The 236,498-nt window shown below is 42.1% G+C and overlaps 5 protein-coding genes and 2 long non-coding RNA genes across 9 annotated transcripts; 1 reads left to right on the top strand and 6 right to left on the bottom strand.

The window, feature by feature from the left end:
- Positions 1-2,658: 2,658 nt before the first annotated feature.
- LOC308673347 lies at positions 2,659-15,788 on the bottom strand. The gene is made up of 2 exons (XR_014027629.1): positions 15,675-15,788; positions 2,659-2,737 (listed from the first exon to the last, which is right to left on the bottom strand). It is a non-coding gene; the product is annotated as an uncharacterized lncRNA (long non-coding RNA).
- A 5,229-nt stretch (positions 15,789-21,017) lies between these two features.
- Positions 21,018-35,886, bottom strand: CFAP161 (cilia and flagella associated protein 161). The gene is made up of 8 exons (XM_081337240.1): positions 35,386-35,886; positions 26,565-26,654; positions 25,814-25,903; positions 25,417-25,655; positions 24,254-24,338; positions 23,497-23,655; positions 21,419-21,492; positions 21,018-21,261 (listed from the first exon to the last, which is right to left on the bottom strand). The coding sequence occupies exons 2-8, from the start codon at positions 26,652-26,654 to the stop codon at positions 21,063-21,065; spliced, it is 936 nt and encodes a 311-aa protein (XP_081193366.1). The 5' UTR covers positions 35,386-35,886; the 3' UTR covers positions 21,018-21,062.
- Positions 35,887-41,960: 6,074 nt separating this feature from the next.
- On the bottom strand, positions 41,961-57,467 carry TLNRD1 (talin rod domain containing 1). Of its 2 annotated transcripts, XM_081336971.1 has the most exons (4): positions 57,109-57,467; positions 55,597-56,724; positions 44,050-44,171; positions 41,961-42,214 (listed from the first exon to the last, which is right to left on the bottom strand). In XM_081336971.1, the coding sequence occupies exons 2-4, from the start codon at positions 56,301-56,303 to the stop codon at positions 42,165-42,167; spliced, it is 879 nt and encodes a 292-aa protein (XP_081193097.1). In that variant the 5' UTR covers positions 56,304-56,724; positions 57,109-57,467; the 3' UTR covers positions 41,961-42,164. The 2 variants fall into 2 exon arrangements, with proteins under 2 accessions (XP_081193097.1, XP_081193096.1); XM_081336970.1 differs by lacking the exons at positions 41,961-42,214; positions 44,050-44,171 and having other exon boundaries at positions 54,175-56,724.
- Positions 57,468-61,998: 4,531 nt separating this feature from the next.
- On the top strand, positions 61,999-66,287 carry MESD (mesoderm development LRP chaperone). The gene is made up of 3 exons (XM_081336989.1): positions 61,999-62,186; positions 63,436-63,668; positions 65,125-66,287. The coding sequence occupies exons 1-3, from the start codon at positions 62,016-62,018 to the stop codon at positions 65,375-65,377; spliced, it is 657 nt and encodes a 218-aa protein (XP_081193115.1). The 5' UTR covers positions 61,999-62,015; the 3' UTR covers positions 65,378-66,287.
- A 3,036-nt stretch (positions 66,288-69,323) lies between these two features.
- On the bottom strand, positions 69,324-204,246 carry CEMIP (cell migration inducing hyaluronidase 1). The gene is made up of 29 exons (XM_081337224.1): positions 203,559-204,246; positions 132,773-132,876; positions 131,425-131,574; positions 129,336-129,474; positions 127,990-128,226; positions 126,336-126,515; positions 121,444-121,514; positions 119,499-119,594; positions 118,110-118,228; positions 114,283-114,424; positions 113,174-113,365; positions 103,195-103,370; positions 102,265-102,474; positions 99,257-99,462; positions 97,538-97,607; positions 96,151-96,279; positions 95,143-95,228; positions 94,557-94,688; positions 81,525-81,560; positions 81,263-81,418; positions 80,043-80,223; positions 79,246-79,461; positions 78,129-78,340; positions 77,227-77,412; positions 75,946-76,150; positions 75,079-75,165; positions 73,375-73,532; positions 72,956-73,056; positions 69,324-71,133 (listed from the first exon to the last, which is right to left on the bottom strand). The coding sequence occupies exons 1-29, from the start codon at positions 203,852-203,854 to the stop codon at positions 71,006-71,008; spliced, it is 4,401 nt and encodes a 1,466-aa protein (XP_081193350.1). The 5' UTR covers positions 203,855-204,246; the 3' UTR covers positions 69,324-71,005.
- LOC308673502 lies at positions 141,800-194,802 on the bottom strand. Its single transcript, XR_014027661.1, has 6 exons — positions 194,344-194,802; positions 185,264-185,390; positions 182,238-182,369; positions 150,681-150,783; positions 143,301-143,780; positions 141,800-141,987 (listed from the first exon to the last, which is right to left on the bottom strand). It is a non-coding gene; the product is annotated as an uncharacterized lncRNA (long non-coding RNA).
- Positions 204,247-211,425: 7,179 nt separating the features above from the next.
- Positions 211,426-232,280, bottom strand: ABHD17C (abhydrolase domain containing 17C, depalmitoylase). Of its 2 annotated transcripts, none has more exons than XM_081337281.1 (3): positions 231,164-232,280; positions 223,218-223,397; positions 211,426-212,113 (listed from the first exon to the last, which is right to left on the bottom strand). In XM_081337281.1, the coding sequence occupies exons 1-3, from the start codon at positions 231,679-231,681 to the stop codon at positions 212,032-212,034; spliced, it is 780 nt and encodes a 259-aa protein (XP_081193407.1). In that variant the 5' UTR covers positions 231,682-232,280; the 3' UTR covers positions 211,426-212,031. The 2 variants fall into 2 exon arrangements, with proteins under 2 accessions (XP_081193407.1, XP_081193406.1); XM_081337280.1 differs by lacking the exon at positions 211,426-212,113 and adding an exon at positions 219,731-221,335 and having other exon boundaries at positions 231,164-232,273.
- Positions 232,281-236,498: the final 4,218 nt, after the last annotated feature.

Below are 236,498 nucleotides of genomic sequence, written 5' to 3'. Positions count from 1 at the left end.
TTCTCATTCATCTCGCTGGTTGTTATTTTTTCTACCCAAACTGTCTGAAAGAATCAAAACCCTATTCATGCAACTTGTTTTGCTTTGTTGCAAGCCATTTTCTGGGTTCCCAGAAAGCTAAGCAGCCTTTTCCAGTTCATACAGACCAGAACTTGAAAACTACATTTTGCTTTGGCTTCAAATTCCTGATGGGGTAGCTGTAAATCTTGGTCTTTCCAGGTTCAGACGAGATCTTTAACCTTAGAAAAAGGTATAGAGTATGATTTAAAAGCCATATGAGTTTTGGGCAGATGTAAGACTGAAAGCATACACATTCATGTTAATTTTCTTGGTGGGCTTAATGGGTTGTGTGAATTGGTTTCCAAGTTCAGTGTCCAACCCTGAAACAGATGATGAAGTCACAGATGCCCCTAGTCACTGGAGAAATATAAACAGAGACTGGATGGCCATCTGTCAAAAATGCAGGATTTCTGGATGAGAAGTTTGAGTAAACTTCAAGATCCAACTTAATATGTCAAAACAAAGCAGCTTTCTGTTTTACCGTTCTTTGCAAAGTAAAATATAAATTGAAACTTGCCTTTAGGAAATTTTCTTAGATTTGGAGGATCACAACACGTGTGAGGTGGGCTCCTCATATAATAAAATAGGTCTGGGTAGCCTTGAAGGAACCAGATCAACAGAAGACAGTCTCGTGTAGTAAAACTGGATCTCTTGCCATCTGTAATCTTTGCTAAATATACAGGTCATCTCTAAATCCTACATAACCATCCTATCTTTCTAAAAGATACCATTTTGCAAATAGAAATGAATCCCTCTGATCATAAATCATGTCAAATCAAATCTGTCTGATAAATCAAATCAAAATCAAAGATAAAGTCACGATGCATAAAACAAATGATTTATAAAAATAAACATTTTTATATATAAAAGAAACACCTCAAATAATAAATCAAGTCCCTCTGAACATAAATGAAAGATACAGAATCATCTACAAGAGGAATATATATACATATATATATATGTTCTATATATATAGAACCCTGTATTGTATTGAAGCCCACCACCCCCCCCAGCCATTTTCAATTGTGTTCAGTCCCTCTTTCCAAGAAGATCTTAACAGGTGATGAAAGGAAAAGAAGAAGAAGAAGAAGAAGAAGAAGAAGAAGAAGAAGAAGAAGAAGAAGAAGAAGAAGAAGAAGAAGAAGAAGAAGAAGAAGAAGAAGAAGAAGAAGAAGAAGAAGAAGAAGAAGAAGAAGAAGAAGAAGAAGAAGAAGAAGAAGAAGAAGAAGAAGAAGAAGAAGAAGAAGAAGAAGAAGAAGAAGAAGAAGAAGAAGAAGAAGAAGAAGAAGAAGAAGAAGAAGAAGAAGAAGAAGAAGAAAAGATCAGTGGGCTTGGCGGGAAAGAAAAAAGATGAAGAGCAAATGCTCTGGATTAAAAGAAAAGAGGGATGCAGGATCAGAGTACAAAGGAAGCTAGAAAGCACATTTAGACCGAATAAAAAGTCCTTTTCCTCCTAATGACTTGGCTTGGAAACTTCTGTATCTGACAGGTTGAGGTGGGTTGAAAAGAAAAGAAAACCATCCTTTGGGCTGGTCAAACACAAACTTAAAATATTTCACTGGGTTGCTATATGGGGATGGGGAGACTCTAGATTCTTAAGCAGGCGGGGGAACTTGTGGAAAAAAAAATCCATCTCTTGTTATTACACACACCACCACCCCCTTCACAAATCTGCAGACACGCACATACCATGAGGCCCACAGAAGCAAAGAATCCAGTTGCAATAAAGCTGATGATGCTGATCCTTCCAAGAAAGCCTGGTCCACCTGATCCATAATCAACGTTTGGACCCTACCACCGGCACAGCGTGTCCCCAGTCATGGCATTTTGTTCTCTTTTTCCTGTCCCCCTGGCCTGCCAGGAACAAAGCTCTCTCGCCTTGTTTTGGTAATCCAAACCAAATGTTAACTGGTTGGCTGATCTCTCTCTCTCTCTCTCTCTCTCTCTCTCTCCCCCACTTGGCTCTTCCTCCTCCTCCTCCTCCTCCTCCCTTCTCGCTTTTGTGCTAAATCACCCCAACCTGTTTTCGTTCTGTACGTCAGTATAATCAACGACGTGCCAGGAAAAGACCCCATTTGGTTCCCAAACGGAACCCTTTTGCAAAGACCTAAAGAGTTAACGGAGCTGCGGAGAAGCGGCTTAGATCTTCCTTCGGCACAACACGAGGTTTTTCTGCCGCTTGGCTCGAAGCGGCGCAATGCAAGCCCTTCGCATCTCATGCCAGTGGGCTTGGCGCCCTCTCTGCGTCTTGATCCCTTTCCTCCGTCAATTCATTGGAAAGCGTTAGATGCGTCTTAAAAGCACCCAGTCGATAGGTGTTTTTTTTCCCCACCCCACCCCACCCCAATCCCCATCCACCGTTTTCTTCCAGAGAAAGGTTGCAACCGTGCTACGGGGTAGGAAAAGCATCCATAACCCACCCACCCTTTTCCCCCCCTCCTTCTTCTTCTAAAAATGAAAGCATTTAAAAAGGACTTACAGCAAAGCTGGCGGGGGTGGGGTGGGGGTGGGTGGGAATCACAGACTCCTTCAGAAGGCTGTTTGTCTTCGCCGGCCTGGCAGGAAGACTCAAGTGCAATAATTGGAAACACACCCTCCGACCGTCACATGACTTTATTTCAGTAATTCTCTACAGGGTATATATAGACGACTCGAGAACCCAGCTATTGTTTCTGGACTGCAAAAAGAGGCAGTAACAACAACAACAAAAAACAATAATAATAATAATTAATAATAATAATAAGCGTGGGTCTGACAAATGCGGGCTGTTCAAGGTATCCCTCCAGAATGCTATTCCCCATTATAAATCAAGGGCGCACAGCTTGCGCAGGGTAAAACGTCCTTCCCCAAGATCGCTTCTGCAACCCTCGCCTTGCTGGCTGCCCCATTTTCAGCAAGTGGCTAGGAACGTAAGGGAGTGACTGCGTTGGTTTCCCACCACGTCCTCAGTTGGGGCTGAACTGAGATGGAGCCAACCGAGGGCAGCGTGGTCTGCTTTTTTCATTTAGATGTAGCCTCCGAGGCGGGCGCAGTGCCCAGGTTGTGACACGTCGGTTGCACGTTTCTCATTTGGCCATTGTTATTATTTCTTCTTTCTTCATTCACATCAGGGCTGTCTGCAAGGTGTGGTCAAAAAAGTCAGGATAATGGACGGCATGGAGTGTGTGTTTGAAACTCTGCCCGGTTTTTTTTTTAGGTGTGCTGCTGCACAGACAGTCCTGATTCCCAAGCAAACCACTACACCTATTCCCCAGTTAGGTGTAACCCTAATTGGGGAATTAACAGAAGAACAGGATAAGGGCAGAGTTAGCCTGCAATAGCAATAGCACTTAGATTTATATGCCGCTTCACAGTGCTTTACAGCTCTCTCTAAGCAGCTTACAGAGTCAGCATCTTGCCCCCCAACAATCTGGATCCTCATTTTACCGACCTCGGAAGGATGGAAGGCTGGGTCAACCTTGAGTTGGTCAGGATCAAACTCCTGGCAGTGAGCAGTGAGCTAGCCTGCAAGGCTGCATCCTAATCACTGTGCCACCCCAGTTCTTGCAAACTAGTGACATTTCTGTTCCTTTTCGGACCGCAAAATCTACCTCTTCAGTGGGAAAGACTTCAACTGTTCCCCAAAATTTATTTTTTTCACTTACTTACTTGTGCTCTATAGCCATGTGCCCACCATTACCTTCCGTAAGGCTATCTACAAACATTTTGGGTTCAAATCTGCTGTGTGAACCCAGGTAACTGTGTTTATTCCATGAACCATGATTAAGCAAATCATGGGCTCAACCCTCAACCCTGGGAAGGAGAGATGGTCTATATTGGATCATCTGCTCTCCAAATACTTTAGCTTAAATCGAGGGCCAAACAAATGCTCTCTAAGTTTATAGCCCTTTGGGGATTCTCCCATTTCCATTTAGGATTCCAGGAATATTGCAAAAGCTGCCCATAAACAGACAGTGTTTTGTGGAGGGAGGGGGTTGGCATGTTTGTTGATCTATCACTTACACACACACACACACACATGCACAACCCACCATCAGATTTATGGAGCAGAAAATGTTTATTGTCTGATGCAGTGACTGTTTCTAGCAGGAATTAGGCATGAAAATGCTCATGGCTCCCAGATGAACCAGCCAATGTCTTTAGCAGCTGGGGGTTCATTTTGTGTGTAGGTGAAATATGGCGAGCTTTTTTTTAAAGGGAGGCTGGATACACCATGTGATGAATAGGAAAGATTAATTCAGGATTGTTAAGCAGTAACAACCATACAACAACAACAACAAAGTGCAACCATTCTTTCCATGCAAACACAACGTGACATTCCCACTATGATAGGAATGCTACATTTTAATAAAGATTGAACAAAGTGGCTATGCATTTGGAGAATATCTGTGGGAGGATAGAAGGGGAGTTTAAACATTTTTTAAAATCTGCCTGGCTGGACCAGACTCATCAAGGTCCATCCATCCTAAGTTTTGAAAGACAGACAATCCACTGTATATAAAAACCCCATTCCTTCTAGCACTGATGATGTTACTCAGTCGGGTAATGAAATGTCTGCAGGAAAACAGCCAAGCTCAGAGAGCACCAAGGACCCCACAGTTTAACCTTGTCTTACGTTTAAAGTTAAACCTTGTCTTTGAATAGGGAGGTTCAAGTTTTGCTGTTATGGTCTGACATTAATGGCTGAAACAAATTTTATAAAATTGTCTAACATTTTTCCATTAAGCAAATAAATATTTTGCCTGAAACTACAACTTCAGGAGAAATGAGAAGGCAAAATCCAAACACGAAGAGACGATAAGCCGAACCACTTTCTGTTCAAGCGGATGAGATAAGTACAAAATTCTGGCTCATCCTTTTCAGAGTCGATCTGTATTGGGACCCACAGTTCAAACAATCAATAAAACAGTAAATAACAGCCTCATCAAGGAACTAACAAGAAGAAAACAACACTCCCAACAATAGAGACAGAGCAAGCTACTGTATATAAACAGAGAGGAAAAACCACATTCCTTCTAGCACTGGTGATGTTACCCAGTTGGGTAATGAAATGCCTGCAGGAAAACAACCAAACTCAAAGAGCACCAAGGACCCCACAGTTTAACCCTGAGCTACAATATTTTCTTCTATTGGTACCCCCAAATCTCAGAATTCTCAACTACCACAGTCATTACAGCACTTGTAGGGCTCAATTTGAACTCAGCTCAGACATGAGGGATTACTTTCTGCTATGTCTTCCAGCAATACTTGGCCGAAGCACTGAGGGATTCACCTTAGATCCTTTCTCTGTCAAACTTGGCAGGTACAAGTACTCAAGCTGTACCTGATATAAGATAATCCCATTTTAAGTGGATGAAAGCAATGAACAGCCAATCTTAAGATGGAGGTAGGTAGCCAATAAGCTATATCTGCTCTGAATCCCCTTTCTGGCAATCTCAAAGCCCCATAGGGTTGCCTTACCACTTCAACAACCAAATGATATACATTTCAACATCCCAATCTTTCATATTTAAAGTAGGCGAGCACAATAAATGGCTCTGCAGTTGTTGGTGAAATACACCTTTCAGCGTCCCTCGTTACTGGTTACACCAACTGGGTCTGCTGGGAATTGTGACTTAGCAACATCTGGAAGGGTTTAAAAAAAATCTGTGATCTAGGAGGTATACCTTACCTAGCTAGTTTGTGTAAAGATCCTATCTTCTCCCCAAAATAAAAGAAGGAAAAGGTGTGTCAAATCCTTCAACTTTTAAACTCTGGTGATTTGCACTGTTATCACCAGTTATCCAATGAATAAATGTGGAAAAAAACACTTAAAGTAAGCCTTTCAGAATTGGACATTGCTATCCATGATTAAATGGTTCAATTTGTTTTCAATACGAACAATTTCTTTGGATCCAGTCCACTGTATCCACTGACTAAGCTGGCAGTCCAAATTTGTTGTCCCAAACTAAAAATTTCCCCTAGAAACCACGGTTAAGAAAGAGCATCTGGAGCATTCAAAATTTTTCTTCTCTTGTGAAAAATCAAAGCATAAAGAGGCTTATGTGAAAGCAGCCTAGGCTAAATTTAGCTCACTTTTTTCCCCCCACAATTTTTTCCAAGGTTTAATTCTGCCATCAGAGAGACAAGGGGGTGGGGTGGGGGTTCTCCTTCTGAGTTAGGAGAGGCTATAATGGCCTCCGTCTGGGGCTAAATCAGAAGAATTTATAGCGTCTTTGAGAGCTACTGTTATTTCAGCTGCAGAGTTTTAGCTGTAAGCATTGTTGAATTCTGTCGCATGTAATGTGCCTTCAGCCAAAGCAGCTTTCCTTATTTTGGAGACAGATTTTAAAATCTGAACCTGTATTTTCATGCATGAGCTTCCACAGGATGGGGCCGTGATGCAAAAGCCATGACATGTTTCATGACTTCATCATGCAAATGATGTGATAACCATAGCATCATTTGCACAAAGGCATCAACTTATTTTCCAAAGCACCAGAAGGCAGGACAAGAAACTAATCAAGGAGAGAAGCAACCTGGAACTAAGGAGAAATTGCCTGTAAGTGAGGACAATCAACCAGTGGAACGGCTTGCCTCCAGAAATTGAGGGTGCTCCAACACTGGAGGCTTTTAAGAAGAGACTGGTGGACAGCCAGTTGTCTGGATTGGTATACAATCCACTGCTTCAGCAGGGGGTTGGACTGAAGGACCTCAAGATCCCTTCCAACTCTGTTATTCTGTTCTGTTATTTCTTATTTGGAATTTCTTGCTTCAGTTCAGTTTCTACAATACTCAATATTGCTGTCAGAAGCTGCCATTGTTCAACTTGGAAAGTCAGGCAGATGGCTTCTAATACAGTTAGCTGGTATGATTTAGACACGGCATACACTAATGATGTGACACAAAGCTTTTACTGTAATCCAGTAGATTTGGAGAGCTGGGTCTGAATGCAGTCTTAAACTACCAGAGTGATCTAGCTTTCAACAAGAGTGTTGCAGCTGTGGCTGCTCCACCAGAATGTTAGTCTAATCCTGGTTACAGGGACATACTTCTTCTAACAAGGAAAATCAGGCCAGTTGGAGGAAAGGAATTCATCCCAACTTCCATCTCTCCAATCTAACAGCCTTGATTAATTCCTCTGGAGCTCTTTTTCATAGTCATTTTCTCATTCCTGTGTATTTTAGAAGTCACAGACAGCCTTGGGAAACCACATCAAGCTTGCAAGCGTAGGAATCGAGTGGATGTTTTCTTCCATTGAAAATTTGCAAGCTAAAGTTTTGCTTGCTTCGTATGCAAACATGTTTCTATCTTCCCCTTTTCCAAAGGTCAGGAATATCACAGCATCCATAAAGGAATTTTATTTTGCAGGAGAGAGATCCCTGGAATGCTGTAAATTTTGTGTACATTTGTGAGCAGACCAATCATTACGGCTGCATGAAAACAAACCTGTGGAGCAGATTCAACAAATTCCACAGCACTGAAAATCCCCAAATGCTTTCAAGCAAGCCAAATCAGCACTATTTATTTTCTGCCGTACAACACTCTGCACTAAAACACCTACTTACTCATTGTTCGAAAAACCAAAAGGGAAAAAAAATACCCCAAACAAGCAATGCATCACTGGACAAAGAGAAATGGCGTTGCAATATTTGCACTTACAGGAATAAAATTGCAAATATAATTATAATCCATGCACAAGTTCAGCGTATCTACCCGAGTGGGGAAAACTGGCTACATCAGCCATTTGTCCTACCAGTCTGGTGTCCAGATGCTAAATGTGGGCTAGCAACCATGCCCCCAGCTGTTCTGATTTTTAACTGGATTTGGAGTGGATAAAATTTCAAACGCCATTTGCCTTCCTGCTGAGGAAAGTGCAAGACAATTCTCTTGTATTTCTTCAAAAATGGACTTATAGTAAAGCTATCGCCTGCTCATGGTTCTGGATTCCCCTTGACAAGAAAAGCCGAAGTTTGAAGGGCAGGAAAAACATTACCTTCGTGTGGAATTTGACACATTATACCTACTATCTTCCTTGACAGCATGTGCCAAAAATCGTGATGCATAGATTTCTTTGTTGATCAAAGTCTCAAAAGTAAGGGTGCAGCCCTCCAGGGCACAATACTCGGCGTAACTCATGCTGTTATTTTTGTCTTAAAAAATAAGCAAGTGCAACTGCTATATTTCTCTGGAGAACAGCTGGAGAGTAATAAGCACAATACTAATAAAAAAAACAAAATAAGACGGTGTCGACATATTCTCCAAAGCACCTGAGGGCAGGAGAAGAAGGAACGGATGGAAGATTATAAAAGAAAGAACCAAACTAGAGTTAAGGAGAAATTGCCTGTAAGTGAGAACAATTAACCAGTGGAACGACTTGCCTCCAGAAGTTGTGGGTGCTCCATCACTGGAGGCTTTCAAGAAGAGATTGGTCAACTATTTATCCAAAATGCTATAGGCTCTCCCACTTGAGCAGTGGATTGGACTACACTCAATAGCACACACGTCTTAGTAAACATATTGGAGTTCTCAGCCTTTACAACATTATTTCAAAGACTCTGTGTGTTCACTTGTGCACAGATGTATACAGTCAGTAGAATCTCTCACTATGTTGAAACCCAACTTGTATATTCCAGCTGCGACATGCTGCTTTTTGAAAATAACCATTTTTATATATAAAAAAACCACCGCTTGGCAAATCCAAGGTTTTCAGAATATTTTGCTATGATTCCAGAGTGCAAACCTTTTGGAGCACCTCAATATAATCTCAGAATAATTTCATAATGTAACTTTTTTTTCTTCCTTAGCAAAACCCTTTGCTTCTTTAAGCCTGATAGTTTGGTCAGCAACCTGTCTTCCAGTACTTGGGGGTGGGCTATTACAAAAAAGAGAGGCCAAGCTATTCTCCAAAGCACCTGAAGGCAGGACAAGAAGCGATGGATGGAAACTAGTCAAGGAGAGAAGCAACCTGGAACTAAGGAGAAACTTCCTGACAGTTGGAACAATTAATCAGTAGAATGCCTTGTTTTCAGAAGTTGTGTGTGGTCCACCACTGGAAGTTTTCGAGAAGACACTGGACAACCATCTGTCTGAAATGCTATAAAGCAGGGGTCTTCAAACTTGGCCCTTTTATGACTTGTGGACTTCAACTCCCAGAATTCCTCAGCCAGGCATGCTGGCTGAGGAATTCTGGGAGTTGAAGTCCACAAGTCATAAAAGGGCCAAGTTTGAAGATCCTTGCTATAAAGTTTCCTGCCTGAGCAGGGGGTTGGACTAGATGACCTCCAAGATCTCTTCCAACCTTACAATTCTATGTCCTATGGAACTTTCCTGAGTAACACCCGTCTTTCTGAGGTCTTGTATATTATTGATAAAGCAAGTATTATTTGACCGATTCTGCTACTGAGGCTACGGTTAACTTATTTCTTATAGCACAAGAAGAAAGTGAAAATAAGACGCTTTCCTTCGGAGTTTTACTGACTTGTTTCTAGAAAAAGAAAATGAGGGGGGGGAAGAGTTCCGCCAAACTATTCCAACTTTTTTTTTCTTCTTTTCCTGGCACACATGGAAAATGTGTTCAATTGTTTAGACCAGGGGTCTTCAAACTTGGCCCTTTTATGACTTGTGGACTTCAACTCCCAGAATTCCTCAGCCAGCGTGCTTGGCTGAGGAATTCTGGGAGTTGAAGTCCACAAGTCATAAAAGGGCCAAGTTTGAAGACCCCTGGCTTAGACAATCTCTTAGCATCCACGCCTTACCATTCATAGGTGAACTGGCTGCTATCTAATGGTACAGATCGCTTCCAATCTAACACCTTTAAAGCCTTGCCCGACCTTGAAATGAAATGATTCATTTATTGCTATTTTTGCAAAGAAGGGCGGGGCGAGGGGAGCCAGCACATGTTTGCTTTAGCCTCCACCAAGTCCCCCATTCGTGGGTGTGTGAAATTCATCAGTGCCGGGATGGGAGACTGCTGGTGAATGAAATCTGTGTGGGGACCCGTAGAAGGGAAAGGGGGAAAGGAGTCGCCAGCCAGAAAAGAAGACGATTTTCTTTGGATCAACCCTATTCTGGCAGCACTGGAGGGATAAAGCTTTAGGAGGCATTTGTCTGCTTTGCTAAATTCTCCTTTATCCTCACAACACATCAATTCAGCCATTTGTAATCTTCTGCTTCTATTCATCCAGCAAATGACATACATATAAGAGACTGGACAGCCATTTGCCTGAAATGGTATAGGGTTTCCTGCCTGAGCAGGGGGTTGGACTAGATGACCTCCAAGGTCCCTTCCAACAACAACAACTTCTTCCTCTTCTTCTTCTTCTTCTTCTTCTTCTTCTTCTTATTATTATTATTATTATTATTATTATTATTATTATTATTATTATTATTATTATTATTATATTGGGGTCGTGGAAGCTTCTCCTTCTCCTTTCTTCTTCCTTTAATGATTGCATTAATATTGTTTTTATTATCTTGAATTATGAAAGATGGATTTATTGATTTCTTTTTTAAAATAATAATAATAATAATAATCTGAGAATCTTTAATCCCTTGGTTTCTGTTTTATTTTCTTGTAGTCCACTCTAGGTTACCTCACAAGGAAGGACAATATAAAAATACATCATCATAATAATACCACATAATTACATCCTTGCATTCCTTACAAGATTTCTGCATGCTTTTTACTCAGACTGTGGTTCCTTATTAGTACGTTAGCCCAGTTACTTGAGAGAGACCTTATCTTCTGTAGTATTAGCCCAGCCTGTTCGATCCAACAAGCTTGGGACATTTTGGTTACCTTTAATTGCGCAACATCTTCTACTGAAAACCTGGAAGCATCCCTTCTCTGTCGTGGCATCTGCCTTTTGGAATGAGGCCCTCCTCGAGATCAGGATAACTCCTACCAAGATTGTGTTCTAACGGCTCTCCAAGACTTGGCTCCTTCCCCAGAGCTTAGGCTGGATGCTTGGTACCCCTTGTAAGATCTATATATGTTTTTTGTTGGCTGTGTTCACCATCTTCTTTACTGTTTATTTTATCTGGACTGTAAATTGCTGTTTGCTTTCATGCCGGGAAATGCCCAGGGTTGACTATGGAGCCATTTTGCTGCCTAGGATAACAGTCAAGATGGTTGGCTTATGTTGCTCCCATTCCACGTGTAAAAAGAACAGAAGCTGAATTTGATTTCATTTCAGTAGAGCTGAGGAGCGGTGTCCACATAATTTTGTTAATGTTTGCAAAGTGCCTCTCTATTGAGCAAATTGTGTATGATGTGCCGTCAGCTGATATAAACTGCTGTTTTCTCCGACTTCTGCACCTTATTTTGCCAGCTGCTATCTTTTGATTGGCAATATTTGGTACTTCATTCTGTCCAATGGTAGGACTGTTTTTAGCACATGGACAGAGTAGTAACAAATCTTTAATGTCAGATGATGTTAATGTTATTATCATGTAGTTTGATAATCTGGGAAATAGCTGCATTGTGTCTGAAGAATACCGAAAAAGCAAAGGCGACAATAACTACTACTACTATTACTACTAATAATAATAAAGGTGGAAGGGACCTTGGAGGTCATCTACTGTAGTCCAACCCCCTGCTCAGGCAGGAAACCCTATACCATTTCGGACACATGGCTGTCCAGTCTCTTCTTAAAAACTTCCAATGTTGGAGCATTCACAAGGTCTGGAGGCAGTTTATTCCACTGGTTAATTGTTCTGTCAGGAAGTTTCTCCTTAGTTCTAGGTTGCTTCTCTCCTTGGTTAGTTTCCATCCGTTGCTTCTTGTCCTGCCTTCAGGTGCTCTGGAGAATAGCTTGACTCCCTCTTCTTTGGGGCAGCCCCTGAGATATTGGAACACTGCTATCATGAAAAAGGTAAAAGGTAAAGGTTCCCCCGCACATGCGTGCTAGTCGTTTCCAACTCTAGGGGCCGGTGCTCATCTCCGTTTCAAAGCCGAAGAGCTAGCGCTTGTCCGAGGACGTCTCCGTGGTCATGTGGCCGGCATGACTAGACGCCAAAGGCGCACGGAACGCTGTTACCTTCCCACCGTAGTGGTCCCTATTTTTCTACTTGCATTTTTGCGTGCTTTCGAACTGCTAGGTTGGCAGAAGCTGGGACGAGTAACAGGTGCTCACTCTGTTACGCGGCACTCGGGATTCGACCTGCCAAACTGCCGACCTTCTGATCGACAAGCTCAGCGTCCTAACCCACTGAGCCACCGCGTCCCTTGCTATCATGAAAGAGAGGTTTATTTTATTTGGGGATTTGGGTTGTTGTTGTTTTAAAGAAAAAAAAAACTGCCAAAATGTCTAAAACATCTACCAGGAAGGCGAACCTCACCCAAAAGTCTAACAAGAAGAAAACCTTTGGAAGGGGGGGTGGCTTTTTCAACCTGGGAAAAGTTAAATCCTTCTGACAGTTTTAGTTTTTACAAGAGCCCTAAGTATATTTTACCAATCATATAAATGCAACCTTGGTACATTTTTCCCCTCTCCTGATCCCATAGTTTTCCATAGCAAAAATGGCTTCGTGATAGCCTCCAGGCCTCTGTGGGCTGGATTCTCCAAAACACAGATCCTCCAAAAGAAAACAGCTTCTAACCACACCTCTTCAGGCTAGGCTGATCAATTTCACTTAAACTCAGACTAAACAACGCAAGGTTGGCAAATGCGGTGGCTACTTGTGGAAAGAATGTATCCATGAAGTCACTAACGGAGATGGATGGCCATCGACCCAAGGAGGAGGTCTAAGGGGGCAATGTTTCAACCTGGAATTCACAACTGGCTAGAGAAATGAGGCGCCATCAGATAGCTATCCTGCCAGATTTATAGCGGTCCTTTACCAATTCAGAGGAAAAATATTCAACCTAACAACGAAACCATCTACCTCATTTACTCTCTGCTTTGATTAAAAGATGAATCCAGGGGCAAGGGAAATGGGAACGCTTCCAAATTAATCTGTTGTTTTGGTTAAAGGAGAATGTTATTTGAGTGATGTTTTCGTGAATTACGGGAGCTCAAAGACTAAAGATGTTGAGCTTGTCAGCTGGCAGCCCAGGTTGTATACCTCAATCTATACAAAGGGGGGGGGGTTCCCGTTACCTGCTCCAGCTCCTGCTAACCTAGCAGTTTGAAAGTATTTGCAAATGTGAGTAGATAAATAGGTACCACTTCAGTGGGAAGATAACAGCGTTCTGTGCACCTTACCATGGTATAGTCATGCTGGCCATGTGACCACGGAAGTGCCTTCGAACAATGCTGGCTCCCTGGTCTAAGAAACAGAGATGAGCATCAAGAAAATGAGCTGAAAAGATTATCAGGAAAAATTGGGAAGGAACCAAGAAGAGGTGGGATTCTTACATTACTTAGTGAGTGACAAGAACCGACGGAAGGGAATATCTGTAGTTCGGGGTTGAACTGTGAGGTCCTTCATGTGCTCTCTGAGCTTGGTGGTTTTCTTGCAGATGTTTCATTACCCAACTAGATAGCATCATCAGTGCATCATTAGTGACAAGAAATGTGTAGAAATGTCCTGCCTTGACTACACAATCATCTCTTCCTGGTTTCCCATCCTTCTCTTCAAGGCAGGGAAGGAAATTAGGAAGGGATTTTTTTTTCCCTTGAAACTTTTTCAAGTGGAAAAGCAGAGACACCCAGGGAAGCTGCGGAAGGATGAAACATGACTCCTAGAGAGCAAAGGCATAGGGACTAGAAACTTTTTTCCCTTCCAGCAAGAAAGGAAGTTCGAAAAACAATTACCAGAAGAAACTTGAAAACAAGGTAGAAGAACAGAAATATATGTTTCCTGAGGGAAAGATAGTTCGGGGAAATCCAAAAGATAAATTTCAACACAGTTTCAACTCTACCCAAAGTGAATAGAAAGCAATTGGGATATAATGTAGGTGTGCTTGAAGTAATGCAACTTTGAAAGGACATGCAGACATGCATAGAATCTAATTTCTAAATTAACCGCTCAAGGGAAAAAAAAACCTTAGGCATTACTGTGTACTGCTCAGTGGAAACTTCTGCTCAACACACAGCAGTGGTCAGAAAGGAAAAAAAAAGTAGGAAAACAAATTAAAAACAAAACATTAGGTCCACATTAGAAACCAGACTGGGAAGAAAAGGGTATATTATAACACTGCTAAATAGCTGCATTGTAAGCTTTTAGGTTAAAAACATACCTTCAATTCTGGAAAGAAAAGAAAAAAAAAAAGAGAGAGAGAGAGAGAGAGAGAGAGAGAGAGAGAGAGAGAGAGAGAGAGAAAAGAGAGGAAAAGAGAGAGAGAGAGAGAGAGAAAAGCAAAGAGGAAAAGAGAGAAAGAGAGAGGAAGGAAGGAAGGAAGGAAGGAAGGAAGGAAGGAAGGAAGGAAGGAAGGAAGGAAGGAAGGAAGAAGGAAGGAAATCTGCATACTAATATAAATCTACTGGTTTTTGCTGTTATTTAAAACTAATATTCAGTAAATTTTGTTCCAAAGTATACAACACAGAAGGGTGCTCTGACTGAATCTTAGAAACAAACTTTATGACATTAGAAGCAATTTAACAGCATCCAGAGAAAATATACATCATGCATATAAAAAAGGTGGAGTCTTTGGTCATGACCTCCATCTTGATTTTTTTCACCATACTCTGAGCACATCTTTGGGGCTTATACTGTAAATCTCTCTCTCTCCCACCCTCCCTCTCTCTCTCTCTTATGATCAGAAGTGCTTAATATTTTATCAGCAACACATTGTCTAGGTTTCAACTTTTAACTTACTAATACATGTTAAATTCCTTTCTCTCTGCCTCGTTTTTCTAGCCATTGATCCCATGTTCTAAAGCACACTGAATCTTCTTTCTTTCATTTTCAATGTCAATCTGTCCATTTCTGCACAATCTAAAAAAAATTGTAATTAACTCTTCCTCCCTTGGTAAATCTTCATTTCTCCAATGTTGAGCAAATACAATTCTCGCTACAGTTAATCCATGTAAAATTAGATATATGTATACACTCTTCCTCGTAATTTCCTACCATTATGCCTCACCTGACCAGCTTCCTTTGCAGGTATTCACTGCGGATAGCAAACCCTCCGCCTGCCTCTCTTTTGGTTCATTATCTTTCAGCTTCGGAAGGAGACTGTTCTCTGAGGGGGTAACTTTAGATCAGGGTATTATGGACAATTTAAGTGGAAACTAGGTTAAGCTATCCAGAAACAGAACTCCACAACTACTTGTCATAAGAAAATGGGTGGAGAAGGGGTTGGATGAAGACTTATAACACTTCATTTAGTGACTATTCGAAGTGACAACAGCACTGAAAAAAGTGACTTGTGACCGTGTTTCATACTTACGACCACTGCAGTATCCCCATGATCACGTGGACCAAAATTCAGACACTTGTCAACTGACTCACATTTAGGACGGTTGCAGGGTCCCGGGGCCACGTGATCCCCTTTTGTGACCTTCTGACGAGCAAAATCAATGGGGAAGCCAGATTCACTTAACAACCCTGTTACTAACTGAACACCTGCAGCGATTCACTTAACAACGGTGGCAAGGAAGCTGGTAAAATGGGGCAAAGCTCACTTAACTGTCTCACTTAGCAACCTAAATTTTGGGCGCCATCGTGATTGTAAGTTGAGGACTTACCTGTATTGAAAATTCCTTGAAATCAATGCAGACTTTCCGATTCTGCGGCAGTCGTCCAACAGTTGTTTAAGTGTCAGAGATTCAAAGGACGCAGGACCTCAAACTATGTAAAATTGCTGCAGTGCACTTCTGCTTCGTGAGCCATCTGCACGTGAGAACACACATAGCGATGCAAAGAATCAGGATAGCCAACTCCTGAAGAGTTTCTGCAGAGATGACGGCGTAAATGGTTACATTTCTCAGAGCAAGCACAGTTAAGCAAACACACTGCCGCTGAGCTGGGAACCGAACCTGTGAATCTCACATCACACTGAAGTGCTGGTTTAGATACTCGGCAATAACATCTCTCCCTTATTCCAATATTGGAGAAACGTTTGCAAGCTGAACCCCACAGAAATAAACCACTTACCTGGAAATACTGTGATCAGATCTTCAGGGAAGGTGGACCTCTTGAAAGGACTATCCTTCGGGGTTACTTGAGGATGGCCGATAGCTAATGAGAAGAGGCTAAGAGTGCCGCCGGCATCTTCTCACCTTTCATAGAAGTTGTCTCTGTTGTTTGGCGACTTTGAAGCACATTCCATGTTTCGCCACTTAACCTGAGAACGTCGTCCACGTGAACATGCCGCACCCAAGGGTCTCCACGTCAGCTGATGGGCTCCTCCTGTAGACTGTGAGGCAGAAGAAGGAGAGGTGGTCATGGGTGACTTCGTATTGCAGGTTTAAAAGGAACAGGAACTCCAGTGGCCTCCATAGCTTGTGAAAAGAAACACCAAGTTAGAGCCGGAAGTAAATGTGGTGGTGCACAAATAGTACTTTACTCTTTTTTAAAGTGAGATGTGTGTGTGTGTGTGTGTGTGTGTGTGTGTGTGGCATTTATTTGTGCCGCTGGTGCTGAATTAGCATTCTAAGTCCTCGTTTTATTGCAAAAAGGGGGAGCCAAAAAAACAATAGCACCCACCATACCCTGAACGGGCTTATTGCCTGCTGTTGAACAAGAACAGTTTTCAGTCCAATTTGTGCCTTTATGTAATGGGTAGTTCTTGAAACGAAACTGCTTGCCATGGTTGTGCAAGAGGCGTAATATTCGGCATAAATCAATGTTGCCGACTCGAGTTGGACTTTAGGGAGGGGGAGGAAAGCTTCCTGATGTTTGAATGTACATGTGTATGCATGATGAATGAATTCTTTGTTCAGAAAAAAGAAATAATTGCTTGCAGGAGTAGACTGAGCATGCTTGTTTGCGCTCTCTCTCTCTCTCTCTCTCTCTCTCTCTCTCTCTCTCTCTCTCTCTCTCTCTCTCTCCCTCTCCCTCTCCCTCTCCCTCTCTCCCTCTCTCCCTCTCTCCCTCTCCCTCCCTCCCTCTCCCTCTCACACACACAGAATGATGTACTGTGCAAATATAATTGTAATTCTATGCTACAAAAACCTCTTTCCCTTGTGTCAATCTTACAATACGTGTGGGCAACATATAAGGATCCATTTCAAGGGATGCTCGAGTTAGAATAAAATAGAGAATACTTTATTTGGCCAAGTGTGTTGAGACACATTATTCTCATTGACAGCAGTTATGTCTTGTCTTGCCCTCAGGTGCTTTGGAGAATAGGTTGACCCACCCACCCCTCATCTTTGCGACTTCCTCACAAATATTGAAAGACTGCTATCATGTCAACCTTAGTCCTCTTTGTAAGACCAAACATTCTCAGTTCCCACAACCATTCACTGTACAGTTTAGCCTCCAGTCCCCTAATCATATTTGCTCTTCTCTACACTCTTTCAAAAATCTCAGCATCTGGTGTGTGTGTGTGTGTGTTTTGTGTTGTGTTGGTTTTTTTTGCATCGTGGTGACCAAAACTGGATGCAATACCCCAAGTGTGGAATACTGTGTGATGATGGCTGCTTTGCCCTCACTACAGAACTCTACAATGACCCTCCTTTTCTTCTGCCTACTCTTCAAGGATGGAGAAGTCAAGACTGGAACATCTACTATGGGAGAAAAATAGGAGAGCATGCCAAGTCTTTCTCAAATGGAGAGTCAGAACAAATGGTGTCCTTATATCTGCCTTGCAATTTTTCAAATGTTTTCATTCTCCCATGAAAGAAGCTTTTGTGTTCCTACCTTACTCGGGGGTTATTTGAACATTTCTGAACAATTATTCTTTCTTGGTGATTTTCAGCTGACTTCCTTGTCGTAAGTGGTGGAGTGCGCTACTGGGGCCATTATTTTCTGTGATATATATATTTTTTCCATCACTCTGTAGTAGCCTATCTACACTTTCAAACCTGAAAACACCCTTAGGATTCCTTTCCTGAACAGAATGAAAGGTTGGCCAATCTTGATTACTGGAGAAAGGCTTGTAGAAAGAGAAGAGATTAACACCCATCCTTTGGCCATCTCAGCCCTAAACAAATGCAAGAACACCACAGCTCCATCCTTACAAATTCCACCATAACTGATTTCTCATAAAGAAATATAAAAAAAACCAGGTTCATTTTCATTACATAGAAGAGGATGAAATCTTGTAGAAAAATCACAGAGGTTAATATTTTCTGCCAGGGACTAGCCATGCAATCATCTTTTAGTCAGCAGACCTGAATTAAATACTATAACAATGAATCAGAAAGGGAAAGGAAGCAGAGTTAATTAGATTAGAGCTGGAAGGGACCTTGGAGGTCTTCTAGTCTGACCCCCTGCTCAAGCAGGAGACCCTATACTATTTTAAACAAGTGGCTGTCCAATCTCTTCTTAAAAGCCTCCAACTACAGCTACAACTTCTGGAGGCAGGTTGTTCCACTGGTTAATTGTTCCCACCATTAGGAACATTCTCCTCAGTTCTAGGTTGCTTCTATCCTTGTGTGCTGCCACCACGTGGCTGTTTTGGGGAAATTACAATGTGGGCAGCCAGACACCTCCTATCCTATGATGTATTTCCTCTTCCCTCCCCTTTTCTTGGATGGACTTCCTCCTTCTTGCTCCCTGGAGGCTTTCTTCCTCTATAACTGGGAGACACACATGTGCTCCTTCATAACTGGCAGACACACGTGCAGACGCTGTGAGTAATTACCGTCTTCTGACCTTGGGAATACTGTCCAAATATCATCTCAACGCACCTCATCTGCTGTAATCTACTCTACATGCAAATAAAGGTATTTCTAGACGATAAAAGGTGTTTCCACGAGTTCTGCTATCTGGAAAAGAGCTGTTAACAGTGATAGCTTCTTTTATACAGACCAAGCGGGTCAGGTCAGGTCTTAACAAGGGATTAATCACAATACAGCAGCTTGATCCAGAATACCTTGATTAGTTTTCCATCCGTTGCTTCTTGTCCTGCCTTCAGGCGCTTTGGAAAATAGGTTGACACCCCCCACCCCTTTCTTCTTTTTGGCAACTCCTCAAATCCAGGAATACTGCTCTCATCTCACCCCTAGTCCTTTAAATTAAATGGTACAATTTAAATAGTAAAAATGTAACCCTCTGCTTTTCATAAAATCTCTGCCTTTTGCTACTGCAGAGACCATCTACCAGCCAATTGGGAAAGAGGGCTGGGGCTTCACCTTTTTTTTTTCTTCAGCACGGTGCTGCCTTTTGGGAAGAGACAGTTTTAGCCAATGTTGCACATTCAGAGGGAACAAAGGGAGCAGTCCCTCCTGTAGGAATCCCGATAAACTACACTGATCCTTGTTCTGGGTGGTCCAGCTTTGTTCCATTTTCTTCCAAGTTTCCATGTGCGGCAGGGGGTATCTTGACATAAGTCAGCAGGACAATTCCCCCTCCCCAATCCCCATGGTACTTTCTGCGAACACAAAGCAGGAATTTGTCTGCATCAATTCACCCTCAAAAAGTATAAGCTCATCCTTCGACAGCCGTGCCAGAAAGCAAATGCTTTCCAGGTTTTTATTTTTGAATGAATCGTTTACGGAAGAGGCTCCAAGTTCACAAAAGCCTGAGAGAAACGTCCTCCCAACAGCTTCTCGTTTCCCCCACTTCAGACTCCTTGGCCAGTTGTGGGATTTTCAGTCCAACGCGGAAACGTTGACTTTAGGAAGATCTCAGAGACGGAGAGACAGAGAGCAAAGGTGGGGCCCGGACTCCTCTCAGGTATGTTCCTTGAGGCATATTTTTACCTAAAACTTTCCATCCCAGTACTTCCAGGGCTTATGACGCAGCCACCCAGGAGAGCGGGCGAGATTCCAGTGGGGATGCGAAACTGATTAAAAGGAAGACGAAGTAAAAAAAAAGGTTATAGGAAAGAAGATTGAGGCTGGAGCAGGTCACACGCCGTCACAATGGCCTTTCTTTGCCTGTAGAACAGAGCGCTCCCAACATGGCAACTTTAAGACTTGTGGATTTCAAATCCCAGATTTCCTCAGCCAGCATGGAAGAGTCCTGGAAGCTGAAGTCCACGAGGCTTAGAAGTTGCCACGTGTGGAGACCCCAGCCAAGGAATGAAAGCCTTCCTAAAAAAGTAATGAGAGGAGAATGGTCCAGCTGCTTTTCTGGGGCAGAGAGTTCCACATGTTTTCCTTTTTGTGTGTGTGTGTCTTTTTGACAACAAGGCAGATGACTGGCTTGGTAAAAGGTGTGTGTGTGGGGGGGGGGGCGGTAGGGTTTTTCTTGTTTCCAGGAATTCTGTCCTGCAAAATTCCTCCAAACCTTTGTCTTTCTAAACGCCTTTGTTTTCCTGCAGTGGAAGAAAAACGAGGAGGATACACTGTAAGCATCCTCTCCATTGCTCATTCATTCCTCTAACTATTTCCACCAGCCTCCTTTCTCCGTGCCAAAATGGCTGGCAGCCCAGGGGTGGGGCAGAGAAACACTATTCTTGAGGTTTCATGGGCCTTCTCCAATGGATCGCTCTCTAGATACGGTTGGACTACCATTCCCAGAATTCCCACTCAGATTTCTAATGGGGAATTATGGGAGCTTTAGCACCAACACATCTAGAAGTTGCCCAATAGAGAAAGCCTGCTGTAGCTTTATCTTCTTACAGTCATTAGAGTAAAATAAACACTCTTTTTACGAGAGAGAGAGAGAGAGAGAGAGAGAGAGAGAGAGAGAGAGTGAGTATGGGAGTGAGGGAGGGAGAGGGGGGGACAGGATGCTTCTTAAAGAGTCACGCTGCCATCCTGTGGTCAAAAATAAAGGTGGTCAAAAGTTAGAGAATTGTTTTTAATCAACATTTTATTCAAGATTCAGTCATTAATTTTGAAAGGTGTTCAGTTTACACTGCTATTTAAAAGATGTTTCGATATACCTTTAATTCCGTCTTCGTTCTCCTCCTCTTCCTCTTCTTCATCATCAACATCATGCTTTCCCCGCCCCGCCCCCCCTCCCCCCCTCTTATTTTTCTTTCTTGAAAGCACTAACAAGGCGGGAAGTTTAACTTTTCATTCTGAGGAATTGACAGGAAGTTCTCTGTTTTCTGCTCTCGTCTCCTCCGAGGGAGGCTTCGGTCTGTCAAGCATCGTCGTGGACGCGTCGCTAGGATTCCCCGTGACTATGACCCAGTGGTTCTTGGTCTCTTCAGCTTTATGGGAATCTAAGTAGGTGTGGCAGCTGACTTCGCATTCTTTTCCAAAGTATGTCCTTGAAAAAAAAGCAAAACCACCACACAAAAACCTAGACAGAAACTCCAAAACAGCCTTTTCAAAGCTGGCTCCGAGGTCCCTTCCGGCCCGGATCATGAGAAAGAATTAAAGCTAGTTTAAAGGTAGGTTGTAAACCTGGGGATGTCTGGGCTCACCTTATCCAGAAGGTCCTAGGAACTGCGAGTGCCTGATTTGTATGGCTATGGGCAATGACAACTTTTGTATTGGCCTAGAAAAAGGAACAAGAAGGGGGAGGCTTTAAATTTCCATATTTTGATTGATTGATTGGTTGGCCCTTGGGCCCTATCAAAGTGCAAAGTTCCAGAAACAAATTATTACTAAAATTTGATCAAAGCAATTTAGAATGGAATTAGATAAAATACAATTCAAAATGAAATTGGAGTAAAATGAAATGAAACTGGATAAAATACAGTCTAAGATGAAACTGGGAGAGAGTACAATAATTTAATATATGGATAAAATACGATAAAATTATATTTTGGTGTTAACCCCTGCAATCTACCCCAATCAGTCCCACATATGCAGATCTCAGCCAGACCATTTGGCTTATTTTAATTGCTTATTTCAGTCAATTATAGCGGCTCAGAATTTTCAAGCATAGAATATAAAACACATTTCCTAGTAAACATGTTTGGCATACAAGTATACATAGTCCTTGACATAGAACTGGTCGCTTAGCAAGTGTTTGAAGTTACAATGGAAGCCCCCCCCCTCCAAAAAAAAGCTACTTACCACCCATTTCTGAAGTTACAATGTCTGCCTATCCCAGAGTCATGTGACTGCATTTTGGGCAGTTGGCAACCACCTTGCATTTACGGCTGTTTGCGGCACCCCACAATCACACAACTGTGATTTATGACACTTTGTGGGAAACCAATGTTTACCTCTTCTGAGAATTACAGTGTTTGCTTTACGACAGGGGTCTTCAAACTTGGCCCTTTTATGACTTGTGGACTTCAACTCCCAGAATTCCTCAGCCTGCCTGCCTGGTTGAGGAATTCCGGGAGTTGAAGTCCACAAAAAGGGCCATGTTTGAAGACCTCTGCTTTACAACTACGGCTTTCATTTAATGACTTCTGCAAAAAAAAAAGGTGGTAAAATTGGATCTGGTTATCTGATGACCCGCTTTGTGACTGTTATGACTTACAATCATAATTATGGGGCTCAGTTATGGCTGACGACTACCTGTATCTTCACATCTCTTTTCTAACCCTGCTAATATTGACCGTATGTTTGGGGGCTAATGCTAATGTTACCCTGTCCCTCTTGTATAGTACAAACAATAGCATAGAGTTTAGCTACTGGCTAAGAAAAATCTGAATGCTGATGTCACTCATGTACACATAAACCCAGACTGATGTTGTCCTGAAGAACAAAAGCTAGGAGCAGGAAATAATAGATGGAGAAGTAGAATATTAGCTTATTTCAAAAGCTGTAGAAAAAGGGCTGTTATGCAAACTGGAAAAGGGCTGGATGAGGCTGATAAAGTTAAAGAGGACATTTAAGACAAACCCAGGGACGCAGTGGCTCAATGGGTTAGGATGCTGAGCTTGTCGATCAGAAGGTCGGCAGTTTGGCGAGTCGAATCCTGAGTGCCACGTAACAGAGTGAGCACCTGTTACTCGTCCCAGCTTCTGCCAACCTAGCTGTTCGAAAGCACGTAAAAATGGAAGTAGAAAAATAGGGACCACTACGGTGGGAAGGTAACAGTGTTCCATGCGCCTTTGGCATCTGGTCATGCTGGCCACATGACCACGGAGACGTCCTCGGACAAGCGCTGGCTCTTCGGCTTTGAAACGGAGATGAGCACCAGCCCCTAGAGTCGGAATCGACTAGCACGCATGTGCAGGGGAACCTTTACCTTTACCTCTAAGACAAACCCACCAACAAAGCTAAGAATGAAGTTCAGAATGTCTATGCGATTCTCAGTCATCCAGGACACGGTTGTCTCCAAGATGTTCTTTTCAAGAGGCAACTGGACTTTCTTTATTTTCCCTTGAAGACATTTCACTTCTCATCCAAGAAGCTTCTTCAGTTCAGGTCCAGCACTGAAGGAGCTTTTCGGATGAGAAGTGAAAAGTCTTCAAGGAAAAAATGAAATGAGTCGAGTTGCCTCTTGAAAAAGCACTTTTGGGAAATTCAGCATGGCTATCCTTTAAGTTCTCTCTCACACACTCACATTCTCTCTTTACAAATGCAGATGTTTTCTTACAGGGATTGGCAAACCTTCATATTCCAGGCGTAACTGTGGATCTAGGAAGATAACTTGCCAGGCACACAGGTATGAAAGTTCATCCGTCATGAAGACGGGCTGGAGAGAAGATTTCTTGGCCAGATTCTGAAATGATTTATGGTCGCTGGCCAAAAACAGCTGGAAATGAAAACATAAGGAAGTGATTTGCCTGGAAATTAGATCACCACTGTTGAAAATTGACAGAAACCAAAAGGGGAAAAAAATACCAGTATATTTACTGTTCCCTGTGATCTAAGATGATCAGAGTTTGCCCTCTCCCATTTGCAAATCTGAAGCTGAATATATGGAGGGTTCTGTATAGTTTCACAGAATGGGAGTAGATACAGAAATACAGCTACTGTATATTGAATCAGAAGCTGGGACCTTTGCCAAAGTTACACTGATCTAAAATTTGTGCTTGGGACACAGGTGAAATTTTGAAATTGAACAATAGGATCCACTCATGGACATCTCCAGGGAAGGGGAGTTAAGAAGAAAAAAAAAGGTCAAGATGCAACAATGCATCTCGGATTATAACTCTGAACTGGATTAGGGAGTATATAAAAGTTGGAAAGTGTTTCTTAGGTGGTTTCATCCTATATCAGATTATTTTTAACTCAGGCTTGTCTAACTAGACTTCAGTTCTCCTGACAAATGCATTTACTATTAACTCCTCCCAAAATGGTTTTCTTTATGAAACATTTGACTTATTAAAATGATGTTGTTTATCACTAACCATTTTATCCTGAAATCCACCAGCTGCTCCAAGGCCAAAATTCTGCCCGAATCTAACAACTTCCCCCATGGCTTCTCCTTCGAGGCTTTAATATAAGGAGAAAAATATCAATGCAACACAACACAACACAATACAATACAATACATTTACTTTAAAGCAACTCCTTTAATTCTATATACAGGAAATGTTTTTCCCTGGGAGTCTAAGCAAAAGGGGGGGAAAGAGTCACTTGGTTCCTAAAAGTTTCCAGTTCAACTTTTCATGGGGAGAAAGAGAACTTTTGGGAAGGAAAGGTAGAGACTTTGCAAGATATTTCAATCCACAAACTTGATGGCATTCTTTACAAATTTTCAACCTACACAGCAATAAAAGGCTGTGAAGCAGCCATCATAAACCAGCAGAAAATGTGTTTGTGTGTGTGTGTATACGTGTGATTGTGTGTATAAGAGACAGAGAAAAAGGATTGATTTTAAACTGGAACACCCATTGAAAATGATAAAATTACAGTACTGCTAAGCACTCATCAAGGAGTTAAAAAAAACAACACACGCCTGGAGTCAAATCTGCAGTCAGTGATAAGGATTTCATTTCTAACTAAAAAGAAGGCAATTCCAGGTAGGGTGGGAAAACATTCTGATCTGGAAACTTAAGCTGCCAATCAGGGATGGCAAGGAGGTGATTCATTATCTCTTCATTTCCCTACATTTACATGATACACTTAGAGCAGGAATGAACAGAAGGACTGTCCAGCTAATAAATGGGGCCGTATAATATGCAGGATAGATTTGGCGGTAAATTTGGGAAATTCTGTGTCTGATGTGCCTATTTTAGGAGTCGGTGAGAAGTGGTACTCTCAATTTTCAGCAATTGTAACCAGACGAGGAAACCATTCTTGCAGGTCTTGGAGAATCATGTTGCCCACCTTTGACTTACTGTTTTAAGGCCATATGTGACCTGCAGACTAATTCCATGTGGTTCTCAGGCCAACTGCAAACATGTTAGGTTCACCCTACCAGCTGCCCTCGGTGTGACATCATCATCATGGCTCCTCCCACAGTGACATCACGGCCACATCCATTGCTCCCTCCCTTTCCCTCTCAACATTCACTAGGCTTGGTCCTTTGCCCATCTTACTGCTAAATCTTTTTGCAAGAGAATCCCACCTTAAAATCCGAAATGCATTCCGCCCCACGGGGTTCCCATGATTGATTGCACTCAAGTCACAGGGAGCTGACAAATTATCACCCGTATACAGAGTCGATATATCCGGATTCACAGCCAAGGACAGATTTCCACCCATAATAAAAGCTTTTTCCTCCGGGAGTCTAGTGATGTCTAGGTTCATTAATAGAACTGTGTCTCCAAAATGAATAAATCCATCTTTTGAAATGGAAAGCTGCTCCTGTGGGTGAGAAGAGAGAGGAAGATGGTTAAGTGTGCACAGTTCCCCTTTGCCTTTTCCACAACGCACGGCCATTGTGTTTGGTGGCTGGAGCGAAGGAGTCGGGAACAAAATGCAAGTATTCTGGAGAATTAGGAGAACCCTCAAAAATGTAATACCTTCTTGTAAAGAGTATCTTTCAGTCTTCGGGATTTCTGGATTAGCAGTTCTCCATTTTCTCTTTTATATAAAAAATCTTTCAACGATTCCTATTTTTAAAAGAAAAAAAAGCTTCAATTAGAATTTAATCTGTATCCTGTATATTACTGCAGCATGATCAGGTGTATAAAGTCTGCCACCTTAGGAAATTCAGCCCAAATGGCTAAATCCCATATAAAGAATGAAAACGAAGGCATAAAAGAACTATGAAGAGGTTTTCCCACCTATGATGACAGAGTAAATGTGTGAAGACAACAATATTTTGTAGACATGCACAGTGAGGATGCTTGAGGAATATAGTTGTTGTAAATTCTTGTACAGTATAAAATAATTTGTTGAACCAATGCAACAGAGTAGAAGGTGATCCAACAGCTTCTGCCTCTTTCTATGGCTCATAGAAATACATTTTTAAAAAAAGAGAGAGAGAGAGAGAGAATGCACATTTAGCATGCAGGATTAAATCCCTATTTCTGGAATACACCAAATAACTCACAAAATAACACAGAATGAGATGGAAATTTGGGTTTAACAAAACAAGGCAAGTATCAGGCTGTAAATAAAGAAAGACTGCTGCTATAAGAGTCAGCAAAATCTAGAGTTATTGCTATCAAATCTCCCTCTCCTATTGTGCTCAACAAAGTTGCTTTTGAGATTTGCACAAAGAGCAAAACACGAATGGAACAATGTAAAGGGTGGAGTGTTTTTATTTACCTCCTCTAGGCACACGTCTTCAAACCAATTTCCAAGAAGCACACCAGGACTGTATACCCGGCCACTTTTACTTGTACGAACATTGATCATCTGGAGAGGATCAGAAGTGAGGTCACCAGGCTGGCTTAAAGAAAACAACACTTTGAACAAGTCCACGATCAGCAAAATAACTGATCAATGTTGGGTTTACAGGTCGCTATGGGGACCAGGATTGGCCAGGATTGGTCTAGTGAGACTGGGCTATTAGCCAATCAGAATCGATCTGACTAGAATGGATGAGGGAAGATGTGAGAACTTATCTGCATCCTTTTAATTCCAAAGCGGGACTGGAGACAGCCACAAATGAGACACATTTTTGTAAAGCAAAAAGAGGAAGAATGCGAAAGTACAACTTGACAAGCTTCTTTGAGAGACGAACACACGTATGGATATTCCAGATTAAAAATAAGTGAACCATTCTTTCTCACAGCTTTACAGTGAATGATATTGTGTTTTCAATGGAGGCAATATTTTTTTAAAAAATAAATAAATGATAAATAAACAAGATAACATGCACAAGAAGAAAATCAAGGAAGTGAAAATTGTAGTTAACACTGGGGAAGAAAGGGATAAGCCAAGTGCTTGTATCTCAAATTGTTTGTGTATCTCCTTCCTTTTTATAGTATTTAAGTCATCTATTGATACGTAAGAAGAAAAAAACCTCCCTTTTTAATGATCCTGTAACACTTTAATTGGGGTGGAGTCAAAGCTATTGACTCTACCCCAAATTAATAATAATATCCCAAATTAACAATTGTTATTGATATGTAAGAAACACATAATTAAATTCAGAACAAAGGCATGGTTGTTAATGTATTGGCTTAAAAAACCCCAGCATCCATTCAACACAACCATCACAGTTTAAAAGTCAGTCTTAACTTGACCACAAATGTTTTCACCTGCCAAACAAACAAGGATAAATTTAGCCTGATCTTTCTGTGGAGGACTTCCACATCTTGAGAGATGCAATAAAAAAAAGAAACATTTCAAATTTAACAAGCTGTTGGGGTTCACACCAAAGTAGACGAAATGCCAAGTATGGAAATTTTACATAAACAGAATACTAGTTGTGAGGAAGGAAAGTGAGAACACCCAAGCTGGAAAACAAAGATTTGTGATTTCACAGTATTTACACTGTCATGACATAACAATGTGGTAGTGGATATATGAATTCTCATAATTCAAATCATGAATAGTTTGATATTCTCATCAAGAACTCTGTTCCAAACAAGCTTGCTTTTACGATATCCAGCTTTAAAACAAACAACTTCTAAATATAAAAACAAAACAAAGGGTTTTGTGGCATTCTAAAGAACGAGAAGTCTTTTCGAAATGAACATTTAGTGTGTTGTTGGTAAAGACTAAGATACTACAAATTCCTATTTATTTTGGTCACTTATTAGAGACATGTACAATGTACATCACTGGCATTGCATATTTTTAGGATATCTGACATACTGCAGATCATATGCAGTACTAAAATATCATTTGTATATTTAGTAGGACAACCCATTTAAAAGTTCTCAACTTTGCAGCAGCAGGATTATTAAGGACTATACAACAGCTCCATCTTCTGGAATATATAAGACAATGCACAAGGTGACTAAATTTATTTTAAAACTGATCCCTAGATTACAAAACTCTCCTGCTGGATACTTACATAAGAGAGTAGATAAACATTTGTTTTTGCTCAAGTTTATTTAGAATTCCTAATTAAGACTTTGGAACCAACTTGTAGAGATTGCCCCATTTATAATAATCTGATTAAAATGCCTAGCATCATAACAAGACTGTTTTTGAATTCAAACTTGTTTTTTTAAAAACCGTTTTAATTAGGTTGGCTGGTTAATTTCTGAATATTTGTACAGAAGATGTATACAAACCATCTTTAAAGGGAAGCTGAAACTTAAGTCTGCAGTTTTATACATGTTTATCTTGAAGATCTCTCTCTCATTAAAATCAAAGGGGCTTGTTTTCAAATAAAATTGGGTTGTCCTGGACATTTAATTTCTGGGTAATTGTTATCCTATTTCTTCTGCAATTCAAGCAAAGCTTAGTGAAACTTTTTTTTTCTTTTGCAAAAGTGCTATATATCAAATCTTCTACAGTTGCTTTAATAATAAACAAAAGAGATTCCTTTCAGAATGCTTTCCTGTGATTATCCAGACATTCTATTAAGCCATTTTAGTTGGGTATCAAGACACATTAAATGCACAACTATATTTTAGTCTAAAGAACTGTGCAAACTTGGCCACTGTGGTTCATTTATGATTAAGTGTATCATGTGAGCCCCCCAAAAGGAATTAATTTAAGAGACACAGCTGAGCGAACTAGACACATAACTGTGTGACAAAAACCTATCACAGAAAGGTAGAGAAAAGGAGGGAATTATTTTAAATAAACAATTACTTCCCATATGTCATATTAATCACCATCAATACATCAATGGCTAGTAACCCATTTTATTTTGCTTTATCATAGAAACGATTGAAAGCCTGTTTTCCAAATCCTAAATCATGAAATGGATTTTGAATTTGCCTTTATCCAGAGTTGGAATTGGATCAATTCTGTTTTTAATCAGCATGATCACACCAAATAGTGTGTGTGTGTGTGGGGGGGGGGTTGTTTTGCCATTGGGAGAAGCATGTCAGTTAAGTGCATCTTTGAACACCCATTTGGACCACTCATTTCCTCTTTGGCAGGAAGTTCCCCATCAAGGGGAGTTTTGTTTTTTAAGTTTTCCACCTATTCATAGTTGTTGGGAAGGACACACCCAGGCTGAGCCTCCTTCCTATATGCAAGTCATTCTTCTCTTCACAGCTGGGAAGAAAAACTTCACAAAAGTACCATGGAAATTGAGGACTGTCCTTGACTGCTTTAACCACTAATTTTACCCATAATTACTTTTATTTTTTTTCAGTTTCCCCTTCAAGGTGCTGGTGATGACCTATAAAGCCCTGAATGGCTTGGGTCCGGGATATCTGAGGGAACACCTGCTGCCAGCATCAAGTTCCCTTCGTCCAGTGCGCTCGCACAGGGAGGGTAAAAGATTGCCGGCGGATAACACCCAGGGGGAGGGCCTTCTCTGTGGGTGCGCCTGCCCTCTGGAACCAGCTGCCCGTGGAGCTCAGGACTGCCCCTGACCTGCGTTCATTCCGCCGGGACCTGAAGACTTGGCTCTTTGAGCTCTCTGGCCCAGGCTGAGAATTTTTAACTGGGGCTTTTATTTTCAGGGATAATTTAATCTTTTTAATTGTCTTTTAACTTTTGTATTTTGTATCGGTGTGATTTTAAAATGCCCTGACTCCTTCGGGAAAGGGCGGTATATAAATCTAATAAAATTAAATTAAAATTAAATTAAATAAAAAGAGCAGAAGAATGCAAACATTTACAGCCAGTTTGATGTAGTGGTGAAAAGCACTGTATTAGGAACTAGGCGACCAGGAGTTCTAGTCCCACTTCAAGGTACAAATCTAGCTGGGTGGCTTTCAGCCAATTCCTTCCTCTCAGCCCTAGGAAAGAGGAGGCAGGGGCTAACCACCTCCAAAAAGTTACAGTAGGAACAAAACTGCAGGGACTCGTCCAGAAGTCAAGTCCAGTTTGAAAGTACACACAAAGAAGCAGGGCTTTTTTTTCCTCATAGAACGCTCAGAACGGCGTTCCGACACCTTTTTTGGATGGAACCTTGTAGGGTAAGGCAAGGCGGGTTGTATGACATGTGTGAGTTCCGGCACCTTTTTCTTATACAAAAAAAGCACTGCAAAGAAGGTTACTATTAATAAAGGTAGGGCGGCTCTGAAATTAGGCAAAATAAGGTGATTGCTTTAGACCAGAGATTTTGACTATTGGAACATGACAATAAACAGCTAGCTACTTATCCTTAGACTCAAAACTCTGCAAAAATGACTGGATAATGGACCATGGAAGGAAATTTGTAGGAAAGAACGTGTCTGTGTGTGTGTGTGTGTGTGTGTGTGTGTGTGTGTGTGTGTGTGAAGACTCAAGTTCTGGTTTTTGTTGCTGTTGCTGTAATGATTATTGTGGATTGTGACTCCTACCTGGCCAACAAGGTCCCAAGATCCCCCCTTTGCTTTCCGAAGTGGCTGTCTCCAAACAGAGATCCATGAATAGCAAGACCAGGTTTTCAATCATTACATTTTGGGTAGATGCCCTGTATAAATCGTCACCCCATTTTAGGTTTTTGGTGTGCACATATCTGTCAGTTGCAGGACAGCCCTGGAGAAGGAGAGCTGATCCAGAGTTTGGCGTTTCCTTTTTCTTTCCTTTTTCTTTTTAAATCGTCTAACTTGGCCTCTTTTTTGAGTTCCCACCCAGTGATATAATTCCTGGGAAAAATGCCCTTGCGAGAAATATGGGACACAAGGATTGGAGCTAATGCTCCATTCTTTTGGGACACCTGCAGATGTTCAGCGTTTGTTAAGCCATGGATTAAAAGGAATGGAGAATTTTTGTTGGGGTGGTGGTTAGACAAGAGGATAAACGGGCAAACAACAAAGCAGGCATTATGAGCCTCAATCTTGATTGGAATGTGAAAGATTTTTGTTACTAAGGAATCTAAGTCCTGTCCAAGTTACCTTCTTAATATTAGCCTCTCCAGCAGGGCCATTCACAGCCATTATTAGAAAAAAATAAAAGCTTGTGCTTATTTTATAGTTAATCAAAGCTTAGTAGGTCAGTCAATTTATTACAGTCTTAGGCCAATACAGATAGTCCTCAACTTCTGAGCACAGCTGAGCCCAACGTTTCTGTTTTACAACCTTTCTTGCCATAGTTGTTAAGTGAATCACTGCAGTTGTTACGTTACTAACGCGGTTGTAAAGTGAACCTGGCCTGCCCATTGACTTTGCTTGTCAGAAGGTCGCAAAAGGGGATCACGTGACCCCGGGACCGTCATAAATATGTTCCAATTGCCAAGCACTGAATATTGATCACGTGTCTATGGGGACGCGGCAACGGTTGTGTGAAGTTAGTCATATGCCACTTTTTTTGCAGTGCTGCTGTAACTTTGAATGGTCACTAAACCAATGGTTATAAGTTGAGAACTACTTGCATTCATCTCGGTCAAAACCTACATTTGGGGTCTGATAAAACCACTTTGCGACCCTTTGTTTTAATGTTGTAATTTGTTCCGACCTGCCGCACTATAGCTTTCCGTGTGCTTTTTAACCCATCTGGGGACCAACGAAGAAAGCTTACTTTAATTTGGCCATTGTTGTCTGCTTCTAATATTAGAACGCTGGAAGCAGTTCAAGTCCTGGAGGAATCGGCCCTGCATTTCTTCGTCAAAGTTCCTCTCCTTTCCTTTCTTCCCTCCCAAGTCGTATCAGTGAGCATGTGGAAGCAATTACGATGAAGAGCTTGCGATTATATTCAAAGTTCCACGTGATTTGTAGTGGTTAAATGTTTTGCTGGGTGGGGAAGGAGGATGTTTGAAAGAGAGGAGGGAAAAATTGTGTCCTTGTTATTCGTTACTGGTACTTTTTAAAAATTTAGAATGATTGCATATCCGTGGCAAAGATCTCTGCAGATTAGGATGGATTTGGAACTACATAATTTCAGCTCTTAAGAGGGTTCAGGGGATTAAATGTTATTGTGTATTCTTTGGAGTTATTTTAAATCAAATATAGTTTAGAGTTGGCAGTTTTACTTTTTCCACATCATTTCCACCAGTACTCTTATTAATGGTGATATCATTAAGGGTAGAGATGGGGGAATTCATTTTCATCTGCAAATTCATTTTTTCATTTGAAATGAATGTAACATTCTTTCGTTTTCATTTTACACGATCAGGCTAATAAACAGAAACTGCCTTTCAAAATTTATCTCTCTGAATGTTGCATTCAGTTGCCAACTTGGAAAAAAACAAACCCTTTGGTATGAAACAATTAAAAAAGTACATATCTCCACAAAAGTCACATATAAATTTTTTTTTTCCATTTCAGGCAAGATAGTGTAAAAAGGCCGTATATTTCAGCAAAATTATGGACCAAAATATAACGCTTAGAGGAAATCTACTGTATATAAAAATATGCATTTTGGTGCAAAGAGTTTTAAAAAAATAAAAAAATGGGAAGTGCAACAGATTGAAGTTGACAGATTAGAAACGGAAGAAATGGGGAAAACATTAAATGGGGTGCCTTGAAGCTGAATACTGAAAAGTAGAAATTGAAATTGATTTTTCTATAAAAGAAATGCCTCCGTTTCCCTGATTTGTATTAACTATGCGAAGGTTGCAGGCATTGATTTTATAATGAGACTTTGGGCATCTTTTGGAGCCTTAGCAAGACCAAATCCGCTGCAATGGATAGCAGAATATAGACAGCAAATTCTTTACTTTGTTTTGAAATCAGCCTGACTTTGCGACCTCCAGCACAGATGGTTGTTTGCAAAAGGCCCCAGGCCTGTCTCTACTGCCTGGTGCTTTCCAGATGTATTGAAATTCTTGGAGCTGTAGGTCAAAGCATCCGGATGACACCAATTTGGGGAAACCTGCTGCAGAAGAGCAGCAGATGTACTTGCTGGATGTTAGACTTATTTCAGCTAGTTTACATTTCAATTCATTCCTCCTCCTACCGACGGAAGGGATTCCTACACTTTAATGGCCAGTTAGTTACAGATGCTATAAGGCAACTCCACCTAAATTCACAATGTCACAAGAGGTGTGTGTAACACCCCTGAATTTCACTTTATTACTCCCTCCCCCAAATCCTGCAGCCTCTCTGCTTCCCATACCCCACACCTAAAAAAACGAGTGGCAATTTTATTGCACATCGTAGTTACCGTCTTAACTTATCTGAGCATGCCCTTCGCCTGGTAGTAATTTCTGCTTGTCTGAATGTTGACTATTGAAGGGCTGGGTTTTTTCTCCTGCTCCCTTTAACACTTAGCACTGTCCTTTCCCCTCCAAACCGGTCACTCCTAATTCCAGCTTCAGAGAACTGGCTGAGTAGTGAAGCTAATACAAACCAGCAGGATACTTTTGCAGCACTGTGTACATTTTCTCCCTGTGATGTCATCCCTGCAGTCGGCTTGGGACAATCACTTTCCACTCCACCGTTGTTGGCGGTTTTATTTATTTAAATTTGCCATCAGAGAGGATGGATCATTGGCATGTTCTCATCCATGTCGGGGATTTAATGCATGCATTAAATATGAATGAAAGGAGAGTTGTTGGGTTTTTTTAACATCGTTCCCAATGTAATCTAAACCTCCATCAAAATCACATTCCCCGCCCACCATACAAAATGAAAAGCACACAGCCCGCTCTCAGACAAACGAGCAGGAAAACTGATGACATTCCCTAAAATACAGCACACATTTATTTGATTTTTTTTAGATGTATATTCCACCTTTTGTGCAGAAAGTGCACAAAATACAGCATAAACTTATTTGATTTTTTTAAAAAAATATATATATTCTACCTTTTGTGCAGAACTGCTTCAGGTAGATTATATGGTGCTTCATGCTCCCATTTTTATTTATTTTATTTATTAAATTTTCATGGTGCCCATCTCCCCTAAAAGATGACTCCAGGCAGCGACAACAATTCTATAAGGTGGATTTGGGTTGAAAATGGCTGGCCCAAAGTCATTCTGTAAGCTTTAGAGGGTGGATAAAATAAGGCATTCTTGGCTCTTGTCTAGCGCCTTAACCATTAGTTGGCAAAACATGACTCATAACTTATTCAGCTGATGCAACCATATTTTAAAACATGAGTAAACCATGATAAAGCAATCTGTAGTACACTGTAAATTTAATGAGAGTCATTCACTTTTAGATTGGCACAATGCACAATTATAGCTTAGTGTTAGCCACAAATGAGCCAAAATATCTTGTTCAACACGTTAAGGGTTTTCATCATATTCGGAATTCCAGTACAGCCCGAGTTATGAAGGTTTGCGGGCTAATTATAATTCAGCTATCTTCACATGAAGCTTCTTTTCTGAAGTCCCTTTGCTTAAAAACTGTTTTAATGGCAAGATAGGCAGCAAATAAATTTAATAACAAATAATGTCAGTGTTGTCATTATCATCATCATCATGTTTGGTTTTGGAATATCGCTGTTTCTGACATTGATGCAAGAGGAGGACAGACAGGCTGGGCAATAAGTCAAGAGAAGAATCAGGCTGGAGTCATTACATGACCAAAAAGTCTAAATTGAATTCTATTGAATTCTTATCTAGTGACAATTTAATGCTGACCATTAGTTGACTAGATCCTCGTGTATAGGCATGAGCAATAAATCAGCTTAGTTGGAACTTAACACATAATCCCGATTCTTTGCGCCTGACATCAGACATTGATCATGATTTCAAACTCTTTCAAACTTCCATTTTTAATCTGCTTCTCAGCTTCTGTAGACTAAAGTCTCCCCTGCCTTTTGGTGTGTGTGTGTGTGTGTGTGTGTGTGTGTCTGTGTGTGTGACGTGAACTCCCTTGCCATGATGGCACATGTTTCTGATTTGAACACTGTTGAAAGAAACGGGAAAGCCTAGTACCACGGATGGCTTTCTAACCAGGCAGGTTTCGAGAACGATCTGGTGACACAGAGCACACCCGATTCGGAGCTCTCGTTTGGGTTGCAACACAACTGTGTTCTCTCTTCCTCCACCCCCGCACTCGTTTTTTCATTTAATAGTGGAGATATTTATAGAAAGCTTTTTCATGCAACAATCTGCCAGAGCAGTAATGTCACGTGAACATGCTGTCATTAAAATCAGGGCGAAAGGGTAAGTAAGAGGAAAATATAGAAATTACCCACCTTTTAAATGTTTGAACTTGGCAACAACCAGTTGGGTGGGTCCAAGATAAAGCTTTTTGTCCAAAGTTTAGCAGAAGGGAAGGGTGGGAAAAATTTTCTTAGTCATTCCACAGCCTGTTTTGTTTTAAAAAAAACCCTATCTGACCCGCTGTGTGATTTACACGAAGGAAACTCATCTACTATTTTGAAATATAGAATTTAAGGAAGTCTCTTTCTGTTGGCCAAGTTTTTATTTTACCCTTGAAGAATTGTGAATGAATTCTGCACTACACATGCAGTTGGGGCATGTGATAGTTAAAACAATTAATCAGTGGAACAGCCTGTCTCCAGAAGCTGTGAATGCTCCAACACTGGAAGTTTTTAAGAAGAGACTGGACAGCCATTTGTCTGAAATGGTATAGGGTTTCCTGCCTGAGCAGGGGGGTTGGACTAGATGACCTCCAAGGTCCCTTCCAACTTTATTATTATTATTATTATTGTAAGTTCCTTTCTTCCCACCCCAATTTAAATCCTACATCAGCCTAGCCATTCAAGGCATCTGATGAAGAGAAATGCAGCTCACCAAAACTTGTACTTTTAAATAAAATTTGTGAGATGGAAAAGATGCTGCTTGAGCTCCTCGTCAGCCACAAAAGCCTCTTTCAACTCTATAATTCAATCACTACAAAGTCCTGCAAAGACCAGTGTTAGAAAACAAAATAAGCATTAAAATGTGAACACACATACACATACACACACACACACACACACACACACACACACACAAGGAGCCTTCTCTGAATAGCCCAAGAGAATTAGTTTAAACTCATTACATTTAATTGGCTCTTAGGAACTTAAGAGGAACATAAATAGTGTAGTCTCTTTATGGCATCAATTATTGCTAGCCCTAACCTATCATGGGAATTTTTTCTTCCTTTCTTTTCTTTCAATTAAGTACTGACCTCTTTCTATTTGGGGCAACTCTGCTCTATGTCTAAGAGCATTCTTGGTGAGAAACTCTACCAAGCTCTGTGTAGAAGATCTATTCCAGCCTAAATCGGCCAACAGGTCTGAAATGGTTTCACTCATTCCCTGACCACGCTAAAGGAATCTTTTTCATTCAGAAAAATCAGATCCAAGGTAACCTACCGTCTAATGTGGAATCTTGGCAACTTGAAGACATGTGGACTTCAACTCCCAGTATTCCCCAGTCACCATTCTGGGAGTTGAAGTCCATATCCTAAAGTTTCAAGCTTGAGAAACACTGTCTAACAGGTTAACGCTGCTAGACACTGAGGTACGTGTTTTTAAGCTGCAATCCCAAAATCCAGTTTGGCTGCATTTGCAAAGGATGGCAAAGGACAAACTAGTCCAACCTGATTTATCCAGGCATATTATGGAAAACCATCCCCAAAAGGATTTAATAAGAAAGCAATAGATAAACCAAGAGAGCACGTGGGTGTGCATAAATAGCCTCATTGAAGAGTCCTCTTCGTATTTTTCAGATGTGGGATGTAGTAGAGGGCGGTTTTTGTTCTTAAGGCTATTTTTTTGCCTGGGCCCAAAGATTTCCTTACTGCAATGTAGATCTGACATGGCAGCTTTGCATGCACATGCTCAGGTATTCATGGAAAGGACCTCACCTCCTGAAGCCATAACCATGAACAAACCATTGCAGTTGCACTCATCCATCACACTAAGTTGGTACCAAGTCTGTTTGTTTGCTGCCTTGGATATAGTTTTTGACTTCTGGTGACTTCCTGGAGTATCCGTGTAGTTTCTTGGCAAAGTTTTGTTTGGTTTTGTTTTTGCTATTGCCTCCTTCTTCCTAGGCCTGGGGGACCCTAACTCTTACCTGACCCAATGTCACTCAGCTGGCTTCGTGCCTAAAACAGAACTACAACTCCCAATTTCCTGGTCTCTATCCTGATGCCTTAACCACTACACCAAGGTAGTGCTAGTACTTACCTTTAAAGCCTTACATGGCCTAGGCCCGGGATATTTGCAGGACTGTCTGCTGCCGGGAACGATCTCCCATCGCCCAGTGTGCTCACACAGAGAGGGCCTCCTCAGGGTGCCGTCGGCTAGACAATGTCGGCTGGCGACCCCCAGGGGGAGGGCCTTCTCTGTGGGAGCGCCAGCCCTGTGGAACCAACTCCCCCTTGAGCTCCGGATGGCCCCGGATCTCCGGTCCTTTCGCCGCAACCTCAAAACATTCCTTTTCCATCAGGCTGACCTGGACTGACGACAGGGATTTTTAAAATGTTTTAAATTTTATTATTGGGGCTGCTAGTTTAATCCTTTTTTAACTTTTGTATTATTGTATTTTTTATTGTTGTTAGCCGCCCTGAGTCCTTCAGGAGATAGGGCGGCATATAAGTCCCAAAAATAGATAGATAGATAGATAGATAGATAGATAGATAGATAGATAGATAGATAGATAGATAGATAGATAGATAGATAGATAGATAGATAGATAGATAGATAGATAGGCTTGCTAAGTTTGATGGCTTAATTAGAAATCATGGTTTGAAAAGTCACTTGGGCAGCTCATTCCCAAGTTGTACACCTGTTGACAGAGCTTTTGCTCTTCAAAAAAGAGAGATTTTTTAAAAAACACAACTCATCCCACTTGCAAGTGAAATAGCTTTCACTTGCAGAGCTCTTCCCAAGTGAAAAGATGGAAAGACAGCTCAAAGGGAATTCAGTCGGCCTTTTTTCCCCTCCTTTTACAGGAAATGGATGAAGTCTAGGCTGAAATAATTTCTCAGGCTGTTTTTTAAACTGCTGCTGTGGAGGAAACATATCCTGTTAACAACAGGAAACCAATCGCCTTTGCTAAGTAACCGAGTTCTCCAGCATAACTGAGGACCAAGATAGGCAGGCGGGAAAAATGCAAACTGGGTGCCTGCTTGAGGATGCAAGAGAGCTATTAAATGGCCTAGGAAACTCCATGCAAATGCAGCCAGGCTGATGTGGAATAGGGCACATGATCCCTGTGGGACCCAGACTGAAGAAAAGGACTATGTGTGGGAGACATTAAACATTGCTATTTTATAATGGAGACTCACAGAAGGGAATGCACTTCTTCAAAATAGGGAGTGTTTTCCGGAAGAGGGTGGCGTGTTGCTTTCTTCCCTTGTGAATTTTATTCCTTTGAAGAGCATCTTCTCTAGCTGTTCCTCTTCTTTATGGCAAAGATGTTATCTCCATCCAGCACCGGATCCATAGTTTTGGTTGTATGTATGGGGATGCTATGGGGAAGAAATGGAGGTAGTGACAGATTTTATTTTCCTGGGCTCCAAGATCACTGCAGATGGGGACTGTAGCCAAGAAATTAAAAGACGCTTGCTCCTGGGGAGGAAAGCCATGGCAAATCTAGACAGCACACTAAAAAGCAGAGACATCACCCTGTCAACAAAAGTGCGTACAGTATAGTCAAGGCTATGGTCTTCCCAGTTGCAATGTATGGCAGTGAAAGCTGGACCATAAGAAAGGCTGAGCGCCAAAGAATTGAGGCCTTTGAACTATGGTGCTGGAGAAGACTCCTGCGAGTCCCTTGGACTGCAAGGCGATCAAACCGGTCAGTCCTAGAGGAGATCAACCCTGACTGCTCTTTAGAAGGCCAGATCCTGAAGCTAAAACTCAAATACTTTGGCCACCTAATGAGAAGGAAGAACTCACTGGAGAAGAGCCTAATGCTGGGAAAGATCGAGGGCAATAGAAGAAGGGGACGACAGAGAATGAGGTGGCTGGATGGAGTCACTGAAGCAGTAGGCGTGAGCCTAAATGGACTCCAGAAGATGGTAGAGGACAGGAAGGCCTGGAGGAATGTTGTCCATAGGATCGCGATGGGTCAGACACGACTTCGCAGCTAACAACAACAATGGGGATGCTAAGAGTTATGGGCCTAATGTTCCCTTACATTATGGCCTCTCCTAAGAGTCCTGAGACTGATCAGTTAGGTCCCTGATTCTGGGCATTTTGATCTTAAGTGTTGGGTATGTTGTGTAGTAGTGCTGCCATGGATTCTGGATCTATGGACATAAAGGGTGCTCCCGCAAGAGAAGCTAAGAACGTTATTCAAACGAGTGCAAATGCTGGCAGGGGAATTCTGGGAGTTACAAATCCACCCATCTTAAAGCTGCCAGGTTTGAAAAACAGGGATGTAACCCTTTTGCAAGTGGGTGGAAGAACACCAGTTCTACGGAGCCACGATTCTACCATTTGCACGCTTAACTTCAGAGCCGTCAAAATTTTGCCACAGATAGGGAGGGCCTTGTCATAATTTGTCATTACTGTTTATCTTGAGTAAATGATAGGAATTCCAAGGGCACTTCCTTTCACCCCCTGCTCCCAGCAAAAACCTCTCAAGGTAAAGGATAAGCACATATCCCAAGGTTGAATTATCTCGGTTTACTCACAATAACATTAGAAGAGACACGGTCAAAAAGGAGAATTTGAGCTGCTCAAGTAGCAAATTCAAAGACTCAACCAGCAAAGGGTCCAGAAGGACAATGGCAAAGCTGGGACACAGAACTCCAAAGAAGGCTGTTGATGAGTTACTCTCTGCTGGGGGAGGGGCTTTTCTTCAGGAAGCTCCCTCCACCCCACCCAAGCCCAGCTGTTACTCATTATTTTAAGGCTACAGGGCTACTCCTAATTCCCAAATAGACAATTGTTCTTCTGGTGGCCTTTGAAGTTGCGAGTTCCTCCTCAGATAGCAACAGCAACCCAAATATCATGTTTACAAATCAGGCTAAGCCATGATGTGGTTGATTTATTTTTTACCATAGCACAAACCCAACTACTGTGCTTTAACTATGGTTTATAAGATATCTTAACCTGGCCTCCAGGGATTAAACATAGAAAAACAAAGAAAAGCTTAGCATGATGTGCAAATTCAGCCAGAGTCTGTCTCTGTCTCTCTCCCTTCTTAGAAATTGGCGGCTGAAACAAAAAGAGGTTTTATTTGGGGAAGTGGGATTGATTTTCCTTTTTTAATATTCATGTAAGAAGGGGATGTACAGTGCCATGTCTGCAGTTTGAATCCCTTTGCACCTGACTCCAGTCGTGAATCTTAAAAGTGACACTAAAAAAATGGGAAGAGGTTTTCCCACAAGCTGAAACTTTTATCTTGCAACCTCCTATGTTATTTCTATAGTGGATGAATTAAATTCCATTTATTAGACATGCAGGAAAGTCTCAAGAAGTCTGGCATTGTATTTTTAAGCAAAAACGACCCCAATAAAACCAATCAGAATGCCAAAGGTGTAAAAAAATAACCAATGTTCTGGGAAAGTACATAAAAAGAGTTTCAGTAATTCTTGATCAGTCTTCACTCAGGATAAGAAGACATCACTTCCTACGGCTTGTGGGGAAAAACAAAACAGAATTTCAATACTTTCCTAAAGCAGAACCTGGATGGGACCATATGGAGCTCTGGGGTGTTGTAAAAAAAAAAGGTAAAGGTTTTCCCTGTCTAGGGGTGGTACTGATCTCTGTTTCCTAGCCAAGGGAACCAGCATGTGGCCAGCATGGCTACACGCCAAGGCACACAGAACACTATTATCTTCCCACTGAAGTGGTACCTATTTATCTACTTGCATTGGCTTGCTTTTGAATTGCTAGGCTAGCAGGAGCTGGAGTAGGCAGCAGGAGCTCGGCTTGTTGCGCAATACTTGGATCTCAAGACTTAACCACTAGGCCATATTCCAAAAGGAAGAATGAAGGCCATGCCTCCCAAGATCTCAGAAGGGACATGGGCTGTGCCTACACCCTTGTACCTTTTAAGAGAGGCAGAGACAATTGGAGAAAAGCAGTCGCAACCCTAAGATGTAAACGGTTTCATACTTTAATTTACCACCAGGTAAAAATTTTAAACGCCACACAGGATACACACTGATTAAAAAGAGGGAATGCCCACCCACTCTTGAAATGGTGGAAGACATATAAAGCCTCATAAAATGAGGGTGTGACATAAAACGCATCTCTGTCTTACAGTTTAAGAAAGAGAAGTTAGACTGTAAACATACCATTCTAAAGACAGGACTTCATAGATTACCACGGGCCCTGAGATTAAATGTGGAAAGCCACTGGTAACGTGTAGTTTGTAGAGCTAGGCTCTTCTGTGATGGTCCTTATAACTGGGCTCATACATATAAATACATGGATATGAAATAAGTTTGCATTGAACAGGCATTATTCTTCAGTATGTTTGCAGGGAATGCAACGCCTTGAGTAGTTTGACCCAGGACATGGAGACTCAAATGATGTTCTCCTGACCATGTCAGTTAAAGGCCGAGGAGCTGGGTTGGCTAAGTCCAGGCTGATAGTTCAATTTATTCAATATCCCCACCCTCAGAGGTTACTTCAGCAACCACGTTCAGGGAACTGTATGAACCTGCATAACTGCTAATTTAAGATTATGATCGCAGAAACAGTGATGATAACAACAACAACAACAACAACGTTAGAAGGGATCTTGGTGGTCATCTAGTCCAACCCCATGCTCAGGCAGGAAACCCTATACCAGGGGTAGGCAACCTCGGCTCTTTTATGACTCATGGACTTCAACTCCCAGAATTCCTCAGTCAGCTATGCTGACTGAGGAATTTTGGGAGTTGAAGTCCATGAGTCATAAAAGAGCCGAGGTTGCCTACCCCTGCCCTATACCATTTCAGACAAATGACTGTCCAGTCTCTTCTTAAAACCTTCCAGTGTTGGAGCATTCACAGCTTCTGGAGGCAGGTTGTTCCACTGGTGAATTGTTCTAGCTGTCAGGAAATTTCTCCTTAGATTCAGATCCATATATTATCCGAGAGTTTCTGGTGATGCGGTAACTGCTCTTCTGTGGAAAGCGACATGAACATGACAGAACAAGAGAAAACGGAAAGGTGATGTTTCATCTGAGTCCATATCAATTCACAGACCTTTTCAGAGCGTTTCCACATTGTTTTCCTTACGAAAATGCAAAAAGAGTTAACCTCATTGTGTTTTAATTCGCTGACCAGCACACCACCTTGAGATGTCCTTTATGCCATGGTATTTCATCCAAATGCTAATCAGGCCTGATCCTCTTAGCTTTTCAAGATCAGCCAAAATCAACCAGGATACTCAGATGCAATCTGATCCGTTCTTCATCATTTTCCTATTTTAGCGCTGTACATTCCACTAGCCCAAGCAAACGGCCAGATTTTTAGTTTATTTTGAAAGATATAATGCTCAGCATGGCCTGATGAACCACGGTTTGCTGAACAAATCATCCTTGCTTGGCATTAGCATGTTGTAAAGAATGAATTGGAAGCCACCAAGGTCAGATTCACAGAACTAAAGCCAATGACATTATGGCTTAGTTGCATACGAGCGAGTCTTAAAACTTTAAGTTGTTATCCTGTTAAAGTTATTTTCCCAAGGAATAATATATCCAACTGTTGAGAATTGGAAACTGTTCTCCCTGCTTAAAGAAGTTGGATTGTTTCCACTGTTGCTAGTGAACGGCATATTTTGTAATGCTACAGGACTTAGTTCCGAATGCAACACTTGTGGCCAGTGACTATTCTGCCCAGTATTTCAAATCTGGGTAAGAAATTGTATCAGACAGTTCTCTATCTTTAACATGAAATACCTAAAAAAAATTGCATCTGATGGGTCGGGTGAGGGGGAAAAAAAGAAATATGACTGTAAGGGCTTCAAATTATTTTCACAGTTTTTGCTGTTTTGTTATTTTGGACCAAAGAATTACCAATAAATTTGGTACAAAATTGTAACCCCGAAAGGAAATTGGCAATGAAATCACAGAGCATTTACTTGAAGCAATTCAACTCCCCCTTTTTTATGACCCTGTAGTCCCTTAATTTGAGATAGAGTCAAGGTGACTGAATGGAGCTGAGCATTTACTGGCCGGATGCCCTTCCTGAGGCCTACAGAGTTCACAGCAGACATTTTCTCTTTGCACCCTAGGAGAGAAATATCTGCCGCTACCTAAGATTGAAGTCTCAACTTTCCGAGTGGGAGGCAAGCATCTTCACCACTAAGTGAACCCCAAATTAAGGGATTAGAGCAGACATGTCAAACACAAGGCCCGGGGGCCGGATCCGGCCCGTGAAATGTTTTCATGTGGCCAACGAAGCCATCCTGGAAACAGTGAGGGAACGGCCCCTACTGCCTTGGCCCTGGCCCAGAGACCTTCCTTCTGCCAGAGACCCTCAGATCTGTCCCACTCCTGCCCAGGCCCCCATAGGCACCCTTGATGCGAACGATGTAGAGCTGGCCACGCCCACCCAGTAGGCCATACGCACTCTAGCCATGCCCACCCAGTAGGCCACGCCCACCCTGGCCATGCCCACCCGGCCCCCTGAGGGCAACCGCAATGCTGATGCGGCCCTCAATGAAATTGAGTTTGACACCCCTGGATTAGAGGCTTGTAAAAAAGGAGCTTTAAAGGGAGTTTGAAGCAGTTCAGGCCAGAAGGAAAGCCCAATGACCAAGAACTTTACACCAGTGAAAATACTCTAAATGTATCTAATTGGAAACTGGCTGCTTAGTTTCTCCCCATCTGCACACATGGACTGCATTCCCTTGCAAGCTCTTGACTCATTTCTTTTAAGTAGGTCTTCCTGTTCTTAAATCAAGGGCAGCAGCCAACAGTTATCTCTAGCTTCAGCAAAATGCCCAAATACAAACGTTTTAAGGGAGAGAAGACAGCAGTTCTAGACTTAAAACAACAGATGGACTTGCTCTCTTGCTGAACACGCCACATCAGAGTGCACGGAAAATGGAATTCAAAAGCTTTTCCAAACCGCAGCCTGGGTGAAAAAAATAAATAAAATAAATCTGATCAGAGCGCTCTAAAGTACAGCTTATCCCCAAACAACATTTGCCAGAATTTTAACAGTAGCTGAATAAAACAACACCTCCACCTTATGAGGCCAATAGAGGCGGGGGAGGGAATAAAGATTTAAGTCCATAGACTTTATCCTAAGAATTTCTTTAATTAAGAAGGATCAAAGTCAGGCATTTTGTGTCCCGAAAACACAAAACGTGACTCACACGTCATCAGGGCAAACACAGAGACATCAGAAGGAGAGGAAGACAGAGCAAAGGCTTCAAACCCTGACTTCAGCAGGAAGTCAGTGGGAAAAGGAAGGGTGGGGCTCAATAGGGTGTAAAAACACTTACTTCTAGGAAAAGATATTTTTTTTTGAGTTCTGGGCAAGATGCTGAATTTTTGGAGACTGCTTCATTTCATTGTCATTGGGTGTTGTTGTTGTTGTTGTTGTTGTTGTTGTTGTTGTTATTATTATTATTATTATTATTATTATTATTATTATTATTATTATTATTATTATTATTATTCACACAGTCAGCCAGATGTTCAGACTGGATTTGGCATTTTTGTTTACCTATCAAGTCCTTACCAAGGACCTGGGATAGGCAGATGCGGATGTTTGAATTGATGGTATTACAGATCTTGTTGCAGGATGGAAGCTGTTCCGACTAAGGCCGCCTTTTGCAATTGACTGATGGCGAATTTGTCAATGCCAATGGTGTCCAAGTGGTGCTCCAGTTGTTTTGGAATTGCACCCAAGGTGCTTATTACTATTGGCACTACCCTTGCTTGCCTTTGCCACAGCCTTTCTATTTCCATTTGTAGGTCTTTGTATTTTGTTATCTTCTCCAGTTCTTTCTCTTCTATTCTGCTGTCTCCAGGTACTGCCACGTCCACTATCCACAGGCACTGCCATGTCCACTATCCAGATGATGATGATGATGATAATGATGATGATGATTTTAAAGAGCCAAGGAACAAGCTACATATTATGATAGCCGGGCCAGAAATGAAACCTTTGCAAAAAAAATTTTTGCATGGGGATAGAAGGAAGAGGCAAGCTTGCAGGGATGATGCTATGAATGAAAAAAAGGATCATTTTCGTAACACTCATTTTAAAACACATGCTTCACTTTTCACTTCGGGATGAAACTATCCAGATTAGTCAGTCTGTTTAAAGTCAAACCCGATCAGCATCCATTCATCTTTGGAAATGTCTGAAAATGGCTTCTCCACAACCCTCTTATTATTACTTTTTTCCCTCCTCCTTGGGCTATTTGAGAACTTTTAAAATATTTGTCTTTGTGTCGTTTTTGAAATGAGGCAGTTTGTTGGAGTTATGTTGAGGAGGTTTGCTGGGACACCTTTTTCTGTGGCATAGAAACCCAGATGCTTGCTAGGTTGGGAGATGCAGTCAAAACCCTTTATCCAGGGGTTCCTCCTGATTCTTCTGAATCAAAGTGTGGGGTGCCAAGGTGATTGTAAAAATGAGACTGGGCAACCATTTGAGCAAGATGGTATAAGGTCTCCTTCCTTGAGCAGGAGGTTGGACTAGAAGACCTCTGAGGTCCCTTCCAGCCCAATGATTTTCTATGTTTCATGTTCAAAACAGGTGGCACAGCCACTCACTCATGCCCTCCCTTCTCTGATCCAAATCAAGGGAAATGCAGGAATCCTGCACCTACAGTAGTGGCCTAAATTGTGGAAACCTTTTGGGAAAAGTGTACAGTAGCAATGCCACCTTTGGTTAGGTTTCCACCCACTTTTTCTTCTAATTTCTTTATAACTGTAGCCTTGTTCACTTAATAATACTATTTTACATCACTTTCTGGACAACCAGTCAACTCTTTGCACCATTACTTTGATTTTATTACATTTTACGAGCTCACTAAATGAAAGAACCCAAAAAAACCCAACCAACTTGATAGGGATCACGTAACACACTGACAAATGTCCTCCTCTCAGCTTCAATACATGACATCAATAACTGAATCCTACTGTGATCTGATTGGCTCATTGCCAAAACACAATGACACCTCTCTAAACACTCATGCTCATTGGCTACAATCAGATGAAGGAAAGCTACCTGATATCAACCTAAGCAAGTGGTGCTTCCTTTTTCTGGTTATTTGGCTATAACTTTTCATAAAATACAGTACAGATGATTGAACAAACTATGTTGCTTTACGTTCTTGATTAAATTATCTTTCCATTGATATATAAATTTATGGTACTACTCCAAAAAAAAAGTGGTGTTATTAGCCATCAAGCCTCAAAAGTACACTTTCCCCAAAAGGTTTCTGCAATTTTGGCCACTACTGTAAGACATAAGACAAAATTCTGTTTTGATGGAGATTTTGGAAGCAAATTCTCTTTCGTCGAATGAGAGCTGGCAGAAAAATGAAGATTTCTGCTCTGCACTGCTAAAAATAGAATAGTGGGATATCAGTAGAATGAGACAATTGAGTCTCTTGTGGCAGTCAGCTTCACTTAATGCTATTTCAGGAAGGCCTTCCATGCTGTTGTCCACCAGCAGCCTACATCCATTTAAAATTTAGAAATATTAATAAATTAAATTAAATTAAATTAAATTAAAATCAATAGTTCCTGACCCGTGTTTCTGAAATACAGTCATATTGAACACTCCCTCCACCAACTTCCTGTGTACAACAATCCTGTGGAGTAGACTGAGACAAAAGATAGCAAGAAGTGTCATCCAGTGACCTTCCACCACCAAGGGCAGACTTAAATACAGAGTACCCTGTGTTGCGATCCTTTCTCAAATATTACATTGGAAGGCCCTTGAGGAAAAAAAATATCTTTTTTTAAAAAAAATGTTGGTTCAAAGAAGAGATGGTCAAACTTTTTTCAGGCTCCACAACCTGTTAAGAAGAAGAAATTTCTGAGCAAGAGTTAAAATTCTAGTGATAAAAAAAATGGGCTGACTTCAAGTGAACTTTTTTTCCCTTTGTCATGGGACATCACCGAGTTGAGCCCTAGCAAGTCCATGAAACAGATTGAAAAACTCAGTAGAAGGTATCAAGAATACTACAGGTAGCCCTTCACGTACAACCATTTGTTTAGTGACCTTTCAAAATTACAACAGCACAGAAAAAAGTGACTTACTTGCACTTAAGAGCATCATAGCATTCTCCCATGGTCACATGATCAAAATCCAGGCATTTGGCAATCAGCAATGTACAGTAGTGGCCAAAATTGTGGAAACCTTTTGGGAAAAGTGTACTTGATGGCTAATAACACCACTTTTTGGGGGGGGAAGTAGTACCATAAAATTATATATCAATGGAAAGATAATTTAATCAAGAAGGTAATGCAACATAGTTTGTTCGATGATCTGTACTGTATTCTATGAAAAGTTATAGCCAAATAACCAGAAAAAGGAAGCATAACTTGCTTAGTTTGATATCAGGTAGCTTTCCTTCATCTGATTGTAGCCAATGAGCATGAGTGTTTAGAGAGCCAATCAGGTGTCATCGTGTTTTGGCAATGAGCCAATCAGATCACAGTAGGACTCAGTTATTGATGTCGTGTATTGAAGCTGAGAGGAGGACATTTGTCAGTGTGTTACGTGATCCCTATCAAGTTGGTTGGGTTTTTTTGTGTTCTTTCATTTAGTGAGCTTGTAAAACGTAATAAAATTAAAGTAATGATGCAGAGAGTTGACTGGTTGCCCAGAAAGCGATGTAAAATAGTATTATTAAGTGAACAAGGCTACAGTTATAAAGAAATTAGAAGAAAAATGGGTGGAAACTTAACCAAAGGTGGCATTGCTACTGTACACTTTTCCCAAAAGGTTTCCACAGTTTTGGCCACTACTCTATTTATGATGGTTGCAGTGTCCTGGGATCATGTGTTCTCCTTTTGCAACTTTCCAAGCCAGTTTCTGACAACCAAAGCCAATGCCACAAGCCGGATTTGCTTAATGACCATGTGATTCACTTAACAGCTGCAAGGAGCGGGGTTTGAACCTATAACAATATCCTGATCAAGGAAGTACCAACTCAGACAAACAATCAAGCAATAATCAACAGTCTAATCAAGGAAGTACCAAGGAGAAAAAACCATTACCAGCACCGTCAGGGCAGGCTACTGTATATCAACAGGATGCAAACCGCATTTCCTTCTAGCACTGATGATGTTACCTAGTTGGGTAATGAAACATTTGCAAGTAAGTTCAGAGAGCACCACGGACTCCATAGTTCAACCTTGAACTACATTTATTCTTTCCTATTGAGATTGGACTTTTGTGTACTCTCCACTGCCATCTTACACCCTTACAAGCACAAGCATACCAAACTCCACCCACAAGAATTAATTTCCTGGTAAATAAAGTTCAAAAAACAAATTGTCTTTCATCAAACTGAATGAGGGGAAAAGCACAGAAACATTTATATGACTAGCATTTTAAAGAAAATGAGAGGAGAATTATCTGGAATGTTGTATTTCTTTCCAAACAGAAATTGAAACTGCACATTTTCTAAGTCTGTAAATTTCCCCAATTTTCCTAACTCGGGGGTGGGGGTGGAAAATAGTAACTTTCACTTCCATTTGAAGTAACCAAGGCAAGAATAAACAAATATTCTGTCTCTCCAAATCTTGATGTTGCAGAATAAAAATATAACCCAGCTGCAAAATGCAATCATAGATATTTTCATGGATGGCGGAAAACCCTGAACAATCCCATAATAATCTGTGCAGAACATGATCAAATGGAGTACCAATGGGGAACTAGCTGAAACAAGCAGAAATGCTTACTGAATTACAGTATACTAGTGAAATGTGCCATTTCTACGCATCCATGCAACGTTTCAACACACAAATTTATGGTCGATCCTGCCACCTGATATATACCATCATCACAATTGGATTTAACCCCCCCCCCATAAAAAGCACGCTGCAATTGCAAAGAAACTTACTAAACAGAAGGCTCTGTTCACACAACATGCTAAACCGCTTCTTATTTTACCATAGTTGATTGACTAAACCACAAGAGGTTGGATTCACGCAATACTCTAATCCAAACTAAACAAAGAGCATTACAGTTTAGCACAAACGAGCATGGAATATATTCATGTCTTGATTTATCCCCTTTTCATTTCAAATTAATCCCAAGACCTCAGACTATTTAAATTCCATCTGCAATGGGAATTACTTCTGAGTGAGTATCTAGGAATGTGCTATTTTGCCTATCCAAATCCCTTGGTTTTAATAGGCATTAGCTCACTTAGCTTTGCAAACAATCAGGCTTTCCAGATCAAATAACCTATGCTATTTTTACCCCACTGTCCCACTTACATTTTAAACAGGAACACCTAGTATTTTTTAAAAGCCTCTGCAGATCAATATTTTATGATGAACCAACCTATTCCAAAGCAAGTTACTTTTCTCTAGCTCCAAACACTTAAAGAAACGTAAGTATAGAGACAACTACAACGGAAGTTAGGAGTGTTTCGAAGTTAGGAAAGAAGCCAAAGCAAAAACACTGGGCCTAATCCAGCGTATATAATAGGTATAATGATAAAGAAATTGTTAAAGATCAAGACCATTGTTGCCCAAATGGTCAATATTATTTTTATTTTAGGCAGTTCCCACTCTGTTGTAGTGGAACAACCAATCACTAAGTTATCAGGGAGAACCAATGGTTTGTCGCTACCATCTTCCCCAGTAATCCATCCCGGCTGGGTGATGACAGCACGATAAACCTGAGTTAATAAAACATGACTCCTATTCACATAGGTTATTTAATCTAAATCTAAATCTATGGCTTCACATGAAGTTTGGGTTCACCTATCATACTCAGGAAGGGGTTCAAGAACATGAATGCAACAGCACTTAAGACTTATTTACCGCTCTATAGTTCTTTACAGCCCTCTCTAAGCGGTTTACAGAGTCAGCATAGATGACCCCCAACAATCTGGGTCTTCATTTTATCGACCTTAGAAGGATGGAAGGCCGAGTCAACCTGGAGCCCTGTCGGATTGAACTCCAGGTGGTGGGCAGAGTTTGCCTGCAATGCTGCATTCTAACCATGGCACGTCCTATCCACCAACACCTCTATTTTTCCCCATCTAGCAGAAAGAAAACAGACTTGTTCAGGTGTTTTTTTTAATTATCAGTGTTGGAGAATCAAGGGCTACAGTGAGCAGAGAAGTGACAGACAGAAACGGCAATGATGGAATAGCTGGGATTTGGGACCTTCCCACTCACCCCTAATGTCTGCGTCTCTATTCCTGCTCCAGCTTTTTCTAGCTGCATTAAATGCATCTCCTGAATGCAACATGGGTTGTCCTATTAGGGATAAAACAGAAGTAGGAGGCAGAAGCAGTGCAGGAAGGAAACCTGCCTGCTCCACCCCTGAACAGCGTCTACGAAACTCAAATTGGAGGACTGCAAGGAGCATTCATTGAACATCAAGTGTAGTTAGATATCCATGGGTCAGGTGTAAGTGACATCACAGTTCTACATTTCATCATGCAAATATTGCATGCAATATTATACTGTATGTAAGTATATATGCCAGATGAGGGAGTCAAGCTATTCTCCAAAGCACCTGAAGGCAGGACAAGAAGCAGCGGATGGAAACTAAAGAGAGAAGCAAGCTAGAACTTAGGAAAAATTTCCTGGATGTGAGAACAATTAATCAGTGGAACAACTTGCTTCCAGAAGTTGTGGGAGCTCCATCACTGGAGGTTTTTAAGAAAAGACTGGACAACCATTTGTCTGAAATGGTATAGGGTTTCCTGCCTGAGCAGCGGGGTTGGACTAGAAGACCTCCAAGGTCCCTTCCAACTATATTATTATTATTATTATTATTATTATTATTATTATTATTATTATTATTATTATTATTATTATTATTATTGCTTATGCTTGAGATCATGGCCATGATTAGGAAACAGCTGAAAACCCTAAACTTGACTTGATTCCAGTTCAACCATGACTTTTTAAAACAATTTAAGAAAGGGAAAAAAATAATTAGATACAAACATCCAGCCTGATGCCGTTGAGGAGATTTCCAAAGGTAGGCTGGTCACTTTTGTTTGCAAAAGCCCTTTGGGTAGATCTTCTACTGGTAGAGCCAGGAGAGAGGTAAAGTTCAAGAATAGGTTTTGCCAGTTACTGATCTTTGTCTTTAAGCAATGATTAAGTCCACTCCCATTAAAACAGCGGTGTCCAACCTTGGCAACTTTTAAGATCTGTGGAGCAGCTCCCAGAATTCCCCAGCCAATCATGCTGGCTGGGGAATTCTGGGAGTTTTAATCCACAATTTGCCAAGGTTGGACACCCCTGTATTAAAGTATTCTCTGGAAATTAAGTCTGATATATATATTAGTGACACGTTCATACACCCTGCTAAGCCAGTGTTGCTTTAGTTATGATTTGGATAAACCACGACTTTATAAATAATGGTTTGTAAATCATAATTACTACAAATCACGTTATGTCAAAAGGAAATAAAATTACACGATGGCTTAACACGATGCATGAATCCAACCATTAATCTACTTTCTATAGACAGCCAACTAGCACAGAGATTAGGATGTTGGGAGTAGTATTGGGAAGACCCAGGCAGCAGCCTGCTTCCATTATGGAAATTCTTCAGTTAACTTTCAGCCAGACGACTCTTATTAGAATAAAATTAGGGAAGGTTGCCTCGAGTTCCTGAGAAACAGGATGATAAAAAGATATTATACACATTGTTCTTGACTTAGAACCATTCATTCAGTGACTGTTCAAAGTTACAATGGCAATGAAAAAAGTGACTTATGACCGGCCTTTACAATTGCGACACGTGATGAAAATTCAGCTGCATGGCAACCCAGCATACATTTATGACAGTTGCTCCCTCCCAGGGTGCTTGCCATTTGCAATTTTCCCCATTGGCTTCCGCCAATGCAAAGTCAATGTGGGAATTGACTTTAAGCTGATTTGCTTAATGACCACAGGATTCACTTAGCAGCTGCAGTGATCCGCTTATAAAACTGGACGTAACTCACTTTCAACACCCACTTTGCTTAGCAAATTCTAGTCCCAGTTGTGATCATAAGTCGGGGAACCGTCCTGTACACTAGTGCTTCCATTTTGTGATAAAGGTTTTCAAGGAAAATATTTTATCTCATGTTTCAAAATCTTATGCATGCATCAATAATCAGATCACACAGGCAGGCATATGTGTGTACGTGAATGCACAAAGTTTCTGTTTATTCCAAGTAAGATCACCAACGCAATGACTACAGTGGTTGTGGCTCATTTCATGGCACAATCCTGTATCTTATACAGAAGTAAATTTGACTTCAGATAAACCTAGGGATTAATGTACCGCCCGAGTTTCTTGCAGACAAAGAGGTACGGCTGGATTACAAACACACTCTAGCCACAAAGGACATAAATAAGCACCGGCAGTAGAAATCCTCTTTTACTACTTTTTAATGTGTTAAGTCTTTCTAATAAAAGTTTACTGCAAATTAGTAGAAGCCAATCAACGTTAGCCTTTATTGTCTGGTTGAATTTTTGTTTGTTTGTTTGCCATTTATAAGTGAAGCAAGTCTAATAAGCTGAGTTAAAACAAATTGTAAAAAACATGAAAGAACTTGGGGGCCCCGTGAGTGGATCCTACTGGTTGATCATTTTATTAAAGATGCCAAGAAAGGAACTCCTTTCCTTTGCAAATAGCTAATGAGAATTCTTTTGCTCCGATTGCAGAGGGTTCTTTTCAGAAAAAACATGCTGGCTAAAAAGCAAGCCATCATCCACTACAACAGATATCAAAGGAGAAGTGACTTTGCCAAAAGCATGACAAATGCCGATATCCATGCTTTAAAGGAAACAAGATGCATTTCTTGAACCAAGGGAATCACTCCAGATTATCACTTGAAAGGATGGGAACAATCCCTGGTCCAGAAAGGCTTATGTAGGTATGGTTCATTATTATTCATGACATATTATTGCCTGCACTACCTCTGAGGACATCAGAGGTAGCTGCAAATCCTTTCCTATCTTAGCACCCTAACACCTTGAAGATTTGCTAAGGTAAGCTGCATCCCTGAACAGAAATATTACTATGACAAATTCCCCTTTATTATCATCATACGAAATACTCTATACGGGTAGCTCTCGACTTACAAGAGTTTGTTTAATCACTATTCAAGGTTACAGCAGTACTGGAAAAAGTGACAGATCACCGTTTTTCACACGACCATTGCAGTATCCCCCATGGTCAGGTGATCCAAATCCAGATGCTTGGCAACTGACTTGCATTTATGACAGTTGCAGTGTCCTGGGGTCACTTTTGTAAACTTCTGATGAGCAAAGTTAATGGGGAAACCAGATTGACTTAACAACGGTGGCAAGACAGGTTTTAAAATGGAGCAAAACTCACTTAACAAATGTCTCAGCCACAAAAATTTTGGGCTCGTAAGTCGAGGATTACCGGCAATATGGTCACCAGGTCTTGATCCTACACACCTAGGACTATAGGCTTGCCACACAATTTTGTCTACTCCAAAGCAAACCTCACAGAGCAGGGCTTACTTCCCAAGATGTCCACATCTAGAAATCTGTATTTTAAGGCCGAGAAACTCAACATGTTACAAGGAGAAGCTCCTAAGTGAAAACATGAAGGCTTGTTTCTGAATGAATATATCTAAGGTCTGAGTGGACGCTTTTTTGGAACATTTGGATCAGATACAGTACAGCTCATTTGGGAATATTCTGGAAAAAGAAAATAACCATTCAACTTCTCAAACTCCAACTTTGGCAAAGAAAAATGCAGGTGAACGCAAGCAAAGGAGAGGAGAAAGCAAAAGAATGTGTTGTTTTTTTAAAAAGTCAAGAGAATTCAAATCTACAGAAGCTCATAGTAAAATAAAATCTCCTTCCGAATCATCCGCTTTTGGGGGAAGAAGTCACACTTATACAACAGAGGATATTCTTTAAGTGTTGAGAGATTCACAAAAGGCTGAGAAAACAACAGTTTAATAGATGAAATAAATACTCCAGTACATGCAAGTTTAAAAAAAAAACCCACTGAAAAAATAATTAAAAACCAAAATCACTCATGTTATAGTGTAATTTACCCAATCCCTATTTTAACACACTCACAGTAGCTCCCCCATTGGAAAGTGACACCCAGCCTCATTGCTTTCCTTGCAAATGCACTTCTAACCCATCACTCGATTCAAAAGTAACCATACAAATCAAAACTAAAGTCGTAGCTACACCCATTCGTAAAAGTTTTCTTTCTTCTAGAGTGTATGAAAACTGAGGTAACTTTTTTTATTTTTTCCTTTTTCATCTTCCTGCTCAACTAAACAAAATAAAATCTAGGAGATTTTGGTAGAGCCACCCTCCTCCCGCAAAACCCCCATCTTCTAACATTTTAAAAATCGCATCCAGCACGATTAAAGCTTGGACCCCCATCAGCAAACCTTTCCTAGGACCGCTGTAACCCCTGCTTGGCCACAGGCTTCAACAAAAAAAAGAAGCAATGAAGCACAATCAGCTTGGATGCAGCCTTAGGAATAATTCCAAAGTTACTAGCCTGGGCAAGGTCCTAGGAGCCTGCTGACAGCCAGCAATAGAAGAACAGAGAATTTAAATCATTTTGCACAAGGCCTACAAAAGAGGAGAGCCTTTTCCTCCAAGAACTGACCTTGATTTTGGACCAAGCAGAAGGATATGCGGTTGCTCGCTTGCCTGAACAGAATTCTACCTGCCTGTCTCAGGCCACTGCAAGCCACCTACAGTTCCATGCTTAAATTGTAAGGCTGCTTGGATGATTTATAGATTTGGAGTGTGTGGGGGGAATGTGCAGTCCCATTCCTTCCCCAGATAACAGACATCCATGCTGATTATGACATGTAAGCTAAAAAAAAGCATGGTTTTACTGCCTCCTCACACTATTATTTTAGCAATAATAATAAGAATTAAAGGACTGCGCTACACAAATTCTTTGGTATACGAAAAGAAAACCTGGGGCAGAAAAGGGGTTTTCTGTTAGAGGCAGCCATGCAATCTAAAACTGAATAGATTAATTCACAGAATTTGCATTTGCTGGCGGTAAAGTCCGGGGTGACGAGCGTTCCCTTAGGGCCTGAGATAACAGGTTGCAGCCGTCGGAGACCGCACACGCCGAGTTCCTCAACCTTTCCCTATATTCAGTCATCTTGGTGCTACTGTCGTTGTGTTGGGCTATATCCCTGAGGCATTGAGTAAGGAGCACGCAAGCCGAGACGACACTCATTGCACCGCCCAAAATGGCCGTCTGGACAGATTTGCCCTCTGGGTTGATGGTGGCCGCTCTGCCCAAAAACTGAGGCTCTGTGGCAAAACCCACCAACGCACACACAGACTGCACCAAAGGTCCACTAAACAAGACGCACCGGTTGCGTGTCAGCTCGTTAGGGGATGTCTTGACCTCCCGGACGCAGGCCAGGAGAGCAGAGGCGCTGGTGCTCATGCATTTGACGCTAAGTTTGAACTGCTCCTTGGCAAACCTATCCTTGGACTTCTCGCTGGCCAGGACGCAGGCGTCGGTCAGAAACTTCAAGTTCTTGGACATGTTCTGAGAGACCTCCAAAAGGAGCTGAGGGCTTAGGTCAGCGAGAGGGGTGGTCTTCAAGATCCCACACCCATGTTCCACCTCGTGCTTACATCTGGTCACCTTGTAGCGATCCACCAAGCCGGGTGAAGCCGGCTGAGCCCCTGGCGTCTCCACCGCTGCTAGGTAAGCCGCGTGGGCCGAGCACTCTGTCAAAGAGACCACCAAGTCCCCCATCTCCCCCAGGATGTCTCCCACTTCGGTGAAACGGCCCATATTGAGTTGGCTCTGGACGTCATGGGTCAAAATGGAGAGGCCTTTGGTCCTGGCGATGATGGTGTCCCTGCACTTTTCAAAGGATTCTCCGAAGACAGACAAGCTCTCCGTATGGACCGGCCGGCTCTCGCTGGATAGCAGGAGCAGATCAGCTACCAGCTGCATCTTGATCTTGCAGAGGTCACAGGTGGCCACAAGCTTCTTCCTTGGCAAAGAGCTGCCGCTGGGGGTGGATGTCTCAGTAGTGGACTTGCCAGAGCCGCCGCTAGCCATGGTGCCGGAGGGGCACACGCATGCCTCTGGGGACCCCACTGCTGCCACCACTCCGCTTCCAGCTGCCTCCCGAGGAGTCCCCGCTGAGCCCGGCAGGATCGCTCTGCCCTTTCCGCACCATCATTCCATTAATCTGCACAAATAAACCAGAGTCTCGGAGCACCAGAGGAAGAGAAAGGGGCTGGCCGACCCACCACCAAGTCGGAAGCAAGCGGGGAAGCAGTGGCCAGTGTCCCTCCACCTTCTCCAGAAAGGGCTGCCACTCCAGACACCGGTCACAACACCCAGCCTGCGGATGAAAAATGCTGCGGTGGTCGCCACTGGCTCATGGGACCCTCAAACCCTCGATTCTTTGAGGGCATCTTCGCGGCTCCGGCTAACTTTTCTTTCGGAGAGGGGCCAGGAAAAATGGGATGCAGACCTGCCAATACAAAGAGCAAGGTTAAAACTTCCCGGCTGGCTGCCTGGCTTCATTCGGCAAAGATCTCAGCCAGGCGGCCACCCGCCCCACCCACCCCCCGCCAGCCCCGGACAGACTTCACGCCTTTTCAAGGGAAGCTGGTCCCGCGGCGCAGTCAAAGCGCAAGACCGGCGCACCGCCCGTTCGCTCCGCCGCCACCCCCCTCGCGCGGAAAGCGGGCGGGCACCGGTCTTCCTCTCCCCGCTATCAGGAAGAGCAGGCGAGGGTGTGGCCGGGCTCAGCTTGAGCAGCAGCAGCAGCAACGGCAACGGCGGGCGGAGAGCGAGGGAGGGAGGGGAGGGGAGAGCCGGCTGGGCTCGCCAAGAAGCGTTTTTACGCGCTCACCTCCGGAGCAAAGGAGGACACCGGCGTCCGGGGGAAGGAGCGGGCGGGAGGTCGAGGCAGCGTCTCTTGCTCGGCGGCCCCCTTCTTCCTTTCTTTCTTTCCTTCGCCGACCCGGAATCCTCTGGGCCGTTTCTCTCCTCTTTTTGCCCCGATCACGCCACCCACTTGGCTCCCCCGTTTCCGGGAAGACGCATCTCCAAGGCGTTGGCGCATCCGCTTGGCGGGCGGAGAAGTTCGGACTCGAGTCCCCCCCCCGCTCAGGTGGAGGGCTGCTCGGGCAGTCCCGGGGGACGGGATCCTCGCCGGCTTCGGTCCCCTCCTCCGGCCATAGCTAGCTTTTCTCCCTCCCCACCCCCCACCCCCCGGGAGGACGGCCCGACTTCCAGAAGGGTGGAGGGCTCCCGAGGCCGGAAAGCAACACTTCCTATCTGCGGGGAGGAGCGAGGTTTTTTTTTGGGGGGGGGGTGGGTTTCCCTCCGGACTTCCCAACTTTAAAAAAAAAAAAGTGGGGGAGAGATGCCTGCTAAGCGGCGCCCGCCTCCGCCGTGGCTTCCACCGCCCGGCCGGGATGCCTTGGCTGCTGCATGGCTGGGAAGGGCGGGCGGCCGTGCGCCCTAGCCGACGCGCCTGCTTGCTTGCTTGCTTGCCTGCCTGCCTCCCCCCCTTCCTCCTCCGCCGCCCTTTTCCCTCCCGTTGCCTCCGCTGCAACCTCGCCTTAAGCCTATAGCAATCTTTTGTGCGGCTTGTCGCCGCCCTTCCTTTTAAATGCCCACGCCCGCTGCTTACGGAAAACTCCTCCCCGGTGGAAGAAAAGAGAGGAAAGGCAGGGCGGCGGCGGTAGCAGCAGCGACGCCGCCGCCGGGCTCCAGCTTCGCGTCGGCTGCTGCGCTCCCGGGTTGGGTTCGGGTTTGCGCAAAGCTCGCCTTGGCTTCTCCCCTCTCTCCTTAAGGGCCAGCGCGGTTGCTTACCCGCCCTTGACACACACACACACACACACACAGGCGGCTTCGGGCGCCTGTCCAGCTTGATCGAAATTGTGCATTCAGTCAGGACCAAGTCCTTCCCTTTTTTTAAAAAAAAAGAAAGAAAAAAAGAAAAAGTTATGACTGCATTAACAATCTGAGGACCCAGATTGTTGGGGGGGCAATTAAGCTGACTTTGTAAAAAATGCCGATTGGGGAGGGTGGCGAAAGCCCTAATAAGCAGGCATATACATAGAATGAAGGCTATTGCTAAGCACATTGATTTGTGCTTTAAATTGTAAGCCGCCCTGAGTCTTCGGAGAAGGGCGGGATATAAATGGGATTAAAATAAAATAATAAATAAATAAACCTGAACGGAAGGTTAATTCTCCCCGCCCCAGTTATCTTTAAAAAGGGACTTCTCCCTTGGAGGACTTTAAAGTAGGATAATGCACGTGGCTGGGAGGGTCTGCGCTTCCTTTTTTTTTCCTTTTTCGGGGAAGGGTGGGTGGGTTTCAAATCGAGGCCATTCATTATTAGTCCTAATAATCCTCAACTCCATTAGCTGGGCAGACCTGGCCCATCTACCGAGAGGCTGGCAACACTGATTGATGTCTAACGATGCCAACGGAGTTTTTCTCCAAGCCAGCTGTTTTGTTTTGATTTTTTTTTCTGCCCCCCCCCTCCCCTCCCCTCCCCTTCTTCAAGCTGGAAAAAATAAGGGGAGGGGAGGCGGAGGGAGGAAAGCAATAATAACAATGCAAACTAATGAGGTCAGCCCATTGGTCTTGCAAGCTGATTGGGCCGCGGTTTTGTTCCTGTCGGCCAATTAGGAAACAGCACAATTTAAAAAAAAAGACCTGCGCTGTCTTTCATTATTGGACCAGTTCCCGATGTTTAAAAGAAGGGGGGGGGGGGGAAGTGTGCATAAACCCGTTAAAACAATAGGTCGTAAAATGAGTAGCAAAAAAACCGCACCGTACTGTAACACCTCCGTGACCGCCACAAGGTCGGTGAGAGGCTGCAGGCTGGTTTTCATCCTGCAGCTGGTTAGGGAAAAGCATTTCTGAGAACTGATTGGCTGGATTCAGAGGCAACATCTAAGATAAAAGGAGTGGCTGCAAGTAGTTTGTTGGTCTGCAATGTATGGAGCAAATTCTGCCTAGTTTGGGGGGTGGTGGTTATAGGCTTCATTTATGGATTGTTTGGGGGCATGCAAACACCCAGGAAGTTGTGTTAACTGCAGTGACAATCTTGCTCTCTTCTCCTTCCTCACAATCTAGACTGGCACGTCTCAGCAAGCCATGGGGGGGCATTGCTTTTGATTTAGCTTGTGCCAGCCTACCGTACTGTTTCATATTTGCTGGTGTTTACTTCCAGCGTTAGCAAGTTGTGTAAACAGAAGATTGTACAGTTAAGCTGCTGAATTCAATCCTATGGTCTTCATGAATCAAAATCAAAGCATCCCTAACAGATGACTGAATCTGTCTGGTGGAAATAAATAAATCCGTTGCTTTTCCCGTTCATATATTGTACAAGCCATGGATCATCTGTGTTTTGTAAATAAACTGTAATCTGAATGTACCCACCTTGGTTTGCAAACTATGTGGCTCAGGGTGCCACATAGTGTACCAATTCACAAAGGTGGGTAGGTTCACCTCCATCCCAAATGAACCACGTTATGATTTTTGGTACCTATATCCACCCTTCCCAGATTATAGAAGACTAGTGATTTCTTTTCTTACAAATATGATCAGAATTCTACACCAAAATGAATAAATATGTTTTGCCTACAGACCCTGAGAGATTCTCTGGCTTTCGGGGGTTTCAGAAACCTACCCACATTTTTGTACATACAGGTAGATCTCAATTAGTGTTGATAATGAACCCCATGAAATGGTCAAATTATTTGAATTTGCACTATTGAGAGAGATTTCTATGGAATATAGGGCAGCTGGTTACAGCCTGACAGAAACGGACATGAAAAACTTTAGACATATTTTTATAAATGTATTAATGTAACAGCAAAACATTTCACAGAACATACCTACAACTTAAGTTCATCTTTTTAACAAAGTCACAGAGTAGCTTCTTGTTTCTAGAGCAGTTCTAGAAAGCAAAATAAAGACAAAATCTAAATATCACTCCCATCTCTTCTAGTTAGACAGATCCCAGAAAGACTTAAATAATTCAAACGGAAGATACAGTAACTTTATATACTGTATAAAGCTTTCTCCTGTATTCTGCTGTACTTCTTCAAAATGAGCCTTTGCTTTTTTTTTTAGCTTTCCCTTGAAAGGATTCTTCCTTTTGCGCACATTTTAAAATTATCACCATATTTATCAGATCACATCGTATTGCATGCGGATTAGTGTCCCAAACTCCAACTCATAACCCTCACACAGGATTTTGGCTTGTATTAATGCAACCTGATATCAAGGTAGGATTCACACTAAATATCTCATTAATCAAACTTGTGACCAACATTGTACATTCTCCAAGGCTAGGGGGAGCTTCTTTTTGCTTGAAGGGAAGTCAAGATATTAATTCTGCAAACGAATGAAATGCTGATCAGAAACTCTCTGGTTGCACATGAAATTTGAGCGATCAAGAGCTGTCAGACTAATAAAAGTGACAACTGCTTTGTGAGTTTGCAGAAGGCAACTATTACATTTGGGAGGCCTCTGTGAAAATCTTGCCATACATTTCAGGAAATATAGATTGGGTCAGGAAATATAGATTGGTTGCTTCTGCCACAGAGCTGGGCAACATACGGGTTTGGTTATACACAATGCAAGTCAGGAAGGGTGGGAGCTGACTTAATTTCTGCTCAAATGTTGTGAACTCCTTTAATGTTAACAAAAACAGGCCCAAAAGGGAGTCTCCAATTCCTGTTCCCCATTTAAACAAACAAACAAAAAAAAAACCCCAACCAACCACACTGATATTCTGATATGAACGCCCTTTTTAAAAATATCCTAAGACCAGCAAAGTCATCTAAAAACATTGCCTGGCATCTGTGATTAAAGGATGATGAAAAATGTATAAAATATAAATTATTTATCTATTTACTTATATTCTGTCAGAGAATTGAGCAGCAGCTACCCAGGTAAAATCAGAGACACTAACAGGAACTTGTAGTCTTTTAAATATGTACATTTTTTTATTGCTCAACATTGTGCAGAAAAAACAAATGCGAGATAGGGACACAGGAACATCATGAGGTAAATCAAACCCACAGAAGAAAAAGTTGGGAAAAACGGGAAACTCCCCCTCTATACTTAACAGCAACCAATCAGAGTGTAGATTGCCTCATGCATGAGTCATCACTCTCCCATTAATCAACTACAACTGTGTGTTCTGGGCCTATTGCACACTTTACTGTTCCAGCTATTAACAGAGTAGTAAATATCTATAAAAATAAATATCTATAAAAACAAATTATTTATTTATTTAGTTGTATTCCACTTAAGGTAGCAAACATATCCAACACCTCTTCCTTCCTCCTCCTATTTTCCCCACAACAACCCTGTGAGGTAGGTTGGGCTGGGTTGGACTGAGAGTGTGTGAGTGGTCACTGTATCTTCATGATACAGTATCAGGAAGTTGGTTTGCTACACATTGGCAATTGCAGATGTTTATTTGTTTTATTGGTCTTTGTATTTATTGACTTCCAGGTAGTTTGCAACATATTGTAGCCTTTTCTGGATGGAAAAAACCAACAATATCCCCCCCGTTGGAATCCAAAGTAGTACAGCCCGCCTCCCCCCTTTCCTTCTGCCCCACTTGTAAAGCTCCTCGTTTTAAAAAAAAAAAACCTTGTCGCGCCCAGCTCCTCCCGATTTTTTCCGGTTTGAGGCCTGCTGCGCCTGCGCAGTAGGTCTCCCCGCCAGGTGGGCGGGCAAATCCCTGACTTCCTGCTCCGCTTCCCAGCGGCGGGAGAAGATGGCGGCGGCCGGATCGTGGCTGTTCCTGGTGGGGTTGGTGTTGGTGCTCTGCGCCTGCTTGGTGGCTGCGGAGGAGCCGAAGAAGAGCCCCGACAAGCCGGCGAAGAAGAAGAAAGACATTCGGGACTATAACGATGCCGACATGGCGCGGCTGTTGGAGCAATGGGAGGTATAGGCGAAGAGATGGAGGAAGATGAAGAGGGAGAAGAAGCTCCTTAGAAGCCCCCACTGTCCGTTTCCCCCTTTGCTGACCTCTCGGGAGTGAGGCCTGGATTCCTTTGGTTCCACCAAGCAGCCTCAATCCTGGCTAGTGCAATAAGCCGCCATTGGCTAGTGCAGATAACGTGTGCATCCTTAAGCCATGATTTGCAAAGCCCAGGGGTCCCTAAGGTGCTCTTTCACGAGGCAACTGGGCTTTCTTTTTTCTCTTTGAAGACGTTTCGCTTCTCAACCAAGAAGCTTCTTCAGCTCTTGACTGGATGGTGAGGAATGGAGTCAGCATGCAGTCAGAGCTGAAGAAGCTTCTGGGATGAGAAGCGAAATGTCTTCAAAGAAAAAAGTCCACTTACCTCGTGGAAAAAGCACCTTTGGGACAACCGTGACCTGGATGATGGAAAATCTCCATAGACATAAAGCTCAGGGATCATTTCATCCAGTATGGTAAGCCCAAACTAAAAAAAACAACCCTGCATCTCAGGCCATTTAGCAAGGCTGGGGCGGCACTATTTCACAAACACACACACACCGTGCTGCTAAAACCATCCTGGGCATTGGGTGGATCTGGCCATTGTGATCATTTTGCACCCAATCACTTCAGGTTCTGCTTCACTGGGGGGGGGGGAATGTGGGTGGTCTGAAAATGGGAGGGTGCGTTCAATAAATACATGCATTTTATGTATTTATTCAATTTGCCCATCTTGATTGTGTGCCTCTGGGTGGCACACAGCCGATAAACAAAATGGAGATGCTTGTTGAGATGGATGGCTATAGGAATCAAGTAAAATACAAAAGTCAATTTCAAGAATTAATCTCTTTCCACCTGTTTTGTCACCCCTCCAATGCTTCAGTACAAAACCATTAGTTAAACATTAGAAATAAGCGAAATAAGCTTTTCCAGATCTGGTGCTGGGTTAAGCTCGATGTCTGGTTGGCTGAAGGTATGGGTAATTATAATCCTGTACATTTGAAGGGAAGTCTGTTGGGGGAAGCTGGATTATGGTGCGGTATAATTCACACGATTGGCATTGTTTTGTTGGTTTTGCAGGGGTGATGTAATTGATTAACAAATTGAGTGTAAAGGATGCAAAAGGAATAAGCGGGTCCATTTTTTTCAGTAATAGGCTTATATCACTTGGAGATGATTAAGGCCTCTTTCTTTTCAAAGTCTTTTCAAGGTTCTTGTTTTGTTTCAAACACAGGAGGATGATGATATAGAAGAAGGAGATCTTCCTGAGCACAAGCGCCCATCTGCACCGATAGACTTCTCCAAGATTGATCCAGGCAAGCCCGAGAGCATCTTGAAAATGACCAAAAAGGGGAAAACTCTCATGATGTTTGTTACTGTGTCAGGAGGGCCAACTGAGAAGGAGATGGAGCAAATTACAAACCTGTGGCAAGGAAGCCTTTTCAATGCCAATTACGATGTACAGAGGTAAAAGCCTTTAGAGTCGTGTGATTTCTCCCCCTCCTCCCCCGATTTCTTTTTGCTGGAGAAAAAAAAGGAATAGGTAGCATTCTCCTAGTTATAGCTGTGATTCCCTGTGTCCCATTGTAAACATAGCTCATCTTTAGTGCTGGTTGCAATGCTCCATGGTCATGTGACCATGATTCACAATGTGGTGGGTGTTTTTTTTTTGACAGTTTCTGGCAAAAAATGCCCTTAAGAATACATGGATTTACTTAATGACACCTGCAAAAATAAAATCGGGTCTAGTCGTGTGAGTGCCTTGACTTAATGACAGAAATTTCAGACTCCATTATGGTTGTAAGTCAAGGATTACTGAAATAAATTTAACCTGATCCCCATATTTTAAGAATTAATTTATTTGGGGAAGAAAAATCACTTTCCAGGTAAATGAGCCTTGGTGGAGCAGTGGGCTAATGCCTCCTTAAGTAACACCAGCTGCCTGCAATTAGTGCAGGTTCGAGTCCCACCAGGCTCAAGGTTGACTCAGCCTTCCATCCTTCCGAGGTAGGTAAAATGAGGACCCAGGCTGTTGGGGGCAATAAGCTGACTTTGTAATAATGCCGCTTGGGTGTGTGTGTGAAAGCCCTAATAAGCAGGCATATACATAGAATGAAGGCTACTGCTAAGCTTGTAAGCCGCCCTGAGTCTTCGGAGAAGGGCGGGATATAAATGGAATTTTTTAAAAAATGTAGTATTTTATCAACTGAGCACTATACATTTGTGTATGTAGCTAGTTTTCCTCTCCAGTGTTTTTTCTCTGATCTAAATTGAAACCTGCATGCATTTTCTGGGGAGCAAACCTTGGTGCAAGGGTTGTGCACTTCTTTGTTTCACTTTGTGTGAAATGAATACATATTTTTACCTCTGGGAGAGGGGTCATACATTATATGCCCTAAATAACTGGGGTTGATTGCAGTTGGATTTTAAGCACTAATCCAGTCTTGCCATAGGTCTGTTTTAGGTTATTCAGACAATACTATTTCCACACAGGTTTGATGCAGATGTTTAGTATTTTACTTTGAAGTACCACAGGATGTGTGTGTAGTAATAGCTTTTAAGTCATCACATTGAAAAACAGTAGCTTTTATGTCGTCACATTACTGAAATAGCTTCCTATCTATCTATCTCATTCCAAACTTGTATATAAGACTCCATTTAAACCAGTGGAAAAAGTCTTAAAAAGGTAAAAAAAAAGTATTGTATGCTGTAATAAATCCCAGTTTGAGCACCGTTTACTTTTTTAAAAACGCAGGTGTGCCAGTTAACACTTGAATATCCAGATTCTGGATTTATTTATTAATCATATTTATATGACCGCCCATCTCACACAAACTCTGGATAGCACATGACCATATTTCTGGATTTCTGCCTCCTGAAATGTAGTTTAGAAACGACTAACCGCATATCTTCTAAAATCTAGGTTCATTGTGGGTTCAAACCGTGCCATCTTTATGCTGCGTGATGGAAGCTACGCGTGGGAGGTCAAAGACTTTCTGGTAAATCAAGAGAGATGTGAAGATGTTACTTTGGAAGGTCAAGTCTACCCTGGTAAAGGAGGCACAGGAAAAGAAAAAAATAAACTGAAGCCTGACAAATCCTCCAAGAAAAAAGACGTCAAACCTGGAACCGTTACAGAGAGCAACCATGCAAGCAGAGTAAAAGAAGATCTTTGATAAATGCACTGAAATACTGTAAAAGAGATTTGGAACATCTCAGAAAGAGAAAACGGGGTTGGTTTTGCAAGTTTCAAAGCATTAATGGTTAAGGGAGCAGTTTACTTATTAATGGGTGGCATTCATTGAGAAACAGCAGTCGGTGGTTAATGGCTGTGGGCTCCTTATATTCAATCAACCATTAAGCCTCCACTCCCTGTCAGTATTATGGGCTGTGTCCAGGGGATGAGAAGGATGGTTGAGGGGGGGTCTCCACTTGGGAAGCTGATTTTTCCCAGTGGTATTGCAGACGACTCAATAGAATAGGGAGAAGGAAAAGCAAAACTTAGAAGCCGCCTGATTTCTCAATATTGTGATTAATCCAAATGAACGATTACACTTTCACTGCATCTTAAAATTTGTAACTTGAGATTTGTCACTGATTATACCAAAACAGATCCACAGCGACTGTAGTTGATTTGCTTCTAAAGTACTGATAATCCAGTATTCTGCACCGAAATGGGAATAAAATTTTCTGTTAATTAGCTAATCGCACTAAATCAATTAATGTACTTATCGATAGTGTAAAAAGGGAAGAAGAATACCCACAGATACGGTCCAGTTGATTGCCAAAATAAGATGTGTGGGAATGTAGTATGTTTTTTCTGCGATAAACCTATCCATGCAAATGGATATATTACAGGTTGCGTTGTTTTCTTCTAAGATGTTAACAGAAAAAGTTCAAGTTTGCGGCCATTGTGTTGGATTTCATTTTGCTGTTACAGTTCTATATTCAGTGCCATGAAAAATGTGCAATACTTGGCAGGTTTTTTTCTTTAAATGATTTTTTTTAAGGTAACTAAAAAAAAGTTGCTGTCTGTGTGAATGCTTCTTCCAAAACTTCAATAAATTTCTATAATTTTTTTCAGAAGAGATTGCTATTTGGAATTCTTTATTCTCTTACTCTGGTATCTGATGTCAGCCCAGACTATCCACATGGTGGTGCTCTCTGTATGCCACATAACAGGAAATGTCCTTGTTTTGAAATCTGGCTAATGTAATGTGTAACTCTCTTCCAGAAGCTAAGCCTGTTTTAACAAATTGACATTTTACACATGAAGGTTGTTCTATAAAAGCTTTGCTGCTTTGAACTTTGGATGGTGATTGGAGTGATAATTTACTGTTTTTTCCTTGATGTTAAATTTATCTGCTGCTTCTCTCTATTCCCCCCCTTGATTTTATTTTTGAAAGAGTTTTTCTGGCATTCAGTTCACAAGAACAAGGACAAATAGGTGCATTATTGCTCCAGCAAGTCACAAGATTTCTCCTGGGGTGAAATGGTGCTGCTTAAAGAAAGGCAAAATACTTTGCTTTGTATTTTTTTAAGACCTCGAATGAGAAGCCAAAGGCAAGATTAGAAACATGCCTGATAGTGTTTGTTTGCATGAAGGATAAATTTATTGTCGGCTATTTTGGATTGTTTGTGAAATGGGATTCCAAATCCTGAGTTCCGGTGCAAGACTTTTGTCAACCAGTGTAACCAAGAGAGGGAAAAATGGCAGAATGGCAGAACCATCTGTAAGGTAGCAGAAAAAGCAGCTTCAACATATTAACAATTATATAAAGAGCTTTTTTTTTCCCCAAGGGGCAGTGTGCCGACTTTTGAAATAGATCTGCAAACATCCCAAAGGTGCTTTTTCCAAAAGGCAACTGGGCTGTCTTGGTTTTTTTTCTTTGGAAAAAAAAATCTAATTGAAAAAGTTTGTTGGATGAGAAGCGAAACTTTTTCAAAGAAAAAAAAAGCAAGACAGGTTGCTTTTTGGAAAAAGCCCCTTTGTGACAACCTGGATGACTGAGAATCTCCATGGACATTTAGATGTGCGAACATTTAACGATGCCTTCATCTGCCTTGTATTTTTTTAAATCTACATTGGGTTTGTGAGAGACAGAGAGACACCAACGTATTTGAAGGGGACAAGGTTGGAAATGTAGATAAGTCATGGTTTAGTGATGATAATTGGGACTGGTAACTTGGTTATTAAATGAAGTGGTCACTAGTGACTGCTTACAGTCTTACTTCAGCTTTCCCTTGCTTTGTAAGATTTTTAAATGGGAGGATTGGTTGTAAAATTACTTTTTCATCACTGTTCAAACTACAAACGATGACTGCCCAAGGCAGTTGTTAAACTACGACTATCTACACTTTTCTTTCTATATTATGAAATACATAAGAGCATCAGTCTTTTTTTTCTACAGAAAAAAAGGCTTCCAGTGTCAAAGATGTGGTCACTATTAAGAGCTGTTAATAATCTGTTTTATGCATATTCATTTTTTTCTTCATCCCCCACGCCTTCAGAACTGATGAAGCTTCTTGGATGAGAAGCGAAATATTTTCTTCCTCCTCAAGGAAAAAAGTTCAGTTGCCTTTTGAAGAAAGAAAAAAAAAACTCCTTTGAAACAGCTTTGCAATCTTGTTTACCAGCTTCCATTGAAGAACTCCACTAAGCACATTAATTTGTGCTTAGATTGTAAGCCGCCCTGAGTCTCCGGAGAAGGGCGGGATATAAATGGGATTAAAATAAATAAAATAAATAAAGAACAAGCATAAGATAGATGGAAGACTGCTGTATTAGCTTGTGTTGGCCCAGCTCATCAGCCTGTGGTTGACTAAATCAAGTTCACTCAGTTAACCCAGTTGTTTAGGCTTGCATGAGAGGCTGACATACAAACCAGGATAGTACCATATTCTAGCAATGCCTGTTGTGCAAATCCAGCCACAGCTAGGATTTATAGAACGTCTCATGGTTAGGAAGTAGAAGCTGCTTCTCAGCGACGTTTTAGCCCTTTTGTTTCCCAAGGTAATTTCTTTCAATTAGGGCCACAGACCAAAAAGATTGGGGTTTCTTTGGCTTATGTGGGCTGCTTAAAATACCAAAAGGGAATCTTAACTGTTTGGGAATTGGGACTGTAGAAGTGAGTCACATCTAAGTAAACAGTGAACAGAATGCCAGTTTACATAGAACAGGGTGAAGACTGTGGTTGCATTCCTTACTTTCACCAACTGCTTGGAAGGAGGTGCCCAAATGCAGCTTTTCATTATTTTATTTATTTCATTAAATGTTTATGCCGCTCATCTCTCCTATATGGTGACTCTGGGGGGCTTTTTAAACGTGTCCTTCATTCAAACGGTGAGAAATTGCTCTTGATACTTTTGCTGTGGCATGTTAGTTTTTGGTTTTTTAAAAAAGTTTTTAAAGGGATGCTTCGTATGCATAGATCAGACATGTCAAACACAAGGCCCGGGGGCCGGATCCGGCCCGCGAAGTGGTTTCATGTGGCCCGCGAAGCCATCCTGGAAACAGTGAGGGAACGGCCCCCGCTGCCTTGGCCCTGGCCCAGAGACCCTCCTCCTGCAAGAGACCCTCAGATCTGTCCCACTCCTGCCCAGGCCCCCATAGGCACCCTCGATGCGAATGATGTAGAGCTGGCCACGCCCACCCAGTAGGCCATACGCACTCTAGCCACGCCCACCCAGTAGGCCACGCCCACCCTGGCCATACCCACCCAGCCCCCTGAGGGCAACCGCAATGCTGATGCGGCCCTCAATGAAATTGAGTTTGACACCCCTGACATAGATGAAGCACAAAAAGTAAATAATTTTTTCACTCTTAAGTGTAGAGAATGGGATGAAAGGTATCTTAGTAGTTTAGCATCATAAAGTCACCAAGCAGGGATAAACAATTGTCAAATTGTGTTGAATTGTTTATTTCAATAAACTGGGTATTCCAAACCACAAAACGTTAAGTTGTAAGTGAAAACATTTGGAAACGAGAGGTGTATCGTATTTTTTTTTTAAAAAAAAGGATTTCTGTCAAGCGACCGTGTGCCACACCTGCGGCCATTAAAAAATTTCAACTGCAAAGAGAGCACTCCCTACATTTTTTATTTTATTTTTTGGCAAACACCCCACCCCCCGCCTTCCCCCACCGTTGTATCATCTTTGCTCTCTTCGGTTATAACCCTTTTTGTGCCTTTGCAATAAATAAATATATCATTCCCCCGTCAAGATTATTATCATTTTTTTTTCTTTAAAAAATATACAAAATGCTGTACATCTTGTTCCGAAAAAGGACCAGCTATTTCGGGTTAAAAAAATTTGAACTGACATACGGACAAAAAACAAAAGATCATGTAAAGTGGACTGTTAAATGAAACAACTTGCTGTGGATATCACTTCAGGAAAGTCCCGGTTCAAAGAACGTAAATGGTCAGTTGGATGTCGGAAACCTTAAAAGGGTCACTCTCGACTTACAGCCATTCATTTAGTGACTGTTCAAAGTCACAACACTGCAAAAAGTGGCTTATGACCGTTTTTCAGGCTTAAGACCGTTGCAGTATCCCCAGGGTCGCGTGATCAAAATTTGGATGCTTGGCAACTGATTCATACTTAAGACGGCTGCAGTGTCATGGGGTCGTGTGACCGTCTTTTGTGACCTGTCAAGCAAAGTCAGATTCACCTAACAATTGCGGCAGGAAAGGTCATAAAAGGGGGCAAAATTCATTGAGCAGATGTCTCAGCAACAGAAATGTTGGACTCAATTGCAGTCTTAAGTTGAGGACTACCTGTACAGAAGGGCACAAGCTGGAGGCTCTTGGGTTAAAACTGCCCTTAATTACTATCACCATTGTACAATATTCCCCCTCAAGGGCTTTTGAGATTTTTATTTGCTGATCCAGGAATGTGGGCAGGGGGCGTATACATAGCCCTGTTTGCCTATAGCTCAGTATAGTTTCAATTATTATTAAATATGCGTACGAGGGAAGAAGTAACAAGTTTCAGGCTAGGAAAAGGGTAGGGATTCCTCTTTAGCCAAATATATCCTGTACATTCCAAGTAATTGTTTCATGAACGACGACTTCCTATGACGGGATCTCCATGGTCTTGTCGTGTGAGATTCCCACCATCTCAGCAACAGCTTTAATGCAACTGGCAAACTTAACACTATCCTCGCGTTTGAATGAGACAAGAAACGGCGTCTGTAAAATTCCCCCTCTTGTTCACCCTGCACGGTGCCCGTTAACCAGTCTAGCAATACTGGCCACCTCTTGACATTTGGCAGTTCTTGCTAGCTGTGCATATTGGCTTTAGCTTACACTTCCTTATTTACATAGCCAGCAGTACCACGTAAAAGTGGGATTCATTTCCTGAGTCTGCGTTTGAACATTCAAGATGAGTGAAAGGCTGAACTGGAGAAGAAGAAGAAGAAGAAGCACCTTCTGCACGTCCAAAGAATTCAGGACCACAGTGATCTACGAATCAACCAAGAGGTGGCCATGGTGCTTCATAGAATTGAGATGAGACAAGATGAGACCATTTTTAAAAAAAAAACAACAACCAACAACAACAACAACAACAAAAACTGTTGCCCTGAACCTGCTGGCAGGACACGGAATCTGTTAGTAATCAAACAGATCAAACCAAGTGGACTCGTTTGATCAAGGAATGTTGGTTGTTCAAAGCGAAGGCTTATTTACAGTTAACTTCTCTCTTATGTACAGCAACAAAATATATTACATCTTCGAAAAGCCATCATTCCTCTCATCCTTTTTTTTCCCCTCTGGAGGGTGTCTTCAAAGAGAGATGCTTTCTCAGAGTTTCATTTTCTTGACCACGGGAACAGGCAGTGCTTGGAAGATTCTCACGGCCTCCTCATTGGTCTCCAGCTTGATCCAGAAAGGCTGGAAGCTGCCCTTGTAGCCAACAAAAGCCATTTTATCTATAGATAGATAGACAGACAGATAGATAGATAGATAGATAGATAGATAGATAGATAGATAGATAGATGATAGATAGAAAATAAATAAATAAATAAATAAATAAATAAATAAATAAATAAATAAATAAATAAATAAGAGTCTGCAGTGAGCAAAACTGATCCGGGACACCAATACTCTGCAGAGAGTGTTTTTCAGCATCATCAGAGGCCGTTCCCATGAGTGCCACACCTTAAGCCAGCAGCATCTTTTCCTGAGAATATGCATGTGGCTTTCTCTTCCTTTGCCCTATCAAGAACCTTTTGGAGATCATAACCAAAAGCATCAAATAGAAGAAGAATTGACTGGTCGTTATTTTTTTGCATATTGAAGGTGGTTGATCCTTTCCATCTCCACACTTCAATTAAACTATGAACAGCCCTTTCCCCCCGGTTTAATGGAGATTAGATTTTTTTTTCTAAAGTGAGTGGGATGAATAGCAGTTGAACATGTTGCCATTCTGCATTTGGTGATGCAGAATTTCTAGGAATGTTCTGAGTATGGAGAACCTGGTGCTTTTTAAAGTCTTTTCTCTCTCAGATGACCACATTGGGAAAGATGGAGCTGATGTGTGGAATACTTGAAATCCCTCTCAAATGCACTTTACGTTCAGTAAAAATGTAGTATCTTTGAGGGCTTTTCCATCCAAGTTTACTTTTCTGATGCAGAAACTATACAATCTTTGCTGCTCGAGAACCTAGGATTTCTAGACTGATTGTATTTGAAGCACAGATGAATTTTATAACTAATATTCATTCTTTGGTGGGGTGGGACTGCCTTTGAGTCTGTCTTGATTCCTGATGGCTGCCTGGATAAGTCCTTGGTAAGTTGCCAAGGTAAGTTCATGGCAAAATTTCAGAAGTGGTTTGCCTTTGTCTCCATGCTTGGGCTGAGAGAGACTGACTAGCCCAAGGTCAACCAGCTAGGTAAAGGTAAAGGTAAAGGTTCCCCCGCACACGCATGTCGTTTCCAACTCTAGGGGCCGGTGCTCATCTCCGTTTCAAAGCCGAAGAGCCAGCGCTTGTCCGAGGACGTCTCCGTGGTCACATGGCCGGCATGACTAGACGCCAAAGGCGCACGGAATGCTGTTACCTTCCCACTGGAGTGGTCCCTATTTTTCTCCTTGCTTTTTTACGTGCTTTCGAACTGCTAGGTTGGCAGAAGCTGGGACGAGTAACGGGCGCTCACTCTGCTACGCGGCACTCAGGATTCGACCCGCCAAACTGCCGACCTTCTGATCGACAAGCTCAGCATCCTAACCCACTGAGCCACCGCGTCCCTTGCTTGGGCTGAGAGAGACTGACTGGCCCAAGGTCAACCAGCTAGCTTCATGCTAAAGGTGGGACTAGATTTCACAGGCTGGTTTGCCTGCTGCTTTCACCACTACACCAAACTGGCTCTCCATATTAAACCATCCTAAAAGAAATTACTGAATTTTTGGCTAGAAAAAGGGAAAGCTAAAAACTCTGTGTTACAGAAAGGCACTCTCCTCTCCAAAGCTTCCTTGCATTAAGGATTTCAACAGTTCACCAAAATGAAATATTTGGAGTATTTTCAGATGTTAAAAAAAAACAGACAGAAAATTCTTAATGGTTTTACCATCTCTTTTTTTTCTCTACTAGCCTTCTGTGTGAAAAGACACAGGGCAGTAAGAAAAAAAAATGATCTGAAAAGAGCAGCCATAGGAGAGCAAAACTGGCTACAAAAAGTGCTCTTCACAAAGTCAGCCATAACAGAAATATAGCACATGTCATACCATATTTTCTGATATTAATAATGCATTACCTTTCAGTTTAAAGCCTGGTTTTGCTCCAAGTGTCTCCAGGACTTTGGTCCATGGACTTTTTGAAACAAACCTTCCTTTTGAAGTCATCACCACTATAGAACTAGAAGAAGGCAGAAAAAAAATTACAGGCATCATTTGATTGAATCGAGTTGTTCGCCAAAAACTGATGAACCGAACAGCCGTACTACGGTCATTGTCATAAAAACCCACAGAATTTAACAAGAGTTTTCCTTTCTCCAATCACCCCAAACCTGCTCAGTAAGCCTATTTAAATCTGATTAATTTATTGTGGACGTTCTTTTGATTGTTGATTATACTGATGAATAATTCTGGTGCTAGAGGCAGGTTGCGTACTGCAGTGTGCATGATTTTACAAGCATGCCTTCTTTCTGAAAGCCTTTGTTTCTAGTTAACTTACTTGTTTCGAATGTTGTTGACATAATTGATGATCTGAGCTGGGATTCCTTGTAGAATAAGATTTCTGAAACTCTTCCGGTCAACAACTTTTCCCTCGTGACCGTCAATCACCACTACTTGAATACCCTCTTCAGAAAGATAGAAGGACTTGCCATCAACCTACAGAAAAGGAAGGGATTATTAACGATAAGAATTGAGGCCTTTGAACTCTGGTGCTGGAGAAGACTCCTGTGAGTCACTTGGACTGCAAGGCAATCAAACCGGTCTGTCCTAGAGGAGATCAACCCTGACTGCTCTTTAGAAGGCCAGATCCTGAAGCTGAAACTCAAATCCTTTGGCCACCTAATGAGAAGGTAGGACTCACTGGAGAAGAGCCTAATGCTGGGAAAGATCGAGGGCAATAGAAGAAGGGGACGACAGAGAATGAGGTGGCTGGATGGAGTCACTGAAGCAGTAGGTGTGAGCTTAAATGGACTCCAGAAGATGGTAGAGGACAGGAAGGCCTGGAGGAACATTGTCCATTGGGTCGCGATGGGTCGGACATGACTTCGCAACTAACAACAACAACAATTAACGATAATCTCAGTAAAGCATCTCTCTACTTATTAGTGCATATCTTAACCGCAGCAAGACTGGCAGATGCCCAAAAATGGAAAAGAAAGGAAACAGCCACTGAAGAAGAAATAATAGATAAAATTTTAGCCTGCACTGAAAGGGACAGGTTAACCCTAGAGATGAAAAATAAGAACGAAACAGAGTATTATGAAATTTGGCAAAATCTGTACAATTGGTTAGAGCAGGGGTGTCAAACTCAATTTCATTGAGGGCCGCATCAGCATTGCGGTTGCCCTCAGGGGGCCGGGTGGGTGTGGCCTGGGTGGGCGTGGCCTACTAGGTGAGCGTGGCTAGAGTGCGTATGGCCTACTGGGTGGGCGTGGCCAGCTCTACATCGTTCTCATCAAGGGTGCCTATGGGGGCCTGGGCAGGAGTGAGACAGATCTGAGGGTCTCTGGCAGGAGGAGGGTCTCTGGGCCAGGGCCAAGGCAGGGGGGCCGTTCCCTCACTGTTTCCAGGATGGCTTCACGGGCCACATGAAACCACTTCACGGGCTGGATCCGGCCCCCGGGCCTTGTGTTTGACATGTCTGGGTTAGAGTTAAGGAGGATCGTTGAGATGACCATTGTTTGATTGGTTGATAATGTAAGGCTTTCTTATTAGCACCTATATAATGGACACAACTGAGTAAATATAACGCTGAGGACTGAATGACAGTTTACTAAAAAAATCGACAGATGTTATATGTACAGTCTGTTATACTCTGTCCTGTTATAGACTGTATTTTAGGTTTTTGTTATTTCTTTCTGTAACATAAGATAATACTAACAGTAGTGTTGTAGCTAGGGAAGTTGAATCATGTCCACTTTTGTTTTTAAATGTATATTTAATAAAATTTTCTAAAAAAACAAAAAACCCTACAGAAGAGGAAAAAGCGATCCTTAACATCCTCCAAGAATGGAGGTTTGGAAAAAAATGGCTGCTTGTTCTGAACGCTTTCTTTGATGCTTCATTTTGGATTTATGTGGACTGCTTACAGAATTCTAAATTGAACCCAAGACGAACATCCTTATATAAAAATAAATTAGCAAGTTAATAAGCATTTTTTTTAAAAAAAAACAACAAACATATATGGGGAGCAATCACTTACTGAGATGTAGGCAAAGTCATCCTTGAGATGATAATATTTGGTTTTGTAGCTGTCTATCTTCAGTTCTACAAAATGATCCTTCTTGTTCTATTTTTTTTAAAAAGAAAGAAAGAAAATGGCGTTTACATCTGATCTTCAAGGATTTTCTAAAGAAACTTGGAATATTGAATCAGATCTGCACAATTTATGGCCTTGCTTTGAAGGCCTCATGGGCAAGATTCCAATAAACCTCTTTGCTTTCCTTCTGTGGTGTAAAATTAGAAACTTTCACTCAGGTGGAAGACGATATAATAGACTGAAATGTTATTAACACTACAAAACTAAAGCTAATCATGAGAAAATCCTCTTGGCTTAGATGATCCAGGACTGGGGTTTAGTTCTGTAACTGTGTTCACATGTTATGCTGAACCACAAACTGGTTATATGGTTTCAGCCTGCATGGTTAGTTCTTGAGTCAGTGGCTTGGGCGGACTGGAACATTTTATTAATTGAGCAAACAAGTATTTAATTAACCATGGCTAAAGGATATTGAGTAAATACAGAATATGTCAGATAGGATCCCCTGTCAATAAACCTCTCTGCCAACATATGAGGAAAGTTTCTCTACTGAAGCCAACAACACTAAGAGAGACTCAAATCCAGGCCCCCAGGCTTAACATATTCTGAAGCTTTCACTAGAGTAGGAGTCTTCAAACTTGGCCCTTTTATGACTTGTGCCTGACTGAAGAATTCTGGGAGTTGAACTCCACAAGTCATAAAAGGGCCAAGTTTGAAGACCCCTGCACTAGAGTCAAAACAAAGCCTTGAAAATCCAGGAGAGAGATTCCCCCAAGGAAATTACACAAGTAAATAAGTAAATCAGTGTACCATGTGTGCACTTGGCAGTTTTTTGGGCATCGGCACGTCCACTGTTGGCTTCTCGGCATATTTTGGATAAGCTAAAACTTCACAGTCACTGGTACCAGTTTGCTTAGGGATATTGGCTTTGATCCTGATCCGTTCACAGCCTCGGATGGAACAGAACGCAAATGGCTCCTTCTCGTGCTGAGCTTTCAGTTTGAGAAATAACAACCTATTAAAAGAAAAAAAATGAAGGCGAGAGTTGAAGAGCCATGATTAAGGGCATGATATACTCATAATAATCTAAATAGGACACAACTCTTCCTGCCAGTGGCAAAGATGTAACTCCACAGGTACTGTCCAGTGGAGATGCACATCTTTTTTCCTTCTACCGGGAGCCTGTATCCATAAGGGATAAGTGTCAATGCTGCTAACATCGGACGTTCTTGCTTTGACAATGTATGGAGATGCAGCTATTTTCCTTCTTATGTTTTACTCTTAGAATTAGAGTTAGAATTAGATGATACTGCGGGGGAGGAGGAGGAATGCACATGGGAGTTAGTTAGACATAACAATATTGTAACAATGTGAGAAGCAAGGTGTGTTGTTTTTTTAAATAAGAGATGATAAGAAATGGCAGGTTGGAGAACTGGAGGGAAAGCCTGCATTTCAAACTAATTGGAGAATGTGATTTATGACTGTTAATTGGAGGAGGGAATTGTGCTTGATACTATGTGTTCAGGGAAGGGGAATTCAGTTTTTGGCTTCAACTATGTAAGTGCCGATATTATGCTACTCAAATAAAGATTCTTTAAGGTAAACAATGCCTCCAAGTTCTTTGAAGAGTTTCATCTGTTGGAACCACGACATTAGGATTGATTGTTTTCTTTGGGGGAGGAGGGACTGAAAGGGACAGGCCTCTACGATTTTAAACCAAATACTCTTCCGGTTTGTGCGAGTTCCCATTCTCTTTTAGATGGCAAAGAACAACTCTGGACAAGTGTGAAAAACAGCTCTCTCCATGTTCTCATGAACATTTTTTAAAAAACCAGTGAAGGTAGATGCAACTAACGTATTGTCCCATGGAATGAAGAGGTTAAGACTGCTGTGTGACAAAGTTTCAAGGCCACATGTGGTATTGTTTTTCTTGTTGAGGATGTTCCCATCAAAAAGGATGGCAATGGGCAGGATTTGAACAAAGAAGAAGTCATAGGGATGACTTAGCTTGTCATGCATTCAAATCCAATCAGAAACATCTCTTTCTACCCCAAGCCCAGGAAAATTTGAGAATATTTGTTAATTCCTTACCCAGTGTCTTCATCCCAATAGTAATAGCCTTTGGTAGGATATCGATATTCAAGTTTGTCCATTTGAAGAGCTGGATAGAACACCCCAGTTTTGTAGGTTTTCTTCAAAAGGCGATTGTGAATATCTGAGAGAATGGAAAATGTTGTCCCTTTAGGATAACAAAATCCAACTTGGATCCAGTCATTCCTAAATAAATAAAAGGAAAATAAGCATTACTAAAAACAAAAAGTTCAACCCCAAATCTCATGACTATGACTTTTCTGGAACATGCCACAAGCCAAGTCAAATATTTAGCTTTTTTTAAAAAAGTGATTCTTTCCATGCTGGCTTAAAAGCTTAGATGCCGGTGCTTAAATAGTTCCAAAATGATTTAAAGATCCATTAAAGTCATATGGAACAGTTCTGCAGTGGTAGGTCTTTGGCTCTGAGTAAAGAAGAAGATTGACCCACTTTGTGTATTAAATCATTAAATCATGACTGCTTTGCCTCTCTTTTGCAAGAACTTAGAATATTTAGGTGAAAAGATGGTAAAACGTAGAATGAAAATTTTGAAATTATGATGTCAGAGCTAGAATATTATAATGTCTTTCTCTAGATCAGGGGTCCCAAACCCCTGGGGCTGCAGCCCTGTACTGGACCGTGGAAACAGCTGACAAGTGTGTGCCCACATGCAGCTTTACTTGCACCCACAGTGGGCAGGTGAGTATGTGTGTGCAGCTCCCTTTGTGTGAGTGGCGCCACTTACACAAATGAAGCTGCATGCACGCACACTCATCCGTCACTTGTGCAGAACCTTCCATTCTCCCCACCGGTCCACAAGGCTGGAAATGTTGGAAACCAGTGCCCTAGATGATGGCCATTAAAAGTTCAGAAAGTTTTTTTTTTAGGGCTTGCATGCTCACTTATTGAAATTGATGAGCCAGATAGCTAATTCCTCAGGAGCTGCCTTGTCCCAATGGATGGTGTAGCCTTTCTGTAGAGTGATCACAGGCTGGTATTGTTGATAATGGGTACTTTTGCTCAGAGCGCCTTCTAAATACAAGGGGTGTGTATAGAAGTCATTTTTGATGATTTTCATCTTCAGATTGGATGATTTATATGCTTGGATGTACACCTGTTCAGGAAAGAAAAGAGAAAGCCCCTTTTATAGTATATTTAATTATAGTATAGTATAGAATGAAGTATGGCACGCTAATTCTGGCAACTGCCAGCAGTTCGATCCTGACCAGCTCCAGGTTGACTCAGCCTACCATCCTTCCGAGGTCGGTAAAATGAGGACCCAGATTGTTGGGGGCAATAGGCTGACTTTATAAACCACTTAGGGAGGGTTGTAAAGCACTGTGAAGCGGTATATAAGTCTAATTGCTATTGCCCTTCCTTCCTTCCTTCCTTCCTTCCTTCCTTCCTTCCTTCCTTCCTTCCTTCCTTCCTTCCTTCCTTCCTTAACTCTGTCAACTGCCAACAGTTTGATCCTGACTGGCTCCAGGTTGACGCAGCCTTCCATCATTCCGAGGTTGGTAAAATGAGGACCCAGATTGTTGGGGGCAATAGGCTGACTCTGTAAACTGCTTACGGAGGGCTGTAAAGCACTATGAAGCGGTATATAAGTCTAAGGGCTATTGCTATTTATTCCCAGGGGTTTTTAAATTCCTGCCTTCAATAAGGACTTTCTGTCCATCTCTATCTTTCAGGCCAATGGCAGCATTGTTTTTCTTTTTAAGCTATTTAAATCTTTCATGATGCGTGAAATTTGGCTTCCCATTCAGCTATTAGTCAGTGCATGGAAGAAGTGGAGCCTCATAGAAGGCTGTAATTGAGTTTATTGGTTTTTTTAAAAAAAAACTTCTAGGAATGGGGCTTGATGGAAAAAGCTTCATTTTACTAATTCTGTTATATCTTAGGGTTCCTATTAGATTGCAAATAGCTCATAAATTCAATTTTCACCCTGTCCTAGGTGTGGCAGGGAGCTGTGAACCAACAGCCCTCCAAATCTGTTGCGCCCACCACTATCCCTACTACCTGTGCGTAGCGTCCACTACAGATGGATCCTCTCCAGTCTGGAACTTCAATGCAGTCTCGATGTTTAATGAGCCAATTGTCCTCCTTGATAAGGTATGATCCAGGGTATTCTGACACAGAGCCATCGACATCATGGAAAACTGATGTTTTATCGCCATCCATGTCCAACCCATTGAACCAAGGTCCAGGTTCCCCAAAGAAAACTCTAGAGGAAATCTACAAGTGAGAACAGAGACCTACGGCTTAGTAAATGTTTGAGGCGGAACACAACTTGCTCCCCATGTGATGACCTCTGCATATATATGCTCATGGTTCTTCTCCCAATAGTGGAATAGATGTTCATCACTTGTTTATTTAGACAGACATTTTAATTGAAAAGTGTGATCATGTGACCCCGGGGTGCCAAAGGCCATTTTGATCATGTGACCATGGGGACGTTGCAATGCTTGTGTGAGGACAAGTCATAAATCACTTTTTTCAGTGCCATTTTAACTTTGAACAGTCACCAGACGAACTGGTATACCGTAAATTGAAGACAAAGATAAATCCCTAAAATGGGATTATGATGGCATCAACAACAAAATCACTATAAACATAGCCAAAACCAACTTGTAGATCCTTTATTTGAAGCTAAATCCAAACTCAGTTCAACACACCAATGGCAAATGTACAGGGAGGAAATTCTGTCATTGGGGCAGAATTTCCTTTGCAAATTCTGCTGGAACTCAACTGTGCCTCCAAGATTTCTTCTTGGCACAATCCTTCAATCCATCAACCTACCGTGAAGACAAACTCACCGGGACATCTTCGAAGAACAAATTTGTGACGTTGTTATTGGGACAACTTTGCCAGGCATTGTTCAGGCGGAAAGCCAGAGCACTGGTATGTCGGCCTTCTAGCGCAGCAAATTTTCGGAAAGTGCAATTCTGAACGTTGATTGGCCCATCGTAGAACTGGATGCCTCTGATTGGGAAGTTCCTGAAACGTATTGGTGAAAGATGTGCATTAGGTTCTAAAGGATTGCCAGAAAGCACAAGTGCACATGTAAAAAAATGTTGAGACTCTAGAAAGAGTGCAGAGAAGAGCGACAAAGAAGATCAGGGGACTGGAGGCTAAAACATACAAGGAACAGTTGCTGGAATTGGGTATGTCTAGTCTAATGAAGAGAAGGATGAGGGGTGACATGATAGCAGTGTTCCAATATCTCAGGGGCTGCCCCAAAGAAGAGGGAGTCAAGCTATTCTCCAAAGCACCTGAAGGCAGGACAAGAAGCTGGATGGAAACTCATCAAGGAGAGAAGCAACCTGGAACTAACAAGTAAGTCAATAGGCAATGATACATAAAACCTGCAGGTTACTTGAGCATTTGAAAACTTAGATGAAGAAATTAGCTTCTGCAGCCTTTCAAGTGTATATGTAGGAAGGTTTCAGACTCCTATTAACACACCTCAGGTTTTTAAAGCTGTGTTCCACTTATGAGTGGCCCTGTGCGCCTCTGTGTTGAATATTTTATATTTCAACTATGGGGGACATTTTTGGCTGTGACTGTACCATTTATCCATCCATTTATCGAATAAATGTGCCAATCCCTTAAGAAGCAATATATTCATTCTTTCATTCATTCATTCATTCATTCATTGCATGAAACATTTCCCAAAAAAGATTCTCAATAAGTGAGTACAAAAAAAAACCAAACAGAAGTTGGGAGAGGAGGATGGGAGAAAAGAAGTTAAAAGCAATTGCTTGGTGCTTTTAAATTAGCCAGATTGTGCCCAAAACTAGTTTATTTGGGTCTTTGAGAAGTTGAATGAACTTCAGTTTGGACTGATTTATTGAAATGGGAATCTCAAATGTGTTATCAGTAGCTGTTCATTTGTAGAAGAGCAGAACAAGGAAATGTCTTTTTTCATTTATGGTCTCTTCAAGTGGCAGCTTTAGAAAAAAGAAAGAATAGAATTAAATTCTAGACTGGTTTGGAAACCTGAACCCAACAAGAAAATTTCCAGAGAGACACTCACTGTCCAATGGGCAAAGTCCGTCCGCCGTGGTCTAATCCTCCAGGTCCCCAGATGTTGTTGTCCATCGTTTCGGTCCCTGTATTCCCACTTTCACCAACAAAAAGGCTGTTTTTAATTTCTTGTTTTGATCCGTCATCATGCGGGAAAGTTCCACCACTAGGAGAGATCAAAATGGCTGGTCAGCATGGCTTCTTGGGCCAACTCCTGCTTTTCTGTAACTGCAAGAGGTGAAAAACTCTGAACAGGAACCAAGAGAGCTTACCTAGCCAGAGTGAGGCCAATGCCGTTGTCAGCAAACCTACAAAAAAAGAGAGAGCATTCCTAAGTTAGTCTGGAGAACTGGATTCCTGTCTGTGCTTAATGACATTATTAGTAAGGCTGTTCAGTTTGCTTGGTTCTCAATAACATCCCCCCATTGTTGCAGTGAAAAAAAAAATCATGATTTCTTAGAGCAGGGGTGTCAAACTCAATTTCATTGAGGGCCGCATCAGCATTGCGGTTGCCCTCAAGGGGCCGGGTGGGTGTGGCCAGGGTGGGCGCGGCCTACTGGGTGGGCGTGGCTAGAGTGCGTATGGCCTGCTGGGTGGGCGTGGCCAGCTCTACATCCTTCGCATCAAGGGTGCCTATGGGGGCCTGGGCAGGAGTGGGACAGATCTGAGGGTCTCTGGGCCAGGGCCAAGGCAGTGGGGGCCGTTCCCTCACTGTTTCCAGGATGGCTTCGCGGGCCGCATGAAACCACTTCGCGGGCTGGATCCGGCCCCCGGGCCTTGTGTTTGACATGTCTGTCTTAGAGTAAACAGGCTTCTTTGAATATTCAAGGATGCGGAAGGAAAACTCATTATAAAGAGGGTTGTTAGGCATATGGTGTTAGCCTACAATGTTGGGTTGAAAATATATTAACCATAATGCTATGGCTTTAAGTTGTTAATTGGCCAATGGGTGTGTAAGTGTTCTCATGGCCATAAGAGGAAGCTAGGAACGTAGCTTCTCTCTCTCTCTCTGAATTCACTGATCTCTACTATTACTGTTTTTGCTCTGCTGTTGGTTTACTACTGTTGTAACCTGAACTGTGTATTTGACCTCTGGACCGGTAAGAAGACTTTGTAGCTTGGACTGTTGCTATTGTGTATGACTTGGACTGTTTATTTTTGACTGTGCATTTTTGTTTTTACACCACCTCAAAAGTAAAATACTTTTTGCTTTTTCTAACTCAGTGTATTCTTGTGTGACTTTACTGCTCTCAGTACCATTCCTTGTCTGTGCAAACTCTTTGGTAGCACAAGGAGACCTCTGCACAAACTAAATTCCTTAACACTGGTTATGGGCCCAGGCCTGTACTGAGAGTAAGTACACACAGTATTCCTAGCTGAGTTTGTATTTGGTGTAAAATGGCACAAGAACTGTTGTCAGGCAGCTCCTGGATAACCCGGTTGGATGGGACAAACTATGTTTCCTGGTCCACAAAATGCTGCTTGCTTTTGCGCAAGGAAGGACTATGGGCTGTTGTAAATAACCCACCAGATACTACTGCTTGGGATCCAGATGACGAAGAGGATGCAAAGAAGTTAGACAACTTTAAACGTAGCAATGAGAAAGCTCTTTGCATTATTGGACTAACACTGAATGACCAGCAGCTTGTCCATATTCGTGGTGAGGAGTCTGCTGCTAGGTGTTGGGATGTTTTGCGAAGGCTTTATGTTCGTGACAGTGTGGGTGCACATATACACCTTACACGTAAGCTGTTTAGGGCTCGTCTGCAGAAGAATGGAGATATGCTGACCCATTTAAATTACATGAAGGCAACTTTTCAAGAGCTTCATGAAAAGGAGCTGATTTTTTCAGAGTTGCATCAGGTCTACATTATTCTGTCATCTTTGGATGAGAGTTATGATGGGTATGTTTCTTCTTTGGAAGTCCTGACCAGAGAGGAACTGACATTGACTAACATTACTGGGAGACTGCTGGAAGAGTCCAGAAGGAGGCGTGACAGAGACCAGCTGAGAGAGACACAGCTACAAGAGGAGCAGCTATTTACCACTGCTTACAACGTCAAGAAATGTTATTCTTGTGGGGCTAGAGGGCATATAGCCAAATTCTGTAGAAAGGGTAAAAAACAGAATGTGAATAGCAGTGGGAAGGCTAAGAAGGGCGTTGGTTTGGCTGTTTCTGGTGAATCAACATCCAGAAATAATGAATTGTGGGTTGTTGATAGTGGGGCTTCACAATGCATTACTAAAGTGAAGGATAGGTTTATTAATATGAAAAACAGCAACCAATATGTTTCACTAGCCAACGGTTGGAGGATGAAGGCCTCTGGTGAAGGTAATTCCTATTGTCCATGCATTGATGAACAGTTACCTATGTTATATATACCTAAACTAAGATTCAACCTGTTATCTGTAAGGGAATTGGTTAAAGTTGGGTTTGTGGTAACATTCAGAGGGGAGCAATGCACTATTGAGAGGAATGGAACCTGTGTAACTGCTAATTTGAAAAATGGTTTATTCGTTCTCACAAGTAACCAGGTTAGTACAGTTAAAGCTAACTTAATATGTGAGAACAAGAAGCCACATGATGAATGTATACATTTATTGCATAGGCGGTTAGGGCATGTAAACTTTAACTCACTACGAAAAACAGTTGAATTAGTAGACGGAATTAAACTGAAGCCATGTAGTAAGTATTTGAATTGCAATGCCTGTAATCAGGAAAAGAGCAAGGCAACTCCTGCACACAGGATAAACAGCTTCAAAACAACTGTTCCTTTGGAAGTTGTGTTTGCTGAGTTAATTGGACCCATGAAACCAAGTTTAGGAGGGTCATGCTATATGTTAAGTATATTGGACCACTACTCTAGATATGGTTTTTGTTATCTGCTTAAGTCAAAGGCAGACACTTTCCAACAATTTGCAAACTGGCTGAAGTTCGTGGAAAGGAAAACAAAGAAAAAGGTTCAGTGCATAATTACTGATAATGGCACTGAATTTACAAATAAGCATTTTGTTGATATGCTACAATCAGCTGGCATTGAGCATAAACGTTCAGCGCCTTATAGGCCTCAACATAATGCTTTTGTTGAGAGACGTGGGCAAACGTTACAAGCCATGATGAGAACCATGTTAAGAGATTCTGGCTTAACAGATAGACTGTGGGGGGAGGCAGCAAAATGTGCAAACCATGTTCTGAATATAGTTGTTAATACTTCTACTGGTAAAATACCATATACTATATGGCATGGTAGAAGACCAAACCTTGATTACCTGCACACATTTGGCACCCCAGCTTGGGTCCACATTCCTGCACAACTCAGGAGAAAAGGCCAACATAGGGCTAGGCAATTATACTTATACTTTGTAGGTTATGAAGCTAACCACAGATCCTATCGTTTCTGGGAACGAGGCACAACTAATGTATATAACAGTGCGAGTGCAAAATTCCTTGAGCACGTTGGTTGGGATAGGTTAGAGCAAGAAACTGTTAATACTGATCCTCTAGTGTTTGAGGACTCCTCTGATAACGTAACTAGTAATGATAATACATCTCCTGTAAATATAAAAGATGAAGAGGAGATAGGGGAGATAAAAGATGAATCAGAGGAAGAAAAGGAGCCAGAAATTCAAAGCCCTGTAATTCCTTGGCGTTCAACGCGCATCAGACATCCACCTGATCGCTATGAAGCTAGTATATGTCAAGTTAATGTAGAGCCTTCTAACTATGATGAGATCAGGATGTATCCTGAAAAAGAACAAGCATCATGGAAAGCTGCAATGAACAGGGAGTTGAAGTCTTTGCAGAATCTTAAGGTTTATCAGAAAGCAAAACTGCCACCTGGTGAGCAAGCTATAGGTTGTAAATGGATATATAAAATAAAGAAGGGAGTAGATGGAACTATAACCCATAAGGCACGTTTGGTTGCACAAGGTTTTGCCCAAACTACTGAGGATTATGACGAAGTGTTTGCACCCAGTCTAAGGGCAACTACTTTAAGAGCAGCTTTAGTATGGGCGGCTAAAAACCAATATATGGTTACCCATGTAGATGTTGAAACTGCATATCTACATGCTCCATTGCAACATACTATTTATTTAAGAATACCACCAGGATTGACCAATGATAGAAACCATGATTGTTGGGAATTAAAGAAAAGCCTCTATGGATTGAAACAATCAGGCTATGAGTGGAATAAATGTATAGTTAAAGAGTTAATTGCAATAGGTTTTGTAGCTAGTAATGCTGATCCTTGTTTGTTTAGAAGAGAACACAATGGAGCATTATCTTTTCTTTTATTATTCACAGATGATATTGCAATAATAACAAAAACTGAGTTAGAAGCACAAACTATCATTTCAAGATTGCAAAATAAATTCACAATTAGAAATCTTGGAAAAATTAGCCACTATTTGGGGTTAGATATTGTGAAAACGAATAGGGGTTTTAAGATTTCACAAGCCAGTAAAATATCTCAGTTATTAAAGAGATACAATATGGAAATGTGTAAACCAGCGAAAACTCCGATGGCTATGGATTTTAAAGACACTAATGTTGAGAGTCCTGTATTTGATAAGACTGTGTACCATTCTTTGATAGGAAGTCTTATGTATCTGAGTAATTGGACTAGACCTGATATTTCTTACTGTGTAAATCAATTAGCTAGGTACAACAATGAACCAACTGTTAGACACTGGCAATCAGCTAAACGAGTATTAAGGTATTTGAAGCAGACTATTCACTACTCGTTATATTTAGAGCCAAATCGTGAGTTAATCCTTACTGCATATGCAGATGCGAGTTTTGCCTCTGATACAAACACTCGTAAATCTACCTCAGGGTTGGCTATAATGTTGGGTGATTCTTTGATTGGATGGAAGTCCATTAGGCAAAAACACATAAGCTTGTCTACAATGGAGGCTGAATTTTCATGTCTATCAGTGTTGTGTACAGAACTGCTAGTGTACAAACAACTATTGTTAGATATGGGTTTAAATGTAAATGATCCATTTATTGTGTATGAGGACAATCAAGCTGCAATAAAGATGGCTAATAATGCTGCAGTAAGAACAAGATCTAAACATACTGATCTTCGTTATTTAAATGTTAGACAATGTGTCAAAGATAAATTAATACAGCTAGAGTATTGTTCAACTGATGTAAATATTGCAGACCATTTTACGAAGGTACAAAGTGCTGTGAAACACAATGCTAATTGTGAAAGAATGTGCATAAGATTGTAAGAGTTATATATTATTCTACCCAAAGGGGAGAATGTTAGGCATATGGTGTTAGCCTACAATGTTGGGTTGAAAATATATTAACCATAATGCTATGGCTTTAAGTTGTTAATTGGCCAATGGGTGTGTAAGTGTTCTCATGGCCATAAGAGGAAGCTAGGAACGTAGCTTCTCTCTCTCTCTCTGAATTCACTGATCTCTACTATTACTGTTTTTGCTCTGCTGTTGGTTTACTACTGTTGTAACCTGAACTGTGTATTTGACCTCTGGACCGGTAAGAAGACTTTGTAGCTTGGACTGTTGCTATTGTGTATGACTTGGACTGTTTATTTTTGACTGTGCATTTTTGTTTTTACACCACCTCAAAAGTAAAATACTTTTTGCTTTTTCTAACTCAGTGTATTCTTGTGTGACTTTACTGCTCTCAGTACCATTCCTTGTCTGTGCAAACTCTTTGGTAGCACAAGGAGACCTCTGCACAAACTAAATTCCTTAACAAGGGTTTACAATCTGAATCTATGTGTTATTCAGAAGTCCTGATTCTCCCAGTATGGTGTTAGATTACGAAGCATCAAGGGCATAAACAAGACCACTATTTATTTCACTGCACTTTTCAACCAGTATTAAACCTAACAGGAGCTGTAAACCTACAGTTAACTCAATAAAGGTATTTCTTTAATAAAACCCGAATTTTGCAAGTCACCTACCCCCAGATCATTTTGATGAAATCTTTCTGTTGGACCTTCATAACCAGTCCTTTATATTCTTGCAAAATTGTGGCTCTGATCCTCGTCATTTATTCTGAAGTCACCCCATAAAGTTGAATGACAGTTACAGAGCATGAAGTACAATAAAGTTTCCTTCAACGCAAGGTTCACTCCTGGTGACTGTCTAGACGAGTCTCTACTGTTTTCTTGGCAAGATTTCAGAAGCCATTGCCTTCTTCCTAGGGCTGAGCAAGAGTGACAGGCTCAGTGTCACCCACCTGGTTTTTCTTCCTAAACTGGGACTAGAATTCATGGTCTCGCCATTTGGAGCCCAGCACCTTAATCACTACACCAGAATGCACTTTACAGTCTAACTTAGCTGCAGGATTTCCCGGTGTCTCCATCTATTTACTATTCAGATTCAATCCTGCTTATTTTTTAGACCAGAAAGTGGGTCTAAATTTAATTTTAGGAGGGAAAAAAAACATTGTGGGATAGAAAGACGGGAGAACCCCTTAAAATTATTAAATTAAATTAAAATCACTGCATTAAACGTGCAAGCAAGTGATGTTCCTGCTTTAAAGCCAATTACTCTTGCCTTCCCAAGTTGCTGAACTAAAAAATCATGTCAATTGCAATATACTTTAGCATACATGCTGTCGCTCTAGTGTAGTAACAAATATTAAAAACAGCTAGATCCCTACAGCTATAAAAATACCTAAGTTATGAAACCTGGAAACTTATTTGAACTTGGCCTGGATAAACACTGCCAAAAACTTAACAAGCTGGAAAAAAAAACTTTCTGGGATTTGAAAAAAAAATAAAAAGAGGTGGGATATTCAAATTGATTGTTAATATACAATTACAAGGGGTGTTTGGGTAAAAGGAAACCCGAAGGCTAAAAGGAAGAGAAACAAGCCTATACAGTACATGATTCTTCCTATTCTGGTGAGCCTTCACTGCCATGTGGCACATTTATATGTATTAAATCTATATTCTACTAAAAGTCTCATTGTCATGACTGCTAACTGGGTGAAACAGTGCATCATAGGGCAACAATTTGAACCAAGGTATCTCAAATGGGCTAATTGACAGAATGTGTCCAACATCCAGGATCTATGACAACCAAGGGAATGAAATTTGAGGAAAATTGTGGCTGCTTTCATGCTACTGGCTGCTACTGGGCTGCTGGGCTGATGCTGTGGTCACATGATCTTTATTTTCAAAGTTCCATGACAGTTTCTTAGCCAGTCCCATAGTCCTTTGCTCCCTCTCTCACTCGGCACTGACCTGCTTGCTGAGAAGGGAAGGGAAGGAGATTTCCGATGCCAGACTCCCAACAAGTAAACTCAATGAGGAAGCCAGTAGGAAGTCGGAAGTCACTCCTACTTCCACAACTTTTTTGGGGCGCCTTTGGTCATTCTGTTTTTCTATTCAGCTAAAGAAATATCTCTGAAACAATGACTCAACAAGGCACTGGTTGTCCAGTAGCAATTAAAATTAACTACTGCAGCATCATCTTCTACTGTGGTTTGAAGCTAGAGTAAATAAAGCTCCTTGTTCCAAGGAAGTTACTAATCTAAAGGTCAACAGAAAGGAGAATCTGCCTTTTGTGACTTGAAAGCAAAGGCAGGATAAAGAGGATAAGCAAAGTTTAGGACCAGTTTAATGCTAAATGGGTATTACACATTTAAGCTAGTTTTAATAGGATTTATGTCTATAAATGTACATGGAACTATCAAGACAGCCGGCTTGGAATTATGGTTAGGTGCTAAAGTAGAAACCAGGAGATTTTGAGTTCTAGTGCTTTCTTAGACATTAAAGCCAGTCAGACTAATTTCGCTCTCTCAGGCCAACCCATCTCACAAACGTGGGTTTGTGGGGAAAATAGGACACAGGAGCACTAGGTACACTATGCTGTGCACTGTATATAAAACAAAGGTGGGATGTCCATCTAAGAATGAATAAAAAATTAAGAGCTGCACGGAGAGGGAACACAACTCAGAGGACACCCTGTGTAAAAGCCTGGAGGCCAATCCTTGGCATTTGCAATTAAAAACAAACAAGCACCAGCTACAGGTGATGAGAAAAAGCTCTGCGTGAACCACCATGGAAAGTTACTGCCAGATGTAACTGCCAAGACTGAGTAGGATGGACAAACAGTAAGGCCTATTTTAAGGCGACTTGTTAGTTCTCTGAGGCAGCAGTATCGCCAAATTCCCAGAATCTTTTTCGTTATAAGAATAATACTGAAAGATACGTGTCATCCTGCAATTGTACCATCTAGAGGTATTTTTTAGAGTGAACTCTCTTTGGAAGAAAGGGAGGGAGAGACCCCAATGAAATAATATAAGAGTACACCCTTCAAAGAACAAATAATGATGATCAAAGACCTGGAGGCTAAAACATATGAAGAATGGCTGCGGGACTCAGGTTTGGCTAGTCTAAAGAAAAGAAGAAATAGGGGAGACATGATAGCAGCATTCCGGTATTGGAAGAGCTGCCCCAAAGAAGGAGGGGGTCACGTTATTCACCAGAGCACCTGAAGGCAGGACGAGAAACAATGGTTGGAAACTGATCAAGGAGAGAAGCAACCTGGAATTAAGGAGAAACTTCCTGATAGTGAGGACAATCAACCAGTGGAACAGCTTGTCTCCAGACATTGTGGGCGCTCCATCACTGGAGATTTTAAAGAAGAGACCAGACAGCCACTTGTCTGAAACAGTATAGGTCCTCCTGCTTGAGCAGGGGGCTGGACTAGAAGACCTCCAAGGTCTATTCTATTCTATTCTATTCTATTCTATTCTATTCTATTCTATTCTATTCTATTCTATTCTATTCTATTCTATTCTATTCTATTCTATTCTATTCTATTCTATTCTGTATTCCATGTTCTATTCTGTATTCCCTTATTCTATTCTATTCTATTCTATTCTATTCTATTCTATTCTATTCTATTCTATTCTATTCTATTCTATTCTGTATTCCATGTTCTATTCTGTATTCCATTATTCTATTCTATTCTATTCTATTCTATTCTATTCTATTCTATTCTATTCTATTCTATTCTATTCTATTCTATTCTATTCTATTCTGTATTCCATGTTCTATTCTGTATTCCATTATTCTATTCTATTCTATTCTATTCTATTCTATTCTATTCTATTCTATTCTATTCTATTCTATTCTATTCTATTCTATTCTATTCTATTCTATTCTATTCTATTCTTCATTCCATTATTCTATTCTATTCTATTCTATTCTATTCTATTCTATTCTATTCTATTCTATTCTATTCTATTCTATTCTATTCTATTCTATTCTATTCTATTCTATTCTGTATTCCATGTTCTATTCTGTATTCCATTATTCTATTCTATTCTATTCTATTCTATTCTATTCTATTCTATTCTATTCTATTCTATTCTATTCTATTCTTCATTCCATTATTCTATTCTATTCTATTCTATTCTATTCTATTCTATTCTATTCTATTCTATTCTATTCTATTCTATTCTATTCTATTCTATTCTATTCTGTATTCCATGTTCTATTCTGTATTCCATTATTCTATTCTATTCTATTCTATTCTATTCTATTCTATTCTATTCTATTCTATTCTATTCTATTCTATTCTATTCTATTCTTCATTCCATTATTCTATTCTATTCTATTCTATTCTATTCTATTCTATTCTATTCTATTCTATTCTATTCTATTCTATTCTATTCTATTCTATTCTATTCTTCATTCCACTATTCTATTCTATTCTATTCTATTCTATTCTATTCTATTCTATTCTATTCTATTCTATTCTATTCTATTCTATTCTATTCTATTCTATTCTATTCTATTCTATTCTTCATTCCATTATTCTATTCTATTCTATTCTATTCTATTCTATTCTATTCTATTCTATTCTATTCTATTCTATTCTATTCTATTCTATTCTATTCTATTCTATTCTTCATTCCATTATTCTATTCTATTCTATTCTATTCTATTCTATTCTATTCTATTCTATTCTATTCTATTCTATTCTATTCTATTCTATTCTATTCTATTCTATTCTATTCTATTCTATTCTATTCTGTATTCCATGTTCTATTCTGTATTCCATTATTCTATTCTATTCTATTCTATTCTATTCTATTCTATTCTATTCTATTCTATTCTATTCTATTCTATTCTATTCTATTCTATTCTATTCTATTCTTCATTCCATTATTCTATTCTATTCTATTCTATTCTATTCTATTCTATTCTATTCTATTCTATTCTATTCTATTCTATTCTATTCTATTCTTCATTCCATTATTCTATTCTATTCTATTCTATTCTATTCTATTCTATTCTATTCTATTCTATTCTATTCTATTCTATTCTATTCTATTCTATTCTATTCTATTCTATTCTATTCTGTATTCCATGTTCTATTCTGTATTCCATTATTCTATTCTATTCTATTCTATTCTATTCTATTCTATTCTATTCTATTCTATTCTATTCTATTCTATTCTATTCTATTCTATTCTATTCTATTCTATTCTATTCTATTCTATTCTTCATTCCATTATTCTATTCTATTCTATTCTATTCTATTCTATTCTATTCTATTCTATTCTATTCTATTCTATTCTATTCTATTCTATTCTATTCTATTCTATTCTATTCTATTCTATTCTGTATTCCATGTTCTATTCTGTATTCCATTATTCTATTCTATTCTATTCTATTCTATTCTATTCTATTCTATTCTATTCTATTCTATTCTATTCTATTCTATTCTATTCTATTCTTCATTCCATTATTCTATTCTATTCTATTCTATTCTATTCTATTCTATTCTATTCTATTCTATTCTATTCTATTCTATTCTATTCTTCATTCCATTATTCTATTCTATTCTATTCTATTCTATTCTATTCTATTCTGTATTCCATGTTCTATTCTGTATTCCATTATTCTATTCTATTCTATTCTATTCTATTCTATTCTATTCTATTCTATTCTATTCTATTCTATTCTATTCTATTCTATTCTATTCTATTCTATTCTATTCTTCATTCCATTATTCTATTCTATTCTATTCTATTCTATTCTATTCTATTCTATTCTATTCTATTCTATTCTATTCTATTCTATTCTATTCTATTCTATTCTATTCTATTCTATTCTATTCTATTCTATTCTATTCTATTCTATTCTTACCAGCATTTCATTTCATTTCTCTTTCGGCAATTGTTGTTAAAACTAACTTTGGATTTCTGTAGATTGTTGGACAATTACCGTCAGAAATGTTACTAAGCAACATTCATGTTAATCCCTGCTTATCTGAGATAGTGCTTGGCTGTGTGTACAGGTAGACCTCAAGTTACGACCATGACTGAGCCCAAAACCTATGTTGCTAAGTGAGAAATGTGTCGAGTAAGTTTTGCCCTATTTTATGACTTTTCTTGCCGCATTTGTTAAGTGAACCACTGCAATTGTAAAGTCAGTAACACGGTTGTTAAGTGAACTTGGTTTTCCCGTTGACCTTGCTTGTCAGAAGGTCGCAAAAGGGGATCCCGGGACTCAGGGATGCTGCAACCGTCATAAATGTCAAGCATCCAAATGCAAATCACGTGACCATGCGGATGCTGCAACGGTCATAAGTGTGAAAAATGGTCCAAAGTCACTTTTTCCGGCGCCGTTGTAAGTTTGGTCCCTAAGTGAACTGTTGTTAAGTTGAGGACTACCTGCAGATTAGAATACCTGTGTATTTTTTTTAAAAAAACCTGTAGTTCTCAAAAACAAGAGGCTGTTTTGTCTTAAAGTAATATAGGCTGTCCTTAGACCAGAACAGGGGGTTCTTCAAACTTGGCCCTTTTATGACTTGTGGACTTCAACTCCCAGAATTCCTCAGCCAGGCAGGCTGGCTAAGGAATTCTGGGAGTTGAAGTCCACAAGTCATAAAAGGGCCAAGTTCGAAGACCCCTGGACCAGAAGAAGGAGAAGGAAAAATGCAGGCTTGGTTCTCAAGATACCAACAGACTGAAGCTCAGGAGCAAAACAGCAGTCACGTGTTTTGCAGAGTTGTGTTGCCGAGCTCAGATTTCTGCAACAGGATCTGATACAGGTGTGCTAGGACTACGCAGCCAGCCAGTGGTTCTGAGGGTTGGGACTTCTAACAACTGCAGACTTAACACATTTGGAAGATATTAGGTTGGGGAAGGTTAAGATACCAATTTGCCACGGTAACCACAAACACCTGGTGGAATGGATGGAGTCAGCACAGCCATTGTTTGTTGAATAGGAGGGCAATTTCCTGTGTCAAATAACCACACCAGAGTTGCTTGCACTCCTTGGCTTCTACCGCAGGCGAGTAGCAACCTGGAAATTTGGGGTGACTCCAGGTCAAGTGGAATCTCACTAAGACAAGAAATCTTGGAGGGTCAGCTTTGAGTGGAGCTGTATTAAAACTTAAAACAATATGAATGTTTCTGTTTAAAGCAGGGGTCATAGAATCATAGGACTGAAAGGGACCTTGGAGATCTTCTAGTCCAACCCACTGCCCAAGGCAGGAGACCATGTTGCATCTTGGATAAATCTGATTGCAAAGGTATCTGCAGAGGGTTCAACATAAGTCATTGTGGCCACTGCAACCAGTAAACTGCCCCCTTTTTCATGGAAGCAAACCAGGGTAGGACTTCAATGCCAACATCTTGCTTTTTTTTTTAAACCAGCCTTCATCCCATAGAAAACCCTGCAATGAGAATTGGTTAAAGGACTGGAGAATTAAAATCTTCAAGACCTAATCCCAGATATCTGATTTTGCTGGAGCCTGCCCAGAGTCCTTGTGGGCTGGGGCAGGCTATAAAAATTGTAAACAAATGTTAAAAATAAACACGTAATTGGTTAATCCGGCATTCTCAGAAAGCAGAATAAGGAAATTGTCTTACATCTATACGAGACTTTTGCGCTGAGCATGGTTTACGCATCCTTTTCGCCAAGGAACACTGTCTTATGTCTACTTCCCTGGCACTGGAATTCTGAGCAGTCATTTGCGACCACATGAAATAAAAGCACCAGACTGGCTGCTTATGTTTTGCTTTCAAGGAAGAACAGTCTGTTTAAAACTCTTTTGTTGTGGCATATTGTAAAAGGGTGCCTGCCCACTGATGTGCATAGCCAAACACACATGGTGCACTGACACAGGCTTCACAGACAAGCTGGGGTTAAATTTGCAAAAACAAGGGGCCTGTTGCCTTGCTGGTTGTCATTTCCACCTCAATCTCAGCCAGTTGATAGACTTTGGGAAAGGAGACTAAGCCCAGTCCGGCTTCTATAAAAATGGGACTGAAGAGAGTTAAAACTCACTGGCAATCGTCCAACCACACATCTCCTCCTCTCAACCAAGCTCCGTGGTCCTGGTTCTTATAAGCGATAAAACGCCGAATTAGAGCCGGCTCCCTGGGCTTCAAAGGGTCAGCATCCTTGTGTGGGCTGTACCTGGAATTGCAAGAGGCAAAAAGGGGGATCAGCGACCCCAGTTCTCTGGGGAAACACCTTCAGGTCGGCTGCTTTGATATCAGCCCATCACAAGTTCCTGCATCCCAGTCAAGCTTCTAGTTCTCATTAGAGAACTTCAAGGATCGGGAGATGCATGAGAGAGAGAGAGAGAGAGAGAGAGAGAGAGAGAGAGAGAGAGAGAGAGAGAGAGAGAGAGAGAGAGAGAGAGAGAGAGAGAGAGAGAAGTAAATCGGCATTCTTGAAGATGATTAGGAAACATATAGGGAATGAGAACTTAAGACAGAGACTTGAAGTAGGAAAGGTGTTCCCAGGTAATAAGGTTTCATGGCTTGGCAGGTCAGATCCTCTTTGCCAGACTCAGAAAAGAATGCAAAATTTCCCATGGATATGAACAACTATCATTCCAAATCAAAGGCCACCAAAATCAGTTTACCTTCCAGAAATCAGAGTCAGGATTGGCCGTTTGTCTTTGGCTGATGCTGGCGTTGTTTTAACTCCATTATCAATTATCATTCCAGCCTGGGGAGAAGGAGGAAAGGCAGCTGGTAAGCAATATCTATTCTAATAAATTCTTAGAAGGTGGGGAAAGTATGCATCTTTTTGGGGAGGGTCTACAATATCAACCCCAGCAAAAAAATGATGCCTTATCTCAGACATGTCAAACACAAGGCCCGGGGGCCGGATCCGGCCCGCGAAGTGGTTTCATGCGGCCCGCGAAGCCATCGTGGAAACAGTGAGGGAACGGCCCCCACTGCCTTGGCCCTGGCCCAGAGACCCTCCTGCCAGAGACGCTCAGATCTGTCCCACTCCTGCCCAGGCCCCCATAGGCACCCTTGATGCGAAAGATGTAGAGCTGGCCACGCCCACCCAGTAGGCCATACGCACTCTGGCCACGCCCACCCAGTAGGCCACGCCCACCCTGGCCACACCCACCTGGCAACTGCAATGCTGATGCGGCCCTCAATGAAATTGAGTTTGACACCCCTGCCTTATCTGGTGCAAAATGGATTGCACTCTCTTTTAGTTTCATGAATCATTAGGTTTCATGATTCTACTCCACTCCATATTCTATTCTATTCTATTCTATTCTATTCTATTCTATTCTATTCTATTCTATTCTATTCTATTCTATTCTATTCTATTCCATAATTCTATTCTATTCTATTCTATTCTATTCTATTCTATTCTATTCTATTCTATTCTATTCTATTCTATTCTATTCTATTCTATTCTATTCTATTCTATTCTATTCTATTCTATTCTATTCACGCCGAAACTGCACCCACCCCATTGCCGGCAATGGGGGAAAAGTTGTGATATGTCGCGTGACGTTATGTCACGGGAGTATGAACAGTGACACAACAACAGCTTTCTATTTCAGAAATTGGAAGAGAAAAAAGAAAATGCAGTTTTTGTGTCTTTTCATGGCAGCTGGACTTACTCTGTAATTGGAGTGGGCTCGATTATTATAAAACGAGCCCATTGGAATGTGCTCCGAATAGCCAGGTGGGTACATTCCGACAGAAAGTCCTGTTGGTACGTGATGCAAAACAAACCAAAATCCTGTTTCCTGCAAAGGAAAACAACAGTTTCAGACTAAGACAGAATTGGGTTACGTGAGCTATTATGTAAACAAGGAAAATCTAATTTCTCTCTCTCTCTCTCTCTCTCTCTCTCTCTCTCTCTCTCTCTCTCTCTCTCTCTCTCTCTCTCTCTCTCTCTCTGTCTCTCTCTCTCTCTCACACACACACACACATATATAATGGCCCACCAGAAGTGCATGGATACCACTTCCAGAAGTCCATTCTAGGCATTGGAGACCCAGGCCTGCATCACATAATAGAACCGGTTCTTCAAGTATTTGAATTCCACCACTCAGGAGGGATAAAACACGGGGCTAGGCTGGACTCACTGCACAACCACATAAGGACTAAGGTCCATCCTCCCTACGTTCCTTGGAGCTTTATCTAATTGTTCCCAGAAACAGACTGCCAGACTGGGGAGATTCCCGTACTATAGGCAGAACATAATAAAGTATGTTCTCTGAACTCTGCATGTGTTGATCCAGTTGTTCGTGTCTGACAGCAAGCATGGTCTAAGTAATTAAAGCTTCCTAGGGGATCAAAGACCACAATTCTGTGTGACATACAATTCTGCACCTGCTTCCTTTCTATCCCTTCTACAAGAGAAGGACATTTTGCCCTCTTTGTGTACATTATTCCATTCTCTCCTTGGCATCGTTGTGCATGAGAATTCCCGTCAGCCACATAATGAATTGCAGTTTCAGGCTCGCTTCTCCTACACGAGTCCTCCAATAGCAAAAAGAGTTATATCAAAAGAACATCAAAGGAGCTCCTTTGAAGCCTATTACTCTCCCACTCTCTCTTGGATCCTTCCATCTCAAACAAAGATTCAATAAGATCAGCTGCTTTGGGGAAGCTCTTGGTTACAATTATGCATAAATCACAGCTCTGGACTCTCAATTGGAAAATGTGCTAAAAAAAAAAAAGGATGTGCACAGAAACATCTTTGCGGAACGCTTTTCAGGAAATCTAATTCTCCCACACCCTAAAAATAATACTTTTTATGTGTGTTTAGAGTGCGATCAATTTTAATTTAAGAATGGGGTAGTCTCTCGCAGCTACTTAGGAAACAAGAGGGTTATTTGACACAAATGATCTGCAGATTGGCTGATGGGTTAGCAAGGTTTTGTTCCCAACCCAAGTGGGATGAAAGAATCGTGTCCCGCTGAGCATGCCCAAATGGCAAAGCCACTTTTGTTCCCATCAGAAAACTTTTGCCCCGAGAGCAGAAATCACCAAACTCACTTCGGATCCTGCTGCTGCGCAGTTTACAAGGTTGTTGTGTGGGTTTGCCAGCCAGAAAGTTGAGACGGCACTGTTGGATAAGAAAACCAAGAATGAGAAAGCAAAACAGTTGCTTGGCAGTGAGATGGGCAGCATATAAATTTAATAAATAAAATAAAGCCCAAACATTTTCCCAATGCCAGGTCTGCAGAGGAGATGTACATTTAGGGAACAGAATCAATCTGGGTAAAGATAACGTGGTGACAGACGGTGTAATGCAGTGAGATGTCCTTCATGCTCTCTGAACTTGGCTGCAGATGTTTCATTACCCAAACTAGGTAACATCATCAGTGCTAATGAACTGCAATGTTTCTCCTTCTCAAGTTTAGACTGGGAATTGAAGAAATGCACACCTAAAAGTTGCCTAAGGTTGAGAAACACCGGTGTAGTGACTGGTGGCATTTCTCTCCATCCCACCCCCCACTCGTACCCCGTTTTCTCAATTTCACCATTGTCCCTGCAAGGAAAGATCTCATCCAAAGTTTGAAAGGCTGCTGGAATTTCAGGACAAATTCTGAGTGACGTTGCAAAACAACTCTGATGCTATAAAAAATTCATTTCTGTTTTATGAGTGTGCCTATCTGCAAGAGAGTTAGGTTAGTGGGCTTAAGTGGCAATGCATTTGCCCCTTCTGGCCTTTTGCCATATCTAGATTTTCAAGAATTTTCCAGATGCTTAATTTCTTTTATCACCCTTGGTTCTGTCTCTTCTCCTTCACTGTTCACTTTTTTTTCTGTCAAGCAACTTGGTTTTAATTCTCCATTAGCAGAATTGCTTTGCAGAGTAGGCATGTTCACTGCTCCTTTACATGGGACCAGAATGTTGACTTGATTTGTGTTTGGGAAGATGAATAATATATTGCAACACGTGTCAATTTTTGTCCAAGCTTTCTTTGGAGGCAATTTTTATTTACTTATTTAATTTCTGCCTAATTCCATTGCAAATAATGTATTATTCGATCCAAATGTCTTTGTTTTTCTCTGCATGAAACAAGAAGTGGCTAGTCTTCAAGTAAGGCAGTCTATCCATCTGTTGAAGCCTTGTCCTTCAAAATCAATTTCAGAAGAGCAAAGAAGAAAATCGAAAGGAGGAGAATATATATGTCCAAACCATCTGTGTTATTAAAGTAAGAATGGACCTGGGGAGAGGTTGTTATTTGCCATTACTTTCTAAGACAGAAAAATTCCTTCTGGCATTTTTTGTGAAAAATAATCCAGGATAAGTAGAAGAACTATTTTCCTCGGTCCCGGTGGGCTGTTCACTTAAGAACTGTATGATGTATACATGGAATTTTATCCAGTTCAATCGATACCCAGAAACCCTAACCCTAACCTCAAAACAAAAAGAAAAAAAAGAAAAAAGAAAAACAATGAACAAAAAGCTAAATCTTTGTCTGAAATAACGGCTAGGCATTCTTAAATAGGAATGCTGAATTAAGCATGCACTTCTATTTTCCCACTGGAGAGCCAAACGATTAAAATGATTTTGATTTGGTCTGATGTGTCCTCATGGAAAAAATGCCTTTTTGGAACCAAACGTTCAGGTGGCTATTTCAGGCAAGTAAAACAACGAATGTTTCATTTGATTATGAGTTCCCCTTCTATGCTCAGCGAGCCGTGCAACGTTCTGTAAAACCAGAGATAATTAAAAAAATAAAAAATGAAAGGTTTCCCTGCTCACTTGCAATCCTGTCTAGGTTTGGGGACATATCCTGGATAAGCATCTTCAGTAATGGTCTTGCACATTCTTGTGTCCCGGTCCGAGGGTAGCAAAGTGCCCGGTTTCACCACAAGTCCGAGGCAGTGATCAAAAGTATTACGTACTTCTGGGCCATCTTCAGTGAAGAAACAGTGGCCCAAAGAGTCATATCCAACCACGTCCTTAATCTGAATGGACAAAAGCAAATGAAATGGACAGAAAATGAATGAAAGCAAGTACATAGAAGAGGCTTTTCCTTCACCAATATAAGGTATCATGCAGTAGATTATGAGAACTATAAACTTAATTCCCTTCTAATCCTCTCCCGCCCATTCCTTCCTTCCATCCTTGGAGCATCATATGCCCGAAAGAAAACAGGGCTTTAAGTCAGAGAATTTATAAACGATGCAATGCCTAAGAATCAGACAAAGGAACGGGATGGCCCTCTTCTCCCATTAAAGCCAGAGCCGTGAATTAAAAATGGAATTACCAGTAGCAGATGCATTAACGGCCATAGTTGGTCAGTCTCGAAATGCATCTGGAAACTCTTCCCTTTGGATGGCTCTTTGCCAGGCTTCATTAAATTTTACACCCAGGGACCACTTCCACCACATAGAGAGAGAGAGACCCTATCAATGTTTTCTGGCTGAATGTGCGACCCTGCAGCCATAAATATCAACCCCGCTCCCCATAACTCAGGGCCAGGATGTTAAGGCATCACATTTTGCCTCGCAGCCTCAGTTTTTAGGAAGGCAACGAGGAGAGCAGAAATGCAAGGCATTTCAACCAGAGCAGCATTTTACAATTTAACCGGTACAGATGGCAGGCAGCCCAGACTGATTTACTTGCCTGTCCTGAGTGTGGTGTGTGTGTGTCTGTGTGTGGGGAGTTTGTTTCAGTTATGTATGGTATTTTTTCACACCAGATAAGCTGGTGTGGAAAAGCCTTGGTGGAGCAGTGGGCTAATGCCTCCTTAAGTAACACCAGCTGCCTGCAATTAGTGCAGGTTCGAGTCCCACCAGGCTCAAGGTTGACTCAGCCTTCCATCCTTCCGAGGTAGGTAAAATGAGGACCCAGATTGTTGGGGGCAATAAGCTGACTTTGTAATAATGCCGCTTGGGGTGTGTGTGAAAGCCCTAATAAGCAGGCATATACATAGAATGAAGGCTACTGCTAAGCTTGTAAGCCGCCCTGAGTCTTCGGAGATGAGCGGGATATAAATGGAATTTTAAAAAAAAGCTGTCCCATTAGCAGTGTTTGCTGCCTGGGCAGACGATCCATGCAGTTAAAGACTAGTTGAAAGAAACTCCTAAGAGCTTCTTTAGACTATGAGGCTCTGCTATCACAAACATTATAATAGGGGGGTTGCAATTTATTGGTTTCGCTCTAAAATTTGGTCCCTGGTATGTACAGGTATGTCCGGAAAAACTGGATATGGCTGTCAATAATGTTAACCATATGAGCCTAGATGAACTTATAATTTGACCCAGTACAAGATGAATTCCTGTTTTTGAGAGCAGCCTTGTTCTTTTGATAGAATAGATCAGGGGTAGGCAACCTTGGCTCTTTTATGACTCATGGACTTCAACTCCCAGAATTCCTGAGCCAGCATGGCTCAGCTTGGAAACCTCTCCCTTTCTCCTCAGCGTAGCTGCCTTAGGAATTCTGGGAGTTGAAGTCCACAAATCATGAAGGGGCCATAGTTTCCCCATGCTGGCTCAGGACTTCTGGAAGTTGAAGTTCACGAGTCATAAAAGAGCCAAGGTTGCCTAGATGCTTTCCCAAATACTTGCAGTTCTCTGTATACAGATACAATTCCTTGCGAGCGTCTATAGAGATTCACAATCATCCAGGTCATGGTTGTCTCAAAGGCGCTTTTCAAAAGGCAAATGTACTTTCTTGGTTTTGTTTTTTTTTCCCTTGAAAAAGCTTCCTTTCGAAGCTTATTGGATGAGAAGCAAAACATTTTCAAGGGAAAAAAAATCAAGAAAGGCCAGTTGCCTTTTGAAAAGCACTTCTGGGAGTTCCTTGCAAGCTAATCTTCAAGTCACCCCAACTGAATTTGCCTAAGTTCACACCCATTTCAGTATATGTACAGTAACTCTGCGGCCTTCATCCTGAGGCTGGCTCATGCCTATGACTCATATACACGGCACCTGCAACTTGTATTTAATTTATGTTATTGAAGCAATTGACCTGCCGATCCACCTTGCTGCGGTGAGATGGAGCAGCTAGCAGCAAAACAAATAGATCAGCAATCCAAAACAATCCAAAACGACTACAACAACAATGAATATACAGTAGTCCAAAGGTCCAAATAAAACTCTTCCAGTTAACAAAGGACTGACAGCAAATAACTAACCAACGGGGCTGACCCAACCTACTGCTCTTGATGCTTGTGTTTAAGTTTGCTTCTAAACAGAGAAGACAACATATCTCTGTTACAGAAGGTTTACCTGGTTGCAGGTGTAGCTCTGTTTGGAAATACATTAAATCACCCCCAAAAGGAGACAAAGTTCAAGTGATGGATTAAGGAGCGTCTTGAGGAGTTAGAAGAAGAATGGGGAACGGTCCCATCCTGGCTGATATGACAGCCACATGTTTTGAGGATGCAAGAGGGATCACCACCCCTTCATCCAAATATTACCTGCACTAGGATCACCTTGCAAGTAGAAATTCTTAGTACCTAGCTTGGTTAATCTCAAAAAAATTAAGCAGGATTCAACCTGTAGGTTGAACTGGACTTTTTTTTTTAAAGAATCCTGGAAAAAGGAAATGTCAAACTATTCTAGTATCGTTACCAAGAAAACAATATTGGTGGTCTACGAAACTAGCAGCTGTTGAGTTCATCTCAAGTGAAATTTTATCTCCCCACTCCTTATGTGGATGCATAATAAGATCGAAGACAGAAAACCAAACCCATCAGTTTCTCTCTACCTGACCGCATCTCATGTTTGCAGCAATAGGAGAGTCGAATCCCAGCATCTTACCAGCAAACCATTGGAGCCATGCACGGTGACACAACGAGAGAAGGTGTGGTGGATGGACATATCTTTCACATAAGTAGGTGGCTGGTAGCCTCCCTTCTCATCCACGTCTTGAGCCATGTGGAAGTGAATTGGGTAGTGTCCTAGCAACTGCTGGCCCATATGCTTCAACTCCACGCCTTCCATGTGGACCGATTTGAATCCAAGTCCAATCTAGAGAGCAGAGATAGCTCAGTGAAAATATGGAATGAAAGTTTCCGAACTTGCATCTTTAGGCAGGTTAAAAATACACAGCCGCTGCACACGATCCGGGGCATCCAGCCCAAATGAAGTCATTTAAAATACTGGATTTTCTTTTTAAAGGAGAAAAATAAATAAATAAGCAGGCTCTTAATTCTCTCTAACAGGAAGCAATGGAAAGGATTGAGGCCAGACTGCAATAATAATCCAATGCAAGTTAATGGCAGCATTTCAGAAAGTTGATATGGCATCCTCCAGAGGTGCTGAACTACAATGCTATCTTCCCCAGCTTCTTAAGATTCCAGACTGGAAGATGGTGATACTGGCATTTTGTGTTACGGGGGGGGGGGGGAAGCAAAGTTGGAGGAGGCAGACGAAAAGAGGGGGGGAAAAGCTATACAAAGGAAGAACTTCCAACTGTCTTTGCTACAGATACAAACGTGAACTAGAATGTCTCTTTCAACTAGAATAAACCACTCCACGCAGTGCTTCTGCAGTCATAAATAGTTCTAGTCATCCAGTTCCAGAGTTAAAATTTCATTTCTTTCCCTTTCAAGGAAAAAGCCCCAAAGAAATAAAGCTAGCAAAAGTCTTTTCTTTAATCAGAGCAGTCAATTTCGCCATCTCTGGCGTGTTATTTTAGGCTATTGATTCAGAGAAGATTCCCAAGCCAAGCAGAGCTACAAGCCGTACCTTGATGTGTCCACCAAAAGTATCAAAATCAAAGAAGGAGCACAGATGGGCATTATAATCGTAACATCTGGCCTCCATCTCGCCCATCACCAGAATGTTTCGGGTAAGCAGTCCGACTTCAGCCCGCATATCAACTCCATCAATTATCTCTCCTGTGTGAAGGTAGTTGGCTTTTCCTAGGGGAAAGGATAACATCCAAGGTGTCACAAAAAGGGAAAGATTAAGTTAATAGGGGAGGTTCAGAGGGAAATAGATCAGCACGGCCAGGAACCTATCCTGAAGGGTGGGAAGGGGCCAGGACATCTTGTGAAGAAGACACCAAACAGCAAAAGATGGGAAAATCCATTGTCCTCAATAAATTGAATCCGTTTTCCAAAGACACAGCCATATCCGTACCAAAAAAACCCAAGTTTTATGCCTAGATCAGGGGTAGGCAACCTTGGCTCTTTTATGGCTCGTGGACTTCAACTCCCAGAATTCCATGGCTCAGCATGGAAACCTCTCCCTTCCCCTCAGTGTGGCTGGCTCAGGAATTCTGGGAGTTGAAGTCCACGAGTCATAAAAGTGGGGTCTCCCGATACTCCCATGTAACAGCTCTACTCCGCGAGCTGCATTGGCTTCCGGTTGCCCTCCGGGTGAAATTCAAGGTGCTGGTCATTACCTATAAAGCCCTACATGGCTTGGGTCCGGGGTATTTGAGAGAACACCTGCTGCCAGCATCAAGTTCCCTTCGTCCAGTGCGCTCCCACAGGGAGGGTCTTCTCAGGGTCCCACCGGTAAGAGATTGCCGGCGGGTAACACCCAGGGATAGGGCCTTCTCAGTGGGGGCGCCTGCCCTCTGGAACCAGCTGCCAGTGGAGCTGAGGACTGCCCCCGACCTCCGTTCATTCCGCCAGGGCCTCTTCGAGCTCTCTGGCCCAGGCTGAGGATTAATTTATTTTAATTGGGGTTTTATTTGTACAGGGATAAATTTAATCTTTTTTAAACTGGTTTTAACTTTTGTATTTTTGGTTTTTAATTCCCTGTAAACCGCCCTGAGTCCTCCGGGAAAGGGCAGTATATAAATGTAATAAAATAAATAAAATAAATAAATACCCTTGGCCTAGATCATGAAGACCTATCAAAGCCTTACCACATTTTTCCATATAAATATTTGATTCTCTCTATATATATACCGGCAGTGCTCAATTTACGACCACAGTTGAGCCCAAAATTTCTGTTGCTAAGCAAGACAGTTGTTAAATGGGTTTTGCCCCATTTTACAACTTTTCTGGCCACAGTTGTTAAGTGAATCACTGCGGCTGTTAAGTTAGTAACACAGTTGTTAAGTGAACCTGGCTTCCCCTTTGCTTGTCAGGTGGTCACAAAAGGGGATCACGTCACCCCAGGACACTGCGACCGACGTAAATATGAACACACACCCCTTGCCACGTGGCTGAATTTTGATCACGTGATCATGGGGATGCTGCAACGGTCATAAGAGTGAAAAATAGTCACAATTCACTTTTTTCCTCCAGTGTCATTGTAACTCTGAATGGCCACCAAATGAATAATCAAGGACTATCTTTTACATCTATTCCAAAGTCCAAAATTTTGTGAGTTTGCAGGGTAACAAAGTGGATTTTGTTTGTCGGAATGAACGGTGCCAAAAGTTCAAAAAAACATTTCAAACAAGCCGTTCTCTTTGCTCAAACACCCGCCACGCTGATCCAGAAAAGTGGATTATAAAACATCCACCTGGAAGCTGCAAGGTTTTTTTTTTATTTATGCTAGCCTCAGCTTTCAGGCACCACGTGTTTTCTTAACTATCTGCCCAGACCTGCTAAGAATGTTAAATGCCTGCAAGAATGTTGAATGTGTAGCAAGAGGTTTCCTTGATACCTCGTGTGCTGGATGCTGTTTACACAAAGTGCTTTTGCTGATTTGACATGATCCGAGATAAGGGCACAACCACCGGGTGGTTTGAGGTAAGTTTGGGGTAGGTGTGTTTTGCTCCTTCAGAAAAGGTGATGCCATGTTTATGACCACAGCCATTAAAGTTAAAGGAATTGCCGATGGCAAACATACCCACAGCAAAAATGAGTTTATTGAGAAGCGATGCCATCAGAGCGGTAGCTAGATGTGTGCACGGTGTCCTGCATTAAATAATCCAACCACATCTATGAGCAACTCTGGATATACAAAAAGCATAGCTGGAGAGAGATGGTATGTTTGCATTTCTCCTGGATCCGACTTAAGGCTCTTTAAATTATGCCTCTAGATTTGTTTTTGTTTTCTTGTCCTTGAAGGCCAATCGTGTTTACGATTCCAGCCTTTGGCTGAGCTGAGACTTGCATCAAATCTTACATTGCATCAGGAGTCAGATTAAATGTTGAATGGAATAAGTAACATGCAATTCATGACATACAAAACAATAATAAGGAAGTAGCCTGAAGAGATTTTTCAATATTCTGCAGGTCAGGTAAATTTGCATCACTCAAAACCTAGTATAGCTTGATGTGTGTGTTTTTTTCTTCTTAAAATAAGAGAAAATTTATCCACCGTGGGTTATTAAGTATTTTTTTTTAACAAAACCTTTCCAATTTAGATTCTTCATGTGTGGTTCCTGCTTATTACGATCACCTTTGAAACAACTAAATAAAGAGAGGAATGTAAAAAAAAGGGGGGGAAAGGAAGCATTTTTACTTCTTAAAGGCTTTCGCTGAAAAAACAATCAGAAAGAGAGGAGAGACTAGACATTCACCTGTCTGAGTTGGTATAGGTTCTCCTGCTTGAACAGGGGGCTGGACTAGAAGACCTCCAAGGTCCCTTCCAATTCTATTCTATTCTATTCTATTCTATTCTATTCTATTCTATTCTATTCTATTCTATTCTATTCTATTCTATTCTATTCTATTCTATTCTATTATTATTTTGCACCTTCTGATGGTGCAAAAAACCCCTCCCTCTCTAGTGGATTTCACCTATCCCTTGCAGAATTCTTGAGGGATTGGCCAGTCCAGCTGAGAACTTCTGGAGATCTGTGCATATGCAGGGCACTTACTTTAGGAAAGATGGCACTATATAGACTCCGATGTATGTATTATTAACAGACTTCCTCAAGGCTCTATTCATGAGCAATTGAAATGAATAGCTACCATTTTTTTAAAAAAGCATGCAAAAGCTTTTGCATTGGGAGAATCTGAGAAGATAAGTCAGAGGGAAGCCTTGCTTTCCCCAGACTGAAGACGAAATTTAGCCTTGGAGTGGTTTTCCAGCAATCATACTCTATCAAAGTAGTGGTTGGAAGCAGACAAAATTAAAGATTGACTTGGTTTGCATTTAATTTGTCAAAATTAAATATCATTAAGGTGAGAATTCTCCAGCCGGATATTTAATCATTTTCTTCTTTCATCAAACAAAAAATAACTTCTTAGGAACAGCTTTCGAAGATCTGGGGCATATCACACAAGGCTTTTGTGAAAGACATGTTGTGAAACATCAGGCAGGGACATAAATCAATGTTAAAAAGTTTTTAAATTATCCGTCTGGAGACGTGCCATCCTAGCATGGAATTTTCTGAGCCACACATTCTGAGGTAGTAGCTCATAGAAATCAAAACACTTCAGATATTTATCTTTATAATAAGCACTGCTCATTGCTTGCTTTACTTCCTATCTACCTGTCTGCATTCATTACATGATCATAACATAAACTGGTTTCTGAACAAATCTGTTTTCACTGGATGATAAGCCAGCCAAATGAGCTTGAGCCTTCACAAAACATGCTCAGCCACAAAACCACTTAGCCAAATGCTGTATTTGGGGCAAATGGATCTGCTAAACCTAATCCATTTCAGTATGTTGAGTGAACACAATTATGGGTGTGTTTGAACTTTAGCCAGTTGTGAAGGGCAAAACTGGCATAAAAAAAGAAAGAAAGTAAAGGTTCCCCCTGTCCAGTCATGTCTGACTCTACGGGGCAGTACTCATCTCCATTTCCTAGCCGAGGGAGCCAGCGTTGTCCAAAGATACCTCTGTGGTCATGTGGCCAGCAGGATTATTCGCCAAGGCTACAGAATGGTGCTACCTTCCCATTGAACTGGTACCTATTTATCTACCTGCATTTGCATGCTTTAGAACTGCTAGGTTGGCAGGAGCTGGAGCAAGGAACAGGAGCTCACCGCATCACATAGTACTTGGGTCTTGAACTGCCAACCTTCCAGTCAACAAGTCCAGTGTCTTAACCACTAGTCCACTGCACCTCCAAAAAGAACCCTGGCATTATTCCTTCTTAAAGAATGCACAATAGACAACTGGGCCCTGGTAAGCCAAGCCTCCATCTGACTTCAGACATTTCCTACACTTACTGCATACTGTTAGGATTCCCATGGATTTAACATAAACCTTTGCAAAAATCTATGGATAACCCATTTTGTATTGCCCAGGTCAGGGTCAAAGATATAGAATATAGAATAACAGAGTTGGAAGGGACCTTGTAGGTCATCTAGTCCAACCACGTGCCCAAGCAGGATTCTCTACACAGAATAGAATAGAATAGAATAGAATAGAATAGAATAGAATAGAATAGAATAGAATAGAATAGAATAGAATAGAATAGAATAGAATAGAATAGAATAGAATTGGAAGGGACCTTGTAGGTCATCTAGTCCAACCCCCTGCCCAAGCAGGATTCCCTACACAATATAGAATAGAATAGAATAGAATAGAATAGAATAGAATAGAATAGAATAGAATAGAATAGAATAGAATAGAATAGAATAGGAATAGGAATAGAATAGAATAGAATAGAATAGAATAGAATAGAATAGAATAGAACAGAACAGAACAGAACAGAACAGAATAGAATAGAATAGAGCTGGAAGGGACCTTGGAGGTCTTCTAGTCCAGCCCCCTGCTCAAGCAGGAGGACCTATACCATATCTGCAAAGCCATACTGAAAACAGCCCTCTTAAAAAAAAAACCAGACTAGTCTGCCTGATCATTTTCTCTGCCAATTTATTCACAGTTTTATCTCTTACATGGAAAAAAAGGCATTGCATCGTTTCTGTCCACATTCGATTCTCCCCACATTTGAAAGCAGCCTCACCTCCACATAGTTAAAAGTCTAAAGATAATGGCTGGGATTTTAGGTTTTGTTTGATCTCCTGTTCTCAGAACCACCCTTCCTGCTTTCCTGTAGTCCTTTGTCTGCTTTTGCTCCAAGCCTCCAGTTCAGTAAAGTCCGGATGCAAAGCATCAAAAGCATTGACTCCTTCACAGAAGGTGGAAAACTCTCAACTCAGAGCTCGCCCATGGCAGGAAAACCCACATCTGATACAGTTAGGAAAACTGAAATATCTCAAATGAGGGAGGTATTTCCTTTTACCCATTTGCCTGTCATGGGGATAGCGGCTGTTTAGAAAACGAAATCATCCTACATTTTGGATGCCAAACTCGTTCTCCTTCCATTTTATGTTATTAAAGAAAACTTCCTGTTGAACATGGTTTCCCTGCTATATTCTTGCAACGGCAACCAGATTTCAGCATAGCAGTCATTAAAGCAGACATGTCAAACACAAGGCCCGGGGGGCCAGATCTAGCCCATAAAGTGGTTTCATGCAGCCCGTGAAGCCATCCTGGAAACAGTGAGGGAACGGCCCCCACTGCCTTGGCCCTGGCCCTGGGACCCTCCTTCTGCCAGACACCCTCAGATCTGTCCCACTCCTGCCCAGGCCCCCATAGGCACCCTTGATGCGAAGGATGTAGAGCTGGCCATGCCCACCCAGTAGGCCATACGCACTCTAGCCACGCCCACCCAGGCCACACCCACCCGGCCCCCTGAGGGCAACCGCAATGCTGATGCGGCCCTCCATGAAATTGAGTTTGACACCCCTGCATTAAAGGAAAGGACACTGAATGTTGTGAGACAGGAGTGTTGAGGAAGGAGCTTCAGGAAATCGGTTCCTTCATCATTAATGTTTTGACTTTCTCTTCCCACGAGGAAACTCAGATCTGGAGAAGGCTGCTGATATCTGGTCATAGTCACTCATGCCTTAGTCATCTCCTGGGTGGACTACCGTAATGTGTTTTACATGGGACTGCCCTTGAAGAGTATCCGGAATCTTCAGCTGGTTTAGAATGCAATTGCTCAGCCAATTATGCGTGCCCTAAAGTTACATCTCTGGTCTGTGAGCTGTATCGGTTGCTAGTATGCTTCTAGGTCCAATTTAGGCTACCTGGTTCTGACTTGAAACCCTTCAAAGTTTGAGGCTGGGTTGTTTGAGGGACCACCTCTTCCTGATTACACCTGCCCATCCCATTAGATCCAGCAAAAGAGTTATGTTGTGGGTCTCTAATGGGATAACTGCCTATATGCCTCTCCACCAGTTAGAAGCCTACAGCTTCCAGAGCTCTTAAAGTCCTCTGAAAGTCTTAAAAGAACTGGGCTTCCAAGTTCTCTGGTTGATAGACCTAAGGTGAATATGGGTTTGCATTCCCACAACACCCTTAGTTAGTTTCTTGAACCAATTCAGTTTTTTTTGGATCTGTATAATATTCTGAACCACAAACTGAAAAAGCACAACATGCTGACACCCTCCCCTCCCCCACTTCCCCCTGGGGAAGTTAAAACTAACCCAACCTTGCTTGTGGTACAAATGCAGCCACTAAAATCAGTCAAATCAAAAAAAGTCTTGTGTGAATGCAGTCGAAGAGTTGTCATAAATGAGAAAGTGGTGAAGATGTCAGTGTGCAAACCGCTAGTTTCCTTCACTCACGGGGTTTTTTATTTTTCATCTACTCGTTTAACATGCTTGGCTTTAGAAAGGGTAAAAAAAAAAAAGGAAGGGAAAGTTGGCATATTACAAAGTCCAGGCCTTCTTGTAACATCATGTGCTTTGGGATCTAAATCTGCCCTGGAGATAATCTTGAGAAATAAAGAGAGCAGGTAGCTACAACTTAGTGCTTTCGTTGGAAGGATGCCAAAGGGGAAAAAAAAACACAAGGCAAAGATAAACTGAATTGATAGAAACCAACTTTGGGTGACTGGTAGCTCTTTGCTTTCTGATAATTGGGTGTTCTTCGCCATCCCCATCAAGTCTGCCCGTGTTTTTTTGTAAGGAGATAACCTTCCTCTCACGGCAGCCATTTTATGAGAATGAACAACAACAACAAAAAATACCCTCAGATGCCAAATGTCTAATCTGTTTTGATGGCTGTCTTGAAATGAACCATCGATGTTAAATTGCCTTAACTTTAAAGAGCAGATTGGCAGAAAGGAGAAAAAGGCTTCCCACAATTTCAAATTAAACCATTTCAGCTTCTTTCCTACTGATGGAGCAAAAGGGACCCGATTGCTCTGAAAGGCTGTTTATACCACAAATTTAAATTGTTCCAAAATAGCTCCCTTCATTCACCAAATACTCTGTGCAGAGAATGTCAACATATTGGTGTCTGTAGATACCGGCAAAGGTACTTTATCGTAACCCAACCCTTTTGGAGAAAGCATTAAAAAAATCTGAGGTTTTTGGGTTTTTTTTAATCCTGGACCACAGGTCCATGTGTGGCCTCGGGTCTGCAATGCAATGCAAACCCATCCATAGGAAGAGCAAAGCAGCAACTAAGGAGAAACTTCCTAACTGTGAGGACAATTAACCAGTGGAACTCCTTGCCTCCAGAAGTTGTGGGTGCTCCATCACTGGAGATTTTTAAGAAGAGACTGGACAGTCACTTGTCTGAGATGGTATAGGTTCTCCTGCTTGAGCGGGGGGCTGGACTAGAAGACCTCCAAGGTCCCTGCCAACTCTGATATTCTGTTATCCTTGGGACAAGCAGAAGGAAGGGATTCATTAAGATTTTCTTCTTCTTCAGCCCCCTTCCCAAGCACCCTCTTTTTCAGATGCACTTGGGGTCTAGGACAGACATTCAACATTCCGTTTTCTTTCTATTATCTCTGGATATCTTTGGGGTCACACTCACTTAGTGTGGTTTTTCCAATCACGTAAGTGTTGCTGAACAAAGGGGGTGGGGGTGGGGGGACAAAGAAAATAGAACTGAGAGACGCTTTCCCTGCAGAAAGATGCCTGCCGTCTTTAGTCATGAGGCTATGATGCATTTAAAAAAAACCACAAAAAATATTTTTATTGGCACAAGCCAGCCACTTTCTTTCAACCCTGGCAACCACAGGCCAAAAAAAAAAAGCTGTATTTCCTTCTGAGCCACTTGCATCAGAGTTAACGGGATTCACGATTTAAGGATGACCTACACTGTGACAGAGGTATGGGCTGATCTGATCTTCCTTTCTGTTCTGTACCAGCCTACTACCGGCCCTGCAGAAAAGGCAGGGACAACCACTTTACAAAAAGGCAAGAGGCTGGAACTAAGCCTGCCAAATTTATTGACATAAAACAGAGCAAACAGAGCCAAACAAAAACACGAACCATGAAACAGGAGCTATTCAAATGGTTGCCTTCAGCAAACCAGCCCTCCCACCCATTCCCCTTTTAAACAGTTCAAGGCGTGGCTTCTCTCTGCCTCCTTCCGAGGTGCCCCATTGCCTTCCTCTGTTTACTCCTGATTGACTGCCTCCTGCGTCGGGCGTCCTTGAACAGGGCCAGCTGTGGGTCATCTTCATCCACGCTGTCAGGCTCACACAGCTGGGTCTGCGTAGTGACCAGATGGGAGGGGCCTGGCTGAGGGCTCTGCAAAGCCTCTAGGCTGTTCTCTGCAGGCTCTCTAACACCCCTCTCCTCCTCCTCTGAATCGTCCGGCCCAACTGCCGAACCCACAGGCTGACCGTGAATCACAACACTTTCTTCCTTTCTTATCCAATCCAATTTCCTTGCAAAGTCAAAGAGCCATCAACAGTCCCACCCGGCATTAATCCCCTGAGCTGACAGATCACCCAAAGCTCTAGTTGGCTAAAACATGGTTTTGGAATAAGCTACAGTTGTATGGACTCACTTATAGTCAGAAGAAAACACCAGAATTATAGGAACAGAATAACAAAGTTGGGAGGTCTTTTAGTCCAACCACCTACTCAAGCAGCGGACCCTATACAACCCCAGACAAATGATGGTCCGATCTCTTCTTAAAAGCCTCCAGGGATGGAGCACTCACAACTTTTGAAGGCAAGCCAGGATAATGAGCACAAGGGAAGGATCAAACTATAGAGCATTAGTGCTGAAAAGCACCTTACTTAAATTATCTGAGTAACTTCACATCTATTCTGGAAAGTAGAAGGGATTACCTTTTGCAGGTTGTGTGTGTGTTTGTGTGTGGTACGTGTCTCTTCAAATCAGTGTGACTCCTGATTTTGATCATATCCTTGTCATATCACCTGACTGCCTATGTCCACAACATGCCCCACATATGATCACGAATTCCATGTAGATGAGTTCACAAACATTCACTCCTTCCCTTGCCAGCCAGCCCACTTGCTTTCTGGGCCAGGCATGGAAGAAAGAAAATATCTTCTCTCTACACCCCTCGTGAGCTGGCAGAGCAGGGATAAGTTGCACCCACAACCAATCTGCTTGGTTAGAAAACAGTTATTTTCCAAAATCAACCACAACAACAACCCTCTAGCAGCTTGGGGCAATATGCTGACTCTGTAAACCGCTTAGAGAGGGCTGCAAAGCACTGTGAAGTGGTCTCTAAGTGCTATTGCTACTGCTATTGCAGGCTAATTCTGCCTACTGCCAGGAGTTTGATGCTGACCGGCTCAAGGCTGACTCAGCCTTCCATCTTTCTGAGGTTGGTAAAATGAGGACCCCAGATTGTTGGGGGCAAATAGGCTGACTCCGTAAAGTGCTCAGAGAGGGCTGCAAAGCACTTATGAAGCGCTATATAAGTCTAAGTGCTATTGCTACTGCTATTGTACATCAAGAATAATAGATCAACTATGTAACTTAATATTTAATAATACTCTCAGCCGCAGAGATACCCACACAAACACAGGACTTTAGCTCTCCTTCAAGGCGTGATCCATTCAGCCCTACCTGCCACTTTGACTTCGTTGGGCTTGCAGGCTCTGCAGGGCAAGAGCTCAAACTCTTCAGCTTGGTACATGGAATAGTCCGTGCTGGCCACCACGATCTTGTCTCCCACCTTCCACGACTGCACGTTGTCAGCCAGTCTTAGGATTGTACTGTTCACGTTGGTATCCACCCGCACGGTGAGCTTGGGTCTTGCTGAAAAGCCAACAAGGGAAAGGAAGTGGATGAGGACAGGAAGTGCAGAGAACATCTCACGTTCTTCTTCTCCAATTCCCCACGGCCCAAACATGTTTCTTACTCATGAAGCAAGGATTTTGGAAAGACAAGACAGTTGTTGCTGTCAACCACAGGCTAGTTTTGTGTGTCTTCCTCTTATCCAGGAAGCACAATAAGCAGCTCCTCTGTTGTTGTTATTTAGCCACAATCTACCACGTAGATCTGATGATTATAACCAGGAAGCTGTCATTATTGTTATTTACACACAGAGAGAGTTTGCATATAGCCATTATGGAAAACAGTGTAAGGTTGCCCTATCTTCCCTTCCATTCCCTTGACAAAAGCCTGAGAAAAAAGCAGAAGGGCCTCTGTGTGGATGGTAGCCTATTGAGTGCCATTCACACCGGACAAAATGCCCCGAAGAAAATATTCCATGCATGTAGAAAACTAGCAGGACAGGGAAAGACTTGAACATAGACTTCACCTGGCTGCACTTGTTTGCCATTTGAAGTTTTCTAAAACAACAAAAAGAAAACCACCCTAAACCACGCACAAATAGTATAGCCCTTTGTGCCATCTCAGGACTCTGTCGTGTTCTATGTCCTTTTAGAGTCAGCCCTTATCTGCTTTGTATTTCAGCAGCTGGGAGAGCTGCATGAAGACTAATAACCTCATACAGAGAATGGAAAGCCAAGTTGGAAATGGAGAGCATTTGCGTGACAGAAGCTACTGCAGAAAACCCAAAGCTTTAGACTCGTGCAAAGACTGCACTTTCTGCTTCAATCTCTGAGGTAAAATTTCCTGCTGCCTTGAGAATATATAGATCAGTAGAGCAAATTTCAAAACAGTTTCCTCCCAATTATACTGTGCTCAACTTTTGAGAATGAGTCACCTACCAGGTTGGCCACATAAGAAGCGCACTCTGTAGTTATGACAGCCTTTCTCCGTCTGCTCTGGGCCACGGCAAAAAAACCTATAATCATGGCCTTTTTTGTATAGGACCTCAGTTGCCAGTTTCGTTCCCTCAAGTGTGACCGCCTGGGAGGAGAATCAAAATGCAAACACAATAATTGCCAAGCGTATGACCGTCAAGCATAACAGCTCGTACAACAACAACTGGAATCATAGGCTCAGAAACACTTGTGAGAAGAGGAAAAACAAGTATTTTCTGCCTGGTAACTTCTTATCTAAAGCATTGCAGTGAGTTGAGTGGAAGAGGAATTTACCTCGAAGGCACCATGATAAACACAAATGCATATTTCACACCATCTCTACTGGGTCCCCCCAGGTCTGAGGTCATAATATGAGCCTTACCAAGCAGTTCTTGGCTTTGGACTGTAGTTATGGAAAACCCGTTCTTTTCTTCCTCTTAAGATCGTCATTAGATGCTTTGTGCTCTTGAACATTCCAAGGCAAAAGTCCCTTACACTTAAAATGGATGGGTTGTTTTTTTTTTACTGGTGGCCCTCAAATGCGCTTCGGAACGAGAGATTTAATCCACTTTTTCTTCTTTTCAGCCCAAACCAAAAGGCTTCTAATTGACCCAGGCTCTTCCATTATATTGCAAGATTCCTATTTTAAGTTGATGGGATGCATAGAAATAACCTGTCAGCTGTTAACACTTCCATCTTTTATTTATTGATGCGATTTTCATCCAGCCTTTATCGTTTTTATAAATAATTCAAGGCAGGGAATAAGTTATTTCTTAAGTTTGTACTTGTTCTTGCTTTTGTCAAATTGATTAAACAATCCCATTTTAAGGGACCAGGAAGTGGATCTTCACAATGGTGGTACCTCTCTCTTCAATGATATCCCTCCTGCAGATCTGTAATCCCACGCCTTATTGATTTTTCACAATTTTTTTGTTCTCCCAGGCTTTGATTTGTGATGTGTTATGGGGCCAGTGTTCTCTTGGTCATGTTCCCTTTTCTTTGACGTGTTCTTTTCTTTTTTATTCTTTTTGAGTGATTAGCTACGCAGAGTTCCGATGATCAGGTAGCCTCAAAATAGACATATCAAATTCTAATTCTCAAAGATTTTGCCTTGTGAATTTAACAGCCTATGAATTATCCTGAGACTCATCATCACCATCCAATTGCACTTAAAACAGAATATGGGACAAAGCAAAATCAAAGTCTGCTTCCATCAAGTGGGTACATGACCAAGCATTTTGACCTGTGCTGGGAATTGTATCAGTAATTTTTTTTAACAAAAATAAATGTTGATTCAAATGTCTTTTGACTCAAATCTCCTGACTGACTCAAATATCTTTTTGTTTCATGCTGCCACTTGTTTAAAAGGTGCACGGGCCTGATGACACCTAGACTGAAAGCCACGTGCTGAAGACAACTCAGCAAGAAGACAGAGAATAACAATTCTGACAGAAGAACGATCGATTCCAGGTTGATCCAGGAGCGAGTCCAACATAACAAGCAGCAGGTTGCTCTCTATGAAAATAATCCGTGGGTCGCAGGCTCCTTTGATGGCTCAAGGCAAATCTTTTCTTTCAAGTGCTGTCCCTCAGGGGTGTGTTAAAGATTTTGCTTTGCTTTTATTGAGTGGTGCCAAGTTCTTCGCGGAAATCTGTGAAAACTTGGGAGCGTTTTTTGGAACAGGGCAGATTACTGACTCATCATTGTTAAACGATGATAAATCATCATGAAATGGTTTGCGATGGGATTACTTGTTAGGATTGGCAGCGTGATGGCTTCTGATCCATCCGTGACAGAAGAATGGAATTTTCTTAATTAGTTGGCATTTCAAAACAGAGGGATTATCGGTATCAGACATGGCAGATAGGACCTAAAGAGGGACTGCACCCAACACACATGTTGTACACATTATCCTCTACCTTGTTCCACAAAAAAATGAGATATTTAATGCAGATTTCCTTCCCTCCCCTCTCTCAAAATAATAGTTTTTTTGGGGGGAAGATGTTCAACTGTTAAAAGTGTTGCTTGAGAAAAGGAAGTATTCACACAATACAAAAAAAAGTTGTTGAGACTTTGGAAAGAGTGCAGACAAGAGCAACAAGAATGGTTAGGGGGTCGGAGGCTAAAACATACGAAGAACGGTTGCAGGAATTGGATATGTCTAGTCTAGTGAAAAGAAGGACTAGGGGACAAATAATAGCACTGCTCCAATATTTGAGGGGCTCCTAAAAAGTCGAGGGGGTCAACCTATTTTCCAAAGCACCAAACGGCCAGATAAGAAACCATGGATGGAAACTAACCAAGGAGAAAAGCAACCTAGAACTAAGGAGAAATTTCCAAACAAGTGAGAGCAATCAACCAATAGAATGGCTTGCCTTCAGAAGTTGTGGATGCTCCATCACTGGAGACTGGGCAACCATTTGTATGGAATGATATAGGGTCTCATGGACTAGAAGATGAGGTCCCTTCCAACTCTAATTATTCTATGTTCTATGTTCTGTATACCGGCTGCATTGGCACTTCAGCTGTAGGGTGCAATCTTGTAGCGTGAAATTTGGACAGTCATTTGTCTGAAATGAGATAGGTCTCCTGCTGAGCAGGGGGTTGGACTAGAAGGCCTCCAAGATCCCTTCCAGTTCTCTTATTCTATTTTTCAGAAATGGCAAATTTCATTCGTGACCCAAAAAGCTGGGATCCTTTACTCTTAGGTGTTTTCATGCTGGCTGCAGACCATCCATCTCACACCAGCCTGAGCAAAACAATACACTTTGCCAATACTGAGCAGAACCCAATCCATCGAAAAGCCCAAAGGTTTCATAAACTTCAAAAGAAATTATTTCTATTTTCCACTTCATTGCACAATGATTGGAACAGTAGGTCATGCCAACTGGAAAGTACAGATGGATGGCTTTTAATGTCTTCCCATTTTTCATTTTTTCAGATCCAATAGGTTGAAATCTACTTTTTTTTTAAAAAAAAGATCATATACTGTATGTGTTTAGCTGATCATTCCTCCAGGTTTTTGCTTGAATTTTTTTTTTCATGCAGAATTTTGCTAACTGTTTCCCCTAACAGTATGCATTTGAGTACCATCTTTTCCTGACAATGTAGATTTTGAATATTAGAGATGTTTCTCTAAGAAGAAAACTGAGAATTGGGTAGAAAAATGGCAAAGTGTGATTTTTCAAATGAGGCTTAAGTTTTGCTTCACATATTTGTTCATGCCTCAGTACATTTGCATTCAAATGCAAACCATACAAATTTCTCTCTCATTCCTATCTGGAGAGAGAACCACCGTCAATAATAATAATTAATAATAATAATAATAATAATAATAATAATAATAATAATAATTATTATTATTATTATTATTATTATTATTATTATTATTATTATTATTATTATTATTATTATTATTATTATTATTATTATTATTATTATTTAAAAAAAAACATGCATCAATTGCAAAATACAGTAACATCTGCCCATAGGACCATCCCATTCAAGCATACCCAAAGCAGATAAGACCAAATAAACCCCACTTTTCTCAGATAACTACAAAAAAAAAATCTTCAACTCCAAAAAACCCAATAGTACAAAGAGAAGCAAATTATGGGAAACAGGTATAATGATAGAGCAGGGTTCCCAAACTTGGCAACTTTAAGACTGGTGGACTTCAACTTCAATGTGGCTGGCTGGGGAATTCTGGGAGTTGAAGTCCACCAGTCTTAAAGTTGCCAAGTTTGAAGACCCCCCCCTACGATAGAGGATGATTACTTTGTATGACATACCTGGAGATCGATAGGATGATCACAGATTTCTGGGTGAGCAGCTCTTAAATCTAAGAGTCTCTCTCCATCTTTGGATTTTGATATTTTTGGCTTCTCAAACCACTGAGTCCACTCAACATCTGGGGGGAAAAAAGAAACAACTCAAATTAAGGTCATTTTGGACACAACGGGCCTTAACGAATGCTGGAAAAAATGTGCTGCTCCATAAATGTGCCAAAAATATTAGCAAATCTGTTTAAAAGCTACCCACTCCTGGTGTTTTCTCCAGGTCATCAGATGATGTCCCAAAACACATCAAGCTAGTGATGAACAGAGAAACCAATCTTTCCACAGGACCTATTTGGCCTTTGAAGGACAGGCTGAGAAGAAGAGACATGGCAAAACCAAAATTAATGGGCCCAGGATGGAGCATTTATAGTTTACTGGTTGATTTCAAGGTATAATATTGCAGAGATTCTAATGACAACATAACCAAATAAAGATTAATCTGAGTGTTCTAGCCCCAGGCACCTCAACCTTGGCAACTTTAAGACTTCTGGACTTCAACTCCCAGAATAAGCGACATTCTTTTTTCATTTTCATTTATGTTTATTCCAAATGTATCCACAGCTCATAAAATAGGGCTCTCATGAGAAATTGACAAAGGTTAGTATGTCCAAAGTGGACAGTTGATGAGGGATTAGAGCAGCATCTCAAGCTTCTGGAGGACCGCAGAAGACCATCTGGTCATGTGACTACAATCTGAGTTTGGATCTCTGAGCATCTCTTCTGAGCAACTGGAGGGAGAAATGAGTTTAAGACTAGGAGAGGGAATTTGTCTTGAGGCCAATTGCTGCTATGCATCTTTAAATTTAGCTCCAGATTTAGTTAATTTCTTTGTGGGGTGCTACAAATGGGTACTGGAGGGCTGCCTGAGCTGTGGTGTCACAGTGGTTAGCATGCAGTATTGCAGCCTATTGAGCTCACTGCCAACAGTTTGATCCCGACCGGCTCAAGGTTCACTCAGCCTTCCATCCTTCTGAGGTTGGTAAAATGAGGACCCAGATTGTTGGGGGCAAGAGGCTGACTCTGTAGACTGCTTAGAGAGAGCTGTGAAGTGGTATATAAGTCTAAGGGCTATTGCTATTGCTTATAGTCATTGTGTCATCACTGGTCTGGCTGTGGTGAAAAGAAGCTATCAGTTCCTTTGTGCAGTATCGAAACAGCTTGTAAGGCCCCTGTCTACTATGGGACCAAAAGATGGAAATTCAGTGGTTCTCCCTGTGTTGCTGAGCATCTACATACATCAGGGCCAATGCTGAGGGATGTTGGGAGTTGTAGTTCAGCCTTAGGTTGATTTTTGCATGTTGGAGTTGAAGAATATTGGTAACTGCATTGCAAAAATCTTACCTTGAACCCACTCACTGGTTGAAGACACATTGAAACGCTCTCCATTATCTGCCTGGAACAATTTGAATACTTTGGCTAGAGCTGAACCTTTGCGTCCTGCAAAAAATCATCATCATCATAATGAGAAAATACCCAAATGGAAAGCAAGAGAAGAACTTCTTAGCAATCCTCAAAGCTGCAGTCAGTTATGGAGAAGCTGTCAACAATTCAGTCTTGATGTTTCTTTGTGGGATTTAGAACACACACATGAGGGACCTGCACAATTTTAAATGCAAGCGCTAAATATCAGCATGATTGTTTACATCATCTCTTAAGCAAAGTTAATTGTCAGCCTGAAAGGGAGTGTCTGCAAATTCAGCAGAATGAGGGGTGTGGGGGAGGAAGGAATACGAATTACTTATTCTGGTTGCAGAATAGATACAAAGGGACTTAAAGTGGAAGACTTGAAGAGGTTCCAAACAAATCGGCTGTAGAGTAAAAATATAGGGATAAGAAGGTTATTCGAGTCACTTTTTTAAAATAATTCCACTAGGTTTTTCACTCAGATTTAGCAAGGAACAAGACGTTCCCCTCAAGTAAAGTGAGGAAAGCTACTTTTTCCTAACTTTCAAAATGCAGTTACGTTGCAGTTTGGAGACATTTCTAGGAACTAGCAACAATCCATTCCTAATTTCTGGAATTGTTAGAAAAAATTTGTGAGCTTGAAAGGAGCCAGCAGGGAAGAAGAATTTTGCAAAATAACTTGCCTGAATAAATTAAAGTTTAACATGCTGCAAAGTAAATGTTAAAATAAATTCTAAAGTGAGGAGGAGGAGGAGGAGGAGGAGGAGGAGGAGGAGGAGGAGGAGGAGGAGGAGGAGGAGGAGATGCAGCTCTTTTGGCAAAGAAGGAAAATTTGGGGGAAATTTGAAAATGGGGTTTAGACCATAATATGAGAGACACACTATCAAGACATACCATTGGAGCAAAGAATGCTTTAGTCTCCAATCTCCTACTAGAATTGTGACTTTGTAGGAAGCTACCCATGAAATTTACTCTACTCATGGAGGTGAGGTGTGCAAACAAAACAGAAGAGCATAAATTGGCAAGTTTGAAATTTACTGCAATAACAAAGTTTCTTTTCCCAAACTCAGCTTCACTCTATGGTTGAGCCCTGGCCTGTCCCCAAAGTGTCACTAATTGCAGAACAATTTGGGGGAAAATTGAAAATGGGGTTTAGACCATAATATGAGAGACACACTATCAAGACATACCATTGGAGCAAAGAATGCTTTAGTCTCCAATCTCCTACTAGAATTGTGACCTTGTAGGAAGCTACCCATGAAATTTACTCTACTCATGGAGGTGAGGTGTGCAAACAAAACAGAACAGCATAAATTGGCCAAACTCAACTTCACTCTATGGTTGAGCCCTAGCCTGTCCCCAAAGTGTCACTAATTGCAGATAAATCGGGAGCTCGATGCTAGTTAGTTTAGCATCCAGAGTTTCGGCTGTGATCTGGGGCTAGGTATGAATCATGGATGATCAGCCAAGCATAGTTAGAACCCTTGCTCTTCCACAAAAGACTAGGACAGGGGGGAAAGGGGGCAAGAACTTAAGAGGCTGTGATACTTCAGCAGATAGGATTCAAAATCTTAGAAAGGAATCTAGATTTTGGGTCTGGTACCTCTACAAAGTCAAGAATACGATGACAGTAATCCTTCCAGAATTTGGCCACTGCTTAAAATGTGTAGCCTTTCATTCCCAGAAAGTTCAGCCTGAATTTTGAGAAGCCCATCTGTCTAAAAAAACATCAAGGCTGGAGAAGACTGATGTAGGTTCTCCATTCCAGATAACATAAGCCCTGGCTTCGAATAATACTTGAAGTAGCTCAATACCTTATGCCAAAATGCCACTCAATATAATTTGACTGCCGTTATTCGAATGGCCATATCCTGGTAATTACCTTGATATTCAACATGATCTTCCACAGATGACAAAGGTTTTCCTTTGACTGTAATAAAACTCCAGGGATGCCTGTGGAATTAAAAACAATGCAGATACTCAGTATTACTTTGTAAGAAATGCATGCATCTTTTTCAAATATGGCTTATTTTGTTCTCTTTTCACAGCTCCCCAGACAGACTAAACTCTGAGATTTTTTTTAAAGTTCTTGAGTGAAGCTAGACTCCTGGTGCCTGCATCCAGCTGTTTTCTTGGCAGCTGGATGGAAGTGGTTTGCCATTGCCTTCTGTTGCAATGTGTTTTTGACTTCCCAAGTCTTGCTAGCTTCAACCTGGCTGAAATCAATGGTGCCTCTGCACTTATTCACACAGAGACATATTTTCCAAGAACAGTTATAAAGCCAGAAAAACCTTTGCTTATCTTAATGAATTTATTTCCTTCGGCTTGCAACAAAGCAAAGAGTTACGACTTCTAAGGATTCCATCATGCAAACGCCTTACACTATAAACCTCATCAGTTTCCAAGTTGACAAAGCTCCAGCTTTGGATGAGAAAGTTCTCATAACTTCTTCAGAGAAATCCCAACAGGGATCAAAACCAGAAGGAAGTAGCTCTGCAGAGATTAGAAGTTCCAAATTCGTAGAAATGCCTTTCAATGAACTGAAAATATCTGGCTTTTAATTCCACTCTCTGGAAGAATCAAGACTAGGCAAAGGATGGAGCAGAATACAAAGAGGGAAATTATGGGAAACTTAGAGACAGATCCATTTTTTATTGATTAACTGACTAAATATTTCTCTCTGCGTGTTTTAATAAATATGTGTCTGCCTTGAACTCTTGGAACTCTGAAAAGTTAGCAGTGATATTTATAGATCCTTCTAAAATCTTTTTCTTAACATATTATTTTTTGCTATTCACTTTTTCAAACCAGACAGTTGCAGAGGTTACTAAGAACACAAGTAGAAGGACACAAATTTGGGGAGGGGGGGAAATAACCAGACATAAACAAGAAGAAAATTCTTTGTCCTACCAGAGTTTGCCCTGCTGTTTCAAGCAACAACTTCATAAATTAATGGCATTGGCCACTACCAAATGAGAATGACCTGGTGGGAAATTCAATACAGCCTACAGGATTCTAACTGGGATTCAAAAGTTTAAGAAATCAGAGGAAAAGGAACACATTATTGAGCATAAGGTTTACAGAACTTTCCATCATTGCCCTATTTAAGTTTGCTTCTCTGTGGGGTTAGATGGTGTTAGATGCCATTAGCTGCATTCTTGATTCCAAACTGGCTGTTTATTCATCATCCGTAAGGTAGGTTAGAAGGCCATTTTTGCCCAATGCTGCTTGAAGAAAAAAAAAGGCAACGGTTTTATTGAGAAGGAGATTTGCACATGGAGGTTGCTTGATTTTGAGAGGCAGTTTGGCCTACTCAGTGTACGGAGAAGATGGCTTGTTGAATAGAACAACCCAATGTAATGGGGGACATAGCAGGACATCATCCCTGGTCATTTCAACTCTAGTCTTTTAGTCTTAGTCTTAGCCTTATAGTCTCAGTCTTAGTCTCACTGTCTTAGTATCTTAATGTCTAATTTCTGTTATGCACATTTTCCTGCAGATTTTAAGAAAAATAAACATGTAATCCAGAAGAGATCATGACTCAAAAAGACACATTCAGTGTCCATTCTCATCTGGGACTGACCAAGCAGAATCCATGTGTCAATTCAGTAATATTGCCTGTTGATGCTTCAAACAAGACCTTTCTTCAGGAAGGGTGGATGTAGGAGAAGCAGTGACAGAGCCTGGGATGGAGTCAAAAGAGGAATCAGCCTAGAATCTCTACATAGCCACAAACAGATTTAAGACCAACCTCCTATTGTTATCCCTGATCTTATGCCAAGATAGTGCTAACCATTCGTTGTATAGATTCCCGTGCCTAGGAATGGCTAGTAATAAATCACTTTAATTAGAACATCGTATGTGGCCCTGATCTTTTCCATCTAACAGTGTTCATGTGAACTGGATGCAGACAGAGGTGACAGTGGCCTAGCCATCAATGTCTGACATAGCAGTCTCACCTCCCTTTATATCTGCAACAGTTTTCACACTCCTTTTTCATGGATAGGACAAGCAAAGTTGGCCAAAAGTTCTTCTATTTATAGTTCCGTTCTATAAGGCCTCCTGATTGCACAATAAAGTCAACCAGCTGATTGAGAAGCCACCCATTGTTACTGTCTGCCTTGGACAGTAAAGACAGAAAATTGTAAAGCAACTGGCAGGCAACAAGTACACAACTGGCTGTTCTCCATTTGGCCAGAGAACTACATGTTACTTTAAAAAAAAAAGAATGACAGAAACTTAAGGGAAAGATTGATGAGGAGAGAAAGTGGGAGAAAGTGCTTAGAATTGTGTGGGGGCCCTGGGGAACATTTTGCTAAACCCCCTCCCATTAGAAAAAACACTAATTGAAGCCACCAATGGCAGGAAGAGTTAGCCCACGTTTAAGCTGAGCCTGCAGTCAGCGCGAGAGGACAATGGCAGCATCCCAGCGCTGCAGCAAAGGCTAGAATGGCTTAAAGCAAAAAAATATGTTTGCACTTGACAAATTGGCAGACGGAAGAGAATTTGTCACTCTGCCTGGAATCGCTTGATTTCTTGTCTTCAAGGTACAGATATTGGACAGGATTAAGAATGCCGTTTTCTCCAACGGCAATCATCGTTTTGGTTTCAATCAAAACAGCGAAGGCTGCCCAAGATGAGGGATGTCTAATTAGAACAATTCTGAGCAATAAAATCCCTGGAGGGGGTTGCTTGGAGTTGTTATCCCGAGCAGGAAGAGAGAGAGAGAGAGAGAGAGAGAGAGAGAGAGAGAGAGAGAGAGAGAGAGAGAGAGAGAGAGAGAGAGAGAGAGAGAGAGAGAGAGAGAGAGAGAGAGAGAGAGAGAGAGAGAGAGAGAGAGAGAGAGAGAGAGAGAGAGAGAGAGAGAGAGAGAGAGAGAGAGAGAGAGATTTCCCCGTCCATGGGAAACCAGGGCTGCTTCTGGATAGGATTTGGACGTGCCATGCGGAAAAGGAATTTGGAAAGACTGTGAACTGTGTCCAGATGAGTGGGATGGACAAGTGGGAGAAACTGCAGGTCTGCCTCCTTAGAAGGCTGGGGGAGAGAAGATTAGCTCCCATGCCTCCAAACATCAAACCCAGCCACAAATACTTGACAGAACTAGATCAGCTAAGAATACATTCTAAAAAAACAACAACCCACAAACACTGGAGAGGCAGTGTTGTGTACTGGCTAAAGTAATAGAGCAGGAGGCCCAATTCAAGTCCATCCTTGGCCACAGAAGCTCACTGGGTGACTTCAGGCCAGTCAGTTGCTCTCATCCAAACGTATTTAACAGGGCGAGGATTTCTTGGGAAACCATGGAAGAGTGGGTGTTGTTTATGCCACCTCCAGAAAAAGCAGGGTATCATAAATACTCCCACAACACTCTCACAACTAAAACTCCAAAACTAAAGTGAGGAACCACAGGCAAAGCAATGGCTTCTGTCGCAATCCTCTCCAGGGTTATTCATAAGTAAGGCAGGCAACCTACTCCCAGGGAGAAAAAAATGCTTCCTTAAGATTGCAGCTCTTTCTTTCTTTTTCCTCATAACAAAAAGACCAGTCTGGGAGGTTTAGGGTGGTTGGTTTAATCAAGATTACTCAGCCTTCAGAGTGTAAATTAGTTGATGGGTCAGAATTCCTGCAGTTTGTTTGGTTTTTTTGGGGGGGGGGAGAGGAAGAGTAAAAGAGAGGGAATTGGCTCTTACGGAATCCCACAAGAAATAGCTTCCTATTGACGGAGACCAGGGATCCATCGCTGTCTCAATCAGGAAAAGGCAAACTTCCCGTGGTTAGGAATGTTGAGAACCTACTATAGAACTGAGAACGAACTACACAGCTCTCACCAAATGGTGAACAGGAAACTGTCAGCCTTGTGAGGTAGCCTTCCAGGCAGGAAGCACGCCCAGATGAACCAATTCTACCTTAATGTGAAGTGAGATTAACAGAATCTTGCAAGTCTGAAAATACACACACACATCGGTCGCTTTTACAGCCCAAGAAACTATGGAGGGTCCTGCAGGCTCTGCTGACTCTTATCTGACTGTCCCCCACCCCGCCCCCATCTCTGAATGTCATTCTTATATATACCATCACAGAAACCAGTGACTCCATTTAAGCTTTAGTAGAAGCGCAAGGCCTTCTCCTCCAGCAGAACTACTGTATCCTGTTTGGGGCAGTTGGGCAGGTTTCCAAAAGAAACTATGAGACACAACCACTCTGATTTCTGTTTTCACTGGGGTCCCTCTGGAGCCTGAAGACGCTATTATATGCACCAAGATGATGCTATGTGTTAGCGATTTCCTTTGCAATGTGCGAGCTTCCTGTTTCACATCCTTTGAGCTAGAAGTCAGGATTCCTAGAGAGGCCAAGGATACAATCATTGGATGCATTGATGCCCATGGCGGTTATGCTCTCTTATGGAGCCCCACAACTGCTCTACAAGATCTTGGAGGATTTTTAGAGCCTTCTGTGGAAATATCCAGGGGACTGAACATGGGACCTTCTGCACGCAGGATTTCTGAATAGTCCGATTTGCACTGATTCATTCAATTTTGAAGCATTCCTTCAAAACTGGATTGATTTTGGTCCAGCTATGTGGCTGAAGCCATCTCAAGCAGCGTCCTTGGCCTCTGAGTACTCTCAGATGAAAAGGAAGAGGAGGGGAAAATCACTGTGAGAGATGTTTGTCCTCTTGGGTGGAGGGTGAGGGGGGGAAAGTGGAATTATTTCAGATCCAGGAAAAGCACAATAAGGACTTTGTGTTGTAACCCTGGCAGGACAGGCTCCTACCTAAAGCCAAGGTGGAGGAAATGCTTGCTGCCCAGTTTGGTCATTGCTTTCCTGGCCAAGTCGTCCAAATTCTTGGAGCCTTCATCATTGACCGCAACCGACAAGATCATGCCGTCCTCCACAGCATTCAAATATTGCACAAAGCGGAGGCTTTCGCTTTTGAGTTTGTAGGTGTCAAATCTGAAGAAACACAGACGGACATGTGAGAAGTAGAAATATCTGCCTTTGCCATGTTAGTTCATGCACAGGCACTCTTGAGGATGCCATCAATGCTGGCTTTCACACTCAAGAGAAGCCAACTCTGCAGGATAGGGTGACCTGCAGGTATCAGATAACTCACATCCATCCCATTATAGTAGATTTTTCTTGCCATTATATGGGAGCACAAGCTTTGGCCTAGGAACCAAATGCATTCCTCCATTCCTTTCTATCTTTTAAGCCTTTAGCTTCAAGTTTGTATATCTTTTACTCCTTTCACGATCATATCGTTGATATATAGGATTCTACCGGAAGTGCTTATTCATTTTATGATGCCGGTCTAGTCCCTAATTAACCAACTCGCTCAAACCACTCTCTGTGCATTCTACAGCCCTCTTGTCCGTTCCTGCTTATTTTCAGGAATTTAAACACTGTAATTTTAAGCCTGACAAAGTAGAAGGGGCAATCAACTTCAGAATGAAGTTTAAGAAAAATGTGGGTTTGACCTCCAGCCAAACTCCCTGCCTAAACCACACCCATTCCCCCCCCTTCTGTATTCACCTGCAGCCTTGTCCCATTCCAAAATCTAAATATATTGTATCCTGCATTCACAAGCTATGTTTGCGCAATACCTCTTGGCCAACTCAGGTAGAGAAACAATCAGTGAATTTTCACAACAGACTAAACTTGATTAGCATTAACCATACTAAAGCTCTTATTCTGGTTTTTCACGTTGTGTGAATTTAGTCTATTGGGTTCAATGCACCATGCAAAATGGATTAAGGGTAATTAGGAAGCATGCTGGTCATGAAATGTGGGAGACAGTGTTGCATTGGGACTGGAGATCCAGTTTCAGGTTTACTCTCAGTGCAACCTAACTCACAAAGTGAGAGTGATAATGGAGGAGAAAATATGATGCATGTTGCCTTAAAGTCCTGGAGGAGAGGTAGGATATAAACTTAACAACTGCACAAACTGCGCAAAACATACACACACTTTCTTTTTAATGTGAATGCCACCATCCTATATATGACTTGTTTTCTATTCTATTTTAATTAAATTTCCTTGGACTTCTCAAATTAGTTCACAAGAAGAAACATTAATGCACTCTTGAAAATGACACGAGTGCATCCAACACTTAAAACCACCACCAAATCAACATTTATTTAAATGATTGTCTTTGTGGGAGCATCTTCAGGCGGTCAAACTACAGGAAAATTCTCGCTGGGGACCGGATCCCACCAATAGCCTATAATTACTGCCTGTGGCAGCCAGTGTATCATTTAAAAAAATGTAGCACAACTTATTAATGGTGTTTTTGCAGTTCCGTTTGGACCATGAGGTCAGAGTGGCTAACTGTTTGTTTTTGACCTCTGGGAAACAGTATCAAGAAGAAAAGAAAAAATGTTTGCTTGCATTAGCTGAAATAGAGAAAGATTTTGAACTCTTGACTCACCGATCCGAATGGACGACAGCTGCCGTCTTTGGATCAATGACATGGACGATGATACCACGATGTCCCCAGCTTCGTTCGAAGTAATATCCCCCTTCTTCCATTCCCCCTGGATTCAGAGTCTTGTTTAAGAAAGTCCAGGACAGCTTTCGCTCACCGTGAACCTCAAGAGTTCCCCTGTTAATGACGCCGATGAATTTTCGCCCAAAGTAACTGTCAGGCTGGGTGCCGTCATCAGCCCTGTGGAGTTAATTTGAAGAGCATTTTTCCCCCTCACCTTTGGGAATTTGCTGTACAGCAATAGTCAAAGTGCCCCCAAATAAACAGAGTGTACTAAAAAGCCATCGGTTCAAATAATCAAATAAAGGAAGATTCATTGATGAATAAATATTTTCTGAAAGCAGCAGAAAATAAAATCAGGAAAATTTATGATGTTGCAGCAGAAACCGGAAAGGCCACCAGAAAAATAAAATTAGAACAGAACAGAATAGAGCAGAGCAGAGCTGGAAGGGACCTTGGAGGTCTTCTAGTCCAGCCCTCTGCTGAAGCAGGAGGACCTATACCATCTCAGACAAGTGACTGTCTAGCCTCTTTTAAAAAAAATCTCCAGTGATGGAGTGCACATGATTTCTGGTGGCAAGCTGTTCCACCGGTTAATTGTTCTCACTGCCATTAGGCGCCAAAAGAAGCATGCTTTGTGAAGCAAGAATTCCATAACAGGGGAAGCTACTATGGGATAACTAGTCAGTAGCAAAAAGATTCAAACAGATCCTCGTCAGATAATCCAGATGTGAAGAAAACTTCCAAAGAGCTCTACTTGCCCCTGGAGATATATCTTTGGAAGTACTGTTCTCATCCCGATTCTCAATTTTATAATCTCAGAATTGCAAAAGTTTGTAATCGAGTCTCCAAATATAACCCGAGGGTTGGGTTGATTAGGAATATATAAGAAAAGAGTTTTGTATGGGCAATGATGGGTCACATCTAACCTAGACCCTGCCATTGGCGCTTCAAACTAAAATCCTTCACCAGGAAAAAAAAACTAGGTAATTTTAATTGCATTCTATCTTAATAACCTTCAATTCAGTCTGTTTTTATTCTTGGGGGTATCCGTTCTGATCTGTAATAATTCTACATATTTCTGCAGGGTCCAACTTTGAACTTTGACCCATATCTGCAAAATTAAGTATCTGCTGATAAGCATCCTTCTTCTCAGTGCAGTGTAATAATTTGGGTGTTTAATGCATCAGATCTCTGCTCCTCCATCCATCCATCCAACAACAACAACAAAAAAAAGCCTTGTGGGGCTAATCTTCAAAATTATGGATGAGGTCGGTTTAATTACATACCGTCCATATAAGATGATTGTCAGGCTGCTCCGGAAAGGGCAGTTCTCACTCCCAATATGTAGTTCTCCATCATTTTCTATCCGTATATGACGAGTGCGCAAAACAATGGGGGCTGTGTTATCTTTAATCACTAGTTTTCCTAACAGAGGAAAAGCAAAAGGGGTATTTAGTTGGTTGATTTAAAACCGTACTATAAAGTTAAGATTTTCCTTCTGTATTATCCATGCTTGGATTTCCCGGTTGTGCCTCTTTTGAAGGAAGGCAAATGATAAACATGGTCTATAATGCGTATTTTTAATCTTCTGATTTTTTTTCCTTTCCTTGCTGGATTCTCTCTAAACGAATTCTCTACAAAGAAAGGCTTTCTCTTTTTCAGAAGGAAAAAAAAATCAAATTGGTGAACATTGTCTGTATAATCCACAGATAATTCACCCACAGTTTTGGTTTCTGATCCACATGGTTGACTCTTTCTTCGGAGGGAGGCGTCATCCAGATTGGGTGAAGTGTGAACTAAGTGGATTGATCAGACTTCTATATTACAGAACAGACATGTGAGCAATTAATTAAAAATGTTTTACATCCTTCACTTCTGCAAGACACGTAGAGAGTAAGAACATACACGGGCCACCTCTATTTGGCACCACTAGCCAACAGGGCCTTTTTTTTTATAGCAGACTGTGCCTTTACCCATCCTGTAATTATGGACTCTCAATGAATGATTAGGAGGACATTGAAAAAGGAAGTGGGAAAGAAACACAATAATCAAATTTGCAGTTTCTCCAACTGGGACAACAACCCAAGCTTAGCTTAACTGCAGACAAGGTAGCTGATGAAATATATTCCCCAGAATTTCCACCCTGATATTGACCAAAGTTGGTTTTATCCATATTAAATTTAACACTGTTTATCTTGACAATGCTATATTTGTACCCGCATTATATGAGTTCTCTTTGTCTTTTAATTTAGTGGGGAGCAGTACTCCAACTTAAATCTCCCCATAAATAGAGGCCAACTTTCTTGAGAGGAAGTCCAACAAAATGTTTACTAGATGATGCTGTTTATGTAAACCTGCCCTTGATATAAATAACTGAAAATGTCTCTACCAAATCCAGTCATTAGCTAAGAAAGCAGTGTAACATTTATCCCTGGAACCAGCAAACTAGAATACCAGAGAGAGGTATGCAGCCTTGCTTGCTGAGATCCTGGGAGTGAGGAAAGTGCTTTTGTTTTAGAACAAATTAAAAAAGGAATTTTGCATTCATTCCAAAACAAAGGTAATAAATAATGAAACAAGTATGTTTATCATTACTTGCATTGATACCTGTCTGGATGGGAGTTAAAATTTCCTCTAACGGCAATGAAATTTGAATAAAGTGGGTTCCCAAAGGCTGTCATATTATTGCTCCCAAATGGTGCCTCATTCCAACTTAATTGTCCCAGAATGCCCAATGCATTTCATCACTCTATTCAATAACAATCTTGGCAACTTGAAGATGTATGGACTTCAGCTCCCAGAATTCCCAAGCCAGCATGTGTTGAAGTCCAGAAAAATTCTGTTCTCGGAATCTGGAAGAGGTGGATTCAGCTGTCATCCTAAATACTTGAATATTTAACCTAAATAGGAAATTAGATGCTTATTAGCTCTGGTGGCACAGTGGTGAGAATGCAGTACTGCAGGCTACTTCTGCTGACTGCTGGCTGCCAGCAGTTTGGCAGTTCGATCCTGACTGGCTCAAGGTTGACTCAGCCTTCCCTCCTTCCGAGGTTGGTAAACTGAGGATCCAGATTGTTGGGGGCAAGAGGCTGATTCTATAAACCCCTTAGAAAGGGCTGTAAAGCACAGTGGAGCGGTATATAAGTCTAAGTGCTATTGCTTTTGCTATTAGAATAAAATGAGATCCGGCATCAGATAAATAGGGGTTTCATGGGAAAAAATATATCAAGAAATGAATGCAATTTTTAAAATCACTTTAAGACTATTAAGCTTATTTTCATTTAATGAAGGTTTTTTTATAAAACAAATGAGTAAGCCCTTCTGCACTACTGCATATAACACAGATGTTACAGCTTCTCACCAAACCAGCCTTACCTCCATTTGTGATGACGATGGAATGAACGGTGGCAGAAGAAGATAAGAGAAGCTTCCGGCCTTGGCTAATGTTCACGCGATTCCCTTCGTCATGTCCTGGCTGCCAGGGTTCCAGTTCTGGATCCAAATGGGGACAAGGTGGGAACATTCCTGTTGGCACACACAAAGGAAACATGGACTTCTCTATCTGGTACATGGAACAGAAGTCCATGAAGCTCAGAGGACAATGGAATCACTTCTGAAGCTGCTGAGTTAGGAAGCAGAGAGAGAATGAAAAATTGGGCTGAGGGCAGAGATAATTTTAAGAATGGTGTTGCTTTCCCCCCCCCCCTAACATTTGTATTTGTATCTTGTTAAATTTTTCTTCAATATAAAGTATTTTTTTAAAAAGAGAGGACTGATTCCTGATACGTGGACAATGGAGGAACAGGTAAAAAATCTCAAGCCCATCTCATTCTAATGTAAATATTTTTGTGACATCAAAAGCCTGTTGGAAGGCTAAATGTCAGACTAGCGGGACACGTTGACCTGCTCAAAAGAGTAAGGTCCGGCCACTATGTTCACTGGCTCCCTATCCTCTAGATCTCCAGCAAGGCATTCCAGAGGTAGACTTAGAAAATAAAAGGGTGGTAATTGTCTTCTGATAAAAGGGTGTTTTATGACTGCCCCACACCCCTGCTATTTTACAAGAGGTCCTAAACAGGCTTTCAACATTCCAATGTTGGCCTCCAAAGTTGGGCATTTCTTGTCTAGAATATTCCTGCTTTGGCTCCTATGAGGAAAGGCCCAGATGAATTGAACAGAAGGCACCATTTTAATAGGCAACCATCAAAAGCTGGTAATTCAAGGGTGGGTTGGGGGCAATTTTAAGTCGCACAGATGGTTAATGGCCAAGCTTGGAAGATAAAACAAAGAACCGATTGCAAACTGCAGCCGGGACAGTGACAGTTTTACAGCCCTTATCGTAAGTGTCTCTTTCTCTTTGTCCACTCTCTATTTGCCTCCCGACACAAATGAAATCTCTCATCCAGCGCAAACGTCCCCGTGATTTAATACTCAGCTACAAACCCGCCCTCCCCCCATCTTTCACAAGATCCAATCAAGAAGCCTACTGACTTTTCAGATAAGCTTTAATTGTAGCTCAGGACATCTTACAATTTGGAGCACACTTCTTTAAAAGTCAGAGAAAATAAACAGGTAGAAATTAGGCCACAAAAACAGGGCTGACGTTAGTATGGTGTGTTGTTTTAATGTCTCTCATGATAAACCGGGAGAGATATTAAGTGGATGTTGCTTTTAACCTAGGAATTTTCTTTGTTGAAACAGAGAGTCTTGCAACAGCTCTTACCCATATGTTGAGCGGGTAGCATTAATAAGACAGAAAGTGTGCTGATGGCCAGGAACATCATTGGATGTGTAAAGGCCTCTTGATCTTCTTTGTCTTCTGCAAACCTGCAAACGGGAAAAATCAGAGCAAGAGGAATCATTCAGCATTTGTCCGTGTATGTTTCATATAAAAAAAGGATCATCAAGCAAGATTAAGCTTGACTATATGACTAAGTAACATGTTAATGTATCCTTTTTCTTAACATGGCTGCACAAAGGTAAAAATTATGCTTTTACATTCACCCACACCGGCTCACCTTTTTATGCACCCTTTGCATGGGCTTAGTATTAAAATTGGATGGCATTATAAAAACAATGGGGATAAAAGCCTTGCGCAAGTACCACCAATTCATGTGGTGGAAGATTCATGTGGAAACAAGAGAATTTAGTCTCAAGTTATCCCCGGCTTCAAAATCTATTTCAGCTTTAAGTGTGTATATCTTAAAGCTCACCCCCTTGAAACAAAAAGAGTGGTGTGATCATGCACCACACAAAGAAGGAGCATTTAAAAACTTTTAAGATGAAAGTCAATTGCACACAAGAACCAAAAAAAAAACAACCCAAGAATTGTGCAACTCTTTCAGATGCAAAGTTTATTATTTATTTATTATTTATTCATTTATTTATTTCATTTCATTTCATTTCATTTCTTTGTGTCCTTTCTCCTCTAGAAGATGACTCTCCTGATAAACTGGGAGATATATTCAATGTTTGTTGCTTTTAATTTGAGAATTTTCTTCATTGAAATAGTGAACTATTATCATCTCTGGGCTAAATTCAATAAATTAAAAATATATATTTTTTTTTAAAAAAAGATTAGATAGATAGATAGATAGATAGATAGATAGATAGATAGATAGATAGATAGAGATATCATGGCTAGATTGATAAATATATTCAGCACATTTTCAAACGGCTATCAAATATAACGCGAACATCAATGGATACAGCAAAATCATAAAATAACCCAATATAGCAGAAAGAGAAATATTTCAGAACTTAAAAATTTAGGAACAAGAAAACAGAAGAATGCCTAGTGGTAGTCCTTCATTAATGGATACCCCAGTAAAGAAAGTCTTCTTCTCCTCCTGTCCTCCATCAGATAGTCAAGGCATCCAGAGGAGAAATTTGAAATAAAATCTCAGTGAAAAAGTGGGCTATCTTATTTTTTTTTCTTGCTGATTACTCCATATGGCCACAGGTCAGGCTTGGTATGAGAAGGTGGTGTGAAGGAGCCAATATCCAGCCAGCCAGGATTGAGGAAAGACAAAACTTTCATTTCTATGCAGAAGCAGAAGAGGACGCCTCTGAGTTTCACACCCAAGGAGTGCATTACAAAAAGGCAGAGTTATTTTTACACAATTTGCTATAAGAAACAAAAGAGGAATGCTGATAGATTCATGACAGTCACACATGCTCACAAAACAAAGCCATATTTAATTCCGCTCCATTATCATGTAAATCGACTACCTTGTACGGGTGATTTTTTTTTTACTATTATAATGATGAACTTTCCTTTCTTCTGAACACTTGTTCAGATTCCCCTAACCACTGTTTTTAAGCTAAATATCATGACACCTTCCTAGATTTTAATAACTTGCAAGGTATCATAGCCAAGTGTCAAAACCACAACCTGTTAGCCAATCTTATATAAGAAACATCTGTGGTCAACCTATGACATGTTATAGAAGTGTTAAAGAAGTGTTAGGCAAAGACACAACCAAGCTAATGGTTCTGGCTATAGTTAACTCATAGTTTCAAAAGCCTGAAATTACTTTTCTGTTACCTATTTCCTTAGCTTCTTATGAGTATAACTCTGTGGTTTGTATCTCATGATTTATGTTGATCGCTTTTATTAGTACCCTATTGTGATTTATGTTGATTGATTATTTAGTATCCTATGACTATCTCTGAGTGTTGCATCATTTGATTTATAATGATGGTATTTTATAATTGTGATCATGATTTATCACCTGTTCCTTGTATGTACACTGTGAGTTTAGGCCCCAGAGACAAATTTCTTGTGTGTCCAGTCACACTTGACCAATAAAGAATTCTCTTCTCTTCTCTTCTCTTCTCTTCTTCTCTTCTCTTCTCTTCTCTTCTCTTCTCTTCTCTTCTCTTCTCCTCTCCTCTCCTCTCCTCTCCTCTCCTCTCTCCTCTCGTCCTCCCCTCCCCTCCCCTCCTCTCTTCTCTTCTCTTCTCTTCTCTTCTCTTCTCTTCTCTTCTCTTCTCTTCTCTTCTCTTCTCTTCTCTTCTCTTCTCTTCTCTTCTCTTCTCTTCTCTTCTTTTCTCTCCTGTTCTGCTTATAAGCCACCAGGCCCTCAAGAAGGGGGGGGGTGTAAGTAAGATAAGTAAGAATCAGGAAAATTTCCACTCGTCCTATAATATTTACGGGAATAATTAGTGCGGGGGTTGAACCAATGTCAACACTGAGTGGCACCATGAATAAAACTAGGTGAGGCCATCCTTTTTTTCTTTTCTTTGGCATGCTTCCCTCACTTTTCTTGACATCCCTTTTAGTCCCTCTCTTCACCTTTCTGATACCATCTTTCCTTTCCCTCAGCTCTTACAAAACAGGCTAGTGCAAAGCAGGTAAGTTGCTTCCCTCAGATGTATGAAGTCCCTACTTGCAAAGAGCTTTTGAAATTGTGCCAGGAGCCCTTTGTGATGGTTGGCCTGATATATGAGAATGCATTTCCTCAAACTTCATTCAAAGCCAAAATTTCTACATCCATAGTAACAAGGAATCTGGATGCCAGGATCACTTCTTTAACCCAGAGTTTCCTTGCTCCTTGAACCTCCAACTAATTCATTGTTTAGATGATTAATGTCATTTGTATTTTTAAGAATGGCTGTCAAAACTGGTGGTCAAAACTGGTGGCCATAACTTCCAATTAGGAGACAGAAATGGATACTCACACAAGGAAGAGACAGTTCTAATATCTTGCTGCAACCTAGCGCCCTTCAGATCTCTTAAAATCACATCTGTACAAACCGCAAACATCATGCTAGCTGTAAAGTCTGAGAGCTTCAATGCCCACACATCCAGAAGATACCAGGCTAGAAAAGGAATAGCTGTAGATCAAAGAGACAGAACCTCTAACCATGAAAGAAACAGGTTGATTAATATTTAGACCAGTGTATCTCAACCTTGACAACTTGAGGATGTGTAGACTTCAACTCCCGGAATTCTCTCTGTCTGTCTGGGGAATTCTGAGAGTTGAACTCCACACATCTTCAAGTCGTCAAGGTTAAGGAACACTGCTTTAGAGAAACTGGAATGCTAATGATATAAATTAAATTGAAACTAAAGAGTATACCAACCTTTCCACAGCTTTTTCATCCTATTCATCCAGCTATGCCCCAGCAAGACTATGAGAATTATTCTAAAGCACAAATTTGCAGTTGCCCAATTGCCAGTGCTGTTGAAATAATTGCCGTGCAGGTAGGCGAAAAGATTATCAGCCACTGCAGTAAACACGTCAATGGCATTTTAAATACAAAGAATGCTCAAACTCTTCTTAACAATTATACCGGATAAGACAAGGCCAACAATATTAGACAGCATTCTTAGACAGCATAAAGCACATAGCTAAGACTGGATTCCTGCAGAGAAAAAAAATGCAGATCTGGAGTCTCAAACTGCAGCACAAACCTGGTGCCATGTTAAAAGAGATGGGTAGTTCTTTTCTTGCTAGTCAGCCAGCCAGATTGATTTGGTTACTGCAAGTTCTGACAACATGTTAAACCTTAGAGTGGGATAACACACAACATTCCCATATTTCCATCACACAGAGAACTAAACAAATATATCACATTATGGCTTGTTCTTAGAAACAAACCAAGATAATGGATGGGTTTCCAATACACACTGGACATGAAGTACACAACCATGTTGTAGCCTAGTTAAATGTTGTTTTTTCCCCCCCTGCAAACCCACTCTTGATATGGATCACCTTTTTCCCAACCAGGCAACTTGTTAGAAAGTACAACTCGATGTATCTTGGCTCAGGAAGAGCTGAAAAAACCCTGTAAAGGTTTTTGTCAATGTAAAGACATGTCCATGAATAAATCACTCAAAATACGGAAGCTCAAGGCCTTGAAGAGATGGCTACCTGCTCCAAGCAGAACCAGCCAGCTTTTAAATTCCATCAGCAGCTGCATGAATAGGCCACTGTTACTCTTCATGGGCAAACTAGGTTCTCCAATTGAAGGCAGAACATAGATTTTCAGCCTGTTTGATTTTGGAGCTAGAGGTGGAGGAGGAAGTCAGAATTCTCTTCTTTACAGTGGAAAACACAAACCCAACTATTTATCATCTCCCAATGCCAGCACGAATGTGTAGAACTTCGCCTACTGCCAGCTGGCTCCATTAGCAATCTCCTAATTCCACAGACATGGAAATACGGCAAGTGCCTTTGAGCTTGGCTGGAAAATGATGCCCTGGGAGCTCTCATCAAACAGCATTCTTATTTCCTTTAATGTTCTAGAAGAGCCATAGTTGTGTAGGAAACTCAAGAGAGAAAATCTGTTTCCAGAGATGATGCCCAAGTATGGCAGAGGACCTTGTGCAGAAGCCATCCGTAGACTTCACAGGCTTGGGTTTGCCAAGCTTGCAACCCCATCCTGAGTCTCATCTCCCTGCACTCCCAGAAAACTCAGCAAGAGTTCTTTCTGTCCCGTTCACTTGAATGCAATCAGTGTCATTTATCTAAGTGGGACTTTACTGAGATTCCGAATACGTGATTTTTTTTTTTACATGTGCAGAGAAGCTGCTCCCAGGTCTTGCTGTTCAAGAGGGGAAGCTGAGTCAGCGAAGGTCAGGAGACAACCTCATGAAGAGGCTGGTGCCACATTGCTGCAGGGATGAAGCCTACAAATAGATCTGTCCATGGTGACACCACATTCTTGCTTTGACTACCCACTCACTTGTCTAAAAGGAAACCTACCGTGACCGGATTCAAAAGTGCACCAAGCTGCCCTAAGGTAGATTTGGCATGGACTTGGTTTTTACTGCAAAGCCATCCATTATGGTACGTTATTGCACAGCATTACTTGTTTCCCTCAGCAATAATTTATGGAAATATAATTAAGTGAACCATAGCTTATGCAGTGTGTGAACTAGGATAATGCTTTTTTTCCCCTCCAAAAGCAGGAGAAAAGATAAGTTTACGATGTGGTTTTTCTAGTATGAATAAAAACCCCTGTCTCATTCCCTTGATGAGACAGATGCTTGGACACCTCCATTTGTGAAGGGGCCACTTTCTGGATAGAGAAAACCTAGTACAAGAAGCAAAAAAAAAATGACCAGGAATAATGCCAAGGAAGACACATGTTCTAGGTCTTCTCTCAGACTTCAGAGCTGGCAAGATTTAAAGTTTAAGTGACAAGATTTAAAGTCACCAAACCAACCCCGTGCAGTGAAGTCTGTTCCTTTTAAGGAATCTCTGCTTGTTCCTCTTAAAAAGCTGAAATTTAGCAGGTGTCACATTATCCTGCACAGAAATGGGAGGCCAGAGAAAGTCCGATGTCTTTCATGACATTCCAAAAGGTGTTTGTGATTTTACTGTTCAGAAAGTAGCTCACTTCTTATTAAGTAACTGGTTGAGCCAAAAGAGTTAGAAAATCTATTCCAATATAAGCTGGAAGGACTCTTAAACACCCACCCATCCCCCGCCACACACACACACACACACACACACACACACACACACAAGTAGCCATTAAGGAGCTATTTGGCTAGGACATCAATGGGTTTTATATCTCTTATTCTAGCCAGAGGCTTGTTTTGAAAACATTCCCAGCCACTGGGATTTTTCCAGATAGCAAATATTAGCAGATGGTTGCTGAAAGCCAATAAAAAAGGAACTTTGATAACTGCTTACTGCAGGTGTCAGTCTCCAGACAGAAATTAATGCAAAACAAGGCAGTGGTAGCTCACAATTGTTATTCAAGCCAGAAGGCCCAGCTGGGTCAGGGTGATGCCCTAGGATCCTTGGCGAATTTTCAACTACAATGTACAACACAAAACCTCCAGCCCACTCAATGCTCGAGGCAGAATATCCAGCCCAAGATAAGCAAACTGATTGCCTCGTGGCATTTTTTTTTGGGGGGGGGAACTAGAGTATGCATTGCAATCCAACCCAGTCCAATCCAATTAATGTAAACCTAACTGCTGAACATGCAACAGCCAGGGATTATGGGAGTTGTAGTCCCCTGCAGAATGAAAGGCACAACTTCTGGCAAATTTTGTCCTCCCTTCCCAGAGCGGTGGGTCCCGTTGCTAGTCCAAAGTTTTGAATTCTACTGTAATATGAAAGAGATTTCAATAAATAGAAGTAGATTTGCAAATCCTCTCCAGGGTCAAAAGGGTGTGGGGAGGATTTTTTTTAACATCATAAAACAAAACACGAAACCCCTCTGGTTTTTATAAGCAATATAAATTCAATGAAGTTGTCTACATTTGCTTATTTGGGAACCACAAAAAGGTGGAATATGCAGAACTCTGAAACTCCACTGCCAGAGTATAAGAATAAAAGAAAACTTTAACTGTTTTTTCAATATAAATCTTATTGAAATTTCATCAGGCATAATAACCAGACACTTGTACATCTCCCTTTAAGGATCAGAAACTCGCTTTAAAATGATGAAGTAGAGTGCTGCATTCCTTTAACACTTATCTACCTCTGCTAATTTCACACCAAATTGAACAGCTTCCCAAGTGTCACAGAACACTTTTATCACTGGTCCTCTAACTCCTTGTAGCCTCTGGAGTTCCACTGTATGCTGCAGTGTTTGTTTGCGCGCACACGCAAAATACTGGACTCCACACGTCTTCAAGGATCTGCCTTTGCTTCAGTTATTTCTGTCTGGATGTGCCCAAAAGTGCTGTTGTTCAAGGAAGCAGAAATTACACTGCAATAAATGGGACCTTCAGTATACAGCTTAAAATTCCAGGGCTAAAATCCGACTCTCCAACTCCTTAAGTACACTGCTCCAAGCCCCCTCACATTTCTACTGTCTTGTAGATATTAGTACAGAAAAAAAGGGAGGGGGACAATTGTCACTTGCCAGTGACCCACAACATTGTCAGCCCTTAACAGAAGAACAAACCCAATTTCCATTCTATCCTAGCCCTATCTACATATTTTCTTCCAAAAAAAGAAAAGAAAAGAAGTTTTTATACCAAACCAGTTTGGACATCTCTGCTTTAGATCACCGAGAATCCAACCCAATCCCTGATTCTACTGTAGCCAAGGATTTCCCATCACGACAAAACAAGCAGAAGTTCAAATGTCCTCATATGCTTGATGAACAAATTATTTCGAGGTACAGGACAAGTCTTAGCTCGCTTGAAACCTACCTGGAGTAGTTTGAGGACTTGGCGTGCGCCTGAATTGCCCTTCAGTGACCCTTTGTGGTTCCCCAATTTGAGTTCTATTCCAATTGCTTGATTGGCCAGCTGCTGAAACCTGCTCACTGCTCCAGTCTCCTGTACTTGCTTGTTTCTTACACGGTGGGGTGGAGACGTGGTTTTTTTTTGTTTTTTTTTGCCCTCCCTCTGTAGCATAGATCTTGTTTATCAGTGGCTCAACTCACCTTGTTTTCCCCCTTGTCTGGGTGGCAATTTGAGTGAGTGTGTAATTTTCCAGAAGGTCAAACTTATTGTTTCCACATCTTCTGCCGGGCGAGTAATATTACCCGTGTCCCAGGCAGAAATTGTAGAGCATCCTTGTCTTTGTTGAGTGAAGGTTGAGATCTTCCACCACATGAGCAAAAGACACCGTTGCGAATGACGTTTTGTGTATCTCTGCTCCTGACCTAACCCTGAGAAACTCTCGACATTAAAGCAGTTCAGATGGTCTAGGAGCGTCTTCCTTCCAGTTCACAATTTCAATCCCGTGGAAGGATTAAAAAAAAAAAAAGTAGACTTTCCACAAAGCAGCAAATAACTTTCAGGTCCTGCAAAAATCATTTCATATGTCTCAATGGAAATATTTTCTTCCTGCAGATCCTAGCAGATAGATAGATAGATAGATAGATCCAGGCAACCTTGCTCGTCTAGGATTGAGCAAGATGTAAATTTGCCCTTCCAAATTCCTGAATTTCTTTGAGGCTGTTTTGGTTCGGGGTGTTTTTTGTTTTTTAAAACAGCAGCCAAGAGTCCTTATGGATCAGTAGGTAGGCTTGAATGCCTGTGGGCAATAACTTGGGAACAGGTCGGAAGACAGAGAGAAGCTAAGCAGGTTCTCACCTATGGGTGAGGCTTTCCTGAGAGGAAGATTCTTACGCCCTCTGCCTCCTACCACGGATGGCCAAAGCAAAATAAAAGTCAACCAAATCTACACGCAACTGCCCTGGTTGATGATCCTGGATGCGGCGGCCTGCATGAAATATTATCACGCCCCAAACTCCACAGGTATTTCTTTGCAAAAACTAAGCCACGATAGTAGAAGGAACAAAATTGCCCTACCTGTGTTTTACAGATCAGTTTTCAGCTGTCCTCATCTTTGTTCTGGGTTGGTTGTTTTTTTTCCGGGTAGCCTTAGGTGTCCTTCTGCCCCCAAACTCTCCAAACGTCCTCACTTTTTTATCTGACAGAGTTTTATTTTTTAGTCATAGAGGCAAGCGATGCTCCATGGTTTGAGAATGAGTCAGTGACATGATGTCAAGCAGAAAAGGAGGCAAGGCTGTGCCAACGAAGGAGAAATTGAGCCACTAGGGAACAAAGTAAAGTCCAGAGACCTAACCTCAGAATGGCCTGGAGCTGAGCCTTAAAGGCTCCTAATACAGCGAGAGCGAAATGGAAGAAACGCCAGCCAGAGCCATCTGCAACCGGGCAAAATTCTAAAATGATGGCCAACTGCTGTGGCCCTTCTCTAGAATTACCCCAAAGAAAATATTTATTCCCCTATGAAGAAGAAGCAGCAACAGCACCAGTCAGTCGCAGTTACTCAAAACAAACCACAGGACACAACACAGAACCTTCAAGCAAAGCAAGGATTCTATGCGGATAATTACAATTTTCCAAAACATCTAAAAGACAGTTTAACATTAGCGCTAAAATAATAGCTTTAGTCCTTCAACATCAGCCATCTCCGCCATCTCTGGATATACTTTGCAGAAACTCGGCGAGTTGCATAGAATTCTGGAGCAGGTTGAACTTAATTTTGCCTGGAAAATAAACCACAATGCATCGCAGCCTGCTAATTGTAGACTGACCAGTTTCTAAAAACTGAAGCCAAGAATTTTTTTTTTCAATCTTAGAGACAATTGAACTAGACATTATTCTAATGCTAGCAAAGTCAATAGGGAAAGATGGATTAGCTTAATGACCAAGTGAGCCATTTAACAAATGCAGTGATTCACTTAACAACTGTGACAAAAAGGACATAAAACTGAGTGTGACTCACTTAACAATCCCTTTGCTTAGCAATGGAAGTTCTGGTCCCACTTGTGTTCGTAAGCTGACGACTGCCTGTATTCAGGAGCCATTAAAAAGATATCTGCCATGAATCTTCCATGCACTTACTTGAGCAAAAATTCTATTGACCTCAATGGGACTTCCACTGCAAGGGAACTCTCAAATTTGAGCCCAACATGCAAGGGTGATTGGCTCCAATATCTGCAAATTTATCCAGGCGCAAGTGAATAAAGAGATGCAATTTACGGCTGAATGGCACCTTGATAGATTTGATTGAAAAGAAACATGGCTGTTGAAGGTAGATAGCTGAGGATGTCACTATCCTCATTACTGTTTCAGAAAGGGGGGTGGTCAAAGAGGCCATCTATGTCAAAACTGAACAGCCCTCTCTCAACAGAGAGGGAGAGATACGACATCATCTATCTCCAGTCTACAACACAGTCCTTTCAGCAGTTACAAGAAGGCTCCACACCCAGTTGCACCCCACAGGTGAACTTGAGGATGCAAGTAAACCTCCAAGTGGCCTCAATGACTCTCTAAAAGGCAGCAAATGACCAGTTGTCTGCAAGGAGTATATAAATCCTTTCGTTTCCCACCATCCGGTCAGCTCTGAAGCAGCTTCTTGGATGAGAAGCGAAATGTCTTCAAAGAAGAACGAAGCCCAGTTGCCTCGTGCAAAAGCACCTTTGGGACAAACATGACCTGGATGACTCTCCATACACATCCACAGGATTGTGTTTTGCTGTCCAAATTCAACAAAGTCATGAGAAGGCCTTGGGAGGATGCAGAGATATATATATCCTACAACTTACCCATGCCTTTTAGACCCAGTAAGCATCAATGCATTTAATTCCTTCTAAGTCTTCCACATCCTTGCCAGGATATCTCAGGAAAGAAGAGCTTTAAATATCTGGTTCCATTTTCCAGATCTGGCACTGGATGCCTGTTTGAGGATCTAAGGATGTTCCACTTCATCTAGAGAAAGCAAGTGCGACCCAAGAAGCAACTGCAGGGAGTACCTTTGTGACTATAAAAAAACCTGCATTTTCAAACCAAAACTTACCTTCATCTTCCCAGGATTAAGGGAAGGGTTTGAGTTCCAGTGAAATTTAAACCCTTGTCCTCTTCTGCTTAGAAAGGAGCAGAGCTCAGCGTATGAAATAACACAACAAAGCTTCTTTCCCCCCCCGCCCCGCCCCTCAGAATACAGCAAAATGTATTTATTGGCGGTCAAATGAATGTAACATTTTGAAGGCATTTTCCAAGTTAAAAAAAAAAAGTCCGTAACGACCATCTCAGGAATATGATGTCGCACACCCTGCAATTAAAATGTTGCACGATGTAGCTGATTTAGCAAGCTTTCAAGAGTTTGTAGAATGGCATTCTGGGTTGTTCCCAAAAAGTCTTGTCACATCGTCCATCCTCTGTGCTCTTCAGGGGATACAATATTGGCGAGACTTGGATTTCTGATAAGTGGCTTGACTGCGGATTTTAATCCCAAGGGACTGGGTTCTCCTTGATATGCAAGCGTAGCAGAAGTCAACTGGAAGGAGAGAGAAAGACAGAAAAAGGGAAACGCAACTGGTCAGTTGGGCAAACATTGCAATGTTCAGTTCCCTGAATTCTTGTTAACACTTGCTCGCATTCCATGAAATGTGATATAGTGTAGCTTGCTTAACGTTGCCCCTTGAGATTTTTTTTTTTTTGAATAAGTGCCCATTTTTAAAAGACACTGAGAAGAAACCAGGATAGCCTCACCCAAGGACACGTAGATATTTAATTTAATTTAATTTAATATTTGCATTTGTATACCGCCCTTTCCCTGAGGACTCAGGGCGGTTTACAGGGAATTAAAATCAAAACATACAAAAGTTAAAACCAATTAAAAAGCATTAAATTCACCCTGTACATTAAAACCCCAGTTAAAATTTTCTCCTCAGCCTGGGCCCGAGAGCTCAAAGAGCCAGGTCTTCAGGCCCCGGCGGAATGATCGGAGGTCGGGAGCAGTCCTCAACTCTACCGGCAGCTGGTTCCAGAGGGCAGGCGCACCCACTGAGAAGGCCCTATCCCTGGGTGTCACCCGCCGGCAGTCTCTCACCGGTATGCATTTGCATTTCGGAGAGATCTTTTTTTTTCTGGCAATAGGCCCTCATTCAGCATCTTTATCTTCCAAGCTCCTGAAAAGTGCTTTGCTTTCAGGACAAATTTTTGATCTCTCTTTCAGCTGTGCAACATCCAGAATATGATCCTCTAACGGAAAAAGTATGCAGAAGAACCCAAACTCTTACATTGGGTGCTTAAGATTGCTCTCATCAATGGACGCGTCTACACCCCAGGGCTGAATATTTCTGCTTGAGAGCTGGTAATTGATTTTCAATTCTGACTATTTTCATGACATTTGTGGCCAAACACACTAAAACGTAGAAAGAACAGTTACAGTGAATTGGGTATGTCTAGTGTGCCTGTAACCGTCATAAAATATGAACCGGTTGAAATGCGGACCGCACGATCGTGGGAAAGGCTGCAAAGGTTGCAACTGTGAAAAAAAAGTTGCTTTTTTTTCAGTGCTGTTGGGACTTTGAGCAGTCACTAAATGAACTGTTGTAAGTCAAGGACCTCCTGTACTGAGAAATAATTCAGGGTGGGGGTCTACAGAAGAGCTCTCTTTATCTCACCTGCCTGCTTTTGCAGAGAATCAGACACAAAGGAGATCCAGAGCCAAGGAGTCCCTTTGTGCAATGGGCACGTGGGAGAGCAATGGGCACAATGGGGTCGGCCCATTCAAGACAGCATCATTAACTCTAATGCATTTCTGTAGGAAGGGAGGCAGCTGGAGGGAGGGAGGGAGGGAGAAGGCCAAAACGCCTCCCACCATCTTCTCCTGCTTATGCAAGCAAAGCTGTCAGAGCTAAGGAATCCATAGATGGCAAACGCTGGGCCTTGTAATTACACAGCCAGCCTCTGTCTGCCTCCTGCTACGGCCACCTCCCAGGTGGAATGGGATGGCCTTTTGGAAATGGAGAGGGCAGCATGATTAAAAGGATGGAGGGCAGGCTCCACACGCCTTGCAGCTGGCAGGGGATGGATTTTAATTAACTCAACTGCAACCATCCAGAGAGAAATTTGGAAGTGGCAGGCCGGGAAGTGAGGACAGCGGGGGAATGTCAAAGGCCATGCCTTTTGGGAAAGGAGGAAAAGATTGACGCTCCATGTGGCCGCTTGTCAATATTTGCTTGTCAGAGATGCCCCCCACCCCACTGCCCCAGAACACAGCTGGTATCCCTTACTGAAGGGAAAGTCTCTGTATGAAGGCTTTTATTCCCAACTGTTCTCTGGATGGATGGAGACACGGCCATCCATGTGGTGGCTATGTTTCTCCATCATGGTGACCTCCAAACTAGGTATTTTCACAATCAAGAGAAGCTAAGCTTCAGGTAGATGTGGAATCATGTGTGGCACTCTCTGGCGTGGAGAAGATTTTACTGCTGCTGAACGCAACACTTCGCATTCCTTCTCAGAGCCTCTGTTGTCTAAGGCTAAGATGCTGTTTAATGTCTCTGGAACCCTACAGCTTCCCCAGCCTTTCTTTCCTGCTCATTTCAGAGCATTGATTCAGATCAGCATTTCTCAACTTGCAAATTTAAGATGTGTGGACTTCAACTCCCAGAATTCCCCAGCCAGTCTCTTCTTAAAAACTTCCAGTGTCGGAGTTTTCATAGCTTCTGGAGGCAGGTTGTTCCACTGGTTAATTGTTCTAACTGTCAGGAAGTTTCTCCTTAGTTCTAGGTTGCTTCTCTCCTTGATTAGTTTCCATCCATCGTTTCTCATCCTGCCTTCAGGCGCTTTGGAGAAGAGCTTGACCCCCTCTTCTCTGGGGCAGCCCCTGAGATATTGGAAGACTGCTATCATGTCACCCCTCATCTTTCTCTTCATTAGACTAGACATACCCAATTCCAGCAATCGTTCCCTATATGTTTTAGCCTCCAGTCCCCCAATCATCTTTGTTGCTCTTCTCTGTACTCTTTCAACATCTTTTTTTACATCGTGGTGACCCAAACTGGATGCAGTATTCCAAGTGTGGCCTTACCAAGGCATTGTAAAGGGGTATTAACCCTTCACGTGTTAATATAAGCGGCCGAGGTCCAAAGAAGCCCAATTAAATTCCCAATAACAGCAATCCTGAAACAATGCCAACAAAATAAAAAGGGCAATATGTTTAAAGAAACCTAAAGCCTCCTATTGTTACCAAATTTGAGCCTGCTTCATTTTTTTTATTTTGAATTTTATTTTTCACCCTTCTCCCACTATTTTTTTTGCAGGGTAGCAAAAAAAAAAAGCCTTGTAGACCTTAAACCAAGCCAAGCTCTTCCTTCCGTGTACCAATGTGATAGAGACACTTGCAACACTGGCATTTAGAACGTGGAGACTAAATGTCAGTAATTTCTTTTTTTATATATATATAATATCAGCTTACTTTGGGGGCCACAAAAGCACAAAACAGTATCCCAAACCCTAACATTACAGAAGACTAAATATTTGGCAATTGAAAATAAATCTGTTAACTTTCAGGGGAAGGATCAGAACTGCGTCACAGGGTCTGGCTTTCCTATCAGGGCAAGTTTTCCAGCCAAATATTCTTGACCTATTTTTCAGAAGAATTACTGTACAGGGAAAAACAAAACAAAACCCATCAGGTCACGTTAAATATGCTAAGTACCGGGTTTTTTTTCTCCACTAATGGCATCTACCACAATCTTTGAGGTATGGTGAATTCAGTTAATGATTTTTTAAGTCGAGGAGGAGGAGGAGGAGGAGGAGGAGGAGGAGGAGGAGGAGGAGGAGGAAGAGGCAGCAAAATCCTTTCTAAGGACTGGAAGAATTTTCAACAGTTTTCAACAAAAACTGAAACAGTTTTTAATTGAAGAAACACAGTTTATGAAGAAGAGAACAGCCAGCACTTTAAATCTGACCTCTGCAAAGATTGCTTTCACAGACATTTGAATTTTTATTTTTTTTATTATTATTTTTTTAAAAAAGTAAGTTTCTTGTTCCTTTTGAGACCTGGATCTTGCCCAGTTCAAAGGCAAGCCACTCAAGATAAAATCTGCATCTCACTCCATCCATAAAATGCTGGGCTTATTGTGTCTTTACACAACTTTCTGGTCATGTTCTGCCTTTGCATTTAAAAACTTTCGACCGAAATGTCACCAGTTTGAAACAATCCTTAAAAAAAAAAATTGAACAATTGATGCTCAAATTTCAGAATCTGTTAATCAACAGGCCTACGAAAGATGAGATCTCTTAATTCCTCTAAGCAGCATGCCATCATTGGCCTGCTTCACCTGTGAGTGACAGGCTAGAGAACAGCCCTGAGTCCAAGTGGGTGGGACTACAGCAAAGACAAGGGAGGGCTCGATGGAAAAATTAACCCGGATTCCCTTTCATTTTCAACTTAACCCTAATTAAATATTGCATCCCTTACTCCCTGATTCAAGGAGAAAGGGGAAATTGAGGGGTCCTTGGTGCTCTCTGAACCTGGCTGTTTTCTTGCAGACGTTTCATTACCCAACTAGGTTACATCATCAGTGCTAGAAGGGAGAGAGGTTGCAGGAGGAGGAGAGCTGTGGATTCCTTGGTGCTCTCTGAGCTTGGCTGTTTTCTTGCAGACGTTTCATTACCCAAACTAGATCATCAGTGCAAACCTTATTGCCTCCTAGCAGTGATGATGATACCCATAATGACATGTCTGCGAGAAAACAGCCAAGTTCAGAGAGCAGCAAGGACCTCTCATTTCAAATCTGAGCTACAAACGTTCTTTTTTATTGGTACCACAGATGGGGAAATGTTCATTCCTCCAAGTCAAACTTTCTTCAGTCTTCTATATTCCTCCTTAAGCATTGTAGAGTTTGCTGATCCAGTTTTTTTTTTATGTCCATGCTGAAGGAGGAATCTGACCTTGCCCAATATGCTGTCCATGATTTCCCCCCCCCCTCTTTCCAGTCAGGTCTCTCCTCATCCTTTCTGAATGAGTCACACTCTCAAGCTTGGCTAAAAGCAGGGAATTTCAGCCTAGCATGACAGACATTGTCAAAGATGTTTAATGTATCTGACAGAGTTGAATTTGGATGGAAAACAGGAGGCTTAAATTAATGCTGATCCATGGATTTTGCCACTTGCCCTCAAGCAGAGATGAGGAATCATGGACGCCTACCAGCTTTTTCAGACTATCCCTTGATATTAGATATACTGGCCAGGATTGTTGGTAACTGGGGCACTGGGTTGATGACTTCCATGCTATGGCATTCACTCAGCCAAACCCTACTAGGATAAAAATGTTACCGCCCCAAAATTTTGTATGCTACAGCTCTTATGAGTAGGCTGGATCAGGAAACAACCTTCACAAAAAAATCTAAAAAACTGTATTATTGTTTTATCGAGGTTACCGTAACAGCATTCTCCCTTCACTCCACCTTATGCCAAAGAAAGTCAAGGTGGGGAAATCTTGACTTTCTTTCTCATGCTTTCTTGTTTTCTCAGGCTAAACTAATGTTTTACTTGAAGTTTCCACCTATTTTCTTCAAGAAAGCCCATCTTTGCTTTCCTTAAGAGTACATGATTTGCTTTAACCCATTGAGGGTCAAATTCAAAGCTGATGCTTCTCAGACTTGGAACGAAACTGGGAATGTTGTGTCGATATTTAAGCCCAGAGAAATGAATTCAAGTCTTCCTCATTTGTGAAGCCCTGCCACCGCATTCAGTGACAGTTAAATAGGGAAGGATGGCTGTGTGAGAGCACTCAGATTGAGGATCATGAACTGTAGGAATCTCTTTTCAGATGATTTGACCTGTTTTTGCCAGCAGCCAGAAAGTTTGCCTATAAATCTCTTTTGTTCCATGTTTATGTGGCAAGCAAGAAAAACCACAAGGAATGTAGAACAGATGCAAAAAAAAAAAAGACAGCATCCAACTCTTCTGCTTAAAATATACCCAAGGCAGAAAAAGATTTAGCATGTAAATAGGAAAGTGCAGTCACTGACTTACTTTAAAAAAAAGAAAGAGAAGAAAATGAAAGCGGGGGGGGAGGGGGGAGGGAAATACCAAGTTTTATTGGAAAGTCTAGTGGCACCATTCATTTTAGAAAAAGAAAGGGAAAGAAAGAAAGAAAGAAAGAAAGAAAGAAAGAAAGAAAGAAAGAAAGAAAGAAAGAAAGAAAGAAAAAGAAAGATAGAAAGAAAGAAGGAAGGAAGGAAGGAAGGAAGGAAGGAAGGAAGGAAGGAAGGAAGGAAGGAAGGAAGGAATACTAGTCAAGGAGAACCTGAAGATAAGAACTAGGATTATTTTCAGATGATTGTTAGTTGGAAAATGCTTGGGCTAATGATAGAACTTTTGAGAAGAACATGCTTAGGAACAACACCTCTTTTAAAGGGTTTTATCTATGGAATTGTGGGAAAGAAATCAACAAATGCAATGTTGCTACCAGCATTCCACATTTGATAATATCATTCAGAAGAACTAGGCTGGATCAGGCTTAGCTTTTTGACTTACCAACCACCAGCCTGATGCATTCAAAAAGGCTTTAACCACAGGCAGGAAGCTTATCTTTCAATATTAATAAGATTAGTGGTCATTAATAGCCTTTTCATTCATTCATGACTGGGCTTCTTTTCAAACTGCCTTAAGTGCGTGGCCATCATTGCATGTAATGGCACTGCATTCCTCGGTTTAACTAACTGCTGGCTAAAGAAACAATTCCTTCTACCTCAGTGTTTCTCAATGGTGGTGACTTGAAGAAGTGTGGACTTCAATTCCCAGAATTCTCCAGTCAGCATGCTACTCTGCCTTGTTTTAGGAGGCTATTATCTAAGACATATAGCTTATAAAGTTTATTTTAATATATGTTCTTCCAGGCATCTATCTTAGCTGGAAAACATAGTCTATATCCCAAAGAGCCATGGTGGCACAGTGGTTAGAATGCAGTATTGCAGGCTAACTCTGCCCACAGTCTGGAGTTCGATTCTGACCGGCTCAAAGTGGACTCAGCCTTCCATCCTTCCGAGGTCAGTAAAATGAGGACCCAGATTATTGAGGGCAAGATGCTGACTCTGAAAACCACTTAAAGAGAGCTGTAAAACCCTATGAAGCAACATACAACTTTAAATGTTATTGCTATTGCTATCTTTCAGCACTATTCTTCACCCAACAGCCACTTCCCAGAATTTACCTAAGATATGTAGGTGTTTCAGGAAAACTGATTAGTGCACCATAAATCTCCCTGGCATTGGTTGTGTCAAAGAACCTCTCATACACAATTATGACAGAGCATCCATCCAGGCAGAAAAGGTATCTCCTGGCTGGGATACAAGAAAACTAGACCATATAAGTATTAAACTACACTGACTGTTCCTTGCATACTTTCATGTATCATGTTGAATGACCGACCTACCTTATCGAAAAGCACCTTGGCATGGTAATCTATCTCTGCCATCTTGAGAAATTGAATCCGTATCCACATGTACAGCATTTGAACGTCTACTCCTGACAGCAACCTGAAATTATGTATAAAGAGGGTAGTTTGAATTAACTCACACAATTAATTATAGGATGTCAACAGGTAGGTTACTTGGACTAGAATATGATCAACTATTTGAATTTTTGCAAGGGTCAAATACATTAGATTCAGCAGCTGTCCATTTTTCTCTGGATCTGAAAGCTAAGCCTGATTGGATGTTTTTGATTTAATACCCTTACTCCCATATTCCATTGGTTCATTTACAATGGTTGGGAGACTCTGGCACTGTTCTCTTTAATGTGGTACCCTCTGGATTACAACAACCAGTATTCCTACGTAGCCCAACCAATATATATTGTAGGAATTCTAGGGATTGTAGTTGCAACCCATCTGGAGCTTGCCTTGTTGGAGAGGACAGTTGCAAAAGAAAATGAACTGGTTCGATGGACTGGCAGACCACATACAGCCAGGGTCCTCAACCTTGGCAACTTTAAGACTTATGGACTTCAATTCCCAGAATTCTGGGAATTAAAGTCCATAAGTCTTAAAGTTGCCAAGGTTGAGGGACTCCGACATGAAGGACCTGCAAAAGTACTTGAACTGAAACCAGCAAAGACTCATGCAAAGGCATTCATCTGGAACCTCTATATTGGAGTTACCTTCCATATTCACAATTATTGCAAAACCCATAACTGTAACACCCCATGCCCTCCAGCAAGGCACCACCTTCTAAAACTCAGGAGGTCTGGGCTGGTTAGCCAACTCTTAATGCTCATATAGAGCCAGTTTGATCTAGTGGTTAAGGGACCCAGCTAGGAGGCAGGAGACCGTGAGTTCAAGTCCCATCTGAGCCATGAAAAGTCAGCTGGGTGACTTTAGGCCAGTCACACAACTCTCAGCCCAACCCACCTCTGGGCAATTGTTGCGAGGAAAATAGAAGGAGAAAGGTGTGTTGGATTTATTCTCTGCCTTGAGTTATAACAATAAACAATAAGGCTGGGATGCAAATAAATAAATAGAAGTCATTGGAAAGGATGCTTGAGTATTTAAATCATATAGGCATTTTTGTGTGGCTGTCTACTAGACACAAGACTGGCTCTTTCATTTGCTCAAAGGTGGCGATTATCCCCTTAAACGGGAAGTCGGGCAGTGCAGCCTTAAAAAGGCAGTTTTTAAGGTAACAATTTTGTACAACTTTTAATTTGGAAGAAGGAAAAGGCGGCTACAGGGAAATGCCCACCTGGGAACATGAAAAACTGGACTGAGCAACATTTTGATGGTCAAGTGCTTGCTTTGATTGGATAAATCTCCAATCTGCAATAAGATTGATTATTGGGGATGGGATGGTAAGGAATTACTGGGGGGTAAAGAGAAAGATGAAATAAAGAAAAAAAAATACCGCTAAAGCAGCAGCCAGCAACTTTAGTACATGTTAACAAATAGCACAAGGCTGCGTAATCCACATTTAAATTTGTCTTTCTTCAAAAGAAGGGCAAAAGAGGATTCAGTTAAATCACATTTTTATTTTTTATTTTTATTTAGTTAAATCACATTTTTATCCATACACGTTCTTTCTAACACTGAAATATTATGTGATTAATTTCCATAGTTTTCACATAAATGTGAAAGACTGGGCATGATATGTACTGTAACAATTAAATGAACAAAATAAGGAACAAGAGGGAGTTTTTAAAAAAATACAACTAATGCACATGGTGAAATAAAGGACTTGCGGTCAGGATACATGTTGTGCATTAATCTCTCCATTCCCTTTCACAAATGACAACCATTTTGAGTTGATTTGGTAAATCCTAAGGTAAAGGGATTTTTGGCGTGACTTAGTGTGTGGTTAGCCATTCTACAATTATTTAAAAAGAAAACAAAGCAAAACATTTAATTGACTGCCTCCATGGGGGGAAAAAAGTCATCCACCCAGATAAATTGTAATTACATTTGTTAAGGCCTTGCAAGTGAAGGGTGTTGGGTTTTTTTTTGCTTTATTTCCCAAAGCATGTGTATTTAAAATACACTGTGTAAAACAAACATGTTTGCCAGAGCACAACAAAAGGAAAAGCTGAAGAACTCACAAACGTATGCAATTCTAAATCAGGCTGCCAACTGAGTTTGAAGCATCACATCAGATCATTTGAATCAATTTGATCCAGTTCAAACCATGTGAACACATGCATTTCTGACATCTAACTATTCCATTTGATTTCTCACATGGAAACTGATAAGCCCACCCTCCTATTTGGTAAACAGACATGAACAGCATCATGTTCAACTTTACATCGATCAGTTAAAAAATGCAACACAAAGTTCAGCGTTGGCAAAGTGGATGAATCAAAATTACAGGATAAAATGCTGCTTCTCGGACCTTGAAGTCTCTGAATGATCAGGCTATCCCTATAAAACTAAGTCCTGCACCTCCACAATAATAAAACCAGCTAAAAGCACAAGTTTTCGTCTCCAAACTCACAACAGTTAACTACAAGAGGCAGTTAATTTAGGAAACAGAACTCTCCTCAATGCTATAAGACTTCCATCTCATTGAGCTGAAAGTTTAAAAGAAAGAAGTAGTTCTCAGACTTTTTTTTAAAAAAAAAAATAAAGTTGTGACATTATGCATAATTGTGTGGTTAGACAATTTTTGGTAAACAAGCTAATTTGGGGGTAGCAGAGTGCACACTGCCTTAAAAGAGGGCTAGTAGGGGAAAATAAATGACAGTTGCCCAATTCTCATTGTGAAAGACCAATGTTAACAGACTGTCCTTCCTGCTCTGGAATTTACATTCTACAGATGGAGGGGTCAAGAAGAGGTGTCCAAACATACGAAAAATTCTAATTTTAGTTCTAGAACTGTCAATTGTAAATTAAATACAGCCTCAATGCTTGGGGTTCTGCAGTGCAGACAGAATCTTTTCAGGACAGAGTGCATATTTTCTCCAAACACACTTTAAGCCACTTCCGATCAGTACTATTATTATTTTTCTGAAATTAGGCACAAGCATGTGATTAAAACTGCGAGCTCACTTGTGTAATGGTTACTATTATTAGTCAATGTTTACTACGTTTGTTATTATCTGAACCACAGTACCCCTGAAGTTCAAAACTGAGATTAAGGACTTTAGGGACTCATAAAATGCAGATGTTCGGCACATCAGTTCAGAAAGACCTAGAATCCAATGGGAGGAACAGGGTATAAGTAGCAAGCCTGCATGTTTCCCATGGAATGGGACAACTCATCACAGCCAGTTCATCACAGCCAACTCACCATGGCCAACTAGCCACAGGACAGTTTAACAATTTAATTTTGTAAAATAATTTTAAAAATAATTTAATTTTTGCCATTCAGGTTTCATTTTCTCCCTCCTCTTGCATCCATGCCACCATTTCTTCAATATTAGTGTAACTTCTGTCCCGCAGAGAACTAGCCATGGTGAGGTAGTCTTATACCCTACTACAGCGAGTTGTCCTAGACCAGGGGTCTTCAAACCTGGCCCTTTTATGACTTGTGGACTTCAACTCCCAGAATTCCTCAGCCAGCGTGGCACGCTGGTTGAGGAATTCTAGGAGTTGAAGTCCACAAGTCATAAAAGGGCCAAGTTTGAAGACCCCTGTCCTAGACTCTCTTTTCCATACTGAATGTCTTGGCTTCAATCACCATTCTCCCAACTACAGCTCAAATCCTGAAAGCTTATTAGTCAGTTGTTGTAGCTCATACTCTTAGTTCTGTACAAAGCAAATATCTCTATTCCTATCCAATCCCAGCTGCCCAGAGTCATTTTGGACAGGGGGATGGCTGGCCTATACCTTCAATAAATAAATAAAAATAAATAAATACAGGTAGTCCTCGCCTTACGACAGCTCATTTAGTGAACATTCAAAGTTCCAAAGGCACTGAAAAAAGTGACTTATGACCATTTTTCACACTTCAGGCAGTGGTGGGATTCAGCTGGTTCACACCAGTTCAGCAGAACCAGTAGCTAATTTTTTTTGTTGCCCAGGCCCAGAATGGACTTCCGGAAGCGGCATCCACGCAGAGAACCGGTTGTTCACCTATTTGAATCCCACCACTGACTTCAAGTTGCGACATCCCCATGGTCACATGGTCAAAATTCAGAAGCTTGGCAACTGACTCATATTTATGACCGTCCTGGGATCAAGTGATCCCCTTTTGCATCCTTCTGACAAGCCAAGTCAAGGGGGAAGAAGCCAGATTCACTTCACAACCGCGTTACTAACTTCACAACTGCAGTGACTCTCTTAACAAACTGGGGCAAGGAAGGTTAGATAATGGAGCAAAACTCGCCTAACCCATGTCTCACTTAGCAGTAGGAATGTTGAGCTCAGTTGCAGTCCTATGTCGAGGATTACCTGTATTTAAATTAGCTGGCCCTTTAGAAAAATATTCGGATTAGAATCTTTTCCTTCCAAAGGATTACCTAAATCTACCTAAATGGCATGGGCCCGGATTATCTGAGGGAGCACCTGCTGCCAGCGTCAATTTCCCATCGTCCTGTGCGCTCCCACAGGGAGGGCCTCCTCAGGGTACCGCCGGTCAAGGATTGCCGACGGGCGATCCCCAGGGGGAGGGCGTTCTCTGTGGGCATGCCTGCCCTATGGAATCAACTGCCAACAGAACTCCGGACTGCCCCCGACCTTCGTTCATTTCGACAGGACATAAAAACCTGGCTCTTTGAGCTATCTGGTCTGGACTGAGGGGTTTTAATGTTTTTAAATTGTGATTTTAATTTTTTGGGGCTAGACTTAATTTAATTTAATTTTATTAATTTTATATTGTATTGTTTTTAAATTTTGCCTTGTAAACCGCCCTGAGTCCTTCGGAAGTAGGGCGATATATAAACCAAATAAATAAATAAATAAATAAATAAATAATTTCACCCTGAAGTTATAGAGACCTTGCTTTGCTTTTCAAAAGCCATGTTTTTCCTACAGAATGCAGGAAGGCGAGTTTGGTTAGGATTCCTTGGCTTGTAGCCCACCGAGAAGCACAGAATTCTGGCAGGGCCATTTTCTAGCAAATGTGGGTGGTAAATTATACACAGGTAGACATGTTTGGTCTTGGAGAAACTTAACACAACTATTAATATCAATCCAAACAAGTTAAAAATTAGGCAAAAAGTTCCTAACCTATTCTCCCCTGGGGCCGTCATGCTGGTGCCATTCCCCTTGCGATCTTTACTCACCAAAATGTAATAATAATAATAATAAGCTGCCCGGTTGCAAGCCTATTGCTCACCGCCTGGAGTAGACAACTCCAGAATCGCGCCTGCCAACATCTACTCTGGCAGGACTTTACTAGCAGGCGTAGCTTAAAAACAGCATCTCTCCGTGGGTGTCTATTTATGCATAAACCACAGGCTAAAACTAAAAGAAAACTATTGCTGGAGAAAATTACAGTGGAAGGGCAGGCTATGAATTTCACTCCGACTTCTGAAATCTATTCTAGAACATATCCTTGCATCTCTTTTTCCTTGTTAAAAAAAAACAACAACAACTGAGAATTTTGCTGACCAGGATTTAAACAGATTATAAAAAATTTGCCCTATGCTTCCTTGGTTACTAACACAGCCTTAAAATCATTTTAGAATCCTTCTCCTCAATAGTTCTGCTATAAAAAACCCTTACTGGCTATATTTTTGCCTGATTACTAGTGCAAAAAACACCTGAAGATTTCATTTGGCTTTCAAGCTATTGGAAATTGCGGAATCCTCTCCAAGTCAGAGAGAAACCAAGCAACTAATCTCCCTATCTGCAATTCCTTTGGGGAATAGGATCCATTATGCACCATGAATATCTTTTCCCCTCCACTTTCATTATTAGAAAGCTGTTTCTCCTTCTGGTTTCCATCCTAAACGTTTGCTTTTGAAAAAACCAATATTAATCTCTGTAAAGTTGGGGGGAGAGAGCACGGGGGGGAGGCTCAGCTAATCTCAATGTACACATGTTGTACTTTGACAATAAAGGTTTATTATTATTACTTATTATTATTAAAGTTCTGTGGAGCAAAGCACACAAAAGATCTCTAAACTCCGAAGCTACAATCAGCTTTAAAATAAATAAATAAATATCCCAAGGAGCTAGAATCTCAAACCTAAAGTAACTCTTTTGCTTTGCTCTCAACATTTCACACCACATGCTTATTTTTTTTTTCTCTCCCCCTTTTAAAAATAAACTCACCCTAGCTCTGTTTACATCCTCTTGGAAGCAGCTCGCAAAATGAACTGAGTATCTCTTTTGCGTCGTCTTTTTCCTTTTCCTCGTTATTATTTTTAATTGCACTGTTGACGTTTCCATTTGGGGCATGGAGGGAACTTACAGATGCCCAGTTCTGTTTCTGATACTCTCTTGGACAGCTGATGGGTCAGTTACTTTTAGGAAGAAATTAGAAGCTAGGAGAAAGAGGAGAAAACGGGGGGAAAAATCTACCTATAGGCTATTCAGAAGAGCTCTTTAGTTTTGTGTGTGTGTGTGTGTGTGTGTGCAGGTTAGGGTTAGGGTTAGGATTCTTAGCAAGAGCCTCGTTACACACAGTCCTCAATTTACAACAGTTCATTGAGTGACCGTTCAAAGTTACCATTGCACTGAAAAAAGTGACTTATGACCATGTACTGTAGCTCTGCATAGATTAAAGAAAATTATTATTCTAATTCAGTGAAGAAAGAGAGAGAGAGAAGGAAGGAAGGAAGGAAGGAAGGAAGGAAGGAAGGAAGGAAGGAAGGAAGGATCCTGCAATTGTCTTGTTTTACTCTGTTGTTCTTGTTATGTTATTCCCACTGAGAGCTCAGTATAGATCAATATTATTATTCAATAAGGCCACTACTTTTATGATGTTCCTCCAATAAGTTTGTGGCTATAGCAACTAGGCCTAATATTCTTATACTTCTTCCCATTGGCTAGCAAGGCAAAGCTGCTGTGCTCCTAAACAGGCTAAACTGGAAAGGAAGAAAACAATAAAAAGATGCTACCTCTTATGTTTCCAAGATCACTGCAGATGGGGACTGTAGCCAAGAAATTAAAAGATGCTTGGTCCTCAGGAGGAAAGCCATGGCAAATCTAGACAGCACACTAAAAAGCAGAAACATCACCCTGTCAACAAAAGTGCGTATAGTCAAGGCTATGGTCTTCCCAGTTGCAATGTATGGCAGTGAAAGTTGGACCATAAGAAAGGCTGAGCACCAAAGAATTGAGGCCTTTGAACTATGGTGCTGGAGAAGACTCCTGCGAGTCCCTTGGACTGCAAGGCGATCAAACCGGTCAGTCCTAGAGGAGATCAACCCTGACTGCTCTTTAGAAGGCTAGATCCTGAAGCTAAAACTCAAACACTTTGGCCACCTAATGAGAAGGAAGGACTCACTGGAGAAGAGCCTAATGCTGGGAAAGGTTGAGGGCAAGAGAAGAAGGGGACGACAGAGAATGAGGTGGCTGGATGGAGTCACTGAAGCAGTAGGCGTGAGCTTAAATGGACTCCAGAAGATGGTAGAGGCCAGGAAGGCCTGGAGGAACATTGTCCATAGGGTCGCGATGGGTCAGACACGATTTCTCAGCTAACAACAACAACAACAACAACAACAACTTCTTATGTTGAATCAAGGAATCATCCTACAGCTGACACCACCTGGAGAATAAGGAAGAGCATCTATGCTGGAATAATGTATTGAAGTCTTTCTTCAACACTCTCTTTTGTTGAAATCCACTTCTCCATCTTATTAGCCCATAAAGCATGATAAATTCATGCCACAGCTAGTATTAGAAGAACAAGCTGGTTGAGATGTTCCCTTTTCTCCTAAATGCTAGAAAACTGAGAGAGAGGAATTCAGAGAGGAAAGCTCAGAATGGATTGTTGTTGACATAGCTCACATTTTCTAGTGATCGTTATTATACAAGATCCACGGTTCTCGCTGAAAACAGCATCACCATGTTCCTTCCAGATTTTATTCCATCCCCAGCTAGAATGGTATAGCAACTCTTTCTAAATTATATCTTGTGCCAAGACCTCTTTTTAATGCATTCCACCTCCTGAGCCCAAGCTAATATATTCAAGTGAAGTATTCCAAGTGTTAACATTCTTTCCAATCTTACCCAAAGCAATTTGGACACTTCCCACTGTAATCATTTTAGGCCAACTCATTAATTTGTGTCTCTGCTCAGTTTTAATTTTAACAGACTTGCAACAGAGCATTGAAGAGAAGCTTCTTGCAAGTGTCTCTGGCAATGTTTGCTTCTGTTGGCTCAAGACAGGATGAGATTTTCAGATTTATTAGAGTGGCCTTCACTGCCAGTTCCACTAGAGGAGACTCTAGGAGACTAAGATAAGAATCAACAGTAGCAGACATACAGATCACTTCTCTGATTTACAAATCTTTCATCCTGAGTGAGAAAGGAATCTTCACCTTTGTAAAACTTCATTTTGCAAGGCGCAAGTTCTGTTGGTAGAACTATTATCCCTTCAGTTCTTGAAAATCAAAATTAAGGTCTCTGGCATTATGGAAGAAGCAGAAGAAGGCAGGTCTATGACAATTTGCCAAGCCAACTCACCGCAGGACAAGATTTACACGAACATTGAAGAAATAGTTGAATAGAATCATTGAAGACAGGATGCCAAAGGAAGGCCAAAATGAAAGGTGAATGACAAAAAATTAAAATAAGTTGACCTGTGGCGACTTGGCTCTGGCGAGTTGGCTGCAGCAAATTGTCCCATTCCAGGAGAAGGCACATGGGCACATGATTATGAAGACATGGGCACATGATTAAGTTAAGTCATTTATTCATTGTATGGAGCCACAGAGTGGGAGGATATGATCTACTTTTCCTGTCCTCAAAGCTGTCAAAGGAAAAAAAATACCTTGGCTATACATATTTTGACTTGCTGTCCTGAGTGCTCCCTTTGTGTTTATGGCCTGTCCAATTTTTCACCCAACTTCACAGCTATGCTTATCCTTTCCCAAAAACTCTGTTCTGGTCTTCCTCACCAGGCAGGACCTGCCGAAAGTGTTTGCAAAGAGGCCCTCCATCAAATTATCAGCAATTGGATCCAGCCTTGCCTGAAATGTTAGCCATTTCACCCCATCACCCATTAAGCAAAGAATGGGTGCAAAGATGAGACAAGAGGATGAAATTATAGTGGTCGAACATTGACAGCAAACAGAACTTCCATCCTGCGATTATTACAGGTTTATGGACCTGGAAAAGCTTTACTCTAGCCTAATGCTAAACAAGAGCAGGTCCCAAATTATTTTTATGAGTTCCACAGGGGCAATTAAGATTCCTGTTGATGCATCACATTCTTGGCCCAATTATCTCTTTACCTCCACCCCCAGGAGCAGTGTTTCTACCCAACCCTAACAACTACATGGGTTTGCAAAGTAGAGCAGTAGAATTTACACACCACGCTATAAGCCAAAATTAAATAAATCTTAGCTTCGTAAGGTATGTCAACCTTGCAACAGCATGCTTGGTCACTAGCTGATATCAGCTAATAAATCTAGACCAGTGAAAATTCCATCTCTTCTAACATGTTCTGACCTTCCAATACATCGGTGGACTTTTTTTTTTTGGCGCCAAGTCAGCAAAGCAATTAATCATACAAAAGGCTTAAGTGTCAGCATTACAGATGACCTTAGGAATGGTCTAACACCCCCTCCCCCCACATTAAAATTCTTTAATTCCCCCATGAACTTTTCTTAGCCAATATAAAATATTTATTCCAGATACACTATGGCTGCCCTCTCTAAAAGATCACTCTCCCTTCGCTATCTCGGTCCACTGGGGTAAAAATAACTTAGCCGTGCTATCAAGCTGAGTTTAGCAAGACCACACGATAGCTATTAAACATGCCAATCAAAAGTTCCTGGTTTTGCACAATCGGCACTTTGCACATACTTCCCTCCTTCGAAAACAGTGCATCAGGTTAAACATTAACCCCCTTCCTGAAATCTGCATGCGCCCCCCCCCACTAACTCAGTAAAATGGAAGACCTCCAGATCACCTGGATTTATCTAGCCTTGATGGGGGATGGGGGGGTTTATTGTTATTTTAATATTTGTATTTACTGTTTTTAGTTGGGCATATATTTAATCCCTTTTAACTTTTGTATCTCTGTATTTTTTATGCTTGCCCTGTTCACCGCCCTGAGTCCTCTGGGAGAAGGGCGGTATATAAATAAAATTATTATTATTATTATTATTATTATTATTATTATTATTATTATTATTATTATTATTATTATTATTATTATTATTATTATTATTATTATTATTATTATTGTTGTTGTTATTATTATTATTATTATTATCTTTCTACATTTCCTCATTCTATATTTCCACCTACAGACACATCCCCAACCACAAGGCATCCCCGCCTCAAATCAATTCCAACTTCAGGTCGCTCTCATCTTAAGACCACAACGGAGCCCAACAGTTATGTTGCTAAATTCAACATTTGTTACGCGAGTTTTGCTCCATTTTAAAACCTTCCTTGCCACGCTTGGTTAAACGAATCACTGCAGTTGTTAAGTTGATAACTCGGTTGTTCAGTGAAACCGGCTCCCCCATTGACTTTGCTTGTCAGAAGGTCACAAAAGGGGATCACGTGACCCCCCTCAGGACACCGCAACCATCATAAATATGAGTCCGTTGCCAAGCGGGAGAATTTTGATCACCTGGCCATGGGGATGCTTCAAAGGTCTTAAGTGTGAAAAACGATCGTAAGTCACTTTTTTCAGTGCCGTTGTAACTTTGAACGGTCACTAAATGAACTCCTGTAAATCGAGGATTACCTGTAATTGGAATGATTATGGTACAATGGATTCCAGAAAACTAATATCATGCAAAGTTGTCACACTGTTCTCCTCCAGCTGCTGTGTTTAGGAGAATAATTTATTTGATCCCTATTCCTAATTCAGATAAGTTTCCACTGCAGAGTGGGGGGTGGGGGGGGGACCCGATCAGGTAAAAAGGCATCAATTAGAACTGCTTGCTTTAAAAATCGAGGCTAATTGCACTAAAATACATGCAATATTTTATGGGCATGAAGAAAGCAAATGACAATTAATTGTTCTGAAACTGTGAAACTCAAGCAGAACCTGGATAGAACCATCAAGGCAAATGCTGGAGAAATGAAATATTCCACCAGCTCTGTTCATCTCACAACCGACATCCCCAATTTTTCTTGAAGAGACAGCTTTAAGATGTGCCTTCTGCAAAACCTAAAGAAATATCTAGCCTAGCTTCATTCAAGGTACGTCTTTATTTATATTTATCAAATTTTGGTATCGCCCGTCTCACACCCAAGAGAAGTCTCAGCTTTTAATCAGATTCTGCAAATGTCCTGAATATTTCAGCCAAAATCCTTAGCTGATAATTCTGTTCATTATAGTGCTTGGGAAAATCGTCTCATTAAGGGATATCTTTCACTGCCCTGTCTTCAAAACTCATCTAGATGGAAGCGTTTACATTATTACAAGAGCCATGGTAGTGCAGTGGTTAGAATGCAGTATTGCAGGCTAACTCTGCCCACAGTCTGGAGTTTGTTCCTCCCCAGCTCATGACTGACTCAGCCTTCCATCCTTCCAAGATCAGTAAAATAAGGAGCCAGATTGTTGGGGGCAAGATGCTGGCTCTAAACCACTTAGAGAAGGCTGTAAAGCACTGTGAAGTGGTATGTAAGTCTTCGTGCTATTGCTATTTGCAAGTCTGGTTTTTCTTTCTTGCAAACAAAGTGAACTGCTGATTTGCCAAATAAGTCTTCCAATATATCAGAGACTGTGAAGCATTCTTACCTCTTAGTAATGCTCACAGGGGCTACCAGAGGTTGGACTTTGCATCTGGAGAACCACAATGCTCAAGACTTAGAAGCCACACTGAAAATGACTAATTTTATCCTGGGATGTTGCCATAGACCAACACCATGTAGGTCAGCCCTGTCTAGACCAGTCTTTCTCAAGTGGGCTTCCATGAAATTCTATGTTTCCAAGAAAGATTGTGATTGGGGGGGGAAACCCTTTTAATTTTGCCTACCCTGTGGTGCTAGCTGTAGACATAATACAGTATTTTTTATGCAAGAGTTCCCTGCAACCTTAAAATCATTTCAAGGGTCCTTCCATGGTACAAAGTTTGAGAAAGACCCACAGTATCTGTCCAGAATTTCAGCCAGAAACGTCATCCTCACCCACTACGTGACTTTTTCTTTTACAGTATTGCAAAAAAAAAAAAATATCACCATTAGCCTTCTGTTCATAAACTCAGCTGCTTTACCATCTCCTCCTCCACGGCTGCTTATAATCTTTGCTCGTCACCTTAGCAATGGCTTGCCATTTGTATCAGCCCGAGACTAAACAAGACTGAGAATCTTCTTGCTCTGCAAAGATGCTCATAAAATGAACCAGATCTGAAGGGAGGTGGAAGGCAAGAAAAACACCAGCCAGAATGCAAGGATACTGTGTTGAATCCTCTGCATCTCATTTCCAAAACAGTCTAGCCACCATCTGCCAAGCAAGGTCAGCGGCTGCTCCAAATGGCTCATAAATGAAAATGCATTCAAGGCGAAGGAGTTTTGCCTGTAAGAAGTGGAGGCCAGCTATTTCAGAAGGAACAGAGATGCAGTCTAGGCAACACAGAGGGAAAGAAACGCAAGGAAATGTGGTGTGTGTGTGTTTGTGTGTGTTTGTGTGTGTGTGTGTGTGTGTGTGTGTGTAGGAGAGAGAAAGTAAGTTATATATTTTCAACGCTCTAGGTCAAGGGTCTTCAAAGTTGGCCCTTTTATGACTTGTGGACTTCAACTCCCAGAATTCCTCAGCCAGGCACACTGGCTGAGGAATTCTGTGAGTTGAAGTCCACAAGTCATAAAAGGGCCAAGTTTGAAGACCCCTGCTCTAGGTGATGATCAATGGTGATGGTCCCCTACGAAAACCCTCTAAGTCAGTGTTTCTCAAACTTGGTAACTTTAAGACACGTGGACTTGAACTCCCAGAATTCCCCTATGTTGGCTGGGGAATTCTGGGAGTTGAAATCCACATGTCTTAAACTTGACTAGGTTGAGAAACACTTCTCTAAGTGATATTCTATTAATCAATGGGACAGCTTGCCTTCCAGAGTTATGGGTCCTCCATTGCTGGAGGTTTTCAAGAAAAAAATTGGACATTTATCCAGGATGATATAAGGAGCTCTGGTGACGCAGTGGTTAGAATGCAGTACTGTAGGTTAATTCTGCCCACAGCCTGGAGTTCGATTCTGATGGGCTCCAGATTGACTCAGCTTTCCATCCTTCTGAGGTTGGTAAAATGAGGACCCAGATTGTTGGCGCCATATGCTGACTCTGTAAACCAGGGGTCCCCAACTCCTGGTCCGTGGACCAGTACTGGGTTGCAGCATGCCAGCAACCAGTCCACACAAACAAGCCCCATCTATGGGATGCAGACAGCACACAAAACCACGCACAGAAAAACCTCTCTCCATGTAACCAGCCCTGGTGCCCAAAAGGTTGGGGACCTCCACTGTAAACCACCCAGAGAATGGCACAAAGCACTATGGGGCAGAATACAAATCTAAGTGCTAATATATTATTATATAGTAAGGTCTCCTACCTTAAGCAGAGGGCTGGACTAGGTTTGGACTTCCAGCCCTAGAGTCTTATTCTTCTATCTCTGATGGAATAAAGTCCCAAACTATTGTAGGACAGTTGAGAATTCTTTCAGCGAGAAAATTCCTGCTGGTGTGCATAGGTACGTTTTATTCTTGCATCTCTAATGCTTTACATAATTTAAAACTTAAATAGCAGCGGCAGGTTTAGGCTACAAGGAGGCGGTGGGTGGGAAGCACAATTTTCACACAGGCATCCATGCCAACCGCGGTTGCCTTTTACGGAGGGAGAGAATGAAATAGGAACTCCATTATGAATGCGACAGCTCATGTAAACCAGCCAGGACAATTCTGCCAGGGAAGCCTCAGAGAATGCCAACAGTAACCCGGATTGGTTTCCAAAATAAATTCACTGGAAGGAAAAACAACTCTGCACATCAGAGAGATGGCAGCAAAAGTTAAACACGGGGTGTGGGGGAGGGGACTTTTCCACCTCCATCTTTTGTCAATGTCATTCTTAAAAGGTTGCTTTTAAACAGGCCAGCTTTCTCAGAAGCTTAACAAAACAGTAGGAATCTAGAGTAGCCAACAAAAATGCCACTGATCACCAGGACAGGGTCTCGCTTTATGCTTCCCATCTTATGGAGCCTACCAAAGTTAGTTCCATACAAGAGGGCCTCGTGTTGCTGTTGCTCTGCCATTCCGCGGAATGAGGTCACTTTGCTGCAGCCTCACTTGAGGCTGAAGCTCACAAGATGAGGCCACCAAGCTCAGCATCTGCAAGTGAAGCTTGCTAAATGCCTTTGGCTAACAACGGGCTTCAGGCAATTTGCACTTAGTTCCAGCAGGACTCTAGAAAGAGTGCAGAGAAGAGCAACAAAGATGATTTAGGGGACCGGAGGCTAGAACATATGAAGAACGGTTGCAGGAATTGGCTATGTCTAGTTTAATGAAGAGAAGGATTAAGCGGTGACAGGATAGCAGTCTTCCAATATCTCAGGGGCTGCCCCGAAGAAGAGGGAGTCAAGCTATTCTCCAAAACGCCTGAAAACAGGACAAGAAGCAACGGATGAAGACTGATCAAGGAGAGAAGCAACCTGGAACTAAGAAGAAATTTCCTGACAGTGAGAACAATTAACCAGTGGAACGACCTGCCTCCAGAAGTTGTGGATGCTCCAACATTGGAGATTTTTAAGAAGAGACTGGACAGCCATTTGTCTGAAATGGTATAGGGTTTCCTGCATGAGCAGGGGGCTGGACTAGAAGACCTCCAAAGTCCCTTCCAACTCTGTTATTCTTCTATTCACAAGGTGAGTCCCAAGAGTACGGGGAAATGCAAATCACCAACAACAATCTTAACTAATAGCTGTGTCCACATGTCACAATAAACAGAAGCCATTTTGGAAGGGGGGGGGCAGTTCCAACAATTTCATAAGTGCATGCAAAGTTTAAGACATCAAGGTTGTCTCTTCAAAGGATGCGCCCTGTTTTCTAGAAGGGAAAGGAAAGCAGACTTGGTAATGGAATTTCCAAGATCAAAGTGAACTAAAGCTTTCAAAGCTACAATTTGGAGAAAGTACAAAACCAGCTTGTGTTAATAGAACCAATTAAACTGGATGCTGCTTTTAGGGCATGAAGTGACACAAGGTTGACAGCTACAAATGTTTGCTCTATTTTAAAGGAAATGCCTCTCTGGTATCTGTGCCAGATTTTTAGGTTTGCCCCTTTAGACCAGGCAACTTTGGAAAGGCATTCATTGCCCATTTGTAATGTTTTTGATGGGGAAGAAGGTAATAAGAAAATGAGAGATCCCAGAAAAAGTCACTGTTTGCTCTTCCTTACACATAGCCAAGGAAAGTTTCTCAGATGGAAAAAAAAAGGTCTCACCACACCCATTTCCATAATGAAAAGGGAATGGTAATAGCACTTAGACTTATATACCACTTCACAGTGCTTTTACAGCCCTCTCTAAGCAGTTTACAAAGTCAGCGTCTTGCCCCCAACAATCTGGGTCCTCATTTTACCGACCCTGGAAGGATGGAAAGCTGAGCCAACCTTGAGCCGGTCAGGATCAAACTGCTGGCAGTGAGCAGAGTTAGCCTGCAATAGTAATAACAATAGCACTTAGACTTGTATACAACTTCCTAGTGCTTTATAGCCCTCTCTAAGCAGTTTACAGAGTCAGCCTCTTGCCCCCAACAATCTGGGTCCTCATTTTACCAACCTCGGAAGGATGGAAGGCTGAGTCAACCTTGAGCTGGTGAGGATCGAACTGCCAAACTGCTGACAGTTGGCAGTCAGCAGAAGTAGCCTGCAGTACTGCATTCTAAACAAAGGAAAAGAAAGCAAGGACATAGTTCTGATTGTTCATCATCGTGAATTCAGGGCAATGGGGAGCAAAATGCCATCCCATTTACCAGCACAATGTTTGACTTTGCACATCCAATCAAGCCATGCAAGCCGCAATTGCCTTATTCACACAACATGCTCAGCCAAAACTTTAACCACCACATTTGAGTGTGATAAATGAACCACATCAAATACAGGCCTATCAGTTGATAGAGAACCCTTGTTTGGTAGGCAGAAGATCTGACTTTAGTCCTTTACATCTCTTTGTAAGGTTGAGAAAATCCACTACTTAAAACCATTTAGAGCGTTTAGACAAGAGCAGACAAGCATTTCATTATGGAGCTGGAGGACCATCCAGATCATCAAAATGAGCCATCCTGACAGGGTAGTATTTTGCCCAGTGATGATGTGGTTTCCACCAGATTTCTTTCTTCCACCAAAGTAAAATTATGTAATGTAATAAGTGCAAAAGGGATCTTGGAGTCTTATTGGACAATCACTTAAATATAAGCCAGCCATGCGCTGCAGCTGCCAAAAAAGCCAACAGTGTTAGGCTGCATTAACAGAGGGATAGAATCAACATCACATGAAGGGTTAATACCACTTTATAATGCCTTGGTAAGACCACACTTGGAGTACTGCATCCAGTTTTGGTCACCACGATATACAAAAAAGGTTGAGACTCTGGGAAAAAGTGCAGAGAAGACACGATCAGGGGATTGGAGGCTAAAACGTATGAAGAATGGTTGCTGGAATTAGGTATGTCTAATCTAGTGAAAAGAAGAACTAGGGGAGATACGATAGCAGTCTTCCAATATTTGAGGGGCTGCCACAAAGAAGAGGGAGTCAACCTATTGTTCAAAGCAACAGAAGACAAGGCAAGAAGCAACGGATGGAAACTAATCAAGGAGAGAAGCAACCTAGAACTAAGGAGAAGTTTCCTGACAGTTAGAACAATTAACCCATGGAACAACCTGCTTCCAGAGGTTGTGGGTGCTCCAACACTGGAGGGTTTTAAGAAGAGACTGGACAGCCATTTGTCTGAAATGGTATGGGGTTTCTTGCCTAAGCAGGGGGTTGGACTAGAAGACCTTGAAGGTCCCATCCAACTCTGTCAATCTGCTATTCTATTAATGTCTTTTGAAATTAAAACAAGAGGAGGGACCTGCCTTAACCCCAAACAACAGCATACAGCAGCAGCATTTCTAAGGATCCCCAAAGGGTTAAGGTAAAGGGTATCTTACTAAACGAAAAAGAAAAATAGAAAAAAAACATTAGTTTTTCACTAACCTATTTTATATGTTTATTTCTCACCTATAGATATGGCTTACTTGAAAAGAAGAAAGCAAAATCTTGCTCTCTGGATATTTGGTTGTTGCTTAACAAGCGACTCAAAAAAAGCAAGACATAGAAGACATAAAATAAGCAGAAAAGGGAAGGTTAATGACATAAGAAGTGCACAGGTTTTCCGTCTCCCCCAAATCCAAGTAATTTTAAAACCTTGCATAGAGCTGGAATTAAACGATGCAGAATACAGGGTTTTGGTACCCTGTAAACCGCCCTGAGTCCTTCGGGAAAGGGCGGTATATAAATCCAATAAAATAAATAAAATAAAATAAATAAATAAATAAAACAGCTCTTTCTCATCCCTTGGCACAAAAAAATAAACAAAATACCGATTTGCAGGCTCAAACAAATTAGGCCCATTGTACAAATTTGCATCTATTTCAACTCATGAATGCAGGGTTCCGGGAAAGACGATTTGCAATCCAGCCTTTTTTTTCTTTTTCCCCTTTCCAAAAATTTCATTCTAATTCCAGGATTGGTATACACGGGGGCCAAAAAAAAAACAACAACAACCCAGATCACAAACAAGCAGTGCTAGATAGCCATCGGGTCCACTGTTTAGCATTGCTACACCCCAAATCTTTTTTTAAAAAAATCATTCCTAATCAGATCTGGCCACAGATCCTTTACCACTGATGAACAAGCAGTTCACAATAACTCAGTACAGCCAGAGGTATATACAGACTACAAACTAACCCATGGTTTGCTTAGCTTTGGCTTATTAAATTGTCATACGCGCAGACTTTGACTTAAAACAGTTCGTTTTAGTGACCGCTCAAAGTTACAACGGCACTGTGAAAAGTGACATGACCGTTTTTCACACTTACGACCGCTGCAGCATCCTCATGGTCACGTGATGAAAATTCAGAGGCTTGGCAACTGGCGTGTACCTAGGACAGTTGCAGCATCCCTGGGTCACGTGATCCCCTTTTGCGACCTTCTGACAAGCAAAGCCAATGGGGAAGCCAGACTCACTTAATGACCGTGTGACTAATTTAACAACTGCAGCGATTGACTTAACAACTGAGGCAAGGAAGGTTGTAACATAGCGAAAGACTCACTTAACAACCATCTCCCTGGGCCACAGAAATCTAAGGTTTGGACAAAACTCAGCAGAACTTTTTTGTGCGGCTGCTGATAAAAACAGGATTGCCAACATCCGATAACAGATATGGAAGAAGAAGAAGAAGAAGAAGAAGAAGAAGAAGAAGAAGAAGAAGAAGAAGAAGAAGAAGAAGAAGAAGAAGAAGAAGAAGAAGAAGAAGAAGAAGAAGAAGAAGAAGAAGAAGAAGAAGAAGAAGAAGAAGAAGAAGAAGAAGAAGAAGAAGAAGAAGAGGAGTAGTTCACACCACAGGGCAAATCACAAGTAATCAACTAACAAAGTATAACAGAGTTGGAAGGGACCTTGGAGGTCTTCTAGTCCAACCCTCTGCTCAATCAGGAGACCCTAGCCCATTCTGAACAAATGGCTATCCAATCTCTTCTTTAAAGCCTTCAGTGATGGAGCACCCACAACTTCTGAAGGCAAGCCGGTTAATTGTTCTAACTGTCAGGAAATTTCTCCTAAGGTTGCTTCTATTCTTGATTAAGTTTCCATCCATTGTTTCTTGTCTTGCCTTCAGGTGCTTTGAAAAATTGGTTGACCCCCCCTTCTTCGTGGCAGCCTTCAAATACTGGAATACTGCTATCATGTCACCCCAAGTCCTTCTTTTCTCTAGACGGGAAAAAGGTAAAAAATCTGGTTTGTTCTCTCTTGGACATGCAGTCCCTTTCTCTCACACATATACACATACACATACTCCCATGTGAGAGCGTACAGAACAGCCTTTGCAATCAGATTTAGGGAGGGAGGCAACATTAGACCCCCCCCCAAAAAATTAATTTCTTGAAGAAGATGCCTAAGAGCCTTGGGATAAAATTAGACTGCTGGATGACCTTAAGCATTTCTTTATAGCTAAATTTTATGTTTAGGGAAATATAATAATTTTTAGGACAGGCTGAGCCCAATAATTTACTGACATGTAAATTATTTAAGGAAGTGAAGGATATTAAGCAGACGCTAGTTGAACATGAAACTCAAATTCATATGTTAAATTCCGTTAATTCAGTTAGGAATTCTCACATCTAATGAGAAAATCCTGGGGAACGTAAATCATATATCTGTGGATTTGAAACATAACAATTGCCAACACCCTGATTTTGGTTGCATGATACTCCCCAACTAGTATTTCTAATGTTAAGTAGCAGAACCTTGCAGAAAAAGAGTTCATTAGATGGGGAGAAAATGACATCACCCTGATTCTTAAGACAACCTTTGGATGCATGCAAGATTCAGAAAAGGGTGAGCTGTAATATCCTAAGATTCTTAAAAATTAAAAGCAAGTTTCCAGCATTGTCAAGGTATTGATTTAACAGCTAACTGGCTTATGTAATGTAAGGTGTAAGATGTAATGTAACGATGAGAATGACTCAGCAGGGTCTGTGTCTCTTTAAGAGCATTTGTATAAAGGGAAGGCTCTGCTGATGTGTTCTCTCTCTTCCGTTTCCTGCTGTAATTGTGGTTTGTTGTATCCTGCTGTGTTAGCATGTGTATGTATATTGTTCCTGGTGTATGATATTGTAGATAGTGTAAGATAAACCACCATTTAATACAAATCACTGTTTACTATTTACTCCTGGGTTATCTCAGCGTAATAAGACTGTGCACACTCTGACCAGAATTCATAATAGTAGCATATAAAGGACTATGTAACACTTGCTAAAGCCTCATACACAAAACATCGCAGTAAAGACTTCCACGATGGACAGTAAATAAAGACACTGATAACAGCACACAGTTATGCTTTGTCTCTGACAACTATCCCCAGGTTTGCTTCAAAAGTAAGTGGGCTCCAAAGGATCGGCCTTAATACTAGAGATACACAGGACTGTGGATTGAAGAGCAAAATATAAAATATGAGTCAGAACACTTAGAAACATACATGTAACACCTGTCAGGAACACTTCAAATCAAACATAATATAGACATTTACACAGAAGCTGCCTGCTCAATTTCTGCAGCCCAAAGCATGCTACAACTCTGCAAAACCAACCTGTGCATATTTCCTGGCATTTACATTCTGCTCCACCGTGGACAATTAGGCAGTCCGGATGTCCCAAAAAATTATCTGGGTGTCCATCACTGAACTAACAAATCACAGAAAATTGGGATGTTGTCACCTTCACTATTGCTGTCTGTAAACCATGGCCTGTTATGTCCAAGATCAGATTAAGCCCTTTCAGGAAAGAAAGCATCAAACACATTCCGTCGATCACTATCACTCTGATCTCTAATTCATGTTTCTCAACCTTGGCAATGGAGAATTCTGGGAGTCGAAGTCCACACATTTTAAAACTGCCAAGGTTGAGAAACACTGCTTTAGCTGGATGGGACTTCTTCTCCTACCATTCATATCTGCTGTACTGACTGCAGTGGATCAGAACTGAAGTCCATTACACCTGGAGAATATCAGGATGTTTGTCCCTGAAGTAGGACAATGGCAGCTCACAGCATCTTCAAGGATACAATGGGGTCATGCCATTTTAACCTCACAGCTATCAAACAAATTGCTTAAAGTTGAGGAAGGATGAAATATTGAATAAGTGTTTTTCCCTATTACTGCTCTTCGCACCGCCTCCATTCTTTAGAGATCTCATTTTGCTATTTACCCAAAATAAAGTATCCACAAGAGGGTGTGGAAGTCATTCTGGTGAGCAATACTTAAATCAATTCAACTGGTTGATTTTAAAATTGATTCCTAAAAAGTGCTCCTCCATATTAGACTGTCGCGCCGGGACTGGATCCCTTTCAGTTCAATTGGCATCCATTGGCATGGATGATCTGCTAGAAGCTCCTTCAACACAGATGTTTATGCAGCTTTACTATCTACCTTCTTGTGGGCAACCAAATCGAGGATTAGTCATGATCTATTCTTCTCTTGCTATTTGGTTAATTATATCTTGAAATTGTTCTAGAAACATTAACAGCTATTGAATATTTAGCACTGTTGTTAGGAGCCCAAAGGCAAGATTCAGAGGGCAAGATGAAGCCGACTTCCTGGAGCCCAAACAGGCCTGGGCAGAACACAACTCTAGATCTCCAGGGTAGAACCAGGAGTAAACTCGCAATTATTTTCAACTCCCAGAGGTTTCAGACTTGCAATAACAACACTGTGCTTTTTTTGTCCTAAATGATAAATATCTCCCCATGTGAAATTTTGATGACCTACAAGCAAGCAAGTGCATCTTGTTTCCAACATTTGCAGGCAAGTACTCATAGCAGGTTCTAAAAAGTTGAGCATGCTTTGAAAATGATGCTAGCGCTTCAGTTGTCTCTTTCATACTAAGGAGTCGATTCTTAAAGCAACCGCACCTTTTTCTTTCTTAAGAGGACACTCAAAGCAGCCACATCCCAGGGGGAAAAAAGTCCATTGCTTTTGGGAGGACAGAGAAATGCTGTGCTTGCATGAAATCGGAAGCATTTCTCCCTAATCATTTTTGAAATATGCATAGCCAACTTTCATGGCCATACCACCCACACAAAATTAAAATCTAAAGGTCTTCTACACCTTTCCCTACACAAAAATGGCGTTGAATTTTCTGAACATTCAGGATAGGACCATGATAAAACTGGAGACCACGTGCTGAAAATTTCCTACAGGAGGTTGAAAAATAGAAGAGGACGGGTTGTGGTATGCCTCTGGGAGCATCCAGTCAAGTGGCAGTGGTTGGTGGATGGCCCAAATGTCCCACTCCTTTCCTTTGATCCTCCTGTTGGTTTCAATCATTGGACTTCCCTCTCTGGACTTGCTGACTGGATGCATCAATATTCCGACACGGACTTGCTCGCCCTCAGGGGTGCCCCCCTCTCCTGGGTGCGTCCCGCCTTCTTTTCTTTCCCTAATCTCGATGAGGGGCCCAATTGTTGGGACCCTGAGAGATGGCCGGGAAAGGCCAGGGGCTCTCGATATAAACCTAATAAGAGGCCCCTGGTTAATTTTTTAGCTAAATTTTTTAGGGGGTTGGGGAGGGGGGTGGGGGGTAGTGGTTGTCTGGCGGTGGGGGGTAGCCAAACAACTTTGTTGCAGGCCAGGCCTGGGTCTGACGGCGTTCGGGGGGAGCGGGTTGTGGTTACATCTGGGGCTCTTGAGCGGGTCTTGGGACTACCAATTCCCACGACGGGGAAAGGCAGCAGGCGGATAGACAGGGGGCCATATCGTTACCGGGAGGGCCGTCTCCGCTGTCTTCAAGCGGTGAGGCGCTCCGACCCTCTGGTTCTTCCCCGAGGTCCCGGGAGCGGGGATGTGCAGCCTCCTGAGCTCCGGCTGGTGTACCTGAATGCCAGGTCCGTGGTTAATAAAGCTCCCCTCGTTAGGGATTTAGTTGAGGGTGAGCATGCGGACCTGGCTTGCATCACGGAGACTTGGTTGGGCCCAGAGGGTGGGGTCCCTTTGGTTGACCTCTGCCCACCAGGTTTCCGGGTGCTACACCGGCCACGAGCTCAAGGTAGGGGTGGGGGAGTGGCGGTTACCATTAGGGAGACCTTATGTCCGCGGGAGGCCACCGTTTCTCAGATAGTCGGGTGTGAGTCTCTCTTCATGAGATTTGGTCCTGGGGCGCAGTTGGGCTTGCTGCTGGTGTACATTTCGCCTAGTTTCACAGCGGCAGCCCTGCCCGAGCTGCTCGATATCCTCTCGGGTTTGGTGGTTGAGTTTCCCAAACTTATAGTTTTGGGAGACTTCAATCTACCATCCCTGGGAGGTTCATCTGAGCTAGCTCGGGAGTTCATGGCTTCCATGGCGGCCATGGACCTGACGCAAGTAATTTCAGAGCCAACTCATGAGGGAGGCCACACCCTTGACCTGATTTTTTTATCTAGACGGTGGTTGGATGATCTAGGTGGGGGCTCTCCATTTATTATGCCCCTGTCATGGACCGATCATCATCTCCTGCGGCTGGTCTTCCGCTTTGCCACCCCCCGCCGTGGGGGTACGGAGCCAATTAGATGGTACCGCCCCAGACGCTTAATGGATCCTGATAGATTCCAAGCGGCGCTGGGGTCCCCACCTGCCTCCACTGCTCACAGCTCGGCTGATGCCTTAGTGGAAGCCTGGGGAAGGGCAGCCACTGAGGCACTTGACCGGGTTGTACCCTTGCGGCCCCTGACCCGGCGCAGATCCCAGCGAGCTCCATGGTTTTCCGCGGAGCTCCGGGAGATGAAGCGCCGGAAACGGGGCCTAGAGAGCTGCTGGAGGTCTAGCCGATCCGAACCCGACCGGTTGCGGTTAAGAACCTATATTAGGTCTTATCTCGCAGCGATGAGGGTGGCGAGGTGTAATTACTTCTCCACCCTCATCGCGTCCGCAGATAATCGCCCGGCCGCCTTGTTTAGGGTGACTCGCTCACTTCTCAATCAGGAGGTGAGGGAGGATCCCTTGCAAGGTCGTGCCGAGGAATTTAGTCATCATCTGTCGGATAAAATCGCTCGGATTCGGACCGGTTTGGACTCCAGCTGGGCAGAGTCAGGCGATCAGGACACGGGCGGTCTTGTCAATGTTATCTGGGAAGAGTTTGATTCTGTGACCCCTGATGAAGTGGACAGGATTATGGGGAGGCTGAGCTCCTCCACATGTTTGTTGGACCCGTGCCCTTCCTGGCTGGTTTATGCAGCTAGGGAGAGGACACGAGGCTGGCTCCAGGCGGTTATATCTGCTTCTTTGAGTGAGGGTTATTTCCCCACCGTCTTGAAGGAGGCGGTGGTGAGACCTCTCCTCAAGAAGCCTGCCCTGGACCCAGCCGTTTTGAACAACTTTCGTCCAGTCTCCAACCTTCGCTTTCTTGCGAAGGTTGTTGAGAGTGTGGTGGCGCATCAGCTCCCTCTGGTCCTGGATGAAGCGGATTATCTGGACCCCTACCAATCGGGTTTCAGGCCCGGGTACAGCACGGAGACGGCATTGGTCGCTCTGGTGAATGATCTCTGGAGGGCGCGGGATAGGGGACATTCCTCTGTCCTAGTCCTATTAGACCTCTCAGCGGCTTTCGATACCATCGACCATGGTATCTTGCTGCGGCGTCTCAGGGGATTGGGAGTGGGAGGCACAGTTCTTCAGTGGTTCTCCTCCTATCTCCTGGGACGCTCGGAGTCGGTGTTGGCAGGGGGGCAGAGATCGGCCCCTAGGTCTCTCGTTTGTGGAGTTCCTCAGGGGTCGGTTCTCTCGCCTCTCCTGTTCAACATCTATATGAAACCGCTGGGTGAGATCATTCGTGGTTTTGGAGTTGGGTATCATCAGTATGCCGATGATACCCAACTTTTCTTTTCGACCCCAAACCACCCCAGTGATGCCCTCGCCGTGATGTCCCGTTGCCTGGAGGCGGTTCGGGTCTGGATGGGGAGGAACAGACTTCAGCTCAACCCTGACAAGACTGAGTGGCTGTGCATTCCGGCATCCCGGGACATTCCAAATGTTCCATCTCTTTCTATGGGGGGTGAGCTCTTACCCCCCGTGGATAGGGCTCGCAACTTGGGAGTCCTTCTAGATTCACGGCTTACTTTGGAAGAGCATATAGTGGCCGTGACTAGGGGGGCTTTCGCCCAGGTTCGCCTGGTGCGCCAGTTGCGGCCCTATCTGAACCGGGATGCCCTGTGTACAGTCACTCATGCGCTCGTGACCTCTCGCCTTGACTACTGTAATGCTCTCTACATGGGGCTTCCCTTGAAGACCACTCGGAGGCTCCAACTGGTACAGAATGCGGCCGCGAGAGTTGTCTTGGGAGTTTCCCGGTACTCCCATGTTACACCTTTGCTCCGCGAGCTGCATTGGTTACCAGTTGTCTTTCGGGTGAGGTTCAAGGTGTTGGTCACGATCTTTAAGGCCCTACATGGCATGGGTCCGGGTTACCTCAGGGACCACCTGCTGCCGGCATCGACTCCCCTCCGCCCTGTGCGTTCCCACAGAGAGGGCCTCCTCAGGGTGCCGCCAGTCAGGGAATGTCGACTGGTGGCCCCCAGGGGGAGGGCCTTCTCTGTGGGGGCTCCGGCTTTATGGAATCAATTGCCGGTGGAGCTCCGGATGGCACCAGACCTTCGAACTTTCCGTCGGGGCCTGAAGACCCATCTGTTCGAATTAGCTGGTCTGGCCTGATGGGGGATTATGGGCTTTTAATTGTTTTTAATCTGTACTTCTGTTTTAATTGGGCATGGATTTAATTCTTTTTAATTTTTGTATAGTGTTTCTTATGTATGCCCTGTGAACCGCCCTGAGTCCCACCAAGGAGAAGGGCGGTATATAAATCAAATAAACTATAACTATAAACTATATTCAGTATGGAATATCAGTATGGAATAGATTTTGAATACAGTGATGCTCCTAATTTTGCTTTTGGTCCATAGCTTTCCCAAAGCGACCCAATTTTGAAATTACGATCTGCCTTTCAACGCAGCCAAAAGTACATTATCTAAAAGCTAACTCTGCTTCTATCTACATTTTGCCCTGGGATGTAAGAATTAAGTTGGCTTGTTGAAATTTCAAACAACTGTTTCCATGCAGATGATTTTGGAGAAGAGAATACAATAGATGCTGCCTTGAGTTACTGGGAGAAACTTTGCTACACACCTAGAAATAAAACCAGTCTGGAAAGCATCCAGTAAGCATCCAGCCAACCAAGATTCAGGCTTAAGTTTGGAGATGCAGCTAAATCCCCCCCTTTTTAAAACTAAATCTGGCTTTCTAGGAGCCTTACATGGATAAGGAAAGCTCACTGATCATATTCTTGTTATCCTATCCTAAATTCCTAGAACACACATGGGAATTTAAAGTATTCCAGAAGAGGATGGTAGCCTCTCTAGGACTGACAGTGTGTTAACAGAATGAAGTATGGATATTCGTGAGTGTGTCAGATGTGGCTTTGCAACAGCAACAAATATGTACTGATTTCGGTATAGACAGATTGATCACGTATTCAACACTCTAAAAATCCTCTCTCCCTTTTTGGTCTGAGTTGATGATCCAGCTCTCTTGTCAAGCTAAGAGCATTCCTGCATTTTTCTTCTGCTTCTAAGTTTCGTTCAGCAAGCACGCATCTGTTCAGCTTACTCGGTATTCCCCCCGCCCCTTCGGTAATAAATCTGGTTTCTTTTAAAATACTTCCCCTATTTTTGCCTGTTAATATCATTATGTACAGTTTGAGGAGTCAATTTTCTACTTTTGGCACTTTCTTATCTTTATCATAGGGGTTTCTGGAAAGACGCCACCTTAATTCTTGCAGCTACCTTCAACCTAGTGTATATTTGTACTTATCATTTCTGCCCATTGGATTAAAAATGCCTGGTTTATTGAAAACAGATTTCCTTCACCCCATTTTTGCTTATTTTATCAAACTAGATAAAATTCCACTTCCATCAGGTTTCTAGATGCTTCTCTTCGCTTTCCTTAATTTATCCATCTTTCACAGGACACGTCTTTATTTTATTGAGTGAGTGAGTCAGGTCCAGGATGGTGCCACTCATTTTTTCCTCAACCTGGTACCTTCCAGGAATACTATGTATTCCAACACACATGGAGGACATCAGGCAGGAGAAGGCTGGACTAAATGCATCCCAGAAATGGCAATAACAACAGCGAGTAAGGCTTTGATTGTTTCCATCACTCCTTCTAGGAGAAAATTCGAGAGGTAGGTGCCAAGGAAGTGAAGCCAAAATTAGAAAACAGAAGGCATTCCAGGGAGGTTTGTTTTAAAAGACAGATTGCCCCCAGAAGTGTAGAGAGACCAACAAATTCGATTGTCGGCAGCTGGCTGGAAAACCAAGCTGAAAACTGCAGTAGGGAAAGAAGTAGAACCACCTAGGCTTGTCTTGAAGGCAAGACAAGGAGCAACGGATGGAAGCTAATCAAGGAGGGAACCAACCTAGAACAAAGGAGAAATTTCCTGACAGTGAGAACAATTAACCAGTGGAACGGCTTGCCTGCAGAAGCTGTGGGTGCTCCATCACCGGAGGTTTTTAAAAAGGGATTGGACAGCCATTTGTCTGAAATGGCATATAGGGTCTCCCGCTTGAGCACGGGGTTGGACTAGAAGACCTCCAAGGTCCCTTCCAACTCTTTTATTCTGTTAAAACTTGGGAGAATGAAGCACAAGTATGAACAGCAATGACCCGGATGATTGATGAATGACCCGGATGATTGAGAATCTCCATGGGCCTGAAGAACAAGGTCTTCAGGACAGATCCTGAGAAGACACATAAAGAAGCTGCAACCGGAGGTTCAGTCTGCAGAGTCAAACGTGACCTACGTGCTAAACGGCAGAACTTAACATTGCTTGTTGATCACCCATCCCCAACGGTGACTTAAAATACATCTCTTTCTACCACTTCTTTGCAACCCAGAACTTTAGGAAAGGATCTGTGCTAGAAGCGGATGACTTTCTGAACGTAACAGAAGCTGCGGCCTTAATCTCAAATCCTTAAAGAGCTTAAGGGCTGATTATCAAGGCGAGATGGGCAGCAAACAAATCTAATAATCTAAGGGAGCACCTATTTAGCTCCAAATGCATCAATCTGGAAGCCAGGATTAGCAAGACCAGATACTCTTTCTGACCCATAACTCTCTCCATTTGTTTTTAGGATGTTCAGGTTTTCAAGGACCTATTTGTCATGCTCAGGGGCACAGATCTTTCCTGTGCTACTCCCAACCCTAAGATTGCATCTGACTTTTAATTCTTTCTGCCTTCAAACAGACCTCCCTTTTAAGCCAGGCTCTTAAGAGTCTGACTAATAATAATTAAGCTTTCATTGAAATCTTGCATTCTAGTCCTGTCATATTTTATTTTTACAGCTAACTGCCTTGAGTGCCAGACAGATAAAAGGGCAGGGTGTAAATTGAAACAATAAAGTTAATTAAAAGCAGAGGGGTGTGGGTAGAGAGGATTAAAGGATGGCACTTGTAGACAATATCACAGGAGAAGCAAAAATTGAACTTGGTTCTTGCCAGAAGTGATCCAAGTGCCAGAAATGGATCCAAATTAGACTTTTCTTGAAGGAGTCACAAATTCAAAGAGATGGTATAGACCCCTTGATTCTAAGTGGTGACTCACTTCCCCGGTTGGAAGAGACATCTGAACCCAAAGCTTTATTTTGTTTTATTTTTCCATGATGGAACTGTCTCTGTCCTTTCACCCTATTTTGTTTTTTAATTTGGTGTTCTGTACAACATGCTCTACCTACTTTTATTTATTAGTTTCGTTTGAGTGGCCTCCCATCTCTACAAGTGACTCTGGGCAGGGAACCATCTTGCATTAAAAACCATTCCAACCACAAATACAACAATTACCTTGACTCCTTTCGTTCACCTATCCCAGGGGTCTTCAAACTTGGCCAATTTATGACTTGTGGACTTCAATTCCCAGAATTCCTCAGCCAGCGTGGCACACTGTCTGAGGAATTCTGGGAGTTGAAGTCCACAAGTCGTAAAAGGGCCACATTTGAAGACCCCCCCTGACCTATTCCCCTCTATTAGCATTCCTCAACTTATAACAGTTTGTTTAATGAGCGTTCAAAGTTACAATGGCACTGGGTGGGAAACGTGACTTATGGCCATTTCTCACACTTGGGACAGCCACTGCATCTTCACTGCTACGTGATTAAAATTCCAACGCTTGGCAACTGGCTCATATTTATGACGGTCGCAGCGTCCCAGGGTCCTACGCTCCCCTTTCAGGAGCTTCTGACAAGCAAAGTCAATGAGGAAACCAACTTAACTGCAGTGATTCACTTAACAAATGTGGCACAAAACCAAAGGGAGAGGAAAAAAACTCGCTTCACAAATATCTTGCTTAGCAAGAGAAATCTTGGGCTCAATGGCTGTCAAAAGTCCAGGACTACCCGTGTTCCCCTTTGGATTGGACTCATTTCATTTTCATTCCTTCCCATTCTTTTTAGAATGAGCTGGTAGACATTTACTCTTAGGAAGCAGATCGCTAAAGAGCCTCAATGGGGAAGCAGAAAAGGAGAGCCGGAGCGAATTCTGGCCATACCGAACCCAGGAAAACTTCTAAACAAGGAAGATTGGTGAGTTAATACCAACCGTGGATCGAAGCTCAATAAATGGGAATGATTTATTTGCTCTCCCTAACTAATTTGACCTTTAAATTTAATAGGAAACTAAAATGAAGATCAACGGAGTGATCCTAAAGTGAGCCCTCCCCTTTTTAAAAGCTATTATCAGACAACCTGCTCAAGAGCGTAGTCAGAGAAGATCCACACAAGAATGCAATAGACTTTCTCTCTCTCTCTCTCTCTCTTTCTCTCTTTCTGTTTCTCTCTCTCATGTCTTTCTCTTTCTCTTTCTCTTTCTCTCTCATGTCTCTCTCGTCTTTCTCCCTTATGTCTTTCTCTTTCTTTCTCTCTTTCTCTCTCTCATCTCTCTCTCTCTCTCTCTTTCTCTCTTTCTGTTTCTCTCTCTCATGTCTTTCTCTTTCTCTTTTTCTTTCTCTCTCATGTCTCTCTCGTCTTTCTCCCTTATGTCTTTCTCTTTCTTTCTTTCTCTCTTTCTCTCTCTCATCTCTCTCTCTCTCTCTCTCTCTTTCTCTCTTTCTGTTTCTCTCTGTCTTTCTCTTTCTTTTTCTTTCTCTCTCATGTCTCTCTCGTCTTTCTCCCTTATGTCTTTCTCTTTCTTTCTCTCTCTCTCTCATTTCTCTCTCTCTCTCTCTCTCCCTGTCCCTCTCTCTCTCTCTCAACTTGACCTGTTGGCAAAATACAATCTTACGTGTGCGCTGAAACCATTCCACTGGTTGCTAGTTGCACAAATACAAAGGTTGGTGATGACCTTTAAAGCGCAGGCTACGTTCAGTTCCCAGAAAAGCAAGCTTCTTTCTGTCTCATTCCCACCCAACTGTTCAGATCATGCCGAGAGATTTACTGACAACTGCCAGGCATTCATCGCACGGAACTCAGGATCAAACCTTCTTCGTTGATGTTGTTGTTTTCTGGAATGTACTCTGACACCACATGAAAGGGATTCCCAGGTGGCTTTTAGGAAACCTTCAAAACCTCTCCTTTTCAACAAGGAGAATACGCGTGAGCGCAAAGAAGCGCTTTGAGGTGGTTTCATTGTCTTGAGGATCAAGTCACAAAACACATACAAAGGAAGACTTGGTGGATGAAGAAGAAAGGGAAGACCGAGAAAGTTGCGGTTGGATGGAGTGAATAAGATCATGAAACACAGAGACATGACGACCTGGGGGTTTGGACAAGAAGACTGTTCTGTACCAGCCTGCTACCGGCCCTGCAGAAAAGGCAGGGACAACCCCTTTACAAACGGCAAGAGGCTGGAATTAAGCCTGCCAAATTTATTAACATAAAACAGAGCAAAACAAGACACCAACCATGAAACAGAAGCTATGAAACAGGAACTAATCAAGCGGTTGCCTTCAGCAAACCAGCCCTCCCACGCATTCTCCTTTTATACAGTTCAGGGCGTGGCTTCTCTCTGCCTCCTTCCGAGGTGCCCCATTGCCTTCCTCTGTTTACTCCTGATTGACTGCCTCCTGCATCGGGCGTCCTTGAACAGGGCCAGGTGTGGGTCATCTTCATCCACGCTGTCAGGCTCACACAGCTGGGTCTCCGTCATGACCAGGTGGGAGGGGCCTGGCTGAGGGCTCTCATCAGCAAGATCTTCAACCCCCTCAGCAAGCTCTTCAACACCCCCCTCCTCCTCTGAGTCGTCCGACCCAACTGCCGAACCCACAGGCTGACCCTGAATCACAACAAAGACCTCCAAGGTCCCTTCCAACTCTATTATTATTATTATTATTATTATTATTATTATTATTATTATTATTATTATTATTATTATTATTATTATTATTATTATTATTATTATTATTATAATGTTACAGAAGACAATCAATGAATGAAGAAGTATATGGCGGAAGTATATGATGAAAGTAAGGGTAGAAATAAACAAAGTAGCGTAATGAAAGGCGTATAATGCAATTTTAGCTATGTTTTCTTTTTCCTTACCTAATGCTGTTCCTTTCTTTGGTTTGCTGTGTCTGCTTTTCTATGCTTGACATAACACTGCTTACCCTGAATGGGAACAGTATGCTGGGTATGTATGTATGTAACCTACCAAAATAAACCACAAACTGTGAATGAACTTACTTATTTCAGGGCAGTGTCCTACATTCAACATCGGCGCCTCTCCCTCGGAGCTGTTTTGTCCTCCCCGAGATCCAGCGTTGTGAGCTTTGCCAACAAAGACAGAAGGAGTTACTTCCTGACTGCAGCTTTCATCTATGGAGAAAGTTCCATTGCTATAATTAGATGGACAGCAATGCCCTAAATGTGCAAAGCCAGTGAGAAGACATATCAAACTTGCATCAATGCCAGTCCAATTTTGAGGAAGGAAGGAAGGAAGGAAGGAAGGAAGGGAGGGAGGGAGGGAGGGAGGGAGGGAGGGAGGGAGGGAGGAAGGAAGGAAGGAAGGAAGGAAGGAAGGAAGGAAGGAAGGAAGGAAGGAAGGAAGGAAGGAAGGAAGGCCTGGAATACTGCCATCCAGTTTTGGTCACCACCACATTACAAAAATGATGTTGAGACTTGGAAAAAGTGCAAAGGAGAGCAACTAAAATGATTAAAGACCTGGAGACAAAAACACATGAAGAACGGTTGCAGAAATTGGGTATGGCTAGTCTAGAGAAAAGAAGGACTAGGGGGGGGGACATGATAGCAGTATTTCAGTATTTGAGGGGCTGCCACAAAGAAGATGGGATCAACTTATTTTCCAAAGCACCAGAAGGCAAGACAAGAAACAAGGGTTGGAAACTAATCAAGGAGAGAAGCAACCTGGAATTAAGGAGGACCTAACAGTGAGGACAATTAACCAGTGGAACAGCTTGCCTTCATAAGTTGTGGATGCTTCATCCCTGGAGGCTTTTAAGAAAACCTGTCTGAAATGGTATAGGGTCTCCTGTTGAGCAGGGGGTTGGGCTAGAAGATCTCCAAGGTCCCTTTCAGCTCTATCCCGATGGATAGCTGGATGGTGGGAAGGGAAGGGAAGGGAAGGGAAGGGAAGGGAAGGGAAGGGAAGGGAAGGGAAGGGAAGGGAAGGGAAGGGAAGGGAAGGGAAGGGAAGGGAAAGGAAGGAAGGAAAGAAGGGCCTAATAAAAAGACTTAAAGAGGTGCACATATTTGGCATGTTGGGGAGGGACACAAAATGGCTCTCAGAAGTCAAGCTGGTGATGATGGTCCATGCGACCTTCTCAAATGCCCCCTCAAAATGCTCTCCAACAACTTCAGCTTTCTTTGGCCTCTTTCCCTGGGCATCTACCCAAAGGCCTGGGCTGCAGCTCTTGCCATATTTATTTTGCAAGGGGCCCATATGAGGATGGAGGTATTCCTCAAATAAGGTTGACAGTGAAGGTTGGTATTTTTATTTTGCAGCATGCTGGCTTCCAATCTTTTCTTTCTTTTTCTTTTTTTAATTAAAAGAGCATTTTTTTAAAAATGAAGCTAGAATGGGCCAAGGGCCATTTGGCTAGCTAATAACACCATGTGTCTGTTCCAAATGGAAATGTTTTCATGTCAGCACACACGGAATTTACGCTTTGTAAGAATACGTGGAGCTACTTTCTACTAGGCAAGAGCTTTTTATTAACTTGCAGCAATCAACAAAACATTAAAAACAAAAGCACAACAATCCACAAGAACCCCAAGGAAAAGGAAAACATCCAGAAAATGAGCTATATAAAAACAAATGGCGGGGGGGGAGTACATAGTTTAGGATTACATATAAATGCATTTGTAATCCTAAACAGATACATTTTTAAACCTTTTCAGTCTTTCCATTCAAACGTTTATTTGTACAGAAAGAGGCAATCTAAGAGGAATTACTTCGTTGATGGAATTAAAACCTTTTGAATTAAAGAATTCAAGACTCTTCGTGGCTGGAGTAATGCTTCATTGGTGCTATTGCCCTGAATTAAATACCATTGATCCAAATTAGTGTGTATGATTAGATAGATAGATAGATAGATAGATAGATAGATAGATAGATAGATAGATAGATAGATGGATGATAGACGGATGGATGGGTAGATGGACGGACAGACAGAATAGAGGAACTGGGTGAAGATAGATAGATAGATAGATAGATAGATAGATAGATAGATAGATAGATAGATAGATAGATAGATAGATAGACAGACAGACAGACAGACAGACACACACACACACACACACACGCACACACTTAAACTGATTTAAAGATTGTCATGTATACTAAAATATAGTTGAAAACCTCCCAAAGTATTTGTATTAAGATGAAAATCAATGCATTACTAATGGTAATTTATTGAAATGACATACAGATCATTCACTGATACTGTTTTTGTTAACTGCAGGGACAGTCCAGGCAGTTGCCAGGAGCCAACACTGAGAAAGCATAACAATAATATTGTTTCTTATTCCTTTTCTGTGCCTGGCATAACTTCTAAAGCTTAAATCACACTTTTAAAATAGAAACTCCCATTGCAGGGGGTAAATGGAGAGGCACAGAGATAATTTACAATTGCAAATTTCTGATAATGATATGATTTGTTTAAGATGTCCCACTCTAAACTGTTCTGAGCATCTTTGCAATAAAATAAAAATAAAATAAAATTTAAAAAGTCCTGGGCTTTATTTCAATACTCAAGCTGGAGGAGGTCGACACTCTCATTTTGAGTGTGAAATTAATATTTCAAGCACGATGTGAGGCTGTAGCTTTTCAAACAGCCCATTTCAGATTTGAATGGAGGTATGCTGAAGGTTTTCATGCTCCAAATGGTTCAAAATGAGAACTTCCTGCGCATTCTCAGTTGTATGTTGCGGTTGTGTGTATGAAGTTGTGGATGCTCCATCACTGGAGGCTTTCAATAGAGAGAGAAGAGAGAGAGAGAGAGAGAGAGAGAGAGAGAGAGAGAGAGAGAGAGAGAGAGAGAGAGAGAGAGAGAGAGAGAGAGAGACTGGACAATCATTTATCTGAAACAATGTAGACAGGTCTCCTGATCAAGCGGGGGGTGGGACTAGAAGACCTCCAAGGCCCCTTCCAAGTCTATTCTATGTTCCTGTCCATCTAGAGAGACTCAGCTTCCTCCAACACTACTTTTATTGGTAACCTTCCGCAATTAACGTTTGAAATCATTACCCACCATTCTAAAAGATCATCTCTCCTCTCCCAGTAGAAGCAATCATGGCCGTCCTTTGTAAAAGCAACGAGGCCGTCAACACCACTGGAACTGGACTGTTTCAAAGTCAGCATCCGGACAGGGATGAAACCTGAAGGAGAAAAATCATCATAAATCCCACAGATTTGGAAATCGCTCTACGTGCGGCGAGGGGAGGAGGGTCAATCCAAAGCTAACCAAATTCTTGAGCTGAAACAGAGCCCCAGAGTTCCAGCTTTCCTGGCTGTGTGTCTGCAGGCTGGAAGGGCTTCAACTATGCTGAGCTTATGTGACTGCGTATTGTACTTGAAGACTATAAATAGCCATGCTGGAATCATACAGTAGGAAAAGCATCTCCTGGACTGTTAAGCCCTAAAGAATGGGGAAAGTATGCTGCCTTGGAAGTTGTCCAATGAGTCAGGAAACTCCCACTGAAACTCCGCTCTCTCCTTTCGTAGATCTCTGGACGCCATGGCAGGCGAGCGTACTTTCCCCAAATCTACAAGTATATACCCTGTTTCCCAAAAAAAATAAGCCCTACCCCCAAAATAAGCCCTAGCTTTTTACCCGTGCACCCAATATAAGCCCTACCCCCAAAATAAGCCCTGCACCTGGTTGCACGACGCGGGGCGAGGCGCATGGGTGAAAACCAAGCTAGGGTGGGGATGGGGGGAAGTGCCCCATGCACCTCGCACCCACTTACCTTAGGACACTTGCAACCAGATGCCCATGCCCTGACACCTGCCTCACCTCGCTGGCCCACTTCTTCTGCAGCCACTCCACCACAGCTTGTGCGCATCGCCCCCGGCCTCCAGAAGGCCCCTGATGGTGAAACAGCAGCCAAGGGCACCGCATGCATCAATCCAGAGCTTGGTTCTCGGCTGCAGAGGCCTTTCCGGAAGGCCTCTGATGGTGAAACGGAAGCCGGGGCAACGTGCAGAAGCAGTGGCAAGTGGCTGCAGAAGAAGTGGGCCAGCAAGGCGAGGCCGATGTCAGGGTGTGGGGAGCCTGGCTGCAGCAGTCCTAAGGTCCTAGCAGAAATAGGTGAGACATGATAGCTGTGTTCCAGTATCTGAGGGGCTGCCCCAAGGCAGAGGAGGCCAGGTTGTTCACCAGAGCACCAGAGGGAAGGATGAGAAATAATGGCTGGAAACTGATCAAGGAGAGAAGCAACCTGGAATTAAGGAGAAACTTCCTGACAGTGAGGACAATCAACCAGTGGAACAGCTTGCCACCAGAATTTGTGGGCACTCCATCACTGGAGGTTTTAAAGAAGAGATTGGACAATCACCTGTCTGAGATGGTATAGGTCCTCCTGCTTGAGCAGGGGGCTGGACTAGAAGACCTCCAAGGTCCCTTCCAGCTCTATTCTATTCTATTCTATTCTATTCTATTCTATTCTATTCTATTCTATTCTATTCTATTCTATTCTATTCTATTCTATTCCATTCCATTCCATTCCATTCCATTCCATTCCATTCTAAACTGCAGCCTCTTTTGGAGGCAAAAATAATATAAGACCGGGTCTTATTTTGGGGAAAACACGGGTATTTATCACTGCTAGAAGTCTCTGTGAACAGATGCCAATGCAATGGGTTGTGCTTGATGGAATGAGCAAACTCCACCCATGGCATAATGTCAACGCAGCTGACCGGTAGCCCTTGACTTACAGCCATTCATTTAGTGACCGTTCTAAGTGTTTTTTCACACTTAGACCACTGCGGCATCCCCATGATCGTGTGATCAAAATTCAGATGCTTGTCAACTGGCGTGTACTTAGGGCGGTTGCAGTGTCCCAGTGCCATGATATCCCCCTTTGCAACCTTCTGACCAAGCAAAGTCCATGGGGAAGCCAGATTCACTTAACAGCCGTGTTACTAACTTCACAATTGCAATGATTCGCTTAACAACTGTGTCGGGAAAGGTTGTAAAATGGGGGCAACAACAGACTAACTGTTCTGCATGGCAAAGGAAATCTGGCGCTCAGTTGTGACCACAAGTCAAGGACTACCTGTCAAGAGCTATCATCTGGATGGACAAACTCTCAAGTGATGGCTACATGAGTAGGAAACAAGCCTTAGTTTCGCACCTATCCTTGCGAGTGAAGTGTGGGAGGACAACAAAGCTACTAGATTGCTTGATGCTCCATTTTCAGGAATGGCTCCAAAGCCAAAGCGAGCAGACTGGAAGATTATGATACTAAATATATACTAATAAACAACAGTGTGATATTTCACTCTTTAGCCAAAGGCTATGATAATAAGATGCATAGTTTAAACATGCAGATGCAAAATATAATTTGAAAAGGTTATAAAAGCAGTCTTGGACATAAAATCAACACACACCGGTGGATGTTCTGCCTGCCTTCTTGAATGACTACATTTTTTTTCCATAAAGCAAACATGATCAACTTTTTTTTATATGGGGCCCTCCAGATATGTTGGGCTATATTTTCCAGAGCTTCCAGACAAACATTAGCCAACCTGGATGGGAATTTAGTCTATGCACAAAATGTCACACCAAAAGGACATACTTAAATTTTTGGTTGGGTTCATCTAACATGCTACTCTAGGCCAAGACGGAGCTGGGCAACTCATGATTCAGCCTGTTGTGGAACCCAACCTTGTTGCAGAATGTTTTAGGAATGAGGTTGTTACATTAAGGCATAATAGGGTTCATTTGTTATGCAAATAAAAGCAATTGTCTTTCCTTCATTTGTGTTTTGGTTGTAGCATGTTACGTGAATCCAGCCCTGGAGTGATATACTAGATGCCAGGACAGAAATAAAATTTTATTTAGTTTTAATTTTAAGTTAAATTAAGTGTGTTAAGATAATTAACAGATAAACATCATATTTCACCTTCCGGGCAGTTGAATTAGTTAGAAAACTGATGATACTTAGTTTTATACCTCCACCTCAGGCTCTCTGAGTGATGCCATGGACATCCTATCCCAGTGCCTGAAGGCTGTGAGGGCCTGGATGGAGAACAATAGACTACAACTCAACCCAAGGTCTTTCCTGGTGCTCTCTTTCCATCTTTGGTTCTGGATAAGGTGGCACTACTTCTGGCAGTCCCAGTGTGTCACACATTACACTTTAGTGGCAACTTTTGGGAGCCTTGAAGACCTCGTCCAGGCTTTCAAGAAGCTGCATGGCAGAGTCTATTCAGGCTGCAGGAATCAAAAGTTTCAAAAAGATTTTTTCCCCCCTTAGTCTGGGTAACCAAGTAGCCAGCAAGCAGAGATATCAAGAGCTTTGGGACCTTTCTCCGCAGAATGACGGTTCAATCCAAATATTTAAAGTCAAGAGCAAACCAGGAAAATAGTTCCAGGTTGAAAGGCAAATAGGTAGTGTGTTAAGCACGGTCACTAGGAAAATTCTATTCTATTACCCAGAGTAATGCCAACAGGAGAAAGAGGTTGATGCACCATAAAATCTTGACAAGCAAGCATCTCCTGTAGGGACACCACCCCAGATCATCTTTCTGTTGAAAGTTCAAACTTGAAATGGAAAATTGTGTGCCAACACACAAGAAAGGCTTCTCAGGTTGCCCTACTGAACAGAGACATGACCTCAACTTGGAGAGAAGGCTGAAAGTCTAGCTTATCAGATGCATGAATCAAAGACAATACAACAGTTCTCTTAGTCAACACAGCCCATTTGATAGGATTTGCCAACCTTTTTCAGTGCAAACAGCAGTGACTCCTGCTTTAATTGACAAGGCTGTGTCAAAGTCTATATATAAAATGCACCATGCCGTGTGGCTTCGGCAAAGATGCCAGCTTTTCATCAGCTGTCAGAGGGTAAAATGAGTAAGCATTTAATTACCTTTGTATGGCACACCCACAGGCAACATCTCCCAAGCTACAAGTAGGAGAGACCACATGTTTGGGCCTGAGAAATACATTAAGGAATCCTGCAAGTTCAAACACCAATTTGCAGCTCCAGAGAATCACATTCACGAGGTGTCTACCAAGGTTTGCCATCATGTCAGAGAAAGTGCGAAGTTCAGAGAGCCAAATAAGATCAGCCGACAGCCCTGGAATCATGCTGTATCCCAGTTAAGTTCTTGTAAGATGGTTCTTTAACTGCTATAAATAGTTAACAGGTGCAAATCTTCTGATTCGTCTTGCAAAGGTTTTTTTTTAAAAGCTGTGTTAAAAACACTGCAAAGAATCTCATGGCACCCTGAACAATAGTTCTGAACTATTGTTCAGGGTGCCATGAGATTCTTCGCAGTGTTTTTAACACAGCTTTTTTTTTTTAAAAAAAAAAAAAAGATTTCACACATGTTAAGCACACTCATCCCAAAAAAGAACATAGCGCAACAGATGAGTTGTGCTAAGGTGAATCTATGCAATGTTACAAGACATTCTTCTGGGGAAAGAAAAAAATACAGATTCCATATGTATGAAGTGTTTTCCTCCTGAATGTTTCTGTTAATTTAGAATCTTTCCCTCTGGGGAAAAATAGGTACAGAAATAACACTGGGGGCCTGTGTGAAAGGAAGAGATAACTTCATTCAGTTTAAGCTCACTGACATTCATTCAGCTTTCTGTATATGGATAAATCCAGTCACTCCAGTGCAAGCATTTCCTTGCACAAATTAAATGCATGACTGCAACACTGGAAAGTCAAGTTTCTAAGCTTTGCGGTGAGACTTCTCAAAGCGACCGACCCATTGTAGTCCCTAACACGGAGGTGGAGGTTATTACGAAAACATGCAAAGAGGGAAATCAGGTTGAGATAGCAGGCTTGTCTCTTCTCTCAAAGTGCCCTATTAATCATGGTCTGGGTGAAGAATAACTTTATTCATAACAATGATGCCTGCAAGGTGTCTGTTTTAGGTACAAGGACATAATCACCATACGGCAGTAGCGAGCATGACAAGGCCCATGGCTTCTATTGCAGTCAGCTGACAAGATGGTACCAGTGTTGGCAACGACCACATTGAAATGTATTTTGCAGGGGCATCCCCTCTTCAAGGAAAAAGTAATACCTAGCACATGATAGCCAACAGTATCTTGCACCAAAGAAGACATCCAAGAGGGGATTCACACTGTCAACTTGTTTATCTCACCAGTAAGGCTGGTCTGCTACTTCTTGTGTTTAACAATCCTGGACTATGCTCTTATCCCCACGGTGCTTTCTCAGAAGGCAAATGGACTTTGTTTTTCCTTGAAGACATTTCACTTCTCATCCAAGAAGCTTCTTCACTTCTGGAGCTTCTTGGATGAGAAGCCAAACATTTTCAAAGAAAAACAAGAAAGTCCAGCGGCCTTTTGAAAAAGCATCTTTGGGACAACCATGACCTGGATGACTGAGAATCTCCATAGATGTCTATGCTCTTAAGTTTTAAGTATTTGGGAAGAAACGTTTGCTTCTAGGATTTCTAAATCCAGAGCCTTTCTCCCTTCCTTCCTCCACCCTAATTTTTGACCCAGGACGTTTATTTGGCATTTTGAACAGATTGTGACACATCTCACACAATGGCTAATACTGCAGCAAGGCTGCTGGTCACAAAATACCAGAAAGAGCTGAAAATAGTCCCTCTTCTTTTTCTTTCTTTCTGCTAACCAACGCCAATTTCAAAACACTCCGCCCTTCTTTCCATGTGCCGCTGGACTGCTTATTTGGCACCCTTGCAATCGTAGTCCCTATTAACTCTGGGAGTTTTTTCTCCCTGAGTTAGCAATGGCACACAGACCATTCAAGAGCCTTATAAGGCAGGGGTCCCCAACCCCCAGTCCGTGGACCAGTACCTGGGCCGCAGCATGCCAGCAACCGGTCCGCACAAACAAGCAAAGCCGCATCTGCGAGATGCAGGCAGCACACAAAACCACGCACCCTCCAGTCTGCGGAAAAACCTCTCTCCACGGAACCGGTCCCTGGTGCCCAAAAGGTTGGGGACCTCTGCTATAAGGCCACCATATGGAACATGTGCGAGACACCCACTAAACCATATGTTATTGATTTCTGTAGGCTAAGCTTTACTTTTCGCTGTCTAATGCTCTCTCTCCTGCTCTGTATGTGCTTTGGTATCCGTAATCCCGAACAAAAAGAGATAGGATTCTTGGGCCATGAGCCCAAAAGACATTCTGAAAACATTTTGGCTAGATTCCTTCAGCATCATCTTGCATGGTAGGTGGCGTGCCAAACTTGACCACAACCCAACATTATGGAATAATCCTCAACACATATTCTTGGAGAGCACAAGCGTTATTTATTACATTACCAAGCTATATATAAGTTCGCTCTTTGGAAATGACCCAAATCTTCTCATATTTGAAAACCCAGAAGGGATATGAAAGATTTGGCTTTAGGAGAAATTGACATGATCCCATTTCTTCACCCCCCCCCCCCCGACCACAAGTCTTTTCAGCTATGCAAACAAAGGGAGATCTAAGCTGACACAATCAGGGCATCAATTATCTTTCCTGCTCTGTGGAATGCAACATCATTTTCATATATTACTAAGGTCCTTAGGAACGTAAATCAGTACGACTTTTGTATACAGTTTAACCCAGGAGATTAGGCCATCATTTTTTTGGGGGGGAGGGGAATCCATATTGAGGCAATGTTTAAATTAATGTGATGATTTAGGTGCTTGGAAAGCTGACAAGGACACAATGCTTTTTCAGATTGCACACCCTAATAAAATTGATTGGGCTGGATAAAGTCCTTGGCCTTTGGCCTACCCTTTTTTTTAAACATCATCACTGGTTTCTAAACTTTACATTTAATTAAAACAGCTAAAAAAAAATCCACCTTAAAGCCGGGCCCTGTAAATTAAAGCGTCCCATCAATCAGTACAGATAGTCCTCGACTTACAATTTCACTTAGTGACTGTTCAAAGTTACAACAGCACTGAAAAAAGAGACTTGTGACCAATGGCAGCATCCCCATGATTTATGTTCGCATTCGTGACTGCTGACTCACATTTATGACGGTCGCAGTGTCCCGGGGTCATATGATCCCTTTTGTGACTTTCTGACAAGCAAAGGTAATTGTTAACAGGCTTAAAGCTGTGTAACACATATGCAAAACATTTTAACTGAAACTGAAGCTTCCATTTATTTTATTTATTTATTTTATTTTAATTCCATTTATATCCCGCCCTTCTCCGAAGACTCAGGGCGGCTTACAAGCTTAGCATTTGCACCAACAGATGGACTCTTTCCACGATCCCAGACTTTTATCCATTGCAATCAGATCCAAGGACACAAGCCTACAACCCTACAAGCCAAAAGGAAGGGCACATTCATACACATCGATTCTGTCACCTCTTCTTCCCTTTTGTTCAATCCCACAACATAAAGCCAAGAATCCAAAAGACTCCAGAAGCTCGTTTTTTAAAAAAGATCTTTACACCCCTTTGATATCCCTTGCGAGATAAGGGAGATTATATAAGAGAGGAAAGAGCATATGCATTGAATAATTTAATAAAATCAAACCGCTATCTCACAAAGCACAACTTGGTTCCACAAAGACTCGCAACTTATCCTCAACACAGCCTGAGCAAACCACAAGAAATCCACTAGGGCAGGGGTCTCCAACCTTGGCAACTTTAAGACTTGTGGGCTTCAACTCCCAGAATTCCTCAGCCAGCTAAGTGCACAAGTCTTAAAGTTGCCAAGGTTGAGGACCCCTACACTAGAGGGTACATCAACAGCATAAATTTAGCACTTCATTGTGGATAAGCTGCTCAGCTTAAACCAAATCAGACTTTTGATCCAATTGGCTCAATCCTGTCTATACTGAATGAGGTATTTTTCTCCCTAATCAGGAGTGGGCCGGCTACAATCACCCTTGTAATTGGGAAGGAAATAAGGATTTTCCCCTGAAATAAATTACGATGGCTTAAAATTATAGGCAAAGATTTGGAGGCCCATTTTGGGAGTTATATTGTTATTAATTTGTTGGTTTTAATCCTGATGTGTGAGCTGCCTAGAGTTGCTTCTGTAACCGAAGCGGCCTATACATAAAAGAATGAATGAATTAAACCAACTCCAGGACCCATCACATCCCTGGGCATGTAGGTATAAACTCAAATAATTACTCCCTAGAAAGATTTGGTAGCAAAAAAGGGGACAAGAAACCACATGTATATCCAAACAAGCATGTTCTCATTTTTATCTGGCTTCCAAAATGTACTGAAGCTAAAAAAACTGGCATTGATTCAACCCATGGTAGAAATCTTCTATTGCTCTTTGAATAAGTATATTTCATGTCAAAAGTTCAACCTCTGCTCTCATGTCTACGCCATCTATTATCTCCCCAGTAGGAAGATAAAGTGGGCTTCCTTTCTAAAACAACAACAACAAAAAACCCCCACCAGTCCCCTATTATTAATTAACCCAAAACAATTCAAAACAAGCCACAGATCTAATCTTCCCCCTATTTCATCTGCTATGGATACTTTTGGATAAGAAGTCATGATCTTATTTAAAGTATTTAAGAAAGCACCCTGATGATACTCTTCCCTCTCTTTATCTCTCTCACTTTTCCCTATTGCTTCTTTAATCGTTTTTCCTTCCAGACCAAAAAAAAAAAAAAAAAAGATCTGCAATCTGCTCCATTGAATTGTCAATGCTAGAACCCTAACTCTTTGAAAAAAATCTATTTGGACAAAGCCTCAAGAAGATCAGTCAGTGCCAGAAGGCACAACGGGCAAAAATGAGAAGTCAGTTGCCAGTCCTTAGAAATTAAATAAACAGTCATTGTTCCCTAAAAGATCTGACCACACAAATAATGTTTTCCAGGATTTTGAAGAAAGTGGAAAGGAATCAAATGTCAAATAAAGCTTTCTGTGTTATCACTAGTAAAAGTACTTCCCTGTTTAGCAAATGAAGTGAATTCCCTAAAATAAAAGAGTTGAAGAATCTCAATGGGACACGTTGTCTCATTCTCCAAAGAAGAGTATAAGAAAGGGATTTTTTAAAAAAAAAAAGAAAAGAAAGAAAGGAAAGAATGAAAGAAAGAAAGAAAGAAAGAAAGAAAGAAAGAAAGAAAGAAAGAAAGAAAGAAAGAAAGAAAGAAAGAAAGAAAGAAAGAAAGATCATACCATCAATTTTCGCCTGGCTGATCCAGCTTTCAGGGCAAGGATAGCAGTATGAACTCGTCTATCAGCCAGAGTAGATAGTGCTGGCAACAGTGATTTCACCAACTTCATCCATCAGATCCAGTACGATTCCTTTCAACACTTCAAACCCATAATGGGCACCCTTGAGAAAAGGTAAGCAGGGCAGGAAGAATGGGAATTAGTTGTGCTACCTTTAGATTTTTATTTTTTTCTACAAGGTCACTCTCTGCCTATTTAAGATGTCAATTTTATTTAAAAACATTAATCCGGAATCCAGAAGAGCAAAATATCTCCCTTGACATTGGAGGAGGAGGAGGAGAATCTATAAGCATGATAACCACTCATCGTTCTTTGTCATTATTTCAAATTCCATTTCAGCTAAGGTAAAGGTAAGGTAAAGGTTCCCCCGCACATGCATGCTAGTCGTTTCCAACCCTAGGGGCTGGTGCTCATCTCCGTTTCAAAGCCGAAGAGCCAGCGCTTCTCCGAGGACGTCTCCGTGGTCATGTGGCCGGCATGACTAGACGCCGAAGGCACACGAAACGCTGTTACCTTCCCACCGTAGTGGTCCCTATTTTTCTACTTGCATTTTTTTTATGTGCTTTCGAACTGCTAGGTTGGCAGAAGCTGGGACGAGTAACAGGCGCTCACTCTGCTACGCGGCACTCGGGATTCGACCCGCCAAACTGCCGACCTTCTGATTGACAAGCTCAGCATCCTAACCCACCGAGCCACCGCATCCCTTTTTAGCTAAACACCTCCTTTAAACAGTGGCACTTACACCCTTAAACCTGCCTGCTTTTTTTTTGTCGAGAGAATGAAAGAAACAATTCAGAGAGAAGGCACAACTTTTGTCTACAGAAGAAATAAGACCATCACAAGATAAAAGGCTGACATAGCCAAGTTCTTTAGAAGACACAACCAGACAAAATATTTCTTGGGCTGGAGGGCTCATTGGGAATTTTGGGTGCAAAAATCAGATTACATCAGTTTTGATCAGGAACCAGAAACTACTGTAAGTTGTCTCCTCAAACACCCTCTGTCTACGTACAAAACTCCACAGTGGTTCACTTCTTCTGGAAAAACCTCACCAGAAGCTTTCCTAGTCTTCCAGCAATAAAACGATGGCAGCATAATAATCAGCTTCTTCTCATGAGCCTCAAAACTATTTGTCTGAGGGAACTGTTTTGGTGCACATAATGGTAAAGCTAGTCCAGGCTTTGTAGAAACTAAAGAAGTCTCGACTGGAAGAACTTCAAAGTCCAGAACAGAGAAAGGGGTGCCACAGAAGGAAGAAAAAAAAGCAGATTTGGTTCCCTAAAAGAGATCACTCAGCCTGGAAGTCCGAAGACATTGAACAGAAATGAGTAACAGGCAACTATGGCGATTTTGTTTGATTAGTGGTCATGCTGTAGGATACTAATGGAATCTGATAACAGCTAGGCGGTGTTTCTCAACTTCAGGACCTTTTAGACATATGGACTCCAACTTGGGGAATCCTGGGAGTCCATACAACTTAAATCTCCAGAGATTGAGAAACATTGAGCTAGAGGGATGTACATTTTCTCCACCTTGTGCTAGGTTTTTGGAGAAAGGCACGTTGGACAGCAAGTTGAAACAGGCCTGGTTTTACATGTCTAATGCCCTTTCTCCCAAGTCTAATCAGTCAATTTAACAGAACTGTACTGGGAGGTATAGATGACAAGAAAATTGATTTAACTGTTATCAAAAGCTGAAGTGAGCTTCTAAGCCAACGTAGCCACTTATCAGTTGCAGACCTTTACCTGACAGAGATCAAACAATCCTTAACTTTAATCTAAGGAAGGAAGAGACCCAAAGACTAGCTCTAATTTTCACAAAAACAATTCTTAAGCCAAACATTAGCTAGTGAGAGCTAAAATGAGAGACTGCCCTGACTTTCTAACTTCATCAAAAAAGAAGAAGAAGCGATTTCTTATTTGTTTTTTAAAAGAAAGTTAAAGGCTCGATAGAAATATCACGGAGTGTTGAATGTTATCATGTTAATAGGGAGATAAGGGTCAGCATTGCTTTGCCTAATCTGCCTTCCGTGTATCTTGAATTTCGACTTCCACCAACCCCGTTTTGGATGAGGAAGGGTACCAGGCAAAGTGCGCCACAGCACCTTGTCTCTGGCAGTCTCTTGGGTTTGGGAAAACTGATTTTGAGAAACAAAAGATAAAGCTGAATAATTTACCTTGATATGAGAGCAGAAAGGAAGGCCTTTTTTTCCCGACCACTGGAAGCACTGATTCTGAAGCGAACCTCTTCACATGTTTTAAGACTTTTGTTGCTGTTGTCAACCACGTTACATCCTTCCCTGGAGAGGGCAGGGCATCTTCTTTAGTGAAAACTATCACTAAAGGATGTTCACAACAACCCAGGACTGTCTGGAGTAAGACAAAGATGTGACAAACAATGTCCATGAGACTCAGACATCAAGAATAAGGCTACACTGGATGTTAGGTCTGTAACCATTTGGTTGATTTTAGGCAGATGGAACATTTAGAAACTTTTTACAAATGTGCAGATGAATAGGGATAAAGTGCTTTTATTTATTACTAGCTTCTCAACTAGTCAACCACTTCAGGTATTTTTTTATTATTAATGTACAGAGGTAAATTGTTTAACATGTAGACATAAATTAGGATTTGTAAATTTATATCAGAGCTGAAGGCACACTGCAGATTTAACGGTTAATAAATCAAACAGAAAAAAGTATGATCATTCAAGAGTTACAGAACTGGAAAAGATCTCAGAGCTTAGAGCAATAGCAATAAGTCTTATACACTGCTTCACAGTGCTTTACAGCCCTTTCTAAGCAGTTTACAGAGGTAGCATCTTGCCCTCAACAATCTGGGTTCTTATTTTACTGATCTCGGAAGGATGGAAGGCTGAGTCAACCTTGAGCTGGTCAGAATCAAACTGCTGACAATTGGCAGAGTTAGTTTGCACCACCAGGCCTCTTTTCTTACATAGCTTATATAGTCGAACCTCCAGCTTAATCTCATGTTAATTTTAATAGTGAGCTTCCAAATCATCTTTCATTTCAAAGTTAGCCAGTTCCCAGAATAGACAATTATGGCTCTCTGCCTCAAAAACCTGCCTTATTCTCAAAGGAATGCAAAAATACATGAGTAAAAGTATAGTGGATACCATTCCCACAATTGATTGTCCCTTGAGAGGTTTTGGGGCTGTAGCTAATTTATAAGCTGTGAAGACTGTGCAACAAGAACACCAGAGTGGTTTGCGTGTGTATATAAAAGAGGTATGTAAAATTCTTAACAGCTTCATATTCAGCATTTCACATAACTCATTGCCTTTTTTTTTAAAGTGCCAGCTGTAGCATTCAAATTCTCTCAATATGCAGTTCTGAATTTCCAGGAAAGCCATTTTGCTTGGTTCCTTGACATAGCCCATCTTAACAAATGTGGCAAGGCCGTGAAGATCTCATATTTGAGAAATCAAAGGCCCGGAGATGGGGAAAAAAAACTTATATCCTAAATTGGCAGCCTCCGTCACTATAACCTAGAGAAAAATCAGGTTTCTTCTCTCTAGAGGGCTTCAAGCAAAGATTGGAAGCTATTGTTAAGAACCACCTTGATCTCATGCTCTCTCATTAAACATGGTTTGATTAGAAAAAGATCCGCCACTACATTTATTAATGTCTGGAAATACCTCATGGACCTTTTTTCTGATCCTGCAAAAAGGGGGTCAGAGAAAGTAACTCTTCAAAGAGGAGCGTCAACGGGCAACTTCACAACAACAAATGAGTGCAATCTGGCTCTGAAAGCCATGGCTTCGCCAGTCCTACAGCAGCAAGAACAATCTATCCAACCCAACTTCAGTTCAATTATCCCTCCGAAGTGAGAAGACATGGACCAAAAACGGAACAGTGAGATAGAGACAGCTCAGTATGAATCCACAAGGCTTAATACTAAAGACTCAGGCTTGGGAAGGAACTTTACAAGCAGAAGTAAGAAATACAGCGAAAATGAGAGCTTCCCTGTCCCCATTTTTGAGGAACAAGAGGAATCACTGCATGAAGAAGACACCGAGTGCATTGCAAATCTGGGATTGTGGACAGCAATGCAATGGTTAAGAAAGGGGGACAGGAGCTGTCCATGGTGGCGCTACAGTTTTCAAGACTCTTCCCCAGTAGAAGAGTTTGCTCTAACACCCACAAACTCTATTCATAAAAGGTGCTGAGTGATAGAGATTAACCAACATTACTGCAAAGTAATGTTGCTAGATCAGAATATCCTGAGAAGAACCGTTTCCTAATCTGGTGCCTTCCAGATAATCTGGGTTACAACTCCCATGATGCTGGGTAGAGACCCAGTAATAGGAGCTGTTATCTGACACAATCAATTCATTCTCTGGCACAAAGAAACTCTTCTCCAGTTCTTTCCTTAATCATGCTCTACTTTTCCCTTTTTATCTTTTTCTAGATTGTAATCCCCCTTTGGGGCAGGGACTTTAATTCTTTACCAGACTCTTTAAGTTCTTTTCTACCAACTAAAAATGTAACAAGACAGAGAAGAGATCCAGTTTAATTATCAAGGTGTGTTGGCAATCCTCAGATTTTTAATAAATGAATGCCTGTGAAACTAGGATAATGCAGGATAATGATTTAACTAGAAGACGACATAGAAGTTGCATCTATATAGACCTTAAGCTGACAAGGAGGTACAGGAGCCCACAGAGGATAAGGCTATCTATAGCACAATTGTCACAACAACTATATGTGACCCGTGGGATCCAAAGCTGAATGTACTTGTTGCTAAGGAGCATAAGCCAGTGCCTACTCTCACAGCCACACTTGGCTTGCGAGTCTGTCCAAGAGCCATTTGGTCAAACACCATGAAAAAAAAGAAAGAAAGCATCCATTGGATTGATCCAGCATGATTCTCAAGAGCCAGAGATCCCAGCTTCTACCAAGCAATTGTTTTACAGCCAGCAGAAAAATCAAAGGGCTGTGTGTGTGAACTGATTTATTCTACCAAGCCGCTATGTGGCTTGTCAGTTGGCTTAGTGTGATGCGTGAATCTCAGCTATTAAGGTCTGTAAGCCACGGTTTTAAAGTTCAGCATGCTGTGTGAATTTAGCCATTTGTGGCCTACTGGATCAAACTCCAAAAACTATAGCACAGTTTGAGATATTTTCCTATCAAGCTTTTCAAAACCAGGCTTTCGGGCTGTCAGAAAAAAAAGAGCCTGACCAGATTATCCAAATGAAAAGAAAACTAAACTAAATGCTGCTTAATAGTAAAAACCAAGAGTAAATCCAGGGTGTGCTAATCAGCTTTGATCCAATACAAATCATCACACTGATTTGATCCATCAAACTGATTTACATGTATAATTCAAATCAGATTTGTGATCTGAACCAAACGTGACTTGATCTGATCCAGAAAAAAAATGTATTTTGGTTCAAAAGCATTCTGTTCAGTTCGACACATAAAATCTATAATTTTATTTGAAGGGTTGATTTAACTGAAATATCTCCAAACTGACTCGCCGAGACAAAGCTTTACACAGCTATCGTGAAAACTGGACAGAAGCCATTTCAGAAACAGAATTAACGTCGTTCTGTTCCAACTACATATAAGCAATCTATGTTCTAAAATTTACACATCCACAAAAGAAAACATTAACACATGTATGCACCACGTCTCAAGAACAGACTCACTTTCAAAGAGGCTAAGGCTGAAACTGCATAATACAGTAGACTAAGTTAAAATCACTTAGCATGAAAGTAATGTGTAGTTTGACCCTTATGCTTATGTCTAAAAACCTAGCGATGCTATTCTTGGTTTAAGCAACTTACACATTCAAGAAAGGCACACATAAAAAATTATTGGTTTGTAACTTACCTTACTTCAACGCAGAATGAATTTGCTACGCCGAAAGAGAAGTCTTGTCCCCAGGGTTAAGCTCTTGGCTGGAGAGGTTCCAACGGCCACAGCTGCTACATGGCATGGAATTGCCAGAGCTTTCCACTTTCATCTATAAGAGGTGGGGTGTCAAAGTGCTCTGCAATCATCATCTGAGCCAAATATTGAGACAACAGCACCTCCAAAACCTTTTGGAGTTATGACAGTCGAATTGGAGTCCCCTGGGTATATGTGTCCAACCAGAAGCCCTTTTGCCACACACTTCCAATATCCATCCACCCAGGACAAGCTTTTGCCATAGCTTTTCACATCAGCTCCTTCAACAGCCTCCCTGCAGAGAGAAATGGTAGAATGTGGACAAGGCTCAGAATCCATGCACAAAGTTCCACCATCTTTCAAGGGAATTTGAAGAACGAGTGGATTGTCAGACCATCTGCAGAGATCATAATCCCTAGAAGGAAAGCCAAAATATCATCTTTTGTCCCCCACCCCACCCAACAGATTATAGTACAAGGCAGTCAACCCAAGTTTGGGGCACTTCAGATGTGTGGATTATTCCCAGAATTCCCCAGGCAACTTAGCTGTAAGCTCTGGAAGTTGAAGGCAGACACCTGGTAGTTACCAGAATTGGGGAGAGCTGCTTCAAAGACTAAATGCACTGGGCCGTAATTCAGAATGTCCCAATTTGAATTTTGTTGCTGCTACTGTTGCACATTTACCAGAGAGTCATAACCAAGTCATTCATTTGCAACTGCAGCTTCCCCATCTGCAATACAAGATTAATGCTTACTTGGCACAAAGACTCTGCATTCCTAAAAGAATTACTATGTGGTGATATAAACAAAAAATAATAATCCAGCTATATGATATTAAGACAAATCGCCTTCAAGTGGAGCTCAGCTCCTGGTGATTTTATAAACAGATCCAGGCAATTGTCTTGGCAACACTATAGAAGTGATTTGTTGCTATTTCTGTTTCTTCTTCCATTTTCTAGGCTAGCCTAAAGCACTAAGGATTCTTAGTGATCTCCTACTTATAGCCTGGTTTGTCTGCTGACCCAAGGGTTGACTGGATGGAATTCATGAATTCAAGGATTAAATTGTGCCAGGGGCATTTCTTTTCCTGCACTTGACCAAGCTCTTTGGCTAATGTATACAGTACATCAAATCATAGTTTAGATAGCATGCATGCTCTGCAGTCAGAGATGAAGGGTTAAGCCAGACATTCTGATCTGAAAGCTCTGCTTTTTTGGCTCTTGTAAAAGTTAGAGCACGGAAGCTTCAGTGGGGCAAGACTCAAAATGGGATTTAGTATAAAGCTGTCTGCCTTTGTTTCCGATTTATAATGTGGCACTCACAAGCACTTACTATGACATCTGGCCCAGATAAAAATGGATTGCTCAGTACTATGTCCAGAACAAGCCTGTGCTTTGCATCCACATTAAAAGCCATCAGGCAGCCCGTCTTAAAATAAAGGCTGAGAATTAGGATCAGCTTTAAATACCAACTAGCTGAAGTTAGCAACCTTGGAGAAGGGGCTGTTGCAGAGACATAAGCACTCAAGCAAACATGCACGGGGGTGCTTTCCAAATTCCTGTGGATCTCATAGGTGCTAGGCTGTGGATCTCCCAGCCACCCTTAACAATTTTCCAGGGGAGCTGGACTAGGCATTTAACACACACACACACACACGCGCACACACACACCCCTTCCCTAACAATCAGGGGCTTATGAGAGAATCTTAAGGGGTGAGATAGGGGGGAGAGGGAGAGGGAGACAGAAGGAGAGGGAGGGAGCAAAACTTGATTAAGCTGCTTTGCCCAGTTTCTCCCAGTGCCCAAACAAATGGATGCAGTCCAAACTGGCACGTGTTTGGGCACAAATTCCACAACCTCAGCATCTCCTCCTGCCAAGCCTCGACACGTGCACGGAGTTGAACCACATCGGTTTATTTATTCCTCAAGCACCGCTTGGAAAGCCAGGAATCCGCCAGGAGGCTGGGACTTGGAAGAACTGCTTAAGGATGGAGAACCTGCTCTGGATTGACCCATCTGGGATTCCTCTCGAGTTAGCCCCGGCCCAGCTTGTTGAGACTCAGAAGCCAAGCAAGGGCGGGGGAAATCAATCTTTAAGAGAGCAGGTGGAGAAGAGACCAAGCAGGAAATCCCAGGTCCGTAAAACCCGACTGAAAAAAGGGCAGCGCGAGAAAAAGGGCAAACCCCCCACCCCCGCTTTCGAACTTCTGCCTGAAAAAAAACCCTCCCAGGGGGTTCGGCTCGAACCATTTTAATTTACTTACACACGCGCAGATGCACACGCGCGCGCACACACGTTCCGAATAGGCTAGAGCTTCGCACAGCTGAGCTTACCTTTCTGGCTTGTTGGAGTGACGACTGACAGCCTTCCAAGCGCAGAGAGTGCCCCCCCCTCGGCCCACCACAGCGGGGATTGGGGGTGGGGTGGGCTGCCGTTGTGTCCTGGCCGCCTTGGAACCCGGTTTGGCCCGCATGGTGGGATGCAGGCAGCTGTGGGTGAGAGAGAGAGAGAGAGAGAGAGAAGCGGAAAGCCGCTGCCCGGCCAAGACTTGCCAGGCTGGCTGGCTTAGCGGGCAAAGGAGGGCGGTTAGAGCCGGCCAAGCACCCACCTGGAGGCCTGGAGACGCTCCGCAAGTCCGGCGAGAGGCGAGGGGAGAGAGAGACGCGCAGGTCCTGGCGGGCGAGCAGCCGAGCCACACCTGCCCCGCGCAAGCGCTGCTGCTGCTGCTGCTTCTCCTCCTCCTCCTCCTCCTCCTCCTCCTCTTCTTCTTCTTCCAAGGCGGCGGGTCTTCGGGCTGTTATTTCCTGCCCGCTTCTTAAAAGGCGCGACGGAGCTGAGCTTGCTTACCTGGCCGGGCAGGAGTCAGCCGCCTCCGCCGCTTCTCAATTCCTTGCCCCGCTTGGGGGGATGGATGGAGCGCTGGAGCTCCTCCGCGCACCGGAGCGGCCGCGTCGGAGCATCGCGAAGCCGGTTTCGGGAGAGGCGCGCGAACCTTCCCATTCCTCCCCTCGGCTCCCTTGGCCGGGGAGGGGAGGGGAGGGGAGAGGATAGGAGGGGAGGGGAGAGGAGGGGAGGGGAAGGGAGGCTTGCTTCGGAGTAAGCGCGCAAACGGGACTCTTTGGCCCGGCCAGCCTCGCGCCGAAGTAAACCGAAGTAAGCCAGCCGAGCGCGCTGAAGGAGCCGCGGTGGCGAGTGCAGCGCCCCCTGGCGGCGATGTGAAGCGGGTGGGCATGCCGGCGGGCTCTTACCTAGGGCGACCCCGGGCGCCCAGCGAGCGCGCTTCTGACCCCCGGGCGCTTACCTTTCCTCCCTCGGGCAGAGGTGGCTGGGCGGCTCCGGCGGCGACCCCGCAGCTCCTGGTGGGCTTGATTCGGATCGCGAGCGAGCGGCGCCCCTTCTTCCCAAGGTGGGTCTCCCCGCCTGCCGCGCTCCGGTGCCCGGCTTTTCCCTTGCCCGGCCACCCGGCCCGCTTATTTATAGGATCACCGGAGCGCTGTGGACTCGGCTCCTCCCAGCCAGTGACGCCTCCTGGCACGCCGGGCATCTTTCTGGCGCCCGGGTGAGAGCCGGTGAGGAGGAGGAGGAGGAGGAGGAGGAGGAGGAGGAGGAGGAGGAGGAGGAGGAGGAGGCGGACCGTGCAATCTCGAGAAGTGGGGGGGGGAGGTAAGAATCCCAGGCAGGGCCGGAGGAGGAGCGCCTCCCCCTCCGCTCCTCCGGTGCGCTGCTCGACTTCGCGGGACGGTTCTGCGGAGAGAGATTCCCGCTTAGCCGATGTGTGGCCGGCTTTCCCCTGCTCCCCGATATGCTTTGGTTTTCTTTAACTATGGTTTATTGATCCTGATCGAGCTAGATCGGATGGATTCCTGAACTAGGGATTAGCACGTTAAACCCGAACTATGATAGTCCTTTCCTTTCACCCTCTTTCCTCCCTTCTCCTCTCCCTTCCCTTCCCTTCTCTTATTTCCCTTCCCTTATTTCCCTCCCCTCTCCCTTCCCTCCCCTCTCCCTTCCCTTCCCTTCCTTCCTTCCTTCCTTCCTTCCTTCCTTCCTTCCTTCCTTCCTTCCTTCCTTCCTTCCTTCCTTCCTTCCTTCTTTCCTTCCTTCCTTCCTTCCTTCCTTCCTTCCTTCCTTCCTTCCTTCCTTCCTCTGAGAATGAATCTCAGCCAATTTCTTTTACTCACTCCTCTCCTCCATCATTTTTCCATCTGAACCAAATGCTTTACATTTAAAAACTTTTGCTTTTACTGTGTGGAAAAACATGCAACTCATTTTAATTGCTTCCCCCCCCCACCTCAGCTTCAAGCGCTGTCTCAGCCTTGAGTTGGGATGTGCCATCGTTTTGAACAAGGACACAACGTAATAGGTCTTGCAAAAGTTTTTTTTCTAACCCATATCTTGCGGGATGGGTGGTGGTGTTGGGGAATCATCCCAGGGAGATTTTTCTGTCAACACTGCAAGATGATAGTCAGATTTTTTTTTCCCCCATTGGTTCTCCACAAAACAGCAGTTTGTCTTGTGGGCATCTTTCAGTTCATCCCTTTAGCTTTTACTTTCTTTCTTTCTTTCTTTTTTTACTATTATCCTGGTTTCTACAACATGGAGCATGGCTTGTCCGACTGCATGAGATGCTGACCCCAATTTGGACTTTCTCATTTTAGTTTTGGGTGATGTGCAAAGTCAGCCTACGTGATTATTTCATGGTTCACTGCTGTGCAAATCCAGAAAATTGGCTCAAGTGAATTGTAGGTATGTGCATTGTGCAATCAAAGACACTTCTATCCGGAGTGGTTTTTAAAAATGCACCCTTGCACTTTTTTTCCCCTCACCAAAGTTATTTTGCACTGTTACTGATCTTAGAAGTTCCTCCCGTCTTGTTAATGGTGTCATTTGAGCTATACCATACAGGTAGTCCTCACTGTGTGACCTCAGTTGAGCCCAAAATTTATGTTCCATAGTGAAATATTTGTTAAGTGAATTTTGTCCCATTTTGTGACCTTTCTTGCCGCAGTTGTTAAGTGAATCACTGCAGTTGTTAAAGTAGGAAGATGCTTGTTCCGTGAATCTGGCTTGCCCGTTGACTTTGCTTGCCAGAAGGTCACAAAAGCTGATCATGTGACCCGGGGACAATACGACCATCATAAGTATGAGTCACATCTCCACATGACCACGGGGAGGCTGCAAGTGTGAAAAACGGTCACTTTTTCAATGCGCTTGTAACTTGAAATGCTCACTTAATGAAATGTTGTAAGCTGAGGATTTCCTGTATGTGAAAGCTTTTCACATCCAAACATCTGAACTCAAGGGAACAACAATCCCTTTCTCATCTTTTCCTTACTGTACTTTGGCTGCCAAAATTTAACTCACTGAAGATTTTAGTGGATTGACAGTCAATGGCTTGTTGCTTCTCATCATGTTCCCATTGCAATTGAAACACAGACTTCTCCTCCCATTGGCCTCTGTGAACAGAGGCCAAGGCAATGGGTTGTGCTTGATGGAATGAGCAAACTCCATCTATGGCATAATGTCAATGCAGCTGACAGGTAGTCCTTGACTTACAGCCATTCATTTAGTGACCGTTCTAAGTGTTTTTTCACACTTAGACCACTGCGGCGTCCCCGTGATCGTGTGATCGAAATTCAGATGCTTGGCAACTGGCGTGTACTTAGGATGGTTGCAGTGTCCCAGTGTCATGAGATCCCCTTTTGCAACCTTCCTAGCGGAATGGAATGGAATGGAATGGAATGGAATGGAATGGAATGGAATAGAATAGAATAGAATAGAATAGAATAGAATAGAATAGAATAGAATAGAATAGAATAGAATAGAATAGAATAGAATAGAATAGAATAGAATAGAATAGAATAGAATAAGGGACTAGACTAGACTAGACTAGACTAGACTAGACTAGACTAGACTGGAATAGACTAGACTACACTAGACTAGACTAGACTAGACTAGACTAGACTAGACTAGACTAGACTAGAATAGACTAGAATAGACTAGAATAGAATAGAATAGAATAGAATAGAATAGAATAGAATAGAAATAGAATAGGGACTAGACTAGACTAGACTGGAATAGACTAGACTAGACTAGACTAGACTAGACTAGACTAGACTAGACTAGACTAGAATAGAATAGAATAGAATAGAATAGAATAGAATAGAATAGAATAGAATAGAATAGAATAGAATAGAATAAGGGACTAGACTAGACTAGATTAGACTAGACTGGAATAGACTAAGACTAGACTAGAATAGAATAGACTAGAATAGGGACTAGACCAGACTAGACCGGAATAGACTAGACTAGACTAGACTAGACTAGACTAGACTAGACTAGACTAGACTAGACTAGACTAGACTAGAATAGAATAGAATAGAATAGAATAGAATAGAATAGAATAGAATAGAATAGAATAGAATAGAATAGAATAGAATAGAATAGAAGACTAGACTGGACTGGACTGGACTGGACTGGACTAGACTAGACTAGACTAGACTAGACTAGACTAGACTAGACTAGACTAGAATAGAATAGAATAGAATAGAATAGAATTGAATAGAATAGAATAGGAATAGAATAGAATAGGGACTGGACTGGACTGGACTGGACTGGACTGGACTAGACTAGACTAGACTAGACTAGACTAGACTAGACTAGACTAGACTAGACTAGACTAGACTAGAATAGAATAGAATAGAATAGAATAGAATAGAATAGGGGACTAGACTAGACTAGACTAGAAGCTGGAAGGAAGCTTGGAGGTCTTCTAGTCTAGCCCCCTGCTCGGGCAGGAGAACCTATATTATTTCACTAGTCTCTTCATAGCACATCACATCATTTTAATCATTTCTAAAAGGGCTCACAATGCTTTTTCCATACCAAAACAGCAAGGACGTAGTTTGCATATATCAATAGTAGGGCGTACTGTATATGTCATCCATGCACTCAATCCTTGAGGATAGTTTGAAAAACATTCCATAGCTTTCCAACTGTTGTTTTTGAATTGGTGGCCACTCCAGGTTGTGGTTCTATAAGTAAGATAGACATGAAACCAAACGTTACAAAAGTGAGGATTTATGTCCACCCAACCAATACCAAACTGTTAAAAAAATAAGCTATTCCATGAAAGCAAAGTTAGAACGGAATGGGACAACTCACTGCAGGACAATTTCACAATTCAATTTAATTATTTAAAGTAATGTTAAAGAATTTTAATTTTTGTCATTCGCATTTCATTTTGTGCCTCCTTTTGCATCCTTTCTTTAATGATTCTATTCCACTGTTTGTTCAATATTAGTGTAACTCTTGTCCCGTGGCAAGTTGTCCCATGGCAAATTGGCCACAGCAAGTTGGCCACGATAAGTTGTCCTAGACCCGAGGTAGAATATAGTGAGAGAGGAAGGAGAAAGTAATATACAAGCTTCAGATTTTAAAATTAACACAACCTAAGTCTGATTTTCTGACTAAGTCAGAAGCTGGGCACTTGCAAAGATACAACAGGGTGTACAAGATCAAGACATGGGAATAAAGAAATGGGAATAGAAATGGAAGGGACCTTGGAGGTCTTCTAGTCTAGCCCCCTGCTCAAGCAGGAGAACCTACACCATCTCAGACAGGTGACTGTCCAATCTCTTCTTAAAAATCTCCAGTGAGGCTCTCAGAGATTTCATGCAGCATCCAAGTAGGGTTGCAAAAGATGCCATATACAGTATTTATACCTCAGGTCAACTGTATCCGTAAACAGAGTTTTGGAATTTGGGGGAAAATTCAGATGAACAGCCTTCTCAGGAATGCTTTACACTTGCTCTAAAAATCTAAGCCATTATATGCCTTGATTTGGGCTTACTGCATGGCATGGCTCTAGCTGTTGCCAATGGAGAATCCTGATTTGTGGTTTAGCAAAGAGGTTCACAAGGATATCAACCCTGCCTGACTGCTCTTTGGAAGGCCAGATTCTGAAGTTGAAACTCAAATACTTTGGCCACCTAATGAGAAGGAAGGACTCACTGGAGAAGAGCCTAATGCTGGGAAAGGTTGAGGGCAAGAGAAGAAGGGGACGACAGAGAATGAGGTGGCTGGATGGAGTCACTGAAGCAGTAGGCGTGAGCCTAAATGGACTCCAGAAGATGGTAGAGGACAGGAAGGCCTGGAGGAATGTTGTCCATGGGGTCGCGATGGGTCGGACACGACTTCGCAACTAACAAAAACAACAAAGAGGTTCACAAACTCTGCGGGTCAATGACTACCCCACTTTGCATGTCCCAAGCAACTTCAAACCACAAATATTTTCAAAGCTGGTGAGGATTCGTCCAGCAAATTTGGAGATCAGCAAATCTCACTTCTGTTTTGGGTGGGTTTCTGCAAGCTAAGTAGGGACTAGAGATCCAGGGTGGATGCAACGGTTAGGGCATTAGGATAGAAACCAGGAGACTGTGAGATCTAGTTCCGCTTTAGGCACCAAGTCAACTGGGTGACTGTCAGCCCTTCCAGGTAAACAAGACAGGAAACATGGCTAAAGGAACTAAGCCTACTTTATTGGTTTCCTAAGCAGCATCTCTTCTCCTTGTTCCAAAATCTTGCCAAGAAAACTGCACAGACATGTCGGGGCAGGTGCCAGGAACCAAAATTGATTCAAAGGCTTTGATAAGTGCAATTCATCAGAAGCAAGTCAGATCAGAACCAGCTGTTAGTTCTCTAATTCTTCTTCTTTTTTAAAAAACTTTTATTCGTTTACTTTGAGAACTTAAGCCTTTCCTTGTCATCTCACATATATGATGGGAGACTCGCTTTCAAAATCGGCAAGCCCAGGATGATGTATCCCTGCACTTCAGTTCTGTTTCACCCAAAGGCCTTCAGATATACAGTATATCGGTCTTCAGTTCCCATCGTTCCCAACCGACATAAAAATCCTGATGCTATTTGGAGCTTATGAACGATTTTTGCTTTCAGCTGCACTACTTCCTTTCTAGCAGGATTTGGTTGACCGTTTGAAAAAAAATAGGATGCTGAGAAACATTCTGGTCTGGTCCAATAGGAATCTTCTGGAGATGTTTGGATTCCAAGCACAAGGAGATACCAGAATGCATCACCAAAACTTTAGGGAGACAGATGAATTTATGGCATAGCAACAAGTATTCAATATCCCGTCAGGGATCAGGGTTTTGACACCAGGCCCAGAGATTGCACTTAAAGATTGCACAAGAGTTAAATCTTGAGGAACATAACAATCTGCCTTGTATCAGTTTGGGAGGTACTTTTTCTTCATGTCTATCCTCCCCGCCCAGGGAAAAGTAGGCATTCAATGACAGAGAGAGTAAAGAAGTTCCTCAGAGCAGAGGTCATTATGAATTTGTAGAGATGATTCCAAAAAATGCTTTATAAGAAATCAGCCCAACACTTTGTTCTTTTTTTTTTGAAGCCTCGGAGGGTGGAATGGAGATATGAGTAAGGATGCCAAACAAGAAAAATGGTGCTCTCCCTTCACTCTTGAGTCTGGACCCCAAAAGGTTGTCCCCAAGAATCACAACCCTGACAGTTGCCTCCTCCTATTACAGCAGGTCAAAAAAATTACTTCTTTGCCTCACCATTGTCTGCACAAACAACAAAAGTTCTCTTAGGCAAAGGGAAAAAAAAATCTCTCCCAAGAACTTTAACCTGATCCCAAGAGATGAACTTTCCCTGTGGAATACAAGTGCTTTTAGACTAAAACATACGAAGAACGGCTGCAGGACTTGGGTTTGGCTAATCTAAAGAAAAGAAGAAACAGGGGAGACATGATAGCAGTGTCCCAGTATTTGAGGAGCTGCCACAAAGACGAGGGGGTCACGTTATTCTCCAAAGCACCTGAAGGCAGGACAAGAAACAATGGTTGGAAACTGAACAAAGAGAGAAGCAACCTGGAATTAAGGAGAAACTTCCTGACAGTGAGGACAATTAACCAGCTTGCCTCCAGAAATCATGGGCCCTCCATCACTGGAGGTTAGACAGTCACTTGTCTGAGATGATATGGGTTCTCCTGCTTGAGCAGGGGGCTAGACTAGAAGACCTCCAAGGTCCCTTCCAGCTCTATCCTATTCTTATCCTTAATACAAGAAATTGAGAAGCTGTACAGTTCTAACGATGGGTTATGTGACGGGTTATGTGACTTTCCAGCCTCCGGCCTGCGAAGTGGTTTCATGCGGCCCGCGAAGCCATCCTGGAAACAGTGAGGGAACGGCCCCCTCTGCCTTGGCCCTGGCCCAGAGACCCTCCTCCTGCCAGAGACCCCCAGATCTGTCCCACTCCTGCCCAGGCCCCCATAGGCACCCTTGATGCGAACGATGTAGAGCTGGCCATGCCCACCCAGCAGGCCATACGCACTCTAGCCACGCCCACCCAGTAGGCCACGCCTACCCTGGCCATACCCACCCAGCCCCCCGAGGGCAACCGCAATGCTGATGCGGCCCTCAATGAAATTGAGTTTGACACCCCTGTACTAAAGTGTGCCCAATCGGGCAATGCTCTTTAAGAGGATTCTAAATAGATGTCCTCTATTACTGAATATAGCAGAATTTCAAGTCTGAACCTGATCTCAGCCATGAAGGCACTGGCCAGTTTACACAGTTCCCTAAATCCTAGGTTGTTTTAAGCCAGAATGGCTAGGCTCACACATTGCACTAAGCTATAGACCACGGTTTATAGGAGCCATGGTGACGCAGTGGTTAGAATGCAGTATTGCATGCTAATTTAGCTCACTGCCAGCAGTTCAATCCTGACTGGCTCAAGGTTGACTCAGCCTTCCCTCCTTCCGAGGTTGGTAAAATGAGGACCCAGATTGTTGAGGGGCAATACGCTGTCTCTGTAAACCGCTTAGAAAGGGCTGTGAAGCACTGTGAAGCGGTATATAAGTACTATTGCTATTGCTATGGTTTACAAATCCCAGTGGCTGGTTTTGCAGAAACAGAGAAGCATCTTGTTGTGCCGTGATGCGTATCTAGCCACTGAGGTGTGGAGCCATTCTTATTCTTGTTTCTCAATCAATCACAATATGTAGACAAAAAAGACTGACATACCTTACAAGGTAGTCATAAGGATAACAAAATAATGCGCATAGTGAATTTGCAATGACTTTATTGGGACATTAATGGAAGGTCATCTATTTGACTCCCGTGGAATTTCGGAGTTCTGTTTGCGGGCGTATTTGTTTGTCCTTTTCTCCATCACCTCCAGCTGTTGGTTGGGTGAGATCATCTGGGGACTTGGAAAACGTGATGTCTCACAACTTATTTTTCCCCAATTTCATCTGAGCCAGATAATATTGTTGTCGGGAGGCCTGAATCACACTCTAACTTGATAATTGGATGGGCGAGTCCCGATCGATTCAAAACCTTTGTTGACCATATGGAACATTGGGTGTATACCTGATCTGGACGCAGGGATTTAGTTTGGAAATAATCCCTTGATCCACAATTGTGAACAGATACTCTGGACCTCTTGATCCCCAAAGCATCCCAAAGGTATTTTTCCAAAGGGCAAGTAGACTTTTTTTTTTTTTGTTTTTTTTCAGAACTGACCAAACTTCTTGGATGAGAAGCAAAACATTTTCAAGGGGGGAAAAAAACCCAAGTATGTCCAGTTGTCTTTTGGAAATGTACTTTTGGGACAGCCATGACCTGGGTGATTGAGAATTTCCATAGATATCTGGACCTCCTTGGCTTGGACTATCTTTTTCCAAGCTCATCTGGTTTTTCTAGCCAAGCACAGGGCTTTCAAAGTGATCCACTTTTCCAGGTCAGCTTTCCTGGTGCCGCTAAGGATTCTGGGAGTGGATTATTAAAAAAACAAAACAAAAAACACCAGAAATTGAGTTAGTACAGAGAGCTAAAGGGGTGACTTTAGTCCAGTTCAGCATATCTTAAAAGGGTTTTTGGTTAGAGTTAAAAATGTGGGGACTCAAGATAATGGATCTATATAAAAAGTGGCACGTAAAATTCAATAAACACGTGATAAATAATAAGTTTGCCTCCATCAGAGGTGGTGTCTTTCCCCATAGTACTTTCAGGGTCAAAATATCTTACTCATCTCAACATCCTTAGTGAAGCATGACTAATTCTAGAGTCATTGCAAGCTTTTTATCTGGGGAAAGATTAAGAGTGATAGAAAAGAGAGGAAACATTTCTAATGAAGGTCAGAACTATTTCCGACCCTCATAAAATCTGGTGGATGAGACACGGGCAAGTGTTACGCCACAACAAGAAGCCACAATTTGAAAGTTGGAAAAACATTTTCACCAAACGAGGAGCTTGTAATTTCCATTTTGATCAACAGGGGGCCCTTTAACTATCCTTCCTATCAATTTCCCAGGGACATGGATTGTGTTGGGAAACACCAGGTGATAGTCACAATGCACATATTTCATCTGCCGTAAATTTTTGGTATGTCAGAATGTGACAAGCAAGTGATAGTGTTCCACAAACATTTCCTATGACACCCAGCGAAGGGGTTTTCCCTGCTTCTCTGCTCAAAAGAACAAAAAGTCATTAAAACAAATTTTAGGCCAAACCCAACGTGATGTGCATTTAGTAGAGGGTTGTTTTTAATCTTTAATAATATCTGTTGTAACAAGGATAGAAGATAATCTATATGGCCACCCAACTTGCACACAGGGACTATAATAAATATCAATGAGTAGGCTTGGAAAGATAATGATTGTAAATTTTTCTCTCCTCCCTAGAAATAATTTAAGTTAATTATTTATGTTAGTATCTTCCCAGTGCAAACAAAACTGAATATCAGAAAAATCAAAAGAAACTTTAGTAGAAGTATTAATTCTTGAACTGAAATTACTTAATAGTGGGTTTGCAATTGTAAATATGTGCTTTATTCATTGCATGAGGCAAGGGAACACATAGTCCATTTTCCCTCTTGACTCAATAAGTTGCCTCTTTTCACCCTGCAGGACTCTACCTCCCATTATCCCCAGCTATTTTAAACAGATGCAGTAAACTCCAATTGCCATAGAAAAATGACAGGCAATCTTTTTTTTTCTTCGTTCAGTGCTCTGGAAGGCTCTGTGATAGCCTTGCGAATTGATTGATTTCAACCTTCAATATCTGATAGGTCACGTATAAGGTAAAGGAGAGGTTTTCATAAACTTCAGCAGCTAATGATCCAGATGATCACAGATTTCATGTTGATTGTATTACAGATAGGACTGGACTGGTTTCAAAATCGTTCTCTCTTTAGAGAGATAGAGGGAGGTGGAATTTCAGAGTATTAGTCCCTGTACGCTTCTCAAAATTCACTCTCAAGTTTAGGCTTCTGAAAAATAACTTTGCTCCCCTTGATTCAGGAATTTATTGCCTCTCAAGAGATCCAGATAGTTAGGAGAGGTAGAGATTTCTAGGAGAATCTTTTCAAGCAACTCTTTGTAACCAGATCCCACAGAAATCTATTTGAATCTTAATATTCCAGGATCTCGGTTTCATCTAAAAAACAGATTAAACAGAATCCGAAACCATTTTAGGTTCATAGACAAGGTGTATCAGAAAGGGCTAGGACACCTCCTAAATTTCATTCTACCCTCCAAATGTTGCAAATAATATTTAAATAATTCCATGGTCAGTTTTGCAAACACCATGTAACCTGCCTTCCCCTTTTTGGTTAACCCTAAACATTCTTTGCCGGCCATCCGCCTGCTTCATCTCTGCTGCGTCTTTTTCCACGAAGCAAATGGGCTTTCCCCAAAAGCTTCCACCAAATATGAGATTTTTGGACCATTTGATCGAGCAAAGAAGAGTTTAGCAAAATTCCCTCCTCCACCCCACCACGCCATAACACACCTGTTGACATTCCACCACCCCCCCTCCACCAGTCACAGAGTGGAAACCACAGGTCTGATCTAGCCTGCCGGTTCAGGCCATCTGGTTCACAGACTTCAGATAAGGGACAATCCCACCCCACGTCCACTTTTTCCCAGATCCTCTTTTGGGGGGGAAAAAACAATTAAAAGGCGAACTGCTCCAGGAGTTTCATTTTGTCTGATGTGGAAAGAGTGAACCAGCTCCTGAGTTTCTGTTCATGGAAAGAGAGGACCTAGGTCAGCTGGTTCAGGGAAGCTCTACATTCCCCCCACCCCCCACCACCACCACCAGAATAGGGACCTACTGGGGCTGGTGCACTGGATAAACTACTCAGGACAGTCCTTATCAAGGTAGATGCAAAGGGCATCAAAGCTTGGGCGGTGGATCAAGGAAAAAAAAAGTCTCCTGCATCAAGTTTTCCATAGCAACAGGTGTGTTTTCCCAGCCGCTCCCACTGATTCAAACAACCATTGTCAGGCAAAAAAAAAAAAAAAGCACAATATGAGATCTACACGGGTCATTTCTGGGAAAAACGTTTTGCTTGATCATAAAAAGTTGACATCCTAAACGATTGCTTGAATATCTTAGGTTAGCATCCGGCTGGTGAGCAGGAAGAAAGAGGAGGAAGAGGAACCTGGCAAAGATTAGCAGATGGGAAGTAGGCAGGAAGACTTTCCCATGGCCAGCCGACATGGGCTTTTCGGGTGAGGAAGCGCTCTTGGGTGCCCACCCATCTCGGATCCCTCTTGCAAAGGAGGCCAGCTGATGGCTTCAGCTTGCCAAGCAGTTCTGACTGCTGCTTCTTAAAAAGAAGGAAAGAGGTTCAAAAGCTTTGCGTTTCCGAACATCTTCACATCTTCAACATCACCAAGACAATTCCTTCCACCAGAACATCACTAAGACCGCTGGGGAAGAAGCTTTCAGCGTTCCTTGTTTTTTTAAAAACGTTAACAGTTTTTAAACGGCCCAGGTCATTGAGTCTGGCCACGTATAAATGTAATAAACGGTTATTAAAAAGCGAAGGAGATCCTCCTCTGCTGCAGGCAAGCAACCGGATCACCTGTTTGGATCTTTCAGAGGAAAACAAACAAAAACAAACCATGCAGTGCCCAACTCTGCTGAAGTTTGCACCACAGAGTCGCTTTTGGGGAGACGGGCAGCAAATAAGTAAATAAATAAAATACATGAAACATGCAGCTCCCTGAACTGAGCAAATGAGCCTGAGTGCCTAGGCTCATTCAATTTTTAAGTTACAAGTTGGCATCACAAGGTGGACCACAAACTAGCCAAAGCATTTGGCAAGTGGTTCAAAATGTGTTTTGTGCAAACCACAGTACCTAAGGCAAGGGTCTCCAACTCCCCCCGCGCCCAACCCCTGGGTCCATGGACCAGTACCAGGCCGCGGCATGCCAACAACCAGTCCGCACAAACAAGGAAAGCCTCATTTGGGGGATGCAGGCAGCACACAAACCACACACCCTCCGGTCCATGGAAAAACCTCTCTCCACATAACCGGTCCCTGGTACCCAAAAGGTTGGGGATCTCTGACCTAAGGCACCAAAGGATGGATCACACAGGTTTATCATAAAGCCTTGGGATGAGGGAAAGGTAAGACCTTTTTTGCAACTCTTGCCCATGTGTGCTTTGCTTTAACATAGTTTGTTCTCTAGGCCCCTAATTGGCTGAATGTGTGAATTATGCTAGACTGTAAATTGTGGCTTACAAAACACTACACTCTAAACTTGAAATCAAACTGTTATGGGATGGCTTGAAAAGGAACTCAAGCTATAAAAACATGCAGCCTGCATGAACTATTAGGAAAATCGCTCCATATCCGAGAGATGGAGAGAGAAAGAGAAGGCCAGCATCAAACGGAAAGTGTCTCCGCATCGGTTACATTTGCTGATAATGTCCCCCCTTGACTTCGTGGTCAGGCGTATCTTGGGAAAGGGACGTCGAAGAATGATTCTCGCAACTCTGGGGCGCTTCGGATTCCTCCAGGAGGAACCCAGGGACGGCGCCCTCTCCTCATTTCCGGTTAAATATTTACATGACTCCTGAGCTACTCCGGAGAGGAATAATACCCTCTTCCTGCGCCCACTTTTCGGGATCCTGGGAAGGGATTAAGTCATCAGTCGGGTCGGTTCAAGGAGAGGAACGCGAGCGCGCAATGGAGAGCAGTAGTCCAGACAGTGGAATGTAATGGAACGGAATAAAAAAGGAGCTGGAAGGGACCTTGGAGGTCTTCTAGTCCAACCCCGCGCTCAAGCAGGAGAACCTATACCGTCTCAGACAAGTAAATGTCTAGTCTCTTCTTAAAAATTTCCAGTGATGGAGCACCGACAATTTCCACTGTTCCACTGGTTAATTGTCCTCACTGTGTGGAAGTTGCTCCTTAATTCCAAGTTGCTTCTCTCTTTGGTCAGTTTCCAACCATTGTTTCTCGTCCTTCCCTCTGGTGCTTTGGAGAATAATTTGCCCCCCTCTTCTTTCTGGCAGGCCCTCAAATACTGGAGTGCTGCTATCATGTCACCCTCATTTCTTCTTTTCTTTAGACTAGCCACACCCAAATCCTGCAGCCCTTCTTCACATTCATCGTAGATCTCCAAAAGGACGCGCGCCCTCCGGCCGCCGCCTTCTCTTTATTAATCGGAGGCAAGTCTTCTTGCCCAGTCCGTTTCCTCCCAGCCAGATGGCTGAAGGCTTCCCCCTCTCGGGGTGTGTGATTCCTCGGGTGATAAGCAGCCAACTCAGGTTGCAACCAAGCGCAGAGCTCCTCCAGAGTCCGTCCCGCGCCCCAACCGGGCGACTCCCCAGCGTCCATCCGGACTTGCAGGGGGGCTGTCCGACCCTGGCGCAGAGAACCGGGAGGGGGGAAAGGGGCGGGAGGGAAGCACACGTCTCGGGACCAAGAGACCCTCCTGCCAAGCAAGATCTGCAATGTCCGGCGGTCTGGCGAGGGATTTCGAGCAGAGCCACTTCGCAGGTTTGGAGAAGCGCGCAGGGCAACATCCCCGCGCCACCTGAGCAGAAGTCAGGAGAAAGCTCCGCGCTGAATCTGAAGCCCCCACAGAGGACTTTGCCCCCAGGCTTCCCCAGGACCACCTCTCATCGCTGCGTCTCTGACAGCTGAAGGCCAATCAACCCCAGCCTCCCCCCCCCAAAATAAAATAAAATAAAATAAAATCGGGAAAACGCGCCTGAGCTTTCGCTGGTGCTTCGAAACTCTCCACCCTTCCTCCAGGTTTCCTCCCTTCCACCTCGAACTACGCGCCGGTATCTCGCCTTGTAACTTGAGGATCAGAGCGCCCTTTTCCCGGGAAGAGCCGTTTTCCCGGTAACGTTTTGGATCAAGCCCGCAGCAGAAAGAACTGTTCAATAAGCCGACGGCCTCTTCAGCCGTTCCCACCCATCTTTACTGATCGTCGGATGGACCGGCGGCAGATCGTTTGATGTTTCTTCTTCACGCGTTTCCAAAAGGGATGAAATGAACCAATGTCTACGGAGAGTCTCACGGTTGTCCCAACGGTGCTTTTTCCAAAAGGCAACTGGACTTTCCTGGAAGCGTCTTGGAACGAGAAGCAAAAACGTCTTCAAAGAAAAACACGAAAGTCTAGTTGGCTCTTGTAAAAGCACCTTGGGGGTGAAATGAAGCACTCGCTTCCCATCTTGTTGGTTCTTCAAATAGCCTAAGAGCAGCTTTGGGACTCATCCAGCTCCTTAATCCTTGCAGAGTTCCCAAAGAAGCCAGAGACCCGTGATAAATAGTATTCCTCCAAACCAGCAACACACCTCGTGAGCTTTCTAAATTTACTCATGGGGTTGGGTAATCCTTCATCCTCACTGTTGCTATATAGCACGAATAACATAGGGATCTCTGAGCCAAGTGTGAATGTACTTAATAAAACAATCTTTCTTTAGGAGAACTGATAGAACGGCTGTGGTAATCCTGTGTCTATTGATTATGAACTCAATAGGAGTCTGGATAAGTTAAGTTTACATCGCAGGATCCACCGATGCAAGAATTGACTGAACAAGAGTCTCTTGGTGTGAGGCATGAAGCTTATCAGCTGCCAGCATTTGAAGAGCTGATACACAACTTTGAGAAAATACCTAGCGCCTTCCAGCAACTGAATATATAATAATAAAAAATGGATAGAAAGACTTGGGTTTCCCCAGTTTGTTAAACCAGGGTTTACTAAACTACATCTTCACACAACTTACTGAACCACAAACACACCATGTAGGTTTGCGTGAGATAAGGAGCCACAAAGCAGCCAATCCTATTTTAGCCTTGCACATTGGACACTCCTGTTTCCCACGCATTAAGAAGAAATGCTTGTCGTGCTTTACAAAATATTTATTTATTATTTATTCTGGCTTTCATGTGCTGTGAAATTAACCTTCTGTTTCTCAACACTGGTGTAGGGGGGGAACTGCATTTGTGCTGCAGCCAGACCCGAGTTATTATTTTTTTAACTTTGTAGCTGCCTGTAAAACACGCCAATATCTCCCTTATGCAGCTGCTTTACATGCTTTGAAGCAGGCGTTTATCTGAGGCAGTCCTGCAACACTGAAGTTCTTTGTCACATTCAGAGTTTACTTACTGGCAGCAGAGAAGATGCCTGTCTCAGGCTCTCATCATAAATAATAGCCCTTGGAATAGAAATGGCCAAATAGGTTTTGCAGCAGGCATCTAAGGAGGCCTATGTGTCCCCCAGCAAGGAATTCACAATGCCAAAGTCAGGATTGAAAGGAAGCTTTGCCAGGCCCCTGGCGATCTTCTGCCATTGTGTGCTCTGGGGAAGGGTCTGCTCTACGTGATTAACCCCCCCCCCCACCACCACCAGCAACCAGCCTAGGCAGGATAGGCAAACATTTGGTAGCCAGAAACTACAATTAACATTTTTGAGAAGGTGAGAGGGGGCAAGGGGGGGGGGCTGCACTATAGACCAAACCTGAGAGTAAAAGGTCATGATGTAGCACAGGCTGGGAATTCTCCTTGGCTGCTTCTTCCCCGTAAGAGGAATGTTATAAATCTGTTTTTGGGGCGTACAGCACAATTTTTATGATTGCTGTGTCTCAGAATGCTAGGAAACTGTCACTGGAGACATAATTCCAGGGGTTGAGAACAATGATCAAATACTACACTGGTCTACACTGTGGCCCCAAGCCACAATATACGGGTTAATACCTAGACCCACACAGGAAACACTTGGCTGAATTTTTAGTCCCTAAAGAACCAAAATATATACTTGAATGCCAGTAAGCTGGAAAGAAGCTCTTTGTAAAATCAAACACAACTAAGCCCAGACTGGCCTACACATGGCAGTACACAAAATAATCCCAAAGCGATGCTCCTTCTAAAATGGGAATTAGTGATTTAAATTCCACACTTCGATTCCAACAGCAACATCATTAAACCACCGTGCTTCCATACTGCAACAAAATACCTCAAATGAAAGATTCTCTCTTCCTTCTGTTATCCTTTGGTAGATACCAACAGAAATATTTGGTTATATATTCTCAGTTACAGTGCAGTGATTAGGAAAAAGCAATACAGTAATTGGCAATCTCTATTCCATGCATCCTTTATTCCATTACAACCACTGTTGTTGCGTTCCGGCAACAAATACACAAACCATAATCAATTGTAATCTGTTTGTACAACAATCAAAGGCTTACAGTACATTTAAGGCCGTTCAACTTGGGGACAAAACTTTAGGCCTTTTAGTGTAATGATTTTAAAAGTGTTTTGCATATTCTGTGCAATTCCAGTGTCAAAATGATAAATTTCCCCTAAACCAACCAACCAACAAACAAACAAAGAAAAAAAGGATCAGTTTCAATGAGAGTTACACAAATTCATCAAAAACAAAATGTGCAATTTGTTAGTTGTCCTGGAAATCTTATAAAACCTTTAATAGCAAAGCAAGACAGGGATAAAAACTTATAACAAAACATAATTCATATACAAACCAGAATTTGTTAAACTAGTCCTAAATTTTATAAATTGCCAGGAGTTATGCATTGAAGTAAACCCACTTATATACAATATTTTTTAAAAAATCTTTAGAAGGAATGCAGGTCACGCAAGTAAACTGCCAAAGCCGGATCTTACTCAAGATTGAGAACATTATCTTAGGAAGGGGGTTAGTGAATTCGTACATTTCTTCCAGTTGTTTTTTTTTTAAAAAAAGAAGAATTCAAAGGTTTATCCATTTGGTTATTATAACTTTCCAAGTATTTCATTTTGTAAATTTGCAAAAAAAAAAAGACGATTGAAATGTTGCTTGAGAATTGCCGCAGTGTACCAACTGAGGACATTCTCCAGAAATTTTCATTCATTATTGTAGACAGGAAGGAAAAGTCACCAAAAACGCTCCCCTGTGAAACACAACGAAAAATCACCACAAAATTCCTTTCCAGTTACAATAGCAGAGTTTAGAAATGGAAAATGCTCTAAGACTGAAGCCGTGGTCCAGATCCTTTGCATTCCAGATCATGGGAAGATTTTAAAAAGAGACAGAGAGAAAAAAAAAGAAAAAAAAAGAAAAGCCCTATACATATAGATATTTAAGACGAACTACCTGAAAGGCAGGGTAGGAAAATGGGGGAAATATTATACTGCACAAATAGTGTCCTCACGTTCATCCATTGTCCTTCTACATCTCCAGCTTTTCTAGTGTAAGGAACGTACAAAATATTGTGGGCTACAGTAGTGACCATGAGAATAGCTTCCTGATATATATAAAAAAGGAGACAGTCAAGACTTGATTGGATCCTGCCCTATCAAAAGGGCTTTTCTTCATAGTATAAAGCTATGACAGTTAATCCAGTTAATGCATGTGCAAAAACAGGTAAATTCTTCTATTCACAGTTAAATGAGGTAAAAAAAAAAGAAAAGAAAAGAAAAGGAAAAAAATCAAGAAAAAAAAATCAAGTACTGTAGGTGTCTTCAGGAATTAGGAAGTTCATGAGATATGAACTGTTTTAGTCGTTCAAGGTACTGTGCATAAAGCTCTATGTCGTTGTGCCCAGCCCCTTCCACCCAAAGGGGTTCCACAGCCCGAGGGCACCGCTCATACATGGCCAAACCGTGGGAAAAATCTATGACTTCATCTTCGGTGCCGTGAATCACCAACACGGGAGAGGTGACTTTTGAAATCTTGTCAATGCTGAGGAAATAAGCACAAAGTCAACAGGTTATTAAAGAGGATGCCACATTCAGCAATGCTCTTTGGTTTCTTCAAACTATCTTCAGGAATCTTAAGGATGCTAAAGGAGAAGGCCATCAACAACCCGGCCTAAATTACTAAAAAAAAAGAAAAAAAAGAAGAAGCCATCCGTTCTATGGAGAGGGTTCAGTACAATAGATCAGAGGTCCCCAACTTTTTGAGCACCAGGGACCGGTTCCGTGGAGAGAGGTTTTTCTGCGGACAGCAGGGGGTGTGGTTTCATGTCCTGCCTGCAACCTGCTTTGCTTGTTTGCGCAGACCGGCTTCTGGCATGCTGCGGCCCGGTGCTGGTCCACGGACCGGAGATTGGAGGACCCCTGCAATAGATGGCTCAGAAAAGCACTGGACATGTATCAAAGCATCATTCTCAAACAACTAGATCAGGGATCCCCCAAACCCTGGGCCGCGGCTTGTTCAAAACTCGGCCGCGGGAGTGAGCACGTGCAACACTTGCGCAAATGGAGCTGTGTGTGCGCACACCTGCCACTCACACACACACCCCTTTGTGGTGCTGGGATGGGCTGCCAAGCTGGAAAGGTTGGGGACTGCTGAATTAAGATGACAGCGCAGGCCAACTGGTTCTCTGGCGCTTGAGAACCTTTTTTGATATTTGTGCATCTCCCACTATTGAACTATTTCTCTCAGCATCCTTCTTCTCCCTTGGCTACACTTGTTACAGTCACTGGTGTCAATGCCCAGAATTCTCTTCTGCCTGAGGACACGCCCCCGCTTTCCATGCTTAGATGAAAAGACATCAAAAAATATATGTAGACTCAATTTTTTTTAAAAAAAGGAACTGGAAAATGTTATGTAAATGTTTGCACTTGGGGTCCTCCATAACTGATAGTGTCTTGATAAAGAACATTCCCCTAGAACAGGGGTCTTCAAATTTGGCCCTTTTATGACTTGTGGACTTCAACTCCCAGAATTCCTCAGCCAGAATTCTGGGAGTTGAAGTCCACAAGTCATAAAAGGGCCAAGTTTGAAGAGCCCTGCCCTAGAAGCTGCCTTCAAGGAATGAACAAAACTGTCCATGTAATACAATGAGATCTGTCTGGCATGTTTCAGGAGAAGATATTTTGCTTAATTGTAAAAAGGGGCATCGGAAATGTCTGGTTAGCATGGGGGAATAAAGCGGCAAGAACTAGCAGATAAGGTGGGAGGTAGGCAGAAAGAGGCTTTCTTATGGCAGTCAGATGGGTTTCTCCAATGAGAAACAGCTACTGGACACCAACGTATCTCTAATCTTCTTTCTTGCTGAAAAGAATAGTCCTGAGAATCCAAAAGAGAGTGAGCTGAGCATGCTGGATGGCACCCGGGTCTGTCTGCGAAGTTCTATTTTCTACATAATTATAATTTTGATTTTTCCAGCTTGCCCAACATTTGTACTACCCGTTCTATGAAAATGTTTAAAATGGCGTTTTCGAACGTGCCCACTTTTAAACACTTCTCACCAGAAAGGAACAATGCACAACCAGTTGGTGCTTACTTGCTAAGCGGCTTTACACATTTTTGCAGCAAGCAGACGCATTTCACAACCAAGTGGTCTATATCGCACTCTGCTCTAAGCTCTGGGCAATCACCCCAAAGATCAGAATTACTTCAAAGACCATGGCATTTAGCTATTTTCCCTCTAATGATGCTCAGCTCCGCTGTATTGCTATTCTGTAGGAGAATAGAGACCCACCCACCCACCCCCTCAGATTATGATTACCGTTTTCACAATTTATAACGTACTTACAGGCTTTTTCTTTAAGGCTACATATGGAATTTAATTATTATTAATGAATGATGCTTCCCACAGATGCAATTCTGCACATACCTTGGAAAAGCATCAAAGCAATAGGTTTTTCTGGTGTCAGGGAAAGCTACCCTCAATCCAGACATCAAAGGTGAATGAAGGATTACAGCTGCACACTCGTACCGAGATGCCAGATCTACCGTGGGAACAGTTCCAATACTCTGTCCATACAGAATGATGTTTTCAGGACTGACACCATACCTGCAAGGAGAAAGCAAAGGAGATCAGATATGCACTGCATTTTTTAAAAAGAGATTCATTCTTTTTAAAAAAAACACACAATTTTTTAGATACAAGATTTTTTAGAAAAAAGACTTTTTTTGGCAGATAGAAGATATACACTAGCACACTTGTCAAATCCCTGGGATGGTTTTGTACAATATATCTGGGAATATATTATTGATATGGCTTTATAGCCTATAGCAGTGATGGCGAACCTTTCAGAGACCAAGTGCCCAAAGTGCAACCCAAAACCCACTTACGTATCATCAGGTGCTGGGTGGGTGTGGCCCATTGGGTGGGTGTGGCCAATTTTGTGGGCATGGCCTATTGGGTGGGCATGGCTGCAGTGGTAATGGCAGACTGGGTGGGACTAAAAAGTTCAAGCAATCAATTCCAACTTTGCGAGAACTTTTTTTTTCCTGCGAGAAGTTGAAATTGATTGATTGATTGAACCTTTTTTTTTTGCACACGGTGGCGGAGGCCTAAAGCGAAAAGGTTTTATAAAACCCAGCTGAAGGCCTAGGACTGGGTCGATGGCACGCGTGCCCAGAGAGAGGGCTCTGAGTGCCACCTGTGGCACCCATGCCATAGGTTCGCCACCATGGGCCTATAGGTAACACATGAATTACACTTGGGGTATGATAATAGAAAATATATGAGGAAAGTCAAAAAGCAAAATTTATCAACCAAGTTATCATTTTGGCCTTAATTCTATAAATCTGGATAGTAACCACCACTATACTTCTCTGTCAGAGAAATATGTTTCACGTCTTGCCACATTCCTAGCGTTTAATAAATTTTCTAAATAAATACTTTATGTTTCAGCTAGACATCAAGAGATCAGATAGCCAATGCCAAGGTCCTCATTCAGGAAGATAATGTTCAGAGAGAGATGGGGCAAAGAAGGGAAGCCAGAAAATGTGAATGAAAGAGGCTGGCAATTAATTATTATAAATTATTTGAGTTCTTTACAAAGACATTATGTGGATCTAAATGATAATTTATTTCTGCCTCAGTTTCCATGCTTGTAAAGTTGGAAAACCTGCTTATTTTAAATGGTTGGTATGAAGACAGCACTGCATTCATCGTAAAGCGTATAGGATTATGGCAGGATTGATTTTGGCGTATGCATAGATAATGATGAAGACACAGATATATTTAAAGCATTACTCAAACGTATTTGTCCTACGGTGTAAGTTTTAGGCTCTTATCAAGTCCCTAGTAGTCCAGCTTTAGAGAGCCCAATACATTTTAAAGAAGAGTTGTGGACTCACTCTTAAAAATATTTTCTTTGAAGGTAAAAGGGAGGGGGGAAATGTCTCTAAGAAAACAAAAAAAAATCTATGTGACTTTATGGAACATTCAGAATAAAATTTATGAACAAGCTTCTCCTGTACAGTTCATAAGAGCCTTGGTGGAGCAGTGGGCTAATGCCTCCTTGAGTAACACCAGCTGCCTGCAATTAGTGCAGGTTCGAGTCCCACCAGGCTCAAGGTTGACTCAGCCTTCCATCCTTCCGAGGTAGGTAAAATGAGGACCCAGATTGTTGGGGGCAATTAAGCTGACTTTGTAATAATGCCGCTTGGGGGGTGTGTGTGTGAAAGCCCTAATAAGCAGGCATATACATAGAATGAAGGCTACTGCTAAGCTTGTAAGCCGCCCTGAGTCTTCGGAGAAGGGCGGGATATAAATGGAATTAAAATAAATAAATAAATAAAATAAATCTCTTCGAAAAATCCCTAAAACTAGGCAGCGAGACTTTTAGTAGCGCAATATTGGAAGAAGGAAGAACTGCCGAATATAGAAGAATGGACTTTAAAAGTCTCCAATCTGGCGGAAATGGCAAAGATCTCAGCGTACTTGAAAGACCAGTCGCAACAGAGATATATTGTGGAGTGGAAAAGATGGATTGATTACATCCAGAATAAATATGCGACTAAAAAGTTTCACCTAGCATTTGAATAAGTATTGATGTGATATATAAATTACTTGTAGTTATTTTAATAAGAGTTAAAGTGCGATAGAACTTAATATTTTATTGTTGTTTGCATAAGGTAGATTATGATTGTTTGTATTTTTATACCCTGTATTTAGCTCTGGGAAGTCGGGGAGGGGGGAGGGGGAGGGGGAGGGAGGAGTTGGGGAGGTTTGGGGAGAGGGGAGGGGGTTGGGAGGGGTTTTTGTCTTTTTTTAAAAATGTATTGTAAAACTTTTCAATAAAAAAATAAAATAAAATAAAATAAATAATATATATATATATATATATATATATATATATATATATATATATATATATATATATATATATATATATATATATATATATATATATATATATATATATATATATATATATATATATATATATATATATATATATATATATATATATATATATATATAAAAAGAAAAATCCCTAAAACTACAGGATGTCAAATGCATGTTTGCAGGACGGGAGCAGAAAAGATGGGCACAGTGGAAAGATACAGGGTTGAAAAGGTAAAAGTTTACTATGTTTTGGGACTGGCTGACAGTGTACTTGCATTCTGAAATAAAAACACAAGTGTCCACAAAGACGAACCCAAAGTACACCAGAAATGACAGGTCCAGCTTTTCCCAAACCAATTTAAACACAGCGTGAGTTTAAGAACACAATGGCGTTGCTTTTAAAAAAAAAGGTGTGAAAGAAGAGGAGAGTCAGATTTGCAACAAATTTTATTTATAAGCTGTAAATAAGTAGCCACACTGCTTATGGGTGCCAATTTGTTATGATAGAACTACTTATGTACCTTTCTGATACACAAAAAATGCCAGGAAAAGATTTCTTTTTTTTCCCTCTTTTCTAGTTCAGGATCAGATAAACCAGCACCCAACTCTAACAATTCTCTAATAATCAGCCTTTTGTGTTTTTCTGGGGGGGGGGAATGGGGGTAGTTGCAAAGATAGAAAATATAGCTCTTAAGCTAGAGAAGGTACCAGAATGGTGCTTCAACAGCAGCGACAGCACTGGGTTGATGTTTCCTTACAATAGAGGTCTTCCAACGTGGCCCTTTTATGACTTCTGGACTTCAACTCCCAGAATTCCTCAGCCAGGCACGAGTGCCTGGCTGAGGAATTCTGGGAGTTGAAGTCCAGAAGTCATAAAAGGGCCACGTTTGAAGACCCCTGCCTTACAAGCTATTATTCCTTCAAAAGAAGATCCTTCTCCTACAATATTGGGACGTTATTTTCTAACTTACAGAAATACTGTGAGAATATGAAATCCTTAAAAAAGTTTTTCACGCACCAAACTGTACCAAAGCCAAATCACATTCCTGTTCCCGTTACCACCACCACCCCTTTTCTGAATGGCAGACAAACTAGGATTTTCACAACAAACCGTCTTTTTTAATTCCAGAAAAGTTCCAAAAACTCTCTGGAACTTGCTATCTGCCCTTCTGCAGACACGCCGTTATCTTCCTCCACCCCACCCCTAATCTGGAACCATCAGTATGAGAACAAGTACTACCCTTGCTTTCCCAATGTAGTACTTTGTGCAAACTGTTACTCAAAGCTAGTTGCCTCTTCCTCTCTGAATTCCCAAGTTATTTTTCGATAGAAAAGGGTGGACAGGGCTAAATGCAACTGCTACATCATCTTATACCAACTGCTAACATTTGGTGCCTGGTACTGCTGGATTTCTTCAGCGTAAGAAAATTCTTTGCAAAGCATAGCGTAAAATTTTGCAACGTGTAAGATTAAACATAAAAGCCTGGCTTTTCGAGTTACAACTATAAACGCTTGCACAGTGCGTTTTTACCACTCTGGTTTGTTTAGGAAGACTAACGTTTGTACTGTGTGTAAATTTAACTAGTTGCATTTAATTGAAGATGTCCTTCGAGAAGCAAAGGGAGTATTAGAAATCTAAAAGGCTGTTAATCACAGGTAGGAAGCATTTGCTAGCCACTTAAGGATTCCCTTCACTGACCAAACTATTAATAATTCAGAAGAAAGCTACATTTCTTTACGGTTTTTTGCTTTGTTTTTTAATTGGAGCCATATACAATATCTGTTCAAACTCAAACTCTGGGAAACAATTCTGCAATAGATACTCATCAGAGGAAGTTCTCCCCAGGTTTTCTGGAACAGGATACAAGCTTTTTCCCCCCTTCAATCTGAATACTTTACAGGCATCTATATTAACAGGAAGTTGAGTAAAAATGGCTCCAGGAAATCACTTTTTTTAAAAAACAACAACTATATAACAAATAGTGCTGTTTTGGAGTGGGACCCAAACCCATCTTCATCTAGGCAAATTCACTTAGTGACTTTGGATAAGTTATTCTCTCCGTGATATCTACCTCAAAGGCTCTTTTTCGGAGATAAAATGGAGACACCCATGTAAGCTTCCTAGACCATAGTGGGGTGTAGACCTAACATGTGATGACTGTGGTGCTTATGCAATGAATATACACATAACAAGCAATAAGGATTTTTAAGCCAGTGTTGCTGAATAATTCATAGAGTAGATTCTTGCATTGTATAAAAGTTTTTTCCCCCGTTATGGATTAGTGTGTGTGCAAAACCACAACCACTTTTATAAACTGGCATGGTTTATAAAACATAGTGAACAGCTTAAAACGCCTTTCAGATTGTGGATTATTGAATAAAACCTGCCAAAATAACCTTGATGCAGCTGGAGGTATAAAAGCCAGACATCCTTTAACCCACAGGTTTATATCAGAAAGTTGGTTACTGACTTGTAGGAAAATTATGCTTAAGTTACAGATGTTTTTTGAAACCCAGAATCTATCATATGACACATACTAAAGAATTAATATTTTCACTTAAAAGCAAAAAAAAAAAATTAAAAGGGATCACATTAGCAAAACAAAGTTTTAAAAGTATGGCTGACTCAATGTACTTTTTGCCTCACACAGCGAATCTGGAAACTAGCATCTTGACTTGAATTACTCTACAAAAGGCTGGACACAAATCTAACCCATTAAATAAAAGCTTGACCATAAGAAAGTTTAAAGACCACTGACTTAATCACACTAGGAATTATTTATTTCAAGACAGTTGTGTTATATCACAGCTCCACATATCATCTAAATCACGGGTGTGAAACTCGATCGTGTCACGTGACATATCATGATGTATTGCAACTTTTTTGCCTTTGCGGAGTTGATGGATCCAGTCTGTGGGCCGCCAGTTTGACACCCCTGATCTAAGTCCAATTGGGAAATAAAGCAATGGTTGAGTGCAGGGTAGGCATAAAACAAACCCTCTCTTGCAGCATTGCTCTGATTCTCTATTTTGCTTTTTTAGAAAGTCTATTGAGGAAGAAAGAAATTAATCCTTCTCAGCTCCAAGCCTGATCAGACCTTTGAACAATTACTTTTTCTCTGTTATCAGTACTGAATATTACTTAGCAATTAAAACAGAAAGCTCTGCTCAGCAAAAATTATGCCACCTCATTTACCGGTTGAGCTCTGGATGGCTCCCGACCTTCGCTCCTTCCGACGTGATCTAAAAACCTATTTGTTTGAACAAGCCGGCCTGGTATGATGGGTTTGGGTTTTAATTCTTGTTTTTAAGTAATTTATTTATTGTATATGGGCACTATGGTTTAATCTGTTTTTAATTTTTGTATTTTGGTATTTATTGCCCTGTTCACAGCCCTGAGTCCTTCGGGAGAAGGGCGGTATACAAATTAAATTAAATAAATAAAAATAAATTATATCTCAGTTCTCTGACTGAATATACTCAGTACTTTTATTAAATAGGACTACGATTAATAACCTGTGATTAATTATTCTATGGTGAGCTCACAGTGCGTACCTTTCTGATGTGGAAAAAGTAAACTTATCCAATACTGCACAAAGAATAAAACATTAAGAGCTAAATATGTGTGAATTGATCACAGTTGGAGTCAACATGTTCCAAGCAGATTTAGATACTTCCTCTTACTTAGGTTACAGAAATTACAAACATACAGAAACGTAAAACGAAAGGAACTCGCTTTCTCATCAGGATAAAGGAATCTGTATGAAGGAGGGGTTGGGGGAAAAATCACACCTCAACTTCCTTATGATGTGATTGAGTTTTGGTGTCTGATTTCAACATTTGTCTGAAATAGTATAGGATTTCCTGTTTGAGCAGGGATTGGACTAGAAGACCTCCAAGATCCCTTCCGACTCTTTTATTGTAATTCATTTCAAAATAGGAGACAGTAAAAACAAAACATCTTTGAGTTGAGCTCAACTCCAGCTGACTGCATGAATGGCAACAATACTAACTAGATCTAGATCTCACCTATATACTCCAAACTGTGAGATTACTATTCTTAGAGCATAGGCTGTATCCTATGGGCATAAGTACTCAACACAGGTGGTCCTCAACTTACAACCATTTGTTTAGAGAAAGTTATAATAGAACTGAAAAGAATGACTTATAGCAGATCTTCATGCTTATAGCTGACGCAGCATCCTGTAAAATTTGGATGCTTGGAAACCATGTTTATGGTTCTTGCAATGTGCCAGAGGTCATGTGATTAGCATATGCAACCTGCCCACCCGGCTTTAGTCAAGCAAAGTCAATGGAGGAAGTCAGATTTACTTAACGGCCGTGGCAAAAAAAGGTCATAAAACTGGGGGAGACTCATTTAACCAGTCTTGCTTAGCAACAGAAATTCCAGTCCTAACTGTGGTTGTAAGTTGAGGACTACCTGTAATGCCTTCTATTTCTCATTTATATTCAGGTAACCTGAATATAATTTTCATTCCCTCTTCATTGAGAGCAGGAGTAATAGATTGAGAAGCTGGAAGAAAATATAAAAGACTTCAACCTCAAAGTTGATTGATCTTATTGGCCAGTATGAACCTGAACAATCTCCTAACTTTTGTATTCAAGACTGCAGATATTCAATATTAATTTCAAGCGAGACACTAAACTGATATACTCTAATTAAAATTGCTAAACCCAAAGCATGTTTGCTATGTATCTTCTTTATACCAGCAACAACCTGCCAAAGATTAAAGTATGCTGCCTCAATTTCCAGACTTCCATTTCCAGAATTCTCAGGTAACGTGATCTTTCACAAAGCCAAAGCCCTAAAAGCCAACAACGCTACCCTATAAAATTTCCTGATTATTACTGGTTGTGAAAAAGAACTTTTGAGCCTATTAAAATCTAGCTTGGTGAGTGAAGGATTTTTATGTGACTGCCCTTACCTACCTAGGTTAAGCATCCTAACATAATAGGTTTGATACTACCTAGTTAGCACAATGCAACCATAGCTTTATTTTGACTTGTTACCATTATATTGTTGTGTTGTCTAAGAATGCAAAAAATCAAATCTCACAGCGAGTGTTGAATTACAAAACATCACTATTGCTATCTTTTCTGTTACCTGACAATTAAGGCTTAGGCATCCCTGCTAGCAACCTCCCATTTTCAGTTTAATCAAAAGACACTCAAGAGAGACTGTAATTTCACATCAAAGAATCAGCTGCTTAAGAAAGATTGGTTTGCAGAACTGGCAGGACTAAGGTTTCTGTTTAAGAAACACAAAGGTCTCTTATCTGGGATTGCAACAAAGTCAGCATTGCAAACAAGCAGCAGGAAGAATACAGCAGTCCACCCAGCTGTATCAAGACAACTTTGTACTCATTATGCTACAAACAAGATAGCATCTCAAAGAGGTGATTAAAACTACCACCTGCCACCATTTCCTCAGGCATTTTTGCTCATCTTGCATTTACCTTGTTCTTAAGGCCTGCCAAGCTGCATCAATGTCTGCATAAAGGTTTTTTTCCGATGGTTTACCAGTGCTGACTCCATAACCCGAGTAATCATAAGAGAAGACATTGCAGTTGATGCGGGAGCCGAGGCCAATATAGAAGCTGCACATTTGGCCCAGGTCGACAGCGTTGCCGTGAGAGAAAAGCAGGGTATACCGGCTAGAAGGAGCACAGCGAACAAACATGCATCCCAGCCGGTTATCCCTGGCTGTGCGCGAAAAGAAGACTTCAACAGCATCCAGTTCTCGTTGGGAATACTGCCAGTCAGCCCGTTCAGTCAAATGTAGGCTACAACTGCTGGTTGGCGTCCCCACCGTAGCAGCGCTTTCTTGCTGTTCTAGTTGCATCACAGTGTAAGTGGGTTCCGGGGGTAAAAACGCCAGTTTGGCCGCTATGCGACTGGGGCAAGGTGGGCAGCAGAAGAGCCAGCATAGCTCGCCTAGAGAGAAACCGTTCATTCTGGGGCCTTGTTCTGGCATCAGAGATGCTTGATGGGAAACCACACCACGAAGAGACGGAAAAAAGGATTCAGAGACGATCCCGGAGGAAACGTTTTCACTTCAAGTGCCCCAGATCGGAGGCGACCTGTTTCATCAAGGCTCAGAATTATTCTAAAAACTCACACCCAAGAGGTCCATGGCTTCTAGGAACACCCGAATGGACGCCAAGGAACGAATTCCATCCTCAATTTTTCCTCTTGAAAAGTCTCCCAAAAAGACCCAACTAGAACGGCTGCCGTGCGCGATTTCTAGCAGCTGGACATTCAGACTCTCTCTCTCTCTTTTTTTTTAAAATCCACCGTGAAGCCTTCTCTTCCGAACTGTCACCTACCCCAGATACCTAAACCTGGCATGATCTCTACATAAGACTCCCAGTAAACCAACATGGAAGATGGCCCAGCTCCCTCCTGGCTCACGCAGAGAGCCACTCTAATCTCTTATAAGGGGCTACGTTTTGTTAAAAATATGAAATCCTGGCAGCCCCTATTCAAGAGTTTTATCCCCTTCCCCAACCAATGAAGCCCCTCTCAAAAGACCCCCAAGCCTCTACCTCCAATACTCACTTCCTCGTCCTCCGCTCCCTTTAATCCCCGAGGGCTTCTGACTCTTGGGACGCCCACCTGCCTCGGGCTGGAGCCCCCTCCCAGCTTTACTATCCCCCCCCACACACACCCAGGCAGCCCTACGAACTGAAGCCCCCCCCCCTTGCCAATATGACCGCCCCCCGCCCCCTAGGCCAGCCTGAGAGGCCTTCTTCACGTCCAAGGCGGCCTGGAGGAAAGGGGCCTCCCAGGGACGGAGCGAGGCGGCGGCGGCGGCCTCGAGAGAAAACCAGGCCGGGACAGTCAGGCGGCGCCTCCTCCTCTTCCTCCTCCTCCTCCCGCGAAGGATGGAGAGCGGGTCCTTCGCTTTCCAGGCGGCCGCAGGAGCGTCCCAGACGGAAGCGGGAAGGAGCGAGCCCGGCGGGTCGGAGCAAGGCCGGGCCTTCCTTTCGTCCTCGTCTTTCCCCCTGGCTACCTTTCCCTCCTCCCCGTCGAGTCGAGGGTTCACTTCCGGGTCACTGCCCGCCCCGTTCCCACGGCTCTGCCGCGAAAGAGGAGCGCTTTACCCTGAGAGGAAGAAGAGAGAGAGGGTGGGGTGGGTGGGGAGAAGACCAACCAACCAATCAGAAGAGCGGCTGGAGATATTATTATTTTTTTCCCCACTCGCTCTCAGGCTCCCTCCTTATGCGCCTGCGCGTTCTCCACCGCTTTTGGTCCCGTCTCCGTAATGAACCATAGAGTCACCTCGCCACTTCTTACTGCCCCCTGGGTAGGCGCAGCTGAAACTGCTGCTGCTTCAAGAATAATCCCGCCCTAACTTCAGCCGGCTCTTGTGGCACGTGCAGGCGCGGGGAGCTTTAGTTGGTCCTGTTCGGACGACCTCGGCTTGATCCGGGTCTAAAGTTGCTCTCTATGCAGACTGACATAAGAGAAGTCCCCACTTTGTCCAAGGGGGGGGGGAGGGGAGGGCGGATGGCTTCTGAGTAGAACTGTTTGACCTGACCTCAGCTTTTTTTTCAATGGATTGATTCTTCTTAAGCAAAATTTGCACTGTGCAACTTTACGTGTACTTCTGAGGATGTCAGCATGTCATTCTTTTTGTAATATTTGAAATTTTATTTCTAAAAATAAATTTTTCAGGGAAGAGAGGAAAACAATACAAAACAGCAACAACAAAAATGCCTAAATTCTACTGGCTCTCCTCCCATTTTTGACTGCCACTAGTGATTAAGGGTTAGGACACTGAGTGGGTTAGGACGCTGAGCTTGTCGATCAGAAGGTCGGCAGTTTGGCAGGTCGAATCCCGAGTGCCACGTAACAGAGTGAGCGCCTGTTACTCGTCCCAGCTTCTGCCAACCTAGCAGTTCGAAAGCATGTAAAAATGCAAGTAGAAAAATAGGGACCACTCCGGTGGGAAGGTAACAGTGTTCCGTGCGCCTTTGGCGTCTAGTCATGCTGGCCACATGACCACAGAGACGTCCTCGGACAAGCACTGGCTCTTCGGCTTTGAAATGGAGATGAGCACCAGCCCCTAGAGTCGGAAACAACTAGCATGCATGTGCGGGGGAACCTTGCCTCGGTTGTTAACTGAATCATTGCAGTTGATAAGTTAGTGACCTAGCTGTGAAGTGAATCTTGGCTTCTCCGTTGACTTTGCTTATCAGAAGGTCAAAAAAGGAGATTATACGACCCTGGGACACAGCAACGGTCATAAATATGAACCAATTGCCAAGCATCTGATTTTTTTATCACATGATCATAGAGATACTGCAAAGGTCATAACTGAAAAACAGTCATAAGTCGCTTTTTGCAGTGATGTAACTTTGGACGGTCACTAAACAAAACTGCTGTATGTTGAGAACTATCTGTACTTAGGAGTTTCCTCAATAACATAGCGTCTGCACTCCTGAAAATTTCTGTACCAACCTTAAAACTCAAGCTACAGAACATAAATACAAAATGATCTGATGGCTTTGCCTGATACGTGTAGCCAGCTTTGTCCGTCTGCAGTGAAAGACAAAATGCTTTATCACCCCAGTTCTCAATTCATGTGCTGAAACTGAACAGCAGCAATTTTATACCTATTTTATAATAATAATAATAAGTTGGAAGGGACCTTGGAGGTCATCTAGTCCAACCCCCTGCTCAGGCAGGAAACCCTATACCATTTCAGACAAATGGATGGCCAGTCTCTTCTTAAAAACTTCCAGTGTTGGAGCATTCACCACTTCTGGAGGCAGGTTGTTCCACTGGTTAGTTGTTCTAACTGTCAGGAAGTTTCCCCTTAGTTCTAGGTTGCTTCTCTCTTTGACTAGTTTCCATCCGTTGCTTCTTGTCCTTCCTTCAGGCACTTTGGAGAATAGCTTGACTCCCTCTTCTTTGTGGTAGCCCCTGAGATATTGGAACATTGCTATCATGTCACCCCGCACGCTTCTCTTCATTAAACTACACATACCCAATTCCAGCAACCGTTCCCTATATGTTTTAGCCTCCAGTCCCCCAATCATCTTTGTTGCTCTTCTCTGCACTCTTTCTGAGTCTCGACATCTTTTTTACACTGTGGTGACCAAAGTTGGATGCAGTATTCCAGGTGTGGCCTTACCAAGGCATTGTAAAGTGGTATTAGTACTTCACATGATCTTGATTCTATCCCTCTGTTAATGTAGCCTAGCACTGTGTTGGCTTTTTTGGCAGCTGCAGCACACTGCTGGCTCATATTTAAGTGATTGTCCACTAGGACTCCGAGATCTCTCTCACAGTTACTACTATCGAGCAAGGTGCCACCTATACTATACCTGTGCATTTGATTTTTCCTTCCTGTGAACTGAAGCGAAGGCTTCCTACAGGCTCCCAACCGTTATAGTCTGATTTGCACATTGTGTTAAACCTTTTATTTCACCTAAATGCATCACAACGACTGGTTCACACATATACCAACCAAACAATGGTTAATATTAACTCCACGTGGATTGCTCTTCTCCTATTTTATGGGGCAACTGTTAGAAAGGAGCCCCCAAATCCCAAATCATGCTTCCAAGCCAGTGCACACACAGCCTTCTTTAACAGGATGTATTGAGATGAAGGAGGTAGAATTTCAATCATTTTAGTAACAGATTATTTCCAGTTTAGAACCAATTCATTCCTCAGCACATGAGGAGACTTTCTCAATTTCTTTGAAATGGCTCCTATGAACTGACCAGTACAATTTCCATCACTGCCTCTGGGGCACAAAATCATCCAGATTTGTTCTGAGAGGGGAAAAAGTCAGCAATTTTTTTTTGCCATCTGTTATAAAGATGTTGCGATTGGCTATCTAATGCTGGCAATCCTTTTGCCCATAAAACAAACTCAAAATTCCAGGTGATCCCACTCAACTCATGAAGGGATCAACACAGAGAGCAGAGATGGTTATTGTCATATGTTTGGGGCAGGGAAAGTGGTTTCCTCTGAACAACGGGACTTTTAGCAAACATATTCAGAAAGAGAATTATCTGTGAAACAAAGATTAAGATCTCTGATTAACAAAGAGCCGTGGGGGCACAATGGTTAGAATACAGTAAGGCAGACTAAATCTACCCACAACCAGGTGTTCGATCCTGACCGGCTCAAGGTTGATTCAGCCTTCCATCCTTCCAAGGTTGGTAAAATGAGGACTCATATGCTGTTGACTCTGTAAATTGCTTGGAGAGGGTTGTAAAGCACTATAAAGCAGTATATAAGTCCAAGTCCTATTGCTATTGTTATGAAACATTCTGGAACAAAGGGAAATTGTTGAGTCTAATTGTTGCTTTCTTGCTTTTTGCGATTGGCTTTTGCACCAGGCAAATCTCATGCAGGCGTGAGAATCATGTACGTACATGGATGGGATGTACTGAAGGAGAGAATAAGGAATGATTGATGTCTTCCTTATGATGTAATGGCTCTGTTGTCTGATTTTCATTGGGTAACAAAGTTTATAAGACAATGCTACTCATTTTTCAAGGTGTAGCACTTCTGGATATGACTCTGCCAGCATTCCAGATTGCCACTCAGCTGCTTTTAATTTGATCAAATAAAGTGTTGCTTAATCAAGAAGTCTCTGCTTGGTTTATCTGATTAGATCGATATGATATCTCAAGTTCACGTAAGGGGCTGGAACCTTAGTTATTAACTGGGAAGTCCTTTTTTCAGGTTATCCAGAAACCACTTCCCAGGATTCAATACATTTTATTCCCTAATCTGCATGTTCAGCATTGCAGCTCAAATTTGCTTGCA

The sequence above is a fragment of the Vipera berus genome (genome assembly GCF_964194415.1).
Source record: "Vipera berus genome assembly, chromosome: 12".
NCBI lineage: Eukaryota > Metazoa > Chordata > Lepidosauria > Squamata > Viperidae > Vipera > Vipera berus.
This window is presented reverse-complemented; position numbering and strand designations above follow the sequence as displayed.

Bases quoted from the DNA above. Each gene is read 5' to 3' on its own strand.
- MESD (XM_081336989.1), top strand. From the start codon at position 62,016: ATGGCGGCGGCCGGATCGTGGCTGTTCCTGGTGGGGTTGGTGTTGGTG. The intron at 62,187-63,435 runs GTATAGGCGAAG...TTTCAAACACAG, and splicing joins GGCTGTTGGAGCAATGGGAG to GAGGATGATGATATAGAAGA. The intron at 63,669-65,124 runs GTAAAAGCCTTT...TCTAAAATCTAG, and splicing joins GCCAATTACGATGTACAGAG to GTTCATTGTGGGTTCAAACC.
- CFAP161 (XM_081337240.1), bottom strand. From the start codon at position 26,654: ATGATCAATGTTCGTACAAGTAAAAGTGGCCGGGTATACAGTCCTGGT. The intron at 25,904-26,564 runs GTAAATAAAAAC...TTTTAAAAATAG, and splicing joins AAGACGTGTGCCTAGAGGAG to GAATCGTTGAAAGATTTTTT. The intron at 21,262-21,418 runs GTGAGCCCAGAC...TTTTTTTTCAAG, and splicing joins CCTAGGACCTTCTGGATAAG to GACATACTTTGGAAAAGAAT.
- ABHD17C (XM_081337280.1), bottom strand. From the start codon at position 231,681: ATGCCAGAACAAGGCCCCAGAATGAACGGTTTCTCTCTAGGCGAGCTA. The intron at 223,398-231,163 runs GTAAATGCAAGA...TTCTCCTTGCAG, and splicing joins TGGCAGGCCTTAAGAACAAG to GTATGGTGTCAGTCCTGAAA. The intron at 221,336-223,217 runs GTATGTGCAGAA...TTATTTCCTCAG, and splicing joins TGCTTTGATGCTTTTCCAAG to CATTGACAAGATTTCAAAAG.
- CEMIP (XM_081337224.1), bottom strand. From the start codon at position 203,854: ATGCCCGGCGTGCCAGGAGGCGTCACTGGCTGGGAGGAGCCGAGTCCA. The intron at 114,425-118,109 runs GTATGTCATACA...TTCTCCTCCCAG, and splicing joins ATCATCCTATCGATCTCCAG to GCGGTCACACTTGAGGGAAC. The intron at 81,419-81,524 runs GTAAGCTCTCTT...GATCTCTCCTAG, and splicing joins ATTGGCCTCACTCTGGCTAG to TGGTGGAACTTTCCCGCATG.
- TLNRD1 (XM_081336970.1), bottom strand. From the start codon at position 56,303: ATGGCTAGCGGCGGCTCTGGCAAGTCCACTACTGAGACATCCACCCCC.